Source organism: Grus americana, chromosome 4 (assembly GCF_028858705.1).
Source record: "Grus americana isolate bGruAme1 chromosome 4, bGruAme1.mat, whole genome shotgun sequence".
Classification (NCBI taxonomy): Eukaryota; Metazoa; Chordata; class Aves; order Gruiformes; family Gruidae; genus Grus; species Grus americana.
In genome coordinates, this window is record NC_072855.1 from 69,154,254 (window position 1) to 69,359,585 (window position 205,332).

At 41.8% G+C, this 205,332-nt stretch overlaps 2 protein-coding genes and 1 long non-coding RNA gene across 6 annotated transcripts; 1 reads left to right on the forward strand and 2 right to left on the reverse strand.

The window, feature by feature from the left end:
• Positions 1–28,244: 28,244 nt before the first annotated feature.
• ZNF330 (zinc finger protein 330) lies at positions 28,245–43,193 on the reverse strand. Of its 3 annotated transcripts, none has more exons than XM_054824345.1 (10): positions 43,054–43,193; positions 38,563–38,692; positions 38,242–38,261; positions 38,056–38,126; positions 35,819–35,898; positions 34,365–34,491; positions 33,508–33,612; positions 30,892–30,938; positions 29,651–29,768; positions 28,245–28,987 (listed from the first exon to the last, which is right to left on the reverse strand). In XM_054824345.1, the coding sequence occupies exons 2-10, from the start codon at positions 38,680–38,682 to the stop codon at positions 28,710–28,712; spliced, it is 966 nt and encodes a 321-aa protein (XP_054680320.1). In that variant the 5' UTR covers positions 38,683–38,692; positions 43,054–43,193; the 3' UTR covers positions 28,245–28,709. The 3 variants fall into 3 exon arrangements, with proteins under 3 accessions (XP_054680320.1, XP_054680319.1, XP_054680322.1); XM_054824344.1 differs by having other exon boundaries at positions 43,018–43,175; XM_054824347.1 differs by lacking the exon at positions 43,054–43,193 and adding an exon at positions 37,453–37,555 and having other exon boundaries at positions 38,563–38,597.
• RNF150 (ring finger protein 150) lies at positions 43,096–194,232 on the forward strand. Of its 2 annotated transcripts, XM_054824343.1 has the most exons (8): positions 43,096–43,473; positions 43,574–43,672; positions 138,836–139,086; positions 146,294–146,365; positions 146,786–146,868; positions 154,378–154,474; positions 160,771–160,981; positions 186,243–194,232. In XM_054824343.1, the coding sequence occupies exons 1-8, from the start codon at positions 43,221–43,223 to the stop codon at positions 186,359–186,361; spliced, it is 1,185 nt and encodes a 394-aa protein (XP_054680318.1). In that variant the 5' UTR covers positions 43,096–43,220; the 3' UTR covers positions 186,362–194,232. The 2 variants fall into 2 exon arrangements, with proteins under 2 accessions (XP_054680318.1, XP_054680317.1); XM_054824342.1 differs by lacking the exons at positions 43,096–43,473; positions 43,574–43,672 and adding an exon at positions 69,250–70,119.
• On the reverse strand, positions 65,732–69,083 carry LOC129205909 (uncharacterized). Its single transcript, XR_008576909.1, has 3 exons — positions 68,948–69,083; positions 66,304–66,467; positions 65,732–66,176 (listed from the first exon to the last, which is right to left on the reverse strand). It is a non-coding gene; the product is annotated as an uncharacterized LOC129205909 (long non-coding RNA).
• Positions 194,233–205,332: the final 11,100 nt, after the last annotated feature.

The window sequence follows — 205,332 nt, forward strand, 5'->3', positions numbered from 1 at the left end:
CCTTGAGAGTACCAAGCTTATTTCAAGAATCCTAAAGATTGGCGTGATATGAGCAAAAACCAATGCTTGTTGTGAGCTGTAATGATAATTTTGGTAAGGGACTCTCTTCTAAAAAATGAAATAAAAATCAGAATCTGTTGTTCCTACAGCTAATATCCAGGTTTGCTGGAAAAAATAGTTCTCTCTGGAACCATGAGAAATAGCTTAAACTCTCGACTATAGAATCCCTATTTTACCATACTGTACAGAAGAGATATTTTCCAGTACAGCAGATGTTACTGAGGATTTTCCAAGTATAGTTTTTACAATCTCTGTTTAGCATGAATTGCAGTTGTGTTGGATTCATCCTTATTATATGTAACCTGCAATGAAAGAAATAACCCTTCTGGTTTGAAAGCACAAGGGAGGTGATAGGACACAGGATGCCAGAGGGACATGATTAGCCAGAGGAACTGTAAGCACCTGGAGCCAGTTGTCTCTCCTGGAGGATGTCAGTGCTGAGAGTAGTCAGCACCTGAGTTGTCCTAAGGAAGAAAGGTGTGATGCCTCTGGCTTTTGTTTGATTTAGTGGTTTGTTTCCTTAACAAGATGAGAATGGAAATCAACTTTGGGCCAGGAATGAACAAAAAGGAATATTTTGTATTGCTTTTCATTCTCAAACAGAAAGGAAGTTCTCCAGGTTGTGCTGATGTTTTTGTTGGTGACAAGCATAGATGTGGCAACCCAGTGACTACAGGGGAAAAGGAAGTATTCTGAGGAAGGTAGAAGATAGTACAAGACAGCCTTGCTCCTCTTCTTGTTACAGGGTCTGAGAGTGAGGATCCAAATTACAGTATTATGACACTATTCATAAAAATATTCAATAGGACTGACACATGGGGCTGTGGAAGTGAAGGTAACATATAAGGGCATGCCTTCAGGCCATAGCCTGAAGTTTCTCTTTTGTCTTCACAAGACAATACAAGTCTCGGAAAGATTAATAAAGCTGAGGCTGTGATTCTGCAGTCACTCTCTACTGACAACAAACATAGGCTGCTGCCAAAGAGACACACATTTTGACAATAGTTTGCCCTTATATTTGTTCAGGGTAATCTGGGAGTTATGCCCTCAGTTAATTCAGGCTTGCTTGTTGATAGAAAATAGGGTGTTACTCTGGTTTGCATGTAAAAAGAAACAAAAGCCATAAAGGTAATGTTTTATAACTCCTTAAGTACATAGGTAAGATTTCTCTTCTAGGTTTCATTTTTTCAAAAGCACTAAGGTGTTTGCCTTACTTAAACACAAAGGTGTTAACTTATCTTACCTGCTATACCCAATTTTTGCATAAATTTGATGGTGAACATCAGCCATCATAACAGCAAAAAAGAGGGAGGAAAAAGGATACCGGCACATTCAATTAGCCATGGGAGCCTCTTGCTAACGGGCACTATGCTCGCTGTGCCTACGAGGAGAGCAGTTTGTCTGTCCCCTGAGAAGGGTGTGTTGGAGCCTGCCGGGTGCCTGGATGTGGTGGTGGTACCACCTGCCTCCATCCCTGCTGTGCTCTGGCAGTAGGATCCAGCTGTGTGGTGAGCTCCAGCCTTTCTCCCTTTCTTGGTACTGATGCTCTGTCCACAGAAAATACGGATGCAGAACCTCAGCTCCAGTCTGGTTCCCAAGCTGCACTCCTGTCACTACGCTGACTCTAAAGGTCACATCTTCATAGGCATGATGCCACCCACTCAGACAGATGCACAGACTTCGGGAGAGGTACAGAAATGAATTATTCTATAATTAGCAGCAGAGAGGTACAAATCCACTTGTAGGGAATTCAGTAAATTTAAATTAAACTGAGGAAAGTATTCCTTCTCCTGATCCCTGCATGCAGTCTCTTTTCTTTCTTGAAATGCAGTTTCTTTCTCCAGTACAACCAGTTTCCTTCTAATCATCTATGCACCCACACCTGCCCTGTCTTTTTTCTTGGTAGTGTCCAGTCCTCTTTGATGGTATCCCCCTGACCAGCTGCTTCAAGGAAATGCCTGAAGTGATGCCTCCAGCCGATGTGCTCTCTTGGGAACAGCCTCTCAACATACAAAACATTCAAACAGCATAAAGGACAGATGAATGTGTACACACTATTGCTAACTATCTAAGCATACACTATCTGTGATTGGTTGGGTTCGGGGTTTTTTTGTTACCCTTCCTCCTGCCATTTCATTTTATACATGTCTGTATCCATGTTAGATACTTTTCTTTCTTATCTACCCAACAAACTATGCGTGTAGAGAGAATGCAGCATGATCACTGATGGAAGCCTGGGCACTAAGTGACCATGAGAAAGAAGTAAGGGCAAAACAGAACTAAAACAAGTATGAGGCTGGTTCTGAGTAAAAGGGCTGAAAGAGTGAGAGCCTGGGGGGTGTTTACTTCTGCGGTGTGATAGCTATCCTAACACAAAACCTTCCTAGTGCTTCTTTTTTCCTGAGAGAGGGATAGAGCTTGAAATAGTGGAACAGTATCATTAGGCACAAGACCATAAATGTAAGCTAAATGGGTCACCACAAAGGAGTTTAGGTCACTGGTTTTGAAGTTTGCAGATACAGTACGTAAGAGAACCATAGGCGCTTACGTGTTCCCTGTTTGTGGTGGCTGAGGTGCTGAGGTTTCAAACAAAAGGGAATACATCAATGTGCTGTCTCTTCAGCTCTACTTCACTACACAAAGTGACTGTTGCTTTTTCCACCTGCAAAGGAGAATTAAATGGTTTTGTCCCCCTTTAAAATTTTCTTTTGTGGTGATGCCTGCAAAAGCACCGATAGCAGGCCACATACCACGGTACTGCCTACCTCACTGATTGCTGCTGTCTCTTGTTCTCACCATCTGTTGATTTGTGTTTTATGAAAGGTGTGAAGCAGAGATTATCTGTGTACAAAACCCAGTGGAGTACAACTTTGATCTGTGACCAGCTCTTATTATCAAACTCATTAATAATAACACAGAGTTCCTTGAGCACAGTTTTTTGTGGAATACTGTCCCCAGGGAGAGTTAACATAATTTCCCCCATGTCTAAAGAAGGCTGTTGCTCAACTGGTGCACAGATAGCATTCCTCTTTTCTTCTTGACTACCTACTGTCATGAAACATGCTGAAAGATAACATGCAAGAGACCTTTCCATCTCTGTCAAGTTGAATTGCAGCTGGCCAGAGGTTTAAAATGATGAAGGTCAGAACTGAGAAATACCAGAACAATGACTTACGTTTTACCTTCAGATCCACTAAGCTGAAAATGGGCTGTTTTATTTCTAATTAAGAAAAAACGAAACTGGGATGATACTATAGCAAGCAGTGTGCAGAGCTAGTGTAAAACAAGCCACAGAGCAAAAGTAAGGCTGCCTTAGTAGGCTGTAGCTTTAGTGCTGCCCTGGGGTGTGAGACTCTTTTGTTTGTTTTGGTTTGGTTTTTTTCCAAGTGCTGTGAGTATGACTGATGGAAATTTTTTAGTCCTAGGCTGTAGGCACCTCTTCAGCTTTCCTGCACAGTGTAATGCGTTGCCAGTAATGCATCTTTCTGCTAAGAGGGGAATACAGAAAAGCAAACACACACATACAAAGCCTACTCTCCTGTAAGTGTGAATTCAAGCCATTTTTCCTTTGCTTCTTTGTGTTAAGTCAGATCCATGTTTCTGGCATTCTTACGCTTCATATAAAATCTTACAGTATCTATAGCCAAATCTGTGATGAAGATACCCCAGATCACCATCCTCATGAAAACCTACCTCAGCCCATATCAAGTCACTGACTTCATACTGAGCTTTCTTGAAGAAAAATCTAGAGGCAGTAAAATGGGATCTCACTATCTCCACTTTTTTCCTCAGCTTCTCAGAAATAGTTCCATTAGAACACAATCATTTCAGCAATTTAAAACCTGTTTTTAGAGGATGCTGAAGGATTTGCTTTGCTTCATGAGAACGTGCTTGAGGTTCCTCATGCAGAGATAGGAGAAAAAAGTCACACTGCTTCATAGTCTGCAATGCTAATTGAGCAAATGCTGATGAGACAAGCCAGTGTTTTTTAGTTTCTGGCTGGTTAACTGGCAATGGGATAGCCAATTGAGTAAATAAATAATAATAGCATTTTTTATCTTTGTTAGATGGATTTAGTAAGGATTAATAGGAAACACCTGAGCATAATCTTTCCTTAAGTGCATAGCAGCTGTTGATATTCACATTCTGTGCCCTGGGTGAGAGAAGATCTTCCAGTTGTCATCACTACTGCGGTGCTTCTGTTGACAGAGCGGCTGCATCTCTTGTCCCTCTACAGCAGTTGCAGTGTATGCAACAAGAGCAGCCAGCAGCACTGTAACATAAATGTGTCCAAAATAATACTTCAATTTAATTACCTATAACACTTATTCTATAAAAGAGAGGAAAAGAATTCACTATTGGTTTCCTTAAATAGATAAGATTTCAGTAATAATCCTGGAAGTTCCTTTACCTTTGATTTAACGAATGCAGGAAAGGCCCGGATAGTCCACTAAATCAGCTGTCCACTGGTAGAATGAGCTTGGTACTGCAGCAGAGATTCAGTGCTCTAATTAAAAAGTCTTAAGCTATTAGAATTTTCCATTATGAAAACGGAATGTTTGCCTCACAATTATGATGTTATCTTGACTCATCTCATATATCACAGACATGGAAATTAATTTGGCAGGGGAGGGGGAAGGGAAGGGAATTTAGAATATATTCTTTTATGCCATTCTCTTTTGGGAAGGTGGGGAAAAAAAACAAGTGACCCTTTAAAGGTCCTAAAATTTGTTTCCAGTGATTTTATATTGCATCCTGGTACCTGCTTTTTTTTTCCCATCAGAAAAAAAAAAAAAGGTGTGGATTTCTTATCTTCCTTAAGAGGTGCAACCCTGTAGGAGCTATAAAGGGCTTGAAATCGATACTTACAGTACAAATTCTTCCAATTTTTCTGAGTGTAGGGCTTTGTACCACTGCCTGTATTTTCTCTGAGCAACCTATTCCAGGTTAGTTTCCATTTCAAAAGAACCTCTTCCATTTGAAAGCACCATTTCTTTTGTTCCTTTCTAAATATTTCTTGGAGGTCATATTTCTAAATTGTGTAGCCAAATCTCCACAAAAAAGGTAGATCCTATCAAGAATCAAAGCCATGGAAATGGTATTCTCTGCTAAGTGGTATCTGTGCGTGTTAGTATTTAATACAAAGCAAGAAGGTAATACAGTCCCAAGTACTTAGGAAGCCCTGTTGAGAAGAATGGCAGAACTGAAGAATAGAGAAGCCATTTGATGATTGTGTTTTCAGCTGCAATCTGCAGTACAAAATTCTCTTGCTGCATATCTTCTTTTCAAGGTCTATTATAGATATATATAGTGTGCGTATGTATCTCTATATATATAAAAATTTGTAAGGTATTGGGCTAGGCAGTAATTGGTACATTGTGTCTTGGCAATAATGAATACTGAGATTCAGTAAATGATCGGTAAGAAGATGTTTTCACTCCTTTGTGAGCAAAGCTCCCTTTCTTAATTAACAGAGAGAGGGCCTTTTGTAAAGAGGAATAGAAACCACCCAGGTTTGACTCCTTTTCTGAATTGCCTGTCAGAGGAGCCCTTTTCTCCCTACTGAGAGGCCAGCCTCCTGATTTTGACATCATGATTAAGTCTCCAAAATTGGAATGCACCAGGATAAACATGTATAAACAGACGCTTACGTGTGTAAGCCTGTGCATGTTGAAACTAATTCTGAAAATAAACTCTCCTGAAGCAGGCATTGCTTTTTGTAAAGCCTATTTCACACTTCGCAGTTCACTTCACCTGAAACCACCTTTTTCGCATCATCCGTGTGGTTGTTATTCACAGAAGACTGTTACAGAACTAGGCTATATCTGAATGGCGGAACTTGGGCATGGTCCCGTGCTCAGAGGCTTAAGTGCACATCCAGTCACATCCCAATCGCATCCCAACTTATAGCAACCTAGAGAATGTGGATTCACAGTTTAGTTTCTAATGCAGGACTTTTGGCAAGTTTATGACTTGAGAATAAATTTGCTAATATTTTTAGTCTGAAATAACTTGATCTTCATTTGTAACTTTTCAAAGGAAATAGTAAATGTCTTTGTCATTAAATGTGGGCATAGTAGACTTAATTTTTCCCTGCATTGCTTTTTTTTTTTTAAAAAAAAAAAAAAAACAATATAAGCTATTTCTTTTTATCCTACCTGAATTTCCTGTTTGGAAGAAAGAATCTCCACTTACCTGCTGCTGAATTGTCAGGGAGCTCATTACCTCCAATGAGATGAGCAGTGGCATGGAATAATTAAACCTACTTCCTGCTGGCAAGCGGGACTTCTTTCCACCCTGTTCCTTTTGATTTGACTTTTGACTAAACACATTTCTCTTTGCTACAAGGATGGTATTTCATCCCCTGGATGCAGTGTGTGGCTTTATCCTGGATGAGGCAGTGATTTCTAGAGCATTGTTTTCAAAACTATGTTTGCAAGAAAGAAAATGTGATCTTTTATATTGTTGAACGAAGACAAAATCCTGCCTGTGCAAATCCTTGTTAGATGGCAATAAAAATCTGGATTTTTCTGCCTATGTGAATGACTTTCCATAGTGGAATTTCATTATTAGTACTTTTTAATGAGGTTTTGTTGCTTTGTTTATACAATGTAGTGTTTAATTATATAAGAGTCTAAATCAGAGCTTTCTGGTGTAACCCATGCAAAGATAAAGGCTGTGAAGCCTTGGGAGGCTTCACAGAGACTCAGGAGTTAATTCATACTGAAATGATGAGGAATAATGCTTCTATTGTAAGTTTTTCCTTAGTTACCAGTAAAAAAACATCTGAGATCATAAGAAAAAAAAAGTGAAAAATAAAAAGGCTGCCTGTCAAAGTGAACTGTGGCCTAGTTACAGTATGACATGAGTTTGATTTAGTGGTATCCAGTCATTGCCTGTGGGTAAATGGCATGCTCGTACAGCAATTTTTCCTTCTTTTATTTTTAGGTCATTTGAATGCTTATGAATACGGGCACCTTAAAGACCTAGATGTGTGAGAAACTGCATGGGAACCAACAGCACATGCTTATTCACAGTGTCCTCATAACATTGTCCAGCTGGGTTTGGTCAGAAGGAAAAACAAGGGGAATGTCATTCCTCAGTCTGCTAGAAGCCGATCTCTGGGGACCTCTGGTTCTTTTTCCCTGCTCTGTTTTTGTTATTAGTTTTATATTAGTAAAAACATTTGTAGTAGAGTATCTCCCCATCCCTAGGCAAGAAAGTATTTTCCCTTCCTTTTTTTCTCAGTCTGACCCTATTTTCCTTTTCTTGTTTTTCAGTGGAGAAACTTGCCTGCCAGGGATAACAGAGGAGAACACGTGGGCTCAAGTCCCTGTGTAGCAGAGAAGAGAGGATTAAACAAGAGTCTCCCCAGTCCTGAGGGCGTTAGCTCACCCAGCACTGATGGGAACACTGCACTGCTTGCCATCCTCCACCCCCAGCTGAAAAAGACTTGTTTGCTGCTCAGTTTGTGAAAGAAAGATACTGGCACCTTTCCCCTCTGGAGAACGGATGGAGGTATGCCCCTGAAAATCCCCAAGGAAAATCCTACCTCCCCATGCCAGCTTTGCCTTCTGATGCCCGTAGGCATTTTCCTGGGGAGCACAGGGTACCACACAGACCCTGCTCGGAGCGAAGGGTCACCTCCCTGTCAGGTGGGAGTGTGAATGCTGCAGAGCCAAGCGCTTCAAGCTGAGTCTCGGCTCCATTCAGCACTGCTTACCGAACACGGACCTTTGGGGGCATCTGTGGCGGCAGGCTGTGGAAGCAGGTCTGGTATCAGTGTGTTGTGCAGAGCAGGTGAGCTGTTTCTGACACCTTCCTTCTGTCAGGACAAATTTTATCCTTTGTTATTTTTAAGTATTTACAATACTGAACTGTATATAAGAGGATTGGGCATAACTTATAACTATGTGAGCTTAAGAACAAAGTGGAAAATCCAACAGCCAATAATGTACACGTGTAACGTTGACTTGAAGGAACGTTTTTGTATACAAATAAGGTTCCCCACTTTCTAAAAATGTGTTGAAAAGCATATTAAAAGGTATAACTTTGAAATTGAAGCTGACTCGTAGGCAATAGAACTGAGCTAAAGTTAGCTAATGGTATATCAGCACAAGATACTCAAAGAACCTAGTAAATAGAACAGTGATGAATAATAGAATTCTGAGAAAAGCTAAGGATGAAATGTCGAACTTGCTAACCTGCCCCCCTCAATCACCCCCCCAAAAAAAACCCCAACAAAAACCCCACTCTTTATTTGCAATCCTGCTACAGCTAGCTATTATTTACAAAAGGATTTTAGAAGTTCTTTTTCTTGTGCTTTGGGTGGCTTTTTTAACTGAAATCACTGTAAATTGAAGATCAGCAAGCCTTGCTTCAATATAAAAGAAGTTAGATGAAATGATAATTAAATTTAGTTTTAAATAATGTAGTCCTGAACTAGAGTGGCTTTTTAATGATAAATAAAAGGGACCTCAAAAGATCAGGAGTTAAAAATGTATGAGAAAATAATCTTATGAGGAACACAAAGCACATAATTGACCTCTGACAGATATTCAGTATTCAAAAAGATACGGATTACCTTAATTTACTAAACACTTAAAAGGGGTATAAAATCTCATGCTTCAGAGTTAAACCCAATTTCTAATGAATGGAACAAAGAAAAGAAACTTTCACTGTATATACCTGTCATTTCTTCATTGCCCATAAGGTAATCTCTTGGGATTTTTCTGCAGTACTTACTTCTGTCAGGAGCAGATTGCTGGGGCTGATTCTGGCTGGTAATTCAAGTTACATTTCTGCCGTGCAAGTAAGTGCAAGGTGAAGCAGGTACAGTGCAGAAACAAAAAAGATGGGAAAAGGAAACAGAAATATTTCCCCCTTCGAGAAACTGGTTGCAGCACTGGCATGTCTTTTAGGAAATCTTTGTATCCCTGCTGTGCTCCTAAGACACCCTAGTTCAGCCACTGGAAAGAAGACACACCCAAGTGACCCATTAGCAAAGAGAGGAATTGGGAAGTGCACGCAGAAGAACATAGGATCCCACAGGCCCTTTTATATTTTTGTGCAGGATTCACATCAACAGGAGTTTTGCTTTAAAAATATGATTCTTGTTTCTATAAAACCTTTTTTGTTAGAATGCTAATATTCTTTCCATAGCAAGGAAACTTTTTATTTTAAGCTTTGGCCAATGATCCAGTTTTTTCCAGCTCCTTTCCACTAAAGTTAGTCTTCTGAAGTCCCCAAGCGCACAAACAAGATAGATTGTAGTCAGCTCCCTAACAGCAGACTCTCATTTCACCGGAGTCACAAGCAATATATTTTTATCCATATATCCAACACCAAAAGGCTCTGATGTGGTAATTTTTGCCTCTTTTACTTCCTTTTCTCCTCCTTCCTTTGTATTCATCTCAGTGTATTTAAAGCAGGAGCCACACAGCTCTGTATATGCATTCATACTGGAGAGCTGAAAGGCACACATGCTATACCCACCAGAGAAAACCGGAGACTAGAGCTGGCTTAGGATATATTCAGGCTGGTCTATTTTATCAGCAACAGCAGCTGAGAAGAGAACTGGTTTAGAGAGGACCGGTCAGGCTGCTCTTGGCAGCATGGTTTGCTGGATTGGGTTTGCTGTTACCACCTGGTTTTTAATTGCCTACTTGCCTTATGAAAAGCACCCACGGCTATCATGGCCCCTGGTAGTCAGTTGAATAAGCAGAGCTTCTAGTTTTTAATGTGATTCCTTTCATAGCTTTCGATTTTACTGTCAACTCAGAATTAATATTTTGGTAATACTTTCACATACTGTCTTCTAGGGGCTCATACCCATTTATTCTTTCAAAAGCTGCTGAGTCAAATTAAAATTCTAACAGATCTTTGGGTCCCTGGTACCTAAGATGCTCTTGAAAAATTTAAGCTGTAACTTGCTACCTTAAAAAAAAAAAAAAGCTAAGTTTATATGTGCAATTTTAACCGAAAATAATGGTATTGAAGTTGCAGATTTTGACATTCATCCTGCTGAAAGAAGCAGGATTAAAACACAAATGGGCCTAAGGTCTACATAAGCATTGCAGTCAGAACAGGCAACTCTTTGTAATTCAATCACAGCTATGGTGCAGAAAATTTCATCTCCAGTAAGAATGGGAATATTGAAGAAAATATTTTAATTTTCTAATACCTCATGTAACACAGAAGCAGCCCTGGGATGCACATCTGAGACTGCATAATCCGAGAATTAGCTAAAAAGACAATGGCAGTAAAGATTGTTTAATTCAAAAAGCCAAGTGCTCAAACCACACAAAAACTGCTAAGAAAGTGCTACAAAAGATGAAGTGAACAAACTGCTGGCCATGTAATTATTCTCCCAGCAGGCTCATCAAACAATTCCCAGCATGCCCTCCTGCCTCTTCTGGGGATATTTTGACTAAATCTAACAAAATAATAGCTGCAGTCCCCTCCTTTTACAGTCACTTGCGATACAAATTGGATGCAGTGTCAGGTCCTTGAAGGAATTGATGGTTCTGTCAGATGGAAACCACCTGGCAGACATGCAAACCTTTCGAAGGCAATTGGAAAAAACATCCATTTTTCTTCTAGACTGAGAAATCCTCAGGGAGGAAGCATGCTGAAATACACACTTTTGATATGTTTCTTTTTAAGAGGAAAGGGATTTTTTTTTAAATATCGTTTTAGGGTATTTTAGGGAAGGGTATCAATGTTTTTGGAAACTTCTCAAGCAAATCACTCAGTTCACTCTTTCTTAGCATAGGCATCATCTTTGTCCTCATTAGGAATAAGTTGAGCAAAACTGATTTCAGAAGCTGTTTCAAGGCACTTGTCCATTCATTACATCTTTTAATCCTAGTCATAAATATTTATCGTTTTAAGAATTTGCTTCCAAAACTGGTACTAGAACTCAAAGCTTAATTACCACAGCTCTTTAACATGAAAATGATTCTCAGCTTTAACACACCTTGATGAAACTTGAACTGCTAATATAAATGTTTCTTTCATCTTCTCCATGACAAACCCAGAAAGTAACCTAGAGCCATAGATTCACAGTTAGGTCTTTCACACCCATTGGCCTCACAGCACAGTTTTGATAACTATAGACATGTTTTATGTCTGAGTAACTTATAACGATGGCAGCAACTTTAGCAACTTGTAGGTTTTAACTGTAGAAAAAGCTATAACATCCCCCAGAAGAATAACGGTATGTTAAACGTAATTCCTACTGTGTGCACTATCTTGTCTTGTCATACTTTTGTGGGTGATAAAAGTTAGAATCTCTTGGTGTTTCTGATTGCTTCACAAATTCATGTTGTTTAAGGTGAGGAAGGACCATTAGCCTCTCTGTCTCCTGCCTGTGCCTCACATGGGTCACAGCATCTCATTACCAGTGCAGCAAGGCATATGACTTGCAAGTTAGGAATAAGGACAAAATAAGTCAGCCAGAATGAGAGCCCTGGGCTGTGCCTCCTGCTGCATCCCCAGAGGACAGCAGGACCACGTTTGGTGACTGCCCACCCAGCGCTGGCAATAAGCGCTCTCCTCTTCCAGCACAGGCAAGAGGCCCTGGCTGCCCCATTCCAGGTAGTCCTAGGCAGGGAGGGAGCTATGCTTCTAGAAATATTTTCTTGTGAAAAGAGTATGAAGTGGAAAATGTTATCTTAAAAACGTCTTTAGATCACTGAATCCTCGTAAAGCAGAACATTTTAGTTTAGTTTTTTGTAGGTTGGTTGTTTTTTTTTTTCTTGACTCTACATGGTTTACAAGCTTAGGATAGCTGAAAAATCCAACTTGCCTTTGGAGAAAGCTGTTTTCACTGGTGACAATTCAAAATGTTAGACTTATTCAAAACATGACATTTGCATGTCTAAGTGGATAGATCGGTTTCAGTGTGTGAGTTAAAAAGTCTGCTCTCATCTGTCATTGAGTTTATGGAAGTGTATGTTCTTGGAACAGGCTTCTCTTTTTTTTTTTTTTTAAGGTCCTTACCCACAAACTTCATCATCTCAAGTTACAGAATCAATACTGCGTTGACACATTTTACCATGGTTTTTAGTCTTTAGGGTAGTATGTTGGATAATGGATGATTTGCTCCAGATTTCGTTGTAAGATCAAGTTAACAACAGGGTCATCCAGAATATTCCTCCTTTGCACTACTTCAATAATTGCAAATATTCTTTCTGTACTAACATGCAAATAGAAATATGATCCTTAGCATTTGCAAAGCTAAACTCCATGTGAGATAACTGGCAATTTCCTGCATCTTCCAGAAAGATTCCTTATCTTCTTCAGTCCTCAAGAGATCTATTTCTCCTTCGTCTGGCCTGCCCCACCATCTTTTCCTGGTCACGTTTGCAATGTAAGGGTTGCTTCTGCCTCCACTGTCACCTCTCATTCTGAATCTAACAGAGCCAGCCCTGAGACCAGATTCATTAACTTGAGCGTATGGCTGTAATGCTTCCCGGATCTCCTGCCTCCTGCACGTCATGGCCAGAGCAAGCACAACTACGCCACAGTCCCAGGCTTTTTGCTGTCTCCAAAAAAGACATTTTACTATTCCCACTGAATTCAGTAGAGCCGGGATTTGGCAGCTGTTCCTGCTGCTCAGTCCCCAGAAACTTGTGGCTGTAGTTATAGATGTCATGGGTTCAGGCTGAACAGTTTCTTCTGTCAGGATGGCCAGGAGTGCAGGTTACAGTGGTGATGAAGGGTGCGAGAAGACACGTCCTCGCCGCCTTCCTCATACTTGCAGGGACCCAGCCCTGCTCTGTCTCTGCCTGCTGCAGCTGAAGGCAGAGCCAATCCCTCCATCTTTCCAGCCTTACAGTTGTTCCCCTCAGGTCCCAAAGGAAATGACCCTCTGTTTTAGCTGAAAACTTCTAGTTTAAGATGTGGTCTGAGAAAAAAGAGCATTCCTTTTCTTTGGGGTATATATTTCCCCCTGCACATCTCATTGCAGCCTGGTCTGTTTAAACATCAAAAGTGCTTGTGTAAATATATACAATGAGGCTAAGTGATTAGGATAATCTAATGCAAATTTCAAAGACTGAGCAGATCTGAGAAATCAACACTGTCATAAGTTTTATTTCCACAGCCTGAATGGAAATAATATAACTACAATACAGGTTGTACTTCAAAGAAAATCAGTGTCGAAATTCTAACAAGTAAGAGGGTTGCTCGAAGGTGGGGAGGGCAACATGGCGGGGGGGGGGGATACTCTTTCCCCAGTTGCACATGCATTTTATTTGTTCATAAACGCCTTGAAAACATAAGGATGTCTCCGCGAGCAATGAGGCACTCTTTCCCATTAACTTTTGCCATATACTATTTTCAGACATCCTCATTCATCCCCTGAGCCTGACTTCAAAAATCACAGGCAGTCCCTCCCCCGGGCCATCACCCCAGCCTCTCCCTGCGGCCACCGCAACCGCTGCGGGCGGGAGCCATCTAAAGGCGTCCCAGGGAAGCGAAGCGCTCCTCCAGGCAGCACCCTGGCTTCAGCCACCGGCTTCCCGGAGGCGAGGATCCCTCTCGGGCAAAAGAAAACCAGGCAGAAAAGTACGGTGCACAGATTACCTGGGGGCGAGAAAGGGCAGTGGTGGCTAATCTGGTAGTTCTTGAAGTGTTCGTGGTCTGAGCGTCTGTCCTGTTCCACTCACGTCCCTGATGTGGCAGCGTGTGTCACCGCTGAAGGGGATGGTGGAGAAGGGAGCTAAGGTGCAGGGGCACCACGTCTCCCGTCTGATGGGGATGTGAGGGAGCCTCATTAAAACATCCACTTCAGATTCAAACTTTCACGAGGCTGCACAGCTTTGCCTGCCAGCAGCGAGCAGCAAGTTGAAAAAAACCCCTCCTGCCAGAGCGGAAGCGGCTGCCTTCCTGTGAGGGAAGCGTGGAGCAGAGCAGATGGCACATCTAGTCCCTCAGTTGGAGCTGAGTCTCCCACCCCCTTTCCCTCCGCATTATCCGCTGAGACCCAGGGCAGCTCCACAGCCCAAAGTTGTGCTCACTTCCTCCATCATTATCACTTCCACCCAGAGTGCGCTGGGCACCTCATCAGGGAGCTGATGGAGAGGTGGCACATCAAGGCTAGGAGTATGGCTTTTTTTTTAATTCTGAGGACAGGCATTTTCATGAGAAAAAAGGTACTTTTTCAGATCAATAATAGGTGAACAGTTCAGAAATAAAAGCCTTTCCTTCAGAAATGCAAATCATCTGGTCTACTCTAACCTCTTCAGGGCTCTAATGATCTTAAAGCACTGTCTTTTTGCAGTCTGCAAAGCAACCGCAGCCTGACCTGTGAGGGACAATTTCATTTCAAGTGACCTGGGGAAGCAATAAAAATGCAAAGGCAAAATGGAAAGAAATATTTATTTGAACACTCATGGTACTATTTTTATTTGTATTATAGAGATCATTGAACAGTTCTATATGATCTTTCCACTCCCTAGAAATTACAATGTTCCACTGTAGCAAATGCGCAGAGTTTAAGGTCAATGTCGAGTCATAAAACAGCTACAAGTACAATTTAAGCATTTGCAATTATGGGCAAAACAAGAAAAAAGGTACTTTGTACTCCATCTGGAATTCTACTCACTCTGTACTCAGTGTTAATAAAATACAGATGCAGCTCAGACCAGTGGTAATCGAAAGTCATTAACATCAGAAGCTGTTCAGTGGCCTGCATGAATTGTATTTTGTTGGTCTTAGCCCAGTGCCCGTTAGACAGACATCTACATTACAGCCAGAGCCTTTGTGTCGTTGGCAAGGACCAAAGGCTGTAACGCACTTTCTCACTTAATTCCCCTTTTGGAAGCAGAGCTAATCACTGTTGGACACCATGGGATCCCTCCTTCCCGGCACCGCTCATGCTCTTAGCATTTGTGGTCTCTGGGGGCAGAAGGTCCATCTGCAGGGCTGCTGAGTAAATAATAAAATGCAAATATGCATGGGCCAACCAAGAAAGCCGCGACTGATCTAAGTGCAGCAAGTAGAAACTACCAGACTGTCTGTTTTACGTGGGCAGGGGTGGTACCTCTTACCACCTGCCCATCCAGAATCTGTCCCGTGTGCTGACTGCTGTCAAAGGCATTGCTGCCGACAAAAGACACAGCGTGCCTGTAAGCAGCTCTTGGTGCACAGCATCCAGCATGGTCAGGGCTTTGCTATCTGATAGAACTCAATTAGAAGGAAAAGATTTGTAAGCACACCTCTCTCCTTTGCCATGCAACTTCTCCCTAACCTGCCTGTGATATTTCTCCATGGAGGTTGCTAAATTCAGAGCTTACTACTGAGGCAGCATCTCCCATACCACTTTCTCTGGTTTGTCCTGCTCTCTATAAACCAGCCTTTGCTTGCATTTGGCATGAGGGAGACATCAGTTTCCAGTCCACATTTTGCAGGATCACCCTTTCTGAGAAACACGGTCATTTGCTGCCAGCAGAGCGTGCCTTAGCCCTCCACACAGCCCAGCTTTCAAGCCTCGTTGGATCCATATGCTTCGAATGAGCAGGGTGATTTTTCTCCTAGTTTCTGCGTGGGCATGACTTGTGGCTATCTCATCCGTGCAATGATGGCCGTATGCTCTTAGGTACCAGCAGAAGCATGAGAGAAAAGATTATGATTTTCAGCACAGCTGTCATTAGCGCAGCTGCCACCGTAACAGTACAGGGCTGGTGAGCTTTGAGTTTTCCTGTTAAGACTTGCTATTCTTCTATGACATGACCTTTTGCGCTCAGATTTGTCATGCACCTCACAGGCTGGAAATCATATCCTGAGCCATTAAATCCCCCAGTCCTATCTTGAATAATGTGCTTTGTAGAAAAAAATCTTGAAGGTATTTCCGTGAAAATACAAGTAAATTTGTTTTTTAAGGCTGTAAGGATCTGGAAATATGTATTCGTTCACTGAGATGCTTTAAAAAGAGTACAAGGCTTAGCAAGTGAAAATAAAATAGGTCTGATTTATACAGTAATACAGTAAAAAGGCCGTGCAGGAAAAATGCAAACAATCATTTTATATATGTTTATGCACATTAACTCTCTAAGTGATTATACAGTCTCTAACATCTAGATTTTCACGGGGTTTTGTAATGCTTCAAAGGAATATAGCTGCAAATAGACAAGTATAAGTTTCATTTCTCTCAGTAACAGCAAATGCATATTTTTGCTTTCAGAAGATGCCTCTTCTGTCAGTTGTCCTTACATTTTTGTCTGCTTTTACGCTGATAAAATTCCACTGACGTCAGCTATAGCAAACCTTCATGCTTGATAAATGTGTGAGCAAGAAGAGAATGAGGGTCATACTAAACAAACAAACGTCAATCATCAAGGAATAAGCGGGGGTTTTAGCCTGCTCAGAGGAAAGGTAAGTGGAAGGACCTTTGTGTAACTCTTTCTCCATGCTCAAAGGTAATATGTGGATGGCTTTAGCTAAATAAAAGCTTATTTTTTACCTTCTTTTTTCCTTGTGTGCTCTCGAAGGAATAGGTATTGAAAAGGCTAAAGCCACTGACATTTTGTGCGGTGAAAGAATGAGGATGTAAGCTAGAAATTAATGGAAATGCTCCCCTAAGTATATGATCCATTAAGTTGTTTTGCAATGCTGAGAAATGAAGCATAGAGTATTTTGTTAAAGTCAATATCCCATGGGGATGAAAGCAAGATTAGGATCTTTCACTGCAACAGGCCAAGCCCTGCCAGTGAGCACATCGGTAAAAATCCAGAATGCCTCCAGTTTAGTTAAAGGAACCACCCTGAATTCACACCAGTGCAGCTGAGGACTAACCCAGGGCCTGTATCTCCAGTTTGGATGTCTCTGGGCCAGCGTGTCCAATGCTCTGAACAGCCGGTGGCAGCTCGCTGGCCTGTGCACAGAGAACTTCAGCCAGATGTGTTGATACAGGAGCAATGTAGGACATCACGGACTCCTCATGCCTGCTCCCAAGTGAGGGATACCTTCTTCAGTGCTTGGATTTACCGAGTGGCTTTTGGTTTATTCTGACTGCACGGAGTTACTTATCCTTTCAAGAAAATAAGATATCCATTCAGTGGAGAAAGGAGGTTGCATTATTATTCTACAAACAGCGTTTATAAAATTCATTAATGCTTTGCCCAAAGCTCTAGCACCAAAGGACGGTGATTACCAGTTTTCACTGGTATGTATGTTGGTGCGCTGCTGCCTTTTTCCTATGACTACCTTGACACTGTAGTTGCATTGCTCAGCAGTTTCTGCTCGCTCTGCCAGGCGTTTAGCTGTTGAGTTGGTGTTCCAGCATATTTTCTTCTGCTTTGCCTACAGACCTGAAGGGCAGGAAAAGGCCCTCCCAGGCTTGGCCTGAGATGGATCCAAACTGGTGTTTTCAGGGGTGCTCAGCTGCAGCAGATTTTCTTTTCAAACTCAACTGAAAGGATGAAATAAAGAAAAATAACTCTCTGGGGGTTTTCTTTACATTGCATACCTGAAACCTGAATAAAAGGAGAAAGCAGGCATTAAAAACGTGCCAGCTTCCAAAAGCTATTGCCACTGACAGAACGTGGCTGATCAATGGTGTTTTGTTGCTACAAGGGGAGCTTTAACTGAAGCTGTTTTCCCATTGGTGTGCTGCCAGGGACAGCAGCAGACGTCTCTGAGGAGCTCAGGAGGGAAGGCAAAGGAGCCTGGAGGAATTCCTTTGTGGCAGTGACAACAGACCAAGAGAAACCTCTCAGCCACCTACATTTTTTACAGCCAAAAGGTTAGTAAACATTAAAAGCAGGCAGTACGCTGTTGAAAAGAAAGGCAACTCCATCCTCAAATACCCTTTTCATAGTATTCTGTCTTCAGGTTTCATGAAATGGCAGAGGAGATGAAACACATCTGAAATCAGTTGGGTACCTCTCTGTCTTGGCCTCTGCATCTGGCATGCTGGGATCTAAACAGCAGCAGAATTAGGAAGCCGCCGTTTCCCAGAGTAAGGACTCTCTCCCCATTGTCAGTTCAAGAAAAGGTAAGACCTCAGCAGTTTTGCCCTCATGAGGAGTCTGACCCAAGCACAGCAAGAAGTTTGTGAAGGTTAGCGCACCTTGACCTGGGGTTTCCTGGATGACCCCCACACTAAAGGTGCAGCAGTCAGATGCTTCCAAACACTGACCCGTGCAATGCACTCCTGGAGCGCAAACGTATGGGTCCTGCGCGGAGAGACCGATGCTCCTGGGGCATGGCAAACTTGCTCTCCTCTTCCCCTGGGACCAAGCAGAGTGTGCACAGCGAGTGCCAGCCTTGCTTGGGCTTCTTTAGGGCAGGCTTCAGCCTCTGATAGGTCAGGAAGCCACAGTGTCAGACTTACAACATCAGGCCAGATGTTGAGAGACAATCTTGGCCCTAATGCACATGACACTGCTTTAGGGCACCCTGGGCCCGTGAGCCAGGACTGTGCCGTCTCGCGCAGACATACGCAAAGGAGCTTTGACACCCCTCTCCAGCTCAGGTGCTGTGTGCTGCTGAGGGACCTTGGGCTCAGGGAGCTGGGGGCTCATCCACTGGCTTTGGGCTGGTGTTTTACCAGTTCACAGCTAGACCAGGTTTGTTTGCACAGGCTAAACCCAGACAAGTGAACCGCGCAGCTCATGTACTCCAGTTAGTAGCTCTCAGGCAGTAGAGTTACGCTGAAGTTAGCAGGACTGCTGGTGTGACCGACAATCACATTTAGTAAGGAGTAGAGTCAGAACCCCTGTCAGTTCACAGACTTAAAGTAACTGTCACACACTTTTTGAAGCAATGATTTTTAATTTTTTTTTCTGGAAATAAAACAGATGTTTTTAATAAACAAGCAGAGCCCTTGGGTGCTGCATCTGTTTAACCAGTTGATAGTGTGGCTAGAAACCATCTCTCAGTATGGTAACTCTTGCCTTATCTCTAAAGTAACACATTTGCCTGATCAATCAAATATAAAAATACAATTTAAAATGGCTACATTTTGGTTTTCTGAAATTCACTTCGTCTTTAGACTGTTACTCTTCTCCTTTAAGCTGCAATATAATTCTAGTTAATAACGGTCTCCTTCACCTTACAGTATAGTCCCATCAAGATGCCTTTCCTTTAAAAGAAACTGATTTGATTTTTTTTGGCTCCTGGGGGGGCCAGGAGAAGGGAAAACTGAGTTTGGAGAGGAAGCAGGATTGCTTTCATGTTTTGCTTTTTTTTTCTGTGCATATAAAATTTAGAGAGTAAACCTTTCCCGTCTGTGACTATGCAGAAATAGGTTACATTGCCTAGAGCAATTGCAATAATGCACTCGCCACTTTTATAGATCGCCCTGCTTTATTAGTTTTATCCTGATAACTTTATAGTTACTTTCCAGGCATATAAAAAGTAGGTAATTGAAATCACAAAGGTAGCTTAATACCTGAGTTACCATGTCATCGCCTGGATGCGTCTGAAACTAGATTAATACTCTGTTAGCTTTTCAACTGGCCAGTGATACAGTTTATGTATCAAGTAACAGACTGTTTTCCATGTAAATTGGACAAGTGACAGAAGTGTCTTTTCCTGACGGTGCAAGTTCTGTAATATTTAGGAGCACAAATTTAAGACCATCTGGCCAGAAGCTACTCTTCTACTGATAAAGGAGCAATGGGATAAACCTGCAATCCTAATGGTTGGAGTTAGTGGCATTAGTAAAAGCAGAAAATTCTACAAATCAGCAGGATCTTCAAAGTGTTAAAGAACTCAGGTTTATTTATATCAAAAGTTAGTGCTTTCATGGCTTACAGGCACAGATGGAGAAACAGCTTTCACCATTTTGGCCATGATGAAACATTTCACGGTGGCTAACAGAATGCAAGAGTGAAATTAAAGACTTCTCTTTCCATGGCAGAAATAAGAATGAAGAAGATGGATTTCCAGTGCAGCTTGATCTCAGGATTAATCTGAACTGACTAAGGATGGCATGCAATTCCAACACCTCAAAACATATCGCAGTATACAAGAGACCTGGGAATTCCTTCCTGCACCTCTACTTCATCTTCCACATCTTCAAATGGTATTTCTTCAGTCCAGCATCGTACCAGTTTCCTCTTCCCTGCCGAGTGTGGCTGTAACAGCGAACAGTTCAGCTAGGCTGCCATAAATTTCCAATTAAGGTGGCAATAGAGGTGTCTCAGTTTGAGGTAGAGCTGAGTTTGGAAAAACTGATTTCAGATTGGGCCCTTAAAAGCAAAATCAGGTATTTTGTTGTTCATATAGTAGCAATTGGAAGTGGATACTTAGTATCTCAGCGCATTTCTAACTTTCTCAGGATTGATTGCACAACTCCCATGATTTAAATGACAGGAAATTATCATTTGCTTATTTCCTACACTAAACACAGAGGCAATATGACCTGAGTGTCAAGTGAGGGGGCTTTTAAACTACAGCCACTAATTCTACATTTAGAAATATTCATTAATTTTGAGTCTCAGAAGGTGGAAAGTCCTGTTGTTAGCAGAAAACCAAAGCACACCAACAGCTTTTTGTTCTTTTCTGTTCAGCTCCAGAAAGAAATGTTGTGTGCTGTTAGCTTCAGTTTGCAAGGCTCTGTGCAGAGGCATTGCTCGAGGGAGTGTGGGCTCTGCAAGCAGCTGGAGCTCGTGCTCTTTGCCTTGGTCCTTGATTAGACTCGATTCTTTAGGCAGAAATGGGTCCCTGGAAACCAGTGACTGGTGCTGGGCTGAGATTCCTGAGACAAGAATTGCCTTCTGCTGTTCCCAGCTGCCAGCTCTGGGTAAATAAAAGTGAGTTGTACTTGGGCTCTCTGTCACTTACCCTACTGCAAAAAACAACTTAGGCGGCTTCAAAGATAATCCACATTTGCCCAGTCCACAGGCTACGTTTCACTGGCACCCAGCTCAGCCCAACACAGTCATGGCTTACTGGGTGCTACACATCAGCTCCTGCAGTTGAGTTGAACTTAACAGTGAGCGGGCAGCAGCGGGGTCTTTGGCAGGAGGGAAAAGTGCAGAGATTGAGATGAGCAAATGCCCACAGCCCACAGCGCGCTGTATGGCACGCAGGGAGCTGAAGGGCTAGAATAGATAGGTACAGGAAAAACATCCCTCAGGTTTATTTATAATGCAGTTTGACAATATTCCATATATTAGAACAAAATGCAGACACCAGATTTAGTCCAGTAAAGAACATGACAGATCATTTGGCTTTTGTTCTCACCTTAGGATATTTCACCAAAGGACCTGAGCTTAGTTGGAAACAAAATACCGTGTCCTGCAGCTTCACAGGTCAGATCACTGCTTGGGCTGAGCGCTACTTCTCTGTCAGCTCCAGCAACGTCTGTTGCCCCAGGCCATGCTCTGCTGGCCTGCAGCTTACAAGACCAGTGGTGGACCAAGTAGGAAGACCTCTTAACTTTCTCTATGAAGCTGGAAGTGAGTTGATTATCTGAGAATCAACCATCTCCAACAGGACAAAGACTTTCAGATATGTTTAAATGGCATTGTAGGGGCTGTGGCTCATTTTTACTGTTAATAACCTGATACAGCTATAATATTTTTTGTTTAATACCTAAAGACAAATTACAGCATATAAAAGACCATGAGATTATACTTTAGTTTTCTAGAAGCTGAGACAGTCATATTAATATATTATGAAGGCATTGTAACAAGAATGCTAGTATTTTAATGATAAAACATCCAGGGTCAGTAGAAAATATGTATCATCATCTGCAAATTCATTTTTGATATAATAAAATAGCATAGCATAGGAGATATGTCACATTTTAAATAGGATAAATGTTATTTATACTTCATGCTGCAACATTTTATCTTTTGAAGCAGCAGGACTCAGTACTTGATCACGCAGCATCTGCAAATGTGCAGAAGGGCCATGGCAGCTCATCTGACAGCAACAGGCAAAGGCTGCGGTAATTACCGGGCTCGCTGCTGCTCAAGGCCAGCTGCAGAGAGAGGCCAGGCTCACCTGTCCCGTCAGGGAGGGGCCAACTGGGCCCTCCTGGAGGGGTGCAGATGGAGAGGAAGGTTATAAACAGGGCAGCAGGCAGCACGTGAGCTGTGAGTGTCTGTAGTGCAGAGGGGTGTTGGCTGGTGTCCTGGTCTGGAGTCATTTTGTCTGTGGGTGAGTGATGGTTTAGCTTTCTCTACAAGGGAAGCGTAATGGTTGGGTGCTGCTGGTGGCAAGGAGAGGAGATGCTGCGCAGGCCCAGGGAGGAGGGGGGAAGCTTGTGGTCATGAGGAGTTTCTCTTGTGAGTGAGCTCTGGTGCTTTCATGGGTGGCTACGCAGGACTGTGAGAAGGTACTGTGTCTATGTTCTTGCATCCCATATGTTCTTGCATCCCATAGCTGAGCTCGGGGCAGGGTTTGAGCATCCTGTGGTGCAGCAGCCCTGATGGAGCCCAGGGAATGGTGGGTGTACATCTGCACTCCAGTACCAGCAGTATGGTGGGTGCACGTCCACCCTCATTTGACTAAAACTTGATGATTTAAACCAAGGTCAGAAATGTTGCTTGCTGGAAAGGCTTCTTAAGGTGTTAATTTGCTGATGGCTTTGTGATGTGTTGGACAAAAGAGGAGTAGTGGTGTTCTGAAGATGTGATAAACCTAGACGGTACCCGCTACATTTTATGTTGGCGCTATCTGCTTAGAAATGATTTCTGATGGTAGATCAGAGGAGCGTGCTTGCGCGGTATTAGCGTGTAAATGTCATGATGGGATCTTTGAAATACATGTAACATCAAGAAAGTGGGGAGAACATGCAAGGAATGCAATTTATCACCTAACTTCTAAATTATTCTTAATGTTCCAAATCTGGTTGCAGTGATTGTGTGCACTAAATGCCTAGTAAGAAATTGTATGGTGCTCCCTCTGAAGCTCCCTTGGAACTGTTAATGCTTTGGCAAACAAAAACCCTGAGGTTAAGCTCCGCTAATGCTCTCTTGGCCTGTACTTCTAGGCTGAAGAGGAGGGTGCAGAAAAAGCCAATTGTGAGCATATGGTATTGTCTCTGCATCCCCCTCTTCCAGAGCACTTTGTTGTTCAGTTGTTGGTAGGCTAACATCTTTATTTATCTTTCTGTTGCTGTTTCTTTTTCTCACTTAAATCCATGCTCAATAGATTATTTTTTAATAAGAAAGAACAAGTAATAATGACTTCTGCGTAAGCTTGTGGATACGTTCTGTTATCCCTGAGGAAGAAGGAGAGTGAAAGTACCTTCTTCCTGGGATTCAGCTTTGTAGTTGTTTGTTCAGCCAGTGTGTGTTTAAAGAGAGGTAGAGGCTACAGCATTTGGGTTTCTGCAGGCTTCTAAAGTAATCTAGTGAAAGGTCATGTTTCAGCTGTTACCACCTTGAACTGGCAGGAGAGCACACCACTTTGAATTGATGCTGACATCAAGGGCGAGGTCCTTGCGCATCTCTCCTGCTGGTGGGAGAATCTCAAAGGGGCTCAACCTTGTCTCTGCCATCAAAATAAGGTGCTGAATTTAAATCAGACTGGAGGCAGCCCAAGGGCTTATGTGCCTGACTAGCAGCGATTCACTTTCAAAAGAATCAACCTCTTTATGCCAAAAATAAAACAGTAGGAAGAGCAAGGGGCAACTATAGCAGTAAAAATTTGTATTACCTGCTAAAGAAATTGTGGGTCGTTGGCATTCTAACTGTCTAATAAAAAAATTTAAAAAAAACTTAGTGGCTTTGTAATGTGAAAATCTACAACAGATGTCATGAAATATCATGATGAAGTCAAAATATTATTCAGGGCCTGTAGGCACTCAGTACTTTTCACTTCAGAAGGAAACAAAAGTGAATTTCCAATTACCGTGGTTTGGGGAACACTGTGGAAGAATCACTGGCTGCAGAAATGGGGCTAAAAAGAACGCAGCAAACATTTCATTATCCTTTAGTATTAGGAAACAGTAGGAGTAGAGATGGCTACAAAAGGCTTTCTCATGCTTTGCAGTTGTTTCTCTTTTCAAAAAACATTGTGCAGTGCTTAAAAAATGGGATGGTTGTAAACTAACAGCAAAACTGCATGCTTAGTAGTAGTAGCTTAATTTGGCAAGAGACTGAAATGTGATTTCCCCCCCCCCATATTGCATGAGTAGCTAATGAAGTAAATAGCTGCAGAAGACAAAGTACAGGCTGGCGAGCGTATCGTTTGTTTAGCAAAGGGAAACCAGTGGCTTTTCCACGGAATGATCCTCACATCTGTGACATTCTCTTGCTGATTTTTTTTGTCTATCCTTGCTATGGAAGCCAAAAACTAGGCCCTGCTTCAAATTTCAGATGTGTGGTAGCTAATTACAGTACACATAATCTTAATAAAGAAGTGTCATTAGTTATAAAATATGTTTACTCTAGAGTTTCAAGGGTAGGAGAGGGAGAGTCCAAGCTGCAGAGGGCTGTTGCCAACTGGATGGCTCAGGCTGTGATTTTGTCAATTACTGTGTTTTCTATTTATGTACGTACAAAGCAGAGATGAGAAAATGTGTCTGTGTCCTAATTGCCTTGAGCTTTTAGCAATATTTATGGACTATGAGCAGACTTTCAGGAGATGAGTAATTAAATTTCTACATCTTGTTAAATGTGTTTTGTAGCATCTTATCTCTTCCTGCTTTAAACAGCTTCCTCTTTCAGTCTTGAAAGCACTTTCCAACAGTAGAATTGTTGAAATTTAGAGCAAGTATTTTTATGCTAATGGTAGCACATAACCTCATGTTACACTTTGTTTCATCTTCCTCACTTCAGCTTATCCTCATGTTTTGTTCCATAACACCTCTTGCCATTTTAAGATGAACTGTAGATACTAAGGATTATTAAACTGCTCCCACTTGGGTAAATGGGAGCTTTGCCGCTGGTTCCTCTGAAAATAGGATCGGGACCGGAATAGATGCATGTAATGTCTTGTAAGACACACTAATATGCTTTCTGCCTGAACAAATAGGACTCCAAGCACTTCTGAATCTTGTCCTCTAGTTCTCTGCGACATGCATGCCACTACTTGATCAATGGGCAATTGAAACTGTTCGGTACATCACAAGGATCTTCACATTAATTTGCTGGAAACAAAACCAGCAATCTTGCAACAGGATTGACCAAAAGACTCCCAGTCACAGGTGCTAAATCACACCTGAGTATCAATGAAAACGCATTAAATCCACATAAGCACCCAATGAATTCATAATGAGTCAGTGCTGTCACTGTAACAAACCAATGCCAGAGAAGAGCTTACAGAGGTGGCCAGAGCTCTTGGGTTTTTAGGGTCTACAGGCACAATAAATATTGCTGTGATTTTGATTCAAATTAAACTGTTTAAATGGTCATCACGGAGGTGGAAAAAAACCTGAAGTTGTGTAAGACTTTATCAAGATCTTGGTTTTCTGGAGTACTATATGTAACTCTCAAGTATTCCTGATTAAAACTATCCTTCTCTCAGCTCAGAATTTTATAGAATCATTTCCTTTAATCAGGGACAGGATTTTTTTAAAGAAAAAGTGAATGTCCCGTACAATCTCAGGATTTTACTTACCTGACTCTTGCCCTGCCAGGAAGCACGCTCTGCAGTGCCGCAATCTTAAAAACTTGGAGTTATGCATGGGGGTGTTTGTGAGCCCAGGCACTAAGTCCTGGACTCAGCGACTTGAAAAAATCATCTCTCTGACAGAAGCAGCTCAGCAGTCACCTCAAAGTACTTGGTGGATGGTGGCAGTGTCTGAACTAGCTTGAGATCCTGTGAGTTGTAAAGCATACGTCAATCAGTACCACGGCATCCTCACCTTCAGACTTAGCAGCAGCTAAATCAGCTGCTGAATTCAGAGTAAATGCAGCACTAATTTACACTTTAGGTGTAGAGATGGCATACTGCCCTGTCCGTGCCTTGCTAATGTTCCTCCAAGATACTTCAAAGTAAACTAATAGCAATGAAGAAAAATTGGGAGCCGACAAGATTGGCAGTTTGTCCCAGACCTGTGTTTCAATAAAGCTCGGATACATGTTCATTCCCTGTTTCATCCTGTTCCTGCAATTTACCTCAAGACAACCAAGATGATGCACTTTCTATGACAGCAAGCTCTGAGGACCTATCCCCAACAGACTACAGGCTTTTAACTTTACTAAATAAATAGACAAGGATAAGAAAGTGCAACCCGTAGCAGCATATCCTGCTTGTCCTGTCACAAATTGACCAACTCAATTAGTAGAAAATGCAGTCATGTTTGTCTATTCTAGCTTGAATCCACCGGATTACTTCAAAGCAGCTTAAACTTGCATGTTTTGCCCCCTCGAAGGCCAGCCCCCACAGGTCTAATACCTGGGCCTGGTTTCCAGCCAGGTTCACAGCACAGGCACTTTCAGTGGTGTGAACAGCAGTACAAAGAAAAAGCAAATAAAAGCCTCTGTCCATCAAGTGGTGACCTTGCTAAATGACAGCAGGTATCCTGAGCACCTGCTGGAGGCAGTGCTAGGGCCTTCTCTTATGACAGTATCATAGGAACACACGTTAGCTCTGGAGGATTGATCTTGCAAGGCTCAGTGCAAGGACATTTCAATGAGAAAATTAATAATTCCCTTACTCTGATTATGATGATTAATTCTGTTACGTCAGCAGCCTTTGGCACAGCCAGTGACAGCAGCAGATTTCATATGGGAAAAACCTAATTCAAGAGCCAAGAACCTTAAAGGGGAATTTTGTGAGGTTAAATAATAATATTAGTAAGTGACACACAAGCATCTATAACTTTATGTATGTGCAGAAATGCACATACTGTCCTCAATCCTATATAAGACTTTGTACTGATGTATAATTGCTTTTTATTAGAAACATCAGCCAAGATAAAACCTGGCATTGGCCAGCCCCAGATGGACTCGACTGTGGAAGTTTTTGGACCATGTGAAGTTGAGCAGAAATTCTATCACAGGTGCCAATTTCACAAATAAGTAATCACTGTTGAACTGGCAGGCATCCCACTTCCCTCACTTTGCGTTTGGTTTTGCAAAAGACTAATCGAGACATTTATCAGGTACGTAATTTAAGATGGGTAGGTCTTTGCTAGCACGTGAAACTGGATGGTCCTGGAGTTTCAATTTTTGAAGGGAATTTGGCTTTCAGACAGTGCATTTAATTGGTTTCCTCTCCAAGGAACCCATTAGTTTCCTTTCTGAAGGCAAACACTTGACATGCACTGATAGGGTCATGTCCCTCTCTCCAGTGCAGTTTCTTCCCCCAGCTGCCATAAGCAAGTCGTGCTCTTTGTCAGATTTTTTTTGTCTTGGATGGACTCCAGCTCATGGTTTTCATGCACGTGGTATGACAGACATTTAGGAGGGGAATATAAAGGCCAGGTTCCTCAATCCTGCTTTGTTAGGAAATGCTCATTTGGCAAATATTAAAAATTATTCTCAATAGGGCATGCACTGCCAACATAAGACATTTAGCTGTTAAGAAACAGTAGAGAAAGCACCACAAAATTAGGTAATTCTATCATCAGTTCATATATTTGACAGATAACAAGAAACAGCCCTCTTGCATTTAAGTATGGCATTTAGAAAGCTGGACTAACACTTTAGGAGGCTGGCCTTGAATCTTGATCTGTCTGCTGTTAAAATCTCTACCCTCTCAACATTCCCCTACAGGAGAAAACTACTATCACTTAGCTGTGTAGATTGGTAATTAACAAGTCGGCTTTCAAATCAGAATCACTGCAGACACTTCTGCAAGTGTCACCTCCTCAGCTCAGCCTCGTACCAGCACAGAAGGGTATTTGAACCCGGTGCTTTGAACCCCCTTGTCTTCTTACCTTATCAATTCATATACAGGGGTTGTTTCCTATCAATTTTTTTTTTTTCTCTGTACCATGTGCAAGGAAGAGTTGAAGGCTAGGCACAGAAGAAACCAGTCTCTTTTTGACCTAATGAGAAATTGTCTTATAGATTTTAGTGGCAGAGAGGATACACCAACATTTTTATTGCAATAAAATTTTTGTTCTAGGGTGCACTTGTAATGACTGCGTGTAGCCCCACTGATTAATAGCTAATACTAAAACGCTGGAAGGTAATGTTCAAGTACATAGAGAACTACATTGATCTGCCTTACCTACATATAAAAGGAAGTTATTTAGTGTCAATTTATACTTTGTATACAGCCTGCTTTCCAATTATTCAAGGGAGATCAATATTTATGACAATTCATTAGAGAATGCAGTTGACTTTTATTGTGCAGACAAAAATGCAGTCATCAACCTACCACTACATTAATTTTATGAAATCAGTTAACAAAATTATTGTAAAAAATAACTTAAAATTTCGATGAGCAAATGGAAGCAAGTTGTACAGCTCTTCCACGTTCCTGTATTAATAGCTGAAAATGGCATTGAACCATTATACTCAGTATAGGTTTAACTAAAGGACAAAACCACTTCTGTTGCTTAGGGGAATAAAAATCTTCCTGTTTTCTCCCCCAGTCCAAACCCAATGTTGGTTTATAGCAAAAAAAAAAAAAATCTCACTTGGAGTTACTGCAGAAGTCCCACACTCTTAAGTCCCTAACTTTGATATGTAAGTACCTGATGGAACTATCCTCCTGGCATGGACACAATTCAAGGGCAGCATTGCTTGGCTCCTTCCGAGGGATTTTAGCTTGCCAGCATACTAAGCTTAATCTTCTGGTTCCTCATAGTGTGCATACCCACTAGCATAGGTCCTTCCTAAATTCAAATTGCTGAATACATCTGTGGTCTCAGTATCGGAATCCTTCCCTCCCTCATCATTGTCATCTTCATCGTCATCTTCTGCTTCATATTCATCATATTCATCCTCACGGTCACCTGCATCCCCAGCCTTGCTGGAGGAGAGGCTCTTCCAGTAGGCATCATAACCAGAAGCTCCATCTGCATCTTCACCTCCGGTCTGTCGGCCAAACTTCAAAGAGCGTGCTGTAGGCAGAGAAAAATCATCATGTTCTCACCCCTCAACAGCAATTTGAGCTGAGCATCTGACATTTTTTTTCTGTCCTTTCTCACTACTCAGCAAAGAGCATACAATGTTAAGACAGCCTTTGTCTAAACCTGACATTTTCAGATTTAATCCTTACTCTCTGTCAGAACCTTTCTGCTACACAGTCTGTCCCCCTGCAGCCAAGTTTGTATAAACAATAAAATAAGAGTTTCAGGATAAACCTCTGGTACTCTAGCCAAGAAAACCTGTAATTGGATGTGCTTCACAGACACAATACGTATTGTGATTTATTCAAGAGCAGTTGAGGTAGATTGTATGCATGTCATCAAATTGCACTTTGAAATTCATCAGCCAGCTTCTTGTAGATGAAATAAAGGCTTAAGCAGTGATTATTTTTTTGCAATATTCCATAAGTAAAATCTCAAACTAAACAAAAGCTTCGCTGTGTTGCAATCAATTAATGATAAAGAATGAGAGACTGCTCAATTCTAGAACTAAGAAACACAAAGTTTTTCCCAACACAAATGCAGCAATGCTTTACAGAACAATTGAAAGTAATTGGACTTTACTCAGCGTTCCTATGCAGAAAAGTAGACACCAGTGGTACTTGTATTGCTTGTTAGCTAGAGAAACAGGCTTACTTGACATGCTCAGATCTTTTGTCTGCTGAGTTTCATGGCCACACTTAGGGCAGGGAGGCTCTTTTCCTTTTTCCTGCTTGAAAACCTTACTTCGCACATGATCGTCACAAAAACAAGCCTGTGGGGTGAAAGGAGAATAAAAAGTGTAAATGTTTTAATCATAGAACCAGAGTCTTCAGCGAGAAGCAAGCAAAAAAGTGTCTAACAGCAGCAGGATTTTCTGGTTGGGATTAAAATTTAATGAGCCCTATCTGCAGTGGAACTGGAGTCTGTGCACAGAGCAACTACTTCTGCGTTGAACGTAGTTTCATGGCTTCCTGGGGAAGTGGCTGAATAAAAGCGCTAATAAACAAGTAGAAAAAGTAACATACTCAAGGACTGGACTACAGTGCTGCCCACAAGGAGCCTGGCAAACTTTGGTTTACAGTGACAAGCTTAAATAAAATACAGTCAGAGATGTATGCCAGAACATAACGATGCAGTGACCTGAAGGCAAGAATTAGAGATTGAAATTTCACGTGTTGAGCAGCAGGGTGCCAGTGAAGGTATCTGGAGAAAGGAACAATTTGGAATATGAAATCAATGCCATGGGAGACTGCAGGGAAACATGTGGAGGGTAGGAAGAGTAAGAGCAGGCAATGAACCAGCACCATGAGAATCTGAGCAATGCTGATGATGAAGCAGGTGGAACTTTTTATACAAAATTACTTCTGAGTGTGTAAAACCAAATGTGTGATGTCAACAGATTAGCCTGTACATGTGTAAAACTGGATTAGCTGTGGAGATGATTTCTGTTGGATCCAGGCTGCAGTGTTTTCTGGTCAGATTATCACTTGACTGCTTTAAAAAAAAAAAAAAAACCACAACTTTTTTTGTCTTCGTTTTATGCTGGATCAAAACATACTCTAAAGCTTTGGATTCTGTTCAAGACCAAGGATTTGCTTTGTTTTGAAAAGGCCCAAAGATGGTCCAGCCCCAATTTAGACACAGAGGGCTGGCCAAAGTGAAGAGCACCTCACCTGGCATAAGGATGCACAACAGTGGCTTGTGGTTAACATGCAAGCACAGATTAAAGCCCTTTTGTCCCCTGTAAGTCTGCCCCAGGCTTCAGAAACTAATACAAATGTATGAACATCTTTTTAATAATGTAGAGGAAGACAAGAAAGGGCTTGATACCAGCCTTGGAGGCTAAGGACAACAAGTTTAAAATCATAACTACTTGCAACTGCTTTACTGTTTACCTTACAACGCAGGCATGAATGCTGCCCAAGCCTGTTACAGGAAACACCTGTTGGAGAAAATCAATATGTAAAATTCAGTACTTGGAAACTGCAGATCTGTGATGTTTTTAAAACCCTGTAAAAGTATGTAATAATGTAGCTGAGGCATTTCTTTTTAATTCCCTGACACAACTGCCCTTTGGCAACACAAATCAGTCATTTTACCATACAGTACTAATTCACTAGATTTTTTTCAAGTCTAAGCCTCATTGCAACAATGTAATTTGACACAAAAAGTAAAAGTTGAAGAGGGGAAAAAAGTTTGGAAACTCAAGAAGTAGTTAAACTTTTAAAAACAGAAGTTTCAGAACCAATTTGGTATTAAGTGATCATCTTTTCCTTTTCTCAATGTCAAAAGAAGGAGTGCTAGCGTTTTACAGTCACTTTAAACAATACCATGGCAGCCTTTAATACCTTTATCTCATTTAAATGGAATGTAAGAACCCTTAAAGCTTCCAAACTTCCAAACGTAGAACAGTTTTCTTTTTTTGTTCTATATTTTCTGTCATGTCCTCTGGAAATGTACTTTATTGCCCACAACTTCATATGAAAATCTATTAAACTGTGTTAAAGAATTATACATGAGCTGTAAAGAGCAGAATCAGCATTCAAAATGTAATTTGTCTTGAAGCTTCAAATGGGTGTCTTTACCCCACTAGAGGGAGTATAGTAAAGGCAACCACACAGGAATTGGCAGCAATGTGAAGTTGGGTGAATACTTACTCCTCAAGAAGCAGTAATATGTATTTTATCAGTCTCTGTACGAGTACTTGTTCCCTTCTACCTTGCCTTACCCTTGTGACAACAAAGGTGTTGAATCTGAAGTAATAAATATCATGAGTTCTCCACATGAGCAGGACAGGTGTGGGATTTAGCGCTCTGTCATGTGTTTAAAGATAGAATTGGAAATGCTAACGCACATATTCAAACATTTCTGGAGTATCTGCACTTTAAAAAACTTATCTGATAGTGATGGAAAGTAACACTACCTTTTTCACAGCTAGAATGGGATTTAGATGACAATTGCATGACCACGCTTAAAGTTCATGTGTTCTGTAAAAGTTCAGTTTTATAATCTTGTTACCACACACTGACAAAAATCCTGCCTCTCTACCAAGACTGCACTGTGCCGTGAAATGTGGAACACAGTGAAAACCCTCAAAAAAAGCTATTTCTCTATTCAGGGTGTGACATCACATCTGTGAACTAAAAGCTTCCAACAATCACTGAAAAAAACATTCTTGCAGAACAGCTGTTGCCGCTTCAATATTGCTATGCAGGAAGATATTCTGGCCGAATACATCAAGGGAAGCTAATCAAGGCTTAGAAAATAGCTGGCTGGGAAAAAAAGGATAGGAGATGAAAAGGAGATAAGAGATGTCTAAAGACACAGACTATAACACTGAAATCAACAAATATTCTGAATTGGGAGAAATCAATTAGGACAAGAGATTAGTCAGTTCTGAAGAAAACAGTCTTATATATGATAAAGAGCACCCTGAATTTCTATAATAAGGATTGAAAATGTTATAATAGCCAAAATACACGCATAAAAGTTTTGGAAAGGACAGATGGTTATCTCATGGGATAAACCAAATAGTAATTAATGGTGGGTAGAAAAATACTTCTACAAAAGATTAGTTATTCAAACATGCATAGTCTTGGTTTGTGTTTTGTTTTGTGGGGTTTTTTTTAACTTCCCTTGAAGTTTCCATTTCAGCCAGAGATGAGTAGTGGACTGGCAAAGTCAGGCATGGCCACCCTGTCCTCAGACAAATACCAGTTTTGGTCCATACAATTAACTGGAAGTTCAAAAGGACATAAAGTCTTCAGCTACCTGTTGGTTACTCAGTAAAAGTGGACATGTATCAACGTTCGATACATTACTGACACACATGTCCACTAGTCAGTGGCCTAACACTGAATTGATGCTGCTCTGGATGAACACTACTCTTGTTACTTCCTTCAGTGCTCACCCTGTCTCCCTGAATCAGATGATGACTGCTTCCTGAGGCATGGCCTTCCTCAGGATGTGTTGCTTTCACACACTTGGCAGATGCAAACCCTTCACCAACATACAGGCCATCCACAGCAACCTGGGAAAGTTTAGCCAGACTAACACAGGTGGTATTATTTAAGGCAGCTGTTTTCCATGAGGAACAGCTATCTAGAAATAGCTCATCATATGGTCAGAAGAGTGGAAGAGAGCTCCTTCTTGCCTGCAGAGCTTTGTGGAGTAAAAAAAAGCAGCAGCAGCAATTCTAGCAGTTTTGCTGCAGTCCTGCAACTTTAGAGACTGCTGGCTCCTGCAAAGGCGACTTCCCTTGGGAGGCATCTAAGAGTCAAGCAGGGAAACAACTGCCATGTGCAATCTGGCAAGGAGGAAGGTCAGAGACAAAATCTCTAGCCTAGATAACTGGGTATCAAAAGCAGGCGCAGAAGAAACAGGCCCTTTCCTCCAGTGGTGGCAAAAGCTATTTGGAAAAGGTGATGGATGGAGAGTATTCTGGAGCACAGAGGAAGCAATTGGAGAATCTGCTTACCTGTGCTGAAAGGGACTGTGAATAACTAACTTACATTTAAATGTCTCTGCTTCCAGAACTTGGCAGCTGGCTTGATGTTCAAACTGATCATCTTCACAGAGGAAATTGTGGCAAAAAGAGCAGGCGAATATTCTGCCTCCTGAAAGATTTATCAAGGCAAAATAATCAGCAATGGACATAGACATCAAGTTCTGCTCTGTAAACAATTTAGACAGTAGTTTTGACTGAAGACCAGTTCTCCCTTCTGTCACAAATGCTTCAACAAAGTCCTAAATTAGACACTGCCATCCATTATTGCACTGAAAAATACCACGTATCCTACCATACAAGACAGCATAAATATAGAGCAAGTATTACTCCTGGTCCTTCTCTTCATTTTCATTTGACTATGGCATTAAGTGTTTTTCTTCAATCAGATCACGTTTTCTCTCATCCAGTCTCCTTCCCTCCCGCCCCTCACTTCTGATGCACACTTGAAATAAACACTTTAAAGGATTCCACAAATAGAGATCAGTATGGTTTGCTAAGCAACTGGGAATCCAAATACCTCTACTAGTGCAGATGAATGGAGCGGGAATGGCAGAAAATTGTGTGTTGACAATCTGATGTAGTGCTTAATTATGTTACTGCTGATAGGACAGTTAATGCTTTAGACTACGTAACCATCCCCAAATTGAGCACTGTATGTTCCTGAGCAGGCCATTTACATTCCCCACTGTAGAAGGTCTGTTTTTAAAATGGGGAGAATGCCTTGCTTTGAATAAATATACTGCAAGGACTAATCAGTGAAGATTAAAAATGCTATGTTAAGAATACAAGTACAATAACTTAAGCCATGTGAGGAGAAAAGTATCATTTAGATTTTCTTATTTTTAAGTGTGAGCAACCTACCGTGGTCCCAGACACTTCTTTCGCACTCGATACATTCTGCATCTGCGAGAGGGCAGATACATGCGTGTGTGCTGAGGCACTTCCTCCCGTGACACACCCAAGCTTCACAGAAATCACAGATTGCCCCCTGCAATTGCAAAAAGATATCATCTTGGGACTTCTGCAGTACCTAGAGAGAGACTCTTATTCCATAACCCTGAATGTATCCAAGTAACCATTCTCTCAGTGGGCTCATTCCAGTTGAGCGAGACAGTATGAACCACATCTGTATTCCTACCAAGCTGCTCCACAGTTCATCTTGTTTGTTTGATATTCACTTCTGCAGGATTAAATATAATGCAAAATAACTTGTTTTTTTCCTTTTCTGTTTTTTACATTTCCTATCTTAAACCTTATGCATGAAAATTGTGTCCTCCAGCTGAAACCTGAGATCCATAAATGATGATAATGTTCTGGCAAAAATGCAATTTCCAAAAAGACCTGAAAAATGCCACTGGATTCTTACAGCTGAAATCACTCATTTGGATTTTAAACCATGCTATATTAGAACACAAGCTCCACAGAGAGCAAAGATCGAATAACTCATTAGAAATAAGTTAGACCCCTTCACTTTCATTTTGATTAAACTAAAAGATCTATACATCAACTATCCCTTAATTGTAGCACTTAAGAAGCTGCCTCAGCCCATATATAACAAACTATCATGTGCATGACATGCACACAAAACTAAGAAAACAATGGTGAATCTAAATTAAGTGTTGATGAAAATACTACATCAGTGAACACACGGAATGAGTTTAGGAACTTCGACTGGCAAGGCTGGCTGTGTTACTGAGAAGCTGACTGCCAACATGAGGCAGAAACAGGACAGATGTTTAGTCCATACAGCATTTAATCCAGAGGCTATGACATGTCATACCTTGCTTTCCAGAATGGAGTAATTAACTTGTTCTTCTAAGCACCAAAATTTGAAGGTGAGAAGCTATGAATATCTCTGCTAAGAGCCCAAATGATTTTTTTTTTTAAAAATGAAATTCCCCCCCTAATGCCATGGAACAGATTCCCCTCTGTGATATTGATGGTCTCTGCAATACTGAGAAGACAGCACCAAAAGTCCACTAGTTTCTACAGAATGATCCTAGATTTTAATGGAGACGGGGAATTGGCTATGGGGCACATAAGCTCCCATGCTGTTACTGCATGTGCTTAGGGCCTGCTACTGACACATGTGCTGGATGCTAACAGATCTGTGTTGGAGTTTGCAGGAGTTCAATCTAAAAATGCAAAATTTGGGTTTCCAGTATAAGGGAAAAATCAGTTTGTGGTGGTAAGATGAGGAAAAAAACTTGGCATGATACATGCTACCATTACACAAATCTGCTTTATCTTTTTACAATAAGACTTGCATAGAATAATCTCATAGTGCAAAAAAGGCTATAATTTTGTATACATACCACCATTGCTAGTCCAGTACTGTACACACCAGCATGTTTTATAACACAGTCGGAAGACTTCATCATGCATTTGGTTTTTCCTGTTTAAAGAAAAAAGGCAAGCAACAAGAAAAAAACTATATAAAAATCCCCCCAAAACAGAATGAACATTCATATAACAGCAGTACTTAAACCAAATGCCTGTGCTTAATTGTAAATCTAGGTAAAAATAATCCAAACAAATGTCTGCAACCTGCAACCCACCCTTGCATTTCCCTTAGATCAAATTAATTATTGTCTGTTTTCAGCCAAACTCTCTTGCCCTAGTTCTGAGATAAGGCAATGTGTTGTCTTGTTCTATGTTTTGAAGCATTGGCAAGAATTTCAAATGCCAAAACAAACCAAAGAACAAAATTAAGGTGAAAGTCAAGCAATGACATCTTAAAAAGTTGCATTTAAAACTGCTGCTACTTCTGTCCCACCATAAAAGCAGTACGCGCTGTGTGCAAGGCTGAGGCCCTCTGAAAAAAACCATGTGCACCTGATCATTTAATTACTTAGATACTTGTGGGTTTTTAGTGGTGGTTGTTTCTTTTCTTTTTCAAAACTTCTAAAGAGATTACTTCCTAGACAGAATAATTCCCTTTAAATGCAGGGAATGGGTGGGAGAAAAAGCCACAGTCTGCACTTAAAAGTCATTCTGACACAAGCAAGCAGTTAGGGTGACAGCTTTCCCCTACTCCTTGCCTCTGACATGAATGGCTCTACCAGAAACATTCACACTCTGTATGCAGTTATAGAAGCAAAAAAAAAATCTTGTAGTTAGCCCAGGCTACTGCAATGGAGTTTTATCACTGATTTAAGCTGACCTGCCACAGACCCCTTGGTGTCTCTTATTGCCTGCTCAGAGAAACCAACAAAAGGGTGCTCCCTGCAAACCCATTCAAGAGCTGACAAAACCAAATTCTACTCTGAAAATGTAATTAAATCCCAGTATGCAGCAGCAGAGTTGTGTATTAAATCACACCTCAGATACCAAATGGGACTTGGGGGGTGAGGAAGGACCAGTGGGGGGCTGAGCTGGGCAGTGTGAGGCAGTAGGGGTATTACTGGGTCTGGAGCACTGCAATACAGCTACCTTGCTCCCATCCCTCAGGGAATTATCTAAGAAACATGCTGTTGGTTTACAGGGGCTGTCCCCAACACTTGATTAAGCACCAAACTGATCTAATGGTCTCTGTCTTGGAAAACCCTGGGACTCAGTACAATTTTGTGATTGTTATTAAGAATGCTTTTCCTCTGGAAATGTACCGCAGATCAAGATAAATTCAACACACAGGAGTCAACTTCAGATGTATAGTGTACTGTAAGACAGACAGCATGTTTTTAGTACTTCACTGCATGATAACAGGAGGAAGACTTAGGAAGGATGACACACTGCCATTGCAAACTAGCAGCCTGGCTTCCAGAAATGCTCAGTACCTGCAGGTCCCAACAAAGGCACTGGAAGCTGCAAGTGTCAGCAGCTCTGAGAGTCAAGCTACAAAACAGCCAAACTGCTTAATAACAAATTGAAAATCTGCAAGGATGCATTTAAACAGTAAAACCCCCAAATTCACCTCAAGGTATGAATTATCAACATTCCATGCAAGCACCTGGTTTTGTTTTGTTGGTTTTTTGAAAGGGCATTTTAGCCTGATTCAGAGCTGAGTTCTGTCACTTGGAGTTCTCCTCTTCCGATTTCAAAGCATCAGCCCTCTAGCACATATAAATAACATGAGCAGCATATTACATTACAAAACCATGCAAGGTGAATAATGTACTGCTGCTTTAATTGACATTAAACTGATCAGAAATTATATCACCCCTAAAAAGCATTTTTTATTAGCGCCTTGCTGGCAGTCAGAGTGTTTTTAACTTTGCTGCCGTTATGAAACAATACTCCACGTGGTCAGTCTAGGGAAATGGTCAGTCAGATGTTCGCAAACCTAAAAGCCAGTGAGACAAATTCTTCTGATGATCAAATACTGAAGACAAGTCCATAACCCAGACTTGCAAACCTCAGGGGGTCAGAGGCATACACATTAGTGCATGATCAAGCAAGATCTCTCCTCAAGGAGGATATTCACAGCAGATTGAAAAGATCCTGCTCCAAAAATCACAAAGGTATTATAAGACAAAGGTATTCTAACTGCTGAGAGTTTAACACCACAAATGGGACTGTGGATAGCAGGTTTTTGTTCATTATTTCTACTTACCACACTGTGCACAAATGGGTAATTTTTGAACAGAGTTACAGAAGTAGCAAAAAGCTCTATTCTTCTGTCGTCTAGGCACATGGAGGGGAAAAAAAAAGCAAGCAAGTATTAAAAAAAAAGGCCTGTAAAATGTTTGAAACCAATTAATATTAAACTACTGGTTTTAGAAGAGGAAGAAATACTTACCTTTGGCACTTATCACATTCCTAAAGAAAAGACATAAAATACTGGTAATTATTTTTATTCTAGGTAAAATATATAAAATTTACAGACCCCACAGGGACTCTGAATTAAGTTCTGATTAGAAACCAAACTTTTTATTCAAGCATTATACCTCTGATGCAAATGTAACCTTAAATATAAAAGAAAGATGGTAGGAAGAATGACATTCTAGTGGCATTAAATATTATGTATTTATACATATATTTATACAGTCAATGTATTATCACTGGTTTTACATAATTTAGAATCAAGTATTGTAATATAAAATACTTTAGGTTATTTTACCATTGAAGCATTACAAGGATGTTTGGCTAAATCTATGTTGGCTCTTGAAGCTCTTATCTGCTTTTCACGTTCACGACGGTTCTCAGCTTTCTTACGAGCACCAGTCTTCTTTTTAGGCATTTTTCACTCTCTGGGGGGGAAAAATATGAATGCACAGAAAACTATGGATGTAAATACATGGCTACACATGACACATCCAGCACTAAAACTGGATCTTGGAGTTCCCATGTTAACTGTGCTTCATCTCCATTTATTTCCCGTTCTGAAAGTTTCTTTTCAAATGTAGAATAAGGGGCCAGTCCCTTAGGAAGAGTCATGTCATGAACCATTAAGAATCTTGTGATCTGGAAAGGACTTTGCCCTTTTAACTATCTTCGAAGTGTTTTGCCTTAAAAAACCTCTATGTTTTGTAGGTTTGTTTGTGATGGGCCTCTCTGGTTTTGCTTTGCCTTGTCTATTTAATAAGGACAATATTCAGCTCATTTTCTTTCACTTCTCTCTCTTCTCATGCTCACTAACTACTTCAATCAGTTAAAAAGCATTCTTCAGGTAAGCAAATCGTAGTGTACTGCAAAAATGCAAACTTCACATTTCATGAAGGCTTAGAAAACAAAATACCATTATATAGATTTAAGAGCTATGACAAATGGATGTTTGTGCTGCTTATCATTCTAGCACATTAACGATAATGAAGAGATGAGCATGCATTGCTTTGAAGATGCCAGTGCTTCCCAAGAAGGGTTTACACTAATTCCATCTGGTTCAATGCATGTGTCTAGCTTAACGTTCTGGGAGGGAAAGAATGCATACAGTGGTGAGACCATCAGGTAATCAATCAGACCACTACGCTCTTGTCATCTCCACAATGAACTCTGCAGTACTCGCGTACGCTTAGTTTACTCTGCGTTTATAACAAATTAGGCAAGTATTATCCTGACTTCATGAAATGGACAGCCGAGAGATTAAAAGGGTGGTCTGATGTCTTTCGTCAACACAGGCACTCGAGACATCCTTCCTTATGTTCCATCTTTATCTTCCCCTCATTTCTGCTGATGTTGCTGTTGTTGGTGTCACATTCTAAACCAGATACAGGTTAAAAACAAACCCAAAAAACCTAAACCAACAAGCACCCCCAAGGCCCAGATTAGCACAATCTGATGGGGGAGGACAGTGAAAGGGGCAGCAGGGGTATTTGATTTGGCAAGGCAGCTAAGGAAGAGAACACAGTTCTAAAAAAACCACTCCCAAGTCTATGGCCCAGGTGGATGCACTTCTTCATACTGTAGCTACCAAACCATATTTCCTTGCAGATGACAAGATGGGTGAATTTTTGGAAGTGTTTCGCTCTTATTTTGGTAACTCACCACAGTGCTTCTGTTTTGGAAGTCTGGCCTCTCTAGCAAGTTGCCCCAACATATATTGCACTGCACAACTAACCCACAGTTCTTTTAGCTACAAGTACACCTAATGATGCTCCTTGCTCTGCCTCTGATTTCTAAAACTGCAGAAATATACTTTCAAACAATTGATAACTGAGAGTCAAGTGTCATCTTAAAATCTCAGTCTCCACTTATGGAATTTGAAGAAAAGCACTACAGACTTGGGGCCTGGCAGAAACCAGCCCATGTGACAGGACGGCTCTGCCCAGGCAAGGTTCTGCTGATTCCAGTAGGTTGATGGATGGCTACTGGGGCCACTGGTCTGAGAAAATGGGAGGTACCTGCTCTCCCCAGCCTCATCCCTAACTCCAAGCAGACATGTAGACATGCATGCTGGTATCTGTAAGGAGAGCTGCAGCATCCACAGGCAGTGAATTGTACAAGCTTAAACTTGGAAGAAAAATTAGTATCTTTGTTCAAAAAGTCTTATAAAATAAACCCAGCAATCCTAACTTTCCCCAACAAAGAAATATATTGTCCTGACCAAATACTAAAATTTGCTTTTGATAACACACATAAATCAGTTTTCTCACCCTGTAGCATTCTGCACCGTGTTTAAATTGTATTTGTGTCATATTTTGTAGTCAAAATTGTATCGCTGAGTTGCCTGCTAGCAACTGTCATTATTCTAGACCGTGACATTTCTGACACTGGGAGTCCAAGATGAGGTTGCACACTAATTTTCAAGCTGCTTGAATACTGATTTAACAACAGAATCTAATGGTTAGTATTTATACCTTGACTTCTTCACATTACCTCATAATCGAAAGCACCAAAATGACAAACTGTTTTCAGGAAAAACACTGTCTCGATGACTACTGTGGACACAGATTATGAGAAATCTTTAAGATGGTAGTTTTTAGAAAGTTGCACTAAACTAAATAACAACAAAACTGCAATGTCAGGTCCTTTTAACAAAGCTATCAACTCAATCCAGGCTTTCAAACAGCACCCAATAAATAACAACAGCCTATAGATCAATATTCTATCACTCTTTCCCTCTGAGCTTCCACTTAAGATGTTTGTTGTCTTTACCCTGAGTTCTAAATTCTTAGGGGATTTATCTTTTTATTTTCTGACTAGAACTTAATAGTGTTGATGCCAGAAATTATGATAGTAAAAGCTTTGTTTACCTGCAATTCCTGAGTATCTCACCTTTTCAAAGTGCTAATCAGTATTTAAAATGCTTCTGCAGTATGTTCTACCTCCACTTTTGGCAATGCTTCTGTAATCTGAGGCCGATTGATGACCCAAAAATGTATTTAGGCACCCCAACACCATTACCAAATGCTTGGACAGTAAAGACCCAGTGGAACCTGTCTGCAGTCCAGCTCCCCTGCAGGGCACACAGGAAAGAAAAGTGCCTCTGGAGGGCCTAAAACAACAGGCCCACTTATCAAGGAAATGCCTACAGCGAGCTACTCACTTCAGATCTACCTGCTGGAAATATAGTGTGAACCTTTTGTCTTTTTGCTGAAAGCAGAGACTTAGTCATGCTAGCATCCTCCTTTTCCTCTATGATGCTGTTGTAAGAGAAATTGCCCAGGACACAATAGGTCCATGCCTGATTCCCTCCTCAGCCCCCAAAAGTATGACCCTGCTATCCTACAGAGCGTCTGAGCTCCCGAACTGGGGAGCAGTGCTGTACAAGGGGTTTTTCTCCATTTGAAATTTTCTACTCGGGAGCAAAATGCTCCTCCCGAGTGACTGGGTCAGAGCAGCTACAGGAGCAAGCGTGACTCTCCAGCTTAATGGCTGACGCTGTGGCACAGAAAGCACAGAATTTGGTTATTGAGAGGCTGTGTATGAGGTGAGCAGTAGTTCAAAGGAAAAGCCCTAAAATGTGTTGTGCGAGTACTGGGTCCCCAGCACTGTGCCTGTCATTCTGTAAAAGTTTTCACCTACTGTTCCTCACATGCTGCATTATTTGGAAATGTAAACGCAGACAAAGACAGCAGAGTTCCTACCACAGCTCCAAAGACTGCTTGTGTATTTTACCTGATGGTTGTGCTATGTAAAACCCATAAACAATGAATGGCATCTAAATCCTGTTGAGGTCGTACCATGCCTGTGCCATTTTTTTTCCCCTCTTGGAGACTGTCCTTGATGAGGTCCCAAAGACACTCACTAAGTTTGCAGCAGACAGAAAAGCAGATTGCACCAGCAGATTTCTGGATCTGTGCTAAACACAACATTCCCTTGCGTCATATTATCTCATGTGATCTGCTAACCACCCTGCTGTCACAAATATAACAAACAGCTGTAACAAGCTATTCATTTGGGGGGCAGGGGAATAGTCGGGTTACTCTTGCCACGCCACGCAAATACTACCACCCAAAAGAGGTTTGCCATATTTCAAGACTTCTTGTACTTGACTATCAAATAGCTTCTACCTTATGCGTATTCATCAAAAGAGAAATCGCGGTAAATTTGCTGGGTCACATGTGATTCCATTCAGAATTCAACAAAATCTCTTTTACCACTTTGCAAGCATTATACAAGATTACAATATTTTTTTAAAAAATCTGTATGAGCAATATTTCATACTTATGTCGTTCCAGTCCACGATTTCTTCTAATAACTAAATAATTTTCAAGGCAATGTGATTTCAATGACTTACTCCATGTCTCAGTAACAAGGTGGCTAACTGTACTCTCTGACGGCAGCGTCTGAAGGCTGCCGCGCTGATTAGAGCCCAGATGTGCAGAGATTACCTCAGGCACGTCCCTCACCCATTCCCTCCTCTGGAAACGCACCTCGTCCCCGCCGGGAACGGCTGCCTGCCTGCCCGCCCACCGGAACGGCTGCGGGAACGGCTGCCTGCCTGTCTGCCCGCCCGCCGGAACGGCTGCGGGAACGACTGCCGAGCGTGAGGCCGACGCGCTCCCACGACCTGATTTAAGACTGTTCCGTGAAACGCCCAGAGTAGGCTTGTGTGAAAAACACACATATTGCGGTTTTTCAGCTTTCAGTATTTTACGGTTTTAACTTTTTTTTTTTTTTTAAATATTTTTACCTAGGCCCCCAAACCGTGTCGCAACACCTTTCCAACCTGGATCGCCGTGCTCCGTATTTCTCGGCACTTATCTCTGGGGAAAGCAGCTACCGCTTCGCGCTCTCAAACGGGAAAGCCGCGGAGGGCCGGCACAGCCGCCTCTCCCTCAGCGTCCCCCGCGCCCACCCGGCTCCAGCGACCGTGCGGAAGCCGGAAGCGGCGCGATGCGCTGCGCTGCCCGCCCGGCCCCGCGCGGCGAAGCGGGAAGGTTCCGAGGCGGCCGTTGGGGTCGCGAGGCGGGCTGGCTCCCTCAGGGCCCTGTCCCCGGCGGGAAGCCTTCGTCTCCCGTCCTTCCCCTCGCGGTGGGAAGTGCCGCACGCCCGGCAGGGAGCCGGGGTGCGAGGAGGCAGTGTAGGAGACAGGGCCAGGCGTGCTGGGTAGGGGAAGCTGAAGGGGCAAACCGGGAAGGAAGCAGAGGTGGGGACTGAGAGAGCCGGGAAGGGCTGTGTCTGTGTCTGAGGGGATTCAGGGAGGGAAACGAGTGCTTAAATAGCAAGTCTGCGCTTTCTCCTTACAGAATGGCAATGTCCGCGGGTTGGACCCAGGAAAGGGCAGGATTTCCACGCTGCAGGGAAAGGTGTTGCCAGAGTTTTGGAAGGAGACATAATAAAAAATGGTAAATGTATGGATATCAAAGACAGCACTCTGAAACGGAAGTAGTGAGCCACCTGCATCTTGTCTACTACTGAGCACTTGGTGTTATAATGCAAACTGCATTTGCATGCACTTGCATCTTCTTGGATTTAAAAAAAAAAAAAAAAAAAGGCCAAAACTGTTACCTCCACATGAATGTCTGTGTCCTGAAGAGAATAATAATTTTAAAAAATCTCTTTTGGTGTTATTTTGGGGGTCCTAATTAACGTAATCTTCCTCCACACTTAAAATACAATGTTGGTTTCAGTGTGGAAATAATTGAAAAAGTTTTTATAAGTTGCTTGCATGGATGTTCAGTGGTTGTTCTATCCTCAAATTTTGTTTGCTTTTGTGGTGATTGCCCCACAACCTTCACTTGAGAGACACCAAATGTCAGGGCACAGTAATTGCAACCGTTAGTTGTGATTGTAATTGATTAGGGTTGGCACCTGAAAAGTTACCTCTGATATCTTTCATTACTGGCTCCATCTGTTTTCAAAATATTGTTTAATCTTAATGGTAGGAATACAATGTAGCTTAAAAAGGGAAATAATATCTCTACCAAAAAAAGAAAAAAAGCAGTACACAGCTCTGTCTCTCCTGAGGTTATGCAAGTCATACAGATTGACTTGCCCTTTAGAAGGAGAGTTCAGTCTGTTTCTCAGCAAATTCTGCTCATTTCCCAGCTCAGCCACCTGGAGGTCTGTAACCTAGTGGTGCTTGCTTGAGTTCTGCAAGAGCTGTGAGCTCTGGAGCTTGGTTTGGTTGGCATGCATGAAAGATACTATGTGAGGTGCGAAGGGGTATGAAGTATGTGGTGAAGACAGCTGTATGGACTCACTGCTCCCTTTTCTTTGTATTTACAATGAACCCTTAACTCCTCCTCATAAATGGCACACAACACAAGCAGAAATGTAAGGATGTTTTTTGATTCTTTTTAATATCAAAAGTTCTTCCTACAAGCATATTTATTGCTCTTGTGCATATTGCCTGGAAAACCCTTTGTGAAAATCATTAGGTGATGTATCGTATAGATACTTAAATGAAGATGAGTGCAAGGATCATGGAGCAATTACATTCCAGTGTATTTCATAGCCTTTTGCCTAGGAAGGGTTCGATATATATTTCATATAAGTCCTAGGGCACTGTTTTATTTCTTGTGTGCTTTGATCATCATTCACTCAGGTGGGGCAGTTGTATTGCTTCACATTGTACTTGGTCATGCACTTCTTACTAACAGTTGGCTGCTAGTTTTGGAATGTGATTTTGGCTTAATGAGAGAGACAGGTATTCACTGGCCACCATTGCCTTTCCAGGAAGACTCTCTTAACTTTTGTGAGGCCAGGGTTGTATCTCCCACAACAAATTGTTTGCTTGTCATGCTTTTCCTTCAAGACGTAGTCTTCACACCAAGTTAGTGGGACACACAGAAAAAAGCATTGTTAAACAACAAAAGACAAAAATTCATGATGATCACTTAACTGGATGGTTCCCCTTTGTAAGAAAGCGTGTGGAGAAGTCATTTTTAAATATTGTCAGTAGCTGTGGCTACATGCTATTTAACTAACAACCAAAGTAGAAAATATGATCTTTTGTGAGACCTTAGAGCTTTCTGTGTGTCATTCTCACTTTTCTTAATGAATGCCAATAATCATTAATTTTTTTTATAATTATTTTATAATTATTATTTATAATTATCCTAGTCAGCTAGTCTATTTTCATGAATGAATGGACCTGTTGAATAAAGAACTTGTATACATCCACAGACGTGATGATTGTCCTCTCATTTGAATGGGCATTTTTACATAAACACATGAGTAAAAAGAGGGAAAAATCTAGGAAAAAACCCAAGGAGACAGGCGGACATTAAGATGTTCATTTTAGTCTCGTTTAAATGGCTTTTAAGCAGTTGTTTTATCCAGTGAAACCGTATCTGCCTCGATTATGTTCCAGAAACCACCCTCTAGATGGCAGGAGTTAGTCACTTCACTCATGAACAGTAAAATACGTTGTTTTCAGAACCGGTAAAGTGGCCTAGGGCTGTAATACAAGTGAATAATAAAAAAAAAAATTAGATGAGAATAGCCAGTTTGGAGCTTGCAGAATTTCCATTAGCAACACTGGACTACTCTCTGGGGAACTATTGTGGACTGTTGTTTCAAAGATACATGCAGAAAGTAGAGAGAGTCACCTTCAGTTTTAGAGGTGTTTTCAGTGACCTTTGTAAGAGAAGCCATGGAAGGACAACAGTGTGTGTCTCTGAACTATTGTCATTCCATATTACCTTACAGAGAATCGGAACTGTCGTGTTTTTGCTTAATGGCCACTGTCTGTCTAGCTGAGAAAGCAGGACAAGACTCTGTGAGGGCCTCCCTACATTGCCTGACAAAGTTATTTGTCTAGTCAAGAGTTTGCATGACAGCTGTGCTACCTGCAGAGTAAGAGCTGTACACTGGGGAGAACTGGCAGTGAAATTCACTCTTGTAAACTACATGATGCAATGACCGCACAGCCATCTTGCTTGGTATTTACACGTTAAAGGTGTACCCTGCAGCATGCATTGTTTTTCACTCCTGTTTTACTCTGCTATGCCACCATGCATCTCATAAAGTTAGTTTCACCTATGCAAAGGGCCACAGGATGCTAATAAATTGGAATCCTTCCAAAATAAATTGCTGTCCAGGGTGCAGAACAATGAAATTTTAGGCAATCTCTTTCCACCTCGCTCCCTTTTTTGTTCACATTTTGGAGTCGTGTGGCAGGGCAGAACAGTAGCACTATGGATTACATACTGACTGCTGGTATGATACACATTTTTAAGGCAATAAATTCACAAATGTTTTAAAAGGGAATAATTCATTGAAAAGAAGGATTTGGAATGGTTGTCTGAGAGAAGGTAGAGGTTGCTTTTTCCAGTGGCAAAGCTGAGTAGTGCGATTGCAGCACAGTGTACCAGCTCACATGGTCACTAACTGTCTTCAGAATTGCCCTGCTCACTCCTTCGTCTGCTCATCTCATAGAAATTCTTCCTTTCCAGTGAGGGCATGTTTCGGGGATGGACACTTATTTATTCCTTAAGCTAGTCAAGTAATAACAAAGGATTTTTGCCATCTCACTTCTACTATTGAAAATTATTGAGATCAGAAAGGAAAATCAGGAAATTAAGTGTGTGCGTAGCCTCTATCAGAATGGCAATATTCTGGGAGAGATAGGACCTTCATATGCAGTGACACTGCATTGTGCTGGATGACAATGGAACATTTTTACTGCCTTTTGCTGTAATATCTCAGTCCCTTTAAAGATACAATAAAGTGCGTTAACTATCAACTTGAAATAAATGCTGACCTGAATTGTTGTAATTTACTTGTAATTTAATACACTGCGATTTCTTTTTCTCTAAATAGCATGCTTGTTCTGATCTAATTAAGCCCCTATTACCTACCTACCTATTACCGTAATTATCTTCATTATTGCAATGTCTCCTCACAGCATTCAATACATTTGCCTCCCTGGGGGTCGCATTGTAAAATGGATGCAGCATATACCTTTCTAACTGACCTTTGAAATGTCATGCATCAAATTTAATTTGTTTTTAAATCCTGGCCTTGCAGCAACTGACCTTAAAAGTCATGTCAATATTTGTTTGATGCAAGATAATTTTGTCTGTAGACATTTATCCTTGCTGATTTAACTACATAAAGAAAAGGGAAACAAAGAAAAGAACTTAACGCAAAAATCTTTACTGATGTCTACTGAATTGGCATGTTCAAATATAATATTTTAAAATAGGCCTTCTTGAAATAGGTGTTGGAAAGATTGTGTGTGTGTTTTCTCTCCCCCCTGCTTTCATAACTGATGCTTACAATCATTACTGTTAACCCTGGAAAATTATTCCCCAAGAAATTTCTAAATGGTTATTTTGTCTGGTCAATGTATCAAAAGGGAAAAAAAAAAAGAAAAAAATAAAAGAGAGAATTTGCTGTTAAGTGATTAGAGTCCCGATTCAGGGAGCCCACTTAGTTGTCAGCTTCTTTATTAAAATCTAAATCTTTCTTATGATATTCAAGTTGTATATTTTCATAGTTCTTCCATGACTTCAACAAAGAACTGAACAGCATTTTATTGTAGTTTATTGGGGCTTTTTCGTTTTGTTTTTTAAGATGAAAGACATGCAGTAAAGCTAATGCTGGGATTTCTGTAATGCATTTAATGTGGTATCATGTTAATTATCATGTTAATTAAGATCACTGAGGTGACGGGGTAGCACAAGACTAAGTTACTCATTTTCTAACAAAAGGGGTAAGCAATAATTATTTGTGATGGAAGAAGAACTTGTTGGCTGGTAGCAAGTTATTAGTATTGTTTTTCCATGATGAGATTGCGATGTTGTAAATTATCTTGTTTCTCTTCCCTCTGACGCCATCAAAAGGCTAGGACATGGTGATAAATTTGCTGCATATGTGACAATGGGAGGCTTTGTGCATGAAGAAGAGGCGGGAGATACCTGGTAGAAATAAACAGGAGCACCTGTGTGACAGAAATGGAAAAAGTAAAAAAAAAAAAATCAAGGTCAGACAGTGGATGACTGATGACAAGAATTTCTCTGGCAGAGCTGGAGGCTTGTCAGGTAGAAGTGACAGAGGAGAATGAAAAATGTGAATGCTTTAATTGGTCACAGGTTATGAGATTAATTCACCTAACTGCAGCTGTGTAATGATGAGCTCCTGGGTCTGAGCTTGTTGTCAGGCCTCTCCCTCTAACAGACAGAGAGAGATGGGCACTGGAAGGAGGTCAACCAACTGTCTCTCTCAGGACACTTTTTTGAGACAGCTAAAGCTAGGTGCTATCAAACCTGCCCAGGGCGCCTACCAGCTATCTGTGCAAAGCAAGTAAGGTTCTAGGGTATACTGAAGATGCTGTTTCGAACAGGGCTAGGGAAGAGATAGTGCTATCAAAAATGTCTCACAAGACATTATCTAGAATGCTTGGTACCGTTACTTGAGTTCAGCCCTGATCTAAAACAGGGTCTGCACAGCTGCAGCTGTACCACATGAGTCAGGAGATGCGTTACACTGGAGGATGCTACAGCAGAGAGGAAGGAGAAAGAGGGGCTGAAGTTCCTGAAGACTTCCCACAGGTCCCCCTATAAGTGTGGACCAGTTAATACCCGTTTATCCTTGTTGAAGGTAAAGAATTCATACAACCAGGTGGAAGGAAGTTTTGCCAAGGTGATCAGGAAAGTAAGAAGCCCGTCACATAGGAGGAGGCTAAAAAGAAGTGCTGTATCTGACAAAATGAAAGGTCAAAATGGGGTAGGGGGGTTTCCATCAGTGAGCCAATTAAGGTGGGGGGTGAGGAAAAAACCCGTTCTGGCACAAGAGCAAATGGGTATGAAACATTACGGCCTGGGGCTACATGGTGCAAGAGAGATAACAACAGTGGGAGAGTGTCAAGGTTCAGGGGCTGTAGTTGTGTGATGTATGAAGAGAGCTTACGTGGTTTAATCTGGAGAAGGGAAGGCTGAAAAGATACGATTGCTGTCTTCAAGGACCTAAAGGGAATTTACAGAGAAGACAGAGCCAGACTCTTCTCGGGTACACAGTGAAAGCGTGAGAGGCAATGGTCACAAGCTGCGGCAAGGGGAATTATGGCTGGTATACGGAAAAAAATTGTTTGGAGTGAGAGTGGTTAAACCATGGAAAAGCTGTGCTGCAGCCTCCTACATTGACAACGAGAAACTCTCTTGTAATTTATAAGGGCTATTATTAAAATAACACAATGAATTAGACTGGAAGGTACCTCTGGACGTCACTTAGCCAAGTCTCCTGCTGAAAATTTCCACATCACATATGGTTGGCCAGAGCCTTGTATAGCTGAATCTTAAATATTGCCAAGGATGGAGGTTGCACAACTGCTCTGGGCAACTTTTTCCCAGGCTTAACAACTCTCCCTGCAAAGATCCTGAATAGGAGAATCCCGTTGACTTCAAAGGCAGTTGGATTATGGCCTAGATGAGGCAGAATAGTTGTTTGCCATCCTTTTCTGAAATGTCTGTGCTAACAAATTCAGCATTTCAGCTGTTCCATGTTTTTCCTCAGTTACTGAGCTGTGTGACATGTTCCTCTTTTGTGTCACTTCTTATCTAGATAGCAATTTTTCTCCTTTAATTATGGCTTTTCCTTGTTCAGTAGAATTCGGTTGTAGAAATCTTATGCAAATACGAACTGAATGGTTTTCCTGTCTAATTATAACTCCATTTAGACGAGACTAATATCAGTGGTACTGAGCACTGGCTGAATTAAATACTGAATTTATTCAGCTAACGAAAGCTGAAGGACAGATTGTTTGCTTTACGGCATACAACATGGGTGGTTTAGCTCTTGGTTCAGAGGACTGAAAGAGAATTTTTGTATCACCAGTTCACTTCCCTGATATTGCAGGGAGCACTCTCTTATCTCTTTCACAAACTTAACAAGCTCACATCTTATTTGCCCTCACCATGTTTTGAAAAGCATTGTGGATAAAAACCAGAATTCCACCCAGCATTTATAATAGCGTCATGCAGCAACTGATCACATACTGAACTTCATATTATAGATGATGTAATACCTGTATTATAAATAAGATGTTTGAATGCAGGTAATCGAGTGTCTAATCATATGGCACTGTGAATAACAAGACTTAGAACCATTTCTAGGCATGGACATCAGTCCTCAGTATTCTGATTGATTTAGAAAACCCAGTTGGTTACATTTCACTGCTGTTAGTCGATATCCTGACAATAGTTTCTATTTGTTCTCATTTGTATTTTATTTGTTAGATTTAATTTATAGTACAAAGTTGTAATAACAGTTCTGTTGCTTCTCAAGTACCTGTACATTTAGAGTTATTGAAGTGTCACTATAAATAGTCATGTGCTCACAACATTCACTAAAGTCCTTATTTATATTTATTGCAGAGTAAGGAATCTGTAGTCCTACTCTGAGCTAGAGCTTATCAACGGGTGATGTATTGTGAAACACACTTTCATTTTATAAGTGTTCCAAGTGTGGTGGTGGTAAAATGCAGAGCAAAAGCCTTTTTGATGGAGTATAGGGGGGAATCGAAGAGTTTGTTTCAATTATTGTATTTATGTATTATTTAAAACACTGGTGGAAAACTGCAGCACTGATGTACCTAAGGTAAAACTCCAAAAGAAAGACAAGAAAAAAGCAACCAGTTTCTGAAAACAGCCTCCTGGACTGGCATCTGGTTTCTTTGTTGATTTTTACTAGGTTATAATTCTTTTTGACAAGATAGAGTTCTCTCTAACTCATTGCAGATCTGCAGTCTCCACATTGAGTGCATGTGTGATGGGTCATTGGTATCAAGGTGTTTGAGGAGTTGTTTGTTTTATCATATTTCTTGCTGCTGTCATGTCACTGGACAGTCTGAAGCCATCCACAGCTAGGATACAGCTATGTATTTTATATGAACTTAAATATTTGTCTACAAGGAATAGGGCCTTGAGGCTATGAATTTGCTATTTGCATGATGATGAGTGAAGTTAGCAATAACTTTTGGTCACTGCCAGCTTCTCTTGGTCTGACCCACTCTGAGCTTGAAGACCTTCCAGGCATCCTACAAAAGCTAGTTGTGTAACAGATTTGAGCTGGAAGATGGATGGGATGCCCCTGGCAGCCAGTATGTTTCCAGAGCATTTCCATTCGTATCATTACCCAGCTGAAGTAAAATGTTACTTCCATTTCATTTTTTTTACAAGTGACTGCTTGGTGGAGTTTATTTGCATAGTGGTATTTTTGTCACTGGTCAGTTCATTTTAAATCTAATTTGTTTCAGAGAGCTCAGACCTTTTAAATGAGCACACTTTTTTTCCAATGTGAAATCCAGCTAAAACAGCCTAGAATGAATTGGAGCACTGGCCTAGAAAGGAAAGGCTTCACAGCCCATTACCGATCCCCTGAGCCATCTCATCCCCTTGACTGTCATGTAATGTTTGTTTAATGTAAAATTTCCATATAAAACAAAACAAAATGAAACCCAAAAAGCAGAACAGCCGCTCTTTGGCATTAAGATATTAAAATGCGAAGGTAGTGAAAATGAGATTTCCTTTCGTAAGTGCATTAGCGACCTTAGGGGAACCCTCAGCAGGGAAATGCCACAGTGGTGAGAAAAGGCTCATCTTGGAGAAGGAGGTGGATGAGCATGTTTGGCAGCGTGGGCTGGAGTTGCTGGGGAGTTTTGTTTTCAGCTTCAAGGGAGAGGAGGCCCTTGTGGGAGCCTGCGAGGATTTCTAAAGTGCGTGCTCTGGGCCAGTCTGTCACTGTGCATGTTACCAAGTATGTCTGGGCAGGAGTGTGTCACTGTGTGAGTTACTGAGGGTTGCTATGCATAAGTAAGCACATCATTTCGTGAGTCACCGAGGATTTCTATGCGTGAGTGACTGCTTCTGTACTTGAATATGAATAAATAACATCCAGAGCCTCCAGTCATTCTAAAAAGGTTTAATCAAGGCTATCAAATAACTGGATTGTCAAAAAACATAGCTTGCTGAATTTATTCATGAGGTTTCAGGGACTAAAGTAAATTCAGCATCCCAGCAGTTTCTCCCAGGTCCTTTAAAGTTCCTGAAAGATCAAAGACAGACCCCTAATTAAGATCCTTAAAAATGTAAGACCAAAATGGGATCACTGGTGTGATAGGTGGAAGCAATGTGTTCAGAGTCCTGTGCACATATCCCCTACTATGGGATGCTCTCAAGCTCAACAAGCATCTCCACGGTCACTGGTGGATCTGTCTAGCTTTGCACGGTATCGGGTATTGACTGTAGCGTTGATCCGTTGGTGGGTTGGGGATTGGTGGTACTTGGCCATCAGGAGAGCGCGTGTAAAATGTGAGTGACAGCCTGCAAATACTTGCTGAAGGTACTGGGAGAACGCAAGGGAGAGAATTTCAGAGCTCACTCGCTGTGCATATGTTAATGTTACACTTTACCTAGGCGTGTTTTCACACAGGGCTACTGAGTCTGGCACTTTCAGTGAGACGCTCGCCTAGCCTGCCCCGGTGTCCCACTGCCCCCGCTGTCACCCTGGCCTTGCCTTACCTCTGTCTCATGCTGGGACCCAGGGACACATTTGTGTCACAGCCTCCCCCACTTGGAAGTCTGTCTTTTCATCACTCCCACCCCCCATGGTGTGGCGCAAATGAAGTCAAATGAGGCGAGTAGGCTGTTCTGTAAATATAAAGACATTCCAGGAATGAATAGAATACAAAGTATTAAGACACCTGAAGGCTATCTGCAGAGGTCAAGGTAGGAAGAAATGAATGGCTGAAAGGTTTATACAGTGGCCTTGGAACACAAGTTATGATGGTATCTGCAGGATCAGCAGCGGGGATCCCATGGCAGGGTGAGAGCCCGATGGCCCAGCCCGGCCACAACCCTCACAGGTTGTGTGCCGGCCTGAGCACTGCAGCCAGCCAGGCTGTCCCGCAGCGGGTTGTCCCGGGTCCTTCTCTCCTTTTCTACAGAAGGCTTTCACTATGAGAAGCTCTAAAGTCACTCTCTGCTCCCAGGGGAACCAGGTACTTCTGCAGCACACTTGCAGCAGGCTGAGCTCTGAGTAAATGGACCTCTGCTACGAACTTATCAGAGCTTTTCTAAAAGGCTATTCTTTTCACCACAGGTGTCACAAAGTTGATGAGTGAGTCTGAGTTTGACCCAAGAAGGGAAGAGGCAGGTTTGGAAGCGGTACTTATTAGACAATGGTGTCATTTTTTTAATTTCATGATTGGGTAGGCACAAGCGTGAGGAGTCTCAGTGAGTATCTGTGCCATGCACCTCTTAAAGAGCACTGGGAGGGTGTCCTGAAAGCAAGCTGAAGAAATGATGCATTCTTTCTTCTGAGTAACCCACTCTGCCATTACATCAGACTTCCTTGGATTCAGCTTCAACAGTTGCTCTTCAGCCCGGTGCTGATCTCATCCAAATGTCTGGGTAGCTGGCAGATGGCATTGTTTGCATCTGAGGTGAAACTGATGTAAAGTTTGGAGTGATTTTCTTATTGCTGATTCTTTATCCTTGCTATGTAGCAATGTACAGTAGAGGCTTACCCTCTGTGACACAGCCGATCTAAGAATAAAGCTGGAACCAAGGTGCTAAAATAAAAGCAGTTTTTGAAAGCTAGTCAAATATTCTGTGCAGAGAGTTTGCTGCCCTACCTCTGTGGTGCAGGTGCATCTCTTCTGGAGCAGTTGCAGCTAATAAGTAGAGTGCAGGAATACTACAGACATCCTTGGAAAAGAAGGATGCAGAGATAAATGCAGATAAACATGAAATACAGTTCTCCAGCTTGGAAATGGGTTGCCACACAATTCTTACTGCCTTTCCTGTGGGGGGAATTTTACAGAAACAGACCTTCCACTTTCATCTTCTGATAGAAGATGGTATCTCCCATAGCCTAATGCTTATTAGCAACCCTCAAAAGCTTCTGTTCACTGTTGACTGAAAGATAACATCCTTGCTGCCTACTGAATCACTGACTGACAGGGCTGCGAGGTTTTCCCTAGCCGAGGCTCATTGGCAGTTGACTGATGAGCAAAACCTCTCTGCCAGCCCTGGGTAATCCCAGGGGTGCCCCCAGCCATGACTGGCAGCTGGGGGGTTCTGCTCGTACAGGGCAGGCAAGAGAGGTCTCCTGGCTGGGCAGCAGCTGGAGCCTGTGGTGGCTGTGCCACAGCTGTTGGCTCACATCCTGGTTTCTGTCCTGAGCTCGTGGGACTTGGCTGTTATCTCCGTTTCCGCTTCTGGCCGTGGGTCCTCAGCGATGTAACCTTGCTGTAGCCCTTGGTCCTAACAAGTGGGCAAAATTGGTTGCACTAAGGTTGGCACTTCAGTCCCCTGCCAGCCCACATAGTTACGGGGTTGTAGTGGTAAATCCCTGGTCACTTGTTGGTCTGCACGCTTAATCCTTTTTCTGTGTTTTCAGCTCCTAGCTGTGTTTGCCTTTCCTGTTGCAGCTTTTCATGCCTTTCATGCTGATTTCAGAGCTGATTCCTACAAACAGGAGGAAAAGTAAAATTGCAGATCTTCTTATGCAAGAAATTCAAATTGCTAAATATCTTGTATTCATATTTTTTTGCTTTGAAATAGTAACTCATTCAACAAAACTAAGCAAAGTAAAACTGTGGAAGAGAGAGAAGGGTGTGCCCAAAATATGCTAGGTGTTTGAGTGCTTCCATAAGCTGTGCAAGAGAAAAGGGCAAGATATGCAGTCCTCTGTCATCTCGAGCTGAGGAATGTGCAAAGATCCCAGCTGTGGAAAGACATCTCACAGAAAGGAAGAAAGCAGGAGACTTCTTTTCTCTTTGTTTTGAAATACATTGGATTCAATCTTTGGCACTAACAGATGGGACTTCCAACCCCTCCCTTTGCAATGCCTTCATGAAGTCGTATTTCTGAGTAACAGGTAGCTGATGCAGCAGGCGCACCACTCAAAGCAGAGGCAACAGCCTAAAACCATGGGACGTGATAGCAAGCTAGAGCACAGCATGGCCACGTGTAGCACGTCTGCACTGGCCAAGTCCTGTAATGGAGGCATAATGTAAGGCAGGAGAAGAAGAAACACAATTTCTTGCAGTGGCACTAGCTAAACCAGGGTATGGTGTAGTCTCTATAGTACCCCTTTCCCGGGTCACTTGGGATTCTTTGCCACCTTCCCTGGTGTAGTTATGTCTGTAAAACTTGGTAAGGCAGGGAAAGCTTGTGTGGCTTTAAGAGATAAACCCAGCTACGGTTTTTGGCTCCTTATCTAGCCATCTTCAGGGAATCAGCAGACAGAACGGGTAAGCTGAGAGAAGATGCAACAAAGGATTACTAGATACAGCTACAAGAAAAGCAGTTACTTTGGGTAGGAGGTGTTTGGGGTCAAATGCTGGATTGAAGCCACGAGCAGAGAAATTTGGGGGGGGATGGAGTTCCCTTGAACACAGAAGGAATCAAGGTCTAGTATAGGATTTTGGAATAAAAAAGAGTGAAAACTGTCATCAATTTTTCCTCATTTCATGGAATGTGTTGGGGATATTGAACTTTGAACTACCTAAAAGGGCCTGGATTCAGAACTGTGCTGGATTCATCCAGCTATAAAATAGCTGATTTAGCAGAGTAATGCTTGGGCATTAATTAACAGAATATCTGTGCGTATTCATAATAAGATTCAGCAGACAGTGTTTATTTGATGGAATGTGGAAGATATGAAATCTTACGTTAAAGCTAATATTTGTTATAAGAATTAAGAGAACTTTGCATAAAGTATGTTGCAATTTTAATGGGAAATACAATAGAGATATAAAACAACTGGAGTTGGTTTTGTTATGCTACAGGAAGAAGCCGTAATAAGTTAGAAAGTTTTAGATGGTATATTTTTTATCCTCTTGATGTAACATAAAAATGTATTTTGTCAGGTCTAGTAATCTAGTTAGATATTTAGAGTAGTTGAACATTAGACTATGATTCATATAGTGTAAAAAAATAACCAAATCTCTACATGAGGAGAAAGTCATCTATTTGATAGAGCTAGTCAGTATATTACAGCTTTCAAATGTAAGCCACAATACTATGCTTTTCTTATACCTTAATTGTATACAATTATTCAGAATATCTAACACTTTTTGTCTGTACTGCAAGTTGAACATACATCAGCAGTACATTCATTTCCCCAACATAATTCTTTTTCAGTTTGAATCTCTTTCTGTAATGTTGGTTAACAGCAGTGCTTGTTAGAAAAAGTGAGATGAGGACAGTTGTGGGTAAAGAATGAAATAAATATTAATTGTGAAATTCTTTATTTAAAAATAATTTTAAAGTACAATGACAAATATACTCTATAGCTAGAAAATTTGGATGCTGTAATATATCCGTGAAATGAATGAATTGGTTTTCTTTCCTTTTGCAGTATCTGTTCTGCAAGCTTTTAGTATTTCAATAAATCATAGCTGCTCGTGAGACTAGCCTGACACTGGTGCTAATTGAATGCTACTGGATTGTTAGCTTTGATCTGTGATGAGGTTTCCATGGTGATATCACCAGACGAGACTATGGCCACTACAACAATTTCTTTGTGCTGATGTGATTCTGAACTGCCTACCTAGCTGAGGATGAAATCCCAGCACTGCTGAAAATCAATGGGAGTTTGCTGTTGATTTCAGTAAATTTGATATTGTCTCTATCATGACTGAATTTGGAAACATGCTCTGGAGTCTTATAGGTCCCAAATGAAGACAGTCTGTAGTCAAGATAATACTTTTGTTTTAAAATGTTCACTGTGTTGCTCAAACCAGATGGACTTTGCGGACTTTCAAACCCATTTCCAGACCAGCTGTGTCTCCACTTTAAATAAGTTAGGCAAGCCATTTCCCTCATAACTTAAACCCTTAATCTGTACTTATTTGATTTCATTGCAGAGAAGCCCTTAGAATGGAGCGGGATGATATTGCATAAGGTATCATAAAAATACAGAAGATGGTTCGCCTTCAAAGAACTTACAGGTGGATACAGATGAGCTTATGAGAAATACTGGGAAAGAATGAGGTAAGGAGAATTGGCAGTGATCAAAGCAAATTGGTTGCCTGACTACATTTGGTTTGATATTTTGCCATTTGAATAATTTACATTGGTTTTAAGGAGGCTTTTGAAGGAAGACAGAGTGATTTGCTCTCCTGTGTGAGGCAGGTGGAAGGAAGCGTGGCAGTGCTTTTGGGAAATTGAGTGGGCAGCAGAGACTGGCAGCATGGGCAGGGGGATGGCAAGGTGGGTGAGGATGCAGCAGTGGCAAACCCAGAGAGATTGCAATGCCCCTCAAGGTGAAGTTGGTAGCAAAAATTTGGTATGACCAGGAAGGAAGAGCTAGTGGAGGAATATAAAGAAAGGTGGGGGGAAAGGGCCAAGATAAGATGATGATCTTCTCTTAACAGTACTCTGAATTGGCCTAAAGATGGCAAGATTGCATTTGCCAGGACAAGACAAAAGGAAGCTCCTGTAAATACATGAGATGGGTGAAGCTCCTGTTAGGACATGAGATGGGTTCCTAGATAAGAATTTTTAGGTGCAAGTGTGGTTAAGGAAGTCTATAATTTTCAAGAGATTATGTGAAAAGAAATCGACAAGCTTTAGATGTAAACAGGGTAAGAGAATCTCTGGAGGGGTCTGAATATAAAAGAGTTTTCAAACTTTTCTAGCTCTTTATGCTAGTGAGACAGCCTTGTATCAGATAAAAAAGTAGAGAACAAACCTTTCTGTAATATTTCAACTGTTTTTTAAGGCTGTGAATGGGACAAGAGACAGGGTTGACTGTAGAAGGTCGAAAGATATCTTAAGGAAGGACACGAGTTGTGATTTTTACCATCCATTCTTTTGGATTGATAAGTAGCTGTTTCTCCTAGCAAGAAAAATGTCCCAAATAATATCCTCTTCCTTGATCCTTGTGTTAAAGTTGAACTTTGAGTGTGTGGAAAAGTTCAAGACAGACATTTAAGGAAAGTGAGAAAAGATGTATTAATGATAAAGGTACAAGTTTTAAGAAATTGCTTTGAGTTTATTGCAGAAACTTCTCTGTTTTGCCTTCTACATTTAAAAAAAACCCCTCAGTTCTGCCAGTTTTATGTTTAGTTTTATGTTTATTTACTGGTGTAAATATTGAGTAAATCCAATACACTTGAGAAGATACCGATGTTTTTCTTACTAGACTGGAGAGACACTGTTCTCATGGAGCAACGGTGACCTCTTGTGGTCATCTGGTAAAACTTCAGGTTTGCCCCACGTATAAAGGCGTTCGCATTTTTATTAAATTAGGGAAAGTCAAAACATTGGCTGCAACACTAACTATTCCTATACAAGTCCCTTATTTAAGTGGGCAACACGAGCTTACTTTCAGAGAGTATGATTTTGCCTCTTTGCTAGAATTTCACTCAAGTTGAGGTTAATGTTCTAAGCTGAAATGGGATTTATTTTTTTAAAATCCATAAAAGTGACACAAAAGAAGCAAATAAACTTTGTGCAATTAAAGCCTTCTAGGTAAACGTTCCTATCAGTCTAAATGTGTGCAACTCAAAAGTTGTGGCGCTGTACTAGTATACAGGAAAGTACCATATTTTCACTGTTTATGCTGACAGAAGTACAGAGACTAAACATTCTGCATCAGCTGGTGAAAAATATATTTCTAGACTTACTTGCTTATAATAATCTAACTCACATTCACATTGGCTAGTGTTTTTAATGATACTTCATGCCCACGATGTTCCCTTAGAGTTACAAAATTACCTTTAATCACGTAAAAAGCTTGTACTATTTAAGTTGACATTGTTTATGTTCAACCATGGTCTGAAAGTTAAAAATCTTTTGACTGATTTGAAACGTGGTTTAAACCACCAGTGGATTTGAGGAAGGAAACTATCCATCTCTCTTTTGTATCACATCAAAATCATTGCTGGACTTCCTTTCTGCCTCTGCTAGGTAGTGCAGTATGGTGTGAGATGTGATGTGTAAGGAGCCCTCAGTGGCTGTGTACAGACCTAAGGTATGTCGTTATTCTTCTGTTATGTGTTGCCAACTTTAATGTAAAATCAGTACCTTCAAGATTGGGAAGTCTTAAATATAAATATAAATAATATAAATATTTTTAAAAATCTAATCTCAATATATCAGTGAAGGAGCAAATCTAAACTTCTTAGTAATCTTGGGAAGAAAGGCTTGATTGGAAACATACAGACAGACTTCATTGCCATGAGATGTCATTGTAACTGAGAGTAGTGGAAAACTCAGACACTGGATCATGAGGTATTTCAGGGTGCATCTTTCTGGTGGTTAATGCTAGCACAAAGATCTTGTGCTTCAAGATTTAAGACAGTCATTTCTGGAAGGCGGCAGTATAGTATGAGCTGGAGGCAATGATGAGAGGACAAATCACCTCACATCAGCTTATCATAGGGCTTTTTGTACCTTCCAATGTGTTTCCTTGTTTTGACCATTCAGAGGTGAAATGCTGATTCACATAGATTGTATGTCTGCTAAAATACATCCATTTCCAAGGTCCTATGAATAAATCACTAGGTTGAGTATCAGAAAAAATAGACCACCAGAAGAAAGCAGTTTTCTTTCTGCACAAATCACTCCGATGTGCATAAAGGCAACAGAAACATTTCCTACATAGTATGGAAATGTTGCCTCTACCTGTGAGTTGCGGCACACCGGGTATGTGATATATTTATTTTCCATCGACCCTGGTTGCTGTATCTCCATGGTTAGTGGGCACAGTATTCTAGTCGTGTAACCAGGCCTGTTGTCCAGGACTAACCAGTGTCCACAGGACATCAGAAGGTCTGCAGGAAAACCAAATTTAGAAACCACCACACGTGCACATCAGTCAATGAGGCATGAAGCGGTCCCTACACGCAAGCATCGTCATGGTCTTCACCTAACCCATTTCAGTGACAAACTGCCCGTTGTCCCTACTCTCCTACCTGCCCGTTGTCCCTGCTCTCAGGTGGCCAACAGGCATGGGACACAAATAGATTTTCTCCTTTTGCTTTGGTTTTCTTTTTTTCCAGGAGTCAGTAGCCCTCCAGTCCTGAAAGGCAAAGAAGTGTTTCACTGTGGCCACTGCTTATAAGCTCTCATCTTGATTTAAAATACTGTGAGGGAATATTGGTCAAATCTCTGGGGTCAGCACTAAAACTCACAAGAGCAGCCTGAAGTAACTTGTATGAGCAGTCAGTTCCTCAGGGGGCTGACCCACAGCCACAGATTAACTCTGAGGATGTCTATTGAGTGCTTCCTTGTACTGAGGGATTGGCTAGCTACCAGGTACCACGTAATTGCCCTAAAAGTTTTAAATATATTTACAGAGCAAGTGGAGCATTTTCCTTTTGGTGCACTTTTCCTTCTGCTTTAAAATAGAGAAGGAAGATACAGATGATTCCTGCTCAAAGAGAGGACACATCTAGAGGACCTTTCAGCAACATGAAAGGTGCCAAATGAATCCCCTGATCCTAAAAAATAACAATAATAAATATTTTTTTTTAAAAGCAAGACATTGGCAGAAAACTCACAAGTATAGCTATCTCTAACAATCGCACGTGTATCACCAATCATGTGATCGTCCACCACTCTGGAAGAGTGCAAAGTGACGTTTCTAGTCACAGGCTTCCTTCCCTTCCCTTTGCCCTGCAGCGCAGAGCCCTCACTTGCTCCGCCATGGTGAAGAGAGGAGGCTGTGAGGCTTCTCCTGCCTCAGGGTGGAGAGAGAGTCTCCGTTTGCTTTCTCTGACCGCTTTGGAGGTCCTAACAGGCTAAAGGGTTGAGGGCTTCCTGACAAATCATTTCAGCCTCTTGTCTTTCAAAAACTTGCTTAAAGGCTGGTTTTCTAAAAGCTGGACTGTGGAAGGCTTGATATTTGATAAATATAACAAAATATTTCTCTTGGACCTCTCTGGGCTATTTGGAAGCAAGAAGGCATTTGGGGAGAAAACTTCTTGTTAGCTTATATGTGTCAGAACAGGTAGTTGCATTCAATTACTAAACCAAGCACTCTGTTTAGGACCAAAGTATTGAAGGTAAAGAAACCAGAACAAGGTCTGCTATGCCTAGAGAAAAGAACCTTAGTTCTTCTCTAAATGCGAGGTTTACATGTATATATACGTTTTGTCATCCACAACATGAGTGGCACAGCCTTACTGCCTATTGAAATATTTTGCTAGTTTTTACTGACAGTTTGGATACTAAGAGGAAAAAGATTTGTAGTGGAAGTAACTTTTGCCTACGTTCATGGATAGCTTAGGAGTCAACTAATGAATTTCTACAAACTTACTTTGAAGATCAAAAATTAGTTTGTAAAGTTTGAGAAGGATAATGGAATATAAACGCCAATATAAATTCTTGAAATGCCAAGAAGTTGAAAAATTACTTTTTTTTTAATGTCTCATAAAACATGGACCTAGGAATGATATCTGATATTAAAAACAATATTAACAATTTAAATGTTAATAACATCATTAGCATTGTAGGAAATTAGAATAGGTGATCATAATGGACCCTCTTACAGGAATCCTAATTTGTTTTTGCAATCTGTAACAAAAACAAACCCATACTGACTGCAGAAAAGCCTTTTCATCTCCCAAGACGATGTTATAATGAACCATTACATTGACTTGTATGACAACAAAACTTTTAGTCTCTACACAAAAAGAAGCTTTTAGACAAGATATTGACTAAGGCATATGCCAAATAAAGGTGCAATGTAATAAAGGGATTTGAGCAATTTGAGTTTAACTCTGTCAAACAGCAGTGTTATTGCAAACTGCTGTGCTCAATTCTATGTGAAGAAAAAAAAAAAAGCCCACATCAGAGATTAGAACTTGATGAACAAACTTCCTTGAACTACTTTTTTGCTAAAAGTACTTATAAATCATTTATCAGTTCTTACCCTGCATGGACCATTTCTCTGTCGCTTTAGCGTGGACCATTTCTCTGTCATTCTAATTGTAGTGGTAAACAGTTTATAAATGTATGAGATAAGAAGACACAATACAAAGGATGGGGCTGTTATCTAAACTCTAAATGCAATGTCTGAAGTATTTGAGTGATGAATTCAGAACGCTCACTTTTAAAGACTAGACTTGTAGGAGGACAGAGATCTAAAGCATGGAGAGGATGAGAAGTGGTAATAGCCCAAAATTAGTAAAACCCATCTAAGATCTATCAATTTTTTAAGTAACAACTATGTGTGCTTTTTCCTTTAACTCTGTGTTCAAAGTCTTCATAGACTGTAGTCTGGGTTGTAGTCCAGGTAACAAATATCCTTCCACTTAATTTGAAGATCCAATGAGGGAAATAAGAAAATGAGACAGCAAAATCCTGGGCTCTCATCTTTTTCATGTGCTTGGCATCCTTAGGATTCAGTGCAATTTCCATTCAAACCAGTGGTAAAAATACCATTTGAAGAGGAATTTTAGTGTCTAAGTATGAAAGTGCTTCCTTTGAGCAGTAGCACTGCTTCTAAGAACTTGTTCAGTCACAGATTTGAGCAGCAAACAAACTTTAATAGCATATGCAGGTACATCATAAAATATACTTAATGTGACACAGCTACACCGCATTTCGACCATAACCTGTAAAAGTGGAAGTCTGGATGTACTGAGCTTATAAAACTCCCTGTGACAGCACCATCTGGTGTCTTCCAAAAATGCTATTTATGCTATTTTTAGAGGAGGGTAAGAAAAGAAATATCCTGTCAACTTTTAAAGCTATGTTTGGATGTAGACAAAGGGGATTTCTTGGATCATCTAGTCCAAACCTTGCTATTGCATGTAATCATTTAATAATTCCTTCACATCAGTTTATCATGTCTTCTTTAATTCCAGTTAGGTAATTAGAAAATTTCACAGTTCTGTTAATGAAAAATTTTCCTCCATTTTTTGTGTATTCATTTATATATGATCAACTTGCAGTCCTTTTCTTAAGTGCCAAATCCCAAATCACTATTTTCCTTCCACTGCATTTAGCCTTCCTGATTACCAACAGAGAGCAATCGTCCCCCCTTCAGCCTTCCCCCTGTTACCAAGCTTGTAACTTTTTCATAAATAATTCTTCATTCCCTCACTCTCCTGGCTGCCCTTTTCTGCATCTTCTATGACTGCAGCTCCTCTTGCACACAACTCCAGGTGGGCTTTCTTGAGGCCTCGTGTGAGAAGATTTGTATGCCCCCCCATCACTGCTGATCCTGTCTGCTAATGCATTTTAAGGCTACATTTGAAAAGGGGGGGGAGTGGTTAATGGAATCTTTGTGACGTTGACATCCTCATGAACTAGTATCCCAACCAATGAGCTTCCAATTAAGAGTAGAAATATATCTTTTTAGTCTGTAAATTCATGACCTGGCATAATGTACTATTGAATTTCATCCCATCTCTTGCAGTCAGATCAATAAGGTTCTTCTGTACTCCATACATGCCTTTCTCTCTATTGCCAATGGCACCTTATTTTATGTCATCAATGAGTTTCCCATTTTGTTTGTATGCACTATGGTCATTAATGATCATGTTAAATATGATCAATCCCAGGAATCTCTCCTGGAAAATCTCCATTAGTAACCTCACACTTCTGTTTTCAGCAGAATGTATTACTGTTTCCCATTTGGCCAAGTGTCTGTATTTGCCACCTGTGTGGCACAATATAAATGCTCTGTTGAAGTTCGTCAGCAAGGTGTATTAGTACAGGAAAATGTCCCATTAATTCAGGTATATGCTTCCTGTCTCTCAAGCAAGACTAGGAATCTCTGCATATGTCTGAATTGGGCCATATACACATTCCCATCATTATCCTGGGTATATCTATTTTTTGTTACTACATTCAGAGGCTTGTTGGTGGAAGCCTTGACAAACATTAGCATCTCAGTGTCGCTGGGTACACTCAACTTTTGATCTGAATGTGGTAGCTTTATGGAAGTGTAACACTGTAAAGGAAATGTCACTTGTAAGCGGTCTCTGAATCATAGCTAGGATGTGCACGCGTAGCTTGGCCCCTCACACACCTATTATGCTGGCAATAGCTTCATTTTGGCAATGGTGGAAAAATTTTAGGGGTGTCCTCTCAAAAGCTGAGCCTCAAACTAGAAAATTTTTCACTCAGAACTTGTGGTGTAGCCTTGGCAAGGTGAGCATTTTATTTTGTAGCTCTGTACCTTCTTCCGCTGGTGATTGCTTGAGCAAGACACAGGATGTCTATTGAGCAAGTAGTGAATGCTACCTCTTACACAGCATATTCACTGATATGTTTCAACCAAAATAGTGTGAAGCAGGATTCTGACACTAATTTGAAAACTGCAGTAATATTTAATATATGCTGTCCACAATAGACAGTGTGTTTTTCTGCACAGAGACTGAACTCTGCATTTCTTTTAGGCATTAGAGAATGGCCTGTAGCTGGCAACCTCTACTTCCAAGATTTATCATTACACCGCAGAAGTTATGAGCCACCTAACTAGCACTTAGCGTGACTCTTCATTCCAGATCACATGAACTTCCAGCATGAGGCACAGATGATCTCTAATCACACATTTCCATGCAGCTTCTGCAGCAGGTTCCACTCTTTACACAGTCTTGGCTAATACATTTCCAATTTGTCTGGGTTTTTTTGGAAAGAATCTCTGTTATAAGTTACAGCTCCTTTTAGGTTCTTCACAGTATTTCCCCTGGAAGATGATTAAAACGCTAGGAACTGGCACTGTTTTGGAGCTTGAATTCTGCCTCAGCAGGACTGTGCTTCACTCTGTGTGTGTCTGTCAGCACCAGAACAGCTAGCACAGACACAGAGATACAAGTGTGAGCCTTATCCCACACTTAAGCTAAAGACTGTCTCCAGTCAGTCTGGCTGACCACTCAAGAAGATAGAGAGGAACCTGGATCTGATGCTAATCACAGTAGTTCCCTCTCTTCCCCCCACGCTGTAGGCTAGGGAAGACGGTAAGCTTAATAACAGGAGCTTGTTAGGTCCTGGTAAACCTTTCATATATTTGGTTACACATGCTCTGCCTTAGAAGGAGACAGGTAGGAAAGGAGCAATAAGTAAGGTGAGCACTTGTAGTCGAGTTAGGGGTGCACTGCAGGAGAAACCGCCCGGTTGGGATAGCAGGAAATGCCAGCCCAGCACTGACACCTTGGCTACCCTGCAGAGCTGGGGCTGGATTCTGTCAGTTCACTTTTTCTCTGAGTAAGACTTTTAAATAACTCACTTTACAGGAGAGCAAGGGAAATAACCTACTAACAGGAGAAAACTAACTTTTTAATATTTTTACGTTGCAAAGGAAAAGCCAATATTTTGAATGAGGGCTTAGTAAGCCTCTACATGTGAGTAATGACAAATGGGGAAAATGCTGAAAGTTTACGGGAGCTGAGTGAGCTATTACAGAGGAGAAAGAAACTGCAGAAAGGAGACATGTTTCTTTCAAATGTTCTTTATTTTTAAGAAGCAATAATAGAAGAAGGAACGGGAAGATGTTCATCAGCAGGAATCTTCTGGGTTCATGTAGTTTACAAAAAATCTCTATTACAAAAGCAGATGCTAAACAAACATGATAAGACATGGCAATTTTTGCCTCTGGGACACAGGGAGCACCATCTCACTATGAAAACTTAATAAGGATCAAACAAGATAAAGCTCCTGTCAACTGTTTTCATAATTTTTAAATGAAAATGTCGCTTTCCCTATAAATTCTATTGAACCTTCCCTATAGCTCCAGTGAGGAGTTTATCTTGGCTGCAACACAAGTTTTTTTTCTGGAACTTTACTCTGAAGATTTCTTTAGAGCGTCAGAGCATTATCCAGAATATTAGATTGACCTAAGTAAATGAAACCAGAACTACAGTAGCAGCTATAGTAATTCAAACAATGTTACAGAAGAATGAAGCTGTATTCCAATCTCAGGCAGGATTTTATGATTCTGTAATAAAGTGACAGGTAATATAGCTATTAGCATATGAATAGGAGGATGGATGGAATATTAACAATGTCAGTTAGGTCAAGAAAAGATGTATTGCTCAATTAACTCTTGAAATGAACAAACTTACTGGGTTTTTTTTAACTCAAAGCAAATGGGTGAGGTGATGGTATTGCTTTATCCTTTGTGTGGTCTTCTGGTGTTAACATCTCTTCTGTTCTTCTCCAGCTGTAAACAAGGATCAATTTCAGTCTCATAGCTAGGGAAGGCAAAAGAACTCATTTTCCTGAACACCTGCAGAGAGATATCAGATTTCAGTCAACTTTCCCTGCTGTCCATCAGCATCAAGAAACCTTCAGCCTGAATTTAAGTTAGCACTAACCCCAAGCCTCTCCCAGCCGGCACCTGCTGAGGTCCTACCCCTGTGGGGACTCATCACACTCAATGCAGAGGGAATGGAGCTGTCAACCAAAACCTCCTGAGAGTGGAGAGAGAGGTGGGATTTCTCACCTACCCTGCGATGTGCATTTTCCATAGCTTTGCTTTTGCCTGTGCCCAACTCAACACAGGATCACTGATCTTTGGGTGTATCTAGGCCCTATATATGTCCATCAAGTTTGCATGCTCTGAATTGCTGGCTGGAGGATCTTTCCATTAATGGTGAAGGGAGCCAGCACACTTAATTTAGGCTTTTTCAATACCCTGCAATGCCATCTTCAGTATTCTTCTGGATTAAGATTCCTAACTTCCAGGTAAAGCCCTACTTCAGCAGAATTCAGGCAGCCTAGTCTTTAAAAGGCTAGCTTTTAAACCTTTTGCCATTTTACCTCTTGGCAATGATTGTACCAACAGGCTGAGACAGAGGTCCACAAAACATGATGGGATTCCATAACAGTGACTTAGCAACCTGGAGGAGATTCCTTACCTTTAACTGAGCAATTTCTAGCCATTTCCTTTGAGATTGTTTGAAATTTTGGGTACAGACACACAATCCAGCACACTCTAAGCATAACAAGTGTGCGCTTGGGTTTTTTTCTTTAATTTGAATATGAGTAGATTGTCTTTCACTTCCCAGGACAGTCTCACTTTTCTCCTATGGACAGACACTGTTTAATCAGCTACTTTTGCTCTAAGTTGCATTGTCTAGTCTAAACTTTGGTTCTTGTTATGCCTTTATCCACTAGCTTAAAGAGCCTAGTAGTACCTGCTGTTATATCCCTGTGATGGTACTTACACAATGTAATTATATTGCCTCTTTTCTTGAAAAGCTGAATAGACTGGGCACCTGAAATCTCTTCCTGGAGAGGAATTACTTCAAATTATTTTTAGGGTTTCTTTCTTAACCTTCTCTAGTATTTCAGTATCCTTTTAAAAATGCAGATACCAAAACTGGACAGCTTCCAGTATCTGTCTCACTGGTGCTTCATGCAGAGAGAAAATTGCTTCCCTATACCTACTTCTTACTCCTCTGAAACATCTGAGGACAGCTGCATCCTCTTTTGCCCCCTTTTCCCTAGGAGTATAGCACAATTCCTTCCTACTCTGACCCCCAAATTCTTCGCTGTGTGCAGAGTAAACCACACACTCCCCAGTTCTGCTCAGAGTGGCTGGCAGTTTCAGTCACCTGGAGTCAGATTTTTGCATTGCACTCCATTAAAACATGTTCTGTTTCAACAAAGCTCCTCTTATCTGGTCCTTAATAGGTTACATGTGCAATGAGAATGTCATGTATCATTGAATAACACACCTTTCAAAAACCTGTGATGGCCACGGCTGTGTAACTTTACTAAGCACACTGATAATTTCCTCACAAAAACATGAATCATGTTTGCTTGGCAGGCCACTTCCTATAAAAACAAACTTTATCCATGCATTGGATTTTTTTCTCTCTTGTTTTTTGTGGGGTTGGTTAAGCACTAACATGCTAATTTTTTCTTCTCAGTTGCTGACTTCGCTTCTCCAGGAATGGGCTTTCAAGGAAAGTTGTTCTCTTGCTTCATGGTAGACTTTTTGGCAACCCACCATGTTTCTCTGTACTGCTCTATTTTATTCCCCTATTTGCCTATACATTTTTCTCCCAAATTCCCTTTTTTTAACTTTGGGGAAATAACTTTTTCAAAGCAGCGCACACGTGTGTGTGTATGCGTGTAAAAAAAATATAGTTAAGGCTGTCATCTGTTTGCTTAGATCAGTGGCAGCTATGAACATAAACTAGAAACAGGTAAATATTGACACTAGTAAGATACTCAGGCATCTTATCTAAATGAAAGGGAATGGCATTTCTAGGACCAGGTTTTAATAATGAGGGGGCTAAAATAGGCAGTATTTATTAATCTTGTGAGACATCCTTCTGTTACTGAACATAGTTACGAAAAAGCAGAATGTTAGCTACTCACTTGAACTAGGATAGACAAACATAGTTGTGTTTTGACCCTTTTGAAAGGCATTTGAGTATCGGACAAAACTCTTCTGGGGTGTTTTATACGTTAAAAATCCCCAAATCTGAGCTTTCACTGAGCCAGAATTAAACTATTCTTTCCTGTCCGTGGAGTTTGAGTGTTTCCAGCGAGCAGCTCTGTCACTCTCTGAGGTTTCACCTTCGAGGTTCTCTGTGTCGCACCCGATTTTGGTAAACGTGCCAGTCAGCGTCATTCAGGCATGTATAGTAAGAACTTTATTCGGTTTCTATTTTAAAACCTGATATACGAGCAATTATCCCTTTAAGCTGTGTGGCATAATTACATTATAACATTCACATTTGCAATTTAACTTACCCTACAGCGCTCAGGAGAGAAAAAAATATCAAAAATCAAAATTAAACCCACGACTCGGGGGTGTGACCGGCTAATTGCAAAGCACCCCCCTCATCCAGGCGCCCCGGAGCTCCGCTCTCTCCCGGGCAGAGACGGCCGTTGGCCTGGGCTCTAACCGCCGTGGCGGGGCTCCCCCCGCGCTGCCGCCCCTCTGCCGGCAGGTGCCGCCGCCGCGCCGCCCGCTCCTGACGCACACGGCGGCAGCGTCCCCCCCGCCCGCCCGGCGCCCCGCACCCCGGGCAGCGCAGCCCCTCCGGCGGGCCGCTCCGGGCGCCCGGCAGGGGCCGGACCCGGAGCAGGAGAGGCGCCGCGCGTTTGTGCGTGTGGAAATCCCCCCCCCCCCCCCCCCCCGCGCCTTCCCCGCCCGGCGGCCGGCCGGGCTGCCAGCAGCGGGGGAGGCAGCTGTGCGGGGAGGGGAGAGAGGGGGCAGGAGGAAGCGAGGGAGAAGGGAGGGCGGAGACGGGGCCAGCCCGAGGAAATCAAACGGCCCCGACATGAATTAGGCAGCGGGCTGCAGAGGGGAGGGCCCCCCTCCTCCTCCCTTCCCGCACGGCGGGAGCAGCGCCGCCCCGCACGGAGCCGCCTGCTCGGGGCACGCTACACGCGCGCGCACGCACACACAGGCAGGCGGGCGGGCGGGCCGGCCGGGGTGGGGGGGGCCCGGCAGATGAAGATGGCAATGTCTGTGATCCAAGCGTGCCGCAGCCTGGCTCTCTCAACATGGCTGCTGTCCTTTTGTTTCGTGCATCTGCTGTGCCTGGACTTCACCGTGGCTGAGAAGGAGGAGTGGTACACGGCCTTCGTCAACATCACCTACGCCGACCCGGCGGCCGGTAGCGCCGAGCTTCGCAGCGAGAAGAGCGAGTGTGGGCGTTACGGCGAGCAGTCGCCCAAGCAGGACGCCCGCGGGCAGGTGGCCCTCTCCGCCTCGCCCGCCGACCGCTACGCCTGCGACCCCGGCACCCGCTTCAATGCCCCGGCGCCGGGCAAGAGCTGGGTGGCCCTCATCCCGCGCGGCAACTGTACTTACAAGGACAAGATCCGCCACGCTGCTGCCCAGAACGCCTCCGCCGTGGTCATCTACAATGTGGGCTCCAGCAATGCCAACGAGACCATCACCATGCCCCATGCAGGTGAGCCCCGCCACCCTGCCCACGCTCCAATGGGCACACCCCAAGGTCTGTGCTGGGTGGGCAGATGGGCCCCATTTTCCCGTGCTTGGCAGCCCGCTCTGCTGTCCTGCATCCTTGGGGTAGGAGCCGCTGAGGGGGAAGGTGTCCTCGCACCTCCTGGCAGGGAACAGGATGGACTGCAGGCCTCGCTGGGTGGTGGGTGCCCATCCTGGGAGCCATGGAGCACCTCTCCATGCTGCCATGGCAAAGGACGGATGTGCTGCTAGCAGCAATTCACGCTGGTGCTCTGGGGTGAAAAGTTTGGGACGTATAAAGTTTGAGTCTAGTCAGAGGAATGGATGGGACCCCAGCCCACTGTGGGGCACTGATGGGTTTTTTTTGTGTCCTGAGGATCCTCTGGAATGTGGCAAGTGGGACCAGGGATGACTGAGACCCACAGAAGAGAAGAAGCGTAGTGTTTATGGTGCATGCTTATCAGGAGGTGCAATAAAGTAGGGAACACGATGTCTACTGTCTTGTCTATGATAGTGTAAAAGCTGTGGAATTGAGTAGGAATGTCGAGTATCTGATTTGGTGAGAACATGAGATATTTTGTCCAGGGCTGGGCTTGGAGGGGGGGTTTCACGCTCCCAGGCGAATGCTCTGATGGAGTTTGTGCTCGCAGTGTCAGCACACGGGTGCTCCGGTCCCAACATGTGTGCGTCAGCTAGGACTAAGCAGAAATCCAGTCATCGGAAACAACCCAAACCTCAGGTTATGCCCACAAAAAATGCTGTTTCTTGTAACAATGTTTGAAATAGTGTTGTTTTAAAAACAGATTACCAGATTTATATTTAGGGACAGTGTTTTCTGCTGGGGTCACTGGTCTTTTATATCAGCAGCCTATGCCATGGAGACTAAAATGCCACCTATTGTGAAATCTCAGTTTGGTTTGCATCCAGTAACTAATCATGCCCAGCTGTTTCATGCCAGTTGAATCTTAGCAGAGTTAGGGGTAAATTGAAACACAGGCTGCAAAACAGGATGTTATTTGAATGACATTTTAAATGTCACACAGTAAACTAGCTAGCATGGATGTGCTGAAAAACAATTTGTTGCCTAACTATAATGCTGTAATACTTCTGATGCAAAAGTAGCACTTTTGGAACCTCTTTTGTGCAGCCTCTTTAAGAGATTAACTGTTTATTTGGGCAAATTCATGTTTCTTTGGTAGGATTGGCAGAAGATGAGGGTTTTTTTAGTATTTTCCATTGGTTTTTGAGACAAGCAACTCATAACCTCTTGAGCTTCTTAAAAATGTGCTTTATAACCTGCACATGGTTTAACAGCTCTTCAGATTATACTTCTTGGTACTTTAAGTATCACTGATTATATACAAAGCAGTATAAAGTAGTAGGAGCTTGGCATACTTACGTACCCTTAAAGTAAAGCTCAGGCTGTTTCAAAACTTAAGATGCATCACTTGTTCTTCTCTAGTTTCTCTAAAACTGCCAACATGTTGGATCAATTAATGGTTTGCCTGCTTTTAAAGTATGCGCTAAGCTGGTTTCCCACACAAATGGTGTTTTATTAAGAAACAGTGGGAGTAAGAAATGTGTCTAACCTTTTAAAATGTTAGAGCTTTTGTTTGTTTTAAAGTCTAAAATGAAGTAAGCAGGCAATCTTTCTTACTGAAAGTGGTCTCAGCTTTCAAAAATACGAACACTGTATGACTTATCTTGGGGGCAGCTTCTTTTATGTCATATGATTGCTTACAGTTTATTCTGAGAATCCTTTTTGAGTACTGAATTGATACCCAGCAGTGTGATTGTACAGTACCAGAGACTAAAATTAAAGGAAACTTGTAGAAAATAATCTGGACTTGTTGAATGCGGTCAGTGAGACTGAAGAGCTTTGCTGATTGATTGTATGAGGTAGTCTTCATTTTAAGGATTTTTGTTCTGTGAACTTGAAAAATGGTTGTTGGTCTTACCTTAGGGAAAACCTGCCCTCTGTGTACAGACAGAACTCTTGAGGAGTTTTAAAGCATAAGTCTGCCGGAAAAGGAGGAAAAATAATTATTCTTAAACATTTGACAAACTAGCAGGAATTCAGAACTGGATTTATCTTTACTCTTCCTCTTGTACCACCATTATGCTGGGACAAAGTGAATGTACAAGCTGTGTAAAATTATCTTTCTGACTTGTAGTCTTTGACGTTTGCTTGGTCCCGGTCTAAATGACAGCACAAGATTCAAGGGAAGAATGAATCAGGTTCTTGGTTTCTGAGTTCAGCAGCATCTGTGGTGCTCTGCCCACGCCAAATCCTGGAGTGGGAAGAAGAAAATTCCATCCTGGAAAATACTTGGGGGGGTGGGAGGGGAGGGTGAAATATGACCTAAAAAGCAATTTAAAAGTTGAAAGAAATATGATGTTACTTTCCTTTTTTTTTTCTTTTCTCCCACAGATTTTTTTTGAGGTTTCATAGAAGCTTAAATAGACTCTGCACAGAAAACAGTATATCCTGTTGCATAACAATGTGGCTCCTGCCCTTACTAAAGCATTATTACTCCTACAAGAGATGCTTTTCTTTATGTATGCTCTTCTCTTCTGTGTGCTTTGCCTTCTTTCTTTTACTGTCATTTTCTCTCTTTGTGCTTCTTTTTCTGCTCCTCTTCCTCGCCCCCCCATTTCTTCATCTCTGCCCCTGTGCTTCGTTCCCCTGTTGATCACGTTACTGTGCTACTTCATAGTGCTTTGCCCTTGCTGCTTTCTTCCCAAAGCTCTCTTTCTCTTGCCAAAGATCTTACCTCACAGCTGTATGTTTAATTATATTTCCTGTTTTCTGTTACGCTGCATGCCAATGACCCTTTTCTAACATGATGCCTCCTGATTTTAAAATCTATGGGCAACTGTAGCAAGATACCATTCTTGAACTTGAAGGAGGGTTGGTAGACTTCCCTCCCCCCCGGCACCCCTACCACCCCCAAGTCAAAACCAGGATGGGATTATATCAAAGCTTGTTCTGGAAATCTTCAAATACAACTTTCCAGGATTTATTTATAGTGCATCAGACAGAATAGACGAAGCATGCGATTTGAACCAGTTCAGTCACCGTTTTGAAAGCCTTTGCTTTCAGGGAGCTTGTACTTAGGTCACTGCTTGCACATCCAGAAGAGCGAGGTAGGGTTGTGACATCTGCGTTCACAGACAATGCAGAGCTCTGTGGTTCTCATGCTAGGACACACTTAGCTTTTGCATCATCTGCTACAGCCTTTGCAAACTGGCGTCTTTATTTCTATTGACTTGAAGTATGGTACAGGAACTGTGAGTCCAAGTTTGTTTGCTTTTTGACTAAGTAGATTTTAACAAGAGAAGGACAAAAGCATCTAGAATTTCTGTTTCAGATGCTTTTTATTTCTCCTAAATCAACTTTTTCTAGTAGAAAAGTAGAAAGAGGATGTTCTTTCTCCTCCAGAAGAGTAATCCTTGGTGTTTGCTAGGGTTTCTAATTGGCATTTTTTCTTACTCAGAATGAATTAGCTGTTATTTAGGTTTGAAAATAGTCACTATGTCTGCATTTAATAACCTAGTATTAATTCGAAGTATTCTTACTACCTGTTGTAGCACATGTCCTAACACTTCCTCTGAGTAGATACGGTAAGGGAGCCTTCCAGAAGATGATTCAAAGTGAGAACTTCCCTTTCTCCACCTCTTATTTGAGGGAACCTAGGTTGACCACTTCTAACTTGTGCACCGCTCAGGTTCTTGGGGCTAGGGAGGGATGTTAACTGCGACTGTACACGATTCATATGTGGGTAAAAGTCAAATCAGTTTGTAACAGCTTGTAACATTCGGTTTGAATTCTGGGGTGCATCAGAATCTCTCACAGAATGGATATGATTATTATGTGGAGTAAATTGCATCCTCAGTATTTTGCGCCAGAAGCATATGTGAGTCAGGCAGTTTTGCATTCTCTGTATTCTACTTTTCCAGTGCATGTCATCACAATTTTACATCACATACTGCACACATGACAACCCGCTTTCAATGAGAGGCAAGATGCCTTGTTTTTTGTAACGGCTCGTATGCACTGGCAGCAACTGTCAACTGTATCTTTGAGACATGAATCTCATGTGGTCTGCAATGACACTGTCTTCTTCCCTCCCTTTTTGGCCTTCAAGTACAGCATGTGTGCGCCAGATTGCATGAGGAGGGCATGGCCATCCCACTGCAAAACCAGGTGTGTCCTTCCACACGTACTGTGAATGTGGCCAGCCTTGATCGGTGCACATTCAGTTTCTTCCCATGTACTCAGATTTGTGTTCCATCACCAATGACTAGTCTTGCCTTTTAGATATTTTAAGATGTGCTGGTAGTAGTTTTGGCTTTGTGCTCCCCTGTAGATTTGTACTGATGTGCAAATTAAACGCTGAAGTTCAAGACTTCTCTCTTTACAGACTTAATTCAATACTGTAGCCACATCTGTTCCTTTAATAAAACAATTGTTTTTCTAAACTTTTTTTGAATTCTAGTAAAGAAAATGTGCTGACAGCATTCACACTGAATTTACATATGGATAAGTGTGAATTAATCAAGGGTTGGAGATTTCAGGCTTCCAGGGCCTGCCATAATTATTTTCTGTTCCAGGCACCCAGGATTCATTCCTAATAGAAACCAACTCAGTGGGGGAGGGAGATGGAGATTAGTGCATCTCTGAGCCTTGTCCATCATAAAATTGAGGCATGGCTGGGGTGTGCTGCCATCTTTAGGAACTCAGAGGAGCTCCTGGATCCATCATGTAGTCCTGGCTTTCAGTAGTTTTTGAAAATCTGGTTCTCTGTATTTATCAAAATCAAGGATTTATAACATTGGCTAGGGCCAGCAGTAGTGCTGACAAGCTGTGCCACTGCGTTGGCTAGTGAGCCATGCTTCTGCCTACTAGTTCCGCTGTGGTTCAGTGCTGGACTTCTCTGCTGCGGACAAGGGGTGGTGGGACTTTGTGATCACAGGTGACTGGTTTAGCTTAACTGAATGAAAAGGGATGAATTTGACCTACAAGGACTAGGGCAGCGAAATAATCTTAGTCTCCAGTACTACTGGGGACAGCCACTTCAGTGCTGGGCGCTGAGTTTTGTCAGATGCTTTTTGCCTTGTTGAATCTCACACCTTCTTTCAGCCTCATGACTGGCTTGTGTATCTCCTTCAGAGCCCCTTGCAGTCAGTGGAAATACAGTGAGTCCACTGAGCTTTGGATCAAGTCGTAAGGTGCAGCTTTCCCTACAAAATGATGAAGTATTGATGCATTGAAGATTGCATTGATCCTCCAAGCTTACTGATTGCAAAAGCAGATTTCTGCATGCCCTTTGGTTATCTGCAGCAATTGTTTGCAATGATATTCATACAAGTGCTGTCTTCAGATCTCTGCAGTAAGAAGTGACACAGCAAGAAGAAAATCTTCCTCAGAAACAAATCTGTATCAGCATTGATTCTAACTGCTGCCTGTTAATCTGGAGCACCTCCTTTTGGTATACTGTCCCTAGGAGAATGGCTTGCTTTTGATAAAGTGATGGTTCGCTCTAGTCCCATTGGTATTTTGTCTTTAAAATGGTATATTTTAGCTTGGGTTATTAGTCTGTGGCTAGTGTGTTAACTCCATTGTAGCTCACTAATTCCTGCAGATATATTTCTGTGCTACCCCCCTTCAGGGTATGTCACAGAGCACAAGAACATTTTCAGCAAAAGGGGAGAGAAGCCTACAGTTAGTTCAGTGTTGGTACTTTAAGAATCTCTTTTCCTGCTGAGAGAAGAGGACGCTTTCTACTTTTCTCATGTAAGCAAAATACTAAAAGAACCCATTATTTTGCCGCACTTGTTTGATGGAGCTCATAGTGCGTTGTCATGTGAGATGACTGAGTTTCAAGTGACCTCTGCTTCCTTAACACCACGAGCCAGGCTGATGAAGAGTTAGATCTTTATGAAGGGATAGCCCAACGAGTTCTCCACTTCCCAATAACTTCTGCATAGCTAACCTGCACAGAAACAGCATTCATTTCAAGGCAAGCCCCACTTCTGCCCTTTCAGTTGCATTTGAGTACTAGTCACTTGATGACTTCTTTGGTACAGAAGGGAGCGAACAATACAATCATTGACTCATAGAAATCAGATATGGAAAAGGCTGAGTAGTCCATGTAATCTATCACCTTACTAATGCAGGACTGCTTCCTGCAGCGTTACCATCTACTATGGTGACAGTGATTTTTTTGCTTAGCATCTTGCGAAGGAAAGAATCTTGGGGTGTTTCAGAACCAAATACAGTCTGTGTAAGCAGCAGAGTGGTGCCAAGGTAAGAGATATAAAATGTAGGAGGATGTTAAATAGCAATACTATATCTTTCAATAATGTTTAATTCTCATAACTTCCACAAAGTCATCTTGGCACAGGCATAACTGCTAAAGGATAAGGTTTAAAACCATCTGTATCCATTATACCACACAGTTTAGGGGAGTATATGGCAACTGCAAGAAGGCGGCAAAATATTTTGTAACTGGTTATGTCCAAACCGGCTTACTCTGCTGTGTCTTGATTCCATAGTGGGATGTGACCCAGGACTTCATTCGTGCCCAGCTCTATCCTCATTTCACTCCATTGTGTTTTGGTTTCTGTGGAAAAGAAATCTAGATGGATAGGCCACAGGTCAGCCGCTGCGGAGTTTGACCAGGTCCTGAATGAGGATGAGCAGAGGTCAACGACCCCTCAGGGTATCCTGCTTGTTCATGAGTGCATTTAGATGTAGTATCTCAGAAGGTAATTCTATTAAGAACTACAGTTTCTGTTACCTGGATGAGAAAACCCAAACCACTTGGGTGAAACCTCAACTTTTGAAATTTACTGTATTAAATCTACCAGCTTTATATCTACTGTCTGACCCACTGCCCGTATTAGTGGATGCCAAGCTTCATAAACCTACAAGTTTGCTGATGAATTTGCTGTGAATTGAAGCTCACCAGTAATAGGCTTCCTGTTATCCAGTGCATTTTGTGGACCCTTTAGCAGTAATTCTCGAGCCAGGATAGGTTGAAAATTACTGATTTAGGTGCTTACCATCCTGGTGGAAACAATGGGTTTTAGTTCAAAAATGGATACGTGGAAACACCTCTTTTCACCAGTTGTAGTGGATGGAGAAATTTTGTAAAGGTTGGTTTGCTTATGAAACAATACTATGGAGCTGTGTTTTACAAGAGAGGCTTAACAAGGGCATTATTTATTTTTTGGCTTCTCTTCAACAAATTATTTGAGATAAGCCTTAGAAAACTGAACTGAGGAGAATGGAAGGAGATGATGAAAAGATTAACCTGTTTGTTTTATAGCTATTCTACATTGAAATATTTTGATTCTTTGCTGCTTAAAGATATAATAGCTTTTTCAAATAATTCTTTATTTCTTTTTCCTCTCCAGAGTGACTTATAAATAACATCAATAAAGTGAAGTGCCTGTTCATTTGCTTCTGACAGTATAATCATAGTGATATTCAATTATACTGCTAGACCTAAGGGTCTGTCAGAGTTTCGATCTCAAATTTGATGTGTCTAACTGTGTTTATGTAATAGTCCCTGCTGTAAATTGGAAAGGTAGCCCATTTATTTTAACCTTATTTTCAGTTTGAGACAAAATTGTAGGAAAAAATGTTTATCATTTTGGTTTCCAAAACACAGAAACGTAAGTTACAGCCACATAACTCCATAGAGTCCTGGTTTGAGTATATCTTGTATACTCCTTAAACGCAGATAGAAGCATTACACCTACATAGGAATGTAGTTCCTCCAGGGATACATGGAATAGGATGAGTTGGCGTGCTCCCTTGTGCTACACACTTAATGAGACATAGCTTTTTAAAATTAATTTGTATTCCATAGTGTCTTGAAGCCTTTATCATGAGAGAGGACCCCCTGGCACTGGGGTGCTCCATAACAAAGCAGTTCTCTCTGTATACTCTTCTACCAAGACAGACCCTCACTACTGACATATTTGTCTATGAACCATCATCCTTTGTCCCTGAACGTTGGCTTAATTATATAGGACATTATTCTTCCTCACAATTTGTTCCATACCTTGGGCTTCCTCCCTTTTTATATGCTCTTTGGTTTGCCTCTTACTGTTCAAATCTCTCCTTACGAGGCATCTCTTTTTTGCAAGTCATTGTAAGAATATCTCGCCAGATAATATATGTATTTTAAAGAGAATTATGTATCACATTAATCTCTGGCTTCCAGCTTTATAAATCACACATCATTAAACTGTGCTCTTCTATTTATTGCTTGATCTTGCAGTCCTTGTCAAAAAACTCATTTCTAGCATGGTCACTGTTATATTGTGTTGAATGTGTCTGATGTTACACAGCAGCACTAAGAATGGACTCAAAAGCGTGGTAGGTAGATCCATCTTTAGTTAATATATGTGTCTAATCTTAAGATTACTGTAAAATGTGTCAACATTAGTTGAATATGGGTTGTGGGTTGGCTGGGTTCAGACCCAGTACAATAAGCTGTATGGTTTTATTGTTTTGCTTAAATTGATTTATGGAGCACTTGAGAAGCTTTTGCACCTAGTTGTTACTGTCATACTAGCAGAGCAATTCCAATTCTTCATGATCAAAGCTCTGGGTGTCTAACAAGTTTCACTGTAAAAGATTTCGTGGATTTTCCAATTATGCAAGAGTTCTATATCAGTATCTGATAAAGATCTCTGGTGTTACGTCCTGTGATGCTAGCTAAAAGGTTAGTATTCTTTTTCCTTTTCCATTTCAGTATTTTCTGTTTGAAAACAGAAATATGTTTCTGCTTTTCCTTTGCCCTTTCAGAAGTCTGTGTATTACAGTACCTCAAATCTTTGAGGTGTGTGTCTGTGTGTGTACTCGGAAAAAAAAAAAATCTTTGAAATGGAACAGCCTGACACTGCACTCTAATTCATGATTGCTTCTTATACTTGTACAGAATACGCTTTTCCCTCTTGTCCTTTTTTAAGCTTTTATTATATGTGCACTGTCTCCTAGTTTTACCTGCCAGTATCATGTTCCTTGAGTGAGGCAGCTTTCACAAGATTGTGTAATCTCTGTGCCTGGTCTCTTACTGCTCTTTGTATGTCCATGTGTTTGAAGTACCATCTGTTTGTCCATGAAATTCATACCTTTACTAAATACTGTATCAAGACTTTTCACGTTGGAAAACAAGGAGCTGAGTAAAATCCATGATATCTTGCTATAATACTGCCTTTGATGTCTTTCTCTTGCCTTCTTTTTTCTTCAATCCTCTATCCTCTTCATTCTCTACTTAGTTTTTTCTCTCCTTTTTTTTTTGGTAGGAGTGGGGGGAGTGTATAATTTCTTTACTTTCCACACTTCCAATAAATCTTTCCCTTGGACTTCTCACCTTTTTTTTTTTGTCATCTTCACTTCTCTTATGTGCTCTGCACCTATTTCTGTTTTTCATCTCTTCCAGGGTTTTTTTCCTTTCTCTCCACTCCTTACCAGTCTGACAAAAATAGCCAAAGACTATTGCTTTATATACAAAGTTGACTGTAAGGGGAAGCAGAGCAGGATTATGCTCTTCTGGTTGCTTTTCCTTTGCAGCTGACTCCAGCTTTAAAGAGCATCTGCTGTCTGCTGCTCCGTGTCGGTCAGCTTGGAGGAGCGGGACACCAGCAGTGGGGAAGAGTGGCGGTGCTGTTTATGAACTGAGGACTGCCAAGCAGGCAAAGCATATTTGCTATGTGCAGAGTCACTTTGTTCTGAACACTCCTAAGTCTTTTTCATGAATTCTTAAAAGACTAAATTATCATCCCCTCTATGTAAAGGGGCATATCCTGCTCTTTCATGCTTTTGCGGAAGAAGATTAAGTTTCCCCCACTGGGTGCTAGAAAAACTGCTGGGGAATTTTTCCATTGAAACTGTTTTTCTTTAGTAGTGAAATGAATTTTCAACAAATTACTGTTTTGGAAAGTTTTTGCTCTCCAGAAAAGATCTTACAGTTCTGAGTTTGAAGAAAGATTTTATTTTAGTAAATATTTAATGTCTCAGAATTTCAGGTTCAGAAACAGTTTGGGTTTCCCTTTCCTTTTTTGATAATATATTACATTTTAATCAGCTTCTACCAGCTTAAGACACTAGTTCTGCCCCAGAGCACAGACCTGACTTCTTCCTGACTCAAATGGTACACTTCTCCAGGAATCAATGCATGCGTTTGATTACAGGTATTATGTAAAGAAATTGAACTCGGGTTTGCAATGCTGAATTTCTTTTCCCTGTGATAGCGTGCCAACAGCTTTCTGTCTTCCCTAAGCTGTAAGATCTTTGGCCCTTGCTGTGTGTGTATATATCCTTACCAGCAGGCTAGATGTGACTTTAGCACTGGCTAGATACACATGGGAATGATACTTGGTATGAGATAAAGATTGCCCTCATAGACAAAGACATAACAAGGATCAGTAATTGTAAGTGGAAGCGAGACAAATTCAGGCTTGTAGTAAGATGCAGTTTCCTAAATGGTTGCCCGTAACTTGATGTTATTTGAATGGGCTTGGATAGCTCTCTAAAAGTCACATCCTGGAAAAATTACCCGATTCTGTGGGAAAATTGCGGTAGTATGTGTGCAAGGAAGGTTAGAGAAGGTGATCGTGGTAATTCTTTATGGTTTTAGAGACCGTACCTCTCTGGAACTACCACCTACCTCTTTTCCACACTTGGAGACTGTCAAAACAGCTCTAGCAGGAGCTCTGCAGAGTGGGCACAGGTAAACCCTATGGCCTGAAGCATCAGCTTTTCAAGCTTTTCAGCATATCATGTCCTTTATCACCTGGAAAGAACTTAGCTGGGTGACAGTGATGAACCAAGGTCAGTTTGTTATTCTTTGTGACTGTTGCTCATAGAGTAGGAAGCCGCAAGAAAAGGCACTTGCGAGAAAAACATAGTCTGAGCCCCTTCTATTTTTTTGTGTCTGAAGATAACCAACAAATGCAGAGAGCTGCCTGTAAGCCTCCACAAAACAAGCATTTGCTGGAGCATCTGTCTTGCATCGTAAAAGAAGTTGAAAGCATTTCTCCTCCAAAACTTCTATTTAAATGTTGAATGCCAGCACAAGGGGATATCATGATTAAATGCAACCCAGAGTGGCAAAGGTATCGCAGGTGGGGATGAAACACTTCAAAAGCCAATAGTACAATCATTCACTTTGCCAGAGAAATGGCTAAAATAGCCGTTGGATGAAAGTGATGTGAATGAACCTGAACCTGGAGAGGTGAATTCATGGTGATGGGAAAATAATAGTCATGGAAGTAACTTGTGAACCCTGTGGCATCATCAGCAGGGAGACGTTCTTCCTCTCAGAGACTATGAAACGTGTTTGACTAATCCCCATTTCAGTTCTGCACTGACTCCCATTTCTCACTGGTACCCACTATCATGATCTTTGAAATTTTCTTGTTTGCCGCCTCAGTGCTGTTTGTTGCAGTCCTTCCTTGCTGCCTTTACAGGTGGTGGGAACGTTCCTGGAGATGATGAGGATCTTGGTCACCTTGTGCTCAGGTTTGAGCTTGTACATTTTCTAGTTGCCTTTAGCAGTTTTGCATGTTGCTTGGTGTTTGAGTATGAAGGATTGTATTGTTCACAGAATATTGCCCAACCGGATCCATAGGTGAATTAGAGAAAGCTACCAAACAGCTTTACTGTATGGGAAAGTTACGTCTAAGGCAGTCGGGTCCTCTAGTGCATAGTGATTCTTCAGGGAACTCATCTGTCCTTTTCACTCCCCTGGCCTGCTAACTAACCCATGCTTAAGAAACCACATAGGAAAATGTCATTTTTCTATGTTGCTTTTTTTTTTTCCCCTCTAGAGACACTCTCTTTTCTTTATCCCTCTAAGTCCCAGTCTTTTTTCTTTTTTATTTCCCTATCCTAGTCTACTAACCAGAACTTACTGAGATGCAAGTTATGAGAGTCCATAGCCTATTTTTAAGAGAACAATATGACTGTGTAACTATTTTTTTCTGAATTTATAATTTCTAATGGTTGGTAGTTAAGGAAATTTTTAGTAAAAGAGAACTGATATTATCTGGTTTCTAAATATGCATGACCTATCACTTCTTTCTCCAGTAATTAAGGGCTTCATTCCTGTTGACTAATTATATAACCATCTTTCTGCTATTAGACTTACAAAAAAATAACAAAGCAAGCACTGAATTTTTAGTATAGAGTATCTTCTATCGATTATTTTGTACATTTGAAGTGTAGAATCTGTTCTTAGTTCTCAACCAATATTGTGTTGAGTCAATACAACAATTGCCGTTGGTCTTTTCTGGACAATTTATTTTATGTCCATAGACCAGAAATGTTTTTCACCAAGGCAAAGATAATTCTGCTAGCTTTATCACAAAGCTGTTGACTTTGGCTCTGACTAGCCAAATCTGTTGTGGATTAGCCTGCAAAACAGGAGCTATTGTGCATATGTAAAGCAATAGACTGGTAGTAATGATAGCAGGGAGGTAAGTATAACTGTGGCTTACCTAGACCAATACGGCAACTCCTAAAAATTCTTAATTGCAAATGAGATTGATATTTAAAAATCACTTCTCACTTTACTAAGATAGTGATTTTGCTGTCATAAAGCTCACTAGTAGCTATTTTAAAATTTAGGTTAGACATTATTTCTAATGTTTACATTATACTAATGTAATTCGGAGAATGCTTCATCCCCCAGTTAGGACAATGTTTGCACAAATGGTTATAGTTAAGCTCGTGTTTACTTCTTGCTAAGAATGGGCCAGAAGTTGAACACCTTGACTAAATGTGATTGAAAGTGGTTTTATGAGAAAATGTCATCTATAAAAGAGGTAGAAATGTGTATGTAGCCCAGAGGTTTATTACTAAGAATGTTACTGCGGTAATCTTGGGAGTTCGTATACCCTCCTGTAGCACTGTGAATAGTCAAGGTCCTGACCACAAGGTGTTTTTATTTATAATTGTAAATATAAAATATATATTTTATATATTTCATAAAACAGGTGCTTTGTAAGTACCTATTAAGAGATGCTTTAATTATTTTACATTTCTCCACATAGATTGGCTTCTGCTTTCTGGGTTATCAGGCACGTCTGCATCACAGTAAGAAGCAAAGGTGCCTCTCTCAACTTCCAGTGAACACTCTTTCTCTTCCATCTGAGGAAGAGTTCACCACCCAAACCCTTTAAAACCCTGATGCTGTTTCTTCTTAACTGTGTTTTATTTGATGTCAGATACCAGTGCATGCAGAGAGCAATCGTAGCTTGAGAAGTGTGGACAGCTTGTTAGTTATTTGCAGATGGCTTAAAGATTTATATCAACCAGTCAATTGTACTTGCTAGGTGAGCTAGAGGAGGTCGTGTAATTTAGAATAGCCAGACAACATTTATTGCTAATCAGGGAGCTGCCTAATTTAGAAATACATACATATCTAAGGTTATCAGATCCACAGCAGCTCATACCTCACGCCCATTCCAGTTTGGGAGTAATTATTGTAATGTTTTGCAGATTTGGTTCCAGTAGATAAAATTTTGCACCCTCCCTTGTGGCCTTATCAGTCTGTCAGCTTCATTTTGCTTTGATAAATTCCAGAGGTTTCCTTAATGTTCCCTATGGTACATGTCCAAGTGGCTGAAAGTTCTGTTCAAAATTGACAGTTGTTGGGTGTATGTTGAGAGGACAGGAAGCTGTAACCAAGGAGGAGGGGAGTGTAAAATGAACAGATATTCCTCCATTAGACATTCCTAACAGGTTAACTGCCATATTTAGTTAAAAGGATCCACCTGGAAATAATACAATACTTATTTTTAGTAACCTATAAGTATGTAAGGGTTCCCCATGACAACCGTGTTAATATCACAGTAAGACTTGCCAGACCAGGCAAATATTAATGTATAATACACAAGTATTAATGAGTACTAGAGGTGACTCAGTAGTATCTTCAGTGCTCTGCAAATCTGTATTTATGAGCACAAGCCTCAAAGATCCTCCATAATGTGAATGGACATCAGTGGGAGTGAGGGTGATTAGTATGCATTTGTGAGTGCTATGCTTTTCACAGGCTGGGGACCTAGTTTGCCTTCTCCTGTGTCTCCTTGTTTAATAAACCAGAATTGGAACCCATCCATCAGATTATTATTGCAGGTTTGATTAATTTGAAAATAAACAGGATGTTCATGCTGTTATCCAACAGTTGTCTCCACCTGTTGGCAAGAGTTTCAGGATCTGAGAGTGCATTAAGTCTTTATTCAAGTGCACAATATTCAGTCAGCTGAAAAAAAAATTAGTTTCATTTTTGTTTTCCATCTGTAATAATGGCAACATCCCTATCACTGAAAGGAATACTATACACAGCATGTAAGCACCATCAGGCTACAGCAATGAAGAGATTGTACCTTTTTCTTGTGGAGGGATGCTACATTGTGCGGGCTTGGTGTCATGGAAATGCAAAGAATGTATGAAGTTTTAAATAGGCAGATGAATTTTAGATCCACTTCTCTAGGTACTTTGAAGAAGCACACAAACGACTTGGCTGGAAAAGTCACAAGAAGTTCACAGGAGAAAAGAATCTCCGGCGCCAACATGATGGTCTCCATAGTTCTTACACGGGGTATTGGAATTAGGCTGGGCTATAAACTGACTTTTCACAGACTGTATTTTCTATATGCAGACTGCTTTCGGGCCAGCTCAGATGCTGATTTCTGAACTTTCAGGCTAGTCACCATTACTTTGAGAGTCTCCCAAGTCCCCATTTCACGTACTTACATTTTATTAATGTTATGAAGAGAAAACCAATAACCATCCTGTAAAATTCCAACTCCCAAATCTTTCCTTTAGAAAAAGCACTATAAGTTTGCTGATTGCCAGCAATGCACTTACCTATACTGTTAATTTGTAACCTCTGCTTCTGAAATCCTAACCCTGATGAAGTCAATGCCAAAACTTCCTAAGGATTTCATTGCCAAGTAATTAAAGCAAGAAAATAAATGCCTGAACTCATTATATATCTTCTACTGCCCCCATAGCATTTAACACATTGTTGTCAAGTACAGAAAAGCGCCGTTCATCGCAACCCAACAGAAATAATACCAGTCTTTCACCAGCAATCTTGGTGAAGTATTAAAAGTCTGCATTTCCTATGAATTGCACGCATCTATCAGGTTCAAGTAGCACAACAGACAACACCAGGGCTTCATTAAGATCATTTTGTAATTGAGTAAAATTATGGGCCAGCCTGTGAGTGCCTTGAAGCTGTAAGTATTAACTTTCATGAGATCTCCAGCGCATTTAATAAAAGGTCCACCTGGCTTCAAGTGATTGTATGTAGCCATTGTTACATTTATGATGTAGGTAGAAGTTAATTTTCTTACATTTTGAAGTGCTTGAGAATAGTAGGTCATGCCTTATGTGTATTTCCAACAGTGGGCTTCAAAACATTTTTTTCTGAAATCTACTGACAGCTAAAATTTAAATTCTTGCAAGGCTTACGACTTTTGTGTGAAATGAAAGGAATCGGGGAGGTATAGTGGCGTTAGAGCTGTGCTGCAGGAAGGGGCTGAAAAACTTGGTTTGCAAGATGCACGTGCCTGCTGGCTCATCTCCAAGAGCAAGGAGCAGTCAGGCTCGCAAGAGCTGCCGGACGAAAGTCACAGTTCGGATAAAAGCTTCTAAATCTTGAGCAGGTACTGGCTGGACACGCTGCAAAAAGACCTGTTCTATATTTGGAGGGTGAGAGCGGTATGGTTTTCACACGTTTCTTCGCTAACTGGTATGCTAAGAAGGAATGGCAATGATGGCAGGCTTAGCGCAGGGGGAATGCTTCAGTGAGGGTGGTTAGGAGAATACTCAAAATTAGTATTTGCAATTTCCAGTGAAGGAGTGGAATCTACGTTTTGTACCATCCATCTATATATGAAATAAACGCGGACACTTGTCACAGAAATAGTTACAGAAACAAAGTCTATCCACGTTAAGCCTAGCAGAGGTCATTCCTACCTGTTTCCAGTCTAACCGAGTTAGGATGGCATTTAATACAGGCTGAATTTATTCCAAACAGATGATTAATTATTAGATCTTGGAGTATGTGGTTCATTGGCAAATTTTTTTCTTAATTTTTGTGGAAATACTGTTCAGCTGAAGAGACCACAATGCAGGCAATACTGCATGATGATTTCAGTGCCTTTGTTTTAATATGCATATTGTGCTTTGAGTGATGCTGATCTGTTTTGAGAGCTTGTGGGATTTTCAAAACCACTGCTATGTTAATCTCATTTGGCTCCAGTAACATGCTTCAGATCACTCTCTCTTTTCAGGGTCTGATGACAAGATAGTGAATTGTGTGATTTATACTGCAAATGGTTTATTTTCAGTTTTCACTACACCTTCATTTTGGAAATCTGTGACTGTTTAACTCCTTTGTAAATCTCCAGCATTCCTTATTATGGTGAATCTCTTTGCTAACAGAGATGTTTGCTAATGAGAGAATCTCTGTCTCTTGGTTAGTGTGGGCATTCCTGTATCCTAAAGACACTTTGCCTTTTGCTCTCTTTGATCCAAATTAATTGTAAGAGGCTAAATGCAGACAGAAATATCAAATGCACAGCTATGCTTAATAGAAAAGTTACAATTACATAAAGTATGAGAAATCAAAGGAGAGATCCAGGTGATTCAGCATAGAAATAACAGGGTAGCTGAAGTTCATGATTTCAGCTGGTAGTTCTGATCTGCTTATACTTAGGCACTGAGTCATCCAAGGCATAAAAGCTAAATGAAGAGAGAGAACATAAGTCTTCGTACAAGAACCAAGGTAAATAGAATTACCCTCCTTTCACGTCCTCTCACATGTGGGCAGAATTGGTCTCTGATGCAATCTGAACATAGACATATATGAGCAGCAGGAATATTACCAGCAGAGGAAAATTTCCGATAGTTATGACTAGTACTCCTCCCTGGGAGCCTATAAATGGTGTATTTTGTTGTTGGGGTTTTTTGTTGTTGTTTGGGATTTTTGTTTTTTAAAGGAGAGGAGAGGGGAAACAGGCATGTAAAATAGCATGTAAATGTCTGAAACAGCATGACACAGCATCTGAATTGCATATTCAGAGAATAACTAAAAGTTACCATTAAACTGAAGACTGGTTTAAAACAAACCTTAGTTTGGAGTCAGCTGTATAACTTAAATATATCCCCTTCACATCTCCAACTGTCTTGTGTACTAAAATTTACTAAATTTGGTGCAAGATTTTGTTTCTGAACATCTTGAATCTGAAGTGTTTCATATCAAATTCTTGTTTCAAGTAATTTAAAGAGTCATGAAATTCATATTCAATCCAGAACTCTAATCTGAAATTTCTGGCTCTGGACACATACAGATAATCAGATTTCAGTAGGGGAATATGGTACTTACCTTATCTGTTGCAGATTGATCCAGCAAGGAAAACCCTTATAATCAGCAAGTACTATAAAGAGATCTGCACTGGTACTCATTTGAGTATTAAAATTAAGGGATCTAATTAGTTATGTACTGTCGTATAAGCATTATGTTAAGTTTTCATCATCCTCAAAGCTTGCCTAAATCTCACAGAGAAATTGTGGAAACCGTATACAAACCATATAACAACATCAGTCACAGCTGTAGAAGATGTAGTGTGGGCAAAAAATGTGAAGCCTGCAAATACTGCCAGGTAACTCTGACAAAGGCTTTGTTTTATAAGTATGAGCACATGCAGCGCTCTCTGAAGAGATCATTTCAGTAGAGCATCGTGAATTTGCCAGAGAAGTAGGTGCTAAGAGGAATTTATTTCTGACTGAATAGTCAGAAGCAAAGTCTATATCGCGATGTTCCTATAAAAGGAACAGCGCAGAAGAAGGACTCTGCCTACTTAAAACAGATTTGGTCCCATTTATGCACGTAACTTCCATCTAGGCATCTAAATACCTTTTTTTAGGAGTAGACAGCATGAATCCTTTACCCATAGATACAGATGTGAGTGTATGTCTGTGTGTCCTTATTCACACACATGTATCTATAAAAATAGTAACTTCCTCCAGGGAGACTGGCTATAGCGGATAACCCACACCTGGTCTTGAACTCACAGATGAGCCAAGACATGTAGATATCTGATATAGTTATTTTGCCAATAAATGGTCTATGTAGACATAACAGCCCTATTTTGAGTCTGCATGGCATGGTGGTAGTATTCTCGCTGGTTGCTTTGGGTTCATTTCAGCTGCAGTTGTACAGAACATGGAAAAAATGGAGACCAAAAAAAAGAAAAAAAAGAGCTTTTTAAATTTTCTAGACAGTTTTAAAGAAGCCCCTTTTCTGTGCACTTTTCTGATTTATGGAGGACTGAGAGGGAGGAAGAAAAATTATGTCTCAGCCAGCTCTAGTCCTTAACGTTTCAGGTCTTAGAATTTAAATAAAATGTGTTATACAGGCACCTCAGTGCTATCCTGCAGCTTGTGTGTGCATAGGTGTAACAGAGTGGGGACAGGAATTTGTCTTTTATTCATTAGCATTTCAGAATACTAGAAGCAAGAGATTCCATCTGGAGATGAGTTTCTCGTAGTTTCTGGGAACAAAAATGAAATAAATGTTGTTCTCATATTGTTCCAACTGCTTGATTAGAAATGAGTCAGAGTGGTCTCTGTGTTCTTCTCCATCTGGACATGTATACTCCATGATAAGCTCGGATATGAAATTTAAAAATTCTATTAAAGCGTTTAGGTCCTCAGCTAAAAAGACCACGTAGTTTGTAGGAAAACTGTAGAGATTAGTTTTCCAGTCTTAGGCCCTCATGCTGAAAATGCTCATGCGGGCAAGTACCTCATGCATGTAATGAACTTGCTGGATCTATTTATAGCTTTACTCAGTGTATGTTTGTATGCACATGGTGCTCCTTAAATTTCACTAGGCTGTGTGTATGAGCAGCAGTTCACACGACAGATCACAATGCAGGACAGGAATCCAGGTAGCAGACAAAGACATTTAATTAAGTAGGTGTTCACAGTTAGTTAATACAATACTTATGACTCTCTTTCCTGGTGTGTATCTGCAAGAAGGAACTTAAGTGATAGAAATTGTGCATGTAATTATTTTTTTTTTTAAAATTTGGGTCATTTTCTTTACAAGGAGGAATAAATAACATTCAATTTTAAGAATGGAAAACCTGACAAGAAGGGTGGAGTAGCCAAATCTTGCAGTGTGTCGGGAGCAAACTCCAACCTTCCAGAGTCCCCTTCTCTCAGTAGTAATAGATCATTCCCATCCCCACAGCACCTTGCTTCTCCAGGCTTGTTCTTTGCCAGTTTTGGTTCTCTATGTTTACTCTTTCCATATGCTTGAACTCCCACCAAGATTGATTTGGATTTCTTTTACAATAAAACTCTCTGAAATTTTCCTCCCTGCTTAACTGAAGTCTGTTTGTATTCACTTCTTCCATAAGCTTTCTTGTAATTCCATTTAAAAAATTTATTATAATTTTAATACTTATTCTGAAATTCTATTTCAATCTACCAATTCATAGTTTTGGAAATCTCAAAAAACCCCATAGCTGTGAAGGGGGAACATAATCCAGGCGATGAACGCTTATATTAAACTATAGCTGGAGCAAATGCATTTCCCTGTGCCCCTCCCTGCCTATTGAAATAATAGATTTCATGTTAAATACAGAATTTGAATAATATACTCTTTTTTTGGACACCTCCAGCTACTGAATGGTGTTTCATCTGCTGATATCCTGATACTTGTGAAAGGTATCTGGTACACACGGACACACCTAGGATGGCTAATTTTAACACTGGCAGGGGCAGAGATCACGACTGTGTGTAAGGATGCCTGCAGCTGTCTTTGGGAGGGTTACAAACAAAGCTCACTGTGAGTCCAGGCTTAAAGTATGGGGGGGGGGGTGTTTTGTTTTGTTTTCCTGTGGAGCAAGTGTCAGGAGGCTGGCTTCCCTTGTGCCCTTTGTTACATTTAAAAGCATTTGAAAATACAAATATAATGATTTATTGGGGCTTAATGATTGCAAAGTATTTTCTGTGACTTTTAACTGGATAAATTACTAGATTGGGATTACGTCAAAGGAACTGTAGGATTATTGGCATTACAAATCTGCTTCTTGATCAGAACTATTCAGCACGTTGAGTTCAAGGTGGTGAGATTAATATATTTCTGTAACATGAATGAAACCCATCTCAGGTTCTAATACAGCCTCTTGTGCACTGCATATAACTTGACTCTGCAAGTAGCCAGATGCTATGAGGTGCTAATTGCCACTTTTAAGCTAATGGTAACTTACTGGTTCTAACTCAGGAGCCGTTAAAAGTTAGAGGGAAGCAGTGAAGAAGGGAATACTGCCTCTTTAGTCACAGCACTCACAGCAGTGGCTCTGTCTTGATTGTAATTTCTGTACATGTGGCATAAAATTTTTATTTTTTAGAAAACATTTTTTGTGACTGTTCTGAGAGGACGGAGTTGAAATGGAAAACATCCTTTGAAAAAAAACCTGCAAGATCATTTTAATGAACTTTTAAATTTTTTTCAAGACGTTCATATATGTGTATAGATTTTAATACTGTTAGTAGTTTTGCATTAGTCTATTCTGTCTTTCTTGCTGTTCTGTCCATGGCACAGTCTCTGCTTTCTGAAGAACCCAGGTAGGACATATTCCACAGATTGTCTGTGGAAGCCCTGAGTTAACAGGAAAGTTAATGACCCATTCTTCCTTACTCTCTTCCTCCCTTGTCTTTCTCCAAGCTACTTGTTTCCCGCTCCCATATTGCAGTTTTCTGCCCTTTTAGTTGTTCCAAAATGAGCTGGGTTTTAGAAAGATTTTTAAAACATTAAAAAAGAAAAAAGTCTGGTTCGTTTTTTAGATCATGTCAGACCTGATTCACCCTGCAGTCCCTCAGTACCATGTTGGCCCAGCTGAAGAATGGGTGGTGGTGGTGCGGCAGGGGCAAGCAGCTGTTGGTGAGGAGGGCCGGTAACTTTGTAAAATGGCTTTGTTCCCAAAGAAAGTGCGCGGTGGAGCTGCATATGGATTGCATCTTGAGTTGAGCATCAAGTGCAGCTGTGTTTATTACACTGTCTGCAAAATACAGCAGTAGTGTGCAGGCAAAGCTCAAAAGCCCCTTAGCGGCTTCCTAATCTGAGGTCAGTCGAGAAAGGATTCCCCTGTTTCTGGATTCAGCTTCCAGCTTAGAGGAAGGCCCTGTACACGAATCTGCCATACATTCAAATGTCATTTGAAGTGGTTTGGACTGCAGAAAAACAGCCGATAGTTTTGTTAGAGGACCAAGGGACTGAGATTAATGTAAATATCTTACATGTCATATGTGGGAGTGGGACTGCCCCAGCTTCCCAAGCTCAGAGTGCTGACATAGTCCTTCCCTGCCATACGTCCTTAGGCTGTTCGTGTTGGTTTTTTCTGACAGCACTTCTATCACACCAGCTGCAGCTTCCCATTTCCCAGATCTTGGCATGCCCTGTGGTTTGGCTGGCTTGATGATATGCACTGTTTCAGCAGAGCCATCTCTTCCTGTAGAACATCTATCATATTCTTGGTGACCTCCTGTCCCATTAGCAGTTCCTCCTCACTTTCAGTCTTTCCTCTCTATTCCATGATTTTGAGTCATGCCACGCTGTTAGAGGGCACGTGTTTGCTCTTTCTTAGCTGAGTGCTTGCCTGATTGTGTTTAATCAGTGCTTTTTCTAAGGGTGGTCTCTAATCTTCTTGCACAGTTTCAGTAGCAGCAGCTTGGTGAAACAGTGTAATAGTCTGACATGTAGTAGAACTAAATGTAGAATGTTTGTCTTTCTGTCCGAAACATTTTAAGGGACAAGGGGAGATTTTCAAAGAAAGGTAGCTGAGGTGAGGGAAGAACAGTTAATTATGCTGGAAAATCTGTGAATGCATTTTGGGTAAATCTGCCTGTGGCTTCCTGGTGGTAGTGAGGATGTTAATAATTCCCTATAGCGTGTACAAATGCAGTGTTCATGCTTATTCTTCATGTGATGTGGCTGCATGGCTGTTCATCTCCTATCCATACCCCAGTCAGATGTGGAGGAGCTATAAGCAAGCTGTATAGTGAGTGAAACTCTTCCCGAGTAAGCTTTTCTGATCCAAGGCTAAAAGTTGCATCTTTCTATGCATCTTCCTTATGTCCACTATACTTCAACAAAAAATCAGAAACAGTTTTCTTCAACATTTTCTTCATGTACATAACAACTTGTAGCTTCAGGGAACCATTATGTTTTTCTACTCCATCTTCCTATAGTCACCAACCTCTATAGATCATCAGATGCTTTTCAGACCTATGTATTTAAGTTCACTTAAATAGCAGAAACTGGACATTGCAAATCATGTCATGATTGTGAAAAGCTGCCTGGAACTCAAAGTCCAGGTCAGTCCTGACTTGGAGTTGTTGGCTCACTCTTCTGTGTAGACCTGATGTTACAGGTATAGTTCAGTCTGACTTTAAAATCAAAGTAGACCTTATTTTAGGGAGGTGTATCTGATCAGTCTAATATATGAGTACCCAACTGCACATCTCTCGCTAACAGCAATGAATTATCTGATTAAGTTTCAGTCTGTATCACACTGTCTAGACAGTAGACAGCATCTTCTCTGTATCATTCTTCACATCTCTATTTGTGAGTTTTCTTCCAAGTTAACAGAACTGATATTAAACCATTGCAAACAAACAGAAAATTTAATTCTAAAGCAGTTACCCAACTTTGAATAAGACTTGGTGAATAAACCTATCTTTGGTTAAGATTCTGGACATTTTAAAATGCATTTTAAATGATTAAAATTCTTTTATAGACTCTATATTTAGTCCTGTGCTGTCTCTCTGTCACAGATGTACCATTAATTCATTAACATGATTTTCTCTGTAATTTTGTTAGCAGGCTTGACAAAGGTGAAAATTGTAGCAATTGAAAAGGGGAGATAAAAAGTGAAGGTATTCACTGACCACAATAAAGTGGAAATGCATTTTTCTCAGCAATTGAAAAGGTTTTTATTTTCTTTTGCAGATGGGAGATGTAATATGCTAAAAATGCAACTTAATATCCTTTCACATCTCATTTGAATAGACGTCAAGCAAAGCAGAAGATCTATATAGCATCAGAGTACTTGGCCTCACTATTGTGTAAACATTGTTATTTTTTGGCTGTTTGGTCTCCCAGAGAGTCCAGTACATACTTTACATTTAAAATATGTGCTCGCCTTGCGTTTGAGATGAGGTCTTTGTGTATTAGAAAAAATTACCAAAAGGTCCATGATAACAGAAAATAGCAGCTACCTTGATTAAATACTACTTTTAATACATCAAATGTTATAGGGTAGGTACAGATTAGGAGAGAAATAATTTGCCTCTTGGGTCAGTGAGGATGGATGAGGGGTTAAAAAGCTGGTATTGGATTCTTGTATCAGTATTGGCTTATTGTCAGGCTGTTCATCACCATCTGGAAAGCAGTGTTAGTAAAAATATCTATTATCACAGAATCTTGTTAAGAAGCACATATTTATGCTGAAATTATTATATCTTAACACAAGAAGAATGCATTCTTTTTTCTTTTGGTTCTAGAAGAAAAAGAATTAGTTACCACATTAAAAGACAAGAGGCGAGCATAATTAAATGGTATTGTGTGATCTTATTCTGCTTCTGCTTCCAGTATTGGTTTTCTAAGTGTCATATGTGCCAAGGCATCGTATACAGTGCTAGCAGTGCTGGTAGCTGCTTGTAGGAGAGCAGTTCATGGCTCAAGGCAGTTGTTTATTTTGTTTGTTTAAACTTAATCACTAGTACAGTTGACTGTCCAGTGCATACCTCAGCTCAGTGAGGCTACCTGTGGCGCAGCAGACTTTGAGTATTTAAATAGTCCTGTCTGAAGTCAGAGACAACTTGTTTCTAAGGCTGGGCTTATGGTCAAATACCCTGTTGTATCGGGGTCCATGACAAGGAGCCTTCTGAAGGAGGCTAATAACAAGTTTCCAGGTTTCCTTATTGTGTAGCACATTGTCTCAAAATTACATGTGCTGTGCCATCATTTCACACAGTTTCATTGACTCATCGGAGGCTTGTTGCCAACATTGTGCTTCATCAGTTACTGCCAGGAGAACAATCTCATGAAAAGGCAGGCGTGCATGTTACATAGCTATTCAGAGCTCCAAACAGGATGAGTCCTGAGAAAGAGGAAATAGAAATGACAAAGAGCTACAGATGTTTGGAGAGCCAGAAGACTAATGCAGGAGCTGCCAAAGAAAAAACAGATAACAGCAAAAATAAGTGGAAGAGAAATACAGGAGTGTGGGATGTGGTAGAAATCCTTATGAAGGAAAAGGTATGAAGTATTTGTCAAGATAGGAATCATCACCAGACCATGGGTGGATTATGGCATTTCCTATGGTCTTTTCTGTTTCACCACAGTTTAGTGATTTGATTATATTTGATAAGGTGATTTTACTTCTGTTCACACTCATTTTCCCAGCTGAACGCTTGTGAGCTAGCAAAAATATCATAGGTTTATATCCTTATATAAGATTATCTTCTTGTAATGTTTGATAACATTCAGTAGAAAAGGAAACCTATGGTCTAGAATATTTGAAATGTAATTTTCTACAAGTATTTTAAGTGGGTTTTTTAATCAATATTCTGAAAAGAAGTACCTGTTCTTCCCTAGATCTGTGGAATTAAGTTTTGCTCTGCACATGCAGATGTAATGCTAATGTAATGAATACGCAATGACAAATCGGGGCCAAACTTTGTCCCACGAGCCAGCTTAAGGTATACTCACCTAGAAAACAGAGGTGTGTGTATAGCCCCTGAGGCCAAGCAGTGTTATCCTGGACAAGGGATAATAGCAGGGAGCGCTGAAGAGCATCAGTAGTGCCTGCATCAGCAGCAAGACTCTGTGCTCCCAGCCTCTCCTACTCTGTTTACTAATGCACACGAACACCCACTCCCCGTATCTTCACTGTTACTTGTGCTAGCAGGAGTAAAGCCTGATAAGTAGGCAGCTTCATGTTGCCGTATAGACGTACTTCTAGGCAAAATTTGTGGCTTGCCCGGCTGGGAGGTGGCAAAAGTAGGCAATTGCAGCAGCTAAGGAGTGCCAGAGAGCACAAGTGTCTGTTAGCCGTCCTCCTCTTTTCCCGTACATTCACACTGTTGCTTCACACTATGGAAAGGTCCCTCAGGGACACTGAGCAAGGCAAAGCGCAAGTAATGCAACTGTCTGCATGGCAGATCCTGTTATTAGTATTTTTCCTCCTGTCCTGCACCTTCAGTGAGGGCTGTGGTGCAGAGAGGTTCTCCGATGCAGAAGCCTTTGGAAGGTGTGCATTGTCCTCAGGGAGGAAGAAAATGCTGCAGGTTGCATTTCCATAAAGCTAAAGCAGAATTCTAAACAGCAGCCTCTTCAGGTTATTTCCTATCTCCTCTGTGCAAAGTATCAGTGTAGGCCAATCACAAACTCCTCATTTTCTGCAGTGCTTGTAAATATAACATTGTACATTTGTTAATAGGAAGAAAATGAGTTTGAATTTCCCTGTGAAATATGAAAAGAAGGTAATCACACAATACTTCAGAGATGGAGGGCTCTGAGATGTGTTCTAATGCTACAGCTGTCAGCCTTTCTGTACATGCAAATGCCGTACTGTCAGAATTTAATAGGGTGAAATAGGTTTTCATTTTAGATGAACAAGAACTCCAATTATAACCTCTTACAATTCCAGTTACTGTACTCTGGGTGAGTGTGTTCAGCAGCAATTCAGTATACGGCACAAAAAAACGTCCTTTGCATGTTGGCTGGAATTACAATGCTAGTTACAACATCATGCTGTCCCTACAATGGGGCAGACAAGGCAGTTTCATTAATCCCCCTGTATTTGTTTTTTGTAACTTTTTTTAACATGTCTTTTAAGCTTCAAGTTGTCACTCTTATCTTTAGTCCAGAAGTCATTTCTCTTGATAATTGGTGAAAGTCCCACCTGGCTAATTTAGAGCTCTCCTGGTGTATAAAAATGGTTAGCTAAAGAAAAATAGTCTTGTTCTGTGTTTTAACATTCCTGAATTATGCAAGATTAGAGCACTTAAGATCATTACAGAATTGTGATATCCATAATTGTAAGCATAACATTTCAGTTGTCGTTTTTATTGTATTTCTGAAGGCAATTGCTTTGCTGAAAAAAATGATGTAATTGGTAGCAAAGTCAGTACACTGTTACCAAAGTTGTATATGTGATCATGAAAAATCCGTTGTGCAAATAGGGCCTCACAAGAGAATGTTCTTGCACTGAAGTTAAAAATAAATCTGCACAGGTTTTCTGTATCTTTTTCCATATTGAGATAAAAGTCACGATTCAAATATTTTAAAGAATTCCGTTCCTAAAAAGAAAGCGTTTCCAGTTTAATTCCCTTTTGTGATAGTTTGGAATCACAATTAAAGTTTATTATGAATTTATATGTACAACCTGATGCATCTTCCTGTACTACTTGTGTAAAAACAACATTACTTTTTAGCAAGATGGGCTAATTTGTTACATTCACATCTATGCCATTTTAAGATACTAAGTTTATCTCTTGAAATCTATGCCATTTTAAGATAAGATAAAGCTTGACTCGTTTGCTTATTTACTAAATGTGAGACATAATTTTACTTGTAGATTAAGAACACTTGATATGCAAGTTATTGAAGAGAACTAGTTACAACTTCATGTGTCTATTCTCTGAAATTCCTCACAGAATAGAACTCTCTGTAAAAAATAGTCTGTTCCTGCAGTCAGAAATGTTAGTATTACCATCAGTGTATATTTCTAACAGCCAAAGAAAGCAATTTGCTTAGAAACCCATGTACCTACTATGGGCTTGTCATTTTGTATAGCCTAGCAGCCTCGGTGTGTTTGTGTAAGTCTGTGGTTGATTTGCAGAGGGGTTTTTTATTTAAAAAAAAAAAAAAATCAACACTTTATTACATATATATCTATTTCTTGATCTACTAACTTTTTTAAAAATACATGAAATGCCATACCTGTAAAATAATACATAGCTATAATAGCTTAAAGTATGTAAGAGTATTATTTATCGGACATTTCATCAAATTCAGACCTAGAAAAATAATCTATATCTGGACTCTGTGATAAAAATAACAGTGGGATATATTTTGATCACGAACTAAAATGAAATTCAGCAGTCTGTCGACACTGTTGATCTATTTCTGAATGCCATTTAATCTGGTAATGAAAGCCATGGTATCTTTTTTTTTTTTCCTCCCCCTCCTGTGCTTAACTAGAACAATTTTTTTCAGGTGTTAAGCACCTGTGGCTCCAAATCAAACTCTAAGTGCCTTGTCTAGCATAAATTGAGAATTCTGCTTCAATCAGAAATGCTCTTCAACAAGTCCTTTTTATTGCAGAGATGACCGTCTGCCCTTGTAAGCTCTTGACAGTGCTATTTTAGGATGGTTTCACTAGTTAGCTCTGGAATGATCGGAACACATCTTAACAGCAGCAAAAAAGCTGATCTAAAACAAGTGCACTTAACTCTACCTCTGACATGCTGGTAGATGATTCAAAATCATATTATATTTCTTTCAGAGGAAAACACTTTGGAGAAAATGATGTGAATGAACAGTGGAAGTGGCATTTAAGGCACGGTCACAGGCTTTAATTCCAGATTAAGCTTTACTGTCTGAATGCCAGTGCACTCGCTTCCTTGCCATAAAAAGATCCTGTCTATCTCTTCACTTTAGTTGATTGCTGGAATGTAGAGAAAATGCTCACTGATGGAGTGAGATACAAAATGAAGTGCTGCAGATCAGTGCAGTCAGAATTTGGAGTGCGTGGTGACTTCTGTCTCTGAGAAATTATCCTTTTAGGCATTTAAATGGGGCTTGGGGTGGAGAGATTGTTTTTTGGTTTTGTTTGTTTGCTTATTTAATGGCAATATTCATTTTATTGATAGAGAAACATGTTTGAGAGCAGGGTGTGCTTTTCACAAAATGAGTGTTTAACTTGTCCCGCAGTAATCAATGCCTGGCTTGATTCTGCCGTGCATCCAGTCTGAAATAACCAGGAAAAATGCAAGTGGAATTGAGGGCAGAAACTTCTGCAGATTTACCCTCCTCCTTCAACTTCCAACTGGGGCTCTCAAGAAATGAACACATTTGGAGAATTTGAACAAGAAATATTAAAGTAAGAGCCAATCACATGCAGAACATGTCACAGAGAGTAACTGATGATGTCATTTAGAAACAGCTAAAATATAGCAAGTTATCTCAGCACAGATAACTGCAAGAGGGGAGAAAAAAAATCCCCAAACCTGTATCATACTTTGACATAAACGTGAGTGTTTTTTCTAGTCATGCAGTAGGTTTTTTTACATGCCATTCGTCACCAACTCCCACTGAAGCAGGAACTTGATCTTGAATCTCTTGGGAAGAGTGGGGAGAGTTGGATAGGGCATGCTGTTCTGGATGGATGCTGCGGTGCTCATCAGTGATCACTTAGAAGGGGTATGCAGTAAGATACATGCAGCACGGTGTCTCACCTCAGGTGACAAAATGGCACATTTGGGGGGCTGAACCTGTTTATGCTAGTAATAGGCACTATTTTTGTTCAGTGCTGAACTGAATCATCAGGAATATTTTTCTTTTGCTGAAATGCTCTGTTCTTTGGAACAGAAGTCTAGTAATGAGCTATTTGGATTAGTTTGGTTTTGCTGTGGCCAAGGTCAGGTTAAAAGTTCGACAGTTTTCTCTAAGGCTTTTTTTTTTCAGTACTGGCTGAAAGAAAAAAAAATAAATGCAACAAACTTTACATTTTAAGCGCCTGTTCTTCTGTATAGGTGTGAATCTTCATTTACTTGCTTTAAACACATTGAGCCATTGTAAGCTTGTTCTGTTGCGTATCACTGCTTCAGATTGTGTCAATTTTAATGAGATTTACATTATTATGCATGCTATAATTTGATATGAAAAGTTGCAAACAGTTAACAGCTATGACCTTCTGTGATTTAACTTTGGCTGCATGCATGGTCTTTTCTGAGAGATGCAATACACTTGGAATTCTTCTTTTCCTTTAGTGGAAACAGTGACTACTCAGGACCTTTGAAAAGCATGTCACAAATCTACTCGAAAATAGCCATGATCCTCAGAAGCCCATTTCTTGGCATAATTCGTAACTGTTAACAAAGTAAAGGTGATTATCTCTGTGCAAATGCTCCAGTGTACAATTAAGGGCATAGTTTTGAGTGTTTCAGCCATCAGAATGATTTTGACCCTGAAATATTCTATAGCACATCCCCACGCTACCTTCTCCCAGAAAGCATCACCATAAGTTTGATAATATCAAACCTTGAGCAACAAAAGCATTTTAAATGAAGTTTTTCTAGCTAGTCCTTTGCACCATTTGGATTGAATAGCTCCTTTTTCCCACCCCTGAGCGTATTTTCCTTAGCACTGCTTATCTATAATGATGTGCTCAGTGATTCAGGCCTATTAAGGAGGTTATTACAGCAATGGAATAATTTTCATTTGAACTTACTCAGAAGTGAATACAAATACCTATAAATAAGCAAAAATCACTTTCTTCATCTGTCATTGCGGAGGCATCTAAAAGCCAAAAATACAAACAAGAGTGGATGATGGCAGACAAAAGATGGTTTTGTTTACTCAAAATCATGAGATTCTACTCCACAGAACACTGAAAATAAATGGGGGGGGGGGGGAAGAGTGCAGTTAACAGGAGACCAGAATGAAAAGTTGGAAAATGAACTCGACTAGGTGCATGTCGTTCTTGGAAGAGTGTCTGTAAATCATTGAAGTTATGGACTCTTTGCATCTTTGGCTTGTTCCTTTTCTTTAACGTTGACCAAATAGCCTTTAGCAGGTCCAAGGAAGGTACAGTGCTTATTCTTTCTCTGAGAGTTGTTATTTAAGATGCAACTAGGCTTGTTAGTATGGAAGCCCAGGTATGAAGAACACTTGTAGCATCACAGCAGTCATAATGAATTGACCTGCATTCCCTTCAGGGTGGAGAGAACACCGAGAGCTTCCCAATACTTATTGATCTGTTTTTGGAGATTTTCCAGTGCAATAGCTTTGTTCCATTTTCAGAGTACTTTCTGTTGCATAGTGAGGATTTGGGTAACGTGTAAAGTGCCAAAGTTATAGCAAGCCCCAGTGGGATAAAATTAAAACCTTGTAAGACTGAGCTCCCTCATGAGATATCCCATACTTTGAAATGGTAAGGATGAATCTGGAAAAAATTATCGACAGGACACAGATGAGACCAGAACTTGGCCAAGAGATGTACAATATATTTATGGTCAGGAATAAATGTCTTGGGGGTATTAAGAATCTGTTTTCATAACACCCTTTAAATAGGATTCAGATGGAAAAATAGGCAGATAGAGGTAAAGTATCTAGCCTTCTCCTCTGAAAACAGCAAAGACATGCTATCAGGTTTTTACTGGTGGGTAGTTTGTCTGATGATTGAGATGGATCCTTGGTACCCATTCATTTTGCACTTTGATAATTCCTCTGAAAAGTTTGGGTGGTATGGCAGTAGCCTGTAATCAGTAGCTCACAAAGCACCAAAAATCAGGGAGGTGTGGTCTCGGGACAGCCGGTATTCGCCATTTGGAGTTGTACTCCACACACTCCCCAATTGCCAGAGGTGACTGTACGGTTGCCACTGGTGATGACTGGAAGGAAAATCAGAGACAAACTTTTATTTATTAACACTTAAGTTTAAAAAAAAAAAAAAAAAAAAAAACAACCAAAACACCTCACTCCATTATTTGTATTATTGGGAAACATGCTGCATACAGATCAGTCAGAAGACCTAAGTGCTGCTTAGCTCATGGGAACTAAGTACTTCAGGAGGATACACAAGGAAAACAAGAGATTTTGGGTTGTCTTTTAGGAACTACAAAGATTTGCAGTCCAAAAATCCAGTTTGAGTGATGTTCTTAAAGTGGGATGTCTCATACTGGTCCTCTGTTTTCATGTCAGAGCTGTCAGACCTCTGCAGAGCTTCTGGTACAATCAAGAGGCTCACCTAGCAGATTGTAAGGTGGAACTGGGACAGTAGACTCAAATACTGGCTGTGGTTTGTCCCCGTATCTGGGCTGTGATTTATGTTTGAATTTCATTGTCTGTTGAGCAATTGAATAGTATAGTTACTGGAATGTTTCATTAACCACCCTTTAAAAACCTTTTTTTTTTCAGTCTTTCCTTCTTCTGTTCTAAAAGCAGATAAAATATTTTTAACCACATCTGGCTTTTAAATTCTTGTGAAGGTGTATTTGTTCAAAGAAGATGTTGCATTTCCCTCAGAAAGGCATTCTGTTTGGGTGAAGGTTTAATCTGAGCTGATGGAATTAAACAGAGACTATTTAGTACGGCTTAACAAGCGAAGATTGATTAGTCGAGTATAAAGGCACAGTACTCTACCTTTCTCTGAAAGCCTTTTCAGATCAAATTCCTCAGTTCAATGTAAAAGATGACTTGATCAGCTTGTAGTGGGCCATACCTAAATTGTACGTAATGAGACAGAGAGTTGTGTGATGGAAGCATCCGTATGTGTGTATGAGTGAGAGGGGAAGGAGGGAGGGATTTTAGCTTGTTTATAAAATAAAATGCATCATTAATCTAAATATGACAGTAGCATAAGCTGTGAGAGCTGTCTTCCAAACAGCATGCAGTGAGCCTGCTTTGTCTGCTGCTCTCTGCCAGCTGCAATCACGTTTTTGCCTAACTGCTGGTTGCTTTCCTGGCGCTTGGATGGACCAATTGCTGCCTCTGCCCGGAAAAAAGCATTACAGGGAAAGACTGGCTGAAAAACATCCACTGACAGAATAATCTGCTCGGATGCAGTGTAGTGGGAATGAAGGGGCAGGGAAGAGAGATGCCAGTTCGTTGCTGGTCCCAGCTAAATCGGAACACTGTGGAGAGACTTCGTACCCTCTGCCTGGAGCCTTAGAAAGAGATATGCGTGTTCAGTAGTGATGTGGCAAAGTTGGCGGAAGAATAGGATTTGATAAGAAAAATCTGGCTGCAAAAGCTGGTTTTGTTTCATTTTTATTCTTCTTGGGAGTGATCTTTAGAATGATTACCTTTCTATTTTCCTTCCTTTCATCAAAAGCTGGATACAAAGGTAGTTACAGGACAGAATATGAATACCTAATAATTTCATGTATTTGTCACTGCACTGTTTTGCATACATGGTAGTTTTTTCCCTTCTCTGAATAGATGTTTTTCCTTTAAACACTCTGCAAGTATTTTATTTATTTAACAACAAACTGGTCATGGGCGAGACAGTGCAAAAGCTAACATAAAGCAAACAGCAATTATGCATAAGAAATGCATGGAGGAATATACATAGATGTACAAGGAGTTTTTAAATAAACTGAATATAAATACAGTGGAAGCAGAAGAGGCTGAACTGCTGCCAGGAGGATAATTATGTAATTGATGCGCTTGTCTATGTGACTGCTTTTTCTGTGGTTTGATATATAGCTCCACTAATGAGGTAGGTCTCAGCCCCAGAATTTGGTCTCCTGTTCCATGTGTAAGCTTTGGATATACTTGGACAGCTCTATGAGGAATATGCCTGCAGCCTTTTGGAAATGAAATGCAGCTCGTCTAGGTAATGCTTGCCGTGTCTTGCTGATTTCTGGGCCACACTATTTGCCACTTCCCATTCGGGGGAAGATGGCAGCGGGAGTTGGTACAAATGGAAAATTAGAGTCATCTTGTACACACAGCGATTCGCCTTTCCTTTACAGCAGTGGTCATGTTTATTTACATGTATTTTCCTGGTTGCTTTTGTTAACTGAGTTCTCATTTTGCCTCCTTTGCAAATTAATCGTACTCTTCATCTCATGCTTAAGCAGAAGCTGATCGCACAGGCAGATTGATGTGCTGATGAAGTCCGTGAAGGTCAGAAAAAAAGGATGCAGTTCATAGGAGTGTGACTGGAAGAATCAGGTTGTTCACCAAAGTACTGGTGTTTTGAAAAATAATTGAGTCTAAGATGAATAATACATTACCAGGGACCGATGAGATGACTTTGGTTGAAAATTGATTTTACTGTTCTGTTTCATTCGAAGATTGTCAGGTATCTTTTTTTTCTTGCTCTCTGTTTTCTGCTGAGTTCTTTTTGTGTCTTTGTGCTTTCCTTGTAACTTTGTTCCTTCCTCAAGCACACACACATGCATACGCACTTCACACAAAAATGTCGAGAAATTTCCGAGGTCCAGAGCTCCATCATTTTGTGTCAGAGGGGCAGGAAGATGGAGAGGTTCCTCAGAATTTCTGTTTCCTTCTTTATCTGTGTTTCCATCTTGCCATTTCTTGTCCCAGACAAGAATCCCACAGAGCAGTATTTCTTTGCTCACAGTGACTACTACCTCAGAAGACATTAGTCTTGCAGCAGCGTGCTGGTGATGAAAACTGCTTCTCAGACCCCCATTCAGTGAGCAGGGTGTCTCTGTCACGGTCCCAGGGCTTAACACCCACAGACACGTTTTGATGAGTTTATTTTCTGTAGTTCTTAAGAGAATGATAATTGGTAACTAATAGCAAGACTTGAGCATACTCCTGTTTCCTAGCATTCTGTCTCTTGAATCCCTGTATATTTGTGTGCTAATTTATGTTCTCGAGTCACGATTAGGCAGCTTCAAATCTGGAAATGCTGTATTTTTAATAGGTAAGTTTAAAAGTGTTTTGCAATTGATATGCTTTAGGCAAAAGCATGAAGGAGACTAGTTTAAAGATACAGACCAGAAGTTCCAGATGTATATCCCAGAATTACGCATGATTGTGCAATATGTACCTGAAAAAGAGATCCCAATGAGATGGGACAGCATCTGTTCACTGAACCAAAAGGACCTGCTTTTCTGGTCTGCCAGGCTTGATTTGCCACTTAGGCATCAAAGCTGGCATTTACACCTTTACTTGGAGGTATGATTCCTTAGTTTTGAAAAGGCACAGATCTTAGAGAAAACATTCTGGCAACGTACTGCCAGAAAACTTGGGTTATGTGCGTGCGGCCTCAGATGGGAAGCATGCCACCAGGATCGCCTAGGTGTTACCTGACTCTGGGAACAGCATTCAGTCACTGAAAGGGAGATTTCTAGCACCCTCATAGGCACTGTAGCGTACCCTGCTGCCCACTGGGCCCCCAGAAGTCCTGTGTCACGCACCTGCCGGCCCCATGCAGGCGTCTCGTCTACCCCAAGGAGTGTAAAGCAGCACTGGGCACCTCTCTTCAGGGCGTTGAATTTGGTGGCAGAAGGAAGTGGCTGGGGGGGCTACTGGAAGAAATGCCAGGAGCTGGGCAGCAATGAAAGCACATGATAAGGGGGATGTGAGTGAGGCAAATAAAAAGAAGAGTGTAGGTGCCAAGGAGCAGGCAGATAATTAAAGAAACTTAAAATATAGGAGCCTGATTTTATACATTGACATGTGTTTCTTGACAGAAAATCATGTTAGCAACTTTCCTTCTGCAGCAACAGAAAAGTAGTTCAGGCTGGATTTGTCTTTCCGTAGATCTTTTCCCGTGTATGATATGTTGCTGTTCTGTAGGTTATGTTTGTTGACAAAATTCCTCTCCAAAAGGTTTGTAGTCTGCAAACTCACTTATTTGTCAATACTGTACATGACTAATATGAACCAAACTGATGGTTCAAAATTGTTTTGAAGTAGATTGGTCTTGGCATCAAGAGATATTTTCAAGGAAGTATAAAGCCAAAAATAGAGGTAAAGAAAACATATGCGGCGGAGCCATGACTGAAGAGTCATTAGCAATGATGTCACTAACTAGGCCATGCTTAAAAAAAAAAAAATCCAAATGGGAAGAACTCTAGCATATGTATGCTGCAGCAGAAAGCAATAGCTGGATGAGCTACTGAGAAACAACTACCAGGTTTATGAATTTAAACAAAAATTCCTATGTGTAAAAATCTGGCTGTAGACAGAAGGACTTGGGAGCAAGTCAGCTTCGTGGCCGGAAGCTGAACGTGAGCGCTGCTCAGGATGGAGCTGAGCCAAGTCAGCACTGCCCGGCGTGGCAGGTAAAACTGTGTTTTGTGGCAATCCAGCCCAGGCTAGGCCCCCCGAAAGGAAGAGGCAAGGGGGGAGCGGGTGAAAACTAAGAGGTGAGGACCCTGGAGAGAGGGTTTTGCAGGACTGTGGCTGTGCACTGCTTGGCTGCTCCTTCAGGGTGGCTGCCGAGCCATGTGCTCCGAGCCCTGCTGCAGCACTGGCAGCGGGCCTGGCTCTGCCCTTCCCTGACCTAACCCTGTCTCGGGCGTCTGCCTGATTTGCCTAAGCCTAGAGCTGGCTCCAAGTTAACCAGTGAATGACTCGCGATTATTATTAATGAGTTGTGGAGAGCTAGGTTAGCTCAGATCTTAGCCTGCAATATGTGGTCAGTACATTTGAATTATTATTTTTAACTTTGTAAAGAAAGAGGGTAGTTGAATATAGTGTTTGTGTTTCTTCTGGTGGTAAAAAGAAATTTCTTTTTTAGTACTGCCATATCCTTCAATGTCCTCCTTTACCTCTTTGGTATTTTTTAGTGATAGCATTGATTACAAAATAATGTCTTTAAGTTTTACAGCTTTTTACACAATGATAAGATGATGATTTCTTTTGCTAACGGAGGCCATTTCACTAGGAACCAATGACTCCTACTCCAGCATCTGGAAGTGAAAAAGAAAACAGACCCATCTTGTTTTGTGAGTGGCCCCTGGCCGCAGGCATTCGGGCACTGTGGGATATGTCCAGGAGCCGGTGTCCCAGAGCCTGGAGAAGTGTCAGACCTCGTACAGGCATGTGCAGTGAGTTGATGTGCCGACATGGTGAGCAGGCACAGGGCAGCTGGAGAGGAGGTTGCTGAGTGATGGGGAGCAAGAGGACTCAGTCTCTCCAAACCTGCATTTAGGTCCAGCTCTTTGCAGCCAGTGTCTTTGGTAGCTCTTGTCAAAAACATCAGTCATTTGGGCTGAAGACAGTGTTGGTATATGCTTGTACAAGGCCCCAGAGTCATCTCTCTTCTTTTCCTAGCTCTAAATGGCGAAGTATGTGGGGGACACGTACTTGGAACAGGTGTTACAAAGGCCAGTATTAGCAGGATATCATGGCTGAAGACTAATTGTTAAGACTGCCATGAGGAAGAAAGATGGATTAAAACTTTTGCAATTAATCAAATTAGTTACTTAGCACATTAAATCAGCATCCGTAAATAAGTATGTCACAAAACTTGTGCTTATTGTAGATAGCAGGAAAAAAATATTGTTGGGAATACTGCTTGGGAATATAAAGGCACTATGACTGAGTTTTAAAACTGCTTTACAAGGGTAGTTTTGATATTGTTTCTTGACAAACAGGTGTATATTAGGTAGCGTCTAATATTTGTGTATCAGTGGCATTACTAACCGTGTGATATCAAAAAAATTAGATCTGCCTAATGTAACCACTTTTGGAAAAAAAAGAACCTACCTATGTTTCTTTAAATTTGTTATGCTGATATTTTTTTAATTTTTTCTTAATACATTCCATATACCTTTTTCCCTAAACTCACAAAAGATCAATATGAAGTTGAACTATACAGTACTTTATCCTTTCTAAATAATAATTTAAATTTGCTCAACTTTGTTAATTTTGATGCTTATGCCTTCTCTGCATCATTTGTTACTCTTTGCCTGGTATTTAAGCATTTTGTTTGTTCCAGGTATATATTGGGAGAAATCTTTAATATCCTTAGATGCCCATGGATGTTTGATTAATTACCCTCTCTTGTTCATTTTTCCCTTTTTTCCCCATTAAACACAAACATTGTATTAATGGGTATCCTTTCTGGTGGTTTACCCTTACTTCCCTGCTTTGAGAAACTCTTGCAGAAGAGCTCATTGCTGCAGCCGCAGCTTCTCTGACATGTCATTTGTGAAGTTCAGGTTCTTTTTTTTTTTTTTTTTTTTTTTTTTTGGCTAATATTACAGTCATGGATAAATATCACTTACAAATTCTGCTCCTGTCCTTGACAAGGTGAAGTTACTAAGACTCATTTACAGCCTGTAAGAGGAGATGTCTGGAGATGAAGTCTAGTGCTACTAAAACATTCGTATATCTGCCTACGTGTTACTGATCATTGCTGTCGGGTGAAAAGACCTTGATACATGTTCCTGTCTCATCATCTAAGAATTTATTCACAAGAGTCTTAACCAACATTAGCCTGAGCTGGAAGGAGGAGGGAGACATGCATCTGCCCGAACAAAGACATGCCCGGGAAGTTCGTGTTGCAATTAAACATAGGAAGGGAAAAAAACCAAAAAAACCACCAACACCAAAAACCCCCATGAATACAAATAGTAGGCAAGCATGAAGACAGGTTAACTAAACATTGAGCTCTCCGGTTTCCACTAGCAGAAACATAAGTGTTTGCACAGAGGATGTTTTGCTTTTGTCTTTCTTTTGGTTTTTTAGGTTTTGGGTGTTTTAATAAGCTATTTTCTTGTTCTGTTCATGCTGGTTTTGAACCTTCCATTTCAGTGCTTTACAGAAGCCTTTTTTCACTCAGCACTAATAAGAGAAGCTGCTATAGTGTGATCTTTTTAGAAACTAGGATCTGTGTTGCAGAGGACAAAACTGTTGCAATAGCCCTCTGAATTTTGAGGGTTGAATAATCTCCCCAAATGGAAGAAGTAGTAATGAAGCTAATTAATCCTCCTTAAAATACATGAAGACTTCCAATTCCCATATAGTTAAATTTCTTTATTTAGGGATAAAAGTGAAGAGATAAAATTTTAATTAAACATGAGTAAGATTCTTATTTGTCTGTACTCAAATCTGTTTACGTAGCATTGCTTATACCTGGAGAATGACTACAAGAATGTCAGAAAGTAAAAAGAGAAAAGTTGAAAACCAAGTTTTTTAATGTTCCTCTTCCTTCCTTACCCACCATGAGCATTTCAGTCCCCTGCTATGAATTTTATTGTAAGTATCCATTTCAAAATATTCTTTTACCTGCACTGATACAGTCAGTCCTCACATATTTCATTTCAGGCCTCCAACCCTTTGAAAATGCAGTGTTTTCAGCCCTCAGCATTAAAATTTCCATCAGTTAAGTTCCCCTTTCCAACCCCCAAACTAAAAAAAAAAAAAAAAAAAGGTGCTGTAGGCTTTTTCTTTGTCACTTTCTTGTGTGAGACTTGAAAGTGTAGTTGTTTTAAGCTTTTGCTTTTTTTCTTAAGGCTTTTTTTGTTGTGTTGTTTTGGGTTTTTTTTTTTCCCCCCAGAAAAAGCTCTGAAGTCCAGGAACATTTTCTAAGGAAAGTTGAAGTTCATACATAATTACTTAATTTTTCCTTCCTCCATAGTGTCCTCTTAGCCTTTTAGCACTTCTATCTAGTTGCTTGGCATTCAGATCGTTTATCTAAGCACTTGTTTTTGGAGAAAAAATGGATGGCTTCCCCTCAGCCCCGTCGCTGTCTTTGGACGAGCCCAGCACCCTCACTGTTTTAAGAGGTTGCTGAAGCATCCCACACTGGGAGCATCCTGCAGCCGTTGAGTGCTTTGTCATCCATCCCACAGGCACTACCCAGAGCTTCCACAAGCAGGATACTAAACAGGTGAGGTTTTATTTCAGGAAAGACTTGCAGAGCTGTGTATCCTCGAGTCTATTTTGTAATGACGTTTTCAGGTGGGAGGGATGGGCACATGTCAAAGTCGAGAGGGAGAAAGCAAAACCACCGACTTGCTAAATGCTTGCATGAGTTTTGTAACCTAATCAGGCCTTCCATCACAGCCAGGTTTTCCAGCTATGTTTGAGAAGTTAATCGAGCCCAGTACATGGAATTTCTGGATACATTCAAGATTTTCATTACTTTTCCACAATATGATTCCAGGCCGTAAGATTAACTATGCTTGTTACAGAATCCCAGCAGAAATGTAAGACCCTAAGTGTACTGTGTTGTCAGCCTTTTCTCTTCCCTCTCAGTCATGTGTTTCTTTGAAGCTTTTCTTTTTTAAACCATCTTTTACATTGAGGAAATGAAACTTCCAAATTAAGTGTGAAATAGTCCCTTTGTCAACAAATAAATTAATACAGTTCTGCTGTGTTATGGACATACCTGTTCTTTGAAAGATGGGCTGTTGGTTTTGCTCTGAAAATTCACTCTTGCACGCTTTATACATGCTAGGAAAAAGTTCTTGTACCTTTTCCCTTTCTTCTTTTTCTCCCCCAATGGAATATTAATGAATTATTCATCCAAAATTCTCAGAAGACAAGGCATAAAAAGGAAGAGTACCTGAATTCCCTGAGATTTTAATTTTGCATTTTCACTAAAAAAAAATCCTGAAATGATATATCCAGGTCTGTGAACAAGCACTATCAAATATATATGTCATCCTGGGAAGATGCACATGTGCTTTAAGTGTAGGAGCCATTGACTTCAAAAACACAGCCACTGGTAATAAGCATTCTATATGAAGCCTCATATGTTGAATATAAAAGGGCCAATTCTATGGAAAGAAGCTTGGCTTTTTTATACTGCCAACCTACAGTTGTTTTTTCTCTTGGTTTATTCCCTTATTTGTCCTCATTTTTTCGATATTCCTTGCTTTGTGGTGCTTGCATGTAGAAACCTGTGTTAGTTAATGATGGTAATAGAGAGAAAGCGAATAACTATGTATTTTTGAAATCTCTGTGGTTTTGAAACTAATGCTGTATTGGAAATACCGGTCCCAGCAAAAGAGCTTGATGAGAGAGAAGTCTTTTAGAATATTTACTCTGAGACTTTATGCTTGGTTGTGTCACATATGATGCCTAATGTTTTTATTACTTTATTAAAACAGGAAAATTGGGAAATCCTGTTGCTATTGAGCAAGTTACATTGCCTTGCTTTTTTTTTTTCTCCTGCTGAAAAAGTGCCCTGTGGTAGATGTAAATATATTGGTAGAAGATTTGGTTCTAGGCAGCGCAGAAAGTTCTTTTCCTTCTTAGTGTAATTCTACAATAGATGCTTTTTCTTTTCATTCATCTCGTGAATTTTGTCGGCTCAGTGTTTTCAGTGTATTTCAGTTACAAGACTCAAGATTCAGGAGAGATCTTCTGCCATTAGAGCATAATGTGATGAACTATTATAATATTAATTTGTATATTTAATGTGGTTCATAATATGTCCATTGTGAGTAGTGATCTTTGTAATTAGAATTATAATACAGTTCCCCTAATTGTTTTCTTTGGCTGGATCCACTCCTTGTTTGTCTGTCCTCCACTCTCAAAAGCCTGATCTAAGCTGGTATTAAAAGGCCAAGTTCTACTGCATCTTATTTTGAAGGCTAAATTATTTAGGAAAGATGGACTAATGTTCTTTTAATCTGGAACATGGAAAACATTTTGTTTCAGATTTCTTTTGAAGTAAAAAACCAGTACACATTAAATGTGGATTGATTTGGATAGGAAAATGCATGGAAATGGTGAAACATTTCATAGAAATTTTTTGAGAAAGTTTCATTTTTCATTCTCCAGCAATATTTTATTAATATTTTAATAGAAATTACTCTTTTTTTCCAATTTATATTGGCATGGATGATTCATTCTACAGGGAGCGATTTTTTAGTTGTCTGATCTGTCATCAGATCCATGAATCCTCATACCAGTTGTTGGTGCTCCTAGATTATAGCCACTTTTTAGTTAGAGAAGAATGAAGAATACTGTTTTGAGCAAAAAACCACAACTATAATGATGATGATACAAGTTCTAACCAGCTTTCTGAGATGGGTTGTAACAAAGTTACTCATCTCTAAGTGCAGAATGAGAATAGCTATCAGAGAAGTAAATACACTAATATTTGAAATCTGTTTAGGAGGAAAAAAAGATATTTTTACTTAAATATACCTATATTTTCCATTAATATGGAATGTGATTAAAATATAACGTAAGCTAATATAATGTAATTTGGTCTATGTGTACCAGTAGGTGGGTTAGGGATTGCTCGTTGTCGGTTTGTTAGTATAATAATGCCCACAAAATGATGCTTTTCTTTCTCCCATGCTCTTTTATGGATGCAATATGCTGTAACCCTGCAAAGCAGCCTTGCTTTATAAGTGAACTACAGCAAAAAGGCCTGGGAGGTGCAGAAATGTTTGGTTTGTGCTCTGTCCCAACAGAGAAAACTGGCCTTTTCGGTCCATCTTACTAATAACAGGATTGTGGGGTGAAGGTAGGCAGGGAAATGGGAATTATACAGGTTTGCTTTGTTCATTGTTTATTAGGCGTTGGAAAGCCAATTTCTGTTGTTTGTGTAATGAATCTAGGAAAATAAACATGTACAGACCTATCTTCCCTTAGTTAACAATAGCATAGCAGACAAAGAAACACAAAGGTAGGATAAGTTCTTACTTATTAGTCATAAAATGTCATATTTTACCACCTGCTTCATGCTCAATAGTTATGCAGTCAGTTGGGTTCCTCCTGGAGCACAGCAGAGGTGGCAGGATTAGGCCTAAAATTTGACTGACAACCTTATGGTCTGTTTAGCTGCAACATTGTGGTTTAAATGGAAGTTGATCCATCTGGTATTTTCATCCTACATCAAAAGCTCTTTCTTGAAAATTGATTGTGATAAGAGAGAGAATAATTAGACTGTCTGGGTGTTGAAATTGAGAACTGCGCCAAATACTTAGGTGGTTATGGAGGAGAACAAGTCTATTGACAGTGGCCAAAGTGACATGACATCAAGGTCGTCTATCAAATGCAGCTTCGCAGAAGTTGGGAAGGTCTTTGCTGTGCATACTTCTTTGGCTTTTTGCACTCTAAGGAACGCTGGACCTACTAAAGACCAGATTCCTAAATGGCATTGTAAGAAGCTTCAAAAAGTAAAACACAGAAAACATCATATTTACAGTGGATGTTTTTAGAGGGCATAGTGTAACGCAATGGAGTACAATGTAATGAAAAATGTCATTGAATATATCTCTTGTAAATCTTTCATAAAATATACTCTTTTTATCTTAGAACTTCTGTCAGCCTTCCATTTCCTGACTTCCACAAAACTTCATTTATTGACATCAAACTTTTGTGTGGAGGTGGTGGGCACAGAAGCAACAACCTCTTTTTCTTTTTTTCTCCTGCCTCATGCATTTACTTATTTGAAGTGCATTACAAAGAGGATCCACAAAAGATGAAAATATAAGACATCCTTTTTCAGTCCAGCTGCCTCCAGTCTAATAACCTACTTTGTCCTGCTAGGCTGTTCAGACAGGAGGAAGAAACTGAAGAATTAGGTTGAGAAGCTGAGCGGGCTGCTCCCAATTTTCTGTTCTGTTGAACCAGTGCCCTGAGAGTGGGGGACTTAAATACTTTCCCTGAGACCTCATTAAAAGGGCATGTTTCTTTGCTATTAGGTTTTGCATCTCTCTTTGGCTTTCACCACATACAAGGAGCCTCGGCACTGAAAAGATTTTTATAGCGTGTTATAGAGGAAAAGTAACTTTTTATGAGGATGAAGAATCACATGTGATAAATCTCTTTAGCTTAGAAGAGAGGAGGATGGCAGTTTTTCTACCTGTGGTCGTTCTGATTTCATTGTGAGTGTTTTGACTGGTTAATCACTTTATAAACAGAAGAAAAAAAAAATGCAATGCCTTAACCAGATTTGAGGAATCTGAGAGGTGGCACGCTAATGTTTTGAAGAAAAACTATAGGAAACCTTGAAGGCCACACACATACACACGCCACAGTAGAGGAGTCGTATAGCAACTTGTTGGGTTTTGGCAGTAGTGATTTACACACGGATCTTCAAATGCAGAATGCCTGAGCCCTCGTGCCTGAGGCATGACACGTGACATGGCAGATGTGTAGTAGGGGTTCACCCAGCATTTCTCCTAGCTTAGACTGAAATTAGCATAAAAATCTCTCTTGACAAAGAAGTTGCACTAGAACCCCAGCTGAAATTTTGGGGATCTACAGATATGTCGAAAATGACATATAAACATCTTTGCTACAATGGACATTTGATCATAAGAAAGACTGTTTTGGACTAGCTTTTAAAATCGGTTTAGGGGATCTTTGGAAATTTGGCCCTGTAGGTGGTATCTTTTTCTTTCTGCTTAGGTAGGGATTTAATCCTTAATGGCTGATTGTGTTCAGATCCAAGGATTTGGCTCAGAACCCATTTTGTATGTTAATTATACAAAAATGCAGAAACTTTGCAGGTTCATTGCAGCCAGGAACTGAACTATATACTTCCGGAGAAATCTGCCAGGTTCCTGCTAGTTAAACTGCAGAGGAAGAAAAGTTGCACACGTGGAACTTGACTCTGTTTCCTTTGAAGTCAATGCATTTTTATTCCAAGAAGAATAGGATCTGGTTTGATTTTCCTTTCAACATTGGGAATGAATGTCTCACAGATTTTGAACTCTGTGAAGCATTGTTAGAGATTTTTTCCATTTAGTATAATCTCTGCTTCCACTTTCTGAATCTTTTTGTTTGTTCAAAATTATTACTGGCATTGTTAGGAAAAAAATGTACGCTACATTGGGCAGGGTGGTGGTTAATTTTTAAAGAGCTTTTTAGTTGCCTGACATAATTGCAAGAGTACAATTCTATATCACTAACGACATCAGACAGAAAATAATTTACATAACTTTAGCTAGAACTAAAGAGAATCTTTTTGTGATTTGAGAGCTGGTTTTATGACAGTATAAATTCATGGCTCCCCTACAAAAAAAAAAAAAAAATCTGAAACCTTATTGTTTCACTTAACGTTGCCTGTAACTTTTGTGTGACAAAGTACCAAAACATCCATAGGAAGCTGTGTGTTTGTTTGCCTTTTTATTAACAAGCTGTTGGCCAAATAAATTTCCATTGTTGAGTGACTAAGACAGTCAAATATTTATGATGCAGACATAGGGCAGTTCCTCTTAAAGGCTGTGTAAGAAACATCTGGCCAAATGACTGAACATCTTTTGTAACAGGGAATTTCTGGGATTAATGGTCAAGGATTCCGACTAATTGCAGGCAATAACTCTTAATGAGTGCCAAATGTGCACCTGTTCACCTCTCTCTCTAGCCCCTTCATAAATATGTTGCATGGATGATGTTCTGATGGGCGGTTGTTTTGTACTGTAGCTTGAAGGTCATTTTTCCTACAGCTCCGTTTTATTTCACACATCTGGGCATATCACGCACACAACAGGATGTCAGCGCTGTTATTCAGCTGTAATCTGGTGGCCCTACATATGCACTAAATCAGTTCCTTAGGCTGTACTTAAAAATTCTTCTTGTACTTTTTGCTCTGTATTAGACAACGTAGTTGGCCGTTTTGTCAGTATTTGTCAGTTATTCAGAATTTCAGTCATTCTGTTCTGAGATGCCTTCCATGCCCTCCAGCACGTAACTTTACAGCCTAAACAAAGGCAAAAGAGTTTGCATTGACGATTTAGGGTCTGGATTGCTACATTTCTAGTTTTAGATGTATTTAATGCCATTGCAGGGAAGTGAGCTTGGGGAGGAGGTGCTCCACAAATCACAGCCCATGTCTGGCATTGAAATTTGCAGAGAATACACTCAAATACCCCTTCCAAGCCCAGTCTGCGCAGATTTCTCTCCTCTAACCTGCACTGAGTGCTGAGGTACCTGTGCTAAGCTGTGCCTTTGCCCTCAAGGTACTAAACAGGCTTAGAGAGTGAAAATCCCTCATCTGTGCAGGGCCTTCCTTGGTGTTTGGGAGACTTCCAGCAAGCATAAGGATTTGTTGCATGGAGAACCTACATAAGCACATGTGCAGTGAGTGTCACTGTACAGAGAGAGCTGAGTGTCACCCTGCACTTGCAATGTAGGCTCCATGCACCTGCGTAGCAGTGTGTCTGACTATAGGGATCTTCAAAGACAGAGCCCCAGAATATGAGGTTGTGAAGATATTGCTGCTTGAGTCCTCAGGACAGAGATAGAGTAGGGCAGGACTTCTCTCTGAGAGCTTTCTTGAGGTGCAAAGTAGCAGGAAGGCAATCCCATGAAAATGTTTGGCTTTAATGTTATAATGCAGATATGCCAGAGAGAAAAAAGTGAAGAAGAAGGAGAAAAAAAAAATCTAGAAAGGACTGTCTGTGGGCAAGTTGCTTGCCAGTAAGGAAACTAATAACTAATAACATTTGGAGAGCTTAAAGTAGTGGCCCTTATCCTCAGTTTAGGATTACAAGAAATGAGTTGTTGAACTCAAAATCAATAAGGCGAAACTTTCACTTAATTCTGTAATGACTGCTTAAATCCATAAAAACTTCCTCTGTCGTGAAATGTGGTATGGGATAGTCCGGGGTATGACTTTCAGAATCAAGTACTTCGCCGTATCTTTGAGCACATCTCCTTTCCCTTTTGCACTTAGGACTGTAGACCTTACTGTAATTTATAATACTTACAAAATACTTAGTTGCACAGAGTAATAGCTTGTTTCTGCAACCTAGACAAAACAAATCAAGATTCTTAGTACCTGTGTAAACATGATAAATTACAAAAAAGCAAACTCAGGTTTTTGAAATTTTTGAAAAGCCAATGTATTGCTGGGATGTTTTCAGCTTGTTGCTGTCCAGCTGCTCTGGAAAAGCAGCAGCTGCTGTGCTTCACTGCCTGCTTCTTTCCTGGAAGGTGCTTTATGATTTAAATCACTTCTTTGGGTGGAGAAAAGCAGATCTCTCTAATTCAGCAACAGCCATTTACATTGACTTGACACCAAGAAATAAAACCAATTGAAAAGGATCACTGCAAGGATAGAGAAGAATAGGCTTAACTAATAAAAAGCTGCTGAAAGCAAAATAAAAAAAAAAGACATACTACTAGGGTTTAACTCCACTTCTGAACATAAGAAGCATACATGCAGTTTTATGCATTTAAAAGTAAAGTGTTGTTTGCTGGTTTGTTGTTGTTTTGCTGGGTTTTTTTTTTAAGGCAGGTTTTTATAATACGCATGGCTTATATGTCAAGAATAGTCTCTTAAATCAGAGAGCAGCATCCGTGTGCTATGTGGGCATTTTAAGCAAAGGGCTGGCTGTCACCACATGAAATCCTTTTGCCTTTTTTGGCTGGAGAAGAAACGCTTCCAAACTTGGTGCAAAGAGGAGGACCAGACTGTACAGCCTTAAATTTGTGACTCTTTATGCCATGTGCTTTTAGCTGAGTGTGGCATGGCCAGTGGGTAGCTTCCCCCTCCCCTGCCCTGCCCAAATCAGATTATCTAACAGTTAATCTGTTTTGTTGATGTGCTGAGCGACAACAGCTCATTCAGGAACAGACTCGGTGCGGGAGGGGGGAGCACTTCTGAGAGCAAGCTGTTTCAACCAAACGTTTTCCTTCTAGTGATTCGTAGGATTAAATTTCAGGCTGTTGCCTATGGAACTTGTCATTAACAGCCAACACGTTCATCAAGTTAGCTTTTCTCCTCAACTTCCCTCATGGAAAAAAAATAAAGCCATAGTTTATCACCACGAGTCTTTCTTGACCAGCTTCTAAGAGTGTGATTACTCTTTTTCATCACCTTTTAATACTGACCAAAACCTAGGTGCTTAAATTCACAATCCCCTCAACTTTCTTCGTGTATGTTTCTTTTCAGCATATACAGAGTAGTTCTGAAATGAGCTGGAATTGATCTATGCTACTCTTAACCTTCCTTTCTAGACAGATAATTACTGTTTCTCAGCATATGTGTGTGTGTGTAACCATCCATATTCAGGCTGTGTAGCAAGCCTATTTCCTCCTCTCCTAGAAGAAAGGTGGGAATACATGTTTTGTCAACATTTATTGCACTTTGTCTTGTTTCGGTAAGTCCATTAGTCTGTAGATCTTGATATGGCTCCTGAGTACAGTTTATATAGTGCTTGGGAGTTTGTATAATGTCTGCATGGTGAAGCCCCTTGTAGTCTTTCTCTCTTTTTCATGACATAAAGGGGGGCAGGGAAGACCTAAGTCTAATTAGAGTGAATGAATCTGTCTTGTACGTGCTGCTCAGAGGCTTTGCTGTCTCTTATCCATATTACTGTCGCAGATGAGGAGCACATCACAAGGGCACCCTGGTGCGGACCCCGAGTGCTTTATCTGTATAGATTACTGCAGTGTCTTCATGCAGGCTGAATCCAGACTCTGCAGCTTCAGCTTTCACAAAGCCTCTTCACAAGGGGAAAACAAATTATGTTAGCTAACATGTAGCAACTGTCAGGAGGTAAAAGCCTGATGAAATTAAGACAATGTGCAGTTCTCACAGGTTGCAGCAAGTGCTGTGGGGAAGCTGAGAGATAATCAGAGCCTAGTAATAGGCACTAAAACTACAAATACTTTGCTTTTTCCAGAACTGCATTTTGCTTTAGTCTATGTATAAATGGTCTAAGAACATGTTTTGACATCACAGAGACAGAGATTTCAGCCAGTACAGACAGGACTGAACTAATAACAGTGTAGGGGACAAGCCAAGAACTAGACAATCTTGCCAGGATAACAGGAAACCTCAGCGTGGAGTCACAGGGTCAGTATGTGTATTTTATTTGGGAAATAAGTGTGTTTGCTTAGCTGGACCTGCTAAACTTGTCCTAACCACTGTAAGGAAGCATCCTGTCTCATTATATACCTATGTTATTTGTATCTGGATATTTCTGTCCATGGAGAGTGTATAAATTGCATGATACTTCTCACCATGGTGTTTAGAAGGTCCTGAAGGCAATAGATTGAGAGATGCCAAGTGGCTTTTTGAGAAGGCTCATTGACACAAAATGCTGGGAGAAGCTCTGGTTCTCATGGTGAAAGAGAGAGCATAGTGTCCATGTATGAATGTGATGGCATCAGGGATTGTCCGGGGCTGTGAGGAATCTGGGAGCTGCCATAGTCAGGAAAGAGTCCCCTTGGCTTACTGGATCAATACAGGTGGATTTTTAGCTTCTAGAGAAATAGCTAGAAAGGTAATGAATGAACTTGGTCTGATCAAAGGTGGTGGTCTGCCATATATATGACTCTTGACTCCTGCCCCAAGCTTAGCCCTATTGTCAATGTAACCCTTTCACTCTTCTTTGATTTATCATAGTCAATCAGTCTGTTTCTGTGTCAGCATCTGTCATTCTGAAGGGCTCGACATGGAGAGACACCTTGTACAATGCCACATGGTATCCAGCCCCAGCGCTCATTCCCTCCGATTCAGCAAGCTGCTCTGAACCCCCCCCGAAACAAAGCACCCCTTTGGCCCTATGTGCTTCAGGCACCAACTTTATTTCATTTTGAAGCCCAGCATTGGTCTACCTTGGCCCAAGACACAGGACTACAGAAGTCATCTTTCTTCACAGTTCCAGATTTCTGTCTCTTTTGGGTCAGTTTCTCCAGTTCCTTCTAATTAGACTTCTGTAACCCAAGAAAACTGGTAAGGTATTGCCATCAGAGCATTTGGCTAATATTGTATGCCAAAGAAAGACATTTTGAAGATTAACTATCTGCATGTCATGAGTATGTAAATACTTACTATTTGCTTATGTAACAGGTTTTTTTAAGTGGTGACTTTTGACAGCTGCCGTTCAATTTTACCAACTGTTTCTTTCTAAAAATGAAGAAAATACAGGATAGCAAGAGCAGAAATGATATTTTTTAAATGTAAATAAGTTGGTTTTAGGGAATTAATGAATGAAGCAACTACTGAAAGATGCAAAAAGCATTGTATTAGTGACTAGAAACGTGAAGAGTCATGTATAATTCAAAACCAAATCCCTCAGGAAAAGTTCACATAATGTACATGAACTGTAGAGCAGCTTAATAAACAAGGAAACTGAAAAGGGCAGCATTTGCCGTAATCCAGACATCTTGTTAATGCATACAGGTATTTGCAGCCAAGCGAAGAACACTGTAATTAACTCTGAAGTGTATCTGAGTGAGAAACAAGACAGGGAATTGATAATACCACAGTGGTTAAGCACATTAGAGTAATACAGCAGTCCTCTATTCCTAAAACATGAGAAAGTTTTAGCAAACCTCTGAAACCTTTTGGGATTCACTTTCCCAGTCAGGAGTAGTGATACAAGAATTTCTAAACTGAACATCTGAACTCGCTACACTCCAGCAGTATCATGTTAGTAACTGCCAAAGCCATTACCAATATACAACCTGGCAGCATTTGGCTTATTTTCAACCAGCATTGTAGATACCATGTAACAGTGACATGAGCGTTTCAGTTCCTTTTGTGGTAACTTCTTCCCGGGATCTTGACAAAACGGAGATCTCTAAAAACTTCATGTTGTAATCGAAGCCCCAGTGAACCAAACTTCATTCCAAGTTAAAGAGTAATGCCATTGATCCATGCAAGTCACTTCACAGCATTTGGCCCTGATACTACTTTTTTTCACAGCTAAATCTGAAGTCCCAGCAAAGCCACTGATGTACATCTTCAATGTGATAGCTGAACTATTTTCTTTTTTGGAGGGTCCTACTGCCCTTTAGCATTTTTGGTAGCATTCTCGGTCAAGCTTTAGGTAGCAGCTATCACCAGCTTGTACAGGCTACAGCTTCCAGTCAGAAGCAGGACTGCCTGCCTTGGGATGACTGCTCTGCCCAGTTTCTCTGGGGCTAGGTGAAAGTCAGCTTTTGTTTGTCACTTTGTGCTCTGTTTTGTGCCGTCTAATCTGCCTGACGTAGGAGAACTGATTTAAAAGCTGCCCATGATATTTCCTACTAGAAAGAAGTCTGAAGAAATCAGACTGAGGGGAACCTTCAATTCTTGCCTGTGTTTTTTTGGTGTATTTCTGGATGGCTCTGTACTTCCACACATATGGGGAATAAAAATATACTGGACCGACATAGATTTCAAGCATCTAGGTCCATGCAGCTCACTGTGGTCACTGCCTAGTGACGTCCCTTTTGGATCCTTGACAAAGCCTGTCTTTTTAACAACACATACTTCTTCTCTGACTTCTGATTACAGATATAAAAGAAGTATTCCATTCTTGGTCACTCTCTCACTTCTTGTAAACAAATGGATGTTGACTTGTGTGGTCATTATTCTCTGAGGGCTTTCTGTGACCACTTTTCAAATAAGTCTATACTGAGATGAACAGCTTTGTGGTTCAAGGTAGCGTTCAGTGTGTGGAGATCGAGTTCCTTGGTCTCCCAGATTTTGTTTAATGACAGTGGGTGGATTACTTTGGAGGGCGTTCATCCTTTTTTAACCAAAGTTACCTAAAAGTGAGGCTACTAATCTGAATGAGTCAGCTGGGTTCCATTTATTGTTGAAGAGGAGAGCAAGACATCTGCAGAGGGTGAGTATCTCATCTTTTTCGACTGTAGGAAGAGCCTCGAGGTAGCTAACTCATTACCAACTGAGTTGAGGTGGCATTAATTCCATGTTATGATTTTAAATCAGACCACTCATTGATTTTGATGGGAGCACACCTCAGCACCCTTTTATTTCCTTTTCTGGGCACTGAATCATCCAACCTGAGGCATCCCATATTTAGAGCATTAGGTTTAACTTTTCTGTGTTTTTCTTGTCTTTCCTCTAACATTTAGATTGTCATATTCAGGTTTGGAGATGAAGCTCACAAACAACTGATCTACAGAAGCATCTCAAGCAGAATGCACTGTTTCTATGGGTTTTTTTGGGTTTTGGGGGGTTTTTTTGCAAGTACATTTCCACTAAATATTTTTAGGAACTACCACAATGCCTGTAAGTGCTACAAACTAGTAACTGAGAGAATCATGTAAAAATAGCACTAGAAGGAACGTCAAAAAATCATTTAGGCCATGTTTCTACACTTCAGGCAGAAGCAACTGTTCTTATGGGTCACAAAGGTTTGGTTTGTGTCTTTATTAACCTGAGTGCTCTTACTCACTGGTGCCTTTTCTATGCTGGCTTAAATGTTTTTCACAATGCACCAGGATTTTGAAAAAGGCACATCTTTTATTAAGCTAGGTGCGTTTTACTTTATTTTGTTTGTAGATGGGATAAATACTGTCTGAAATGGCTGTGCCATATGTGTGGGACTCCATCTTCTATCGTTGGTAACCTGACAGCACTTCATAGAGTGAAGCAGTAGTCTGTCTGTAGGGAGGAAAGAAGGTCTAAAAGAATTCACTAACAAACCTGAAATCTTTGTTGATATACTTTGTTTGCATCTCAGTAGTGTGTTGAAAAAAGATTAAAAAAAATAACCACTGAAAGTCTGGATAAGAGAAGAATTTCATTCATTTTGGGGTCTTTTTTTATTCTTTCTCCTTTGGCTTCTGGAAGTGGCTGTCCAGGTTTACATGTCTGGAGTATATTTTTGGCATAGAAGACTTGTATGTGTTGACTGTTAATGTACCAATCTTTGAGACTGCCAGGCTCACCTTCTGGGGAAATTTTATATAATTGGAGTGTCACATAGTGTGTTGCTTTTTTACTAAATTCCTTTAAAGTCTCTGGTATTTCCCTCTTTTATTTCTGAAGTCATTTCTTTTCATGTCATAAATAACACTGAACTTGATGAATCACTGCCTGTGTATTCAAGACTGGGTGAACAGAAACAAAAAGGGAAGCGAGAGAGGATTTATTCAAACTTGACATTAACGTGAGCAAGTGGCACTTCGAGGCACTGCTCTAAATACTAAGAACCCCGAAATGTTTACAAGAATTACGGAACTGATGTGGCACTTAAAGCCATCCTGAACTTAATCAGAATCAGAAAAATTAGCAGGAAGGACCCAAGGTTAACAGTGCTGCTGTCTCACGACACAGAGATTTAAACACCTAAGCACACAGGCAGCAGCATTATTGTTGTTAAATGTGTATATAATACAGTAACTGCATTAAAAAAAATCCATATCCTTGTATTCTCAGAATTGTCATCTTTTTGGAAAGTGGGCTCTCAGGAAATCAGTTTTTCTTTCCATGAGCTTTGGCACCTCACGCAGGCGCAGCTTTGATGGAAAGTGACCACAAGCCCCTGGATTTCTGCTGCCTTTGCCTTGCGTCGCAGCTTGCACCAGTGGTACCTGATCCGTTCTGCCTACGCGGTGGTCACTCTACGCTCCCATGCCTTGTGCAGAATGATGCCATAAAAGTCAGAGAACCATATTTTTGAGCCTTTTACATTAACTGTTGGAATAATGCCGAGGTTTTTGCAGAGGATTATTGCAGACTTTGTTTTACAATTCCAAATGAAGTATGGAAGAAACATTTATATTCTTTGAGAATCTTCTATCTATTCAAGTACTACATGAAGGCTAGATATTTCCGCCGTGTGGTGGTGACTCTTCTCATGAAACCAGGCTAATCCCTGGGTAGTAGATAGGAGTGATACAGTAATTGCCGAATTAGTCCAGAGTACCTCCCCATGGGGCAGGAAATACTGTTTTATTTCTTTATTTCATTTCCAGCCTTTGCTTAGTAAATGTCTTGAGAGCCCCTGAATAAAGGTAGTTCCAGGAGAAATGTACTAAAAATGTTTGCAAAGAAAAATGCCTGAAATAAAATTGTTGGCTGATATTTTCGCTGAAGGAGATTGCTATTAGCTGCCTTGGTGTTATAAATAGTGGTTTTAAGAAACACAAGGTTTTCTTTGTCCGATGTAGCATATACCAACAGAAATATGGAGTTGTGTGTATATCCTGCATATCATAGTGTGGTTAGAGATATCTCAACTTGATTTGAATCATGTGTTTTCTTAAGTCTCCATTTCCAGAGAGAATACTTGAAAGGCTAAGAAGCATTACATGTAAGAATAAAGCAGATTAATTTTACTGTATCATTCAATTATGAAGCATACAGCTCCATAGAATTTGATAATGATGACATAGAAATAATGGTATCTTTAAAGAAATATAGAGACATTAGATCTGAAAGGCACATCAGAGCTATAACCCTTTTCTTCTCATCATGCCCACATGTTTTTGACAGTGGAAAAAAGATGTGCTGAGCAGATGAAGAGGGATTTCTTTGTGCGCAGGGGGAATGTTCTTCAATAATTATAACTCCTTTTAAGTAACTCTTTGGAAATAACATCTCTGAAATGAGATTGTGGACCTGTTTTAGCCAGGGCATATATCTGGCAGTGATTCATTCAGATGCTGTTTAAAACGGGATTTCATGAAGTCTGCAGTTTTACTTTGCTGACAATGACAACCTATAAAATGCTGGGACGTACTGTAGGATTTTAAGAAGAAGTTTTGCTCTTACACCTGCCAGGACATTTGGGGCCCTGTTCCCTTTCTCCAGGATGTCTGTAACTTCCATATGTAATCAATTGGAATTGCTCACATCCTGTGCTAGGAAAATAAGGCCTGTGAGCCAGTCTGTTAAAACCTGTTGTCTAAAGAGCAGCGTATAAATAAAAATACCTAGCTTTTCCAGTGGTGGTAGATGCTTTTCATTCTCTTCAGTAGCCCTTCCATAGTTGGCTTTACATGCTAAAGGTCCAGTTCTGCATCATTTTAAGCCAGTGGGGGAGTTTAGTTTTGTTGTGGGGAGAACTGGCCTTACGGGAAAAAAGGCATGTGCCTTCTGAATGGAAGTACATACCTTTCCTCCCTGGTTGTGAGGTGGGGAAAAAAGGTTTGAAAGACATTTGCTTTTCATATATTATAAATGTGCTTTCGAGGTGTTTATACTACTGTCATAGCAAGGTGTGCATTATAAAGATTTTTAAAAGAAGCTGCATATCCCAGTTCCACACAGATTTAACAATCATAAGGTCCCGGAGCATAATTGTTTCTCTGTATTGCATTAGAAAGCATTCCAGTGACTTTCTCCATGTGAAGTCAGGAGAGATAAACAGTGTGCCTCTATAGAAGTATAAATATTTTTCTCCAAGACATTTAGACTTTCACATGCTGTTGAGGGTTGTTTTTCTTTTTTTTCTGCTGTGAGAAGGCCTGCATATTCAAAACATTTTCAGGCTTGATGTGTAGTTTTAGCTTAGGGTGGGTGTATCTTGCAGAGCTTGAGGTTTGGTTAACACTGCCAACTATTTCTGGGTTCACACGGTTTATTCGTCTAGTTGAAGCCTGAAAAAACACTTCTCCTGTGTTTCGTTTGTGGAGTTTTTCCTCTTTTCAGTTTGTTTTTGTTTGTTCTGTTTCTTGTTTTGAATTAGGATTTCTGCTCTGTGCTCAAGTTGGAACATCACCTTATGAAAGATCATGTGTGTTTTGTAACGTGCAGCTTGTGGTGCCTCTCTGGTCTCGCTCCTGGAGCCACAAATGACCAGCTCAATAAAAAATATTAAGGAATTCTTTAGTGACACTGTCACGTGTGAACGGCAACATTTGGCAATCTTGAACTTCCCATCAAATAATCTCATTTCAGCACTCGGGTTACTTTCAAGCCCAAATGGAAATGGTAGTTACAGTTGCCATGGCAGGTATTGGTGACTGCATTGAACAAACGCACACACGTACCCATCCTTGCTGAACGCTTGTTTGGACTTCTGTCCATGTGGAAAGAAACCCAGTCAAGCTCATATTTTGTAAAACTTTGTTCTCGTAGTAGCTACATGTGCTTGAAATTAGACCAGGTAAATTTACCATCCCTAAGTTTCAAAGCTTTTGAGAAGCTATGGTGCACATCTAAGAAATCTCAGAGTGATTTTTACATTTTTCTAATTTGATCTGTTTACTACAGATCATGACGTTTCAGTCGGTTTCTCCTGCACTGCCTGAAGAGGTTATTCAGCTCAAATGACATGCTCCCCACAAACCCTATTTTTTTTCCCCTGTCTAATCACCCTCACAGTTTAAAGATTTGTGATTTATTTCTGATTTGAAAAGACTACCTTAAGACTCCAGCTATTGATTCTAATGAGGCTTTTTTCCAGGTAGACAAAGGCTCTATTACTAACCATTATTTTCTCTCATTCAGAGTATGTGCTTATATGTGTATATATCTCATATAGATATGTACATGTATACGTGTAATCAAGTCACCTTCTGGTCCTGTTTTCAGTAAACCAAGCTCTCAGCATTCCTCAGGTCTCCCCGAGATGCTTTCTCTGCAGCCACAAGCAATTCCGCTATTCTGCTGTTCCTCTCAGTTGCTCTTTGCTTCTGCTGACTGTTTCCTGTTTATAAATCCCAGAATCCTACTTCTTTTGCCACAAGGTTACCCTTGAACTCCCTCCTGATGTAGCACTTTTTTGTTTGGTTGGCTGTCCTGCCAGAATAGCTACGTTCCAGTTTTCAGTCTCTTTGGTTGTTGGGGGGTTTTTCCCTCAGTTTATTTTGCCTCTTTTCTTTTTTACCTCCTTATTTGTTTGCCCAGTCCGGCTTCCTGGTTCTAGAAACACCACCTTGCCTTGTAGGGGTACATTAGGAAATGTGTATTGCGGGAGCGGGGCAGGTGATCCCTGGCAACCCTCCCCTGCCATTCAGGCTGCTTTGTTAGGCTAGTTGTGTAAGGAACAGGCTCTATTGTGGTAGACACTTGGGCTGGGTTTTCCGCGGGAACATTAGTTGGTATGTGTCCGGAGTTACACCAAGTAAATGTAAGAACTAATGTATCAGAAGACATTCCTTATTCTGCGTTGAGTCATTAGTGAGTTGGATTGCTCTCTCCTGTGCTTTAGTGGAGCCAAAAAGTGGGACTTGCAGACTAGAGCATGGGTGAGTCAGGAGAACCAGAGCTGCTTTCCCAGGTCTGCTATTGATTTTCTCTGTGACTCGGACACCTTGCCCCACTCTAAGCTGATAATATTCACCCACTACATTACAGCCACCGGAGAGAGAAGATAATAGCGTTACAGCTGCAGAGAATAACATCCAGCCTTTCGGTGGGATCAGAAGCAATCATTTCTAGATGAGGTCAAATGCAGAAAAGCAGAATCCATGGTGCTAGCCAGGGTAGTTCAGCTCACTGGTACTGCTAAAGGCTGGCGTAGAGAGCTCAGGGGCTGTGATGCTAAAGAGAGATTTTTTAGCTACTTTCAGACATTTTTTTGCTGTGTGAGTCGAGGATCAGGTTGGTTATTTACTTGGACTGAACAGAAGCAGGCATGGTTAAATCATCCCTACCCTAGACTGCAGAGCTGGAAGTTGAATTAGTCAGTTAGAGGAATATTAGCTAACACCAAGATAGCTCACTTGGGGAAAAAAAAAAAAAACCCCACAAAAACAAAAATCTAGGAGTCTGTCTAAGCAACACCCCCTCGCCACCCCAAAACAGCATTTTTAGGTAGGTTGTTCTAAATTGTGTCTCAGTTGTACTTAATTATGTCTCTATTCCTGTTGTTCTGTCTTTTTTTTACCATATAAACCAACTTTTACTGAATCTTGTCTTTAGAAAACCCTGACACAGTAGTTAAAAATGGAGTGTGTTGCCTGCCAGACCTTTTCCATGATGTACAAGGAGGCCCTGGGAGTTTTATTTTACTCTAAAAGCTCTCACGTTCTCTGAAGTTGATGTTCTTAAAAATGATTTTAACCTGGTTTGCATTGGTGTAGGTAATTTAACTATATCGGTTTGAAATTCAGTTTTAGTTATGTCTGTTCATAATGTAGGAAAGACCTAACATTTATCTTCTGCTTCATTTTTATTTTTTTTATTAGACATTTTAAGTGTTGTTTACCCTAAGGGATTGTAGGGACAGCCGGAGAATTGCAAAACTAACAAAGTTAGAGACTAATGAAATAAAACCTGATTTCTTGAGAAAGGAGTTGAATTTTATTACCTGAATAATACGTTTTTGCCATGATTTTTGTCTGATTTATACTAGTTTTACCTTTTTGATTTCAGTATGTGGAATAGATCCTCAGTTTCAAGTGACTTTTAACTATACTACCTGAAAATGAAGGCCAGAGATTCAGCAGCTCTGCCTCAGGACAGAAGGTTTCCCTGACAAAGTTCCTGAGCACACAAGATCTCTCCAGCAAAAACAAGAGGGACTTTATTATTCCTGTTTATGTCTAAGGTAAAATGAAGTAAGACATGTCCTCTTCTATTTTGAGGCGCTTGCTTGATTTTTGTTTATTTATTTCAGGAAGTCACTGGCATTTGGATTTTTAATAGCTAATAAACAGAGGTTATACAGATGTTCCCCCAGCTTTGACCAGGCTGAGTGCAGTGAAGAAACCTTCTGCAGTTGGGTTGGGTGATATTTCAAGGGCAGCAGCTGACACTGCGCTGCATGTTTCCCCTCCTTCCTTCCTCTGCTCCTCTGGCCTCAGCACGTGGAGGGTGATTTCTTTCCCATTCTCCCTAGACCTGGAAGACATGTGGTGCTGGGTGGCTGGTGTGCAGAAAGGCGAGATGTGAGGCTGTTGCTGGACTTGTAGGAGAGTGCGTTTTACCAAAGGGTTAGGAAGGCATACAGGGAAGGGTTACCTGAACTGAGAAATAAGGACATTTCCACATTTCTTTGTAGTTTTCTGAATGATTTTGTTAGCACTGATTAAATACAAATGAGGGCTAATTCTAAATGAAAGCTAGACTGCTGCTTTTGCAGAAGGTACAAAGACTTGTGGCATCAGTCATCCCTGTGACACTAACGTGAGGTGACAAAGAAGAAGGTTCAGGCTTGTGGCTACAACTTACACTGAGCATAATGACTGAAGCCTTTTTCCTTCCTGGGAGAGTCTTTATTTAAGATGGCAGCAACTTAGAAAGTGTTGGCAAATATTCCACTATTAATCAAACCTGCCCATTCCCTATATGGAAGAGTATGTTCAAAGGTATGGAATGGCTTCCATATGAGGAGTGGCTGACTAAGACAGGGATCATTCAGTTTGGAAAAGAGATGACTGAGGGCACGTATTGTAGAGGTCTACAAAACTCCCATAAAAATCTAATGGCACTGAGGGATGTTCAGCAATTTTGGAGGGTTTGGCAGTGTGTTGGTGATACTCTGCCTCAGACTTGGCTTGATTCTGCTGATGTGTTCCTGGTCCTCTGCCTGAGATTTGGCTTATTTGTCCATTTTGGGGTTTTTACCATTTATTTTCACTGTTTTCATTCTTTTGCTCCGTTTTAATTCATTGTTCTTACCAGTTATTTTTAATCCCATCCCCCTGCAGAGAGTGATAAAAACAATTAGTGTTTTTGCACCCCTGGGGAAGTTTTATCTGAGTGAGCAAAGAGGAAGTCCCCTGAAGTAATTTTACAAAGTTCCCGGATTGCTGCTTGAAACCTGTTTCTTGCCCAGTTAATTTGGGGTCACTTGAACTGGAACATGCCCAGCAACATTGGTTAAAACCACAGCAGATGTGCTGTGCTGTTTTCTAGCTCTTTACTCTTTCAGTCGTCTGTGCTTTTCAAACCTCAAACCGCTCCGGCCCATGCGGAGCCACCGGGGTTGTAGTATGTGGCTTCAGCCAGAGTTGTCTTAACTGTCTGTTTGGGGATTTTCTGTGTTGGATTTGTAGGCAGGGATGTCTGAGGGCCACTTCTGTGAAGCCTCATCTTCTCTGGAGGAAAATGGGAGCCCTGTAAGGCTGCTCTGACCAGCAGGTTTGATGGTGCCGGAGGAGGATGTGCAGTCGTGCTTCTCCAAGCAGAAGACAGGGTCACCATGTCCCCTTTCCTCCAGCCTGCAGCCCCTGGTGCCCGATTCTTGGGTCAGCATGAAAGGTGGGGAGAGGGGGTTGCAGGAAAGTTAAGGCAGCCTTGAGCTGTCCCTGCGTAATAATTCAGGTGCCGAGGTGGAAGACCTTCAACAGGAAGGTGCTAACTGGTGAGATGACCTGCCGCACCTCGGAGGTGCGGGGGGAGATGTGGAGGGTGCAGGGGAAATGGAGGGTCAGAGCAGCACTGTGGTGGGGGCTCTGCAGTGCCCTGGGTGGCCCTCACCAGCCCACGGGTGCTATAGTGCCTTTGAATCCACTTGGAGTTGCGCTGGGAACTGATGTAGTCCCAGTCATGGGGACCAGTGATTAAGATAACCTCATCTGGTCCCCATCTATTTCCTTTAATGAATAGTTTTCAGTGAGAGTTGCAGATGAAGCCTCATGGGTTTAAGAGGTATTTTCAGCTGTGTTTAAAATTGTTTGAGACATCATTTTAGAACTCAGGCATTTCAGTTGAAATGAGACTTTTGCATATGTGTCTTTTCTCCCTCTTTTTTTCTTCTTTTTTTCTTTTCCCTTTTTTAATTGCTTAGAAAGTTCCTTCACTCTCCAGGGTCAAATGTTGTTTACTTTGCATATGACACTAATATTTTCTTAACAGCTTCTCTGACGTTATAAATAAATAGGCAGAATTTGTCACTACATCAAAAAAAATCACTGATTCTGTCTCTATAGATGAAAAGCTGTAAGTAATCTGCATAATCCCGGCTACATTTTCTCTGTGTATAGTCTCATGCTTATTTCCTAATTTTCTGAGTGTTTTCAATATTCTTTGTTCATGAAGTTTGCAAAACACAAACAGCACATTACTCTATCAGCAGGACATAATTCCGTACAGGTTATTTAATTATGCAAACAGCAACTCCAGTTACTTCCAGTGTCATTAATTTGTTTCCCTCGTTTGAGTATTCCATGCATCTTTGCACACCTGTAAGTTGCGTCTCTACCGAATGTACTCAGGTATTGTCAAGGTACGGGATTAAAGTTTGGAAGGAGGAATTGCAGGTCCCTGGTAGCTGGTTTGCTGTTTGCAGCGGGAAGCTGTGCTTCTTGCCACGGTTCACCAACTCACCTCCCTCCTGCAGTGTGTTATCTTTCCAGAACCTTTCTCAAGTCATTCAACACACTTGCTCTAGTTTCCCCTTTTGTAAATTAAAATATATTTATACCTGTTCTAAGAGCACCAGGCACAGTAACTAGCTTGTGTTTGCGTTGTACTCTACCCTGACTATGTAAGATGCTATTTAAGACATATTTTCTTTTGGCACAATTCCACTGAAGATAGCAAAGCAGCTTCTGCTTTAGACAGTGGGTGTGTTTTGTCACAACTCTGAAAAGGTTATATTTTACTAATAAATTATCCCCGTAGCATATTTTGCTATGAGTTGGAGTATATCCTGGCTGTAAGGCCTGCATGATGGAGTCTGTCTGGCCACCTTGTGCATGAAAAGAATGAAAAAGCATTGCAGTGCAAATTCCAGAACAGAAAATGTACAGCAAGTAGCATATGCCATTAACAGTATGTATTGTTTAGAGACCAAGGGAGATTTCTAGAGAGGTCTTCAGTACGAATGATTAGCAGTTATAACGAAGTACTATCCTGGTTAAGATAAGAGTCTCAAAAATTTGTTGGGGTTGGGGTCTGAGGAAACCTCTCAGAGAACCGCCTGTTTTCTGTAATTAAGTGTGAATAAGTAACACCATGTTGGTTCATTAGCATTGGTTAGTTCAGCAGACTGATGAGCTGACACTGTGGGAGCCAAGCCCAGGAAAAATGCAGCTATGGTGCTGAATTTGATTTTGTGAGTTTTGTAGCTTTTTACTTCTTTTTCCTTTGCTGCAGTTTCTGCATAAAATCAGAGGAAGTCAATATATTCTGAGCTCTTACAGCCTTGGCGAGATCAGCATTGATTACAAAAACACGAACAGAAATTTCTTTGTCCCTAAACAGTAATAAACAGTGGCTGAGACTGCTTTTCACAGGAAAGATCACAGCCAGAAGCATCTTGCCTCTCCTGGTTTCAGCATTGAAAGAAATGAACCGAGAACAGCTTTGCTGGAGGTTATTGTTGTTCACTTGGGGACCAAATAGAAAACTTTTGTATCCAATACTTAAATACTGTAGCCAGTCATTAACATCAGTAGGTCTTTTCTCTTCATAGGTCACTTAATTATCCTACTAGATATTCGTACATTGAAAAGCATTTCATGACAATAAGGTTGTCTACGAAAAAAAAAATAGTTTGCGTAAAAGAGTTTCCTTCTTTTACAAATAGAAGTGCTGTAGGGAAAAGGTGTTGTTCCGCTCTCCGTGGTTGCTGCATTTGCCTTTTAAGGAAACCTGATTTACAGTTCAATGTTTTGGAAGATGGGCAGAGGACCAAGGCGAGTGCTAACAGTGCCAAGGAGAAGCGGGAAATGAGGGAGAGGATAACTTGAAGGAAATATCTCTTGGCTTTTAAAGAGAGAAGGAAAACAAATTGGAAATGTGGGCTGGGGAGATGAAAGCACCTACGTCATTGCAAAGCAAGGATTCTAGAGTAAAAAAGAAAAAAGATTATACGGTGAAAACTTGTGTTTTGATAACTTCAGCAGCTTGATATCCACTAACATGGGGCTACGTGCTGCTATGCTGTCTTTGCTTCTGGCCTTCCCCTGCATTTTTTATCATCTCAGTCTGGGCACCCTGGAAGGGGGTTAGCTCTGCCTGCCTGGTGCGTCTCGGTTTTAGCAGCAGGGGCAGAGAATGGTCACATTCCTTTCCCGGCTGGCAGCTCTCCTCCCAGCAGGGTGTGAGGGCAGAGTGGGGCTGCTGCGTGGGGGGCACCCCAGGGCAGGCAGTGCCTGCGGGCCCCACGAGCGGGTAGGGAAAGACTTCTGCATCCCGCTCTGCAGCCTTCCCTCACTGTAGAGTGAAATCCTTTCCAAAACCTCGCCAACCCCTTGCCCTTGGTGACAGTGATACCTTTCTGGGACGGGCACTGAGAGAAGAGGTGGTCAGGCAGGACCCAGGTGGGGTGTTCAGCATAGGGGGTGATGCAGCCTGTCTCTCTGGACCAGCAGGTGCATTTCCCATCTTGCTACTGCTTTCCTCTGCTTTGTGCCTGCGTACCCCCCCGGTGGCAGCTGGACACTTGATGCTCACAAATGCAGCGTACAGCTCTGAGCCACCAACTCACCCTCCTGCCTCCACATCGGAAACGCACCCGTCCGCCTTGGGTCAAGCCCTAACTGGGGCTTTGAGAAGGAAGAGGCACCAACTGCCTCCACCCCAGTCCTTTCTTGTTCATTACCAGTTGCAGAAACAGGTATGGTTTCCCCACTTGGGCTCAGTGAGGGACTTTTTGGCATAATAAGACCTCTGACTTTGGCCATATTGTTTCACTGTCATGACTTGACTTAATCTTTCTTCTCTCCAGGGGAGATACAACTTCCAGTTCCCAGTTAATGTAAAAGCAAGTCTATGGTTTGAGATCAAAGGTCCGTCTGTCCCAGCATCATGTTTCTCGTAATGGCAAACAGCAGCTGCTTGGGGAAGAGTGTAAGCGCAGGCTGAACGTTTAGTCCTGCTTCCCCAGAATCACTCTCCCAGCCTCCAGCAGTTTGGGGCCCCTGGGTGCCATTTGCATTTGCTGGCGCTCTGATATTTTGAACACCAAGATCCTGTCTTTTAACCCCTTTTTTTCTCATGTGAGGCCCTTCCTATTTTATTCAGAGCTGTCATTTTCCTCTTTGGTGAGGAACCTCAATGAATAACTTTGGACAACCTGGTCTATAGTTGCCCATATCTGTTATGAAACCTCATGAGAAATCAGTGTCCTTTCTAGTCCTCTGGCATTGAGACAATTTATGCAAGAGATTATAGATGGCAGTTTGTAGTCGTTTCACCTATGATATATGATGCATTGACTATGTATTACTGTTTCTTATTATATATTGCTCTTCTCTTTGCCAGTTTTTTCTATTGTCTCATTTACAGATACTTCAATTTGAGGCCAATGCCTTGAATGGCCCATAAGTGAGAGTTCCTGCAGGGAACAGTCCTTTTACCCAGTTTCACTTCTTACTGGTAATGCTTCCCAGTTGGCCTACCTAAGAGTCTAGGACATTGTTTAAAAAATATTATGCTGCTGCTTCTCTGAAAGGAGTGAAGCTCAGAAATCAGCTTCTCTAAAATATTGCTTTGGTTTCCAAAAGTAATTTTTGAGTTCACAAAAATGTAATTTAAGCTTATGTTTATTTTTAAAGGAGAAAAACAGGCAACAGCTGATATTCTGGTCAATTTATATTTGCACTATACAGAACAGTAGAACTGAGATCAAACTCTCATTGGGTGGTCTTAAAAACTTGGAACCCTTATTGCAACTATGAAAACATTAGAAAAATTTAGATGGCATTAAAATTCAACTGAAATGCCATCTGATTAACCTATATACCATTTCCCATGTAATTTAATTGTAAAGAAACCAAACATGATTAGAAAGCAATAGTATTTTCAAAGAGAACAAGCTCCATAGTAAAAGGTGGTATGTCTAATAGCCCAACAATCACAACTACAGCACCATCACTGCAGATTCTTTTTTCTTCAGTACTAACTTTTCAGCTGAGCTGCTGTTCTGGAGAAAAAAAAAAAAAAAAAAAGGATTCTTTAAAAAATAATGTCTGTGCTCGCAGGGAGTACCACCACTGAATTGGCTTGTGCTGCGTGGGGCTGGCAGGACCCACAGACCACAGGCTGAGCCTGGGGTGGGTGCTCCAGAGCTGGGCACGAGCATGCTCTCAAATTGTTTAGATCTGCGCTTGTTTTGCTTTTTTCCAATAGCTGCTAGTTACTGAAATTGATTCCTGAAAATGAAATTATTTCTTCAAGAAGAGAAGAGTTGCTTAGGTTTTTGCACTCTCCTGTGAGGTTTCAATTCCTGGGCTCTGAGCAGGAGTGAACACTGTTTTATCAGGATAATTTCTGAACTTGGAAATAGTGTTTGAGTCTTCAGTTACAAAATCTGTAAAAGGAAATACTTTAGTACTCGATTTTGATGCACAACAAGAGAAATCGTTATTTATGTCTTGATAGTGTATCTTGGAGAAGACTCTATATGTCTCCCAAATTGGAATTCTATTCAAATAGTTCAATTAATTATTTCTCTAACTGACTTCTGGCAGTTGCCAAGCGTGAAGAATTAAATCATCTCTTCTAAGACGTGTCAGAAACATACCACTTTTTAGAGCCTCCATCAAAGCTTGACAAAGCATTAAAGCAGCAGCCCGCTACAGGCTGACCGCTAATTAGAAGCACAGGGGACCATTTTCCATGTCACCCCCGAAGCTCCCACCACAGAATCAAGAAATATTGCAGGTTTGTCAGCACAGCCTGTGGCCAAAGTGGAGAATTTACATCTTTTGGCCATAAAATCTGTTAATTTCTTCTCCAAAAGCCACTGTTACAGAACTGAAGTCTGTCTTTTCCCCTGTCACCCGTGAATAGATTGTTACACTCAAAGTTTGCAATTTTGCATAAAAGCTCCCCATCTGAAATGTATTTCCATAGCCAAGTACTGTGGGGAGGAGAAAGGTTTGGAGAGTCTTCCGGATCTTTGGATTTCCCAAGTGCACATCTTGCTGTTGAAAACACTCTCTGACTTCATCACTGCTTTGCAACTCCGTCGTCCACCGCCACGTGTAGATGTCGAGGGGGGCTGGTGCCTGCTGCAGGCTCGCTCTCCATCTCCCCTTGCTCTGCGGTTCCTCCTGCCGTTAGCAGTTTGTTAGGAGAGGAGACTCCTTCTCCTGCAGGCTGGGCTGAGGAAGAGCCCAGGATAACCCACACAGGAAAGTGTAGTGCTTGAGGGATTCAGTGTATCAAGAACTATTAATTCCAGAGCAACTCTTTGCAAGCGAACAAAGTAGCCACAGCTCCGTGTGGCTGTTGTGCCGTGGATGGATTAGCCACAGGGCTACGTGTTTGGCCCACTGACAGGCAAACAAGCTGAGCCTGCCCAACGCCCACCCATCGCCGTGCCCATGGCCCTGCCACCTAATGCTGGGGGATGCAGAGCCCAGAAGCAGAATTACTGCCTGAAGACCGGCAGCACATTTTCTCCACCCAGAAATATTTGATGAGGCAAATACACTTCAGCAAGTCGAAGTGACTTAAATCATCCCAAATGTCTATAAGTTCTACCTTACTTCTTTTGTTACTGGCTCATAAGGAGAGAGCACTGATATGCTAAATGTTTCCTAAGCCAAAAAAGAAGCAAAAAAAGTCCATTCATTGCAGCCTGAATACCTTTGATTTATGAATCTCTGATTCATCTTGACAGCTACTTAAAAATTCATGTCAAACTCTGCATTAATCTTGGCCAGGAAAAGAAAAGAAATGTGTTAGGTAACAAGAGTGCCACAAAATGCGGTTACCATTGTGGGTGTGTTTAATGAAAGGCATCGTTAGCATTTAAGTCACCAGAGAAGCATCAGTACATATTACCAAGTACTTTCTCTTTTTTGAAGTCTGATGAGCAAATGTGTACTTGGGCATAGAAATGCATCTCTAACATTGATGTCTCAGTACGTTATTTCACCTTTTTAATGTGTGTAGTTTTCATGTATGTCAGAGTTTCCCATGTGTCATTAGATACTGAAACTGAGATAATACATACATTTTGTGTAAGGGAGAAAAGGGAAATAATTTTTCTCTCTCTTTTTCTTTTCTTTTCTTTTCTTTCCAATATTGACCATATTTGAGATTAAAAACTTAGCTTAATGGCTTCATTGATCAAATAGCATTCTCTATAGTGCCTTGGAGAAATTATCATAAACTCAATAAAATATTTTTTTAAAATTCCTGATTATTATTTGTTGCTGATCTGGTTATTTTTTTCCAGGAATGCATCATTACAAATGGTAACATTTTCCAAGAAAATAACCAGATAGTCTGCAATTTGAATGTATTAAGGGTTTGAATTAACAAAAGCAGCTGCTTTCCTCTTGCAACAACTGTGTCTTCTACTTTGCATTTCTAAACGCAATGTTACTTAGCATATATCCACGGCATTTTACTTAGTATCTTGTGTTTTTTGAAAGTATCTTAAAAGGCCCTAGGCCCAAGGTGGCAGTAGACCATCCTGGCAGAGAGATGTAAGGAGGAAAGAGCAGAGAAGGGAAGCGTGTGGCTGCACTCCTATTCAAAACCAGTTGTGTTTCCACCGTGAATTAAAGCCAGAAAGAAGCTGCACTGTAGCTTAATCGGAAAGGGCAGGTGATGAAAAACAAGCATGAGGTTAAATTTATGCAGGAGATCACATTTTTTTTTCTCCCTCTTTTTCATTACTTAATAGTAAAGAAAGATATGACATTATTGTGGGGTGCTTGTTTTATTATTATAAAAATATTAGTTTCATAATTGAACCATTGAATGTGAGTCTTTATTTGCAACATGTCATATCTGGCCTGTGCCCCTTATTTACAGTTCTCCAGAAATATAGTCAGCTACATTCAGTAGAATTAAACATAATTAAAGATGTTGTTGAAGTTTTTAAAGAAATTTAAGATTCAAGATAATTAAACAGTTAAGATACTACCTATATTTTCTACTGAAAATGTTTGTGTCTGTATCTCCCACTTTTAAAGGCTTTCAGGTAACGTCATGCATACGGTGTCCCATACTGTACTGAAGATGAAGAGGTCTGTACAGGACAAGTGAGTGGGTCAGAGTGGTGGCTTTTGAGAGGAGCCAATTAAATTCATTTCAGTAGTTTTGGCTGTGGCATTTTTCACTATGGATTCTTTTTGGCTATGTGTGAGGTGGTTACTTTGGTTTTGTTGTAGACTGATTTTAAAATTTTTATTTTCTTTAAAAAAAGGGAAGAGAACAAAGGCAGGCATGTGGACAGCTAAGCGCTGCTCCAGACAATTTGTCTTATTGACTGCAGGAAAATTACTGGCGTGGCACCAGTGCCCTTCTCAGCCACTTTGAGACTTGGCAAATTCTCCCTAGGCTGTTAGGGCAATGTTTGCATTAGCCTTTTGTAATAAACAGGTATGAGAAGAGTTGCAAAGGCAGGTTTATCTTGGCTGCTGAAGGTGGGCTCTTACTAGACAAATCAAGGGAAACAGCTGAAAATTATTAATGCTTTATGGAAGAGTATCAGCAGAAAGGTTAAGTTTTCTATCATGGATATCGAAAACTCTTGACTTAGCCAAACTGTTGATTTTCCCCTATTCATTGACTGACCTGTTCATAAACAGGAAAGTGTTATGATGGAAAGTCTCACGAGAAGAGTGGTGGTGTTTGCACTTCTACTCCAAGACTTGAGAGAGGAGGGTTCGGTTCCCAGCTTTGCAGCAGATGATGTGTGTAAGTAGCAACAGTCTGTCAGAGCTATTTCAGTACCTCCAATTGATCCAGGCACTCAGCAGAACTTGATAAAGTTTCCACCACGATTAGCGTTTTCCATTGAACACCACCCACCTGTCTGCTTTAGTATATCCGAAATCCTGCTAGACACCTCCTGGTCTTTAGCATCTACATACCTTTGAAAACCTGGTTTATACCTCCCAGGGGTTTTCAGTGGAGAAATGTGTGAGCCGGACCATGAGGACCAGGGCACAGTGCTGCAGAAGTGAAGCTCACGTTGGATATCAGCTTGGAGGGGGACGCTGTTTGAAACACAATCTGCCCTCTCACGTCTCCATTCACGGCTGAGTGATCCCTTCCCACCTCCACGAATGTCCTGAGGCATAGTCAAAATACAGGTAGCCATGGGGTTAACAAGGTGCTGGCTGATTTCCTGGCGTTTCAGCCGAAATTCTGAAACCCCACCCCAGCATCATCTCTCTGAATTCAGACACCTCCAATTTGTACCTTTCTTTCTAAATGACAGTGTGTGATCATTTCATATGCTGTTGGTTTTAGCACATTTGTACATTAAAATACATCCTGTTTGTTCTTAGCCGCTTAGTACAATTCAGGATTTGACTATTGCAAAATATAGCTTAGGTGTGAAAATAGTCCACATACTTGTTTGCTGAAGTGGGAGAACAGAATACCCTAATATTAAACCATAAAGCAGCGATAGTTTATTTTTAAAGCTAGAAAAGGCATTTAACAAGCTGCCCAATCCCAGATAATTTCAGACTATATTTGTCATGTACATAGGGGACATAAAATTATGAAAGCAAGATACTTTCAGCCCGTGTGATGCAAGTAAAATGAAATAGCACTGTACAGAAAGGAAAGCTGGTGCAGAGTTGAGGTTTGGTAGATGGGTGGAGATCCCATTTTACAGGGTCGTGGCTCCAGGAAGATTGGACTGCAGGAAGTCCCTGCCCCATCCTACTAGCGGGCACCCCTTTACTGCCCCGGCTGTGCTGACTTGTGTCCTTGTGGGGCCATGCTGCAAACTGCGTCGGGGGCTGATCTGGGCTGTAATAGCAGTTTTTGTGGAATAAAACAGTGCTCTTCACTTCAAACTTGCATCAGTTGGTGAGCCCAGCTCCCAGCAGGAGCTCCCAAATGTCTGCATGGGCTTGCGCTGAGGAGCCTCCGGTGGCATGGGGCAGCGGGTGAGCTGGGAACATGTCTAGCTCCTCTTGTCCCTGCAGGCTTCTCCTGCTGCCAGCCCTGGGCAAGGGCAGTGATGCTTTGGCACTGTGAAGCCATGTGGGAATCTGTGATGGAAAGTATTTCTGGTCTGAATGTGGGGTTTGGAGGGGCTTCCCTGACAGAAATGTGACCCTGCAAAACGGGCTATGATAAATATATAAGCAGTGTTGGACGGAAGGAGGCTGGCTGCAGCATGTCTTTCTGCAGTGCTTGCAGTAATACCATCGACGTAAGCCTCAGTAGTGCTGGAAATCTGTGCTTATTTCAACCCATGAAACACATTTTATGTATCTTGCCGAGATTAGTTTATAAAAACACACTGTGTAACTGGTTCCAGTTGAAACCTTCACCAGATCCATCTGACTTACCTCCTGGTGAAAACTAGCAGGAGAAAGGGGAGCTTTTTTGTTACTGTTTTGCCTTTTTTTTTTTTTTGGCCTTGCCACATCCTCTTGTCATTTTATTACATGGTGGTCACTTGTTTTACTTAAGGTTTCTTTTCTCCCTCTTCTGTCTGACAGGCCTAGAAGATGTTGTAGCAATAATGATTCCTGAACCCAAAGGAAAAGAGATAGTAAGCCTCCTGGAGAGGAATATTACTGTGATGATGTACATAACCATCGGGACACGCAATTTGCAGAAGTATGTCAGCCGGACCTCTGTGGTGTTCGTCTCCATCTCCTTCATTGTGCTGATGATCATCTCGCTGGCGTGGCTGGTCTTCTATTACATCCAGAGGTTCCGCTACGCAAATGCTAGGGACAGAAATCAGGTGAGCAGTGCTGGAATGGCTGTTTGTGTTTCCAAAAAATCACCATGAGATTCAGCTTAAAAGTAAAATTTGAGGGAGTTGTGAATGTGTGGTAAAAAAAAAAAAAGTGAAAAGAACGGGGATATAAAAATGCCTGTGTTTGGGAAAAGCCAAGATTTCTGTCAATATAGATGGGATTCAGGAAAGAAGAAGTTAATAAACATATCATATATATATTTTGGGTTTTTTCTCCCATGTAAAACACAAGAAATGGACAGAAACTTGATAATGTTTATTAGTTAAAAGATTGCCTTAGTACATATAGCCAAGCGACATAGAAATGTATATAACTAACGACCCTCGAGATCAAAATAATGACTAAAACATAGTGAGGTATGTGAATGTCTGTGTGTGAAACAAGGGTTCACAATAGTGAAAAAAGAAAAAAGAATAGAAAGTGTTTTCATTTTAATACTACTTTAGAAGGGTCTTGGGCTTGAAAGGCAAACACGTCCCTGTTCATTTGACAATGATTGCTGGACATATAAGTGCTGTAGTGATAGCCACCAATATTATTAAACCATTGCTTTTGGTTTTGGCATCTTGTCCAAACCCCTTGAAAGAGATACAAAACTTACAGAGCTGGAGAGAAGTCAACAGCAGCGGGATTGAGCCTGAGGTACTGAGGCCCTCTGGATTTATAAAGCACTGTTCATCTTTATGGTAGTTCAGCAATGAATAATAATAGCAAGGATAATAATAAATTTAATCTTTTCTTGACTGGATGCAACTATCTCAGCATCAGCAGAACTGTGAAGCTGAGGCTTCTACATTTCATTCTAATGGTACTGTAGAAAATGTTATCAATGTATGAAATCTGAGGAGATAACCATTTTACTGCAGGGAAGAAATGCACTGTAATTCAGAGCTGTTTCTGGACCCTTAATAAATTAATGTCGGGGCAGGGGGAGGGTTGCCTTGCTTACTCTGCAGAAAAAGTAAAACTGAGAGTGTTAATAATCATCTTGTAAAGTACTACCACACACTCTGTAACATATACTTAACGTGTAGGGATCCCTCACCCTCTGCCATTGAAATTCAGGCATCCTCTGAGATAGAGAGCAGCTGCTCTGTATTTACAGACAGAAAGAATATATTTTCCTTTTAAATATACAGTATGAAATTTTGGATAGCAAGAATGAGACTATCCCAGCTGAAATTTGAACATCACTGGCAGCAGATTCGCTGTGACTGTAACGGCTGTGGTAATTTTTAGATGCTTGGCTGCAAAAGCACATGTGTGCCTAATTTATGTATGTGAATACTGTAAATGTGCTTTCAATCAAGTAATTATACAGGCAGATTAGCAGTGTAAATAGACATGCATAAATATGAAATCCAGCAAAAGAAGCAGCTCATTCAGGTCATATGCTATAGTTTGGAACGGATAGGTTTATATGTTCAAGCAGATTTCCTTTTCATTATTTTCTTGCCAAAGTTTGAACAAGACTGACGTGTGCACAAGCAGTAGTCAGTGCAGAGGTTTTAATAACGTTATTGTTCTAGTTCTTTCTTCAGAAGAATAAGAAAGCATGCCTCCTCAGCAATTATTTATTACTAATTTTTTGCCAAAGCTGTAATAACGATATGGGGCAAACTAGAATTTCTTCATGTACTTTCTTCATCCAGTTTTGCCTGACATCTCCTTTAATCTCTTTATTAGCTCTTTCCATGTGAAAAATGGTAGCAATATACAGATAAGGCTTGACCATTTGTGTTAGTGGGTTGCTGCGGTTTGGTTTTTTTTCTTTTCCTTTTAGTCCTGGCTATGGAATATAATGATGTAGGTAGTTCGGAAGAGCTCATCTTGCTCTTGCCCTTTCCATGAGGGTTCCTCTCTGTTTCCCCTAATGTTCTGCTTGGGTTTTTGTGGGGTTTTTGACACATTTTCTTGTAGTACAAGGATGGGATCACAATGCTCTATACTAATATCTCAGATATTCAGATATATACAAGAAGAATTGTTTGTGTTGCTTTGTTGGAACAAGATTCTTTTGTCATTGTGCGCAAAAGCTTTTGCCATTATAACTTGCATGTGTCCATTGATATGAAGATAATTGTGCTTACATGTTGCAAAGCCTTGTGTGTGCTGTAAGCACCTTCATTGCTGGCCAACTTCAGGAAAGATGCTTCCTTGTATTTGTATTTGATGTACTCAGGCTAAAGTTTATCTAAAGGTTGAAATGTTTGGATAAACAGAGCATCAGATGAAGGGGGAGCCAGCTGGCCTATTCTGAGAAAGTTGTGCTGTCAGTTCGTACCCCGCAATGCGATAAAATCTGACTGTGCAGACTGACTGCCCTGTTCTGAAAGTGCAAAAAACTGTGACTCATTTATTAGACTTCAGTTAAAATTAAAATGAAAAAAAAAATTAAAAAGGTTAAATTCCTTTTGACATCTGAATGATTTAAAATCCCAGTTTTAAAACAAGGGCTTGTGAGGGTCTATGTTTTCCATGTCAAATAAGAATATGTGCCTGCCTCTTTGTTAACCTCTATCATGCGTGCCCTTCCTACCTTTGGCTGATACTGGAGTTGCTACCAGGAGCAGTTCAGCCTCCTCTGGATTGGGCACTGTTGCTGAGGGAATGGGACAATGTGACTGACTGCAAAATATGATTGGCATAAATCATATGGCAAAAAATATGACAGCAGTAAAAGCTGTCATCTCCAAGCAGGAGGGGTGTTCCAGTGTTACATGAAAGCAAGATTTCTGAACATCTTCCCTTGGTCACTCCAAGTCTCCCTAAGTCATCTTCCATTTTGCCTCTTCCAAGCTGACCCATTGCAACTATGTCTTCCTTTCATGAAAAACATCATGTGTCCTTTTGTCAAGCCTCATAACCACCTTTGCCTCCTGGTCTTCTTTCACATGATGACCCTCATTTCCATGTCCACTTCCCTTCTTGCACACGGCTTAAGTTGCCAATCAAGCAGTAAACCCAAAAGGAACTTATTTAATTATCCATCAAGAAGGCAATGAGTCCAGCTAGTGAGAGAGGCAGCTAGAAAGACTGAAGAATCCCCTGGAATAATTTCCTGTGACTCCCCAGTGAGATGAAACTGGACATACAGCATCTACATCTTTAGCCACAATTCTTCTTCACCATGTGTGCAAAATCCAGATTCATGTGCCAGAAAGAAGACACAGCTCACTCCAGTTAGGTGCCTGACTTTGATGAGTGGAGAATCAGGACTTCAAGGATTCTCACTGAATGCCCTGGCCTGTTTGTCCCAACTTGTCAGGGAATTAATGCAGTAGAGCGCAAAACTGTCTTCCATTATGGGCTTGAGCACCTGTAGCCAGGGCGTCAGCTACAAATATGGTTAGATTTCAGTTTTTATTTCACTACATTTAACTTTTAAGAGTATCTCTGGCACAGATGACTGTACAGTAGATGTGGAAGTAGAAGATGGGTAGTAATATTCACATGGATGAAAATCCAAGGCCTCCTCTTTTTTTCCCACATAACAAGATGTCCAGGAAGTAGGTGGTTGCCCTGATCATACACCCTTTTGATATGAAGAGCATAAATTTGTGTAAGGAAAGCACTGGCAATCAACTTCCTCAGCAGCTTGTTCCTGGAGCCCTCCTGAAGATGAGAGAGTTTCTCTGTGAAAGACTGTTGGAATTTTTTGCATCAAGAGACATCAGGTTGCAGAGCTAACTGAAAGCAGTTTGGAATTACATGACAAGTTAAGTCCCGGAGACAATTCAGCAAAATGTGACTTGCTGTCTCAGCCCTGTAACAGCCAGGACACAGGCTTAAAAAAAAACCACAACCAAACCCTGTTGGTGTGTCAGATTTCATATTTCAGTAAGTAGAGTTCTCCTCTTGTCTGTGAGACATGAGATGGGAAGATGGTGAGCGCATGACATTTAAGTGCTAGACCTGGTGACCATATTTCTTCCATGTTATTTCCTCCCATTGGTTTCTTGTTAAGAAGTTTTCTGTAAAACAGTTTTGAAACCAGGTGGGCTCTGAGTTTTGCAAGATAGTGAAAGCCAAAGCAGGCAGTGATCGCACTGGGGCTGAGAAGGGTCCCGTGCATCTAGGGTTAATCTCCAGTGAAGGATCTACTTTAGTACGTGACTGGCAGCATGTGGAGGGTCAAGCAATTAGCTGAGAAGGAAGACTGCTGGCCGTGGATTTGAATGAGAGTTTTGGGCCATTGAATAGACACATCAATCTTTGAAGCAGTCTTGGGAAGATGCTTCCCATGATGGAGTCTGCAAACTTTATCAGAGATACACCAGATGTGTAGGATACCTTGTCCTGATGGCACACCTCATTCTGTGCAGGGCACAAGGCAATCTCCTCCCTGCAAAGGTGATAGTTTAGTGAGGCCATGAAGAGAGAAGCACTTACTGTAACTTCTCTTCCACAGCATCTACAGTCATTTACTTCCTCAGGAACAGACAAGTGATGCTTTCCATGCTACTGTCCTTTCTTTTAACTAGTATCACCATCTCCACAAGACCACTGCGTCTGATATGCTTAACTCCTTCCAGTCCAGTACTGAATGTTGCAGCCTTGCTAATGAGATTATGAGATTTATGATTGTAAATCTCTAAGCCTCACTTTAAACCCTTAAATTACTGTAATGCCTCTTATCTTTTAGGGGAAGTCATTGGTTAGTGATAGCATGCCTTTCGTTCAAATGGAAGAATCCTTTGAAAGTATGACTTTACTCCAAGATATTCCTGTTCTTTCAAAAACTAAATTATTCTCACTTGCATGTAAGTTATGAACTTGTCTATTTAAGATAGATAAGAGAAAGCAAACATGAAAACAAGCAGATCAAAGATGTACATGAGTCTTTAATCTTGTCCTTTCCCCTTGAAGAATGTGCAAAAAAGAACTGAGACATTTCATTAGTTTAAGTAATGATAATGATAAAAAGAGTCACAAGCAATTCCTGAAGCAGGACATAATGGCTGTTGTGTTGCTGTATGTTATCAGTCTGTCTTTGATTTACATTAAAGAAACAAATAGCTGGCAAGAAATGTTTCCAACTCTTGTCTGATCCCTTTATTTAAGGGAGACAGTGAGAAAAATGTACCACAGAAAAGATGTTGTATAACTACAAGATACTCCCTCACATATAATAATTAGTTATCCTGGAAAACTCCTATGTAAATCTCATATGATAGCCAAGATAATTTTCACCTCTTTAGCCAGATGTGAAATTGCTCTCTGCTCTCAGTATTGCATGCATTTTGTCAGTCTTCCATGTCTTTCCAATCCAGTAAGCTTACTCTCTAAATTTAATTCAGTGATTTTAATTGAATCTGAGGAACAAAGTGGTAATTTATTAATCGTATCTGTATGATGATTAGGTCTGAATTTACAAACTACATCCAGCTTCCTTCCATTTTTGGCTTCATGATCTCACCCCCTCCAGCTGGAAACCCTTCCTGCTGACAGTCTCCTCTGAACTCCGGCACAGGCAGCGTTCCCAGCCCAAAAAGTTGAATGTCTTCTGAGTCACCAAGCTCCTACGTCTCCCTCCTATCTAATAACACATGGCTGGAAACATGGATGGGGAGGGGAGGTGAAGAGAAGAGTTTAAGTCATTTATTGGTGGCAAATTGGGATCCACTGTATCATAAACTGTTAGAAAACAGACAAGGAGACATCAGAGTAGGTGCTGCTGTATGAAACTGTATGAGAAAGGCATGAAAAAACTGGAAACAGCCCAGAGGAGGATCACCAGTATGGTCTGGGCACAGGAGCACACGATATCTGAGGACGGGCAGAGGCAGCTCGGCTTGCTACACTGGAAGGGGAGCAGAGGAGGAGGAAGGACTCTGCTTGCAGCCTTCAGCTGCATAACTGGTGGTTGGAGAGGAGGCAGAGTCAGTCTTTTCTCGGAGGTGCACAGAGAGAGGACAAGGGTAATGGTCACAAATTACAACAAGGGAAATTCCATCTGTATGTTAAAAAAAAAAAAAAAAGGCTGTGAGAGTGGTTAAGCACTGGAACAAATTATCCACAGAGGTTGTGAAATCTCCCTTTCTGGAGATATTCAAAACTTGACTGGACACAGCTCTGACTTTGAAGTTGACCGAGGTTGAGCAAGGGGTGGAAGTACATGACCTCTCAAAGACCTTTCCAGCCTGTGAGTCTGTCTCCAGATCGCCTCATTGTTGGGTTAGCACAAGAGAGCAGCAAAGTCCTTGGAGCACTGATCCAGTCACCAGCTCAGTAGCACAGGGTGCAGAGGTAGCTCTGCTGAGCCGTGGTTGTATGAAATGCCCCATGGTGTTCTCAGCCTCTTGCAAGTGGCAGGCGTCTCCATCTTCAGCGTTTGAGAACAGGGTGTTTTGCATCAGGCTGTTATTACATACTTTAATCTTGAGTGGCTGTGACCCTGCCAGCACAGTAACAGTGTTTTGGAAATATGGGAGAACAGTCAGAAACATCACGTGGTTAGCAATTCGTGGTCCACAGGAGGGAAAGATAGAAAGGCAAAGAACCGGTAAATGGTTATGTATGGAGAGGATGTTACTGCAGGACTATATAGTGCTTTACCTGTGAGAAAATGCAGATGCTTTGGCCTCATTTTTATACCTTGCATTGCTCCTATAAAGTAGGCAACTCTGTATTGCAGGAAAAGAAAACAGCAGAGATTATTCATGTTTTTCGTGGTTAACAAATTAACAGCTCGCTTTCAGCACTTACGTCTTGCTGAAGATCATGAACTAGTTCTGTAACAACATAAGAATAAAGACCTTCTGAATCTTAAGTCCAGTGTTCACTCTGTTTACTAGCCCAGGCCTCATTTAATAATGTATTTTTTACAAGTGTCATTAAAAAAAGAGGGGGAAGAAGTAGGATACTCAAATAGTGGATTCGTACATACATTGCTACTCACTGGAATAGTAAATTGCTGTCGTGTAGCATCACTATGTGCTCACATACAGTCTCCACTGGAACTCCGTTAGAGTAGCTTTGCCTCATCAGCCTTGAGTTTCCAGTAAGCCTAGAATACCTACTGTGCCCTTATTGTGAATAACAGTATGATGACCTCATCTGTTTATATTTATACAGCACTGTCCTGTTTCATGTACAGTCACTTCAGATTATTAAGAAGCCTAGGGAGAAAAGGTGATGATTTCTGCATGAAGAGATACTCTTTGCTTAAGAGCACATTTTGTATTACAGCGCCGGCTTGGAGATGCTGCAAAGAAAGCAATCAGCAAGCTGCAAGTCAGAACAATCAGGAAAGGTGATAAGGTAATCTTTCAAATTGCTCATTACCAAATGAAATTCTGTGCTGAGGATTCCTTCAGACCACTGGGACAATGAGGCAGAACAGAAATGGCAATTGCTTATTTAGCTACTATGTGTCCTTCAGGCGGGAAGAAATACTGGTAAGCAATTTATGGAGGGAATGGAGTAGAGAGAGAAGAAGGTGACTCTGTGAAGATGCAGAAAATCCTGAAAGTTAAAACATGCTAACTAAATCTGCATGCTTCCCAGAGCAAGTTTCCAACGGGAAACACGTTGGAAAATCGGACTTGCTTGTCTTGAAATGCATTATCGGATTTGCACCATCCATCAGTGACCGTTTTACTTTGTCACATAGGCTCTTGTATGAAGAAATCAGCTGACAAAATCAAAAAATGAAAATGATGAATGTTCTCTTTCCTGTAGGAAACTGAGCCAGACTTTGATAACTGTGCTGTTTGTATTGAAGGCTACAAGCCCAATGATGTTGTCAGAATTTTGCCTTGCAGGTAAGTTGAAAGTGCTTTTAGCTCTGATAGTCTCTCTACTTCAAGACAGGCTTTGTTGTCACAGTATCATGCTGATGAAATTACCTGAGAGCTTGGGGAGGGAAGGACGAGTTTATATTTTGATTTATTCAAAATCTGTTGGTAAAGATATCTGAAATGCCTCTTTATTCAACTTGAAGTGAAAGCAGTATTAATGGTGGTGAGAACCTGAGTTTAGCATGATAGTCTGATCTGGACCTATTACAGAGTCTTCAGTAGGATTTTAAAACTAAAGATTTTGATTCCTCTATTTTCCTCACTGGTTTTATATCAGTCCAGAATAAGTGCCATAGAAGGATTTGCCCCTGACTTTAAGGTGAGCCCTGGGCACAGCAACCAGGGATAGACCTCTTAATGGAGCTGCTTCTTTTGCTGTCCTGAGCCGTGTCCAGGCACTGAGAAAGGGATGACTTCTATCAAAAATAACCCCAAAACCCAGCTATGAAGAGAGATATGCTGAGTAGAAACAGTAAAGCAAAAAGGGAATGTGACAGAGAGCACATTGTCTGTTGTTGCCATGAAAATGTTCTCAGGCATGTGGGACATGGAGGTGACAAGAAGAGCTTGTTCTTTCTCTTTTCTTCCCCTCATGTGAACGTGCCCTGTGCAGCACATATATTTGCAGCGATGTGACAAAGGAGCACAGCTTCTTGCCACCCATAATGGCTGTGTTCATCTCTCTGTGCCGCTGTGTTGTCATCTGCGAAGTGTTAGCTAATGAAGGACTTCTCTAAGGAAATCAATTTCTTAGGAAATTTCCTAGGAACAGTGGTTCCCCTGGGAGAGCAAGTGTTTGATTTCCCTAGAAATAGGAATCTCAAGTGCTGTACATGCGGAGCAGAGATTTTTTTTTTTTTAGTAGAGTTTCTTCTACTGCAGACATGTTCACTGGCTTGAGAAACTGAAATATTTGTTTCTTTTCTTGCTATGTTGTTCCCTAGTAGATATTTGAATGTTACAAGCTGTCCATTTCTCTTCGTTCATGTGACTCATTAAATCTGTTTACTGCCATCACTAAATGGCAAACAAAAAGCGACAGATTAATCATAAATTTGACCTACCGTAAATCCCCCACAATGACAAATTGCCTGTGAACTCTTTTTTTTTTTTTTTTTTTTTTTTTGTGGACACACAAACGCATCACTTCATGAAGCAGAAATACAGAGAAATGAGAAAATACCAGAAAATGTAGACCTTGGTTTGACATGAAGCCTGTTTTCAAAGAAGCTTAATAAAGCTTGGAAATTTTGCATGATAGAGACAGGCAGATTTTGGAGGTAGTTATACAACAGCAAAAAATATGTCTGAGCTCTAGCTTTCACTTGTGTCTCGCCTCATAATTCAACGAGGCTCCAGTCAGACTTTGTCATCCAGTGTTGAGTCAAGCAGGAATAGGAAACACATAGTTAACAGGTGATGTTCAGTTCTTGGCTGACTTAAAAGGTCACCTAGAAAATGACTCATGCTAAAAGGGTAGCAGCAGCAGAACTGTCTTGTAAAATACTCACATTTTGAGCCTCAGCAGTTTTGAATGATAAAAACTCAAAAGATCTTTCTCAAGCAGCTACTTCACAAACCCTGGCTTTCCTGCTACACAAATTGTGAGGGCAGTATTTTACACGTTTGCATGGGTTTGGACTTCCAAAACAGAAAACGGTAGTCATGATTCTTTCTGCTGTTGTCAGTCTCGTCTCCTCATCAACTCTCTCCCCCCCCATTTCTGTCTCTGTTAACTGAGTAGGAGAGTGTTATATCTTGATAAAGACCTACAGACTCTAGGTTTCTTCCTCCAGCATCCTCAGTTAAACTGTGTGCAGTTTGTGGTATGGGAACCTCATTGGACTGCTGTTTAATAAGAGGCTGATATTTCACCAAGCCTTACAGAAGCCAGCGGCGTATGACACCAGTGCTGGCTGACCTTAGTGTTTCTATCCAGGAGGTACTCGAGATGGAGGACTTTTTTACCTGCAAAGCCAAATACACCCCAGGAGCTGCACATGAAAGATGCTGCTTTGTACTGCAGTTTTTCTCAGGGAGTACTGGGAAAACCACTGCTAGCAGGCACACTCTGTATAAAGCCCTGTACATCTCGAGATTTCTTTTTAAGGCTGGTAGAGCCTTACTCTCCTAAAAAATTGGTACCAAAAATCCACCAGTTAATATTGCAGTGGTTGAACTCTGATGTCCTACAGAAACAGATTTGCTAGTACTTAGGCTGTTTCCCCAAACGTCCTCTCTTTTCAGCTGGCAGAGAGCCGGCGCTGGGATAGCCTGTTGTTACGTATCCCACCCTGGAGAGCTAAGAGGAGAATTCCAGTTAACTTGCCCTTCTTCCCCTCTGTCCTCTTTAGCTCCTACAACTGACTGTATTAATAAACTTCACTCTACAGAATGTATTAAATAAATAAGGACTGACACTTGATTAAAAAAAAACCCACAGTGTTGGCTTGCAGCTGGTTTTATGTTTAATGGTAGCAAGCATCACTGAAGTTATCTTTGAGGGCACTGACACAACATCAAATGTAACCAAGTTCATTGTTCCCAGAGTGACATCTCTTGTCATAGCCCTAGTTCCTTGTCCTTGTCCTCCATCTCTAGCTTCAAAACGCCTTCGTTTTTTCTGCTCTGGCTTTGGAGAAGTTACTGGTGCTGCTGCTCCCAGTGTGTGCCTTTTACTAAACTTTTCCTAACTTTACTAAACTTCTACAGAGAGGAAAGACGATTCTTTCAACCTCATCTCTACTGAGTTCTTCATAAGCTCTTTTTTTGGTTGTTTCATTTCTGTCGCCAGTAAACACACTTTCTGCCCTGTTCCAGCTTGTTCCCTTCCCCTGAACCTTCGCTCCATGAACAACTGTGATTTCAGAGACTGCTTCACTCCTCCTTTCTCTTTTTCTTAGCATTCTGTGAAAATTATTTCATCACATACTTTCTTCCCTTTGATTCCTTCCTCTCACCCTCATCGTCATCTTCTTTTGTCATTCTTTCTTCCTCAAAAATAAACAAGTAATACTGTACATGCACCTCCAAAAGCCCAAGCCTTCTCGTTGAATACTGCAGTGTTGCTCAGTCTCTCACCAAAATCTCAATCCTCTGCTTCAGCCCTATATCTAATGCAGGCAACTGATGCTCTTACTCAGGGTCCTTAGGGATATACCTTTCTTTCTGCTTTTGCCTCCTTTTCTCTTAGCTCACACTTTTCTTCTGAGAAAAATTGCATGACTGCTAGGTTTGTTTGCATGCAGTTTGGAAAGTTGGGACTAGGAGTAGAAGGTGGGAGAACAGTTTCCCTTAACCTGGAAAAAAGCTTCTCAAAATTATTGGCAAGCTGAAAGCTTTACAGTAGTTTTACAACAATCAAATTATTATTATAATTTTGGGCTAAGCCCAAAATGATTTTTTTTTCTTGTATTATTAAAATTGCAGCTTTAAAGAAAGTTTAAATACATTTCAATCAAAAGTAATCTCCAGTTAAAAAAATATGAAGTGCTATTTAGATAATAGTAAATTAAATGCTCTGGGATTTTGAGGTTCTTTTTCTTTCTTTGTGCTCTGTGAGTTTTACACAGCCGCGTGCAGTCACAGAGCTGCAGCAGAGTGCAGGAGGGATCCCAGGAGGCCACCACCTCTGGAACCACACAGGGCCACCAGCCGCGCACGTGTCATTCTTGGGAGTTTTTTCCAACACACTCTGCAGTCTCCCAGGATGAAGACTCTGCAAACTCCCTTGATAATTTATTGCAGTGCTTTGCTACCCTGACTGTGGTGAAGCTTTTCCTGTTGTATAACCTGGATCTCACTGCAATTTAAACACATCATTGTGTCTCTTACCCCTAGGAGAGGTGAAGAACAGTTGTTTCCTTTCTCCTTATGGAAGCCTTCATTTTGCATGAGGATTGTTACAACATCTCCTCTCTTCTTGCCTTCCTCTCTCTCGACTAATCAATTACAGTTCTTCTGAGAAACTTTTCAACCCATCCAAATCAACATGGTTTTGCAATGCATGTGGTTGCACACCACAGGAAAAAACCCTATATTCTTTTCTAGCTCTGACTTTGATTGTCAAAGCCAAGTCCTGAGCCTGTGCTTGAAACATCTCTTTTACTGTGTCCCTGTGTGGGTCATTACTTCTGATCTCATCCATGATGCCTTTACCCTCTCCTTCCTTTTACAACTTGTGTCAGTCAGAACTGCAGAGGGAGAGGGATTTTTGTGGCAGTTGATCTTTTTACATCTTTGTCTTACCAGGTAACAGTGAAATATTGCAGTTGGTCTCTCATCTTACTTTGTGCTGATCCTTATTTTGCTTGAATTTACATGATAAACTTATCAGGACATCAAACAATTCACCATTTTTTGAAAGCTATAGGCATGTATATAGTGCTGTAGCTAATAACGTATAAAATAAACTTTCAAATCCAAATCTGCAAAGCTTACCACCTCAATTCGCTGCACAAATGTTTACATGTTTAAAAATAGCTATTATGAGCACTCTTATTATATAATGTGGTACAAAAATTTAAAAATGCAAATCTTTATCTGATTTTCAGTAACATTGCATTTTTCTGTACATTTCTGTCAAATAATCAAGTTCCTTCTGTTGTACATATTAAATCTGAAATTAATAGAGCCATAATACACTGTGCTAATTTATTATTGAGAAGTGCAAAGTGACATGATCTGTCATATATTTAAATTACTCTGCATTGGTAGGGTTTCTTGCAGAATATTGTTTTTTGAAGCCGACTTTAGGAACACTAAACTTCAGGTTTTTAAAGTCTTTAAGGCATGAAAGTTCCAAGCTTCTGGTGATTAACAAACATTATGAAATGCTGTAATATGAATCACAGCTTGACTGAGGCTTGCAAAGCTTGAACTTGAAAACAAAAGGAGACTTTCTAGTCTATGGTAAAATTGCTTGATAGAAGTTATGTATTTTTTATCTGAAACAGATTTTGGAAATCTGTTTTTTTCAAGAGAACAATAAATATCTCAGATTTTGTAAATGAACTGATTATTTTGGCACAAATGTCCTTCAGATGTTTGCAGTTAAACATACTTGTTTATGATTTTGAGTATATATTTGAAGAAAACCTATCACTATCGAGAGTTTCATAGTTCTTTCAAATAGCTGAAAAGCAAGACATTGACTTTCAGTACCCTCTGTGAATTAACACACCTAAGGAATTCTGTCGGTTAGACTTCTAAATGTAAAATTACACATGCCTGAGGACTGTATCTTTATGTTTTCACCTATTCAGAATGCTTGCCTGACTATGTGCTGAACACGTCCCTCCTGAGATAAAGGGAAGGAAGGGTTATGCAGGACAGACACCGAAATGTGGTGCATTGTGTTTTTACCCAGTAAAGCAAGTCTTGTTTGGAAGGAAGGTTGTGAACTTTAGTAGCCTTAGTAAAGTAGTTGTTTAAACCTCAAGTATCGCAGTACTTCATTTGTGTTAATCATGTTGACATACAGGATCAGATGAGGTTTGACAAAGTTTGGTATTGCAGCCAACTGATATAATTAGACTAGGTCAAACTTCCAAGAACAGATTTGCCCTTTCCCATAGTTGTGTGAAGTCAGACCAAGTACAGGAATGTGATAATTTGCCACGTAGCTTTGTTTCACAAAGGACCCGTTTCTTCTAGAAGTAGCAAGAAAAAACATTGCAGTGAAAAGAATAAGATTCTGAGATTTCACACAGTTTGGGCTTTGAATTTCTAGTGTTATTTAGGACTGAAGCCAGCTAGTATGTGGGCCGATACCATGTTAGTAAGAGCCAGGGTTGCAAATCAATATTGGTGAAAGTGCGCCTCAGTATCCTCCATCAAGTTGAAAGGCCATGTGTGTCTTGTAGTGTGAGAGAGGCCGCGACACAATACAGCGGCTGACCCATTCAGCTGAATACGTACCACTTAAATATTTAAAATTATTTTGGTGCATTAAGTGATTCTGACTTTCTCAGAGATCGCATTTCCTTGTGGAGGCTGGTACGTGCCCTGCTCCAGGCTGTGTCCACCCGCAGTTACCTGATGGGTTTGTGTGGCTGAGCTGTACAGCGATGCACGTGGGGCAGTGACAGCACAGGGAAACGCAGGCTGGGGACTGCCCACATGTAAATGTTCCAGCAGACTGAAAAGTGGCTTTCAGGCCATGCCAAGTAAAATGCGAGACACCTGTTGCCAGCCATGTTGAAAGGACATTTAGAGCTGATCTATATGGTGTTTCAGAACAAGCAAACTTAGTCATAGTTTGCACCTTTTGGAGCAAGACTGTATGTATATCGAGCCTCATATTTCAGAATAAAATACCCTCTTTCAATTTTGCTTAAGTTATTACCATTTTTAAGTTATATTAGGAAGTTGGACTAAGGTCCCTTCCAACTGAACTATTCCATTCAATTAATTGACTAAAAAAGATTTTTAGGAAGGCAAGTCAATTTTCATTTTCCTACATGCCGGTGTAATTTCTGAGGCTACGTGCATGGTAGGAAACTTTCCTCCTTTTCTTCAGAAGGAGTGGGGCTCAACAAACTTCACTGCCTTGGGCTGAGCCCTGACTCCTCTACTTGGCCTACTCAACAGCGTTTCCCAAATCCCGAGACCCACGTTCCTGCGGTTTATAACATTTGTTCTCTATAACCACAGGGTAACAGAACATGCTTGCCAGAGAAAATACAATCTGTCAGTCAGGTACACACACTAAATATCTCTATATTCAATCTCAGTTTGTGTCAGGTGAAGTTAGACAAGAAGCTTTCAGTTCTTCCACCTGGACAGTGTCTAAGAAAAGTGGCCCCCAGCAGCTCCAGGGCTCAGGTAGTTGCTTAATGGTCATATCAGACTGAGCACAGGATTAGCAACAAGCCCTTCAGGGCTGGAATTCTTTAAGAGCTCACTCTGATGGGCAGCTGCTAAAGGGCGGGGAAGTCAGGGAAAATGTTTTAAAAAGCATCATCCTGTGGGGTTTGGGGTTTTTTTCAATTAAATGAAAAGTAGCATATTTTTTTTTAATTCAGTTTATTTCCTTATGCCTGCATCCTAAAAAAATACCAGACCCCCGATGACTTCACATTTAAATTATATGTAATCAGGTTTGTCTGTAGAACCATTAAGAAATACTAATGTGATTTTTACCTTTACCACCAAGCAGGTTTTGTATACTGACAGCCTTTAACATTTAAAGAATATGGGTTTTGCTGATGCATTTTGTGTATTTTTCCTAATTCTCTAATTGTGTACATGGTTTATTTTCCAAACTCAGTTGAGCAGCACATGTGCTTGAGATGCTACAGAAATAATTTTAGTCTTGTGTGCACAGGATATAGTTCTGCAGTCCTTGCAGAGGTTGCAAATCATGCCATTTGACATATTCTTACTTTACTGAATTCAGAAGAAGCATCTGGTACTAAGTGGTAAATTGTGGTGTGGTGGATTTGAATTAAAATATCCTGGTTTTCATTGCAGGCATCTTTTCCACAAATCCTGTGTAGACCCCTGGCTGCTAGACCATCGTACCTGCCCGATGTGTAAAATGAATATTCTAAAAGCTCTAGGGATTCCGGTAAGCACGTCGCAGAGCAGCTGGTTGGGGCAGAAGGGAAACACCAGCCTAGCCCTTTGCCTGTTTGTTCCCAGCCTACTCTTCTTGCCATGTGATTTATTTATTAATTGGTTTATTATGGGGAGTACAAGCCGAAATGTCTGACTCTACCTCTCTTCTGCACCCCACTTTTATTAGCAAGGAAAAGAGTGTGTATGGGGTTTCATTGGGTGTTGGGATTTGTGTGTCTGTGGTTGCCTGCTTTGTGGAGCAGAGGATTGTTTACTGGTGTTTTGGTGGATTTATAGATTCTTTCACATAGCTTTTGTTTGTGTTTTAAATCAGGACTGGATTTATTTTTTTAATCATGCTCTCAGTTCAAATCTCAAAGCAGAAGGTCTGCAAATAAAATTTTCCCTGCTATACTAGTTGAGGACAACTAATTGCTCATTCTGGGGAGCCAGATCTTTTTTCTGTCAGATTTCTCTTAAAGTCTATCTGTAGCAAGGTCTGTACTCCTAATTCCAGTTAGGAAGCATTTCTCCCAGTTACTAAACATGTGGTGAACCACATGACATACAAGAAATTGTTAAGCTCTTTGTTATTTGGAACATTCAGATGTGCTTAGAAGCTGCCAAAGCAATTGATCTTTCTAGATTGCATGTTTACATTCAGATAGGGCATATCTGCCATACAGTTTCCAAACCTCAGCTATCACAGAGATGAGGGGCTTCACCAGGAAGAAGTGAGTAACTTTCCCACACTGTGCGAGGCTTGCCGTGAGATGGTGAAGTTCAATACTGAAACATACTGATGCGTTAACAGGTGCTGTACATACCCTCCACAGTTACAGATGGTGATGTGCCAGCTCACATATGAAAGAGCTATATAAAGTAAAACAGCTCATGTGAACACAGCTGATGCAGCCATTCCCTAAGAGTTCATTTTCATGGAGACTAGGAAGCCAAGCAGGTTGCTGCAGAAGAGGTTCCACAGCAAGTGATGAAGTATGTTTTTACTGAAGTGTAGGCAGCTATGTTAATCAACCTAATATAATCCAAGCTAAAAACATACAACAGGAAAAATTAAATAGATCATTGTAGTTAGGATCACATGTCATTACAGTTGGGCTACTTTTTCTGCTAAGCATGTATATTATCTTTAGAATATTAAAATATGATACAACTGTTAAATCAGTATTTGAGATGTCAGGAAAGGCCAGAATGAAGGCTGGCTCTGCCATTCAGCATCTCTGCACCTAGGCTTAAATACAGAATTTTTTCCCCAGGTTCCATGTCTCAGTTCACAAGCCTGCCAGTGAGCAGTAACCCAGGATTTGGACACCTCTTCTTCATACCCAGTATATTGTTCCATGGCTTTCTTCTGCACCATGCAGGACCACATGATACCTGCTCTCATACTGGTCCATTGACATTTTTGCCTAAGCATTTCATTAACACTCTTCATCCAGCTTCATAATCAGGGCATATAGACAAATTGGACCTCCACTTTTTGGAGGCTTGCAGTGAAATGTTAAGGTCTTTCCAGAAAGGTTAGTACCATTAGTATTTACATCCAGAATGCGGCTCTCACTGACTTCACTGACAACTGCTGAAGGCTAGGCGTGTCCACAGACTGTCTCTCTGTATGTCGAGGGGAAGGGAAAACAGAGGCCACTGTAAAAGCCAGACTGGCTTTTACTACGTATGAACAGCTCTGTAGTGGCAGGTATAGAACCTAATTGCTAGAAATAATGAAAAGTGCCACTCAGTTTTCTCAGTCATCGTTTCTCTTCTCACAGCTCCCTGTCTTATTCTCCCTGTACCACGTAGCAGAAGGGGGATCCATCCTGCTCCCCTCACTGAAAGCTTTCCGCATAGAAATAATTGTACTGGGCATGTAATTAAAGATACTGCTGTAACCAACATAAACAACTGGGTCAAATTAAGATTTCAGAATCAGCCTTAGTGCTGGTCTGTCTTAACGCTAAAAATCAAGCGCTTGGATGTTAATGTTCCACTAGCAAAGTGTCTAGAGGATTTTATTGTATGAATTTCTGTCAATATTTCCCTAGTTGTTCTAAGACAACAAACTGAAGACAGCCCACTCCATCATTTGGAGGAATCGTACTGGATCCCACCCTCAAGGATCATCAGTTAGGTTCATGAAGGGAGAGCTGCATGCCAAAGCTTTACCCCTTGAGGTGACTTACAGTAGGAGCTGTTGTCTGTGGGAACTGGGAGCAGATGGTAGCCTCCATGTCAGGGGTTTCCTCTGGCTGACAGCAAAGGAAGTGGGAGTCTAAGAGCATCTGGTAGCTTGGGGGTTAAAAATGCCTGTATTGCAATCATTTGCTCCTCATCCTCTGTTTTCTCTGCCTTCTCTTTCTAAACTATGCCTCAAGTCCTGCTTCTCCCTCTCCTACCTCATTCCCTTTCCTGCTTCTCCTCTACATAACCCCTCCTGCCCCATCTTTATCTTTGTGAGCTCCTGCCTCCTCCTCCTCGTGCTCCCTGCTCAGCTCGCTGGACCTGTTCTCCACCCACACAGAAATTGTGTGTCCTCACCCTTCCCTGTGTCTGGCACCAGCTGAGGGCAGTCCAGGGTGGGCATCGGTCCTGTGGGTGCTTTCTGGTGCCGCTGTGAGCTTGCAGGCACCATGCAAAGCCCTCTTCTTTTTGGAGAGTGTAGTTGTCAGTCCCAAATAAGCCACCAGTCTCTGTCAGCACATGTGAACTGATATTTTCAGAGGCTCGTAACTTAGTCAGATGTCAGTAGCCTGTTGTGGGAAAGGACATTTCCCTGGAAGAAGCTGTAAAGCTCTAGGGGCTCTCAGTTGAGAGGTGGCAAACACTTCTGTAGAGTGGATAAAGCAAAACACCATTCACTAATCACATTCTTGAGTCTTGCTGAGCCATCTTAGCTGAAATTTCCCACACAGGAAAGCAGCCTTAGGCAGGCAGCATGGGAGACTTGAGCGCAAATTTGCTGAAGTCCTTTTGCGGGCTTTTACAATGGGAGGAATGAGGAAATCTTACCATAGGCAAGGCTAATATGTTTTTTTTCCTGCCAGCTGCATGTTTGTCCTATGGTTGTTATTAAAGAGCTGGCTTGTGTGATTGTGGTTATATTGTGCTTCGTTTAGCAGGAAGACTCGGGATTTTCCAGGAAATGATTGGTTAAACCCCATATATCTAAATTGTTCAATTCAGTTCACATCTAAACTCTCCATTTACTTTGTAACAGACATTTTAAATAATGTCTGCCCTAAAACCAGATTCCCCAGGTTGCCGTGAGGCACCAAAATAACTGCACTCGTTTTCATGGTAGCTGAGCACCCTAGCACCTCCACTTTTCACCGTGGTTCTCTGCAACTCTGGAGGATTATTAACTATCTGTCAGCAAACTCTTGGCATAATCTTTTCCACTGTCTCTTTGCCAGTGAATTCAGCTCAGACTATACCTCTTTTGGATATAATATTTGAAGTGAATTATTATGAAAGTGAAAGACACTTTCACAAGAGCTACATTGCTGTTGGGATGATTGTATCACATAAAATAGTTTCCCTCTGCTTCTCCCCCTTTTCTGCAAATATCTGCTGGATATGCAGACAGCTGCATTTTTGGCAGCAGATTGGATGACTTGAAGCTATTCACTAAGAGCCTTAGCCAAGTCCTCAGAAGTCAATACAAAGCCTTCCCTTGACTTTAGTGGAATTGTGCCCTCAAAGCACTTACATGCAGGGAATGAGTGAAACCAATGTAATTAAACTTAGCAAATGTATCTGGGTCACTCTCACAGCAGAAGCTATAATGTACTTTTTTCGATCAGTATTTCATATCATTAGTTTTATAGTATGCTGCTTAGTTTGGGGTATTTTTTCCAACTAAAATGAATCAGGAGTAAAGGGATTAATTATATCGAGCAATGCTATTTTTGCATCTTTAATATTTGGTTTGGCTTTCAATTATAATCCCCCATTTTTAAAGGTTTAAAAGTTAGTGATAAAACCCCACTCTAGGAATAACTGGAATCAGAGCAAAGGACAGACATCTGGTCCCCTGAAAAAAAATGTGAAATAGTTTTTCCTAGAGTAGAAAAGAAAAAACAGCCTTTTTTTTTTTAAGATACACTGCCATCAAAGCCAAATTTAAGTTAAAAATGAAATGCTGAAAGCATTTGTTATACCAGCTAAGAGTGAGGGAGAGAGTCATAGATCTGAGGAATAATTTTTGGATCCAAACCCTACAGATAAATGATTAGTATTTCACTTAGAAAAGTACAGGTTCAATGAGTTTCATTAAAATCTGGTATAGCCGAATGTGCCTTTATCACACTTCTGAGGAGCGCTCTCTGCTTGTGGATTAGACTGGAGCCAGACAATGACAACTCTAATTTTTATCTGAAACTTCAGTTTGTGGATACATGTCACCTGAGGATTGTTTAAAATGCCTACCTTTTTCATTAGGAACATTTGTGAAAAGATATTTATGAGGTGGCAACAATCAGACAAGGGAACATACGGGAAAAGAGAAAACATGCTAAGTTCCTGGTTCTGCAAAAAATGGAAGCATATGGTAACCTCCTATGCCTGAGTTCAAAGGGATTACTCTTGTGCTTAAAGCTAAGCCTCTGTTTAAGTCTTTGCTGTATCATATTTTGCTTCATTTCTAGGTGCCTGCTGTTGGAGATAGGCAGGTAGTGAGGTTTTAAAAAAATACAGGTGAGATAACTAAGCGTAGCAAAAATCTGATCTGCAGAGTACACGTCCTCTGACTTTAGCCATCCAGACGTTGGATTTCCAATCTAGCAGCTTAAGCCTCGTCTCTGCTCAGTGCTGAGCAGTGGAAGGCAGAGGGGGGTAGTTCATACCACTGACCTTAGGGTGGGATGAATCACACAGCGAAACTGTCTCAAACGGTTGAAGTTAGAGGAAACCTAAGTGACTGATCCAGATGAGCTGTCTGACTCCTGGACAATAAAGATAAATGGGAACAATGTAACTTTATGTTTCTGAGCTTAACAAGGTATCTGTGTAATTGTAGCTCAACCTTGCTATGTCCCTCTGTCGTTTTGGAAGCTTTGCACCCCGACACACAGCATCCTCATTTCTAAATTAGCCTTGGTTTTTTTACAATATGTTAAAACTTCAAAACCCAGTTCGTGAAATAGTTATGCAAACAATTTTTCTCCATGCTTTGGGGAGAACTATACCTGGTTCTATGGGCAAATGGCACAAGAATCTGTTTCCTCTTAGAGGAAAAAGAGCTTTTTTTACTCATGTGTTTGTCACCAGTGTTTATGGGGACCTCCATAGAAATGACTGCTGTATAAATGGGAGCATCAGGCTTGTAACAGGCCCAGAGAAATTGGGTGAAAACTAGTCTTGGATATAGTGTCTCTGGACAAATGATCCTCTTTGCCACCCAGTGCCCACCTGAAGTCTCAGTGCTCTTTGTGAACAGGCGCTCAGTGCTAAGGATACTGTGTAAAAGGTGGGCACCACGACCCCCCGCGTTGCTTCCCTGTGAGGTCAGTGGAAAGGCAGACACTTGACTTGAAGAGCTTGGCTCGTTCTGGAGGTGTTGGTGTGTTCGCTGTGTAAGTGCAAGAGAGAAGTGTCTAAATTCCCCAGAACTGGGTTCCATCCTTGGTCTCTCTGAATCAGAAAGCAAGAAAGCCTATGGATCGAATAATACTCTTCAAATACCCATTATTGCTTGTTTGTTTCTTTTCTCCTAATTTTATTTTGTAGGAAATATACCATTAGCAAAGGAAAAGATCTTTTGATGTTAAAAAATTTGTCTTATAACCAGCCTTAGCTTCTGTTTTTGGACTCCGCACATAGATGCGCCCACAGGCAGTTCCCTTGACTCCTATTCCTGAAAGCTCTGATACTGGGTCTATAAAATACATATTTAGGGAAAGGATAATCATTCCCCTTCAGCTACTGTCTCTGTTTACATTTGTAATCTGACTCAGCAATCTGCCTATGTTAAGCAGATCATATCAATGAGTGACTTTCTTTTTAAATGTGCACTCTCCCAAACCCTTTAAAAGTATAAGTAAGAATATTTAGAGATTGTAGGTGACACAGTTTAATACTGAATATTTCCAATGCATACTTTGGGTCTCTCTTGCAACAGATTGTATTAAGAAGTTTTAAGTGCATGAAAACAAACTGTGCATGTTTATTCATCATATGTTGCCATTTCCAGTACCGAAAGAAAGTGAAAAGCCCTAAAGAAGTGGGAACAGGGAAATTGAATCTTTTTATCAGGTAAAAGCTCAATTTTCTTCTTTTTCTTCCCATTAGCCAAATGCAGATTGCATGGATGATATACCTCCAGACTTGGAAGCATCCATAGGAGGACCGCCAACTAACCAGATAACGGGAGCCAGCGATATAACAGTGAACGAGAGCTCTGTAGCCCTGGATCCCCCGGTGCGGACTGTGGGAGTACTACAAGTCATCCAAGACGTAGACTCCTTTCCCCAGATTGGGGAGGGTAACTTCACAACAAGCAGTAAGTTCCTCTTTCTGGCAGAATTTGCACTGAAATAAATGTTTAGAAACCCGAATCACAAACCCATCTCTAGTGCGGGAAAAATGACCTTTGAGGGCTTTTTCACTGGAGCAATGGCCTTACTGTAAGCCCAGCGGAAATCTACAGGGTAAGTAAATTTAAATATCGTGTTGTTCTGCTGTACTGCAAACAATTCCAGCCTGTGTGCAAATCAGCGTGTTGAACAGCAAACTCTCTCCCTGCATAGAAAAAGCTGTTTCAGTCAACAATATAAACTTATGGTCATCTTCAGATATTGTTTATAGTAAGTGATTCCATTCACCATGATAACCCGCCATGTATCACCTGGCTTCTTTGTGAAGCAGATTGGTGCATGTCCTTTGACTTGCCTGTCCTCGCCGGGCTACATGTTATTATGTGGAATTTATTCTTACCTGCATCTCATAAAATAAATGGTGAACACAACAATCACTTTTACTGCCTTCAGTCAAGAAAAAAAGAATGTTGAATTCTGGTTTTGCTTTTCCTTTATCTTCTTACATCAACTGAAGCTCCTCTGGTTATTGATTCATACTTGAACTTCTCATTTCGGAAGGATTGATGGTCAGAGTTCCTGTACTTGAAAACCTTAGCCTAGTGAATTAATTCTGTCAAATGGTACAAAAAAAGGAGAATTTTGGATGCTTTCAATGTGTTTAGTTTTCACTTGTTTAAGGGGGCACCATTTGAACCAGTAGCTCTCAAAATGTCTGCATGTGTCTCTGTTCCTAAAAATGATGTTCTTTGTTGAAGATCTACTTCTGACAGTTTAAAAGGAATGTTGTCAGCTGTTTTGAGTGAGGAGTGTACTAGTCTAAAATTCTAATTTTTAGGTAAAATAGCTGATCAGTAGAAAATACATATCTGTTTGATACCAGTTGGTGTATTAGTATTGACAAGACTATTGTAGAAAATCATCAGATATACTTGAAGGGAGGTAGAAGAATGTGATAAAATACAGGTTTGTGTATGGAGTCAGCATAGGTCCTGGAAAAAATTATACATTTTCAACCATGTCTAGGTACTACTATGGGCCTGGGCATGAAAAAGAAAGCAAGTAATAATATGATCTGTAAAAGGTAGGAGAGAGACGAGGGGACTAGGCTGAAATGATTTTACATTAGTCTCCTTACTCCATGGAGAGACTTGATAATCACATTTTCCCTGATATTGCAGCCAGTGTCATGGCAGTGAAAATAACTTCTGGAAATGCTGGACTTGCAAACTTAGCCGCAAGTGACCCAGAAGTGGATTTTTAAGTTCTCCCTTTGTGGATTAGGTACTGGTTTCAGGTTTGGTCTTTTTATGGTCTGAGTCCTGGATCCAGCAAGGGGTGAGCAGCAAGGTTATAGGCCCAGCTGCCATCCATGGCCAGCCTGTCAGCTGGTAGCATACAATGTTCTCGAGCCTCCTTGAGTGCTGGCAAGAGCTGTTCAAAACGAGATGTTATTTTGTTCCTTCCAGTAATTGTTTTGAAATGCATTTGAGGCTGATTTAAACCATGAAGGAAAGATTTTTCTTGTAACTAAAGACTGGGCTAGATGCTGGTCTCAGCTGTACCCTCTTAACACTCCTGAAGTGAGTAGCTCTTCTAGCAGATAATTATCCGTGTCACGTTGTTCTTTACAAGAAGTTGAGAAGGAGGGCTGTGGTGTTTCCTTTACACCCAGAGCTGCATGGGACATGCTGAGAAGAGCCGGCAGCCTGGTGCAAAGCCCAGCACGAGGGGTAGTCTGTACTTTTCATCCCAGGATCTTGGCACACTGAGAAGCGATTGTTCTGGTTTTTCATCAGGGGTAACAATGGTGTTGAGGCAGCCAGGGAGCACAGGAGCTCAGTAACTCTCCAGCCACTCTCTTCCCCTCCAGTTTTGTTTCCAGAGTCTGTGGAAGGATCGATGTCAGTCCAAACACATTTGTTCTTCATTTTCCAAGTTGTCAGCTAAGTAACTGGGTGAAAAACTTGCAGGGCCTGCAGAGAAGCTTGATTTTTGCCTTGGTGCCTACTGTTTTTCCCCTTACCTTTAATAACATTGGGCAATAGACACTAACGTTGGGAAATCCTGAGGGCTGACAGCAGAGCCCATGGACAAGGAACTCGCACCAAGATCAGTGGGTCTGTCCAGGCCCATGGGTAATGAGGCAGCAAACCATGGAGCTTCAGCAGATCTCCATCACCTGAAGGGGCTGCCCATGTGGTCTGGGGAAGGACTGTGACAAGGGTTTTTCCCTGGTTATTTGAGGGGGCGGGCAAACTGGCAGATGGCCTGGGCTCTGTGAAGGTTGTGAGCCTCACACCATCACAGAGGCGGCTGGGGACCCACTGCTAAAAACAGACCTTTCCAGTTGTTTTTTGAGGAAAGAGGAGTCCTGAGAAAAGCTCAAAGGACCATGGGAGCTTCCAAACCCTGCCGTGTGCCTGCCTACGCTGCGCCTGTCACACACAGTCACTCAGGGAACTCTGGTTTAATGCTTGGTTAGCTGTTGTCCCTCACCCATCACTGGTAATGTAGACATGAATCTTCATCTGGATTTCTCATCTCAAAGTGGAATACAATACTTGAATATTAGTCAGTGGTAGATGTGCAAGTTTACATGCTCTCATCACCACATCCAAAGTGGTGCAATTTGCAGTAGTTCCCGGAAACTGAGCCGTTTGGTCCCTTTTTGCAGAGAGATACAGCAAAGAGGAGGTCTTTGGTTGGGAATTAGAGGCTGAGTTCCAGCAGTGATGGGAATTTGTCCCTCCAGCTGCCTTATGTGGATTTGGGGTGTTCAGGCACTCTGAAAGGTAGAACTTTGCATCTTAGGCAGCCTGAAATCTTAAGCCAGTGAAAGGACAACATCCAGTTGTGGTATGAAAGCAAATGCTAACTAAATCAAAGGGCAACTGTAGGCTAAATAACTGGGTCATAGCTGTCATATAGATGGGGCTTTATAGGCATTGTGTCTGTTTATTGTGTTCAGGCATTGTCTTTCTCATTTCCAGAATCCTCATAATTACACAACTGCAGGGCTTGCTGAGCATGCCCTTTCTGTGAACTAGCTTGCCTGGGAATTTGTAAGTGATGACGCTGATTGCTCCTAGGAGTCTTTGCTGAAGTTGCTAGGTTCTGGCCTCTTTATATAGCATTAGTGACGGGAGCATACTCCAAGGCTTGAATATGTGCTAGAAATTTTTCTTCCTCTTGTTGAATTTGTGCAGACTGTCTCCAATGCAGTCTTGACGTGGCACCCTGTATGCAGCGCCACAAGTCCTTGCATCCCTCCTTATTCCTGGCAAAGTTCAGTGGTCCGGGACGTAAAGGACTTGCTGCCTTCTTTCCACCCACTTCTGCAATATTTTTTGATTAATTGTGGTTGTATCCTTTTTGTTTGTTGATTAATCATTCTGGTATTGTTGTGTTGGTTTGGGTTTAATTTCCCTTTCTGTGTTTCCAGTCAGTATTCAGAGCCAGAAGAGCTCCCACAGTGTGTCTGGAGGGAGGGTATTTCCAGAGTACTGTTCACATCGGGTGAAATTCTGTCTCCATTGAAATCTGGTGGCAAAGCTCCCACCTACTTCAGTTGGGCCAGATTTTCATTTCTGGAACTGGGCCAGCGCTATTCTTTTTACTTCTGTGTGTGTGCTCAGCAGACATTTCCTCTTCTCTCCCTCCCTTTTTCTCCCCATGCTCTTGAATAGATAATGTCTTCCATGGGACCCTGGGCAATGTAGTGTACTGTGAACATCTGGATGGGACTTCATTTGGGGACCTGTCCCTAAGGTTCCTTGCTAAACCAAACATCTCTTGTGTAGTAGCACCGAGCACTTAAAAATGGACCAGCAGTTTCTCTCAGCTGGCTTCTACCAAGATCCAAGCCTTCATCAAGTCCCTTGGGTGTATCTACAGCCCAAAGTCTGTTCAGTATTTAGTTTTAGTGATGGTTTGCTCTCTGTGGTGGGATTTTGTGCAGGATCCTGGGATAGTATTTTGTAATGTGATATTTCTGTAATCGGTTGCTGAAAATGGATGGATGGAAAAACTGAAAAACTGGTGTTGGGGGAAAAAAAAGGGCGGGGGGATTAAAAAACTGTTAAAGACGTAAGAGTTCATCTTAGCTGAGTTTCCTGCTTTGACCCTATGACTTTTCAGCTCTCCAGAGGGCATGAAAGAAGATAAGCTAAGGAATTTTTTTACACAAGAATGCATCATAGCAATCTGTGTTGCCTAATTTTTTAGTAGTGAGTTATGCAAAATGCTAACATCTTTGGAAATTTTAGTGCAGGTGCTCTACCTGCTCTACAGATGATGTGAGTGTGAGCTGGACTTGGCTAAGGTTTGAACTTGAAGAAGCTCTAAGCTACACCAGCTTTGGAGGAGTGGAAGGTGGATTTGGGATTTGAGGAGGACATTGCAATATTCTTTGGGTCAGGCTCAGCTGGGATTGAATGATATGGTTTGAAAAAGGTAGTTCGCTGGGAAAGTAGCATCTAGATATTTTAAAGGTTGTATGGTGACACTTGCAGGGGAAAAAGTAGTTACTAATTTTTTTCATCTTTTATAGCATCCATGGTCATCTATCTTCCTCAACCCATGTGGCACTTGCTAATTTCTGCACTAGATAAAGTGCACTGCCTGAGTCTTTGCTCTCTGTTGGTAAATACCTCTAGTTTTTCAATTTAGACAAGCTTTTATATTCTCTTCAGCAGGATGTCTCGTCGCATTGCATAAGACCTCAGAAATCCCACCAGCACTGTCTCTGTAGTTGGAGGAAGAGCCATAAATAATTCTACTGCAAACATGGGCAAGAGTTTTAGTGTGAAAACGTACAAACTCTCCCCCAAGGCGTAATAGCACCTGCAATGTCCACCGAGTTTGGTGGGCTGTACAGCAGTGTGGGCAGTCTAGAGAATACTGGCAGTTCCTTTTCTGCCTCTTATTTTGTTCTTTCCATAAAACCCTGCCAACGTGTAGCTCATCGTGACTGTTAGGACACTTTCAAGTCTCTTTGATAGCACTTCATTAACTCTATTAATATAACTTCTCAAGTAATTATTTTGATCTGTGTATGTCTAAAATGTCTTTGAGAAGAATAATCAGCCTTTGGAAGTGGATGAAAGTGCATGATAAGAATCTGATCCACTGTTGTCTTGGAACCGCTTGACTGTTCCTCCTTGCTGTTAATAGGGGGGTCTTTTGGTAGAATGTGAAGGGGGGAGAAAAGGTGGAAAAACTCCCTAGACAGTAGTTAATATGGAAAGTTATTAACAGTTGCATTAGCACCTAACACTGTCCTGGAGACAGAATACTGATGGGACCTAGTTAAAGATTGAGCAAATTGGATCCCATGTGCCTGGAGTATGACATAAGTCCTGGTGGCTCTATTAAAAGCCTGTGCGGATGTTGCACTAAATAGTTATCGTGGACTGAAAATTCCAGTGAGCTGAGGTCCTGGATTCGTTTTGAGACTCAAACCAGTGCCAACATAGCATTGGTGGTTTGAAAGGCCAGCAGTGGTTTGAAAGAGTCGCCAAGTGAAACCTAACTGGCACTAAAAATGTTCTCTGGATTATTACATACACCTACAAGACTCCTGCCAGGCTCTGTGAATGGACAGTGAAGTTTTCCTGTTATAAAACTGCTCTTCCTTTCCATATGTTAAGATGTGAAATACAGACAAAGTGTTTCTGTACAGCACATCACACAAAGGGATGTACAAAAATGCTGTGAAACGAGCAAATTTAAAGTCTGATTATTGTTTGTTTGTTTTCTGTTTCACATCTGCTATATACGTTGACATTGTGTACAGAGCAAGGATGAAACCATCGGTTCCCGAATCTCCCTCCGTCCCTGCAGACACACTGAGCTGCGTGTGTGGCCCCGTCGGGGGGCACGCTAGGTACACGTGGTAGTCTGGCCTAACCTAGGGTGCAGATCTTAAGAAACTTGCTTAATAATTCACTCTAGGGAGAGACTCAGAAGAAAATTTTCTCCTTCGGTAGTGGAAGCTCCACTTATAAGTCTGTTTCCACATATAAATGCTGTGGCAGTTACTGTCTTGCCTCTCTCTTTCCCAGATTACTTGTTCCTGCTTCCGTGTTGCCCTTCTGTTGCGCAGCTACCTCGTGAGCCCAATCCAGAAGCTAACCAGTTTCTTCCTGGGTTTTTTGTTTGTTTGTTTTTTTCATTTGGATCTGTTCCCTGATCCAGAAGTAGTTGTGCCGGTACAACAGGAGGTAAGAAATGTGAAGCGCAAGAGAAGAGAGGGACATATAAGCCAGCTTTAACAACAATATTGCCAAAAGCAAGCACACTTATTTCAAGCAAAACTAGACTCTACACAGCTGTCTGTTTTGCCCAGAAATCAGGATAAACAAATAGGCGAAGTGAGCATGAAGTTTCAAATCCCATTTGAATGCTCGTATCTGAGTATCCAGGCATTTTATTAATGGTCAGTGAATATGAGAGACATAATGGATTTATTATCTATGACGATGAAATTCAGTAAGGAACAGTGCCATTGTAAAAACTGTGGTGGCACACAAGCGTGTCCTTAGATATATCATTCCCAATTGCTCTGAATGTGCATTGCATGCGTGCAGGGGAAAAGGGGATCTGAGGACTGGGATCAGTGATAACATAGCTTATGTCTTTATACTTCACTGTCCTAAGCAAGCAGCTAGATAAAACATTGAACAAGAAAGCTTTTAAAGCAAAATGGACAAATAATGTAGAGTAAAATACAAATCTGAACTGCAGAGAGACCAGATGACTTAATACTAGCTGATCTCTTTGATTTATACTTGAGAATGAAAGCCTTGCCTTGCAAGAGATGTTCAGCATCTTGCATACAATCTGCTTGATTGTTTAGGACTCATTCTCACATCTCTAATGTCTGTGGAGATTTTATTCTCATCAGTTTTTACACAAAAGCCTGCACTGAAATCGTCGGGAAGTGCTGTTTAAGTTACAGTGTGCTACTGTGATTCTGAATGTTTTTTTCTGACCAATTCAGGAACAAAGACAAATGGGAAACGCAAGGATCCAGCTTGGATCAGCACCTGAAAGTAAGAATTAACAAGTAAGACTGAGCAGCAGCTCTCTAGCCAGGCAGGCAGAGGAAAGGCAGAGCTGCTGGTTGCTGGCACTATTTCAGACAGAGAAGCGATGCAAAAGTAACGCTCACCTGTACTGTGCAGACTCCAGAGACCCCTACCAGGGTCAGGCTCTGCTGTACCAGTCATTGTATGCACAGATAGTAACGGATGGGACCCACTACTGAAACGTTCACAGGGAAGAGCAGTTTAGCAAGCAAACCTAATAAATTTAGTGGGAAGAGAAAGATGGTGAAAAAGCAGCTGTGCCTATGGGAGAGTAAAAACAAGGCGCGATACAGGAGGCGCTCATAGAAAGTAGTGTCATTTCTGCAGCAGTCACCCTCGATTCTGCTTGCTCGTATGTTGTTCTGGATGCAGTGCTTTATAATGGAGTGTACATTTGCCTTAGCGCTCCCATAGTGTCACAACCACTTTGAAGGTAACTCAAATGAAAGAAGCAAGCCAGGTAAAAGCTCTACTGATGTACTGTTTCCAGTCATTGGAACAGTTTTTCTCCTTATTCATCTAGGCTTTGAGTCTGTGAACGTGCAAGAGAATCATTTGCACACGGAAGCTGTCTGGTTTCACACAAGCATTTAAAGGATCATGTGCGTGCATGCTTGCTTACACCTGTACTTCTTGTCTTGTAACCAGCAGTTTTGATTTCTCAAAAAGCATGAGAGAGTTGCATTTAGAAGCAGATTAAGTGAAGGAGGCGTGTGTGTGTGCGCACATACGTGTGTGATGGTTTTTGCATGATAGATAAATAGTCTTGCAGGAGATGTCTGTCCTGCAAGAAGCATCTAAAACTGCTCTAAGTTGTCTCCAGATTCTTGTAGGGGCAACAGCTCAGATTTCTACGTACACTTTCTAGTACTTACGATTTCAGCCCGGACAAAAAAAATAAAAATTGGTATTTGCTCATAAAATACCAGTCAAGTCCTAATGTGTTTTTGAAACAGCTCTTTCTTTTGTTGCTTACCTCCAACTCCAGCAGAAATTAGGGTGCTTCAGGGATCCCCAGTAACCAGGTCACTTCACCTAGAAGTGAGAGTTCTCACTAGATCTTTAGTAGTTGGACTTACATCTTTATTGTTCTGGATTTGGGCAATTTTAAGTGAAGATAGTGCCTGAAACTGATGCTTTGAAACTGATAGGCCAGATGGAGAAACTGGCTTATGAGTATTTATAGAAAACATGAATGATCAGAGGAAAAGTAGGTAACAGGTCAAGCTCAACATCTGAGAGGAAATATCCAGCTACTGGCATGAGTGTTAGGAGAGGATTTTCTCCTCCCTCAGAACCTGGGGGGGAAGGGAGATGTGGGTAAGCCCTCACATTTAGGGATGCTGAAAATAGGACCCACATGGTTACATTCTGGCCCAACTAGATGCTATCTTTGCCACTCCAGTGACAAGACTGATACCCTGAGGAATATACTCAGGCTGTACTCAGCACAGTAACATCAGAGTTGCATTAATGAACATCCAGGCTTCCACAGCACCCAGGAGATATATGATGGAATATCCACCCAACTTGACCTTTTATTGTGTATTTTATATATATCTTTTGCAAGTGCCACTACCTTTGTTCTTTTCATTTTAACTCATATGAAGATATCTGAGGCACTCAGAGAGTAGGCAAGAACATGTGCTCTGTTGTGGCAATAATTAAACCCTATGTTAATACACATGTTAATGTGCAAAACAACTTAACTGGAGTTCTCTGTGGTGAATATCTGCTCTGTTTGCCACTGTCTAGGTAGCATAGTGCTGTAAGACAGTGAAAAACCATACTCCTGCAGGAAAAATGCATAGAAAACATACAGAACAAAGATACCCCTGGCAGAGTCAGAGTATGAAAAACACCTAGCTAAAGTAGCTTTATTAAATCATAGCATCTCATAAAAATATCACACGAAGGAGGTTTAAAATCTGCCAGTTCCTTATGCAGGTAGTTAAATAACACGATGTTTTCAGCTGCTAATGTTTCTTTGGAGACAGCCACCAAATGGGGTATGTCAGGTATGTATGACAAACCTTGCTTCAGATTTTGCCCCATGTGCATGGGATGTTGAATTCAACTGAGATGTTGCTAAACTTTATCACTTCTTTAAAATTGCTTTTTGAAATGGTGGTGGCACTAGCAAATTGTCTTTCTGTGCATGAAAAGCTATCAGTCTGTAAGACCAAAATAGTCTCAGAGTAGGAGATTTTAGAAAAATGACCCTCTGCCAACCTGCTCTGGGAGATGTAACATGTGGTCCCAGCTACCAAGTAACCTGCAGCCTAAAGAGACACTTCAAAGGAAACAGTTTTGAAGAAAATGTGTGATAGATTGTATTTACAGTTTTTCACCCTTAAAAGTGCCTTGTTAAACTACCGTAATGGCTGCATATTCCACAGGGTGAAACAATTACATTTGTTGGCAGTAATTCATTCCTTCTGTCTCTTTTTTTAAATTAATCCTTCAGTTTTTGCCTGATTGCGACTGAAAGATGCAAGTCCACTTCCCTTGAAAAAAAACCAAAATTTACTGTAAATTTATATGCAGCTTCTAAAAGCTCTCTTTCCAGACTAGATAAATAATGTAACAATATTTTAATTTTTTCTGATAGCTCCTGAAGTCTAAATATTCTTCAGAAACTGCCTGGGAACCCTCTGGAAACTACAAGTTTTCAGTGAGAGGAGTTGAAAGTGAAGAACTTGAATGGAAAAAGAAAGGCAGAATGGGTTAAAACTGAACTTAATGTCACAAAATTTTTACTCTAACTTTACAGTAGTGTTCCCAAGGGAAATAATAATGACCCAGTGCAAAGGCATTTACATTTTTGAAGTGTTATGGGTGGTTTCCAGATTTTCAGAGAGCTTTTGTTATTTTTACTTTTCCAGGTACGTATTGGTGCACAAGGTAATATCTCTTTCTTCTGCCTCTCTGAAGAGTGCGGATGCTCAGAACTCAAAAGAAGGTGGAACGGGAGTGTATATTCACTGAAAAGATTGAAATATAGACAAAATGTTTTAATGCAGAGAAACAGTGTTTTAAAATTACTCTGTTCCAATTGAGCGTCGCGTGTAGAGTGGTAGGGAGGTCTTGATGGTAGTGGTGGTGTCCAAGTGACCTATTGAACATATTTTCTAGTAAAATTCCAGCTGTAATTTGTTGAAACTTATGTTGACCTTTCCCTTCTGCTAGTCTGAGAAGAAACTCTGGAAATGGATGTCTTGGTCTTGGTCATTCTCATGTTCTTGTGAGCATTTCGGCAAGAGTCCCTGATAAAAGCAGTGGCTTGGAGGGGATTTTCTGATGCCAGAAGTTGTTCACTTGAAACTGGATTGTGACTGCAAGCTTATTTGAAAGGAAATGCTAAATGGCCCTAGGTTTATAGAGCCTAAGACTAGTTTCTATTGATGTCCCTACTGAGTTTCCAGCTGAGATGCCCTTTAGGCACTTTTAGTGGCCTTTAGGTGGGATTGAGGTCCCTCTTTAGGGTTAGCCTTGCTGCTTGTTGTCCTGGTTGCCCCCTCTCTGGGTTTTAATTGTCGCATCTAGCATTTTGTAAGCAAGTAAACAGAGCTCACTTGTTTGTGCTGTTACTTGTGTGAACCACGAGCAAGGAAAGCAAAAGGAGGTAGTTAAATAACAAGGGAGCAGGCTGGCTTCTGCTCTTGCTTTAGATTGGTGAGACAAAACTATTGGTTTCCCATCTCAGGTCAAGGAGTCGGGTCAAATAAAACTCTGCTATGTTCTTTTTCATAAAGGCTTGTTTTCGGCAGAAAAGGAGACAGGCAGGAAGGAGACGGGATCAGAGGGAGACACATTAAATTAATTTATAATCTTTAACTCAAAATGCTTGTTAGTTTCATTTCAGTTTTTGCAAAGGCTGATTTTTTTTTTCTTCTTTATATAAGGCATTTTTATAAATGTATTTTCAGACAAGATTTGAATGCAGCAGGCCTGGTCTGGCAGATCAAAGATTTATTTTTTGATGGCAAAAAAACCAAAAACGTTGAGCTATTGCAGCATTGCCAAAGAAATGTTTCAATTAAAAGGAGATTGGCATTTAAAATTTCTTAAATGAACATAACGAGATAAACTGTTGACCTTTTTCTTTATGAATGCTTTTCTTGATTGTTGTTCTGTACTCATGTGTTTCTCTGAATGTGCATTAATATACACAGCCTAGCTTGTTAGAATTTTATCTGGTGCACTAACCCCGCTGCAAGAAACAATAACATTTTGGACATTTCTGTTCCAAACAGACAGTGGTTCTGTATACCTCCTACTCATGTTTTAATCTTCATTTTATATGCTTGTGATGAGTTTTAAATGTGTTTATTTTTCTTTCCTATAGAATGCTTTTGGTTACATCAAAAATGTTGCTAAATCCTATAAGCAAACTGTGAAAGCAACCTAAAGGAGATCCAAAGGACATTTAAGATGTTTTATTTTTCCAAAAAGAGAAGGTTTTGATACAGTCTCTAGTTTGGCTTGGGGTTTTTTTTTCTGATTTCTAAACTAACAAAAAGAGCCACATTTCTCATAAGAACAACTATGCATAGATGGATTAAATCTTTTTTTTTTTTTTGCTTAAGTTTGCAGAAGTCCTGGGAAATGTTCGTGCTGGAAACCATGGGCTGCTTCTGGCCGCGTGGATCTACTCTGCTTTTCCTGCTAGTACTCAGTCACAGTTATACAAGATTTTTAGATTATACCAGTGCTGAGAATGTCATATCTCACCTGCCAATCCATAAATGTCAGCAGCACTTTGAGTCATTTTGCACCCTGTGCAAACGTCAACCCCCAGCCTGGCACAAAGCCCCTCCTGCTTATAACTGCCCAGTAGCGCACAAGGACCTTCCTGGTACACAGACCATCCAAACAGCGGGAAGCTCCCTTTTTAGGATGTCTTAAGTACAAAAGTTTACATTTTGATAGGGACGTTTCTGTTTGTGGCCATGGTCAGATTCACTTCTCAATCAGAGAACCAGCCACAACCGTAGGTAGAAAATGCTACAGATAGTGAAACTATTGAGTAGACTGCAGGGAAGATCAGAGCTGGAGTAATTCCTGTTCAAAACCTGCATAATTACACTGGAATGTAAAATGTATTGCAAGGTTTGATAGGCTTGTGAGGCTTAAGAGAAAGGAGCGTTAGCAGCTGAACTCATCTGTCATCATAGGATGTAAAAAAAAAAAAGTTAAAGTTAAATCTCTGTGGGTTGGTGTTGCATGAAGGGTTCTTTTGAAAACAAGGTATTATAGCTTTTAACTGACATCCGGCTGTGGTTCTGCACTGGCAAAGAGATGAAGTAAGTAGCTGGGGAGCTTGCACAGTGAATGATGCTAATTGCTAGCAAATCTGAAAGGGATTATATCGTGCAGCCACTACAATAGTGGAGAGTAGACTCAACTACCCAGGACATCCCTTCCAGTGCAGGTCTCCTAAGGCTTTCTCTTTAAGTAAAGAGAAATACTCCATGTGTTAAAGAAATTGTTCTGCTGAAGCTATTTTGAAGCATCATTTCTGCATTATCCGTCCTTTCTTGCTGTTGTTTCAAAACAACATCGTCACTTAGACTCCAGAGAAGATTAAAAATCTGAAACCAGTGAAGCATTTCAGGTTACTTATTTTAAAGGAGACATTTATGGTAGCTCCAGCAGTTGGTAGTAACTCATCTTAAGTGTTTGCCAGTGCTCAGTGAAGGTCAGGGCTGTCCTTTCTGTGTGTGTATGAGGGAGGATCAGACACCAAGTACCTACCTGAACCCAGGGCACTAGAAATGAAGTGCACACTCTTTTCAATTAGGGTAAAATTTCCTTATGTAAAAATTCTGCAAAACTGGATATTAAAGAAAGCTTCCTTGCAGAATTTTTAAATTATCCTAGGGGCCTCAAAAGAGAAGTGTATGAATGCTGTAAGAAGCCTGTAGGAAGGAGATTCAAATTAGTAGAATGTGTTCCTTTGAAAGCATCTAGAATTTATTTTAAAAAGCTACTGCAATTCTAATGAAATTAAGGGGTGACACTGCAGCTTGTCACGTTATTTTTCTTCATTGCTAATGCACATATAAATCGCTGAAATTGCTTCTTGTGGATGTTCTTATTTAATTGATCATTCTATTAATTCTTAAATGTTTTGTGTAGACATAAAAATGCCTGGCTAACCAATCGAACTGTCCCCTCCGTGTATTCAGAAAAATGTCTATTTACCTATGTGCCCATCTTGGCATAGCAGAAATAGTATAGCTATAGGGTATGGCTGTAGCCATCTGTTCAGGTTCTTTCTTTGTTCCAACACATGCATCAGACCTGTCTGCAGAATATTGCACTGTTGCTGATGCCACACCATCAAGAACAGCTACATCTTCCAGTACCTGGTGGAGTTTGTGAAACTGAAATGCACGTGCTTTGCTTTTAAACAGGGGATTTCTTACAGAGTCACTGAGACCCTGTACCGTTGGGGCTCCATGAGTCTGCCTTTTTTTTTTTTTTTTTGACTACAAGAGATTTCTCTACAGCTGACTTGCACTTAAATCAATATCTTTTGAACTACAGTAAGTAGATAAGCCATGGCCTATGACAAAATATGTAATTAAGCTAATACAGCCCTGTAAACTTCAAGAACATACTTTCTCTGGGTTGTTGTCCTATTTCTGTCATGTATTCTCTGGTTTTATGGACTTGTGACAATTGATCTTTAACCTAAGCAGTGTACTTTGGTCAAATGTCTCTGGTTTTTGGGGGCATGTACCTGACAGTCCTGTAGGAGCATTAGCATGTGGCAGGAGACTAGAAATGGTCAAATCCTGCAAGTTCACGTGTGGATGGTGGAAGGCAAGACATTGATTTCACTGTGAGGTGTCAGAAAAGAAAGTGTGACATAGAATGTTATGGTCTCTGCACGTCTGTGGTTTTTGGGCAGCCCTTGGGTAGCACAGAGGATGCTAAGGCTGTGTGGATGGGTGACCACTGAACGCCGTGCTAATCTGCCCAGACTTGGCAGGCATGGTGGTCCCACAGCTGTTCCCTGCTTCAGGCGTTGGAGCTGTTGCTGCAACAGAGCCAGGCCCGTTCTCAGGCGTGTTGTTTCCTTCCATGGAACATAAAGGAAGATTGATTTTCCCTTAAGGTAAAAGTTACACTGTTAAAAGTTGTATTTTGCTAGTGGCAGCAGTAAAAATGAGATATCTGATAGGCGAGTTCCTCTACCACCACTGTAGGATTTTCCTCTTTTGGCTTCATTACTGTGTGCATTTTTTTCACATCTAATGATATGGGTGAAATTTTTATTATGGACATTTCTAATGGAATTAAATTTCAGCCCAGCATCACCATCACCAGCATGCATTGTGAGGAAGGGGATCCTAGCAACATGTACAAAACTCAATAGCCCAGGAGGAGCTGGGCTGATGACTTGCCCCTTGATCCTGGAAATGTCCTGGAGATCTCAGGTGCAGCCCAGTGTTAGCAGCATTGGAAAGGAAGGCAGAACCATGTGTGAGAGAGAGGGAGAGAAGATACACACACATTTTATTCAAGTAATTCCACCATTGTTGAGCTTTTCAGCCACCTCCTTGTGCATTTTGTCATTAAATCCTCTAATATATGCACAGGCATTTTTGTGACATCTTTGCACAAGGATGTTCTTGAAAGTTCAGTATATGATTCCTCAATACTGTGCTTTGCTAGTGACCTAGGTTTTTTGAAAGCTTATGCAGTAAAAGGTATTTAAAGAGACAGATTTGAAAATCATGCACATGCTGCCATGACAAACTCAGCCAGACTAACGTGAGCTTTTCCAACCCCCTCATTCAAAAATTAACAGGAGTTGTCTTTAAAGCAAGCTGTTGTTTTCTGTTACAGCTGTGTGCATACTTGTAATTGAGGAAGCAGTTCGCAGTGATTAGGCAGAAATGTTTTTTTTCTGCTTGTCACGGCAGCCTACGTTTCACATCAAGTTCTCAGAATTAATTGCCCCCATGCAGATTTTCGCTGGCTAGTAGCCACCTTGTACAGGAGCTAAAGTAGGAGTGAGAAGTTTCTAAGTTCCTTGAAGAAAAGCTGAAGTAATCTGAGATCTCTTACAACAGCCTAGCCAGGCCTTGCTCTGCAGGTCCACTTCCGTGTCCTAGTCTCGTTGTGTGCCCTTGGTGGGTCGCTTTTCCAAGCACCAAACACCCCTTCTCTCGTTCCCCTGAGTGCCAGAGGTGGCATTCCCACTTCCCAGGAGGGCTGCGGTCCTGGATGCCATTGCAAGATCCACCAGTGCTGCAGCTGTTAGGCAGAGATCACAGCGATGAATTGCAATTTCCCCCAGGCCCTGCCGTGTACTAGCAGACCCTGCTGAGCCTCGGCCACCACCCAGCCACAGCTCTGGGACGGGTGCTGCGGTTGCCGCAGTGGGAAGGAGGGTGCCTGTGGGTTGAGCATCCCTTTTCTTGTTCCTCGCAGCCAGGAACAGGGTGCAAAACAGCTGCTGTACAGGTGGGATCAGCAGGGATCTGCAGTCCTGGGAAGGACCGATCCGAGGTGGCTTTGTGCAACTGCTTCTGTCATGGAGTCCCCCAAGGAGAGGTCACAGCTCTGCAGCATGATCAGACCAGAGAAAAAGGTTTTGGAAACCACTAGCTCACATTGAGTCCTCTGGTTTAATATTATATGATGCTTAGGGGCATTGCGGTACCTCTCCGGTGTGACTGCTCTCACGGATTTGCGTGGTGTCGGCCAGTACATCTCTAAATCACCCTGTGAAAGGAAGTTTCCTACTTATGTTCCTTCAGAACAGAACCGAAGTTTCTCTTACCATTACAGTCTCGCTCGTTCAATCCAGCGCATTATGTGTCTGAGTCAGGCTGTAATTTCCTTCTCCTTTCAGGCTTGCAAGAAGCAGAGCACACTGCTGACACGGGTTTTTAAAATATAAATAAGAAAGTTTGGTCACAATAGCAGTCACCAGTATAGTCCATGGAAACTGAGATGCACGCAATTAAATTGTGTGATTATACTTCTTGGATATAAAAAGTCTTTTTATTATGACAGCCTGCCAATAGGCCATATAACATGCTAGTACACATAGCATTTAACTCTACTTTTGTCACATGCCTGCTATCCCTTCAGATTTTTAAAAGGCTGGCAGTGTGGTTAAAGGTGTATGCTCACTGCTCAAAGGGTATACGTGTCTCCGCACTTCTCACCTTGGCTACTGGAAGAATCCTTGCAATATCCCTTACACACCATTAACATGACGAAAAATGATTATTTTTAACTTTACCGCTTAATGCTATTTGTTTTGCAGTAACACCAAGGAGCCCTGGTCATTTAGCAGCTGCTTAGAAAACCAAGTAAAAAAGCAGTCCCCGTGCCACACCTGATGTTTTAGATGTATAACATCCCAGTCCTGCAGATGTTGAATGCAAGAGGGGGGTGTCCCTCCCTTCCTTTCTTTCTTTCTGTATGCTTCTTTCCTGAAGTTGGCTGCAGAACTCGCCTTGCAACTGAGCCAGCCTCTTTAGCTGCTAGCCTAGCAAAAAACATTTCCAAGGTAGTTTGCAGGCTTTGTTTTTTTGTTTTTTTTTTTTTTAGGTTAAGTCAACTCCCTGGGCAATCGAAGGAGTAGCAGAGCTGATTCAGGATGGGTGGCAGGAGCAGAGGAGCCGTGCTTCCGCTTCTTGGCTCTGTCATGCTGCCGGTACACAGAACTGTACTTCAGCTCAGTCAGAAAGTTGGTCTGCATACAGAGAAATTAAATGGAAAAATAATAAAAACGATCAGAGAACAATACCTGCGCATGAAGCGTTTGTAGCAGTGCACGATAATAGTGGGTGTAGTTCAGTCTGGGCCTAAGAGACTTTTTTTGTGAGTGAATTTGGTGAAGAGTTGAATTGGACTTTTTGTTTAACGTGAAATAGAAAACTTAATGTTTCTTAGGATTCTTAGAGTGGTGTAGGAAGTGGCAGGATGTTACCAAAAGTAGCTAAATTCTTTCAGAATTAAAGATCTTTGACTATTTAATGTATTACCAACAGTAGCTAAGGTACTTGAGAATCAAAACTGTCATGTAGTTACAGCCCCGTGCTTCAGTGTTTTTCAATCTTTTCCCTTTTTATGGGAGATCTCATTTTCTGATTTTCAATCAAATACATGAATAATTTTGCATGTTCTAAATAATAATCATTTCTACCAGGCCGTACATTGAATGAAATGCATTCAGATTTATTTCTGAAACTTACTGTGGGCATCAGAAGAACGTGCTGTCCTGCCCAGAGGTGCATATGGTGCAATATTTGGGCGCTGAGGATGGCCAGTGGTGAACAGTAAGGAGGGCGTGCAGCAGCATCCCACTGTCGTTCCACCCTTCCAGACAGTGGGAAGACTTGGAGGGAGAAAGGAAAAGCAGCTCTGCAAAAGTTTAAGAGGCTGGGTGCCCTGTTGTGAAGGACATAGGGTGGTTCTTGTCTGGCAATCGAAGCAGGGGAGAGTGTGGGACTGAAGAATGGGGTCAGTCCAAGATGGGAGAACATACTTTGTAGTGAATAAGACCAGATGAACTGTGAAGGACCTTGAATATGGGGATTAGGTGATACGAGAGCAAAGAGGTCAGTGCAAGAGACCTTAGTGTGATAACTCCATTGACTGTTCGGGTAATCTTTCTGAACATATTTTGACTGAGTTTCCAATAGGAAAGAGGAAAGACTAGTCATGGGAAGAGAGAATTATAGTGCAGTATCTAGGCCACAGAAGGAGTTTCCCTGCTGGCCCTAGGGCAGGAACGTGATGAGCATGACCCTTAAGAGTAAGGAGAAAGCGGAAAGTATACTGAAAGCAAAAATACTAGGTTTTCATGTGTCATACTTGGCAGAGGCAAGTTCATTGTATCACAGAGAGGGCGGGTTGGCAGCTCCCCACTAAGACAGCTGATCCAGAGTTCCCAAAACATCAGCCAGCCTCTTGTAGAGAGAAGACAGATCTCCAAAGTGTTGACTCCTAAAATAATGTTAATACGTGCTGTGAATTTCAAAGGCCTTGTGTTCTGATTCATGGACAAAATCCCAAGGAGCTAGTATATGCTCGTTAAAGATAGATATAGATAGATATAAAATAAAAAAATGCTTTGCTTTTCCAGACAGTCAGGTCCAACTATCTCTATGCAATAACATTTGGTACGTGTTCTTCCCCTTTTGCTCAGCTCTCTGCAAATGTGTTTGCTATCTGATCTGTGTGTTTTATATCATATGTCCTTATTTGGACAGATTCCCCCCACCCTTTTTTTTTTTGTTTGGAGAGAGCATTTGGTTGCTGATACTTTCTACGCTGTTCATGAAAATGAGTTTATTGGTCTTGCCAAAACACAAAATGGCTTCTCAGGTAACTGATGTTAAAGCTTATTGCTTAAGTACAACATGTTCCAAATTTAGGCTTCAGAAAATTGGTTGTATCAATTTCCCATTCATATTTTGATGCTTGACTTGAGGTACTGGGATATGATTTCCAGAAGTGCTGAGTACTTCCAGCTGTAGCTGAAGTTAATAGAAGATACGCTTGGGGCATACAATGTGCACGTTAATGCTGTAACTGAAAAATCAGGTTTACGGTGTCTTAACTGTAACCCAGAATCACTGAATGCCTTGAAGGGTCGTGACTCTCCATCTCAGTAGCTTGTGTCTAGAATGGTGATAATGATGATGACGACGACGTTACCTCTTCGTACTGCAGGATGTTTGAAGACAGAGAACTATGTCTTTGGCTGTTTTCCATTAAGAGATGCTGTATGTATCTTTCTAGAGAAAGATTGAGGGAAGAAAGTTTGTTGCCTTTTCACTCAGTAAGAAGGAAAAAAAAAACCCACAAGTTTGCTTTGGAAGGGACTCCAGTATTTTATGTCATATCCAGGCCCATCTATCAAGTCTCTCAGCTGCTTAGGGGTTTGACCCAGTTAAACACACTTTTGAAATGTCGTCTTGAATGAATCTTGCCAGGTCGTGGCATTTGGTTCTTCCTGGCATGCTGATGTTTGGATATGCTTTGCAATGTGTTTCAAACATCATCTGCTTTTATCATCTGGATGAAGCCCTGTTGCTGTTAGTACATTCACATAGCTCTGGCTCGTTATTTATGGAAAAGACTCTAACCTTTTGTTCCAAAAGCAGTTACCATGCTCAAGTACTCAGATAAGTCTTTCACTGATACTAGGGAACAGCAACGAAGTATTTCTCCAGTACTTTGTTCTCAGCTGTAGCCAGCCAGACTTCTTCATCCATTTTATTAGCCTCTGTGTACAAAAGGACCGCATTAGTAGCAGGTTTTTTATAACCCTTTCTCCTCAAACATATTCCCACTGCTTCTTTTGCATTAGAGATTTTATAGGCAATTTTTTCCATGTGTTTTATTTCAGTTGTTTTGTTAGTGTGGTTATGGCCTGTTCTAAAGCATTACGATTATCAAGATGATATGAAAGGCATTTGAGACTTACTTATAAAATGATCCAATAGGAAGTATTGCCTGATTAATTTGAGAATATTTTTAAGAATCAGTAGTGCTTTAGAGAAGAGGGTCTTAGCAATAAAATAATTTTGATTGGTACTGTTGTGGAAGGAGTTGCCATTTGATGTACTAACTTCATAGGACCATGCTCCTCCTCTTGGACTATAAGCAGCAAAGTGATGCTGTGGCAAGGCTGCAATGGGAGGGAGCAACAAACTAACGGTAAAGTGCAGACAAAGAAAAATAGAGGGCTCTGGAAATATATCTCTCTCTCCGTCATAAATGTGATGAATAGTGTTCTGTTTTTTCTGATACTGGAAACAAAATCTGAATAACACTGCTTGCGTTGGCAGTTCGCTGTGGCTTCATGCTGAACAGAATCCGTTTTGATAAAGGTCCCATATCAATGCCTCTAATGAGCCTGGAGATATTTTCTTCTCAGGTCCTCAGAGCTCTGGGAGATGGTCACATTTCTGGTTTCTTCTGGAGCAAAAAGCTTCTAGACACATCTGACTGGGGGCAATGTTTGTTTAGTAGAAGTGAGCCCCAGATTGGAATAAGAGTCATGCTAACACATAAATTTTAGGTATTTGTCTAGATCTGAGAGCATACCTGTCAGCAGGGATTTTGTGTTTTGGCTTAGTTCTATCTTCAGAAAATGTAGAGTTCTGAAACAAGGTATGTTTCACAGTAGTGAGAATGTGAAATGAATAGTGAAATCAAGTCCAAGTTTTGCTGTATATTTATTGTCAAAATGAGGTTTTAGACAGAGTCCCATTGTCTGCTGTACAATTTCTGCCAGCTAAGGGTGGGATAACAACTGATAAATTTTTCACGGCAGTTCATTAGATGAGGAAATCATTAATTACTCATTTCTCCTCAAAGCTGGTCATCTACCATCAAGAACGGAAGATCTGCCAAAACCAAGACTTGTTTCTTGTGACAAATGCTCAACTGTATAGCTAGGCAAATAGATTACACCAAAGTCAGTAGCATGGTAGCAGCTTTTTCTTACCCTCTTGATTCCTGTGGCTCTCCTAAGATGAAGAAAACCATTTAGCAGCTGCACAGCTCTGTGCAACAGTTTAATTGTGTGTGGAGCAGGACTGAGTATGCTGAATTAGTGCACAGAGAGCTGATAATAAATGAGGGAAGGGAGACTGACTCCCAGCTGAATAGTTTATTGCTGTGGCCCATCTTTGTAATCCAGAAGAACAGGAGATTGCTGGCTTTAGTTACACTTTCAAGTAGATGAATTACACACTTGGTGGCTGCTCTCATTTGGCGTGTAATAATACTTCTCTGCTTACTCACAAATGGGTGTAATAGCAGAGAGCTACCTGAAGGTCTGGAGAAGGAAAAAAGTCTGTTATCTTAAACAAATCTTATATGCATTCAGTGCTGACAAGCTTTTGCCGTATAACATTTTAGCGTATTCTTATTTTTCTGCGGATTTACTGGATGCAAATGACTTGTGGACCTTTTAGCCCAATCATGGGCTACTGCAGCTTTTTCAGCTCCTTGAGCTTGGGGGAAATCTCAGCCTCCGGGGCAAGCAGGAGCAATTTTAGGAGAGCCCCATGGCACTGCCCCTGTCCTAGGGACATCAGAGCACGGTGTCAGATGTGACCTCCTCGGGAGGAGCACAGCAGTGAGCAGGAATGCAAAACCCACCACAGTTACACAGCTTGTTCCTCATCCTGGAGCGGGTCGTTACAAGTTTATCTTGATTTGCGCCCATGTCTGTACGCTTACCTACGCGTGGCAGATGAGCGTTTTTGTAAATGCACTTTTCACTCGCTGTTGAATGCTTAGGTTCCTCCCAAGACTCTTGCAAACAGTATCAAATTCTTAGAAACCCATTGTCTGACCTTTTTCTTTTGGAATATTTATTAGTGTACAACAGCTACAGACTTACTCAAAGTGTTTAGGAGTAGCAGCAGCAGTAGATAACTATTACTAGTGTGCAGTCTTACTGTTTTTAAAGCACAAGAGTAATTAGCTATTTTCATCCTTGTTTGAGTGCAATTAGATTCAAATATAAACATCACTTAATGAACTTCGCAACAAGTAAGGGTTGTTACCACTATTACTTAGGGCAGTCCCATATCTGTGTGGTGATTTTCTTCCGGCGTTAGCATAATTAAATTTAAAGTAAGATTGGCTAGAGGAGTAGTTTGTTTCATTGCACCTCTCAAATGAATGTGTGTCAGGGAATATAAGTGAGTGGAAAATGTCTGGAAGTAGGCAGCGTGCTGTGGTGTATTGCGTTTCGCTGACATGAGAGGAATGTGGCAGTGAGGTCTACGGTTGCCTGCTGTAGGCACTAGCCACTCAGGCTGAAAAGCAGCTTGGGATGTGCCTTTTGCTTCATTAAGCAAAAGGCTTTATGCCTGTGGCATGAAGCGCTATAAAACATGGTGGAGGTGTTATAGTGTATGTCGTTAGATAGGATTGTCAGTCTCGAATATCTAAAATTGCAAGTCAGATATTCCAACATAAAATCTGTCTCAAAATTAGGGGTATGGGGTTTTTTAAAACTCTTTCCTTTTTACTTCTTAAGATTCATTTGTTTTAAAGCAAAAGCTGGGATTGTCACTGAAAGTTGAGGTCCTCATCTGACTTCAGGGCTTTAAGAAAAACACCAAATTTCAAACAACTTGCAAAAAAAGGTCATAAATGTTCTTAACAGCGAGCTAGGCATCTTCTGTAGAAGCTGTGTGATTTACAATGCAAAGCTTATACAATAAGATCTAAAAACCAGGGATGCAAAATGCAGGCTAAGCTCCTGGCACTTGCAGTTTAGTTGAGGTTTGCTTGCCTTTAAGAAATGTCACTGTGCTGGCTCATGTTATCAAGCCGCCAGCCAAAAGGCAAAAAAAACCCCCAAACCAAACAAACAAAAACAACAAAAAAAGCCCAAACCAAACCACCCCAGTCTGGAAAGCCTGTGTTGTTGGGGGGAGCCACGGAGAGGCAGTTTGTAGACCTTGCAGCCAGTTACCTACAGCTGATCTATCTCTAGTGTAACTTCTGCAGCCTCTCAGAGTTTCAGCCTGTGCATGTTGGGGTCGGAAGTAGGACTCCTGTTTACAAGAGCAAGCATGTAATGCTGAGGGATGCATTAATTTCCTTGTGTTGTTTGCATCTTCCAAACAAATGTCAGCGCTGACTCCTTCCCTGAAAGGGAAGGTGTAAGGGATGATGATGTCTGAGATTTTCTCCCCACTCTGCTGAAGCGGCAGGCTGTAGCTTTAGGATTTTGAATGGCTGCGCTGTTAGCAAGCAAGGAAGGTGGAGCGTTCATGTTTCTAGGCACTTTCGCAGCACTGGAAAAGCAATGCCAGGGCATAAGCATAGGCATTTTTAGGATCCTTTGTTCATTGTTCCTACTGACCTGCGCTTCAGTCCCAAAGAAGACAAACTACAAAGCCCACGCTTTGGAAAGACTAAGATCCAAGAATTTGAATAATTGAATAGGATTTTTAATGTAAAACTCAAGTTTGCTGGTTTGGAAAGCGAGTGCTCCTGTACATAGGTTTAGACACTTGGTAGGTGAGCTGTAAATCTGCTTCTGTTCTATCTGCCTGTCTTGAACTCAGCTGAGATCTTTTTCTGCTGTGCAACCCTAGAAGAAACAACAATTCTTGAAATAACATTTCAGCACCATAAACACTTCTCATTTGATGCTCTGACATTTGGTGTTGGCAGCTCAGCCTGCCTCTTCAGCATGCGTCTGGCTGTCACCGTTCAGCCAGTCCTCCTTTCCTGCACAGCTAGTTCAGATGAAAATCACCTTTCTCTCAAGAGTGCTCCAAGTGGCTCTTTAACATGGCTAAGCCTCAGGAACTCTCTCATGCGAATATAAACTTGCTCTTAGGTCAACATTTAAAGCATCATTTTCATTGTTTTCAGGAATCCTATTAGTTATAGAGGAATGATAAATAATCCAGCGGTCTGGAACCACATCATTCTGGCTCAGGGAGCTGTTACCACTACAGATGATGCTTTAGGTCTTGGAGGTGTATGTGATGCACTCTTGTACTCTCGGATCTGGCAGTTCACTTAATGGTTCAAGGTAATTGAAGCCCACTGAAGTTTGCAGGAGGTATCATTCAGTTCGTATTTCCTCCACCTCCAATGGAAACATTTATAGTCAGAAGCAATGCCTTGAAATGTTTTACCACTGTCATATTGATAGGAAAAAAAAATAGAGATATAAAGAGGTTGTGTGCATTAATTATTTATCTTGCAATCAAGAAAGTATAAAAATAATCCAGGGTGAAAATTGGGAAGGGTTGTAAAGGAAAGCACTGGCTCTTTCAATTTGAATAATGCAGACCCCACTCAAGCTTTCTCTGCAGAACATGACGTCTAATCCCAGCACAAGTAAATACATGGTTTTTTTCTCTAAAACAGATTTTAAAAACATGCAGCTCTTGCAAGGAGACTAATTGTGCTCACTTGGCTTCAAGTGAATAATTAAACTGTGAGAAGTTATTTTCGTGGCTCCTGTGTAATGTTTCTTACTAATTCCTAGATATTCAACTTTTAGACTTTTTAGCATCAATCAAGCTCTGTTTCTATTGTCTGAAAAATAAAATATGTAAAGGAAAAACTGCCACAGACTTAAATACATTCTATTGTTACAGCATAAGTATCGTCATTGTAATTAAACTACTTGAAAATATGAACCATCAACAACTACTCTCAGGGACTCAGCCACCTATGGGATTTTCGTGCCTTTGAAAACCTCCCCAGAGATCCAGTGTGCTTTGCTTCTCTTGATTGTTCTTGAAATAAAATTAGCTTTTAGTCCTTTAAAATCTGTTGGCTTTATCTGCTGCTAAATGCACATGTAGTAAGTGCTGTGGGATTAAAACAAAAACAAGTTGCTACTCCTACGCTTGTAGTTTTGATGGGATTTACGGTTTGGCAAAAGTCAATAACCTGACTCTTAACTGTATTTGGGATCGTGGTGGATTAAGGTAGATCCCTTGGATCAAGAACCTGCAAGGTACTTCAAATCAGAGGAAAGAGTGAATAGAAAAGAGGCTGGAAAAGGATGAGAGAAGGCACCTGAGAAGGCAGGTAGCCTGTTCCTGAGGCAGAAGTAACGACGCCCGTGTTGCTCCTTCCAGACATTAGCCTAGCGCTCTCTTAAAAGTCTCCGCTAATAGAGATTCTGTCACCTAATGAAGGCTTGGGCAGATTTTTTTCCTGTTAGAAATGTTTTCTTGGTGGCTGACTCACTCCACCAGGTGCCTGTGACTTTATCCTTAACTTGCTGCCTTTGTGGGGAGAGTAGGATGATGTCATGCTGAGGAAGTGAAAGGGGACGGGGAGGGAAGTGCTCAGGCAGTGGGAGGAAGGTCATGGAGATGAAGAGCCTGGATGGAAAGCCCTGGGAGGATTAGGAGGAGGAGAAAATGTTACCCATCCAGGCTGCCTGTCATCGTGTTTCTCACTACTGATGGCTTAAACTTTCTGATATTTTTTAAATGCTTTAGATATTGAATAAAAGCAAAGTTTGGAATCCAAGCACAACCTCAGTGGTGGAGAAAACCTCTGGGTTCCATCTGCAGAACTAAAAAATAGTAATATGTTGACAGACAGATGTGACCATAATGCCCTTTTCCTGTCTTTTCTACCCTCACAGATGAACAGGAGCCAGCAGTCAGCAGTGATTCAGATATTTCATTGATTATGGCAATGGAGGTTGGACTGTCCGATGTGGAGCTTTCCACTGATCAAGACTGCGAAGAGGTGAAGTCTTGAAAAACAAACAGAGATCCAACACTAAACTACAGGGGAGGGTCACAGGGAGGGACCGAGTCAGCTTTCTAGGATTTGGACCAGTCATGCACATGCCTCCAGAGCACTGTCACTCCTGCACACTCCATTCTGAGATGGTCACGAAAAGCAATAGCAACAGTTGTGTCTGCCTGGATGCAGTTTCATCATCTACATCCCTTCATTTTGTTCACATGGGAGATGAACGCTTCCAGTTCACCCACGTGCTTGAGAGCAGTCATGTAACTCTTCAGTGGCTCATAAATACGCAACTGAAATGACAGCTTGAGTGTTTTCTACACTTGTTCCATCGGGTTTTGTTTTTGGTTTTTTTTGAGAAGACGTATGTTTGTTATGTTTGTTTGTTTATAGTTTGTTATGGATGGGCACTCTGTTTTTCTTGACTGACCCCATCTTTTTCAAGAGCTCAATCCAGAAATCTGAATTCCCGTTCACTGGTCACTTCATGATCTGACTCCAGGATTTATCATTGCCGTGTTATTTCTGCATGAAGTACACATGGCTTCAGAAGGATGGTGCACCGGCACCCTGCATTAATGTGAAGCCTGCTTTCATTAAGTTGGAGCCTTGGAAATGGTATATTCTGAAGGCCTTTATTTGTAAGAGAGCTCTGAATTAACAGTGATTGCTGAGATTTGAGTTAAAACTGCATTATGTTGGGGCTTTTGCATAGAGCTCTGTTCTACGCAAGAATCGTACAGTGTGAAGGAGAGAAAGAAAAGCTTAAAGCTTCACTCCATCCTTGTAGTCCTTTTCTATATGTTATGCTATTAGCAATTGTCAGTACATTAATAGCCTTCCTTCAAGTCACAATGCAGTAGCTGGAAAAGAAGATCTCATATAACATCATGTCTTTTCTTAATTTTACAGACCAAAATCTGACCGGTAGGCTAAAGGAGTGTCTGAGAGGTTTCCAGAGGCTGCTTGTTAAGAGCTGTGCATTACACGGATGACAAGAATATTCTCAGAAAGGGTCTGGAGATGCTGATACCAGTGTCAGAAATTGCTAATGAAGCAGGAGGCAGCTGGTTGAAATGTTTACTTCGTGGTTTGTTTGGGGTTTGGTTTTTTTCTTAGTGCTTTTCACTTCTTATGTTTGACAGCAGTTTTTGCCTCCTCGTTATGGAACACAAGAGTTCAGGTGGTTCCTTGCCCTCCAGAGTCCCAGTCAACATTGTCGCAAGCATAATGGAATACTTGCAATTTGTATATAGCTATATATACCAAAATATTTTGCGTAGAGGGGAGGGAATTTGAAAATGAAGAGAACTAACATAAATCAAAACACCTAAATAATAATGACCTGTGATGATTATTTAGTTCATCCTGAGCTCTGCTTTCCAGGGAGAAGCTTATTGTTACTCGTTCAGTGTACGATTTCATTTTTCAGTCAAAATACTCAACTGTGAAGAAGCATTTTTAGCTTACTGTTATACAAGAGTAAATGGTTTCTGTTGACAGTCAGATGATCTGAATCACATTACTGCCTCCTGAGTAAGTCCATAGAATCAACAATTCATCTTGCATCGAAGTTTCATGGAGAGGTCAAGCATTTTGACTTGATGGTGTCATGGCAGCATGTCAAAAATTAGGGTTCTTGCTGCTTTTAATCTCCTTGTGGATTTACCCATTAGATCTGGAAACCAACTTCCAGCCAAAATTCAGTATTGTCAGATACTACTCAGGAACAAATGTGTTTAGAACTATCCCTAAAATTTTGGCCAACTTGCTTCTTTAGTAGAGGAAGAAGGAAAACAATTATACTCCATGCTTTTCAGTCCAGTTAGAACTCAGTTCATCTTATAGTTTTCTTTTTTTTTAATGTTCTTAGTCCCTAAATTGCAGGGTAACTTTGAGGCAAAGGAGCACAGCCTAATCATCGTTCAAACCATGATCCGGAAATGTGCTGTTACATTTTTATAAGCCATTTGAAAGGACATCTCTTTTTAATTAAAGAGATACAGGCAGCTGGAAATCTGCTTGGTTTAAAAACAAAGTTAAAGATCGCTCCAGAGGGCACAGCTAGGTCAGTCGTGCCAATATTTGTGGTTCTCTAATCGTATTTGCCTCATTCTTTAATGTCTTCTCTATTCCTTGCTGCTATGGGAAAGGCCCATAGCGTCAGGGGAACCGATGCTGAAATTCACCCCTACACAAGAGAGTTTGCACAAGGTACTGCATCAGCTCCACTTACGCTCTGGAAATACTGCTGAAATGGGATGTAAGTGGTGCTTACACCAAATACTGGCCCTTCACACAGGAATGAAATTATTCTCAAATGACTGCAGGGGAGAGAGTGAAGCTGGTTATACACAGTCAGGTCCTCCCATGGAAAGTACGCACAGTGGTACAATTTCTTCTCTAGCACTGGAGCCTGGGTGCTACATGTCACAGGCACATCACAAACACGATGTCAGAGTTGTCAGCCATCCTTTAACATCTGCCCACTGCAGCACAGTGCACAGACAAAAAACTCCTTGGGTTTCAGAGGAGCTGTCGCAAAGTCTCTGTTTTATTTTGCAAACTTAATTAGGTTAATCTCAAATGACAGACTGACCAATTATCTGTTGCCGTAGCGGAGTCACCCACAGCAGAGCAGAGCAAGCAATGGCTGTGGAGAAGCAAGGCAGGAGGTGAAACTCCCAGCTGACACTGACCTGGGTCCTTTGCCCAGCAAAATCATTCAAGGGAGCTGTGCTCAAAGGGGCATCACATGGATGGTAACTGAGACTCTGCCCATATTTTTCAGAGTTAGTGAAGGAATTTGGAGAGGGATCGCGCTGTGTGCTCTTTTCCTAAGTATCGCCTACTAGATGTGATCCCTCGGGGTCCACAGGAGGCCACTGGCAGGGGCAGGGTGCTAGGCTGGGTGAGATGTTTTTACATATCACCATACTGTCGTCTTTCAAAAGGGGCGTCCTCGCAAATCTGGGTCAGGAGTCTTTCCGCTTTTGTTTTCCCAGTTCTGCGTGCAGTTTTGCTCAGGAAAGATGTTTTTCCATCCCTGTCCACAGGTGTTCCTTAGCTCTGAGTACTGTTAAGTGATAATGAGCGCAAAGCCAGGTTATACATGACTGAAGCCAGGAAAGCACTTAAGTAAATGTTTTATTCCATCCTTCTTCAGAAAAGCACTTACAACTAGTTTTGGACTTGCACCAAAATCACATTATTTTCAAGAGGTAATATAAGCATAATTAAGTCTCTGTGTCAAATGGAAATGTTTTCCTACAGCAGGACCTGGCTGACTATTCTTTGTATCTATAACCTGTGAAATGCCTTGGGAATTTGAGGTGCTTCATAAATATTAAGACCCCCAGATGTATGTTTGTAACATGTATGAAAGCCTTAATTCTGCAGATCTGCAGGCCCATGCACGTTTTTGCTTACGTGAGTCTCTCCACTGAGATACCTCACAGGGTAAAATTAAACCTCCCAATTCACAGCTTTGGGCAAGATTAGTCCCATCCTGAGCATTGCGTGAGTCCTCGGTACTGCTGCTCGCTAAGCTTGAGCTCCGGCATTAAATATGTGGGATTCGGATGCTGGGGACACAGCGTTGCCTGTTCAGAGGGGAAAGCAGCCTTTAGCACGCAGCCAGGAAAACACAAAATCCTCTGGTGCCCTCTGATGAACAACTGCTCGTGCTGTACATAATTCTGCAGGCTCACGCCGTCAGTGCCCGCCAGCGGCGGGATTGAGGGGCACCTCCTGCATGGGGCCAGTGGCCAGAGGACCCTGCAGGTCTTGGCTTTAAGCTGATGTTGTGTATCTCCAAGCTCTTCTGTCCTGTCATCTGAGGCTCTTCTCTTTTCTGTGAGTGAGTAAGAGGTGGGAGAAGGATTCACTTTTCGCGAGGCTCATCTGCACTCAGGCTGGCTTGCGGGATGAAGCTTGGACAAATGGAAACTGTGCTCTGAGTATCCTTTGATTTTTCATGGCTTTCACTGAACTGCCTTCCCAAAGGTCTGGTCAATGGGTAGGACACGTAAAAAGTTGTACGGGCAGAGTTTTGCACTCACAAGCGACCTAATGTGTGCATGCAGACGTGCAAGGCACCAGCTCTGCATCCCTTCCCCACGGCTGACCCATTCTGGTGGGGATACAGATCTGGTACTTGCTGAGGGTGTGGGGGTTTTTTATTTTCTGACTGCTTTAGAGCCTCAAAACCAGGATCAGGGCAATCATAGCACTGCAGTTCATTCTTTAAGCATTCTATAGAATTAAATTACCATGTATGCATATAAAAATACATTGATATGACTATGGAAACTGTATTGTAGTGAAAACAGAAGCAGCTGCCATTTTTAGACTTTTTATATGAGGGATACCGTGGCACTAAAGAAAAAGGCGATTTGGAAAAAAAAAAAAATGAAATCACATATGATAAGTCCCTCGGACCTCATTACTTTAATGACCACTGGATCAGATCCAGAGGAAGTCATTGCAAGAAGGGCGGTACTTTGTCTCTTGTTGAATGACTCGTTTGGGATACATTCTTATCTTGTTAACAAAATGAACCCAAGCACCAGAGATGGATCCAGCTCGGAGTTTAATCTTTCTCAAAGACTGTGCATTTTGTGATCCAAAGTTTTTCTCGGCAAACCTGTTAACCCACCCTCTTTTCCCCCTTGCTAAATGAAAAGAAATGCTTGTCCAATTTGAAAAATGTCTAGCTCAGATGACCTTTGCCTATGGACCGGTAGCCCTGGCAGGTATCTGCAGATCACGTAACACCTCTATGTGCTTTTAGTCATCAGTACAACACAGATTTTCCATAAATTGTGTTTTACTTGCCATTCTTGTTAAACCTGCAATGCAGTTGTCATATAGATTTTCCAGAGTTTTGCCTTACAAACTTTTCCTTTGACTATATGCCACAGCCCTTTGAGCAGATTCTGTGGTTAAAAGGCAAAGACTGGGGCACAAGTCTTTCTATAGAAATCTCTGGACTGCAAGGCCTCGTTGTGACAATTGGTCCGTACTGAAATGACGATAGAGGTTGTGCGTAACAGCGGGAAATGCCTTTCAGCCCAGGCAGCTGGGAATCTCCCAGGCTTTGTTTATAAGAGGCTCGTTCCTTCGTAGTCTCTGTCTGTAGAAAAGCTCACGATGAAGCACACAGTTTGAAATAAGCCAGGATAGGAATTTATAGGCTTTGCAAGCCAAGAAAACCAATAGTTGTTTATTAATTTCTATTTGTTAGCAATAATGGACTTTTTTTAACCATTTGTTGTTTTTGTAGATCCCTGTTGTGGGGCCAAAGTTACCAGTCTGCTAGGAACAGGGGCCAGGATGAGCTGACTCTCTAAACAGCAGAGGGAGAGCTTGGTTTGCTGTTGGGACACATCCATTTAGAAATCCAGCCTGTTCCTTCCCAGCCTCTCTCGCAAATGTTTGCTAGTCTGAGCCTTCGTTGCAGGGGGAGGAGGTCGGGGGCTCAAACGAACGCTGCGCTCCTTCCTCTCTGGCATTTTGTGCTGCCTGTATCTCCTGCAGCAGGTTGGACTGCTCTGGCTCAGCACGGGGGAAAGGAGCCAGCCTAAGTTCAGCTTAAGGGCTTAATGAAAGATAGGCCCAGGGGTTTCGGCAGATTCAGGGCAGCCGAGCTTCTTCCTAACTAGTGCTGACCAAGGTTGCTGCTTCATTGAGGAACGCTGAGCATTGACTCATTTGTTTTACAGCCGCAAAAAGCGTGAGCGTACACGGGGCAACCAGCGTGACAGAAATGAATCGTCTTGGTTAACGCAAGAGGTGAAAAACGATGCCGTGAAATATTTTAGGGGCGAGGGAAAAGGAGGGTGGAGGTGGTGTTTTAGCAGACTTTTTAAATAGGGACAATTGATCCAACACAAGCACTTCTTTTATTTGTACCAAGCTGTTACCTGAACTAATTGATAGTTTCGCAGTTGAAAGAGGAACGCCAGATGGACTTTTTAGTCTGGATTTGTTTGCGTAGCAGATGGCAGCTGTGGGCTGGGGTGGCGAGCGAGGGAGAAGGCTGCCCTCTGCTGCGGAGCTTCCCCCACCAGGCTGGAAACCCTTTCTCTGCTTTGGCACTTCTTTTTCATGGAAAAAAAAAAACCAAACCAAAAAAAACCAACTTTCTGAGCAGGAGATATATTTCAAAGGGAGAAATAGAGAAGAAAGATGAATGAAAGATGTTGTGGATTTTGAATGAAGAGCCAACGGATGAATTTTCCATCTGAAATTAATCCTGTCTCTCTCAACTACTTTAATTGTGAATCAGTTGAAGTTATTTCTTTCTGGAATGAATGCAAAAAAGAAAAAAAGGAGAAGAAAAAGAGAAATAGCATTTTCCCTTTCTTGTTTATTTCTTGAATCTTCAGTCCTGTGTAGCATTAAAAACGATAGCAAGATCAAGATGCTTGTTTGCTCTGAATGTATACAGTTATTTCAGAAGTCAAATATCTAAATGTTTTGTATGTGTACATAATACCATCCTTACTTCTTGTTTCATGCTAGGAACCTGAAATGACTGTACCATTTTATAATTAGAAATGTAAAGAGGGGACAGTGGGTGGGAGGGTCTGTTATTTTTATAGCAAGATGTTCCTTGTATTTAGTGAACATTTAAAATGTTTTTGTACGTGTCAAAATATACATTCCATCCATTTCTAGAAGAGAATTATTTTTATTTAGAGTAGTTTATAAGCAAACAAAAAAAAATGTGGCGTCCCATTTGTACGCAGTTCATGAACAGAGCAGAAGTATCCTGGTTTTCAGTGATGGCTCCAAAGCTTTTTCCAGCCACGTCTCTTCTCACACGCTGCAGAGCCACACCAGCAAATGCCGATGTTAAAAAGGAAAGCAAAATCCTGAACGAAATAAATACCGTATGGATCAGTGCACAGCTTCCCGAAATAACTTCCAGTTCGGAGACAATGGTCTGTCCCAGTGAAATTCTCCAAGGTAATCAGCCCTGCTTGGGACAGCAGGAGTGGGTTTACCGGGAGGCCGCCAGCCCTGCCCTGCGCGGCGGGGTGCCAGCCCTAGCAGCCTGGGGGTGACGGGGTTCTCGCACCCACACGCTGCGTCCCTGCTTGGACGGCTCCCTCAGGACGGGAGCCTAGTTTTGACTGAAGTTGTTTTGCTGGTAAGGCAAAGGTTTCTGCAGGCTGACCACGTCGTGTTTCTTTTGACTGTGGAAACGACCCTTCGTCTCCACATTTTAAAAAAAAAAAAAAAAAAATTTCCTTTCTCCAGACCGCTGCGCTTTGGTTTGTGAAACACCTAGCGAAAGACCATGGCAGAATCACACAGTGGCATTTGCATAGGCAGTTTTTTTTCTTGTAGTTAGCTTTTTTCCTTCCCCCCCGGCTACCTGTGACTTGCTGCCAAAACAGTGCAGTAGCAGTTTGTGAAGCGAGCCTTTTTTTCTAGCATTACTTTCTGTACAGTATTGCAAATATACTTTAACTCTTTGCTGATATTTTATAACCTATACATCTTCCCCTCCAATGCACTTTATCTCTCTTGAAAAATGTGGAAGTCGGAGAACTACCATCTTAAAGGGATTTGCCTGAAATCACGAGGCACACACTTTTTTTTTTTTTTCCTTCTTGCTTTGTTATATACTGTAAATGCTAAAGAGCATGGACAGTGACTCAGCTGGGGGAAGTACTGAAATGTTGAGGCTAATATTTGGAAGCATTATTCTGTAGTACAACACGGCTATTTTTGTTATATAGAGGATTATAATGTAAATATGTGAGACTGTGTTATTATGTACTAGTAAAATATTGCAACTCTCAAAGTTAAGATGGTGAATTCCAAGGAATTTTATTGCAAGTTTTTTAATAAAACGAATCTGATTACTGTGTCGTACATATTTTCTAACAGACTGTGTAAAACTGACGTTTCCTGATGCGTGAAACTTGCGGATTGTTTCTACCTGAACTTGGCTGCTGCGGGCTTTGGCATTCACTGGAGGCGGAAGGGACCCGAGTGGCAGCCACCGCTCCAGCCCCACTCACTGCTCTGGTCCCCCCGTCCTTCAGCTTCTTTTGACCAGAAAGCAGCAGCTGTGTGGGAGGTAAATGCCTCCGTTTCCCCAAGGGAGAGCTGCAGCCTCACCCCAAACACCGGCCGTGATGTGTTAAAATACCTTTACAAGGTGACAGCTCTGTGGTGCCTCAGTGGGAATCGCATTGCCCTTGTGAGGGGTCCTGGCTGCTCTTCCCTCACCTGATCGGCCGCCACTTTACATCCCCAGGGGTTGTCATGCCATCCAGCATAGGTGTGCTGCTTACAACAGGTTCAAGGCACAGTAAAAATCCTGCCTAAAAGAAATTTAAGAGACATAAAGGTTTTCCAGTAGACGCAAAAGAAGGCAGACAGAAGTCCCTGCAGGAGGGCCAAATCCTGGCTCGAGCCACAGCCCTGCCACGGGGGTCTGGCCTGCCCCCATCCTCACCCACGATTTATGCTTGCTGGCCGGTGCTGCCAGTGCAGATGCCCCTCTCCCAGCCACAGCAGAGGGTTCAAGGCATCAATGTGCCAAATCGCTTGGGGCCCTACCTTGGATTTCACTTGGGCGCGAGGAAGGCAGCAGCCACGGGCTAGATCACACCCAGCTCCCCCAGACCCCCGTGCCTCCTTGCTCCATGCGTCCACCCTCCTCCGGGGCTTTGCTCTTGCTGTTCACGATGCAGGGGCTGCAAGCTGGCTCAGAGCTGGAAAACCACGTGTGGTTTACCATGGCTTTATCGGCAGCGCTGGGATTTATTTTTCCCCTCCCAACCCATGTCAACCAGTGGGCGGCACAGCCTGGAGCTCCCCATCCCACCAGCCCTGCTCTAAACCAGCTCCCCGTCCCACCAGCCTCTGCACCGAAACAAACCTCGGGCTGCCTGTGCGGACAGATTTTAGGTATTGCTAGCCAAGGAATCTCGTCTCGCTCTTCCCTCCCTGCCCCTTGCTTTGTTCTCTGCCTTCATTTAATAACTGGCCAGGGGAGCGAGCAGGGCCGGTTTTCCTTGGCAGGCAGCTGTGCGCAGTTGCTATGTGATCTGCACACACAACACAGCTGCCACCGGTGCTGCAGATCTGGCGGGAGGCAGCGTGCTCGAGTAGCGCAGCAGAAGTAACGCAGCGTGGAGCTGCTGGGAATGGCATCAGGGCTATAAATAACACGGGGCGTAAGGCAATTAATTCCAGGATGCAAGGACACACTTAGGGCTTGGCTTACATCACTCCACTGTATATGGGATTCATTTCTGTTCAAAATACGGAAATAAAGCTGTGCGGCTCTACACTCTGGCGGGTTTTTTTTCTCCAGAAGGAACAAGGCAAATGGTACTCATTCCTGTGATTCAAGGAGGTGACCCTCAGACCTGCCACAGTCAAAGGAGAGGACTCGGGATTCAAAGGGAGTTTGTCCAGATTTGCGCTGTGCAACGATTTGTGCAACCCAGGGTCCCTTCTGTCCCGTGATACCCAAACCATGGTAGGAAAGCAAGCATGCTTTGTGCTGCACCCGCGCGGGTGCCCAAACGGGGGCTGCAGTCATCTGTGCCAGGTCTTGGGCACCCACTCTGGAACAAACCTTCTGAAAAGCAATTCAGTAACACGGGGAGATCAGGTCGGAGGGGCATCCCAGAGAGAATAAGAGGACTTCACTGCCCAGAAGAAATCTGATGAGTTGGTGCATTTGTCATAGATAAGCCGTAGGAAATCAGTGCTCAGTAAGTGAGGGCGTAACTTTGCAACACACTCATTCCTCAGCCTTTGATCCCGGTGCAAACAAGCTGCTGGCCAGCCCTGGCAGCGGCAGAAGTGGACAAAGTGTCACTGCTGTCAAGTGCCTGGGCCACCCTCTGCTGCAGGCTACCACACTGCTCCTCTGGACATCCTCCTGCACATCTGCATCTCGGCAGCTTGGCTCTATGGTCCATCCTCTCACCTGCGAGCAAAGACAGGCTTGCACAGGGAGACCAGCAGCGACTTGTGGTGGCTGAAGCCAGGGGCAGATGTCCCTCTTCCTGCTCCAGCTAGGAAGCATGGTAGGTCCTGGCAGGGGGACAGACCAGCCATCTGGGAGTGGTAACGCCTCAGATACGTTGGCAGAGCCCCAGAGCTCGTCTGGCAGAGCCCATAGCTCAGATGAAGTTGTTGCCCTGTCCCTGCTTGGGGCAGCCACGCTGGTTCAGACCAGCAGCCCATGTCTGACTCAACTGAGGCCGGGAGTGGACGCCCACAAAGGAGTAACACCAGGGCAGTCGCCCCCCCCCCCCATCCCTCCTGGTTTTGCAGAGGTCTAGTATATCCCTGTGGTGTCAACGATCCCCGGCTGCAGGGGCCGAGCTCGCTCACGTGTGTTTTGTGGGACACTGCTCCATGCCTTGGCGTGTCCTCGGTGCCTTTCTCCAGACCCCACTGCCCTTTCCTTAACTGCACGCGTGGGGGGGCCTGGCCAGGGCATGACGCCAGGAAGGGAGGATGGAGACAAACCCCGTGGTGGGGACACAGCCAAGGTATCACCCAGCGCCGTGACGGAAATGCTCCCAGCTCCCACGGGTGTTCGGATGTTACCTGCACCCACCGACCCGGCGTGCGAGCCGTGCACCCCACCCAGGTGCCCTAGGACTTCCCCAAAGGCCGGGGGTGCCCCGGGGTGCCAGCCCGCGTGCTGTCTGTTCCGATGGTTGCGATATTTGGTGTTTTCTGCCAGGCCTCAGCTTCTGGGGGCAAAGGAGCGAGGGCTGGCGGGGAGGGAGGCCGAGGTGGGGTTGCAGCCGAGATGGTTGAGAAGAAAGGGGGTTAAACGCTGGGTGCTAAAGGGCGTTTGTCCCTCCGGGGGAGGGCGGGGGAGCAGCGGCGTGGAGGCAGCTGCCAGCACCCCGCGCCTTCCCCTCACCGTGTCTCTCCAGCAGGAGGCTCCCCCGCCTCGCAAATGCATCGCCCAGCGCCGGCCGGGCCCCCGGGGCGTGCGGGGACACCCGGGGGCGTGCGGGGACACCCCGGGGCCTGAGGCGGCCCCTCCCGCACCCCGTCCGGGCGCCGCTGGGGCTGGTGGGGGGCACTGGCCGATGGTACCCACCCGGCGGTGGTTATGTCCCCGGCTGGCGGGATTGTTTTTATTTATTGAGTTAAATTAGTGAACATTTATTGTGCTAAATGAGCGAAAGGCACCACTGGGGAGTTTTTCCCTGCTTTTCCTTGAGCGTTTCCCCTTGCGCACAGCCCGGGGTCCCCGCCGTCTCCCCCAGCCAATGAAGCAGGCAGAGCCCCGTCGGGCTTTCCCCCCGCCGTGGCCGTCATATCGGTGGTGGAAAGCTCTCCGTCCTTCTCAGCAGGTGTGAGGAAGCACAGGGGGTCCCCCCAGACGAACCCCTCCAGGTTTGGGGCGTGAGTTGGCACATGCTGGAGCAGCGCAGCACCTCGCAGGAAAGGGACCGAGGGCCATAGGTCACTTAACCTTGCAATTAGCCCTTGACAGCCACTTGGAGATGTCCCCCAGTCACCCGGGGAGTATTTGCAGGAAAGCCCAGGAAGGGTCTATGTGCAACTGTGTTTATTCTTGCTGGCGTGTCCGTCCGGCCCAGTAGCCAGCGGGTTGGGCAGAGGGGAGCAGGACTGCTACCCCAGTTCATAGACGGGAAAACCAGAGCAAAACCCAGCAAGGACACCTGCTGCCGGGGGCTTTAGCAGCAGGTGAGCAGCAGGACAGGGACAAGAGCGGGGCTGGAGACCAGCGCTGCAGCCCCCACCACAGCCCAAGTCTCTGTGCAAAGGAGATGGTGCATTTTAGCTACCCTTGAACTCAAGAAGTGTTTTGAAAGCAAATTGGTTGAACTTCTGTTTGTGCATGTGCTTACACCATTTCAAAGTGGGTTATTTTGGCACGGCTTTGGCTACGGATTGGTCTGTGGAGGAACAGCCCCAGGCACGAATTGCCAGTGTCACCCTGCATGGGGAGTTGCACTCAAACGGGAGTGGGACTTGGGGCGGGGGGGGGGGGGGAATCCCAAATTGGAGCACGATGCTCATCATAGGGTGCTGGATCTCACATCCTATTCCAGCCCAAACATGAGAAACCCCCATTTGCACACAGACACCTTTAAATGGACACAGTTCAACCCAACTCCAGATCTGCTTCAGCACTGTTCATCACCTCAGCCAACGTCCTCACCTGTCCAGGCTGAGTTTCACGCCTGTGAGGTACAACATCCGCTGGCAGTACAGCCTCAAGGTCTGAATTACTTCATGCCCCCAGCCCCGGCGTGCATTCACCTGCAGAAAGATGCTTGGCAGCAGCTCTCTTCTCCCAGCAGCGCTGCCTGGGAGCAGGGGAGGTTGTTCACACCCAGGTGGCTCTGGGGAGGCAGGAGATGAGTTTTGCTTTCAGCCTGGCTTGGGTGTGAAGGTTGGAAAATACCAAAGAGTGGATGAGGAGAATCACACAAAGGTGTGTTATTTACAGTGCTGTGTTGATGAGGGTGGTGTTTTTAAAATAATTGTTCTAGAGGACAATGGAGAAGGGGATTTTCTTATGGAAATTTGACCCTGACTGACTTTCAGCTGTGAAGCTGCTCTGAAAAGGATCATTAGTGCCAGAGGGGAAAAAAAAATTCTCTTACTTGCTCATGCTCAGTGAAGTCCTAAATACAGGGAGCTGCCAACATTGCCCGGATGCACATGGTGGCTCGTTAGCAGTGAGCAGCCTGGGTCATCCCTGCTGAGCCAGCTGCGCGGGAGGGGGAAGGCCCTGGCGGTACCTGGGGGGCTGGCGGTATAAAGCAAACCCCAAACCCGCTGAGCCTGCTGGAGCAGGGTGCTGCTTGTTTTCCTTTTACTTGCTGTGCTTTAGGGACTTTCTTTGCCCCCTTTTTGGTGGAAGAAAAGGGACTTGGAGCAACACTGGGGAGCTGCCCTTCACGGTGTGAGGAAAGGACTTGTCTGTGCTTTGACTGGTAGGAAAATGTGGCTGTTCCCTGAAGCTGGTTGTCCCTTGCTGGGGTGGTCTGCCCAGCTCACCGGCTAAAATGCTCCTTGAGTGCACCTGGTGTGTTGCTGCCCGGGACCATTCACTTTGCCTGGGTTTGTCATGCACCCCTTACTAAAAGGCAATTTCTTTTTCCCTAAAGTAACTTGGGGTGGGAACCTCTGTGGTGGCTGGCTCCTCATCGGGGGAGGAGGAGGGAGCATTGCTCTGAGCTGGGGTGCTGCACAGCAGCATGACTCCCCTGGGCCAGCCACAGAGCTGAGCTGTGGCTCCCCAGACCCCCCGCAGAGGAGGGCTTGGGGGGGGGCAAGCAGACAGTAAGGAGGCAGATGGGTTTCACTCCTGCTTCTGCTAAGCCTGATGACTTCCTCCAAGCCCTCCTGCTCACAGAGAGGGAGGCGTCTGCTGCTGGAGGTGGCTGGGCTGAGGCAGTCTGCTGCAGGAATGTCCACTCAGGAGCAGTGATGTCTTAAGTGCCCTTGGGAAAGGTGCTCCCGCTACAGGTGGGTGATGTGGGAGGGCTGCGTGGGCAGGGGCGAGAGCCACAGCATGGCTTTTCACCGGCAGGTTGGTGTTAAAAGGCCCTGAGGGCATCAAACCCATCTCAATCTGGGGCCTGTAGGACCTCTGTCAATCCTTGCCTAATATAGGCTTAATTTGGGCAAACTGCCGATGGAGAGTTGAGTGAACTGACTGAGCGCATCCTCAGATAAAGGGTGTAGAAACAGCAAATGGCCTGGGGACGTGACAGTTACTGCTTGAGCGTCGTACCTGGGTTGGCAGCCAGAGTCCATCAACCGCAAAGTACCCTCACTCTGAGCACGAGAGTTTCTCTCTCCTGTGTTGAAGATGATAACATCATGCAGCGGTGAGATCATCTCCCTTGAGATGAAACCTCGCCAGCAAAGGAGCGAATCCGTGCTACTGAATCTCACTCCTCAGACATCTGAGACGTTAAACGGAGCAATTCAGAAATGCATTCGACCACCTCTGAGACACGAAGTCTGACTCCACACAAGTGACACATTAAATACAAACTGCACGTGGGGTGTAAAGAAGACTTTGACTTTCTAGTGGGAGAGTGTCAGCTTGCTCCGGTTTGCCCTTGCTTGTAACGCCAGAAACCTTCCTAAATACTGTTACTCTTGCTGGTGTTAGGAAACATTATTTGTCTCGTTTATTCTCTAATTTGGATGGAAACAGAGATTACCCCAGCCTTTTGGTTAGTGTAATGCTTGCTGATAGCCAGGGAGTCAAATGCTTTTCTTCTGCTTTAAACCCTTTACTGTAAACGCGGTCATCCTTGTTGCTCCTTTCTCACTGACTTTGTTACCCCCTGTGGCCCTCTGACCCCAAACAGGGGGTGCAGAAAGTACAGTTAGTTCAAGGACCTAACTGAAAGCTTGCGTTAGTGTTTAAAGCTCCCATGGGATCCATGCATCCCTTTTCTCCCCTTCAGAAAGAGGTGACACTGCTGACCCTCCTTCTTTTTAAAAAAAGAAAGAAAAAAAGCCTTTTGAAAGCTACATGTTAAAATATTTCATTTTTTATAAAGATCTTGGGTTCAGCTGGCTGGAGGGAGGATTCAGAGCAGGGGGGTTAAGGAAGAGATGTGTGTTTGGGGTTGTGGGGGTGTTTTTTTTTTTTTTATGGAAACCATTGGAGCTGGGAATTGATGGTCTTGGACCGCTGGTGTGACCCGGGAGAGCACAAGCTCGGCAGGGCTGTGTGGGAGGTGTTGTTTGGGACTTCCTTGCTGGAGGGATGCTGGGGGCTGAAGGAGAAGACCAGTAGCTCGGGCTGGGGCAGCATCCCGGTGGGAGAGACCCACGGGACAGGGTGTTTTGAGTTTGATGGAGGAGCAGGCAGCAGGAGCCAGGCTTACGAGCTACTTGCAGACCTGCTGGATGCCTTTCTTTCCCACATGTCCAAGATGTGACAATAGCTGGAGTTCCCTAAATTTCCCTTGCTTTGTATTATTTTTTTCGGCCTGGAGGCTCTTGGTCAGACCCAGCTTGCTGAGTTCTCACCCCCCAGGCGTTGATGGCTTTGTTCCTGGCTCCCATGCAGCGAGGTTGCAATTGGGCCTCCTGTTCCTCAGGTGATGCTTATATTTCCCTTCTCGTTTGAGTCTGCAGAAGTCTTGATGCTCAGGAGCGTTTCCCCTCCTTCCCTGCCTTTTCTCCATTACTGCTGGAATTCTTTGTGTTGACCTGACTTTGAGATTGTCATGTAGCAACAAATTATCACCTGGAAACACCTGCAAATGAGTTATGCCTTAATGAAATGCCTCTTAAAAACAGTACAATGGAGCAGGATATTCAGACAAATCTGATCTACGCATTGCCTTTTCTGATGCAGTCCAACTTGCAAAGCAGAAGAAATGAGGAGGAAAGAAGGGGACAGGGTGCGCAAATGGCAGAGAGGTGATGCTGTTGCACGTGAACTGGCCGGGGAGGGAAAAGAGGGGGCGGTGGTTTGGGTAAGGGGCAGGTGCAGAAAGCCCAGGCGAGGGCGGGTCAAGCCCGCGGCAGTAGCGGAGCCACGCACTCATCTCACGCAAGCGTTTGGCTTCGTGTATGCAAGGCACTCCAGAGCGTTTCTGGGTGCGTGTGTTCATGGAGTAGTTATGAGAAGAAAATTAGGAAAGGAGCTTAGAAAATGTAACTGGACGGCCGTAGCTTTGTGGCACCCATGCTGGGAAAGCTGCCTGGCTTCTGCCCCGTGCCGCAGAGGAGCGGCACCGCTGGGCTCGGGGCTGGCGCAGAGGGACCCAGCTTGACTCGGGCTGGAGTCGGTGCGGAGCTTGGTGCCAAGGAGCGACAGCCATGAAAGCTGGGAGGCTCAACTGGTGAGTCCAACCCTTGCCCGAGGGCAGGGAGGGAAGCCCCCAGGCACCGGTGACCCCTGCGGCACTGGGGGAAGGCAAACCCCTCTCTCCGTGGAGCAAGGAGGCTGTGACAGACAGCCCTTACCAAAGAGCCTGGCGGCATCACCCAGGACGTGCCTGATGCTGTTCGGGGACGCCCCTCTCCCTTTGTGGCCGTGCTGATGGGTACCGCAGATGCTGGTCCTCTGGGACGGGGCGCGTAAAGGCAGCTCCTGTGGTCTGTGCTGCTGATGCTGCTTCAGCATCTGCATCCGTGTGCACCCACGGAAGCTGGAAGGGGAGAGCCACCTCATCTGCGCAGGTTCTGGGAATACCAGATGGCACAACCTCCTCGGTTCTTTACATCCCGGCAACGGCTTCAGCAGGGGATGTGCCCCAGCTGGCAGTCGGGGCTGAGCCATCAATAGCTGCTGTAGGATGCTCGAAGCCTGGGGCTGCCACGTGGAAGGGTTCATCTTCCTCCTCGTGTCCCAGCTGGAGGGCAAACATCCCCCATCAGTCAGGCCTCCTGCTGATGATTCCCACATCTGGGAAACCAGATAAATGTGGGCATCATCCAAACCAGCCCAACTGGGCGTGCCAGGCACTGGACTGGCCTCCCAGTGCCTTTCCCGGTCCCTTTGCCTTTGCGGGGGGCAATCTCTCAAAAGTATTTTAGGTGGTACGTGAAGGGGGAGCACAGGAGTCCTCTCTGCTGTGTTCCTCTGAGGTCTCCTGGCCAGGAGCTACCAGCAAATTGCCGGTAAAAGGCAGTGTGGTTGCTTTGATGTATTTTGCAGTGCATTTTTCTTCTCCGCTTTTAGTGCGGGTTTTCAGCTGTTCACATTCTGATCACACAGGAGGAGCTATTTTCTGTGTCGGCTGCGCTCATGCGACTCTGGCCTGGTTTTTGCTCATCACAGAAAAGGCAGAGGAGAAGGTGGCTGTCAGTGTTAGGGCTGTATATGAATCAGCTTGAAGTATGGTGAGTGGTTTTTTGGTTTGGAATTCTTTTTTTTTTTCTCCACATAAAAGCTCTGCTCTTTGGCTGTGGAGAGTCTATAATCTCTCCAGAGTTTGTACCAACAGAAACTCGGGCCCAGCAGCCGCCTGCCTCTCACAGCGATGGTTATCATCCACCTTCACTTACCTGCTTGCCTGCACGCCCAGAGCACCGCAAGCCCAGGTGCCAGGGGGCCGCTGCCCTACAGGGATGCGATACAAAACCCGCGTCAGCGATGCGCATTAGTTGCTTGCTGTATATCGAGGGCTGCGCCTCTCGTAGCCCGTCCGCGGGAGCTGCCGCGGGCAGGGAGCCACGGCTGCATGCTGAGCTGGCTGCTGGGGGGGGGCTGGAAATCACACTGGGGTTCGTGTTAGCTGGTCTGGTGCCTGCAGGGCTTTGAGCGCTTTTAGTCATTCCTCAGAAAAGTGATATCTGCCATAAGAAGCACCCAGAGCGTCGTAAATTTTGTAGGATGCAAAGCACTTTCTACCCCCGTTAAAGATGGTTATCAAAATGCATGTTACTTGGTTCGTACAGGAAGCTTAAGGGATGTGTAAAATAGCATTGCAGAAAACAATCATGTAGTTATTTACTCCTGCCTGAGATAAAGGCATGAAAGATATGAAACCTAAAAGCAATGAAAGGAAACACTATAATGCAACGTCTTATTGATCTGTGGGCTTTGCTGCCGCTTAAAGATGATGGTGCCCCATGTAACATTTCTAGTTGTACTAACTAGATTTAAAATAATTGTAGGATGGAAATAAACCAAAACACAAGCTCCTCAGGCTTAAAGCTTTCTACTGCTCGCTTGCTGGGTGGTGGGGTCTGGAAGAAAGGCTTTCTGCCATCCACGCGTATTACTGCAGTGCCCAGTTATGCATGCTATGAATGTTTTATGTCTCACTCTAGAGTTGCTGGTAACATCTCCTCGGGAAGGCTGAGTGCCAGGCCCTTGGCCGATAGAAATCGATGTAGCACCGCTGACTTTGGAGGCAGGCTGCCCCTGCCACAGGCTCAGCCAGCTCCCTCCCAGCTCAGCACTGGTAGGGATCTCATGCGTGCAATGAAATCGGAAGATGTGCAAGAAACAGGGTAAGAAATTAAGGAAAACACTGCTTCTGCTGGGGGAGGAAACAACAGACTGGCATCTGCTGCCCAGAGAGGCGGTGCAGTCACCATCCCTGGAGGCATTCAAAAAACCGTGTAGACGTGGCACTTTGGGACGTGGTTTAGTAGACACGGTGGTGTTGGGTCGACGGTTGGACTTGATGATCTTAGAGGTCTCTTCCAAACTTAAGATTCTATGATTCTATGTCAAAGCAAGCAGGGGAGCAGGAAGGTGCGGTGCCTGGCCGTGCAGGCTGGGAAGGCAGCAGGAGGGGTGGTGGTTTTTAACAGCCCCACTTCTGCCGGTGCCTCTGCCCCCCCAATGCGGCAGGGTGGCTGCAATGGCTTAGCAGCTGCCCGGACTTGTGCAGGCAACACCCATTTGCAGTCAGGGGGTAATCAGTAGCACCACGGCTCGAAGTAAAGGATTACTTGTAATTATGGTGTGTTACAGAGCCGTAGTTGAAAGCATTTTGCTTAATTTCAAGCGCTAGTTAATGCATTGTTGTAATAACTAGCCCAGCAAACCCACGTGATGGATATTAGCGGGCTGAGCGAGCGTGAGAGCTGGGCAGTGGGCGACAGGGAAAGGTCAAGCTGTCTCCTTCCGAAGCACCGTTTCTGTGCGTGTTATAACAGCTTAGCGCTGTGGATGCTGCTACAATAGCTTTTATTTCTTCCTTTTTCAGAGTAGAGGCTCTTCAGGCTCGGGGGGGGGGGGGGGGGCTCCTGGCCTCACTGCCCCCCCAGAGCTTCCTGGCTACCCGTGCCCAGGCCAGGTACAGAGACGCCTTGCTGCCTGCTTGCGCTCAGCTCAGATACCTACCTGAGGGCGTTCGTGCCAAGCGATAGACAGCTGCTTAGATGATTTCTTGCCAGTGCACGGGCAGAGTTTCCATTGCATTTCAGACCAAATATATTTTCTGCTATCAGAAAGGAAAGAAAAAAAAAATTAAAAGTAAAACCCAGGGACTACAGGAACCAAG

Coding starts and splice junctions, on each gene's coding strand:
- ZNF330 (XM_054824345.1), bottom strand. CDS start 38,682: ATGCCTAAAAAGAAGACTGGTGCTCGTAAGAAAGCTGAGAACCGTCGT. Junction 34,492..35,818: donor GTACTGGACTAGCAATGGTG/GTATGTATACAA, acceptor TTGCAATTGCAG/GGGGCAATCTGTGATTTCTG. Junction 33,613..34,364: donor AAGAAGTGTCTGGGACCACG/GTAGGTTGCTCA, acceptor TAAATCTTTCAG/GAGGCAGAATATTCGCCTGC.
- RNF150 (XM_054824342.1), top strand. CDS start 69,654: ATGAAGATGGCAATGTCTGTGATCCAAGCGTGCCGCAGCCTGGCTCTC. Junction 146,366..146,785: donor CAATCAGGAAAGGTGATAAG/GTAATCTTTCAA, acceptor TCTTTCCTGTAG/GAAACTGAGCCAGACTTTGA. Junction 160,982..186,242: donor GGGTAACTTCACAACAAGCA/GTAAGTTCCTCT, acceptor CTACCCTCACAG/ATGAACAGGAGCCAGCAGTC.